The following is a 288358-nucleotide window of genomic DNA, read 5'->3' as shown; positions in this document are numbered from 1 at the left end:
AACGTTCACACGCTCGAGTTACCTCCTAACTGTCACAAATAACCACCTCCAGCAACAATGGAGCCATGTTGACATACTGCTACTATGTTTATTTGCGGAAATTGGCAACAATGTAATATCATACAGTATAGTACATGCACGGTGCTTACTTTTAATAATATTATTTTCTGACATTTATATAAAATACTCGTATAATGTTTGTTTTCAAACGCCTGGACTACGGGGCTCCGGGAGAGGATGGGAACCTCCCCGGCTGAGCGTCCCGGCGCCGAGGGGAACGCTTCAGTTTGCCGAAGCGTTTCCTAACTTTGGTGGAAGTCCGGTCCCTTCTGAGGTACACCGGCCGGTCGTGGAGGGAGTCCTGTGTTTGTTAGATCCGGGACATCCCTCCTTTATACGGCTGAAGGCGAACCGCAGGTGGTTTTAGTGAGTAAGAGTCTCACATACCCCCGGGGTGCTTCAGCTAACTGAGGCACATCCTCAACCCGGGCCACCCATGATGGATTTCCCCTGCGCATCAAAAAATGGAATTAGAATACAAGCCTGAATCGCATCGTTAAACATTTTAATATGTGACAACTCTGAAATGAAAACTTTTCCCGATTATCTTCCTTTGAGTCTCAAAAGCTTATTCCTACAACGTATATGGCCAAAAACTTTTGCCGGGTAAGCTAGTATATTTTAATACTTTTAAACTACAGTCAAAAATTCGTCCGCATTTGGTCAATAATGATCAGATTCTGATACAGTTTACGCGCAGTTAGAGTCGTAAATCTACCGTATTCTTTGTAAGTTCCATAAGAGCCAAACAGTACTGTAACAATGTCATTAAACGATTAATACACTTAATAGCGGCACACCCCGAGCACACGTTATAGATGGAGGTAGTTACGGCGCTAAACACCGCAATTAATACTCGCCGCTCCTCGATAAACACCTGGGACGATTTTGTCAGTTACATATTGTGACTGATGTTATCTGATTGATTGATTCTGCAGAACTACAAGGATGGTTTACGAAATAGCTGTCAAATAAATGACTTCAGCCATAAGTCATGATAAGGCTATAAGCAAAATCATAGTTCAATGAGCTTTTGCCCGCGGCTTCGCTCGCGTTAAGAAGTATTATTACATACAAACTTTCATCCCCTATTTGAACCCCTTGGGGTAGGAATTTATCAAAACCCTTTCTTAGCAGATGCTTACGTCATAACAGCTACCTGTATGCCAAATTTCAGCCCCATCCGTCCAGTGGTTTGGGCTGTGCGTTGATAGATCACTATGTCAATCAGTCAGTCACCTTTGAGTTTTATATATTTAAGATGACTTTTATGGAAGGGGATAGTTCATTGTAGGTACTCACTATCCCTTAAGGCTTAGAAGATAGAAGTAACGTCTAACACTGAAACTATAACGTCTAACATCTAACACAACATCTTATAAAGAGTCACTTAATACACTTTTATACTCATTAAACAGCTGTTTCTTGAGTGACACTGGCTGAAAGTAGGACTAACACCTTGCAAGCAGCCTTGTGTTAGTTCTATTGAAAATAGAACTAACACACGAGCTTAAATATTTTTGGAAGAAATGTATTAGAAATTAACGTAGTTAGCTGTAATGGTGTAAATCATTTTTTTTATTCTTAAATTATAATCTTAAAGATTAAGTCGGCCCAAATTTTGTTCCTGAAATATGTGACTTTAATGTAAGTAATAGACTAATTCTGAAAGAGCTCAATTCAAAAACAAAAGCTCTCTTCCTGAAGCTCGAATTTGTTCAAAAACAATTGAATTTACATTTTTGATTTCCAGTGTTAAAAATTATTAATAAATCAAAGGCTTCCTTTTAAAACCTTTAAAGGATAAAAAAATGCAATCTTCAAACGATCCAGAAGAAAGAGCTTATCAATGACGCGTACTTGTAAATTCCGCGGTAAAAGCTCGACATACCTCGCGCACTCCCCAATGCCCTATAAAGTACGAAACAAAAGTGATGCCATAAAATACCCTTAACCTTTTCACGCTTATCTCACGAGATATGGCAACACCGAAAGTATATGTGCTAATGCAATTAGTACTTAAATTACGGTTTCATATAGAAAATACTATTATAAATCCAGCAAGTTGACAGTGACGCACCGCGCTAAGTAAAAGATTTCAACGCGGGCTACACGCTACGACAGATTGACTTCTACAGTACTCCAAAACTAATAATGCGCATGAGTGACCGTTAATAATTACCGTGTTACAAAAACTACAGGAATATCACGACGAACTTTGACTAATACATGTCTCTTAAACGCAGTGCAATTAGAAAATGCAATATCGTCTATCGTCGCTCGGGAAATACGACTGTTGCCGAAAAATTACTAAAATGTATATGCGCATTATCACTTTTGGAGCACTGTAATATGATTTGGTTTAGGAATTCAAGTTAATACTTTACAGCTTGACTTCTCGCACTTTTAAATTTTTATTTTTGCACAGGATAATGAGGATATTTTATTGTTTCGAAAAGAAGCATAATAGCCCCCTGGATGCTCTCCAAATCACCACTTACTTAATTACGCACAGTCCCAGATGGGTGCTCACGGCGAGACCAAAATTTCTCTCTCTCCAAATTTCAGGCTGCGACATTATCTTCACGGAATCCTGCAGGTCGGATCGTGTAAGCGCCCTCGCAGGCAGGTCGTATAGCAGTCAGGTCGCCGGAACAAAGGCCGATAATGTAGGGCCGCGTATCGGCCGGACCACGCAAATTGGTTTATTGAGATTGCAACCGAGATGTGGATTACAAATGATACACTCCACTTGAGTTAAGTAGGTCCTTTTTCCAAGATAAATACGACGTATTAGTAGGTAATGATAATTATGAACATTGAAAATTAATTCGCGATTAATTGTGATGTTCTCGTGATATATTATACCATTTGAATGATATACCTTAGCTATTATTTTGTTGGTGTTGCTAAATCTCGAAAACAGCTGAACCGATTAGGCTAATTTTAGTCTTGAAATATTTGTGGAGGTCCAGGAGACGTTTATATAAATTTTTAACTTATGGTACTTACTGTCATTAATTGAAATTATTTAAATATTTCTAATTGACTTATGGTCATTATGCATGCTAGACTCAGCAATACAATCATAGTTGCAATATCCATCACCCGCAATGCAAAGAGCTTTATCCTGTTGGTATAGTATAGTTAGACTATCAATACAATAAAAAAATGTTAATAATTAAAATATTAAACAGTTACAATCAGAACATTCCAGAAATCATCATAGACATTCGTGTAACGACAGTCGGTAACGCGGCGCGGCGAGACGCGGCGGGAATCAATTTATCCGACCAAGGCCAGGGGCATGCCGCAACGCGACGAGACTTATGCAGAGGGTATCACTTGATGGGAGTATCCAGTGTCTCTATTGTAGCCTTTGTGGTGATAATTTAGTTGTACTTGCTGGGCACGCGATTTATTAGTCTGTGGTATAAAACTTTTTGTTTTGTATTAAGTTACCGTGGCTGGCAAAAAAGTAGTAAGTATATTTAAAAAATTGAGATAGTAATATTATTATGCTAAGTGAGGTATATTAGCAGTCATAACAGAAGTGTAGTCTACAAAGATGTTTATATAAGTTATTTAACCCATCAATCCCCAAGCGGCACCTGGCTACCGCATAACAATTAACAATAATTGAAAATTTATTGTGTCTGTGATTCCCACGATCCAGGTATTAATACATTTTGCTACATATTTAAATGGAAAGAACGATCACTAGTTTAATGTGCTGCAAAATTAACTTTCACACACAACGAATTCCTTTTCAAAAGGATTGAAACAAACACATTATCAATAAGCAACAATATATCAGCGAAATCTGTCCTACGTATAACGTACGCAAGCAAACTAATTGTTAATCATAATAATATAAGCGACTACGTATGTCATAAGTCATGAATCATGACTCATATTCGATCAAACTATGCAAGCCTATGAATTCATCTGATAGTTATCCAAAATATTTTAAATACATAGTATAGGATCGGGAAGTAGGCGCGGGTTCAATAGTCGCGACAAGATCCTCGTGCCGTGATAGAACGCGCATAATACACTACACAGTACACACCCTACTACACTGGCTTTCTCACTACCACGTCTGATAGTGTCTTAGAAAATAGGAAAGTAAGAATGTTCGAATATGTAGTAAGGCACAAAGCTCTCCTACTGTTGAAAAGAGCAATGGTGTCTTTATTTTTGTGAGAGAGAATTTCGATCTTCAAATAAGTATGTACATGTTTTTGTTGTATGTGTGTCGTATTGTAACCGTGATTGTGCACAATAAAGTATTTTTCATTCATTCATTCATACAATGCCATCTTTTTCACCACAGTATCCGATAGCATAGCTTTAAAAAATAAGTATGCGAACAGCTTTCTTACTTCAGAAGTCTGATCTCCTCAGGATAAAAGTTATTGTGAGGCAGAAGTTTTAAACATATAAAGACAACGCTAGTAACTATCACAATGCATGATATTACAGTTTGTCATGATAATTAACTTTTGGTGGGAGAAAATTTGATCATATTAAAATTCTATCTCAGTTTTTTTATGACACCTAATAAGTATTGTATAAAATAATAAATCTTTTATTTTTGATGCTTTGTATACTACTCATGAAGCCTCTTAAAGTCATTCGTTTATCTCTGTAATTTAAAAAAAGTAAACACTAAAATACTCAATTGATGTTGTAAGTAAACCTCAGAACGTGTACTGTTCTGTTGGCATTACTTTGATAGCCAACCCAACATTGATGACCACAGGAAATCATTTTCTGCTCCACCACAGTCGATGCGACCACGAACTGTTTATCAATTATTATATTGTACGGAATTTAGCATAAAGCTGAATATTATCTATATTTGTAGTAAAAACTATTTGAAAGTATTTAAAAAAGTAGAAAAAGTACAAAAAGGGAGAAGTAGTAAAAGAACCTCTTTCTGCGGGCACTTTTTACTATAGGTTAATCTTACAAAATGCAAAGTATAGCTTTTTTAACTTTTCTTTTGGTATTCTCCATTGAAACAATTATTATGTTACCTTAGACAAAGGAAATCATCAAAATATTGTATGATTCCATTAGATTCCATAGTATGTTCTAATATTTTAATATTCTTTACTCATATAAACAGTAAATCTTTCCCCAGCAACCCTTATCTGATAATAACTCGTATTACAATATCTTCAAGTAAATATATTTCCTCATGCACATCAAAGAAGCTAAAGAATTTGATAAAGTCGTGTAGCAAACAACCAGAGACATAATAAATGCATTTATGTTAATGGTTTTCAATAGTTACAGATCGCTCGCTCCTCTCCAACCGTGCAATTACAACTGCGCCAATTTTTCACGTTAACTTACGCAATTAGAGTTAGCAAGTGGTACTCCATTAATTGTTCACTTTATTAAATTACACTGTTCTGGCGATCAACTGGCCTGGCCCACTTTTTTTTAATTAGGGTATAAACGAGCAAATGGGTCACCTGAAAATTGGAAAACAACAAACAACTCCCGTCCTCATAGACATATCATAGACATCGCAACATTAGAAGAGTTGGAGTGCGCTAGCGGCCTTTTGATAGGGAGTACGCTCACTTCTTGAAGATTTGCAGGCCGTATAGGTACTTCTTTCATAGGATTTCTGTTTTATGTAACATCAAAGAATTTATTTAAAGTTAATTAAATTACGGACCTACGTTTTCTAGTCTGTTCACATAAAATCCAGCTGATGAAAACTAACATCGACGTGTATTGTCTCTATGTATTGACTTAACATAACCTGAGTCAGTTACCCCATGCCCCATACCTGACTAAATAAAGTAACTTCACGTATGGAATAATTTTTCATGAATCAATTAGCTCTACCACCACTCTTTTTTGTGTTATCGTTGATCTTTCAACGAAGACAAATCACACGATTTGGAGATTTATTGGCTTCATATAATACAAAAAAAACACAATGATAGAGAAAGAATTAAGCCACATTTACCGTCATTTATTCCGTTAAAAACGCTTCGTGTTAAAAATTAGCCGTCATTACTTTAAACACTTTTTAAACTTCCATCGTGTATACTTAAAAACGAGTTATTCCTTGAAGACTTTACATTATTAACTTAGAAGGCTGCATTATACACTTACAGCATAGTGAGTTAAGGCCGTGATTGACAGGTTATTATCAAATAAAATGAGTTGGGGGCTAATAAAGACGCTTTCCTGCAAAAACTTTACCAACGTGTTTTGTAATTTTCAAACGATGCTACAAAAAATTATTTGCTTTACCTATCTGTTTACAATTTTGTTTTTTGTCACCTTCTGCAAAATCTACAAAATGGCTGTTCAGTGCTTAATTTACATATTTAACTGTTTTATGTTAAGCGGTAATATTCTAACATAACCAAGAAGAATTTAATTTAAAAAACTTCTGTATTACATATATATTATTTGGATTGCCATTTGCCACAATCTGTCAATAATATAGTGATGGGACCACGAACTGATCGACGCTCGCAAACATTTTCAAAAAATTTACTTTGCTCGTTTGTAGATCAATACCGTAAAAGTTTTTCTAGTAATTTATACAAGTAAACGGATGCAAGTCAAGTCCATTTGCCGTTTAGACATTTACATATAACATTCCCATGCCTAAGTCCGAGTCTTAGATTGACAGCGCCATCTGTTCCCAGTGAAAAAATGCTGCTCATATATTTTAATTTATAACCTGAAGTGGTCTAGTCAACTAATAGCAACTAGAGCTTATAATGTGTGGAATTATCTTACCTATGCAGTTCTAAGATATCATTATAAATAGAAAGATTACTTTGGTATGATACATTAAAATTGTATTCTAAGAAAGTATTAATTTTGTATTATGTAAAGTAAACCAAAAACTGGCACTCATATTTACATTAGGTAGGGATTCCTAGTTCAATTCATACTTACATTAGATAGGGATTCCTAGTTCAATTCATACTTACATTAGGTAGGGATTCCTAGAATTTTCAAACAAAAATCTAAGCTGCCAAATATATTGGGATGACTGTCAACGATTGAGTATGGATTGCCCTGCATAAACTGTTACTTTGCTGACTATCCTTATACCAAAGCTTCTTTCAAATTTTTCTTGCACCAAACACCTATTAAAAACTAAAAATATTTTCTTCATTGATGCTCTACCAGTTTACATATCTGACATGTAACGGTATCGCGGTATTACATCTCTCTGCCGTCAGAGTCGATTTGAACATCTGCAGTCATTGCGGCAGTTGGGCCGTGAAATTCGCGACCCGTTGATTGTGCGGGCGGCGATAATCGATCTTACGCAATTAAGGATCCGGTTTCCCGTTCCGTGTGAATATCGATATACCGATAAAAAGTGCGCATCACTAGTTCGGAATTTGAATATGGAAACATTAATTTCACGACATAGAACAAACGATCATTGGGCTCATTGGCAGTTTACCATTTATTCACACTTTAATATAGACTATAGGCAATTCTATCAGGGTAAGAGTCTTTTCGCATAGGATTTTTGGAAGTTTAATCTCTTAAAGTGAAAATAATTAGATGTTTTCCTTACTTAATTTAGAAACACTTTAGATTATGATAAGCAGTTTAGCACACGTTGTGGATATTTGGGATAACTTGCCAATTTTTTTTTAATTAATTTACTTAAATTAGCTTAAAACACTTTTAAGATTATAATGGTATCAATTCATTTACTTACTAGTTGAAGCTACATATGTGTTTCTGTGAACTGTATTCACAGAAACACATATGTAGCTTCAATGATTTTTGGTTCTGTGAACCAAAAATCATAATACTGCCTAACGTAACAGAAACCCCTGTAGTAAACCAGAAGGAAAGGAAATAATTACAAGTACTAAAGCTAACGGGAAGGACTATAGAGGCTCGTACGGAGCTTAGAAAGATTAGCGTGGAAGGCATTGTTGATACGCTATCAGCTGTTAGAGCGCAGTCCGCCATGGTACCGCGCACGGAGCGCATGCGCGCGCTGCAATGCTCCACTTCCTGCACGGCCTAATCGGGACACCGATATCGATATTCCACAATCGATAAATTACCGCATCACTATCGAAATGTGTTCGGCGCGGTTCGTTCGAATTTCGAAATATTTGTTGGCGGGCGTCGCGGTGTTCTGTGTGAGTTGGTTGGCGTCGGTCAACGAGTGGAGCAGCTGGAGCCATCGTGCTGAGCCCCTGAGGTACTCCACCATGAGGACTATAGTGGGATACTCGGAGGGCGCGCGCGCGGAGAGGGACAGACCGTCCCCCGTCGCCTGCACCAGTCTACCAGCGTACCCGGAAGTACCGAATATTGTTAGTTTTTTTTTTCTTTTTTCCACGAATTATTATGAATTAAGTATAAATTATTAGGTAAGAATCCATTTTATCATAGTTACAAAAAATATACTTGAAAAGCCTTTCCAGAAATTAATGTTATATTATAAATTTTAATAACGTTATAGATATAGGCACTAGACAGCATAGAGTAACCCATGTAGTATGTCGGTATTGAAAGTCTTAAGACAATAATATTTTTACAATAGATTATAATTTTTGATAAGTAAGTACAGTTTACATCATTCAGTGTTTGATCAGTAAACTAACGCCGCCTCTGTAACAGATACAAATAATAAACATTATTGAACTAAAAACTGTAAAAATGTTACACGTAAAAAATTTGAAGTGCAGTGGTGCAATTTTTCGTTGCATTTATGCAACGAAAAATTGCACCACTGCACTGGCCGCTGCCCATCGTTTAATTATCATACATCTATAATTTAAATTTTAAGTCCCTGTGGCCGAATGTACTTTATCTATACGCCTTCCATTGACAAAAATGCCCTTAACATATCTTTTTCATAATTTCCAAAAAAAAAAATGCGATAAACATTAGATACAAATTAAAACAATAAACCACAATACAACTTACTTATAATCCCATTTAGTGCACTTAAACTTTATAAACAGAGCTCATACAAGCTTCTCACTTAATTCATCTGATATAAACTGCTTTATGCAAATAAGAGCTACTCCGATGACTTTTTCATCGATATTACTACATGTTTTATATTGCTTTACGTGTTAAACTGTAATAACTTGTAGGTAGTCTCTACATGTTACATTTATGTTTCAAGTAGCTCTCCGCTTTTCTCACAACTGTGTAAGGTTTATGGGGGTAATCAATAAAACATGTATACTTTGTTAATATTGAAATAATTGAGTCTAGGGTAGATTTATTAGCGAAAATATTATTAATATAAGTTTACTGTTCAATATAAAAAAAACTGTAAGCTTCAAAAGAAGTCTACATTTCCGTCTATTTGTACACATAGGTCTACCTTCTATTGTGTTTTAACTTTGTTTAAGTAACTACATAAAATATATTATGTAGTCAGTTAAAAAAACTATATTGTCTTACCTTGATGTGATAAAAAAAATCTTAAAGAAATAACGAAAGATACTATATAAGTGTGTACTAAATATTATGTGGTCTGAGATTATTATTTTATATACTTTTAAATGCAACTTCCATATAAAAGTGAAATGTATCCATCGTATTCGATAAGTGAAGATATTTTACGTGGTAGAGCCATGCTTCGGCACGTACCACGGGCTCACAGTAAACCGGCGTGAAACAGCGCTTGCACTGTGTTTCGCCGAGTGAGTGAGTTTACCGGAGGCCCAATTCCCTACCCTTCACTTCCCTACCTTTCCCTATTCCCTTCTTTACCTCCCCTACCCTGTAATCCTATTTCCTCTTAAAAGGCCGGCAACGCACCTGCAGCTCTTCTGATGTTGCGTGTGTCCATGGGCGACGGAAGTTGCTTTCCATCAGGTGACCCGTTTGCTCGTTTGCCCCCTTATTTCATTAAAAAAAATCCCAGCATGTGCGGTGTTGAGTTGCTTATGGTCAATAGCGCAGATAAACACTTTCCTTTTTTCATTGTGGTGGCGCAGGCGGTTACGCGTTACTACGCATTAGATATTATTTACTTTTTACTTTCGCTTTTGGCGATTTGGATGAGAGTCGGTGAATATCGAACAAAAATGAGTAGGTATACATACGAAACTACTACCGACTAAAACTTTTAGTAATTTACTTCTAAATATTCATCATACATTCAAACAGCTAAAAGTGGCTAAAACTATTTTATAATGTCTAGAACGGTGTAAGTGCAAAATGTTTGGCACGCTCGCCTCGCCCGTCGCACTCGCTGGCATGTGACGCGATCTGGCAGATAGGAGATTAATGCTGTATCGAAATGATTGCTTAGAATGATCCAATGGAAGCCGCAATCACGGTGTTAACATTCTTTTATGTATTGAAAGATAGTTAATATCTTTGCAGATAAAAATTACCTTAGATTTATTGCATTATTTTTAAATCCGAGAGATATTTTCAATGGAATTCCTATGAAGCATGGGGTATACAATATGGATAAGTATTTCTTTATTTATATACATATTTATCATATATATGTATTGCTCTGGATAATGATATTTTGTCTAAAATGTCATAATTACAATTAACTCTTATTCTCACTTGTCTGCTAAACTCTATTTTATTAGGCATTCGAAAGACTCAGTATAAGCCGCATCTGCATAATAGGTAGTTATTACAGGACTAGTCTAAGGACTAATTTGCCGGCCGACAGTGGCAATATCATCTAATGACATGCCCCGATCTAGTCTCCGTACAATTACGCCACACTTTCTGCAATTATCTATAATTTTCTGTCGCAAATTCTGCATTTTCTAATGTTAATGCAAATTGACATTTAACGTCAGGGCGATTGGGTGCACGGTCCATCCCGCTCCCGCTATGCATATTTAGTTGATGGCATACAATGTGCGGAACAATGCCAGTTATGGCTGACGTAAAAAAGTTTTTACGAGAAGTTGCACACTACAATAGCTACTCGCTACTGGTAATTGCTACTAGGAAATGTCCCTCGGTAGCTCGAGACACTTGGCCCTCTATAAAAGTTATAGGAATACGACAAAGGTTATCGCCCTAAAGTCTAGACCCAAGAGGAAGAGACGAGTATATTTATCTTTTAATACTTATGTAATGTGTAATATGTAATAATAAATCTATGGACGCTTCACACCACGTCAGTCTGGCCCCGTGCTAACTACTTGAAGGACTAGTGTTACAGGTACCAGACAACGGAAATATATTAAATACTTTTATACTATACATATATTTAATTTTTTTATTATATCATACACATATTTAATACACATCCAGACCCGGGAACATTGAAAACTTTTTTTGTTCCGTCAGCGGGATTCAAACCCGCGACCCCCGGCTTGAGCTGCCACACACTCAACCAATTGAGCCACAGAGGTCGTCAAAGGTATAATACATAGTGACTGCCAAATACCTGCCTGTATGGACCCTTATTCGGCAAAGTTATTCGGTATACATTATAGTATTTAGGAAATACTACCTTGGTAGTATTTCCTATAAAAATCTCAGAGTATGTCCCGTATGGCTCAATTAATTGCCCACCTCCTGTCGTACTGCCGCACTCAGAGACGAATATTAAACGCTTAACAGTAAATGAAGATTTTTGACATAATTCCATACAAATTGCATGATACAATATCTGTCAAATTTCTCATTTAATTGAAGCTTAAACATAATTAAACGTCTCTGAGTACGGCGGTCAGTCTCTTAAAAAATCTTAACTAATTTTGATAATTTGGCTGCTTGGACGTTATTATATACTCGTAAGTAATAGCAACAATTACTCTAAGTAAAAACTTACAACTTACGTAAGATCCTCGCTTTTATCATAATAAAAGATGAGCATTACAAATTCCTCTACCTGTGTATGATTTATTAAACCCATAAAAATATTTTTATGGCTCTTTTATTGAAATAGCTGTTGTGTGTGACTAGGATTTGTTGGTAAAATATTTTATGTAGAGGCGTACCATCTTACGATCGTATCCTGTAGTAATTTTACGGTGGATTTTTAGATAAAGATTAATCTTTGTTAATAAATCTCACAAAATCTACAAAATATTCCAGTCTTGGTTCTGTGAAAATATATTTTTAATTGAGATTTTAAAAAATTTAGGAAGGAAATAATGTTTTGATCTTTTTTTTTTGATGATTTTTCGAAATCCGAAGTCACATTTCATATTCAAGGAGCTTGATGGTCACAAAATACGCTTTTTTACCCTAACCATTACCCATTGAAAACCGCAAACATCGATATATCGATAGATATAATTATGTTCCATTATTTTTTTCTATCGATCGGTGTCGATTTCGTACTGATTACACACTCCCACTCGAATTACACCGGGCGTCGATTCTGTTCGTGTGAATCGTGCCCCGCATATTATTATGTTACATTTGTATCATTATTTTTTTCTATAATCGCATTATTTCATTAGCGATGAACCTCTGGTTTGTAAGTACAGGGTGCTACGAAAGTCGGATTTACTTAGGGATGGCATCCATAATATCTTTAAGGATTGAAATTTTGTACTAATTTATTTTATAATTATTACGAGCTTTTGCCCGCGGCTTCGCTCGCGTTAAGAAATATTATTATATACCAACTTTTATCCCCTATTTGAACCCCTTGGGGTTGGAATTTATCAAAATCCTTTCTTAGCGGATGCCTACGTTATAACATCTACCTGTATGCCAAATTTCAGCCCGATCCGACCAGTGGTTTGGGCTGTGCGTTGATAGATCACTATGTCAATCAGTCAGTCACCTTTGAGTTTTATATATATAGATTGCCACGGTAGACATAAGTTTAAATACATATATGATTGTAGTAAATATGCTTTCTCCTTTTAAACTGCTGGGTTAAAAAGGGCAAAAGTAAAAATGCCTGTAAATTCAAAAGTCCTTATTCCATAACAAAACGAATAAAGCATTTTTAACAGTTTCACTTTAATATTATATTGAAGTAAGTAAGTAATTGAGTAAAACAGAGAAATACGCAAAAATAAAGTTTTAATATGCGTTTTTTACGTACTTAATCAGGGCGAGCGAAGCGAGCCCTAGTATATCCCACAACCCGTACATTTTGTGGTACACTTTATGGAAAGACTTTCACGTAATTGATTTGTGCTTTAATAGTAAATAGTAATTTTTCACTTTTGTATGGGCAAGGGCCCGAGCGTCACGAGTTTCCCCATACAAAAGTGAAAAAAATGTTGGTCTTTCAGCGCTGCTACTTTCACAGTGAGCTCTCTACAAGGAACACGTACACACCCTAAAGTATTATCACTTATTTTTGTTACACCCTGTATATAGTCAATTATACTACACGTATTGTATGTTCGATATAATTTTAAGTTACGTGAGTTGTTTAACCTGTGAGTGACCAAGTGTTATTTGTTCAGCCATAAGTGTGTAAAAAGAAGCACTAAAGCTATAATAATGTCACTTATTCACTTGGAATCAGCTTTTAAAATGTTTGAATCGAATGCATAGTTTGATTAATGTGTTTTAACTTTTAGCTATTATTAGAGACCAGACTATCTGGTATCTGCTATTACTAACATAAATCAAATCATTTGTTATTTTGATCTAATTTCTTTATAAAGTCTTATATCACACTAGTTTTATAATTTACTAGCGACCCGCCCCGGCGTCGCACGGGTATAAAATATATAACTATACAGTGGCTATACAGCCACTGAAAAAAATGATTAAAATCGATAGCCTATGATCCTTAACGTGGTCTACTTTTTTCCACATTCTCCTATCAGTCTTAGCATGATAACATATAGCCTATAGCCTTCCTCAATAAATGGGCTATCTAACACTGAAAGAATTTTCAAATCGGACCAGTAGTTCCTGAGATTAGCGCGTTCAAGTTAGCCCTTTCAAATAATTTTCCCCCGTTTTTTTCCATATTTTCCTTTATTTCTTCGCTCCTATTAATCTTAGCATGATAAAATATAGCCTATAACCTTCCTCGATAAATGGGCTATCTAACACTGAAAGAATTATCAAAATCAGTTGCGTAGTTTTAAAGATTAAGGGAACAAAGGGACATGAGGGAAAAAAAAGCGACTTTGTTTTATAATATTACTAGCTGTCCCGGTGAACTTCGTGTCACTTTAAAACCTTCTCTGGACTTCTACGAATATTTTAAGACCAAAAGTAGCCCAATCCGTTCAGCCCTTTTCGAGTTTTAGCGTTACTAACACAATTGAAAATCCATTTTTATATATATAGATAATTTAAGCGAAAGTTTGCGAGTGTGTTAATAACTTCTTTGCTCTAAAACTCTTCTACTTACTAATAACTTCTTTATTCTAAAACTCTTGAATTTGCATGAACACATACTGAGCTACTTTTATCCTGAAAACGTACATTTTTTTCGTAGCAACTCAAAAATCACCTCAAATCTATAGCAATAATTATTACATAAGTAACATAAAACTTACAATGACTAACAAGACTAGGTTACGTCGGAGACCTAGATGTAGGCACGTGACACGCTGTTTATGTCTCCTGGCTTTCACCGTGACATCATTATGGCGAATATAAGCGTCACGTTCAAGTACAGTTATTTGGTTTGTTAATAGCACAGTAACTTACATAGTAGGTACAGTAAAGTCAACGAACGAATGCAGTCCTTATTTCTGCTATTACTACTTACTTACAAACTTACAGTACTGGTAGTGCCAAATATTTCACTTTTCTATACTTCTATATGACAAAAAACTACGGGTTCCACCGGGCACTCCCAGTAGAAGTGAAAAAGTAGAAAAGTGAAAACGACAATTAGCAGATCAGAGCTCAGGCACACATTGGTTTCGCTCGGTAGAGATATTACCTCATTTTTAGGGTTCCGTAGTCAACAAGGAACCCTTGTAGTTTCAGTCTGTCCGTCCGTCTGTCCATCTGTCTGTTCGCAGTTTTGCTCAGAGACTATAGGACCTACAAAGCTGTAATTCGGCATGAATGCACATATTAACGATGCCGACAAAATGGTATATAAATTCTTAAAAATAATATATTTTTTATCGTACCTCCTACCTACCTACACATCAAGCGGGATGGTTTTTTTTCGTGTCCACCCGACCGTATGTGGTGTCTTTGGATAGGTTTTTTAAAAATATTACGAGTATTCATAGATCCATTTGTGAAATATAATATGACGTTTTAAAGTGGAAAAATCGTTAGAATCCAGTGTCCCCCCCTTCTACCAGCTAAACGGTTGCTTCTAGAAATATGACAAAATTCACAGGAGTAGGAAATATGCTGAATTTAAAAGAAAAACTAACACGGCTAAGAAGACTTCATAGGTTTTTGAGTTATAGTCGATCAACTAAAAAAATGTATTCGGCGAAGTATATAGGAACTTTTCATTTGAACGTAACTGAGATTATGTTGTTAGTCTAGATTCTAGTGTAAAACACGTTATAAATGTACAATATTCATTGACAATGCAAAAATTATCAAAAACTAGCGGTACTACGGAGCCCTATATTGTTCGTGGCCCAAAACGCACTTGGCCGGTTTTACTTTGCTTCCGTCTTACGAATTTTTTAATTAGATCACGTTTCATTCGACCTGATACCTGAAGCAAAGCCTGAAGCGAATTTAATATTGTTTACCAATCTCTACAAAGTCAAATAACGCCGCAATGAAGTTTCCACTTTAAGAGGAGTCCACACCGCCGTTTTTTCATACAAACGTTGACCCCTGTTTCCTCCCTGGATAATGCCGGTAGAGTTATGATTTTTTTTCCTGAATATCTATGGCCACTATTAGCATGTCCCTATGTTTTCTTTTTTTTCATAATTTTATTATTAAAAAAGATAAGAACGTCCAAAAACCCAAAAAATGGCCAGATTTTCCTCTGTGTCAAACACCCAGAAAACAAAACTGACTAGAATGTACAAAAAAAATAAAACATAGGAACACAGCTCAAGCCTTGCTATAATTATTAATGAAAAAGTACTTAAATCGGTTAAGTTTTGGAGAAGGAATCAGCGGACAACGTATCGAAGATTTTCTGTTCTTTTATTAGAACTTTTGTCGTGTTGTCTCTATCGCGCTCTGCGGTGGGAAACTTGAGATTGGTGAGACAGCAATACCTTTTCAAATACCTATTTTCAATTTCTTTTGCCCTTGGTGTATCCCCTTTTAAATATGTCTCTAATCCGTTGTTGCGAGCAAAAGCTATTAAAAATGTATCATAATAAATTGATGGTTTATTAAATCCTTCGGACGTTTATTAATAAAATCGACAGAATTACGATGATTTTATGTATGATATTAATAATGGAGTTTAAAGTGTACGGCTATACATATTACCGTATCAATATTTTATACGACACCTCATATAAATTATTTTATGAATTCATTCCTCCTGGAAAATCGCCCACGCGTCCTTTAAGAGATTAATCTCCTTTAGGACCTTTAATAAAAGCACATAAAGATCACAATCGTAGGAGCTAAAGGTAAATTAAATCTGGACAGATTCTTACTTATTTTATGCTTTATGCTTTATCGCTTCTTTTATAACCATACCATTGAAAGTATACTTACTCAAATAGTATTTTCTTACTGCGGAGTATCATAGCCGTGTCCCTGAAATCAAAATTGCTTTACATATTATGATTGTAAACAAGTTTTTAGTTAGACTTCTTTCAAAATTCCAAAAATTAAGTAAAGGTATTACAGAGTCTGATTTTGGGTTTTCAAATAAGTATTATTTATTAAGCGCATTAGCGCATTAAAATCTTATTTTATAACTTTATGAGATTGCTCATACCTAGCAAACAAACTAATCCATAAAAACATTTTTAGGGTTCCGTGTCCAAAGGGCAAAAACCTGACTAACGGCAACAATTACTAACGGCCGTTCCCAATATTTGATCTATCTCTGGTTTTGCCCTACTAGAGATAGGAATAGCTCACAATTGACATAAAATATATGTCTCTAATGTCTAATGTGAGCTATTCCTATCTCTAGTAGGGCAAAACCAGAGATAGATCAGATATTGGGAACGGCCGTTAGACATTAGAGACATATTATATTTTATGTCAATTTTGAGCTATTCCTATCTCTAGTAGGACAAAACCAGAGACAGATCAAATATTGGGAACGGCCGTTAGGCTACGATGTCTGTCCGTCTGTCTGTGTGTCTCCATGCTGTAACTCGAGAACCGTTATAGCTAGACTTCTGAAATTATCCCAGATTGTGTATATCTGTTGCCGCTATAACAAAAAATAGTTACTAAAAACAAAATAAATTAAATATTTAAGGGGGGTTCCCATACAACGAACATGATTTTTTGCTATTTTTTGCTCGATATCAATAACGGCAAGACATAGGCACTTGAAATATTCACGAAAAACTTAGTTTTATTTGAACTTTAATAATTTATAATAAAATTTAAATAAATTAAATAATTCCCATATTAAACACAATTTACAGCCATTTTTTGCTCTGTTGTGGTACGGAATCCTACGTGCGCGAGTCCGACTCGCACTCGGCCGATTTTTAATACTTATTTTAAAAACGCTTCATCGCGCAAATATTAATCGTTAAACATGGTTTCGCTACGGAACCTATGAGCCGTGAACTACTTATGTATCCAAGTTTTTTGCCTGTAAGTATAATGTAAACACATTCGGTTTCCCTCGGTACTAGGGTTGCCAGGCGTCCGGATAAAGCTGGACACAGTCAGGCTTTTCGCTTGCGTGTCCGACCAAAATTAAAGGGAGTCCGGCTTTTGTAGAGCCTAGAATCTATAACTTTATATAAAAAGCCCTACTAGACGATTGACGGACACCTAATGAGATGAAAAATTGTAGAGCTGTTAAATTGTTTTAAGAAAACAGAAAATCTGTACACGCTACCGAATGTATTGCTATGAGTACTAAAAGATTTAGATTATAAGTACTCGATAGCAAGGTTCCGGCTTTTTTGTACTAATGTCCGGCCAAGCTGCCTGCTTTGTCCGGCTTTTCTTTCTAGCAACCTGGCAACTCTACTCGATACATATAATGAACAAGTTTTACAGTCAATAAAAAATATGTTTCAGATCTATCATGTACTTAAGCATTTCTAATAAGTCGGTCTCTGTAGACATGGCGAAATTTGATTAAAAAATTTAATAATTGGTACAGATTTTTATGCCACGCCCACACAGAAATTAAGGTAAGTAATATTGTAAATAATATTTTAATAAGAATCGAAAAAAATACTGTTGTGTTAATGGGTATTACCATATTAGTAACTTAATACAAATACTTAAATAGAAGAAATAGGAACAATCTTAAGAGAAACAATCCAAACCAACAAACTGAGAGGTCGAAGGCAGGCATTAACCCTTTCTCGATTCAAGTTAAAACAATGTACGAAGTCTAAGCTAGCCCCAGATTAGAGAATAAATTCCTAAAGGCCAAAGAAAGCAAAACAATGCTTGACACATACAAAAGCACAATAGCTAATCACGCACGACTCCGCCATGATACTTATAACGCACATAAATTACAAAACACTATCCTAGAAAATTCATCCATCCCAAAATAAACTCACCTACTCGGAAATAAAGTGCAAATTCCTTCGGGAACCTTTTTCAATAGGTTGAATTTATTTAAAGGGCGAATTATAAATCAGTACACGCTAAGCCGAGACTTTCTTCGGCAGCGTTCGACTTATGCAAATGCTACGCCAGTGGCGATGGCTCGTCGCATTCGAAGTGACACATCCTTAAATTAATTACCGCTTACCGCGTCCAGATGGATCGAATTAACTTAATAAATCGCGTCAGCCGTCCGCCATGACACTCGGCAATTTATGAATTTCGAACGTCACTTTTTTTTAATTAAAAATATTACCGACGCATTGACTGCGGAGTATTCGAGATTTAAAGCCGAGTGCGTGTCAGACTCGTTAAGTAGAGTTGTACAGTCAAGTAGTTTTCCTTTTAAATTCATTTCCATTTACAATAACAAAAAGCTTTAATCCACAGAGTAAAGCAGGACCAAAGGCTTTATGTAGCTATTTAGCTAGGCTAAGGTTGGATAACCTCGTTTATTTTATCATAGTACGAGCGTAGAGCGTACCTGATATTCAATAAAAATAATTAAAACTTTACAACCACTTCGCATCTCCTGCGTGGCCGCGTCAGGCAGTAAATTTTTATTTCGCAGAAAAAAGAAAAGCTAAAGATATTACACGGGAATTCATAAAATTATTATGACTAACACCTATTTAGCGATGTGTTTTCTCACAATAGTTAATTTTTTACGATAGAAACAGTAAAATCTAAGGGTGTAAATATGGATAAAAAAACTTGAGAGGTGACAAGGGACTCGGATGAAACGAAGTTATAAAATATAAGAGTATATTTCTCAATACTAGAGATCGCCCAGTGGTCGAAATTAGATCTCAAATAAAAAATTAAATTAAGTTTTAGATTTCAACGCTTTTCTATTGATATTCTATTGTCAAAATATTGACTTTATTGATTTTTAGACATAAATTCCTGCGACACTCTGAGATTAATAAAATCAAATGATGACAGACTGGCCGTGTATTTTTTATCTAACAGTATTTAAGATTCAATATACAAAAAAACTTAAACTATCAACGCCCTGTGCCACACAGGGCCTGCCTCTGGTACCATGCAGGTACTAATAAAAAAGTGTCGTTACAACTTTTTCGGTCTATCCCCCGAAAGGCGCAACGCGCGATAAGGAACTACGTTCCAATTATTCAATAGCAGAAATTTGCCTGAGACTGACGTGCATTTTGGCCTGATAAATTAGCCTATAATATGGGTCTCATGACTCATCGTTATAAACTTTATATCAGTGACTAGTGTGCTTTATCTATTACGTTAACTTTAACATAATATTATTATGACTACAACCACTGTTAGTAACTACTGGTAATTCTATAAGAACACATAATATCTACTAGCTAGTACAAATAACTTTCCCTTTAAAAATACGAAAAATCTTTACTAGTGATACTCAGTAAATGTCGCAAAAAGCATTCTAAACCTTTTCTTATGCAATGGTTCATAAGATGGAAAAACTTTATAGAGTCTATACAGGTCTATACATAATTTATTTACAAACGTCATTAAGTTGCTCTATATGGCTGTGGCATCCTAGGTGGCTAATGGCTATTGTATGTTTATGTGGCGTCCATGCATGAAGTTCACACTGCTAATCGTTTGCGACGGATTAGGCACAGTAGAAGTGTATACAGTAGAGTAACTCAACATTAATATCAATAATTGTTTTGCTACTTCAGTTTAATGAAATCACGTTAGTGAGTGCGTACGCCAGATTCACGCATAGTATAAACACAATAAACAGAAGTATTAATGGTATGAAGATAGTCTGTTGATATATTATTATGTTCATATTTTTTTGTACTTAACTGTCTATTTATGTGTGGTAAAGTCGAAAGGACTCGCGTGCATTTGAAACACGACAGTCTTAAGATAGACTATTATTAAACAAAACATGGTTTCGTGTATGCGCATTGCGCATCTCTATGTGTATTGTTAATTGTTTAGCAATGGTCTGTCTTAAGACGATCGTGTATCAAGCGAGCCCTACAATGTATCATGTATATATTAATACGTGAGAGAAAAACTTTGTAACCCTTTTTACGAAAAATGGGGAAACGTAGGTGCATGAAATTTCGCACAGTTATAGTTTATATGGTGAAGGAGTGCATCGAGCTAATATTATTTTAAAATAATTGCTTTTATCATATATATTTTTAACAAATAAAACGTTACACACACTACCACACTACTACTAGGAAAAATGTCAGATTTTTTAGTGACAAGCCTATACATACGAATTATACTCTTTTATTTATGGTTGAAGTCTGCTGACCATAAACCTATAATGCTATATTATAAGTCTATGCTGCTGACAACAAGTTGACAAATTGAAAATGGATTATTGTTTTTTTTTATTTAATTTTAGATACTATTAGACAATGCTTAAACGGTCAGTCTGAGATCAGCTAAGTCCCAGAGACAAGAATTGAAAAAAAACTATGATAAAGTCAATATTTTTTACAAAATATAGGTAGTAGTCCTAATGTCGTTGCAAGTAAGGTCGAATTTCGACCATTGGGCGATCTCTAGTTAAATTAATTTAACCAAATATTCTATATATTTAATTAACGAAAAATCCTTTTTTTCAGAATCGCACATGGCAGCGTAATTCGGCAGACAGCAGATGGCAGAAGGTGAAGGGCACGTCGATATCGCTGTACGCGGCCTACTACGACACGCGGACCAGCCAGCCCTACGTGCGGATACTCGCTATGTACCATGGTTAGTCTATACTTTACATACTACAAAAAATTTGCAACTTGTTTGCAACTTACTTTCACGCAAACTTTCTGGATTCTCATACCACGCCTAGTGGCTCACATACCGAAGAGCACACTTTGCATCACAGCTCCGTAGGGGACGTAAGGATAGATCATGACGAATTATTAAGGCTGCTAAAGTCGGTTGACTTACATAAAGGTGCTGGGCCAGATGATATTCCACCTCTACTAATTGCTGAGTGCGCCTCTAGTTTGGTTATCCCCCTCGCCATACTTTTTTCGAGATCATTAAAGGAAGGATATGTGCCAAGTTTTTGGAAGACAGCGTTTATAACACCTGTTCATAAGGGAGGAGACAAGGGAAATATCCAGAACTACAGGCCGATTTCAAAACTTTGTATTTTCGCTAAACTCTTTGAAAGTATTGTGCATAAACAAGTTTTTTCTGCTCTTAAAGGCTGGTTTATACAAGAGCAGCATGGGTTTCTAAAGGGGCGCTCAACAACCTCTAATCTTCTTCTAACTTACGACCATGTCAGCTCGGGCATGGACTCAGGGGTTCAGGTGGATTTGATATTCACCGACTTTAGCAAAGCCTTCAATCGTATTGATCATTGTATCCTGCTCAAAAAGTTAGCGTATGCGGGTATATACACGGAAACCTTCTTCGATGGTTCTCATCGTATATTTGTAATAGGTTCCAAGCCGTTGCTATTAGCGGGTTCATTTCTAGGTGGATATTCGTACCTTCTGGTGTTCCTCAAGGCTCCCTGTTAGGACCTTTACTTTTTGCTATATTCGTCAATGATATTTCCTCCTGTTTTCGTCATTCTTATTTCTTTTTGTACGCCGATGACACAAAAATATTGAAAAATATAGCTTCGCTTAATGACTGTCACCTTTTACAAGAGGACTTAAATAGATTTAGTGATTACTGTGTACTTAATAAGTTAGATCTTACGAGTAATGTATCTAAATCTTTGTCGTCAACTTTAGTTGTAAACTAAATTTAATTAAATATAATTATGAACTTCAGAACAAGGTCCTCGTTATCAAGAAATCCATAAGGGATCTTGGAGTTATTGTAGACTCAAAATTGATCTTTGATGAGCACATCGACTATATTATTAAAAAAGCCTCAAAAGCCCTGGGATTTGTCATAAGGTCGTGTAAAAGTTTTCAATCTGTCAAAGTAGTAAAAATACTATATTGTGCGTATGTTCGTAGTATCTTAGAGTATTGTTCGGAGTTGTGGAAACCTGCTTACAACATATATATTGATAGAATCGAGTCCATACAAAAACGGTTTCTCAGATTTATTCAATTTAAGTGCAACCATTTTCTAAATGATTATGATGCCAGGTGCAAAAAGTTTCATTTTCTCCCCTTGTACCACCGGAGACATATAGCTGACCTGACTTATGTATGTAATGTTCTAAATAATAAAACAGATTCCCCTGATTTACTTAATAGATTTAATATTAATATTCCCCGTAGAAACGCTCGTCATTTTATGCCCCTTTATGTTACACCTTACAATACATACTACCGTAAAAATTCTTTTATACTTAGGTCTAGTTCACATTTTAACAGATTTTTAATTGCCCATCCACTTGAAGACATGTTCTCCCTAAAACCAAACAAAATTAGAAAGCTTATGACTGATACGTTCTTAAAGTAAAATAAATAAAATTTGTGTATTGAATTACTTTTATTGATTTTTTTTATCGTAAAAGTAAAATACTAAAGGATTGTACCATCTGCCGTGTGTTTAATTATGTTTAATTAAGTATAATTATTTTTATATTGAGTACTATTTGCTTCATTAGCTAACAATTTTTAATCTCTCAACCATTTCGTGTTATATAAAATTTAACAAATTTGGTAGTTTGCTTAAATAATAATTTACATTTTAATTGATTTTAGATTACCTCAGTTCATGTAAGTACTTATTAAGTAAGTAAGTGATTTGTATCTCGTCAGGACTTTATGTTTGAAATGTTAATTTTAGCTTAAATTTATTTCTTACCAGCGAAAACTTGTTATTGGCATATTGTTATATAATTTGTATCATTACTATTATAATTATATGCTGTAAGTTTTCCCAATAAAATAAAATAAAATACTGTATGGTAATAATACTGTTAAAGAAAAAGATGCCGCTGTATGAGGGACTGTTTCAGTTCGGGTTTGTACTTCGGAAGTGTAGGCAGAATTGAAAAATTTTCATCATGCTGTATGAGAGAGGAGTATTTTACTTCCTCTCCTACGCCACGCTGACCCTACTCTCCCTCCGGCTTATAAATTTTCAATTACGTCATGTTTCTCGAGTCCGACGAGCGCTTAAACTTTTTTCTCATCCCAAAAAAAGATTTTGGTTTGTCACAGTTTTCGATAGCTGGGTCGTGTAGTTCAACAGAGAACACAGCATAATATTACCTAAGTTTAGTTTACCATGAAAATTACTATATTGAAAAGGTTGCAGCAAAAAAAAAACAACAAAAAAGTCAACATAAACCTAAAGGAAGCCTGTTGTAAAATTGATTCCGATACTACCGTAGGTCGGTCCAGCCTGTCCGCTTACATAAATAAAAGAAACCAATTAATATCGACCCAGCAGCGAAGCCTATCTTGATGGCGCTACTTTTTTGCAGCAAACAATTTAAGCCGAGACAACTCAATAGTATTGTATTGATCTTGTAAGTGAGCTCGAATAATCATTATTTAATTAATTAATGATTCTTATAAATCTCTTCGATGTTCCGATTAATGTCGTGCTCCTTTTAAACGTCTGATAATCTCTTTCTGATTACTGAACCTTGTAAGTAGTAGCATTGTAATTTTTTTCTTGATAAGCCGTTTTTTATTATATAGCCACTTTTTGGTGCAGTGCAGGTGCCGTTTATCCAACGGGAACCGCACGTTTTCCGAGATAAAAACTACCCAGTTCAGCGCTACAAATGTCTAGGAGTGATAGATCGACAAACGACACTTACGCATTTATAACTTTAATAGAAGTTCAGTTCCAACTCGCTGTTGGCCATAATTTCTTTGCTCCGAAAATCTTTTTTAGCGCAGAAACCCTACACAAAACTCTATCGTCGTTCGGGACTCAAACTTCAAAGTATCTCCATTCAGTTTCATCAAAATTCTTTCAGTAACTACAAAAACAGACAGACGGACACAATTTGTTGGTATTAGTAAATATCCAGATTAGATTCAATTGCAATGTAAACTTTTTGCTTACAAGAAGTCCTTCCATTCTAAGCACAGTGCAGACAGATAACATCTTACTATCTCATTGATTTAATCAATTACACAATGCGCTTTTAATCTTATTTCAGTGCAGAAAAAGCACTACAATTAGTAACTGTCAGGATGCTGTCAGGTATGAAGTTTGATCACGTGCCCACCACTGACCGTTCATTCAATTCGTTCATTCATTTCGCCGCCTGCTGCGTGCATTCGCTCATTAAATTAGCTTCTTGTGTACGAAAGACTGATGTTTTAGGGCTAATAATATATTTTAAATCTTTGTTTTTTTTTCACTTTTTAAGAACGAAGATGCTGTTTCTAGTGTGTTATTTTAATATAAAATTTATATTTTGGTAAAATTGTGGATGTTGTTCTTCTATCTAGTACTTATTAAAATACTTATATAGTATTTAACACTATTATATAGTAGTAATCAATCGAAGAAAGAACAACCATTTTAGGTAGCGCAGGAAAAGTTCTTTATCTATTTGAGTAAGTGATAATGAACATTTACTGTAATGTAGAAAGTACATTATGTTACAGACCGACAAGGCGTAGAGTTGGCTCTATGTATCTTGTCAACTACTATTTTGTTTTAAGAAAACAATTCCACATTACATTAGGTACTTACTTCTAAGTTGTAATACTACTAGATGACAAAAGTTTTAAAATTATTATTTTCCTATTTTATTGAAATTCCTGTATGATTGTATCTCATCTGGTTCTGCTAATGACTTCAGACAAAAACTAAAATAAAAAAATGTACATTTAATTTAAGGTTTTGTATGCTACGGCCTACGACTAAAATTTAACCTCCACCTTTTTGAAGTCCGTATCAAATATAATTACAGTGTTGGACTTGGGGCAGACCTCGTACATGTTATGTTAAAATTAATCTGTATAAGTACCATGTAATTTATTCATTTAAATTAATCCTTCGAAATAAAACGCTGAGTTGTCATCTTTTTAACCAACTACGTACATATTTAACCCGTTCTTTTTATTTAAAGGACAGTCATTATAATTATTATTGTCTCCGTGTCATAAATAGACAAGTCCAAACCTTATATCAATTACAAATAGTTATTCAGAATAATTAAACAAAAACGCACTTACGATACCATGTTTGACAATATAATATTTCGTTCAGTATTATTTTACATCCAACAGAACCTTATCGCTAACCAATTAAGGTCTACTTTCAATAAAACTCAGGGGTAAAATAGTTAAGGATGGTCCGTACACCTGTCTTCAAGTCCTCAGCAAAAACTGATATTATATGACAACATCGACTTCATTACCTAGCGGCTAGTGGCTAGGAAAGATATGGCCTATGTCCACGTATGATGTATCGCATGTTAATTATTTTCCGATCATCCCCCGTGGCTATTAATAATGATCTTTTAATTATTTAATGTGAGTAATGAAGATGTATCTTTATAGCGCTATTAATTCTTGTGAGAAACTGGCGACGAACATACTTAATCATTTTAATATAATAATAAGAAGAAAACAGTATTATGAGTATTTATACAGATAAAAATCGATTAAATTCTTATTGTTTCGCAAAATCTAAACAAAAAGTTTTGTTCCACGTATCAAAGAGATCCTATCCGTCCTTCAAAGATGTCAGACTTAATAAAACGCGATCAGACGAATAAAAGTAATATAATTATGTGTAGTTACGCTTGAAATGTATCAAAATATAATTCCCGGGTTGCAATTATGCAGGCTGAATACGCCTTGGCCGCGAGCATCTCAGTAATTGCAATCTGTCCATCTACATGTCCGTCCACCATTAAAAAAGTAAACATAATCAACTTACGATAAAATTACTTCGAAATTTAAATATACATTGATTACATGTAATTTGATGGTAACTGGAAAAGATGATTTGTATTCGGAATAGCACACCCTTCGCGTGTTCGCAAAATGAACAGGAGTACCAACATTATCTCTAGCAGATTAAACACGATAAAACGACATCACATAATGTGTTAATTTATTTAAGTTATGGCAGATCGGTTAGCTTTTATTACGCGAATTGGCTTGAGTAAACCGGCTTTGATAGGTAAGTGGACATCAATCAAAATTCGCAAGCAGTTATTTTGCGCAACCAGTAACCACTAGGTTTAATCCACTAATCACATTAATATTATAATAGAGGCGAAAGACTATGCTTATGACTTCTTTACCGTAAAAAAATACTTAACGGATTTTGATAAATTTTGGAAGCAGACTCGGTTCTGGATCAACAGACGAGATATAATTATTTTATCCACCCAAAGCACAATGTTCCCGTGGGATATTTTACATAGCTGCTGGGCAAAAGATAATAAATAATATAATAATAATAGTAATATCTATGGACGCTTCACACCACGTCAGTCTGGCCCCGTGCTAAGTACCTGACGGACTTGTGTTACAGGTACCAGACAACGGAAATATATTTAATACTTTTATACTATACATATATTTAAGATTTTTATTATATCATACACATATTTAATACACATCCAGACCCGAGAACATTGAAAACTTTTTGTTCCGTCGGCGGGATTCGAACCCGCGACCCCCGGCTTGAGCTACCAACGCGCTCACCACTGAGCCACAGAGGTCGTCAGTTTGTTAAAAAATAATAAAGAAATTATTATTTTTTAACAAAAAATTTACTCTGACTTCCAAGGTAAAAACAATATTCTTAAAAATATGATCTAAAAAGTATGAAATAATTATTATTCTTCATTAGCGCCTTTTTCGAAATTCGACTAAACCTCAACCAATTCTGTTCTTAATTTTGATTCGTTTGAAGTCGGTACTGGCTAAGTTTTATGTCAAGTATCTCAGTTCTGGGCTGGTACAGTTCATTGACGACCCATTGTATAAATATGGTTGTGATGATGATGGTCAATCAAATTGATATATTGGTTTATGCTTTCAGTGGTTTAAACAACGCCAAAACTCCCGAACCTGTATCTATAAGGTTTCAAAAGTTCTGTTGGGTACCTTCGGATCCAGGGTTTAACCTGGTACCAAATCTTACTTTTTGGTAGCATCAGAAAAGTCGAAATCACCATCATTAGTTTCCATACAAATTTCAAGGAGTCCCCTCGATTTCTCATGGATCCCATCATCAGATCACCACTTTTGTGAACATGGTACCAAATTCGAGCTAAACACTATACAACACAAAAATAATTTTCAAAACCGGACCATAAACGGCTGAGTAATCGTTGAACATACTTACATAAAAAATACATACAGCCGAACATATTGCCTCCTTTTTTTTGGAAGTCGTTCAATAAAACAAGGAGTGCGTACATCAGACAACTGAAACAAAATATTCTCCACAAAAAAATTACATTGACAAATGAGCACTGACAATCGTAACTTATGTTTTGGCCTATTAGGGTATCGTATTGCACTAAATGCCGTTTAAACTCTCAATAAAGTAGTTTTTATCGGGCAGGAGCAACAAAAGTGTGGAAACGTGCGGCGACGCGACGCTGCGATAAGCCACCCTCATTTGTCTCCGCTGTCCGCCGCTCGCGTGTAAATTCCTCCGATAAACGCCTTCCATATTGTACTCACGGCAACGGTGACGCAACTTAAAACGCCTTTTTTTGAGTACCTTGAGAGCTTTTTAAGAAGACCCAACGCACTTAGCCTGGCCACAGTATGAATGCGAAAGATATGTGGTAGATTTTAGGATCGAAACAGCTATGTCCACACTATGCAATTTCATCTTCAATTTTCGTCATCATATTTTTATTCAACTTTCGTTTGGCATATTCTATAATTGAATGTGTCAAAATCCACACGCGTTGGAAAGAAAAGTGTCATAACATCGCGGGCATGACTCACGTGCGCTGTTGACTGCGCTATAACGCATGCCAGAGTAGACAAAATTATGTCTATTGTGCGCATGCCCTTGATGAACAAAAAAGGCACAGTGTGGACAAAGCCAATAATGCCAGATTTTCTTTCATCAATCTGTCCTTTCCGTCAAAAGAAATCGTTCCGATGACGACCATGCTAAACATAATATTGTGTTGATGCATCATGCAATAATTTAACAAAATATTTTGTCCCATTTGGTCCTCAAATCGCAAGTTCAGGCGCCTTAGTGCAATCTACGCACGTACAAAAGTTTTGTGTACCAGTATATCTTGTGTATTACAGCTGTATCTCACACTTGGTACTTCATAAGTTATGGACGTGTTGGACGAGAAAATAAAACAATGTTTCGTAGTAAAGAGAAGGAAAAAAATACTGCCTAGCTTAGAACACGGCTCGCCGGTATAAGTGCTAAGACTACTGTAGTTTGTTTGTTCAAAGCAAACCATAAAACGTTTAGATCGTATAAAACGTTTATTAATACAATAAAGTAAGAAAAGAAGTGAAATTCCAAAATCGAATATTTAGGCGTTCCAAACCCTGAGAAAAGAATCAAACACCTTATTTAAATTTTTCGTACGTGTCTGGAATTTTCTCTTCCTTTAGTATCTTCAGTTTGTGTACAAAATACAAATACAAGATTTCGCGTTGTTCCCAATCCTGCCTTATTGACATATCCAAATGCCTTGTCGAGCTTCGCAGTCACGATTTACTTCGCTACATACAGATTTGAATTTTAGCTTATTTAAGGCCAACTAGATAAAACAGAACAGCTTAAGTAAGATTTGTTAAAACAAATTCTTAATCTACTTAAATTAAATAATGGTGCTCCCACACTACCGTTAGAAAATGTTTGTAAACATTTTCTAACATAAAAACATTTACAAACAACAACATGTTGTCAATTGTTTCATTTTGTTAGGAACTGTTACATGTTATAAGTACTCCTACAATAATAGAAAATGTTTACTAACATTTTATAACATTTAAATCTGGTATTGGCTCATCGCATACCCCGTCGTCACCTTTATAATATAAGGTTTACAGACAAAAGGTGACACGTCATGTTTCATCTTGTTATAATTTGTTTTGTTATAATTTGTTAACTTACGTTTACTTACTAAACATTTTCTAACATGAAAACATTTTTTAACATTTGTGATTAAATGTTTGCTAACAAATGTTTGTGCTCCCACACTGCCGTTAGAAAACGGCAGTGTGGGAGCACCATTATAATAAAGCGTATAAGTATTTGATACTGGATTTTAATTGATTCGTATCAATATCTATGGAAACTAAAAATTTGAAAGAATTGTAGCCTAAGTTTTACACGTGTTTTCGTTTCACTGTAAGGCAACAAAAAAATCAATTCTAAAAAGTTTAATCCAAAAAAAAACTACCGCACATCGAGTTCCAAATTCAAACGTAAAATATTTTAATTCAGCAGAACGCAATCCTGTTCGGGAATAACAGCATTAGAAGCACCGTTGTAATGATAGTCCTTACAGAGAACCGTTGTGCAATTTTCCTAGCGAATTGAATCGAGCAAATAACAATTTTATACCCGACTATAATGTTCGACTAGGAAGAGGAACGCAGTTTACAAATATCTTGTTAATGTATTCGAACTTTGTGTATAACGCTAGCAAGTTTATTTTTTTTTTAATTGGAATTCTATTTTATAACCCTTTGCCTTGTAATATACTTAATAATAACTAACAAAGAGCTAAGTTTATAAGTATTCGTCATTAAAAGTAACTATAACTTGCAGTTGGACCTAAAATGCAAAAATGTGGTATTCTGTAAGCCGTAATTTAAATAATTACACAGCTTTGCAGTAAAGGAGGCTCTTTTACCTTATATGTATCAAAATATGGCCGTTTTCTGCATAATCAACGTAATTAAATAATTTTGACATAATATATAAGTTCTTGTGATATTTTTTGTCTTCATGAAGTTACCGACAATAAACGTACTGCGAACTAATTGGCAGATAGTTAAAGTAATTGTTCTTAAATGTAATGATGTCTCAATCGAAGGAGCGGCTAATAAAGTAATTACTGTTTTTGCAGGTCGCAATGCATCCAAGGAGGAGCTGTACTGCCAAACGAGACCGAATAAAGAAAATGAAGCGACAGTCGAAGTGGTAGCAGCGAAGCCTTTGGAGATGTGGTGGCGAGAGTGGGACAGTGGTGCTACCGACGTGGACACGCCTGTTCTACTGTCGTGTCCCCTGACTGAAAATCTAACAGTGCCATCCGTAGTCTCAGTAGTCAAAGAACCTTGTGACGACCCAACGAACGCTTTTAATTTAAGTCCTATCACAGATAGCAAAGAATATAAAAGAACATTTACAATATGCGTCAAAGACATGTATTTTAGAAATGATATTTCCAGAAACCTAGTCGAATGGATAGAAACTAATAAATTGCTAGGTGTGGATAAAATTGATATTTATATTGATGCTGTCCATGAAATAAACGAAAGAATTCTAGAACATTATCGAAGGAAAGGATTCGTTCGATTGTATCAAGTTCCTATTAAAAGTAAGCCTGAAAGAACGCTGTGGCAAAGACGAAGAGATCATATCATTACGTACAATGATTGTTTATACAGAAATATTCAAGAATCTGAATATATCGTACCACTGGATGTTGATGAGATATTACTACCGAAACGAACTTACACATGGTCAGGATTACTCAAACGCCTAGTGAAAAAAGGCTGGAATCCTTACGAGTACTCCGCTATTTTAGTAAGAAATATTTTTTTCTTCGATTTTATGCAAAACAAATATATAGATGCTAACATAAACACAAGTAAAATATACACAAAGCGTGATGACGTTAGAATAGATAATGAGAACCTAATAGAAAAAGAATTAGAATTAGAAAATAAATTAGAATCTATTGTAAATAATGATTCCCTAGAAAATATTAAAGGAAAACTAGATTGTACGGAAGAAACGAAGCCTAAGTTAGTAAGTCACATTATGAGTTCAGCAGTGGTTAGTCCAGTAGGCCACTATAGCAAGAGCATTATGGTCACAAAGAGGGTTCTGACAGCGTTCAACCACTATCCCTTAGCCGATTTCGGTTCGTCAGGATTCACGATTTGGTCGGCGCCATTCTCGGAAGTTCAATTGAATCATTACAAGGTACGTATACCTAAATAGGTAAACTCCAGTTGTAGGACAGAGAGAAATTGATTTGACTTAAGTATAGCTGTTTATTTCTTTCACATGCGCTGGAAAATATTGGTATCCGGCTGAGATAACACACGCTTGGAAACGAAATACCGAAATTTTTAATGCCAGTGAAAGTGTTACATCGATGATCTATCGCTGAGAAGGATTTTTGTCAGTTCTGTGACCGGGCTTTATGTTTTTCTATAACTAGATCAAGGATACTTTTAACTACAACTAGTTCAGTAGAATTAATGACATGAAACTATTAGCTTTCGTCTCCTTACTAAAGCATACGAAAAGTCGTGAGGAAATGCTAAAGTGCGATTTAAATACAATGCGAAATTTGCAATGCAACATGGTACGATCATCGTCTCTATGAAAGTAATCCTCACTTCCTTGTCATAAAGGTCCTGAAGGAGGTAAAATAACATTGAATAGACTAAAATGTGTTTTTTGTGCAGGAATCGTGCAACACGACGCTGGTAAGCGAGTGTGAGAGGTACGCGGCGGAGGCGCGCGCGGACCACTCCGCGATGCATCTGCGCGGACGACTGATGCGGGCGTTGGCTCTGACGTGCTCGATAATAAAAACTGCACAATAATATTGTTTTATTTAACCCTAAGAGCATTTACACTACGCAGTACGACATCCGATATTAAACGGGTTAAACTGAATCCGATGTGAAAGATACAAGATTTTTTTCATTAAATGAACCATGATTGTGGTGTGATTCAAATGTCGATATCGCTTAGTGTGAAAACGCTGTAACATATATGTCACGTCACGATTACTATTTCCAATGAGTTAGGGCCGGGACACAAAAACACGGCACGACGTCGTACGGCGTCGTACGGTGCCGTACGGCGCCGTGTCGGACGCGCGTAGTAAAAAACCACGGCATGGCACCGTACGGCGTCGTACGACGTCGAGCCGTAGAAACTCACGTAGAAATTCAAGGTGAGTTTCTTCGGCACGACGTACGGCGCCATGCCCTGGTTTTTTACGACGCGCGTCCGACACGGTGCCGTACGGCACCGTATGACGCCGTACGACGTCGTGCCGTGTTTTTCTGTCCCGGCCCTTAGGTAAATAAATGCCTGAACAAAACAAGCCACTTTCAGGGCCTAATGGTTAAAACATAGTCATTAGATCGTTAAGTTACGAATACACAGATGTAAACTGTTCCTGCTAGACTGATAACTTCTCGGAAAACATTCTCCCATCGTTACAGGCATAATAAGTATACAATCGTGCCACACTTCCAACTTATTTCGCAGATTACCTCAATTTGTTTTTAACATGCGGAAGCATGAGGAGACGGACTGATGGCGTGTGACGAAAATGAAATTATAATGATCATGGCCTGTGGGAAGGACAATTTCTGTTTCGTATCGTCCATGTGATCGTTATCATTATGTGCACATAATGATAACGATCGAAGAGTTGGCGAATGTTATAACTTACAAAATTACACGATTTCAAAAATGTTATCTTTATTTAAGTTTCTCAAACATTTAAAATATAGTCTTTAATAGTAATGATGACGCCTGCAATTCCGATACGCAGTAATTCGGGCCTAATTCCTTTACCGCCGGGAACCGTACATTAGGTTAAAAATAAATCAATTCAAACAAGTGATAGTAAATTAAAAAACTTATACGTGGGAGAGCCATGCTTCGGCACGAATGGGCCGGCTCGACCGGATAAATACCACGTTCTCACAGAAAACCGGCGTGAAACAGCGCTTGCGCTGTGTTTCGCCGAGTGAGTGAGTTTACCGGAGGCCCAATCCCCTAACCCCTACCCTATTCCCTTCCCTACCCTCAACTTTTCCCTTCCCTTCCCTACCCTCCCCTATTACCCTATTCCCTCTTAAAAGGCCGGCAACGCACTTGCAGCTCTTCTGATGTTGCGAGTGTCCATGGGCGACGGAAGTTGCTTTCCATCAGGTGACCCGTTTGCTCGTTTGCCCCCTTATTTCATTTAAAAAAAAAATACAATTCTTAATACATGGACATTATAAACTCTACCCCGGTATCTTGAGCCGCACAGATTCATTTGCAGCATCTGATAAGTCTACTTTATTGGACATTGTACTGCCCGATGGCTGATAACGGGTGTATCTACTATCAATCGCCAGTAGTTAAACAATAAAATCCCATTGTCCTACATAGTTAAACACCCTGTGATGGAATTGTTATGTAGATTTATCGGATTTTAAGCATTATGGGCGGTTTACATTATTCCAATCCAGTGATCCAATTCAGCGTTTTCATTGCAAAACTAGATGACGCGAACGTCCGTAACTCCGTTGCGCTAAAATTCGCTTATCGCGTTGGAACCGTACATTTTTCCAGGATAAAAAGTATCATATGTCCTTTCCCGGGACTCAAAGTATCTTCATACCAAATTTCAGCAAAATCGGTTCAGCGGTTATGGCGTGAAGAGGACCAGACAGACAGACATAGTACATACACACTTTCGCATTTATGGATTGTATTCCAGTGCTCGTTTACATTATTCTAATAGGAATCCAACTATATATAATAGCTTATACTTTCGGTCTGTCCGTCCGTCTGTCCGTCCGTCTGTCTGTCTGTCCGTCTGTCTGTCCGCGGTTTTACTCAGAAACTATAGGACCTACAAAGCTGTAATTCGGCATGCATGCACATATGCAGAGTAGATGCCAATTTGGTAAGAGTTTAGACTTATATTAAAATGTTCTTGATTATATTAATGTTCATCTAATATTGTTTTAAATGGAATAAAAAATCTTTAAAAAATATTTTTTATGGTACCTCCCCTACACATAAGGCGGGGATGATTTTTTTTTTCGCGTCCACCCCTACCGTGTGAGGTGTCGTTGGATTCATAGATAATTTTCCGATTTAGGGGTCCATTTGTGAAATATGAAGTTTCAAAGCGGAAAAAATCGTTAGAGTCCATAGTCCATGGAAATCGTACAATAAAAGGGGTCTTCACTTGCATCAAATGGGGTAGTTCTGATTTTTTTATATATTGTAACTTAACTTAATTTTTCCACCTCGAAATTCTTCCGGAACATTGTAAAATTCATGAGAAACCATTAAATTTTTGATCAGTTTTCAGTTTTTGCCATTTTTACCACCTGGATTTAAGGACCTGTTTAATGGTCGAAGTCACTAGAAAATATTTTAAAGCAGACTAAATTTGCAACAAAATGATAAAAGTTGGGTCTCTATAAACTGAATAGTTTCAAAGATTATTCAAAGCTTGCAAAATTCCAAAAAAAATCAAAATTCACTTCGTCGTATGTAGAAGACATTCAAATGGCTGTGGTTACTATAAGCCGGTCAGCATCCTCCTCTGCTTGTACAATACAATACAATACAAAAACACTATATTGCACACCAAAGAAAATACAAAATTAAACAATTTTACATAAAATAACATGTGTGACGCTGCACAAAAGGCGAACTTATTGCTAATAACTAATAAAACATACAACATATAAAAAATCAGAACTACCCCATTTGATGCAAACCAAAATGTACCAATTCCATGAACTACCAGTCCCTCCCTTCTACCAGCTAAGCGGTTGCTTCTGAAAATGTGAAAAAATTCACGGGAGTAGAAAATATGCTGAATTTAAAAGGAAAATTAGTTGATCGACTAAAAATAATATTCGGCGAACTACAAAGGAACTTTTCGTTCAAATCTAGTTTTTATTATTCGTAGTTCAAATCCCATTCAACGTAACTGAAATGTTAGTACTAACGTGTAAAACACGTTGAAATGTACATTCATTGATCATACAAAAATATATATTATGAATTATGATCAATGAATGTACATTTCAACGTGTTTTACACGTTACTATATTGCGCGTGGGCCGTGGCCCGACACGCACTTGGCCGGTTTTTATCCGTAAAATGTACGACAAAAGTTGTACTCAGGTTGTGGGATATAATAGGGCTCGCTTCGCTCGCCCTGATAAATGAAGACATGACTGGAAGAACTTGGTAAGTAACAGTTAAAAATGCCATTTTTGTATAAATACGTCCATAATATTATGCTGGTACTGGTAAAAGAAGTTATTTTACGACTTTCTTACAAAAATTGTATAATATGTAAATCTTTCGTTATTTTGAAATTTTCAATTTGTAGTTTTAGCGCCAGCTTAATTTATATGGCATCGCAATCTCCCAGGCGAACAAAATTCCCACTCTGTTCGTTAGTGCTAATAGGTGCAAATTGTTGTCACGAGCTGTTGCGCGTCCGTCTCCCGTCGCCTACAATTTATCACCAGTTATCGTAAAATACAAGCCTCACGCCATTCTCGACAGGAATCTCAAAACTTTGCCCTGAAATTGTTCAATTATAACACCACGTAATTGGTAAAATTACACTGGAAGGAGGAACTTCGGGTAGGTACAGTTTTTTTTAATCTTTACTAGTTTTTTTTTTAATTCATGTATCGCAATGGAACGATACATTTTTTTGCGCTGAACGCACATTCGTCAGCAGTCAGCACCGTACACGCCGAACGCGCCGCTAGTTCACGAAATGCGGCAGACGAATGTGCGAGGTTTCACATTATTTCAGACAACATAATGCGGCGCGTACAACGCGTTCTTGCTGATAAATGTGTGATCACCTTTATACCGACCGCGACAACCAAAATCTATCACAGCAAGAGACAGACATGATAATAATCCCGGTGACCTTCGTTTCACTTTCTTCCTTACTAGGAAGGAACCTTGAATATTATGTACTCATAATATTCAAGGTTCCTTAAACTTCCACAAATATTTCAAGACTAAAATTACCCAAATCGGTTCAGCCGTTGTCGCGTTTTAGAGAGAACAAAATTTAAAATTCATTTTTATATAGGTACATTCATTTATTTTTAACAACAGTCTGTTTCAAATAGTCAAGTGTTAGTGCATAAACCACGGCCTGTATTCATTGGAACTAGACTTTTAAATGAATTAGCTGAACCGCTTCGGGCTAATAAAATGTAATCGCACGCCTACACAAATTACACCATGGTATCCCATCCTCAGTAGAGCAATAGAACAGGGCATTTCTAGGAACACTTGCAGCGTTTATAAAATACTAGCTGTGCCCATCGATGTTACCCGCGGTTTATCAGGGAAAAATAAATTCTGAAATTTTCCCGCAGCAAAAAGTAGCCTATATTGTGTTAATCCAGGGTATCAACTAACTCCATACCAAATTTTATTAAAATCGCTCTAGCCGTTTAGACATGAAGAAGTAAGAAACATACAAACTCACAAACTTTAGCCTTTACAATGTAAGGGTCAATTCAGACCGTAACGCGACGAGGCGTCAGGCGAGGCGAGGCGCGGCGCGGCATAAATTTGTATGGATTTGACAGATTTCAATTGCGTGAGAATCTGTCAAATCCATATAAACTTAGAATTTAGAAATGCATCTACGCGTCGCGTTTCGGTCTGAATCAACCTAATGTGACTTTACCGCGCGGTTTCAAACGTGGAGAGCTAATTATCGATAATAATTGTTCCGTAGGTGATTCTCTACTATATTATGCATTAATATCAATACACATTATCAACCTTCCTCTAGAATCACTCTATCTATGAAAAGAACCCTATATAATTGTATATAATTATGTTATATACAATATAATTATTTGTTCAGTTTTGAAGATTACGCATAAGTACTACATTAAGATAGATAGTAGAAAGCGATTTCTACTATTTAATGAAATGACTGCTCTTAAAACCATTTGTTTGAGCCATTTTAAAGTTGTCGGAAAATGTCGGGTTCCGGATGCCGACCCGCGGGCCGCATCATCGCGAATATTTGGGAAAGCAATTTGTTCGAGAATTCGTAACAAACTATTCTCAGTTGTTATTTTGGGCGGTTTGAAAATACTTGTGAATAGAATGAAACAGGGTACATAATATACTCTGATTTTACTATCTTTGTTCCTCGTTCGACCCCGGTCCAGATTTCCTATCATGTTTGATAGAAAATGCGGATGTAAAATAGGAAATTAATACCTCTACTCGATCGTGGGAATTGCAGTCACAATACATTTTCAATGGCTATGCGACAGCCGGGTGCCGCTTGGGGATTGATGGGTTAATAAACAAACGCTAAATGCTGTTACACATATATTTATGTAGGTAACATTTTGTAGTTTTATAAGTAACAATCTGGAATATGTTAATTATGACTGCTAGGTTAGTTAATGTTGGAATTTGTTCTGTTACAACTCACTTACACAAAAGCGCGTGAAGGCACGGAAGTTCCTAGGCAGTAGGCACGGTTCCTGCAATGATGTTGGATTGAAATAGTAATACATCTGCAGGCATGTTAAATATAAAATAAAAGTTTTGCTGATAAATCTTTGTGATCATCATTTTATGCTGCATCATTTATGTCGATATCAGCTTCACGCAGTATCCTGCGCACGCACAGCAGCTCTGGATTTATGTATATTGTATAGGCAGTATAGGCCATGGCCTATGGGCGGTAGCGTCCTATGACGTCCTAGGGGCCGCCATCCTAGGATGGCGGCAGGTTCGTACATAGGGGCGGCAAAATTAAAGTGGCCTATAGGCTATACTTATAACAAATATAAATCCGGCCCTGACGCACACTATGAGTGGGCCCTAAGTGAGTGATAAATATCCACGTCTTAGCATGTGCCATTTCGTCCATAATTCATATATCTCGTTGATCCTTGTATCTGATGGTACTTCGTACACCAACCATGATGAATGACGCTAGAATATTGTGTTTTTGTCTGCTTTGATTGATCACCATTTTGACTCGGCCGACAGAACTGCTTAAGACCTTTTTTCGTTCCTCCTTTTTGCTAGCATTTGTAAGGTGAGTATTATTTCTAGACTGGACGTGATAAATGTGTGATAGATCATTTTTGTTGCTACAGTAACTAAAATTTTATCTTTTTATATGTTACATAGTCTTTCATGCATAAAAATACCACTTGTAACTTGTAAGGGATTTGACATTTTCAAGACGTCTCAATTCTCAAGCATTTGAAATCTGTCAATCCAGTACAAATTTAGTTATGCATCTACGCGTCGCGTTGCGGTCTGAATTGACCCTAATGGTTTATAGCTTACGCCGGTTCTTCTCGCCGGGTTAGTTCCCGAACCGGTGGTAGGCATCATGTAGACTTTCAGAGAATATTAATTGCAAAAAAATATTCTGAATAATTTGAGTTCGAGTTTGAGTTACATCTATAATATAAAAATGAGTCGCTGAATGTGTTGCTAAGCGCAAAACTTGAGAACGGTTGGACCGATTTCGCTAATCCTTTTTTTAAATATTCCTTGAAGTACGAGGATGGTTCTTACGGAGAGAAAAATTCTAAAAAAAAATCAAATTTCCTGAAAAAGTCTAAAAACAACACTTTTATATATAAAAATGGATTTTCAATTGTGTTAGTAACGCTAAAACTCGAAAACGGCTGAACGGATTGGGCTAATTTTAGTTTTAAAATATTCGTAGATGTCCAGGGAAGGTTTTAAAGTGACACGAAGTTCACCGGGACAGCTAGTTGATTAAAAAAATGATAATTTCAAGTAGGATTTGCAGTAAGAAATAAAATTATTTTTCCAGCTAAAAGGTTTCGTGGCTTTTACTATTAATACTTTTAGCTTCCATTTAAAAGCTTTTGTGTATGAACGTGAATCCGAAAGGTAAATAAAAACTTGTCTGTCAATATAAAACACGGAGCAATGCGTCATGTGAGTTTAAACACTGTCATGATGCCTATCTACCTAGGTAACCTACATCACTAACTTCGACAGGCTTTTGATTATTACAAGATTAAATACTGACACCTCATACAAATAGTTGTTACCTACTGTCACAATGATGGATCTTCTGCATTAACAGACCTTTTTTATATGGGAAAATGCTTTACGCATCCCCGGTGTATTGGGGATATAGGGCAGGGTATGTGGGACTGCCCTGGCGTCGGTATAGCCACTAAAATCCAATGGTGCTCCACTCCCCGCAGAGATGGGGGTATGATAGAAGCTACCGTATCTCTGCAATTGTAGACCTATAAGGATATTTTAGAATAGATGCTATTGTTATGGCGAGGTGGGTACGGAGCAGCTGTCAATTGTCATGAGTATGACGCCCCAGCATTTTTAGGGTTCCGTACCCAAAGGGTAAAAACGGGACCCTATTACTAAGACTTCGTTGTCTGTCCGTCTGTCTGTTGCCAGGCTGTATCTCAAGAACCATGGGCGCCGGCAGAAATAATTTCCAAGGGGCACCCCTTTTTTAGTTTTCTTTCTGTTCTTTTCTTTTCACTTTTTACGAACAACAGTGACTGTCTATTTACGTCAATATAAAGCATTTAGTGCCGAAACATTACGAACTATCCTTGTACGGCATGGTAATAGGGTTACAAAATGCTTTTTATTTCAATAATTCCTATTGATCCCGAGATTCCCAAGGGGTGTAAGTGCACCCCCTGGCACCTCCCTGCCGGCGCCCATGTCAAGAACCGCTATAGCTAGACTTCTGAAATTATCACAGATTGTGTATATCTCTTGCCGCTATAACAACAAATATCTACTAAAAACAAAATAATAGACTTCTGAAATTATCACAGATTGTGTATATCTCTTGCCGCTATAACAACAAATATCTACTAAAAACAAAATAATATTATATTTAAGGGGGGCTCCTATACAAAAACACAATTTTTGGCCTATTTTTGCTCTATAACGATACGGAACCCTTCGTAAATCGTACGCGAGTCCGACTCGCACTTGGCCGATTTATTTATATCATCCACGCGATATATTGTTTGATGGCGATGACAGAAAGTTGTGAGTGTGTCTATCATATATGTGATATTATTTATTACAATCCATATCCAGACTAATATTGTAAGTGTGAAAGTGTGTCTGTCTGTTTCAACTCGACTCCCAAACTGTTGAACCGATTTGTCTAAAATTTGGTATGGAGAAACTTTAAGTCCCGAGAAAGGGCATAGGATACTAATAAGTCTACTATCTCTTCTATAGTCACCGACTTAAAAATTATTTAATTGGTCTTATTTCCTGTTCTGAGTTTAGTCCCCATCCCTGTTTTAGGAAAATTGACATCGGTTTCTTATATCTTATATTACAATAACGTGGGTAAAGTATGGTCATTATTTATACTTAACTCACATAAAATAAATTATAATAAAAAGAGAGCCTCATAAAATGACCTGAGTGACAACTAATGTAGTACTTAATACCAGAGTAGACAGAATTATAGAGTATGCCGACTTAGAACTGATGTTGAAATTTTTAAATTTGACGTATTATGACGAAAATCGTCGCTAGGGTTGTTAACTTCTTACCTACGAATTTAAAACTATGACATATTCGCTGGACGCGTTCCTCTTTGGTCGTATTCTTGTTTGTGTTTTGGCACATGCCATTAAAATTGTCAGAATCCAATTTTGAAATCTTTATTTTAAATATTTAATAATAAATGACATCAGCCAGTGCGAGGCACATTCCGTTCATAATCCTAGTGAAACCCGACGAATTTGACAGATATTGAAAACTGTCCTTTTCTTTGCAGTCGAACTACTGGTAGTTATGTCTATTGTGTTAATACCTTCTTATATACGACGCAAAAAACCGACTTAATACCAGGAAAATATTATACAGGATGTCATTATATCATCAAGGAATAGGCTAGCCAGTTAGATGTTACCAGCCCCATAATCATACTAATAAGTATGCAATAAAAAGAATATCAATTCCAGTGACGCACTTGTACAATGCACACGCCTGCTGGGAAAGAAACTGTTCAGACCGCACGCAATTTGTTTATAATTTATAATATATTAATATAAGTAAGTATGTATTTAATATGTATTAAGAACTAGAGATCGCCCAATGGTCGAAATTCGACCTTAGCTTCAACGACATTAGGACTACTACCTAGATATTTTGTTAAAAATATTGACTTTATCATATTTTTTTCAACTCTTGTCTCTGGGACTCAGACTGGCCATGTAAGCATTGTCTAATAGTATCTAAGATTCAATAAAAAAATTATAATCCATTCAATTTGTCACCTTGTTTTCAACAGACTTCAACCATAAATAAAAGAGTATAATTCGTATGTATAGGCTTGTCACTCAAAAATCTGTCATTTTTCTTAGTGTGTGTTGTAGTGTGTGTAATGTTTTATTTGTTAAAAAAATGTATGATAATAAAGCATAATTTCAAAATAATATTAGCTCAATGCACTCCTTCACCATATAAACTATAACTGTGCAAAATTCCATTCACCTGCGTTTCCCCATTTTTCGTCAAAAGGGATAAAAAATTTTTGGCTCACGTATTAATATATAGATAACAAATCCTAAATTATAATGTTATAATTCATGAATATTTTTTGAACAAATTAACATGTTGGGTTATAAATTTTATACAAATTGTTTTAATAGGGAATACTACGCAAAGGTCGGAGCAGAGGGCGCTACTCAAACAGACAGTAAATAATCCGACATGTTGCACACATAAAGTTACTATACCTAGCGGAATAGAGAAACAAAGGTCTGAGCAAGAGAGATGTCACTATCAGTAACACTGCGTGGTAAAAAGAGACGTGTGATACATGACAGCAGCACTCTTTTTTTGACGTCCAGTCGGCACGTGCCGCACGTTGACAATTTAATCTCATAAAAATCATGTTCAATCATGCTTGTGTAAGTGTATACGTACACATATTTTTACACACAGATGAAACCAATTTCGGTTACGTTTGACAGCTCGAGATTGTTGCTCTATTCCGCTAGGTATATTAACTTTATGGTAGCACACGGCATATCGGAATATCGACAGAAATATTGTCACAGGTCGAACAAAACTTTTTGTTTACTGTATAATATGATACTGATGCAGCCTCTAGCCTGAAAACATTAATGGAATATAACATGGCCTATTCCGTTTAATTTATTCATAGCACCCCCCCCCCCCCCCCACCCTCGTTATACGTAATATTATAATTAAATTATCATTATCACCCTAAGGTTGGCTGGTAGAGAATACCACTAGGCATTAAGCCCGCCAATGTAAATATTTGCATGAAGTGTTTTAATAAATAAATAAATATATTTACATAAAGAATTAATTTGTTCGCTTATAAAAGTGACGTATACCATAAAGTTAATATACCTAGCGGAATAGAGCAACAATCTCGAGCTGTCAAACGAAACCAAAATTGGTTTTAATCTGTGTGAAAAATATGTGTACGTATACACTTACTTACACAACCATGATTGAACATTAATTCTATGAGATTAAATTGTCAACGTGCGGCACGTGCCGACTGGACGTCAAAAAAAGAGTGCTGCTGTCATGTATCACACGTCTCTTTTTACCACGTAGTGTTACTGATAGTGACATCTCGCTTGCTCAGGCCTTTAATGTAATAAAGTTTATCTATTCCGCTAGGTATATTAACTTTATGACGTATATTCATAATATTAGGGAACTCATAATAATTCAGATCCTGCGCCAGAGCAGTTCGATAGCAGACTAGCAGACTAACGGAATTTATTACCTGCATAAACTTTCTCAGCGTCTTCGCTCCCCAATTAAAAATTAATAAAAATTAAGTCGTTCGTTAGGAGTCTAGAAATAAATACTCCGCAGTATTTAATACCATCGAGTAATAAATGTGTACCAGTCCTGCGGCACAATATTTCCTGTTGTCAAACCACTCTAGTGTAATACGTGCAGTCAATGCACTAGTTAAATTTATAGTATCCTGCAAATCTACCGCCTTGGGTCGACGACCTAGGAACAGCGTTAGGACCTAGGTACTACACACTAGGGCTCGTGGCCAGGAAATCTAGCGAGAGCGGCGCCCTGAGAATTTTAATCTATCACACGTAGTGCAGTAAGATAACTTTCGGTTTACCTGGTAGTTAGTAGTACAAACTAGGCCCAAAGGATAGGCTAATGATATCAAAAATAAAGTTTTCCTCTGGTCTCAGAGGTCGAGGCCGGCTAATTTCTACTTTTGTAGAGTCTTCATAATAATTACTTATCTACTTTTCTCGGCTTCACTAGACAACGTTTTTTGATATATTTTTTTCACTATTTTCTATGAAGCCATAGTATAATATATCAACACAATATTTACATACTCAACTGTAATCGTTCATATTTTTTGGTACGTAAGTAAATATTTTACAGTGAATCTTTGTACAGGAACCTAGGTAGTTACTATCTTAAGCTGAATAATAACTCAAATATGGTAAATATTCTCGTATGGGAAATTATCTTGGTATTACGTTTTTATGAGAATTTCGATGGCACCCGGACTCTTAACAAGAAAGGTTATAATATGAATTTCGATGCCCACCGCGACTTCAGTCTTGTTTGAAATTCGGCCCGATTCATTTGCGTCCGCGCGAACAAGCGGTTTGGGCCCTACATCGCGAGATTACAAGCAAATGCGATCTCGCTGTCATTCCTACATTTGCTTGTCATCTCGCGATGTAATCGCCAAACCGCGCGTTTGGGCGGACGTATATTATAAATTATAAATCCAGCCTTAGTTTTGAAACCCGCTGTCGCTCGTAGTCATGGCCTGTCGAAGGCTCTAGCGAACCCGGATGTTTTGTTTGATTTATAGGACAGGTAGCGAGGCTATTGGTGGGCAAATGGGGCCCTATAACGCGGAAAATATGAATATCGATACGGTTAACGCTCATAAAGAGCTTAGGGAGATGGCGTTAAGATAATGTTGCGTGAATTCTTGGTAAAGTTATTTTATTTAAACCTACTTGAGCCCTGCGAATTCGTAAGCGTATAATAATATACCACCAGAATCGTGCATTTTACCGCGATGAAAGTAACCTTGGATGTCCTTCTCCATGTTCTACGCCGTGACCAATTTTATAAAAATCACTATCAGTTAAGCTACTTGCGTGTGATGAATGCCGTAACCAAGGGAAACACTAAACAGAGATTAATTTTAATATTTAAAGATTAGCGACTATTACTCTAAGAAAATTAGTTTCAAAATCGTCGAATTTGCAATTTTTAAGGGTCATATTTTTTATTTATTAATAAATTTAGAAAAAATCGAACGTAGCTTTGACAACTGTACCAAATTTCAAAACTATATGAATTATTCGGTCTGAATTCCTTAATTTTCCCAGGCTTTATTGATCTTTTCAAAAATAATAATATGAAGTTTTTAGGTCGCTTTTAGTGTCATCTAGATTAAGGTAGCTATGCCAGAGACCTGATTATTTTATTCCGAATTCATCGTTGATCCCCTTTGATAGGAGAGTCTTACTCACGTGTCGTGTACGGAAACAAAGCATCCTGTTACACGTGAAATTACTTAGGCACGCTAATTTTCACTCGTTTACAGCTAGTTCACAGTTATTTTACCCGGCAGTTTCTCTCAAAATGACCCTTATGTTGTAGTATAAAGGTTTTTTCAGAGGTAAAATACTAACACACTATCGGCCATTAAGTTTGTAGTCGTAAAGTGTGCAACCGCAACATATTTTATGTCCGCTAACTCGCTAAAAGCGCTAAAACCGCTAACAACTTGTAAGCTGTAACTGACCGTACATAATGTTGTAATGCTGCTACCATATACACAAAACTATTTTAAATTATTACTAATTGTTATTATTTATTTTAATTTAACGTGGAATTTGAGATTTTAGGATCAAAATATACCAATTCGACAAAAGGTGACGAAACGCATTCAAAATCTGACCTTTTTCACTACACCAGAAGTTTCGTTTGATAGCAGGGGCGTAGCTCAATTATACGGCACTCAACGTTAGACAAAAATTAACAATAACTCTCCGTTTCTTAAAGGCAACCTTACTTTAGGGGCCCCAAACAAATTCTTATACGGGGCCCCCCTAGCTAGGCTCGCTACGCTTCTGTTTAATAAGGTGACTGATGAACACGGTCCCAGAGCAGCTCAAAGTACGAAATATGTCAATGAAATGGTCATTATCATCACAATAAGAAATAATCACTAGTCAAATAACCACGTCGCATACCGTCTCGTTCCGTGTGGTGTAAACTGACGCTTAGGTTGGGTAGCACCAGAGGCGTGGTTAAAGTTAAAGTTATTTTTATAGTTAAATATGGCGTCCTTTTGCTTTAACTTTAACCTTAACTTTAACCGGAGAAATTCACGTATGAGCGGAGGTAAGGACGCCATATTTAACTTTAACCAAAGATTTGACATTTTGTACTGCAGTTATTTATTCTGTTAAAGTTACAATTATAGTTAGTTGGTGCAACCCAGTCTTAGAAGTTAGAACGCGTCGGAGGTAACTATGTTATTATCACATCATTATGTACCACTATAACCTCCACTAAACTATCCAATATAAAATTACGCCTATAAATTATTGTAAGGTATAATGAGAAGTATGCAAGTGGGTACTATCTAATATCCTATAAAAATGATATTATAAATGCGAAAGTAGATATAACATAATATTTATGTTGACGATCTTCATCAGCTACTGCACGCTTTAATAAACCTTTGCTAGTAAAATTTGAGTTTCAGAAACGGGTACCTAAAATCATCAGATTTTTAAGAAATTTGATATTATAGTTTGAGATTGAAATAATATTTAATACATGTATTAAAAATACTATATTCCCGAATAAGAAAAAAATGTATGTATGTATCGCGCGAAGCTGTTCTCTTAAAAAAGACATCAACGCGTGAAACGCTTTGTGAAAAATATAACATTTTTAAATACTGTGCAACAATGTATTAATTCAGTACATTTTTTAGGATCATCGTTCATAAATACCTACTATTTATATTTTATATCTATTAACTATTTCATCCAAATAGTACATACAACTTAGGTATCGTTCATCCATCTTACAAAGAAATTAACATATAATAACATTGGAAGTATGAAATCTTCTACAAAGGACATTGTTTCGCCCGTGTCGAATATGAAGGGAAAATAAAAGAAGTCCTTATCAGAAAGCAATATAATAAACAATGTGTAGGTGGGCCCCAACACGACGAGACCTCGCCTGCGTATCTGAGACACTTACTTACGAAAGCACTTTCAAAACTCTTTTCAAAAATAATATTATTAAGTAATAAATAACAAGTCCTTTCTGTTAGTAGAGGAGGGGAGGGTGCTATTTGTGTAGTCACTCGGGCGTCATGGAGACTTAGTAGGTTTTGTACATTAGATAAAACTGATTAAAAAATAATAAGAGCGTTTTTTATTTTAGTGGTGGGTTCAGAAACTGCAGCCATTTTAAAGTTTTGAAAAAGAAAATAATATTCAGAAAATTGCTTATTTAAGTCAGTTATAAATTTATATTTTAAACAGCAAGGACTAAATCATTTAGTTTAGTGCAAAATAAAATATCTGCGAAGCTTAGTTAGGAAGATATGAAGCTTAATTTTTTTTTTTTATTTTAAAATGTACCTACAGGCTTACCGAACCTTTGAATCGTCAGTGCTTTATATGGAAGCTTCTTTGGGGTATACCTACTAAACATCCAGTATCTTAATCTGACAGATCCGATGACATTTCAATGTAAAAAAAAAATAACCCACCACATGAGAAATCTGACGTCTATACCATGATAACTAGACACACGCTGGAGCTACTCCCGAAATCCCCTCTTCCCCTCCCCAACTATGTATTGATAGGACCTTTATTGCCACGCGATAGCAGCAAAAATGCCAAGTTTTTTACGAAAAATTCTAATCGGAAATCAAGATAGTATTTGAGGTTGACCGCGTATTCTGAGTACTAAGTATGTCTGAATAGTTTCTAAGTGCGATCCCGAGATCACCCGATTTCGAACTAATTTTTTTAATCTTACGCAATCATAAATATTCCCAGATAAAATTCATGATTATTACATACTGATTGTCAGTTCATCTGTTAGTCTTTAACTGCTAAACCGATTTAAATGTTTAGTGCCTAGGTATAGGCACTAAACATTCAAATCGGCAGCGTAGTCATCAACCACGTCGGCTAAAGACGTATTACTTTAAATAGGTACTTCAGGTCGAGCAGGTTTGCGGTACATTGCGTAAGTCAATCGCAATCGTCAAAACTAATAAGCGTTCATTCCTTTTCCTGTAAGGAAATCTTAGACATTTTCATAGCACGAAGCCTGTCTCCTTAACAAGGACTAGTTTGTACATAATTACTACCTGGTCTGAGCTACCTGGGCACCGTTATTTACAATTTATCGTATAATCTTCTCATAGAGCTGTTCTCAAGAAAAAAGAAGACAGATTACACATTTCTCATAGGTAGAAGACAAAGTTTCTATAATCTATGTAGAACACTTGTTTTACACTTTTTTTCGTATCTAGCTTAGCGTTTATTGTTTGTATTGGGGACACTCGCATAGGCGTTACTGTGGGATCTGCTTATGTAACACGCTACTAGTGTTAGGTATCATTTTCACCTAATAACTACTGTACTACGTTAGTTATGTCTATTGTGATACTACACTCCATTACAATAAACAAAGCTTAGTGCAGGCAATTGAAGAGTCGCCCAAAGAAAATCATGAATAAAATATTATTTTTCTTCGCTTGTAGGATACTTACTTTTAGATATTTTTATCACACACTTTCACAGATTGTAACATTAAAGTTTAGCTGCAGTTAAGTTCAGACTTTTTCGCATAATGGTGGGAAGACGGAAATGTCATATTTTCTTTTTTTTATGCTAAGTACTCACATTGCTCGATCGAGCAATAACGTCAAGCAAAACCCGCGGCTCGGACTTTCGTCTACTCTAATGCTAAGTACTCACATACGGTTTTGCTCGATAGTTTTACTCCAAATCGAGCAATAACCACCGTGTAGACTGACAGCTCAACGGCTCGCTTCGAGCCGGCTCGATGGAATTAAATATGTCAAATATGTCATTTTCTTCGATTCGGAGTAAAACTATCGAGCAAAACCGTATGTGAGTACTTACCATAAATCGATACATTTAATTCCATCAAGCTGGCTCGATGCGAGCCTTCGAGCTGTCAGTTTTGCGGTCCACACAGTAATTATTACTCGATGTGGATTAAAACTGTCGAGCGAAACCGCATGTGAGTAAGTACTCACATGCGGTTTCGCTAAGTAGCATTACATGTACCTAACTTGTGGCAAAATCATTCACTTTTTAAACAATTTCAATTTAGATTAATGAGGCTTAAGTTAAGTGTACTTACACAATTGACGTTAATGCTAAAAAGTAGGTAAGTTCTACAAAAATTGGAAGTACCCAACATTCTGTCTGGGTCACCCGTGGACCGCTAAACTAAAGTATTTAATTCAGTAAAATAAGTATGTAGGTAAAAACTTATACATAGGCTTATATACGTTTAAGCCTAAAAAGACTGACATTTGTGGATGTAAGGTACGCCCTACATCCACATGTCAGTCTTTTTAGAGGTCCAAACCTGGCGTTTTAAGTAATATAGTGTCTTCATTTTTTTATTATCTCAAGTATTTTAAAGGCCTGACTTTAATATTAATTTAATTTAGAATAGGTAAAGGGAGTATCGATGACTAAAATTATCCGTTTCAGGTAGGTACGCAAAGTGTAGAAACGGGACCCTATTTTTAATTTAATTATATTACTTACTGTGAATTATACTGTTAGCTACAATAAAATCTTCAAACAAAGTAATACAGCTCTCTAAGTAATGGTGGTAAAAAATCTTGTCCAGACTGTCCGGACATCAGTCTTGGTGGGAGGTAAAAAATGTTTTAATGAGCTGAGCATCACTTATGGCATAACTGGATATGCCTATCTAAATATATGCCTATTTACATATGCACATAGTTTTTGCATTTTCTTGGAATAACTAAGGTGATTGACCCCACGTGCAAAGATTGCAATATCAACTGGTTTGTGCATATTACGAATATGACATAACGTATATCCGAATTCCGATGGCTATAATTATTTATTTCATAAGGTAGTGACTTGATAATGAAAATGTTTTGATACTGAAAGATCATACTATTATGATTACCTTAACATTTACGTGATAAGTGCCTTTAAGTATAATATTTAGTTTCTATACTGTATATTTTCTTATTTAGGTAAGTATATATTTTAATATCATTTTATAAAAATACGACTTTTGCCCGCGGCTTCGCTCGCGTTAGGAAGTATTATTATATACAAACATTCATCCCTTATTTTAACCCCTTGGGGGTGGAATTGATCAAAATCCTTTCTTTAGCGGATGCCTACGTCATAACAGCTACCTGCATGCCAAATTTCAGCCCGATCGGTTCAGTGGTTTAGGCTGTGCGTTGATAGATCACCATGTCAGTCAGTCACCTTTGAGTGTTATATATATATAGATATAGATATAATATTTTGAGGCATTGTTTGGCAAATAAAAATAATTGTTTTGCACTATCGGCCTGTCCACATCTCCGCGTCAGAGGTCAATGAAGAATGTAGCAGTTTTACAAGGCATGGTGACGTACGTAATTGTTGCTACATCGTAACGTGCATTTTTACGTTACGTTGACGTAAATTTTCACGTCACGACAACGTAACGTACCACGTTACCGCACCGTTCCACGTTGATGACGTCGTAATGTGGACATGTGAACAGGCCCTATTCCCAGAAGATAAGCCGTAAGGCAGAAAAAAGTAAGTACCTACTTAAATTAGATTGCACATACCTTTTAAATTTTGCTTGAATAATACATAACGATTCATTAATAATAATTATTTTGATGTATGGTATTATATCATCCAAAAGTTTGGACTAAAAACAAAAATAATATAAATTAACTTCTTCAAAAACAAGGGCATAATATTATAATTCATATTTTAACAACCCTTATCAAGAGGTCCCATGGTGTAATGGTTAGCACTCTGGACTCTGAATCCAGCGATCCGAGTTCAAATCTCGGTGGGACCTGCTTTTTTTAATTCCTCGTCTATTTAATTTTTTGCAGTTTTGATTGTCATCAACTTAATCAATAGTAAATACAGTATAATTATTATTCACATATTAACTACTGAAATTAAGGTATGGGCGCCATCTATTGGCAAATTTTGGAAACATGATTATAGCGACAGCTATAAAATTTTTACAAGCCATTCCATTTTCTTATCATAAAATTTACAAAAAGAAAATCTTATTAAATCTCTGAATGCAAGATTATAATAATTAGTTTATACTACGCCTAAAATATTTAATTACGCATAATATATTCCGTAATAATTTATTTATAAATTGAATTTTGAATTACCAGTAGGTACCTACTACCTAATCAATATTGTTATACAGTATTCTATTATTCTATTCTTTTTTGTTTATTTGTTGAATGTGGTTCTATGGAAACTCTTGGTTTCCATAGAGATAAAAGCCATGACAGCTGTTTTACAAACACAAACCAATTCGATGTTTATTCTCCTTACCAACGCGAACGGTGTTATTCAACAAAGATGCAACTTGAAAAATTAAAAATATTATTAATCGGCCCATCTGAAGTAAGTTATCGTAATTCATTTTCAGTAGGTACTATTATCCTTGTATTGTAGAAGAAAATTAATTATGTAGGTAGACGCTATAACATTCAGATTCTGTTCAGCATTCCATACTTATAGGTACCTATCAGTTTCTGCACTAGTACCTATACGTATCAAAGTAATGTTTCAGAGTGGAAAAACAGCAGTGGCGAATTTTCTGTCGGAGTCTTCAGCCGCCGATGATGTAATATCTCGACCGACGCAAGGAGTACGCATTGTAGAGATACAACTGTCCCTGAACGTGAACGATAAGCAATGCAAAGTGGATGTAGAGCTATGGGACTGCAGTGGTGATCATAAGTAAATAGCAATGTACTCAATGCAATGTAATGTAATGTCTTTTGTGTTGTGTTAGTTGTTAGTTATATGTTAAATATTGTAGGTACCATTAAGATTAATACGCATATGGTGTAATTTGGTCAATTATATTGCCAAGACCAGCCAACAGATAACGACTAGCCTTTGACCAACATTTGACTTGATATCGCCCAAATCAATTGTCATGCTTAAAAGCATGACAATAATGATTTAACTATGTTGTTAAAATATAATATGTGTGATGTTTTTTGCTTAGAATATACTAATAATAGACTTAGGGCCTGTTTCACCACTTCCTGATAAAGCTATCCATCAATTAACTTGACAGAGCAATCATGGAGAATCTGTCAAAAAAGTTCTGAATAGCCTATTAGGCACTTTATCGGAAAGTGGTGAACAGGCCCTTATTAATAGACAAAATGCTTGAATTATCTTTCTTATAGATAAGTCCTTTTAGGGATGATAGTTAGGTATAGTTTATTCGAAATTAAATGTAGATGGCGCTGTATCATGAAAATATTCATTTTGCTCTAGACTTATTAGTTATTTATCGATGTTAACAGATTCGAATCTTGCTGGCCTGCATTTCGAGCTGGTGTGCACGGTGTAATATTGGTATGTTCCCCGAATACTGTGAACGTAGCTGCGAGAGAAATGGAACTCCTCTACAACTATTTTGTATCGCAAGCTAAACTCTCGGCAAAGCAATGCGTCGTGCTGTACAATTGCTCTGAAGATCAAGACGACTTGGACGTACTGAATTTGTGTATGTATAAAGTAATAAACTGAGGACTTTGACCTTTGTACTTAACTTCTAACTTATGATACCAATATTCGTAATTGTCTACTTATAGCCCGGTTACCGGTAACGGTGCGATTTAAGCCTTAAATCGGACCGTTACCAGAAAAATTTGCACATTTATCAAAAACTTTATGGTAAAAATTATTCGTGTCTGATGACCGAGCTATAGCTGAGGGCTGTGGCAAAAAAAAGGTAATAGGTTATTACTTATTAAGGTTGGGTTGTTGCACCAGAGGCGTGGTTAAAGTTATGGTTATAGTTAAGGCAAATTTACCTTAAATTTTAACTTCAAACTTAACTTTGACCGGAGAAATTGACAGATGACAGCTGGTCCAACAAGGTTATAAATGAACGTGGGCGGGGGCGCTGCTGGTAAAGGAGAACTGTCAAAAATGGCGTTTTTGTATGATGACAGCGTTAGTTCCTTTTTTCGCCACGTGCATTTAAAACCTTGTCGAGCTCTATGGTTATGGTTAAATATGGCGTCTTGATGGCGTCCATTTTTAACTTGAACCAAAGATTTGACATTTTGCATTGTAGTTAAAGTTACAGTTAAATATAGTTAAAGTTAGTTGGTGCAACCCAACCTTAAGTTATTATAATGTACCAACTGGTGTAAAAACATTATTCAAAAATATATACAATAGCTTATTGATAACTTCTAATGAATACAGTTATTTAAATTTTGAACTCTACCTATATTTGGACCGTGGACGTTGTCACGCATATTTTGTGTACTATCCCACAAAACAATACGTATTGAGTTATGAATGAAGTTATGTTCCGTGATTTAGAACAAGACTGCATTCATAAATCAACAAAAAAATGGTAGGTTAGTACACAAATGCTTAACAGCGAGCATTTTAATTCCCACAAGTGAGTCACTTGACTCGCCTCAGTTTGTTCGTTATTCTTCCTACTACTGCAACGTATACATAGTAGGTACCTATATTCGCACCACCATACTTCACAGCTATGGAGGGTTTCACAGCAATAATATAGTCTGTCAAGAAAGTCATGACAGGCGGAAAAATATTTAAATGAAATAAAAAATAAGATACTTAATTAATTCGAGATAAAAATGTGCAAGGTGACAATATTTAAAATGTAATAAGCGTTCTCTGTGAAAATATAAAGAAAAAATACACCTTTTAAGCGTGATTACGTTTAGAAAATTTTCCCGCCTGTCATGACTTTCTTGACGCACTATACCTATTATTATTGTGAAGTATGGCGGTGGTATGGGTGACCACATCCCAACATTAGTAGCATCTATTGCAAAATATGCTTTTTTTAAAATATGCAATGGGATCCACTCAAATTTAAGCTTTGCAGTATGTAAGGACCCTGAGCCATGTAAGGCCATGTTCCTTTGAAGGCCAACTGTTAAAAATTCGTAGTTATCGTCATGTTAGCACATATTCTTTCTACTACACACTTAGATCCATCAAACTTATGGCCATAAACGGGGCGGCAACTCGATCGCGCCGCAATTGTGGCAGTGAGATCTCACTGTTTGTAGACTTTGGTTGTCGAGGTTACAATTGTAATTTCCGCACCCTGAAAAACTTTATTTTTTAGCTACATAACCTATATCTATCTCAAATTTAATTACAGAGCATTGTCGTATAGGTATATATGTATAGTACTAATAAAAGAAAATCTACTAATGCCTTGATTTAAGTTAAAATATTGGTAATGTTCCTAGGAAGGCCGGTGGTTCCTTATAAGGCCCAACCAAAGATTTGATAGTTGGCCTTGCTAGGGAACATGAACTTTACAAGGAACATCTAAAAATCATTAACATATAAACAGTTAGTTTTAGTTATAAAATATGCGTACCGTAAGAATTAAAATAATACTGTTTTTTATAACATCTTTACTTATTAAGATTATTAAACTTATACACGCATATTGAACATTTTGGCCTTATTAAGAACGGGCCCATAAGAAGGCCATTTAAGATTTAAAAAAAAATTGATTGCATTATAAAACGCATTGGTAATTAGTTATAAGATGTGAATGTGATACTCATTAATACTATTTTTTAAGAATTTCCATTAATATACTCTTAGTTAAAAGATGATGTTCAAGCAATGTTTGTTATAGTTTTTTTAAATGATACAAATATGTTGAACATTTAATGTGTTGCTTAATTGAAAGAAATTATAATGTCGTTTTAGTAAAAGCAAATAAATAAATACTTGTAACTCTATTTTCAAGTAAAACGACTGATGTATAATATTGGCCTTGTTTGGAGCTGTGTTCCTTGCAAGGCCATTTGGAAGAGCTTTACAAAACTTAAGTTTATTAAATGGCTATTTAAGCTAGGTTAAAAAGAGATTTATAACATGATACCTTATTAAACAGAGCATTACTTGATAATTTGTTTTCTTAATTTATTTAGTTAATAAACTTATAACAATCATTTTCCCGTTAGAGTGGCCTTACATGGCTCAGGGTCCTTATGTAACATGGATGATTAAACTTACGTTCCTGGTAAAATTTGTCTTTGACTAATATAAAATAGTCCAAAAGTCGTAAGCATGTAACATTGACCTTCATAATTTATGTATCAGCAATCGCCATTTTGTATAAAAACATTTTCAAAATAGCCGCAACTAATGATTTAAAAAAATAATAAAACTTTCTACCTTAGTATAAGATTTATGATGCCCCATTGGTATGTTTTATACAAGTGGTGTGTGTGTGTATTTAATAAGAATTTTATTTGTTTCAGCTCCCACATTTTCAAAAGTGTCACAAGTCGCCGTCAATTTGAAAACTGGTGGCAACAGACTGAAAATCGACTTTTCTAATTACATTACTTCGGTCTTGCAATCTTTAAATAAATAAATTTAATGGACAAACCTTTTCAAATTAAGAAATCGATATTTGCTACAATACTCACCTCTATCTGCCACCCATACAATATTTTGTCTGAAAAACATCCATCTCATAAATCGGGAACGCTCATCATTTCATAAAATCTAATATAACAGCTGAAAAATAAAAATTATTATTTAAGGTACAAATTAAGACATAGCTGATAAAATCGTAAATTTATTTTAAGTCCAGCGGAACTATCATACACCGTTGAGTCCAATTTGTTTTTGTAACAGAAAATAAATACCTATCTTACGCTTTTAAGATACAAAATATAATTCATCCATTTTAGCTTTCATAAAAAGGTTACTGGACATAATATTACATAAATACTAATTATTTTGTTTTAATTAAAATTTATTGCTTAATTTAACTCGTGAGGTATCACTACCCCATACCTACTACACGACATTCTAAGACGACCATACTGTGATTGATCTACCGCTCTTCTCATTTAACAAACTATTTTCAATCCTGCACTCAGTCTTAAAACATTTGGCTCGTATGAGTTGATGTAAATTAACTTACCATTTTATAACATAATTATTCATAGCTTACATTAAATAATAAAAATTTACAGGTAAGTACAATATTTACAAAATAACGCGAGATATATAATAATAATGCATATTACAATATTGTTATAAAAATGTTTTTAAAAAGTTTATCATTGCTAATATAATTATCACCTTGATCACATTATTTGTTATGTGGAAGGGTTACGCTAATACTAACTTATATACGACTAATGTCTATCATTTTTCCAATTACCTCTATCGTTGAAGTTTTTTCTGTCTCTATGCCCCCTGCCGGAGCCACCGCGATTCCACCTGTCGTTGCTCCGCCCGCGATGTCCGCCTCGATTGGGGAATCTTTGGAAATTCGGATCGCCATCCATAAAATTCTTATAATCCGGATTGAAGCCAACGTTGCCGAAATTAGGTGCTCCAAAGTTGTTATTACCGAAATTATGTGGCATGTTCGGTGATATGCCCAATAGTCCGGGAGTGGGCCCACCTCTCGGATCGCCCCTGGGATCGCCCCGGGGGTCTTGAAGTTGATGATTGAATCCGGGTGGCATTCCCACGTTCATGTTTAAGTTACCCGCTCCACCCATCCCCAATGGCACGTTCATCAAATTCATGTTAGGTTCCATTTGGCCCGGTGGTGGCATATTACTGTTCATGCCGAAAGGCAGCGGATTAAAACCGACTGGAGTTTTTAAAAGAGCTTCCTTGGGTTTCGGTAGAGCTGTGAATTCGCCGCTCTCGTTTAAAGAAACATTTAAATTGCTGAATATAGAGCATAAAATGGTATTGCTCTGAATAGCCGTCAAATCGAACTTTTTTCCTAACATTTTTTCCTGTTGATACTGTTTTATCATTTGCGTCACTGGCGCCAAATGTTGATTCACGAATATCTTTTGCGTCGAACTTAAGTCTTTGTACCAGTTTGAATTTTGAAGTATAGTCTGAAGATCAAGCGAATTAGATTTGTGGTCTTGACTAACATCGACTGAATCTTTAGGTTTTCTCCGAGGATCGACACGCGGAGCGACACTCGGTGTCTGTAATGACTTTTCACTATCACTATTTGATTCCTCAGTAGATAATCTAAATACTTTTCTGAGTCTTGGATCTGATAGCGCCTGTGATTTGGCGGTACTATTTCTAATATCAGTGTAGTCAGGTCTCGGAATGTGAATAGTTACCAATTTGTATGGGATCGGAGGATGACTATTAATCGAACCATTTATCTCCGATGCCGGAGTATAATTTGGAAGAGGTTTAAAAGGTAACCCTAAGCGGAAATCTATATCACCGCTACTACCTTGTCTCAAGTCAGTGTCACCAAAGTTTGCTAAATTAAAATCTGTTTGACGTAAGTCGACATCAGTGCGTCTGCGCCCATCAGTAGGTTCACCATCAATGCACTCATAAATAGATATTCGCGGTTTTTTAGAAACAGTTTTGTTTGGCTCGCTTGTCTTAGGTGGAGATTTTCTAGAACGAGGGTCTCTCGAAACTGGTTGTTGATTGTCGTTGTTTGTGACAGGAGCGTTTTCATGTAAATTGTTTTTCATAGTATTTAATAATTTAGTCACTTCCTCACTGATATCAATTTTTGACAAATCTCCGAGCTTATTTAATACAGTTGAAGGCTCTATAATTGAGGGTTTAGGTTGTTCCACGATTAGAGAAACGTTATCTTTTACTTTTTGTGGTGAAAGAAGGGGCGAACTTTTCTTGCTACCCTTTTCTTCATCGCTTGAATACCATTTTTCATCTATCAATAAATTATTATCTTCATCATCTGTTGTAGATAATCTTTGTCTCTTTCCAGGATTTTTGAATATTGGTTCAGGTTGAAGGAACCTTATATCGGTGTCACCTTCAGTAGACAACGGAGCTTCTACGATAGCTGGCTTTATCGTTCTTGAGTCATCTTCAGGGAATGGCAATACTCTATGGTCTACGTCTTTCACTTCATTGGATATCACTTTATCGTTTTCAAAAGTCTCATTCATATCGATGTTTTCTTTATCTTTTGTAGCAAACTTTAAAGCATCTTTGGTGTATTGATCGATATCGATCATATCTTTATTCGGTCCTGGGTCCTTATCAGTTTGATTAGACGAGCTTTCTACGCCACGAGCTAGACTTTGTTGAAATCTCATATCTACATCTTGACCAGGCATTTGCGATGGAACTGGTAAACTATTCATTACTGGAACTGTAGGTGGTACTCTTAAATCTAAATCTTTTGTGACAGTAGATCCTATGAATTGGGACTGTTGATCAACGTTATTAATTAAACCTAATTTTTGTATGCTCATAGTATTAAGTTGTATTTCTGTGATTTGCCTTAAGGATATACCTATACTGTTTAACTGCAATACTGTCAATTGTCCTAGTTGATCAAGATTCTCAATTCCCATTTTGGTAAGGTCAGATATCTGGCGAGGTGATAATACACCCGTAAGATTTTTAATGTTTAACACATTGGCAGAACCGACATTCGTTGGAGAAGAGCTGACGTGATTACTTTGGTTTGTAGTATCATTTTGCCAACGCGATTGTCGGACTTTTGTGGAAGACCTACTATTCTTTTCATGATTAAATTGATTACCTTGCATTGTATCCGAATTATTCAGCGGGTTGGGTATATTCAAATCGAAGAGAGATGGAATATTCTTCCCGTAGGTATCTGAGTTATCTGAAAATTGTTGCATTAATTTCAATTGAGTTGTTTGGATCATTTTTAAAGCTCCATCCCTATTCAACCTAGGAAAGTCACCTAATATTTCTTTGGGGGCCGATTCGATGTGTTTCAGTAATATATTTTTAAGGCTGTCATTCAAGGGCTTTCCATGTGCAAATTTACATTCGTCTTTATAAAGACAAGGAAGCCCTGTATGATAATATTTACATGGAAAATCTGCGTGCATATACAGGCATTTATCCCTTTTAGCACAACAGTCCATTAAATAAAATTTGCATAATTCCATCTTTCGCGGAGGCTCTGCATCATGAGATAACGTACAATCATCACCTTTATGACATTTTCCCTGCATAAAATATACGCATACTCCATCCGGATCTTGCATTGGATGATTTCCTCGTCGCCTATCATTTTTATTTTTGTGTCGCTGTTGAAACTTTTGTCGTTTCTTACGTTGCATTTGGGGCTCTCTGCTATCAGAATGGCTACTGTCAGATTCATAAGAGTCCTTCTCATCTTCTGCAAACGTTTCATTTGTAGCTGTATGTACTGGCGATGCTCCTCTTACGCACATCATTTCATTTTCATCCATTTCGTCTGATACGTCTTGTTTTTTACGTTTTTTGTTTGCCCCATCATTACCATCATGTTTCTTTCTCTTTTTATGTTTACGTCGCTCATCAACATCATTATCTTGCATTTCATCGTCATTATTTTTGCTCATCGCTTTTCTGATAGCTCTTTCTATATTTCCCGCAAAATCATCTTCGTTAGAATGTTTCCGATTTTTCTTGCTTTTGTCCTTTTTTTGATCACCTCTTGATTTTGATTTCTTTTTCTTGCCTGATTTTGAATAGTAAAATTCCTGAATTTCAGGCTTTTCTTCAAATTTATTAGCTATAGCGATATTCTCCGACTGATCATTTTTGTTATCTTTTTCTCTTTCGTCATTGTCATCACCATCACTTTCGATTTCCCCGTCCTCCAAATCTTCGAAATTTGTTTCTGGATCCGCCATTGCATGCACCTCTCTGAAATTCATAAAAATAAAAAATTAAGATTTCCTGTCGTAAAAATGTTTTTATATGTATTTAATATGTTATAATGTTTTATAACATATTAAATTAGGTATTTTTAGCTTTAATATATTAATTCATAATTTTCAATAACTAATAAACAAATGGTAATTAGATTCAAATATTATTACGCTCAAAAAACATTATAATTTATTATAGATGTAAACGTAAATAGACTCAAAACGCATGCAATGCCAATGTATTAGGGACTGTTGTATTATAACAATATGTATCAGTATTTAACTATAATTATTTTTGTTATCATAGTCTCGTTAACTATTTACGACAACTTAATAATTGTTAATTAGTTATGTTATCAACCTAATTTTAATTGAAAACAATTGATGTTGTTAAAGTGGACCTAACTATTATCTTTGTAACCATATTAATAACACTTTTTGCAATAGGTATTTCAGATAAATTTTTAGCAAGACTATCCATACGCAGCTCTACCTATATTTGTTATTTGTTTTACAATTTTTACCTGTTAATTTATAAAACACATAAAAATCTTGGAACTTTCGTTTTAAGTTACATAATATATAATTTTTTCAGCGTAAATTGCGTATTACAAAAAAACGTAATAACTTTGCATTTAATTCTTTAAAACCATCTTGTGTGACAATGACGTTAAGTTTCTCATAAACATTAAATCTTAAATATTCGAATAATGCTTTGTAAATTTGAATGATTAGATCTTCCAAAAGGCTTTGTTAGTAGCAATTTATTTTAACAAAACGATATATTTAACCATAGCAATGCGTTAAATGACAAAAAGATACTAACTAGTAGTAAGCTTAACTAGTAAATAGACTTGCTCATATTATAAGAAAAAGCCTCGTGCTTTTTGGCTCGTTTATAACATCTCTTTAGGGTTCCATACTCAAACTCTATAGGGCAAAAACGGGACCCTATTTATACTAGTGTGTCTTTCGCTCCCTGCCCGTCCGTCACCCAACCGTATAAAAAACCACGATAGCTAGACAGTAAAAATTTTCACAAATTTTATTTTTCTGTCGCCGCTAAAACAACTAATACCTAAAACAAATTAATTATTTAACGTGATTTTTTGCTTATTTCTGCTCTATATACGGTACGGAAACCAATGTGCGCGAGTTCGACTCGCGCTTGGCCGACTTTTCTCGTCTTGTACAGTACAGTACTTTTTAATGTTATTTAATAAGAGGTGCAATTTCTTTGAGTAAATTTCTACAATTACAAATAATTACAATTTGTAGTGGGTATCTTGAGAGAAATTTAGTAATAATTAAATTATCAACTGCTATTAATAATTTGTTTGAAAATTATTATTTCAGTCTGTATTCTAATTTAAAATTGTTTTTTTTTATTCTTTTCTTAATAATTACAGTTAAAAAATATTTATAATTTTTCAAATAGTTTCTAATGGCAAACGCCCATGTTTCGTAATTAGATACCTACGTATTTATCGGAATATTTCAGTTTATCAAGAGATACTGTACAATTATTTTAGTAAGTCTTAAATTCTCAACTATAATATTGCGCCCATATTTACGGAATAAGTAAATAATCGTAATCTAAAAATAATTATATTAGTCACAGTAAATAAATGATGGTGGATGATGGACTAATAAACATTACTTATCTTATGCTTATCTGTTAGCTTAACTAACTTTGTACTAAGGCGATAAGTAATGCCAATTTTTTAAACGCATTTAATAACTTTGTGATATAAATAATATTAGTTAATCGAAAAATATCCTAGGTTTGTAAGTAGGTCACGTACAAAAATGCGACGAAACGATATTACATCACAAAGTTTCCGTGGTGTGCAATTTCCTTACGAATCTAGGTCATAATATTTTAAATCAAACGTTGTAAATATTAAAAACTATTAAGTAAGTAAATATATTTTTGGAAAATCAGAAAGAATAAAGTTGGGTGTTGGCAAATTCACACGGTCGGCCGCCATCTTTGTATAACCCTACAAAACAGATGAATAAACTAGCAAGTGTTCGTACTACGTATTGATTAATGTCTAGAGACTTTGCACGGATTATACATTTTTTATTTTTAGCGTTAAAAGCTGCAAATAAAAGTTTTAAAACAAGTTTTAAATTATTATAAAAAAGAAATATATACACTAACGCGCACTAATGCTCCTATTTTGCTAAAATTCCACACAAAACATTACAAATAAGTACAAAATATAAATGCAAGAAGGCTGTCGCCATTTTTATTTTTGAGGAGTCTAATTTTATATGTATGAAATATCGATAGATTTTGGATACTTCAAAATAGATATCTATCGCGTTGGTACCATCTTTTCAAATGATACTTGTGTATTTTTCTAGGGTTCCATTACTATACTGTACCTAATAATCGTTGCGACAATGGTCATTTATACTGAATCTCCGGATCACAAGTTTATAGTTAATTGCGCAGTTGTCAGAACATTTGTGGCAGAAGTCAGTGGACTAACTGTTCTTTGCCACAGTCCACAACCACACAACTTTCAAGTAAATTAGAATGATACAAATATTATTATGTCTGAAGTGGGCGGCCGTTCACATTTCACAACGTCTTGCTATGCGCTTAGTTCTCGCCACGGAATGAATGACGTCAGCCTTCTAGAACGCAACAAAGATATTAATATGTCCTTCCTTTTTCGAGGTCACGCGTACAACGCTCGCACTCACACAACAAAATGGCGCTTATATTAGAAAATAGAAATTAACAACTACATTTTACCCGTTGATTTATCGCGGTTTTATGAATCAAATGCAACGAAGCTATTCTTTATCAATATACCTAATTAAGTATATCAATTAAATACTTATCAATAAAAATTATGTCGATCCTATATTTAAGTACTTATTCATTTTACATATTATTTATACCAGCAAGCAACTATAAAATTATTATTACCAACACCAACCCATTATTCTTTACATATTATACAACCAAAATACCTATATATATTTGTGGACATAATATTATAAGTAAGTATATAAAAATAATTACGTTTACAAAGTCTCATGCACAATAAGTTACTTTACGCTTAAATTATGGTCAGTTTGTCAAAAGTGATACAAATTGCAGTTTGCAGGTCCGCCATTTTGGACATCTTGCCACTTACAAAGTAATGCATAAGATCGCGTTTCGTAGGTTGATAACATAATATTAAAATGAAGGAATTAACCCTTCATTGATTAAAAGTATGATATTATATTATATGCACATATTATTATGTGTAGTCTTGAAAAGGACAAGCACTTTAACTATTGCGTTAATTTTAGATAACTTAGGGGGACACGCTTTGTATGACCTAGCAAGTACATAATAATTAAGTGTTTACCAATCTTACATTAAATGAACGATTCACTATGTGAGACTACTATACGCCATGTAAGAGAAATCTTTCATAGCATTGTTGCATATGGTCGACTATTTCAAATACGCAAATATGAATTCGGATTCTGGCCGACGACTGCAGCGAAACGAGGGCGAAAATTGTATTTCTTTAGTTCATATTTTTAACGCACTGGCGCTCGTGTAGTGTCAATCATCAATGTGACCAACATTCTGCAACTTTTGCTTACTCAAGATAGCTCCTTTATATAATTAAAAATGTTATTTAATTTCTTTTTAATTACCATTATAATGAACATATATTTTAAATAATTTAAATAATAATCAATTTATTGGTGAACTTCAAATAGTTTCAAATACATAAGCAACTTATATACTACTTCAATTTGACTTCAATAATTACATTTGTCAACTTTTTTCTTCACCGGATAATGCTTTTTTAAGCAATAAGTTTCATTGCATACTGCTATGAGTTATGACTGATGTGTGTTTAAAAATTATTTACTTTAATAATAATACAATATGTACTTAAAATCTACGTAGAAAATCTATAATAAATTAACTATGTACTCGACATACAATATATATTTAAAAAAAAAGCCAAGACTTCGTGAATCGTGATCCCATCATTCCCATGTTGGCCACCATGATATATTAATAATCTGTGTAATGAATATGTCTTTTCGACTTTTTCAATTTTCTTGCGTCACTGTCAAAAATTTAATTTCATTCTTGAATTTCACTCTTTTATTGTTGTTGCTGCAATGGATTTTTATCAATTTAAAAAGTTTTACAGATTGTGATATCAAAATTAACCAAGATTGATAAATATTTGTTACGCATATATTATGCTCTCGAAGAAAACTTGATTTTGCATCAGCTTTGTATTAAAAATATAATGTAAAAGATATCTGAATAAGTATACAAACTTGATTGTTTTGATTCGTATATAAAACAAGTTTCACAATGTCTCAACAATCTAATCCCTTTGCGGGCCTAATGGGGACGTCCGAAGCAAAGTCACTGACTGAAGATTACAATTCGGATAAAACATTAGAAACGAACTCAGATCAGTCCTTGGATGATAAAAATGTTCAGACAATAAACAACATTGTTGAAGATGTATTCCACTTCACCATAAACCCACTAGCAATAAAAGGGCAGTCTAATAAACAATTGGTGTTTCTAGAAGAACTAGCCCAAGCCATTAGTCCAAGAATTTTCATTGATCTAGAAGCTCTGGAACAGGCGCTCTTCGAAAGATTACTTTTGCAAGACATTGAACAATACGTTTTACCTAAATCGCAAAAAGTTTTTAAAGAGCATGTAATACAAAAACAGGTTTTCATTTATTTATTTAGTGCAATGCAAAATTTACAGAGCTACGAGCAAATCGAAACAAATCCAATAAAAAATGCCGTTAAAAAAATGAAGGAACTGATCTTTAGGAATGCTGTTACAGCTTTAAAACAACCAGCTCTGTTTGAAGGGCAAGATTTTTCTATTCAGCTGGTGGATTTGCTGAGAAATGTTGACCCACAGTGCCATGTTTTCTTCATGGATCTAGTCAAAGCTTTTATGTCTGAAGGTAATGTTCAATCAAATATTGATTTTGATTAAATTAGTTTGATAAAAACATGTTTGCTTAATGGTATGTAATTATTTTAGACACGGAGGAAACCCAAAGTCAACTGCGGGAAACAATGATACCAGTGCTGAATAGGATCCACACAGATGTTAATAAATGCAACATCATTAACCTGCCTATCTACATTCTACCCTCTATACAACTTTTTGCAAGTAAGTTTTATAACCAATTTTTTAAAAGAAGCTATATTAAGTTAATTTATGTAAATTCATTCATTTTTATATCACAAGGAATAAGCTGAATTATGTTTGTCTGTGTTATAAAGAGTCTAAAAATATTGCACACATTTTGATATTGGAGAAACTATAACGTTATAATAATATACATAATAATAATGTAGGGAGATCGCAGACGACAGACTTTTTTAAAACATTCTGAATATAGATTTTTTACAATTTGTCTCATAAATTTAATACTCCATAGGTAATCCTCACTTGGCGCCTATTCTCATGGATGTTGTTGAGCCGAAAAATCCAGAGATTGGAAGGTTTTATGAAGATACTGTCTTTGGTGCTCTTCTAGGGCTGTCCGTTCTGCCTAGAAATAACTCATACTCACAACATTTCTTTGACAACCCTATGGACCCAGTATGTTAAATATATTTCACTTAATTCATAGTCATCATACTAATATTTTGCCTGTCTATGTATTACTTCCTTATCGTAAAACCTGAAAACTAATCTGTTAATTGCTTTGACAAGCTATATATTTCTATAGAAATAAATTGCAATGAATGAAAAATATCAAATGTATAAAATTACAATAATTTTTATGAGAAATATGGGTGTACTGTTGCCAAATTTATGTTTTTATTAGAGTAGGCCACCAATTTATATCATCCACCTCATGTTACATGTACTATTGAAGAAATTGACCAGACTGAGCTGGTACACTATACTATAAGTTTGATATTCTCTTTTCAGGCAGCTACAAGTATGGTTGAGACTTCAGTTTGGAGTGCCGCATCACATCTCACAAATAACATGCACAAGACATTTCTGACGCTGCTTAAGGCAGGACCTCCGATTAAAAGTAGACTGTTAACATGGATCGGTAAATGTCTAAAAGCTAATGTGTCAAGAGGAAAACTGGCAAATATGGTAGTTTTATTGAAATATCTTAACTATTTCATTATAATATTAAGGCCATCATCCATTTAAATTCTGCCAATATAAATGCTACATTTATCAATGACTTTGTTTTAGTTGAGTAACATTTTATAGTTTTAATTAACTTGAAATGGAGTATAAAGTAGTTTAAAAGAAATTTAATGTTTGCCCATAAAATAAATTAAACATAAGAACTACAAATTAAAGTGTTGTGCCACAACTTAAATAAAGCCTTAAATTATCACCTGCACACTGATATTTTGCAAAGTTAAGTAAAATAGAAAATATTGTTCTTTATTAATAATCCCTGATCAATATTGTGATAATAATTTCAGGGTGCAGAACCGTTAACAGCTACAACAGTGTCGGATGGATTTATGCTCAATCTTGGTGCTGTTTTATTACAATTGTGTCAGCCTTTTTGCTCACATCCAGATGACCCGAAAGCACTAAAAATTGACCCCACATACTGTGCAGTATCGGTACGTAATTATTCCCTATGTTCATAATAATTATATTATAGGATAAGTATTTCTTTAGTAAAACGAAAAAAAAGGTAAAGATTTCGGCATTGCATGTTATGGTCCCATTTTGAAACATTTGAACAATATTTTGAAAAATATCCCTCATATCGTTTTCTATTAAAAATTACATTAAATGTATTACGTAAGAAGAATAACCAAAGTAAATTAATACTTCATGTAAGTTCCTATGCATTAATTTAGCAGAGCAGACATTGTATGTAGGAATTTCAAACAAAACAATGTGTCTAAGTTGTTCTTATATTCTTCAGTCTAATACCTTGTAATTAAATTTTAGCCAGAAGAGGCAACTGCGAAATCCGTTCATTTGACCTGTTTATATGACGAGACCTGCCTTCTACCGGCTAAAGAAGATGAAAACGGTCAAACTGTCAAAAGACCAACAGCTGATGCATACAATTTTGTGACGGAGTGTTTTTTTATGACGCAAAAGTGTATAGACCTAGGTAAAGTAGGCTTTTATTGTCACAACAATTCATTTTCGTAACTGATTTGTGTCCTTACTGATCTATATCAGATGATGATGTTTTGATCGAAATTTTGTTATCTATATATACAGGGTGTAATAAGACCACTTCCGATAACTTTGGGGTATGATTATACTACATTTTCTGATTACGAATATGTATTTTTTTTTAATTTTTTTTTTTATTTTTTTAATTTTTTATTCTTTATTTTTTTATAATTAAAACCCTTTAAACATGATAATAAACCACATAGAAAAATATTTTAAAATATTTTTTTAAATTTTATTATTTTTACCCCAATAAGCATTTGCAAGCGCGCGGTCAACGTTCTCGTGTTCCGAGTACATACCCGAGAACGTTGACCGCGTTAATCAGCTGTTAGCTCCGCCCTACGCACGCTAAGTCGAAAGGTCGTATGCGACGAATGACGATACACTACGAGTTACGACTTACGACAGAACACACAGAAACCCTAATGTATGTCTTTTCAATTTCAAACCCATGAAGGTCACCATGACGTGGAACTTAGAACTCTGACCTCTGACCTCTCATCTAAGCTACTTGCAGTGTTAAGAGTTTAATGGTAGCTCATGTAGAAAACTGTAAGTAACTGTCTGTGCATGTGTAACAACTTACGACAGTATGGCAAACTTCTAAGATTATTAGACTAGTTAAAAAGTTCATCGTAAGTAACGAAACCTATGCGGATGAACTGTTTATCCGCAATCGTCACTTATCAATCGAAATAACAGACGATACACGAAAAAACCTCATACATAAAACTGGCAATTAACTTACGTGAAAAATGTTGAGTTCAAGTGTTCTTACTTCTTTATGCATTTTGAAAATAGTCCTTAACACCAAGCAATAAGACCAGTCACTACCAAGAACGTCAAAAAAACTTCTCGTTAACGAAATGTATCAACCACCACAAAGTATTTTATTACAACTGAAATAATAATCAATTATTAACACTTTACACAATACTACCACGTTTTGATACTTGAAGTAATTGTTAAAAAATCAAACTTATCTCCTAACAACTCTAACAACCTATTACCTCAATGCTCAAATGGCTACTAAATTAAAAAATCTATTTTAATTTTTCAAATAATGTTCGTCGTGTATCGACTTTCGGAAGTAGTCAAAGGACACCGACCGGCGGCTTGCTTTGATCGCGGCGCCGACAAAGCGCGCCGCTGTGCAGGTGCCCGACGCACGTGTCGCTAATCCATTTCAAGGACAATCTAAGTGTTGTACCCTATAAATTCAATACTATTTAGTCGATATTTAAATTACCATTAAATAATAAAAATTATAACTATTATTTAGTAGATCTCATCTCATTTTTAGGGTTCCGTACCTCAAAAGGAAAAAACGGAACCCTTATAGGATCACTTTGTTGTCCGTCTGTCCGTCCGTCCGTCTGTCAAGACCCTTTTTCTCAGGAACGCGTGGAGGTATGAAGCTGAAATTTATATCAATTACTCAGGTCTACTGTCCCTTGAAGCTGTGAAAAAATCAAACTTCTAAGCCAACGCAATCAAAAGATACAGCCGTTTATGCCGCAAATTTTCGACACTTGCAAGGGAATCAAAACCTACAGGGTGCTTCCCGTGAACTCAGAATCTTGAAATTTGGTACGAAGCAACGTCTTATAGCATAGATAAAGGAAAAATTACGAAAACCATAAATTTTTAGTTACATCACATAATATATTTTTTTTTAATAATTTTAAACTTACTACCCATTTCCTCATAAACGCGTAGAGGTATTAAATTGAAATTCATACCAAATACTCAGGTTTATAATACCTTTAAGCTGTAACAAAATCAAACTTCTATGTCAACGCAATCAAAAGAAACAGCAATTTAAGCTGCATATTTTGAAACTCGCAAGTACTCGCAAGGGAATCAAAACCTAAAGGGTACTTCCAGTCGACCTAGAATCTTGAAATTTGGCATGAAGCAACGTTTTATAGCACACATAAAGGAAAAATTCCGAAAACCTTAAATTTTTAGTAACATTACAAAATATATATTTTTTAATAAATATAAACTTATTACTTTTTTCCTCATGAACGCGTAGAGCTATCAAGTTGAAATTCATATCAAATACTTAGATCTAATTGCCTTTAACCACTTTCGCAAGTCTGCTGCAAGGCTAGTATAAGTGTTTCAGTTATATTATAGATAAATGATATGTGTTAATATAAAATAAAGGATTACTTAAACGATAAAGAGATCTTTGTCTTAAATTTATGCTCCTCCATCTTTCCCCATTGTAATGTTATGAATTTCATTTTGCAATAAAAATACCATAGTTATGACTCGATTGTCGTAATGAACGAACTTTGTAAACCTTGCAGGTTTGTACGGAACCCTCGGTGCGCGAGTCCGACTCGCACTTGGCCGGTTTTTTTAAATTCGATACCTACATTACCGTGATAAAGTGATTGTTATACCGTGGTACGCGTTATGCGCGTCTAAAATACTTTAATACCTAATTAATTAAATAACTTTTAATTATTGTCGCTTTTCTTAATATTGAGTAGGTATTTGTTTATTTTTAGTTTGTCAGTAATCAATACGTACTCGTATGTAAAACAATTAATACGATTTATCGATAAAAAAATTATCGATTACTCAAAATATTCACATTGCACAGGGATACATCCCTATTATTTTACAAAGTTTTTTCTTCAATTTTGTTCAGTCGGCTGTCTAACACGCGCCGTGCTGGTGTAGGTACTGTGACGTTTTTGTTTAAGTTTTGTAATTTTACGTTTAGATGTTGTCATATTATTGCTTGTTTTGTGTATTGTTAACTATTTTTTTTTATGTTTGTAATTAATAACGGGCCGTGACAAGATACGTCCGATGAATGTGCGATGCTTTAAGGAACAGGTGAACATCGTCGTCGATAGACGATAGTGCGGTTTAAACAGTGGAATAAAAAGTGTTTAAAGAATTGGAATGTCTCCTGTAATTACTTTTGTTAAGTGTTGAATAACTCTGCAATCTACATCGAGTTAGATGGATCATGGAGCACAGTTCGAACTGCATTTCATAAAAGCAGACAGCTGATCACAGGTCAGTGAACATGTTATCACGTATGTTTTCCATTGATAGGTATTGATAGGTGCAGTAGGTAACTGTGTATGTATTTTTACAGATGTGTAAATCGGATGATGATCGGATGTGAATTATGATTTCTTTTCCTTTTTGGCCGGAAGTAAAAACTGAGTATTTTTGAGTAAAAACCTGAGAAACGGTAATTAATAAATTGTAACATTTTGTTAAATCGTGTAAACTATTGTAATTTATCATTACAATATTGGTGGTTTATTCACTAGGTACCTACGGGCTAGGGTATAGGGCACACCACGATCAGCTGTTTTGTCTTAACTCATGACTAGCGCAGAGCCGCGCGCGCGGTATTCGGCGCGGGCGGCGCGGGGGGGCCGGCTCGGCCCGGGGTTTCATTCATCGGCGGCGGGCGATATTATCGCGCATTAACTGCACGCATTATACATTGCGTGTTGAAAATTTTGACTATTTTAAAAACTGGCGATTACATGAAAATTTCTTGCACCAATGGATATATCTCATGCCCTATAATAACCCCACGAAGTTATCGGAAGCGGTCTTTTGACACCCTGTATATAAAAATGGATTTTCAATTGTGTTAGTAACGCTAAAACTCGAAAACGGCTGAACGGGTTGGGCTAATTTTAGTCTTAAAATATTCGTAGAAGTCCAGAGAAGGTTTTAAAGTGACACGAAGTTCACCGGGACATCTAGTACTTACTTAAAATTGACATAACGTAAGATAAACTTTTCAGATCTTAATATTACAAAACATTATTATATTGTATTAGCTGTCCCGGCAAATGTTGTTTTGCCATACGGCATAGTATTTCGTTTTTCGCCCATATTATATTATTGAAGTGACTAAATAAGTATGTCACCATGGCAACGTCCATCGCTATCCCGTCACACAAAAATGGTCGCCGTCAGTCTCGAGTTGTAATAATTTACTATTTATTCAACAAATGCACTTATCAATATAAAAAATAGATGTTGTCCGATTCTCAACCCTATATGCTCGCTAAGATTCACGATAATCGGTCGAGCCGTTTCAGAGAAGTTCAATTAAGCACACCGTGACACGAGAATTTTATATATTAGATTATGTAATATTATAAAGCCTTACGAGATTTTTTTTCTGTCTATTGTCAAATTGTAACATAATTAAAAAAAACAGGTGTCCGAGTATCAGCTGAAAAGCTGTGGCGTTACGGGCAGGAGTTGGCGCGAACACAGCGCGCCCTGGGCGATCCCAACACGTTGCCTCATCTGATGGAGACGTTGAGGACGCGAGCACAGCATCTTATGAAACGGTTAGTGAATAAAACATTTTTTTTTTTTTAATTAAATAAGGGGGCAAACGAGCAAACGGTTCACCTGATGGTAAGCAACTACCGTCGCCCATGGACACTCGCAAAATCAGAAGAGCTGCAGGTGCGTTGCCGGCCTTTTAAGAGGGAATACGCTCTTTTCTTGAAGGTTTGCAGGTCGTATCGGTCCGGAAATACTGCTGGTGACAGTTCATTCCAGAGTTTTACAGTGCGCGGCAGAAAGTTACGCGAAAAACGCACTGTGGAAGCTCATCAAGGTGATGAGGATGGTATGTTTTTCGCGTGGGACGATAGCGAAAAGTTGCAGGTGGTATGATTCCGAACAATTCCTCAGAGCACTCCCCGTGATACAACCGATAGAGGATGCAGAGTGAAGCTACATCTCGGCGTAATTCCAGGGGGTCCAAGCTGTTTGAAACACTATGGCAGTCAACAATTCGAGCAGCCCTTCGTTGGATACGATCCAGAGGGAGCAATTGGTATTTCGGCGCCACTGCCCAGAGATGAGAACAATATTCCATATGAGGCCGAACCTGCGCCTTGTAGAGTTGTAGGCATTGGTCCGGACTGAAGTACTGTCTCGCTCTGTTAAGAACGCCAAGCTTCTTCGAGGCTAATTTGGCCTTACCCTCAAGATGTGTTGACGCCAAGTATCTCAATGCTAGGGGAGATGGTTAAAGATGTGCCCTCGAAACGAGGATAAACGACCATTGGTGACTTTAGTGGTGAACGCGCAGACTTGTGTCTTGGCGGGGTTGAATTGGACTAAGTTACGTCTACCCTACGAATAATAAAAACTAAGGAAACGTAACTCCCATACTTCAACCTTTTTAAATTTGGCCCCTTTTCGAACACTAAAATATGACAATTGAGATTTTCGCCAAGGTCGTATCCCAGGTAACGTATCATAATATTGCGCACCGGACGACAGCCTGCGCGGTTATTGTCATTGTCATAGTTATGAAACAAATAATTGTCAAAAGCGGATAGTATTATATAGTCCAAGCACATCTACTATCAGAAGAAACGAGCACATAATTATTATTTTAAAATCAAACATTTTCCTCTGATACTTAAGACATCGATAATAAATAATTATAATATACATGTCGACGCCCCCACCGAATAATCGGACAATCGTAAAAATGAAAATGTTCAGAAGAGCCAAAAAACTGATTTTTGTTTATAACTCCGTCAAAAAAAAATCATCAAAGACTTTTTATATCTCAAATGAAAGCTAATTTTTTTGCCTATCTTGCTATCTTAACAATATTTACTTACCACCGAAGGTGTTTTTTGAATAAAGCAAAACGCAACTTATCGTTCTGGACTAGGTCAAGCTCTGATCATTATTGTCTATTGCATGATTATTCGGGTAAATTTGCGTTTCGACTTCAATAAAATGCACATATAATATCTCATTGCAATATTATTCGGGGAAATTGTTTGGGATAATAATATTGGTAAACACCTATAACTTTACTATTCGGTGATTAAAAAATATTGTACACTTTATAATTATAGTCATTGTCGTCTATTCAAATTATTTTCTACTATAGGTAAAATAAAAATAATATGTATTTTCTTTTAATACATTCATTATTTGATGACATAAATGACATTCTTGCAATCAAAACAGCTCTAGGTTCAAAAAATACACTCTGGAGACTGGCTCTATCATTTTAATAGTACTTATAATCATTGCAGCTGTTATTTAAAATGTTAATTATAACCCTCATCGCCACCAGAGTTGGTGTCCCAATAATTATGTTCTAATAAAATGAATGATGATGGCAGACAGTCTTCAGAGAACATCATAGGCCTTTCTTAAATGACGGTGCTTTAATCGTCGACTTCTATCTACATCGTAATATTATAGTTCAATGTAATCAGGATCAAAACTATGTTAAAAACTTCTCAAGTTACAAAACAATACAATATTCACACAACAAACTATACAAGCACATCTTATAGTAGCTAGCAATCGCATTTCTAATTAAATACTGAATTGGGTCCCATTAGGACCTGCAGGACAACTTCCACGAATAATGTTTGACTGTCTGACAGCTGCTTGCACGCGTGAAACTATAACAAGTGCTGTCGTGACAGTTTTGAGCACTTCTTAGGAGTATTTGCGAAAGAAGAAAATATCTAAATATGTTCTTGTTAATTTGTAACAGATCTCGTTGCTTATCGGTCACGAATTCACGATTAGTTTATTTTGTAGCAAGGATTGCCCAATGCCCATACATCCTTGTTTGTGAGAAAACCCGCATGTGGATTACAAAAATCGAAACAGAATATGATTATATATCCTGAAAACTGAAGAAGACGGATTCCTACAATAACCGTAAAGTATAAAATAAAAATATGAGCAGTGTATATAATTTAACGAATGTTAGGAAAGAAAAGGACTTTACCACTTGATGTCTTCCAAAACGACCCTTGTTCGTTCTTACATCCAAAAAGCTAGCCAGGGACAGTCAGACATTATTATTATTTTTTTAATGAAGAAAGTCTGACTTCCTGACTCTTGGGTCCTGTGTAAATCTCTGCGATGACTGATCTGATGCTGGTCTGAGACTGGAGGCTGAAGGTGAGTGGACTGAGATGACCGCGATATGATGGTCGTCCGACTCAAATTCTACAAGTCGTCCAAAATAAAACCCAACCAATATGCCTTTATGCCTCAAAGATGCACCGAAGACGCCCTCTATAGGTTAGTGAACCACATCAGAAAGAAGAGAGAGAAGGATAAAATTTCTGTTATGGTATCGCTGGACACAGAGAGGGCCTTCGACAATGCTTGGTGGCTAGCTTAGCTAGAGGTTAGGTGTCTGGGGAACCTGATGCGGCTGATCAACGGCTACCTGAGTGGAAGGAGTGTGAAAGTGAGATGTTCAAGAGTGGAAGTGTGTAGTAGACAGCAACGTATTTACCCGAATAATCATGCAATAGTCGTTTATTGTCAAATCGTTTTGACATATTTTTTCGCAATAGCCTATTGCCCAGTTTTTGGTGTAAAATACAATTTTAAGTATTGTTACGGAATAAACACATAATTTTTTATATCTTTGTAAATATCCACAGAAAAAAATCTGAAAAAAATTCACATGATGTATTTTGACTTGTAGATGCCAAAAATCGCATAACAGCAAAAACCCCACAATAGCACATTGTCTGATTATTCGGTGGGGGCGTCGATGTAATACTTAATTATGAACAAACCTTGTACGACTCGGGCGAATCTAAAACTGTCCGAGTACCTAGAGAAGACGTTTTCAGATTAAAAATCTATGTGCTAAATTATAACAGAATTGAAATTAAAAACTTACGTAAATTTTGTACTTATAACTCACAATTAATATAATATTTTAATAACAGTTAGCACTTTTTATTTTTGTTCATTTACAATACAATACAGATTCAGGCAACACGTGGGTGTCAGAGTGCGATCAGCTGTGAAATACGGTTTACTAGTTAAAAATGAAAACACGTTGAAAACGTTAAAAAGTGCTCTGAATAAGGAAAATATGGGCGGTACGAGGTACTGTTGTGTTGTAGGGTGCAAATATTCCCAATCTCGGAATCGTGAATTAATGTTTTATTCGTTTCTGAGACGGAATTGGGAAACGTATCGAAATCAACATGCCGATTATTAATCATGCTTAAATCTAAATCTCGCATGAATATTTATCAAATATCACGTGCAAGTTATTTTTAATATCATGTTTTATGTATAATAATATATTGTAATTGAAAAAACGATATAAATAAAATTATTGTCGGTTCAATATTTAAGTAAATATAGCTTTCGATAAGTACTGATTTTCCGCGGAAAAAGTCTGCGGAAATATTATGAAGTCAATAATAATTTGGCTCATTACTTTTTATTGTGCTAAAAATATAAACAATTACCAAAAAAGTGCAGTGACTTGTATGAGAATCATATGAGAAAAGCGCCCGTGAGTTTTCGCCGTCAACCGACCCGCGGCGTTGCCGTAGCTTAGCAACGATATCCAAGAGGCCTATATTAAAGGAAATACTTATTTGTTTTTGTCGATTGAACGTAATTTATTCCACTATGTTTTTTTTTGTTTTAAAAAATCCGTAACAAGAGATCTGAGAATACCCATATCATCTTATAACGCATTTAGTATAATGTCAGCCAGACCCTAAAATTTCGTTTATGATTAAATTGTTACATCTTGCATGACACTGTCCATGGCAACTTTGTAAAAATTTTGTAATTATATTATTTTTTGATTATTGCGCTTTTAGGATAACATGTAAATTTAATAAGACAAACACAAAGATACCAGCTAAATTTTATGCAAATACCCTAGCATCCAACTTAAATAAACCATCTTTTTTGGGTCGACAAAAATACAAGAACTTTAAGCATAATTTTAAACAATTCACTTACAGATGAAAGGTTATTCCTGTATTAAAAGTCGTATCTGTATGACTTCTACATTATTTCACAGGGCATTTAGGCATTTTAACAACAAAAATATTGTAAAAAGCTACGTAAAAAGTAAGTAAACAAACCTATGTAAACAAATTGTAAAATGAGTTTGACAAAATTGTCATGTCAACCCGGTTGAATGTCACTCAAGTATATATACACGAAAAACGTGTACCGAACACATAAATAAATATGCATGTATTCGGGTCACATTTTGTAGCCTTTTGGTGCACTTTTTTTGACGGAGTTACTCTTCCTTAGTTTTTATTATTCGTCTACCCCATTAAGAGACCTTCTCCAATGAATTCTCCACCTTAGACACAAGTTCGTTTCGACTCTCAGTGACATTTTGCCGAGAAATATTAAGGGAGCCGGTATATACAGCATCACCTGTACTCTCATCCGCATAGCGATGAATGCCGTTGGTCTGTAACATGTCATTGATATGGAGTAGGCGATAGCACACAGCCCTGAGGGACACCAGCATTAACAGACTGAGTTTCCGAGCATTCGCCGTCAACTACGACCTTTATGCTTCTGTCTGCTAAGAAACAAGTGACCCACTTACATAATTTCTCGGGCAGCCCGTATGATGGAAGCTTTGATAGCAGCGCTTTATGCCAAACCCGATCAAAGGCCTTCGCAATGTCCAAACTAACAGCCAATGCCTCTCCCTTCGACTCAATTGCCTGAGCCCAACGATGAGTCAGGTATGCCAAGAGATCACCAGCCGAGCGACCTTTACGGAACCCGTATTGTTTGTCGCTTAGCAATCCCTGGCCGTCCAAGTATCGAAGAAGCTGGCTATTGATAATGGATTCCATTATCTTCGAGAAGAGAGAGGTTATAGCGATTGGTCTGTAGTTTGAAGGATTTGAACGATCACCTTTTTTGGGGATCGGGTGCACCAAGGCTGTCTTCCAGGAAGCCGGGACGATGCCAGTGGAATAGGAGAGCCGAAAAAGACGCGTCAAGACCGGAGCCAACTCTGGAGCACACTTTTTCAACACAATAGGCGGGATTCCGTCAGGCCCACTAGACTTTTGGATATCAAGGGAACAGAGGGCTTTTCGCACTGAGCGCTGATGAAACCGTATATCCGACATGATGCTCCTGCATCGCGGTATGGTCGGCGGTTTCTGCCCCCCGTCATCCAGAGTCGAGTTTGACGCAAAAAGCTTGCCCAGAAGATCGGCTTTGTCTTTTGCGTCCTAGGCCAACGATCCATTTCCTACGTGTAGGGATGGTAGGGTTGGCTTGCAGAAATTTCCTTCAATAGCTTTGGCCAGAGACCAGAATGCACGGGTTCCCGAGGGGAGGCGCTCAAGTCTCTTGCCAATTCTATTGACGTGCTGTTGCTTTGCCCGAGTAATCTCTTTCTTGAGGGACCTAGAGGCAAGGTTGTACTCCTTTTTATATGTGCTGGTATTTAAATCCCGAGCAGACACTGCGTTGGCCCAGGATTGGTAAGCCTCCTGCTTCCGGCGAGAAGCTTTTTTGGGGGATGAACCAAACCAGGGACGAAATCTGCCGCCAGTTGGCACTACAGAGGTCGGAATAAAAAGTTCCATCCCCTGCATCACCACATCGGCAACAGAGTTGGCAGTGTTGTCGGGATCATCCGGCGAGAAGCACACGTGCCCCCAAGGATAGGATGCAAAAAACGACCGCATCCCATCCCAGTCTGCTGACTTGTAGTGCCACACACGACGGTATTTAACAGCGCGCTGTCTTAACACCGTTGTAAGTGGCACAGAACTCCTAACAAGGCAATGATCCGATGAACCAAGTGGTGCGGTTACGGATATTTGGTAGCCGTCAGGATTTGAAGTAAGTAGGAGGTCCAACAAGGAAGGATTCTGACCATCCACATCTGGGATTCGCGTAGGCGTAGTAACCAGTTGTGTCAAGTCGTTCGCAAGGGCAAAGTTGCAGACAGATCTCCCCGCATGATCAGTTTTACTGGAATTGAGCCAGTCGGCGTGGTGGGCATTAAAGTCGCCAAGTATTATGATCTCTGCGGATGGGATCTGCTGCTGCACAAAATCTGAAGCAGCTTGCAGGTGCTCCAAGAGTCGGTCCGTCTCGGGGTCACCATTATGGGACCTGGCCTGGCACGCATAGACGCGAGGGTGGTCGTCACAATCTATGCGGAGCCATAAGTTTGATAGGTCCATGACCCCAAGATTTCTGAGGCGGCGAGAGCTGATATCATCTCTGATATACACACACACTCCAGCTTTGGGTAGAAAGGAGTGCTCGAGGTAATACCCTGGGTGGGAAAGGTATGATGTGTCACTCGGAGATGATATCTGCGTCTCGGTTAAAAAGAGCAAAGCCGGCTTTGCCGTCTCAAGGTGATAATGGTATGTAAATAAAAACATTTAATAACTTTCGCGGATTATCTTCGTTATTAAAAAGTTGAAATACATTGGGTGTATTAAATATGAAAAAGGAACATGCTTTTAAACATAATCGACCACGCTTGCGACAATTTGTATAGGGTCGGATTAGTTACTAATCTTACTATCGTTTGCCACTAGGGGCGCTGTTTCGGTCCCATACAAAATGTTATGGTAGAATAATAATATGTCCTCATGGTGAACAGTGACAAAACCGGCACACCTATGATACACGTCTATTTTTCATGTCTTTTGACAAGTAGTTAACAACATGTCGCTATCGCCATTTGCTTACAAACGCTTTTGCCAAACAATTTTAAAAATAACAGAAACATTTTAATGGCAAAGACATTATAAAGAAAATTTATCGGAAGCCACTTAAATCGTAGTCATAGTATACGGTATACCGTCTTCCAGAAACTTCATACGTTCTAATCATTTTTCATTTATTCCGCAATGTATAGATACCTAAGTCTCCGATGCGCGTTGCTCGAGAGCGACTCGCTGACCAACCTCCATCGACTGCAGGCGACCGCCTGTACGTGGCTGGCGCAGGTCGCGGCACGGAATGTAGCAGGCCCCGCCAGTTTCGCACCCGCTACTGCGGTGCCCATAGAGCTGCCGTTGACTACTCCGCCGCCGGATACGCTAAGGTAGTAGTAAAGTAGTATTTATTTTAACAATTACTTATTGTAATTCAGCTTCGTACCTTGTTAGATTTAGTCCGTTTCCTATTAAGAGCCTACTGTCCAAACGCTAGCCACGCCTACACACTATCCTCCAATCGTGATACAATGATTCCATGAATCGTGCTCCCGGGCAAAGTGCTTTACGCTTCAGCTAATAGTGAACAATATTGCGTAACAATGGTTTCCGCATTATAGCACGAAAGTAAAGGTCGTAAGTCCTAAAAATGTTTTTGATGATTATTGATTACTTAAAAATTAAATACAATACTAATATTTCCTTTAGCTATTATTTTATAAAGTGTGTGGTTGTAGTAGTGCAAGTTATTTAATGATAGTAACTCAATAAGTGTAACAGATATTTGTTAAAAAGCCCAGAAAGATTCATAATTTCGAAAAATTGAGAGAATCTACCGAGTCTAAATAAATGAATGTTTTCGGTTAGCTAAATATCAGATAAATATACAATGACTAGCTGTTGCCCGCGACTAAGTCCGCGTGGACTTCAGTTTATAGCGCGCGATGTCAACAAAATTGGTGTCAAACGCTTTTATAAAAAAACCCTGGTACCACTTAAATCAATACAGCTGTGCAGTGTGCACACAATAAGTTTTTCATTTTTTTATATTAAACTTTATATTTTATGCCAAATTTTAAAGCTTATTTATCCCCCCAATTACACAACTTTACCCATAAACTATTTATCATTGATAGGTTTAAAGTTACGTCACTGCACAGATAAAGTACTGAGTTATTTAATACCGTAGAATAGATATAACAATCGAAAAAATCGAAACTTAAATGTAAGATGATACCACGTCTTATAGAAAGACTTTTGAGCAAGCGTCAGCGCGATGAAGAAGACGCACGGCGCCATCTATTATGAATTTTTGGAACTAACTTAATTTGAACAAATTTAAGAGGATACACCAGGGGCTAGAGAAATGAAAAAAAAGTACGTGTAATATCTATAGCTGTCTCCCTTACCTCGAGCCTCTACCGCAGAACGCGATAGAGACAACTGCAGAAAATCCAGAAAATCAACGATTCGTTGTCCCCTGATTCCTTTTCCAAAACTTAACCGATCTAAGTACTTTTTTCATTAAAGATTAAAAAAAGGCTTGAGCTGTGTTCCTATGTTTTGCTTTTTTTGTATAATCTAGCCAAATCTGTTTTCTGGACGTTTGAACACAGCGGAAAATCTGGCCTTTTTTTGGGTTTTTGAACGTTCATATCTTATTTAATAATTAAATTATGAAAAAAAAGAAAACATAGGGACATTGTATTAGTGGCCTTAGATATTCAGGAAAAAAATTATAACTCTACTAGCATTATCCAGGGAGGAAACAGGGGACAACGTTTGTATGGAAAAAAGGGCGGTGTGGACTCCTCTTAATACAAAATTTCATTACAATCGGTTCGGTAGTTTTGGCGTTTGGCGTGAAAGCGAGACTGACGGACAGACAGACAGACAGAGAGACTTTCGCATTTATAATATTAGTATAGATTATATGCGCACTGCACAGCTGGATAAATTAATTAATTAAGGGCCGATTAAGGGCTTGATTAATTAAGGGCCGCGCTACACCGGAATGGCAGCGGCGAGGCGAGCACTTTCAGCGCTGCCATTCCGGTGTAGCGCGGCCCTAAGAGGGGTACCACTTACCAGGGTTTTAAAAAGTTTTTAAATTTGACACAAATTTTGTTGACACCGCGCGCTATAAACTAAAGTCCACGCGGACGAAGTCGCGGGCAACAGCTAGTTATGAATAAAAACAATATATAATAAAGTAGGTATGATTAGTTCTGTTACAATAATGAAGTAAAAAGTAAAACGCCACTCGAACTCCTTTATTTTAGAGCGCCTTCTGTTGTCAACTTGTCACATATATTAGAAATGCAGTAGGAGTTCTATAAGATAAGATAGATTGATTATTATTATAACAAGTGATAATATTATTAAACATAATATTCTAACGTATTAAAAACTATAAACAAAAACATAATAACTAATAAGTATGATTAGTTCTATGTTACAATGAAGTAAAAAATAAAACGCCATCTGTTGAATCGTATTAGAACTAAAATGTTCATTGCATCGATATATTTCTGGATTTTTTATAATATTATACATAAAATATATTTAAGATTTTTGAAATATTATTTTAATACACATCCAAGACCATTGAAAACTTTTTGTTCCGCCTGCGGGACTCGAACCTAGGACCTCCGGGATGAGCGCTGGCCACGCGCAATGTGATTTAATTTTCATCGATATTTTCATGGAAATAAGATATTTTCCCATATCAAAATGTAGCCTATGTCCTTTCTCAGACTCTAGAATAACTGTGTACAAAATTTAATTGCAATCGGTTCAGTAGTTTTGGCGTGAAAGCGAGACAGACAGACAGACAGAGATACTTTCGCATTTATGATATTAGTATGGATTAAATAAATCTCAATTTCATTTAAGTCAATCGTCTTCCGAGATCGTAATACTTATTAGAAAACACAGCAAAATTTGACAGCCCGCTCTTAAACTGCAAAGTGGTATTCTTATAAAACGTTACGACGACAGTGATATTTTAAGAGATTCACAAACACTACCCCGGTTCCCGAGCTTAGAGTTAAAGACAAGTGAATTTATTTATTGGTTATATACCACGTTCCCGCATAACATCGACGTCATAAAAAACCCTTATCTTAGATGCAAGAACTTATACAATGCTTCGTCAGTGTCTGATGCGTTAGAAAAACCGTTTTTATAGACAAAGACAGAATATTTTGTAGCATAACTATTTCTATTAGTGGGATCATGTGCCACTATCATACTACTTGTTTATCCAGTAGCTGCGTTAGGGGAGGGTGACGCTGAGCGACCGCCCAGGCCGCCGAAGGACATCAAAAAGGGGCTCCCTTTTTTAAATACTACCAACACCCTGGGCGCCGAATTAATCTCGCCCAAGGCGCTGGTAGTGCTAAAACCGGCACTGTCTTTATCATCAGATGCATCCCGGAATTTGTGTTGGAGAACATAGTGGTGCTGATCACGATGGCGCGGCGGACGGTGGGCGCGATCACGGAGGAGGCGGACGTGGCCGGCCTGCTGCAGCCCGCGCTCACGCTCGTCCTCATATTCATGGGCGACTCCACCAGGACCTACAACCCGCATTTGAGGTATATTCATCGTGATCACTTAAAAACGTGATCGGTGATCACGTTGAGTCATTTAAATTCAATTCAAACTAACATGCTCATGCGCCTGCTCATAGTCAAAAAAGAGACACTAAACATAATTTTTAAATCACATGAATAGTGTTAGAACCTTATTAAATTAACCTTAAAAATTAAATAAAAATATGTATCAGTGCAGTGTGGTAACTTTATGTAAGGTGTACAAACGTTGTATGTAGAAATACAAGATGAAAAAAACGCCATTTGATTGTGAATACGCTCAGAAAAATATGCATTTCGACTGTGTATTGCAGAGCGAGGCTGGCCGAATGTCTTGAAGCAATGCTACCCAACCATCCGGAGGACCAGCAGCCTTTGAGTAACATTGCCTCATTCCATAGAGAACAACTGTTCAAAGAGAATCCTCATAGGTTACAGGTATTAATTGTATTTATTGGGTAAAATATGAAGAAGCTACAAATGATACTAACATGAATACAATATAATGTTGAGGATTAGAATTATCAATTACAATTTGTTTTTATTATTAATTAATTAATATTTGAGCAAAATACATTACAATTACAAATTAAGATTCAATCTTAAGACTTAAAAATATTCATACGCCTTTGGAGCGTATTTTTATTGGCGCATTTGAGAATATAGTAAAACTTCATAATATGCTGAAAATGTCATGATTATGTAACTGATAATTCATTTTTTTTTAATCGAAAATCAAAGTATCGTTACATGAAATTAATTAACTTTCAGCTGGTACCGTGTCTTCTAGAAGTGTTCGTCGGTATAGAAATGACGGGACAGAGCGTACAGTTTGAGCAGAAGTTCAACTACAGGCGGCCAATGTATCTCGTGATGGACTTCCTCTGGGGGATTGAGGAGCATAGGGAGGTGTTCACGTGAGTAAACGTGTAGATTTTCTATTAAAAATTACTAGCTGTCCCGGTGAACTTCGTGTCACTTTAAAACCTTCCCTGGACTTCTACTAATATTTTAAGACTAAAATTATGCATTGGCCTAATTTTAGTCTTAAAATTAGGCCAATGCCTAAAAACTGATTGCCGTTCAGCCGTTTTCGAGTTTAAGCGTTACTAACACAATTGAAAATCCATTTTTATATATATATAGATTATTAAAAATACGAAACAGGAAAACAAATTAAAAAGCAAAATATACAAGCGCAACGATGACTCTGTCGCGTTGCGCCAAATTTCAGAAAATCGGTTCAGCAGTTTGGTTGTGAAGAGGTAACAGACAGACAGACACACTTTCGCATTTATAATATTAGTATGGATCTGTGAGTTAGACCGAACTACAGGTATATACTATATACAGTGCAGTTCATACATATTCGTATATGCAGTGGAACGTTTTTTTTTTTATATATATAACAAAATATCGCACATTGCAGTACTATCTAAGAGCTAGTCCACACGGCGCGTTGCGTTGCGTTGTCGCAACGCAAATATTTTGACGCATAGCCGCCCACACGGGCGCTGCGCCATCGCAGCGTTATTAACTTATTACGAAGCTGTCTTAGGTGGGATTACACCAGGCACACTCAAAACTTCGTTTTATAAAACTTAGTTCCAATTGAACGCGTTCACGCAGCGACGTGAATCTCGTTCTGTTTCAAATAGATTTCACAAACTTCTTTTGATCGCGATTAATAAATCTAAGTTTACGTGACGCCACGCGATTATTTTACATGTCTTTATCATTTTGGAGCCCTGTTACGTTAATTTAATAACGAAACAGCAAGAAATATTACATAAACTAACCAAACACATGTGTCAAGACTGTCATCTTGACATTTATTTTGTCTATGTTTTTCGTTTCGCCATGACAATACACTGACAAGGCTTGAACGGGTTTTATGACGTTAAACTTCGGGCATCGGACGTTCAGAAGATAAAACTCGGATGTGCTGTGAACGCGTTCAGTTTATGTTGGTGAAATGCAAGTCGAATCGCATTAATACGTTTTGAACCGGCTCAGTGTGCATCAAACACGTTAACGTCAACATCCTCTACCGCTTCGTTTCGGAGGCTGCTGTCCGTCATGTGTGCGTTGCGACGACGCAGCGCGCCGTATGAACACCTTGGTTATTTGTAAGTAAAAGAACGCAACGGCAGCGCTGCGTCGGCGCAACGCGCCGTGTGGACTGGCTCTAGCGTGTCGCATGGCGCTGCTGTCGCGTAGTGTGGTTTTATCCCATTTGTATACAGTAAGCACTATCAAAGATACCTGACAGACCTACGTTATCTAGACGGGTTATGTCAATTCGATATTAAAGCCTTATTCCACCTTTCCTAATTTAGACGTCTAAATCGATTTAGTAAAAAAATCAGTAAAAATATGTTTAATTTTAATTTAATGCTATGTACAATTATTATAAATATGTTTTTAGAAAATATGTATTGTTCAATGCAATTAACTGTATTTTTAATTTTTAATAATTTAATTTAATTTAGTTTTAGTTTAAAATATTGTTTATTATTTTATGCATGTTGAGGCCGAATGTAACTAGTTATTGTATCTAGCTGTAATTTTTTTATTAATCATGAATTTATGCATTTAGTGATACAAAACTGTATTTGGTCCTTAAATAAATAAATAAATTTAGTCAAGTAAATTGTATTTAAAAGTTAGGATCCTAATTAGCGTACTAAATCGGAGGAAGTGTTGCTTCAGATTTATGGAATCAGAAGCTTCTAATTCTTCTTTTTAGGACGTCTAAATTAGGGCAGGTGGAATAAGGCCTTTTGTCGTGACCTGGCAGCTGTGCGAGCATAACGCAACCAAATATTGGCTCACCATCTGTCTGAGAATCAACTTATTTCACAGTATTATTGACCTTGTTAAAAGTGCGACTAAAGCAAACATGGGCGCCGGCAGAAATAATTTCCAAGGGGTGCAGATTTTATTTTTCTTTCTTTTCTTTTTACGAACAACAGTGACTATCTATTTACGTCAACAGAATAAATTTAGTGCCGAAACATTGCGAACTATCTTTGTACGGCACGGTAATAGAGTTACAGATGGCTTTCTATTTCAATAATTCCTGTTGATCCCGAGATTCCCAAGGGGTGCAAGTGCACCACCTGGCACCCCCCTGCCGGCGCCCATGAAAGCAAAATAATTGATCGTATAATTCATTTTTATACATGATAGACTTTTAAATAATAACTATCTTTCATAATGAAAGGCAGATGAGAGTGTGAAGAGAGATGGACGATGTTTGATTTTTTTCTATAGTCGCCGTCTTTATAAAAACATTTCAGTCATCTAGCTGACGAGGCGGAGGCGAACATGGAGGCTGTGCATCCGCCGATATTCCTGCGTTTTGTCAATCTGCTGATAAACGACGCCATCTTCCTGTTAGACGAGGCCCTCGGTAACATGGCTCAGATACGGACACTGCAGACTGAACAGTGAGTTGTTGATGCTAAGGTCCAACGTTTGTAAGTGTTAACAGCTTGTTAAAATGTCATGTCGTCTCTTTGATTCATATGAAAGACGAAACGTGATACCAATCCGAGCATTAACTTTAACAGTCGTTGATGTAATTGGACCTTCATATTTGCTCTTGTGGGATATGCGTGGAAGGAGGAATGTGGCGTTAATTGTGGGTACCGTCAATCTCTAAAATGTTAAGTAACTTGCAACTTATTATAATGTTACATAAACATTTTCTGTAGTAACATTAAAAAGCTAATATTATAAAACTAAGTCGAATACTTCTCGGCAAACCTAGATTGTCGATGTAACTTACATATTATGTCTTTACAAAAATATCTTGAAACCCTTCGAGACATGGTTAAACTAGAAAGTATCCCTTCTGGCCGAGGGCATAGGATAGTTTTTAATCAGTCGCGCTTGTCATTTTTTAAAGGCGCATGATAAACAAGGACAAAACATTGTATAGCAAATACATGATGTAAATATTTTTATTAGTAAGGCAGCAAGTGTACCATAAAATATATTGATCATGACTATTATTAATGTTTGCAGATTTATCATTACATGTTTATCTTAACAGGGAGTCAGGCGCGTGGGACAGCCTATCTGCGCAAGAGAGAGCGGCGCGCGTGTCGTCCCTCTCGCACACGGGCACGCTCGCCCGCTTTGATAATCTGCTCGGCCGCGACACGGTGCGTGCGCTAGTCCGCCTTACCGCGCACGCGCCAAAACTGTTCGCGCACGATACGCTAGCTGACAGAGTCGCCGCCATGTTGAATTACTTCCTGATGCATCTGGTGGGACCGAATAAGAAGAATTTTAAGGTATTTCTGGCACAATATGAATTATGACATTATAATTTCGTCCGTCTCCCTGCGCAAGCGCCCAAACTGCTTGCACACGACACGCTAGTTAAACGTTTCGCCGCCTTGTCGAATGCCATCAATGCGTTGACGGCAGCCGTCGACAGTTGGCATATACGAACGGCACTTGTCGACGAGTTTAACGACACGCGTCGCTTCCGACAAGTTCCGTTCGTCTGTAAGAAGCCTTACTGCGCAAGCGGCTAAAGACGACAGACACGACCAAAATATAATGTAGGTCCGCTGTCTACATATGAATCAATTTAACTGATAGTAGTCACAACTTCTGAGACTATGTCTACGATACATTGCAGGTGAAGGACATGAAGGAGTACGAGTTCGAGCCGGCGCGCACGGTGCTGGACATCTGCCGCATGTACGTGCAGCTGGGCGGGTACCCGCGCTTCTGCGCCGCGGTCTCCGACGACGGCCGCTCCTACTCGCCTCAGCTCTTCCAGCTGGCCGAGGACGTGCTAGGTACTACATCATAATCGGCAGAGCAAGCGAAGCCTAAAAGGAAATAATATTTTATATTGCTTGCCTGCTTATGAGTACCGTCTTGTACCTGAATATGTTAATCATCGGTAAAAATTACAAAGATACGGTATGGCCGTGACGTCAAATTTCGTTGTGTAAGAAAAAATTTGAAGGTCAGATATTTCCCATTTTCCCACTGATAAAGAACACTTTTGAGTCATTCTTTTTAAATTTGCATTACTTACATACATTATGTTTTAAATGATATTTTATCCCCCAGTCCGCATCGGCGGTGGCGCGCTGATAACTTCACTCCGCGAGGTGGCGGCGCGCGTCAGCACCATCGCAGAACAGAGGCAACGCGAGGAGGAGATCCTGGCGAACGCGCCCGACGAGTTCCTCGACCCCATCATGAGCACCATCATGCTGGACCCCGTCGTGCTGCCCAGCTCCCGCACCACGGTCGACCGCACCACCATCGCCAGGTAAAACATAAGACCTAGGTCCTTAACTATATTGTGTTGTAATGTTTAAGTTCCTATAACTATCTTCCGTACTGGCCCATTGGGTTATCCTGTAATAGTAGATAAGTTTGTTTTATAAATAAATAAATCTATATATTAATACGCAAGCGAAAAACTTTGTATCCCTTTTGACGAAAAATGGGGAAACGTAGGTAAATGAAATTTTGCACAGTTATAGTTTATATGGTGAAGGAGTGCATCGAGCTAATATTATTTTAAAATTATGCTTTTATCATACATTTTTTTAACAAATAAAACACACACACTGCAACACACACACTAGGAACGATGACAGATTTTTGGGTGACAAGCCTATACATACGAATTATACTCTTTTATTTATGGATGAAGTCTGTTGACAACAAGGTGACAAATTGAAAATGGATTATAGTTTTTTTTATTGAATCTTAGATACTATTAGACAATGCTTACACGGCCAGTCTGAGATCAGCTGCTGAGTCCCAGAGACGAGAGTTGAAAAAAATATGATAAAGTCAATATTTTTTACAAAATATAGGTAGTAGTCCTAATGTCGTTGAAATTTAGGTCGAATTCCGACTATTGGGCGATCTCTAGTAAAAATAAAAAATATCAGAGAATTTATAGGCAGATACCTACTAAGTTTTATGGTCGAGTTATTCCAGCTGAATGTCGATGGACGACTACTATCGTTAACAACTCGACAAACCAACCAAATGATGTAGGTCCGCCATATTATATCGACTTCTCTGTTAGTCACATACATAACCTAATCCTCTATTAATTCAAAAATTTCACGGTATTATGTATGCAAACGTGAAAAATGAAAGTAGGAAGATCTCATCAAAAACTATTTCACAGGCATTTGCTGAGCGACCAATCAGATCCATTCAACCGTTCGCCGCTATCAATGGACCAAGTGAAATCAAACACGGAACTCAAGGGGCGCATACACGCGTGGATTGCTGAACAGAAACAACTCTCACAAAACACTGGTACATCTTAATCGTGTTTAGCATAATACCCACTTGCGCCAGCCGGGGCTATTGTCAAAATATCATGCTATCTCTTTCGTAAATACAAAGAACGACAGAGATAGCGCTTGTATCATTTGTCGTTTCCTCGGGAACACTCGAGGAAAAGACAATGTGATTATTCACAATGAAACTCAGATGGCGCAAGTGGTCCTAGATTGTTTATATTGAATGAGACTTTGTTCGAACGGGCGACCGACGACAGTTGTGAATTATCGCGACTTTCTTCCTACGAGTGGCCGCTTTCGACTGGAACTATTATTATTAGTCGGCCCTGTTATGTCTGTGGCCCGTTTGCACCTTGTCTTTAGGCTACTTGGTGTATTTATGTAATTTATTGTCTGCTTAGTGTCCAGTTTTATCCATAGTCTAACTTTAAAAGAAAAACAGTAATTATGTTCCATTCTTTTTCCGTTTATGTAATCAATCGGCAATCGATTAAATATTCTTATGTATACTTCCTTCAGCTTCTTTTATAAAATTAATTTTCTTATTGAAATAGTAAATAGAATCAGGCGTTACTTTACGGAAATTCAGTGCTTAAAACTTATTATAATATTTAGCAATATTCGGAATTTTGCTAAACAACTCTTGGAAGAAATTTTTATACCGAAAATGGTGATTGGTAGTTAACACTTAACATCAAAAATTCTATGGCATGTTTACAAGCTACCAATCTTGTACGATAAAGTATAGATTACAAACTAAAGTGTTAATTTTTGTAATTTGGCAAGTATGTAATTCCGATGTCTATTGATAGTCAATATAAAAATAGTCTCTAGTTAGGCACAAAATTTAATGAAATGTGGCCGAGCGAAATTTAGTTTTATTGCGTTTTTTAATTATTAATAAGTAACAACTATAAAACTGCACTAAAAAGGACTGGTTCTTGGTCATAATATTTTACCTGAACGAATTAGTGTTTTTTAAATTTTTATAAAAATACTATAAGACTTGCAAAATTTTAAGATCACTTGGCGAAATTGGAAGGGGTAATATGCTTTTATTATTATCTACCATACATACAATAGCTACCAATAATCGAGATCTACCCCTGAAATGCCAGTGGCAAGTTTTAATTGAAATTTTGCGCAGCCTACAGCTATTATTGTAGCTTAAGATATAACATCATAAGCCCCATTTATATGTCTTATATGTTGTTCTGAGAGAAAATATGGGGTTGCGAGACAAATAACATTTATTCCTATCTTCACTTATGTATTGCAATTACTTAAAATTCCTACTTGATTATGGTTAATAATGAAGACCTTATGAAGACTAAAATTTATACATTCCTTGTAGAATGTAGAGTTAGACATGTATTGATGAATCAATATAAGATTTATACAACTCTCTTATACGAAATCAAACGACATGAATCTTGATGAAAAAGATTCTCAGATATGGTTCTGATAAATAAACATGTCCAGCGTTTTAAAAAGCAGTAGGAAATTGTTGTATTTTCACAATACATTTAAATCAACAACACATATTTATTGGGATTAATAATAATTGTTCATGATTTTGGAACTAAAACTTCTTCCTTCCAAAGTCTGAGCTACAATTTGTTTTAAATCCAGTAAGAATTTCATCTAAAAATGTAGTAAGTAATAACGATATAAGTCCGTCGCTATGAAATATATTTTCATAAAATTAAACTGCTAGGTATGTTAGCATCTTTTCCTACAATCTTGACTATAATATCACAAGGCATCAGCTTTTTTTATCAATCTATTTATTAAAAACTATTATATCTTTACAAAAATCTATTCCAAATTATTATTATCAGTGTCGCGATTTTTTTCTGTAATTTGCTTGTTTCAACGTAGAAGACAGTTAGGGCCAACCCACAACGTATACGTACCACAACCACACCATGTCGCAACGACAAAATGCCGGTCAAGCAGTGATACTTATTACGTGTGAATGGTGTCGCTGCAGCTTTTTGAAGTTGCGTTGTGGTACCAACAAAATGTCGACGTGGTTGCGTTGTCGCTAGTAGTTGCGATGTGGTTACTTACGGGGGGTTATTGGGGGGGGGGGGGGGGGGGGGAGAGGAAAGAGCGCGGGCGGTGTGCGCGCACTGTCATTGCATCCACGCAACGTTGTGGTTTGCAGCCCCGGATCTTCAATTTTTTTCAGGCGGGGCAAAAACTGAAAAATGTCGCCCCCCCTACCTACTTATGTTTATTTTCACCTTTATCATCCATATAATTTCAGCTATCAATATTATGTAGGATATATACTTAATATAATTAACAGGGTAGGGTTTAAAAGCGTACGGGAGCCGGGCGCGTATTTTCAACTATGTTGACTACGTCTCACTCCGCAGTCCGCGATCAGGGTATCGGTCAAGTTGATATGGCCATGAAATTGCTGTACTTGTGCTATTATAATATATTTTATTACGTGGTCAATGATGAGTTGGCCATTGGTCCGTGAAGTATGAATTTGGCCGCCCCCTGAATTTGCCGCCCGGGGCACAGACCCCGGCTGGTCCCCCCTAGATCCGGGGCTGGTGGTTTGCCACTAGTTCGCTTGTGGTTGCGATGTGGTCGGTATCACACAAGTGGTCGAAAACGACTGCAAAATGTGGTACGTGTTAATGTAAATGGTTCATTTACAATACGAAATATACGCCCGACCACGTGGTGTGGTTGTGGTTGTCATGTGGTTGTGGTACGTGTGGGTTGGCCCTTAGAGCCAGTCCACACGGCGCATTGCGTCAGCATTGCGTCGACGCAGCGCTGCCGTTGAGTTGTTTTACATACAAATAACCAAGGTGTTCACACGGCGCGTTGCGTCGTCGCAACGCACACATGACGGACAGCAGCCCCCGAGACGAAGCGAACGCTGCGATGGTGCAGCGCCCGTGTGTCCGGCTATGGACAAACGGCAGCGCTGCGTCGACGCAATGCTGACGCAACGCGCTGTGTGAATTGGTTCTTAATTAACGTAAACGTGGAGTAAAGGCATGATCATCTTACTTGCGTTAAATAGCTATCGAAGTACCCCTTTACTATAAAAATATTTACGCCGCCCACATCTGTGACGTATCCAATATTCCAGACAAACGGCCGCACTCAGAGACATGATTGAACTTGAATTTAATGAAGAGTTTGACAGTATAAATAACCTAACCCCAATAGGTTTAAATCAAAATCTTCATTAACAGTTTTGCAGTTGATATTATTCTCTGAGTGCGGCAGAATGACATGCAGAACTTGTTGTTCGCTGTGTAGATCCATTACTAAGTGGTATAACTGTTTAGTTAGTGTACTGGCCAATGCAGTTTACCGTCTCATTCAGTCCCTTTCTGACAAAACATTGAAGATCAATCTTTGTCATTCATGTAACATTACCGATGTTTAAGCGAGCCCCTTGACGATCAATTTCATTGTGCAATATCACGTATTGTCCTATATTATTGACCATCTAGGGTTGATATTCAACGCGCCCGCCTTTTATTCTTAATGTCAAAAAAAAATTCAATAATATTTTTCAATGATATTGAACAATAAAATTGATCGTCTAGGCGCCCTCTAGGACAAAATCAGCAGACCACATTCATTTACTTACTATATTACCCCTTACTAATGAAAATATCTAAACAGCGAGTAATTACACAACGTCTACTTATACGACAGTATATTCGCTGTGTAAACTTTAAAAATATATATTAGTATGGGGTTCGGTTAAGTGCTTTTGTTTCGCGATTTTCAGCGCCAATAATTTAGTTCTGCCGTGTTTTTATAACTGGTACTTATAATATAATTACATTATAACAATATGTTATATTCTTCTCGGTTTTTTTCTGAGTAGACAAAATGTGTAATAAGATAGAGAAAGGTTTTGGGAATTTTGTTTTTTTTTTCAATTTAGTTGTTATTATATTGTGATATATTCATAATATTTTATTGAAAACAATATTGTTATGCATTTTTTGAGATGTGATAATTTTGTGGTTTAAACTTCTTGCTTGAAGTATCTGTGTCCTAAATTATTGTAATTGTGCTATAAATATTTTTCTGACTGTATTAAGTAATTAAAATACAAATGATGTATATTTTTAAACGTTTTATATTATAAAAGAAACTTAATTACAATGTAATTTTCATGATAGCATTATTATTTATTATATATTAACACAATAATATAGGTACTTAACCAATTAATTTTTGGTATAAATGGGTATTTTTGTTCTTTATTTTGTTCATGTAATATTTGTCAATGATGTGCATTATTATTAATTTAGGACACAGGGAATTTTTTTGTTTAATTTCTGTTAAAAATAAAAAATAAACGAAATTTATTACAAACTTTTTATTTCATTACATCCTCTACACATGCTCTACACAACCTTGGTGTACTTTGTAGTAAGTATAATATTTAATGCTGGCACTTCACATGGCTATTTAGTTTAGTATAATGCATATACCTATAAGCAATATAAGTATATATTAAGTCTATGGTATAATGCGTCCTTGACATTGAATAAGGAAACAGATGGAAGCATAAACCTTTATTAGTATATAATATTAAGTCTATGGATGGAAGCGACATAACTACAAAAAAGTGTGGCCGGCGCCATATTGCCAAGAGCTAAACATGGCGGTCTATAGTGATGGGACACTCGGTTGATATTTGTCAAGGCTATCGATAAACTAAGATGTTATAAGTGAGCGTCCAGTTATATTATAATGATATCAAAAATGATTTTTTTAATATTATATAAAAAATCATTTTTGCCTATTTTGTCTCTATGTATTATAGTACATAGAGACAAAATAGGCAAATATGTTTTTTTTTTATATAGGAGCCTCCTTAATTTTAATAAAACTATTTAATTTATTTTAAGTTTATTAAATAAATGTTCTGCGGGGCTAAAATGGTCGCATTTAGCAATTCCTCTCAATTAATTCAGCAAATGAATTGTCAAAACTGTCAAACTGACAATTAATAATTAGTACGAGTTACTACAGATCGGCTGCTTTTTATGAACGTGAGCGGGGCGCTGCACGTAAAGAAGAATTGTCATAAAATGATGTTTTTGTATGATGGCAGCGTTAGTTCCTTTTTTCGCCACGTTCATGTAAAGCCTTGTCGATCTGTAGACAATAGACATGAATTGCAAGCAGAGTGACCATTTTACAATTTTAAGAAAATGAATCATAATTTGATTCATATTATGATTCTACAAAGCGACCATTTTAGCCCCGCAGATTCTTCATCTTATATTTTTTAAATTAGATAAAAAAGTACATCACTAAACGTCAAATCTACTAATTTTTATGTTGATTAAATATCGAAAATCAAGCCATGTTATATTCTATTCTATCACAAATCTTATTTATTGTCTAATTATTAACTAAATTAGCACATACGAAGTCAAAGGTAAAAGCCATCGGTAAAATAACAAAAAATTTAGTAAAAATATAAACATACCGATCCAAGGACAAACTTTTTTTAATTTCTTCACTTTTTTGACGGACTATAAATTAATTTTAAAAAAAGCAAATTGGTCGAAAAAATTTACCGATATATCGATAATATATCGATATTTTTTTCGCGATATATCGAGACCGATATTGATATTTTTTCGAATATCGATGTATCGATATATCGATATTTTCTTTCAATTTCGACATCCCTATATTACGACACTTTGACAGTTTATGTACCTCGGAGAACCGGAACATAAAATAGCGGACCGGCCACTGTATTTTGATTTGGTAGAGACCATTATGCCGAGTCCACTCTATAAAAGTCAATGGTCCTCGATCATAGATTTTTGACATTTGCTGAGAGATTGGATCCAATACGGTCATAGAAATAGGTGTTGCCAGTTATTTAATATAAAAAAAGAGTTTTTAATTTCTTGTTCGTTAATATGTTTCAAATAATTTAATGTAATTCTTTTTCTAATTATATATTTGGATAATCTTGCTGAAATAACAAAAAACAAGCCATATTAGAAATGACGATGTCTTTTGACAAATCGAATTCTCTGAGACCTAGTAACCCTGACGTCAATACCTGTCAGCGTTAGCGCTCTCCATTGGCTATTGAAACCACATATGACGTAAAATAGGATCAATGAAATATGACAATGTAATATGCAGATATCAAAGATTTCTATTTAAACTGATGTAGACGGGCCATACGCACCAAATTTTCCGCCGTTCCAATAGAGCTAATTCACACCGTTGCAGTCAGTCTTCACTGGCGCGCTGTACGCGACGGTCGTATGCAAGTGTGTACGGTTAGTAAAGAAAATTTTAAAATAAACTTAGTTTTCTTTTCAAATACTAAATGTAATCAAAGGGCAAAATGCTATCTTGTGTTATAAGATTTTGTAAAAAATATACAAATAAATCGTCAGGGATTACCTTTCACAGGCAACTATCATAGTTGTTCACAATAGATGAATAATTTTTACCTGGCTACAGCAAAGCAAAAAGTAAGAGTTATGTCTCACAGGCTATGTACGTATGTATGTATGTATGTATGTATGTATGTATGTATGTATGTATGTATGTATGTATGTATGTATGTATGTATGTATGTATGTATGTATGTATGTATGTATGTTTGTATATGTTACCGTTAATTTACGTAAGCCAATTAGAGTGCAAATTAACGCGGTATTCTGCAAATTTTCTGGGTGAGTCAGTTAAAGTGCAAAAAATTGATGCTATTCTTACATTACTAGATAATCTGCAGAATATCTAGGTAATTTGCAGATTACCGACCATGCATACGGTAAATTGCATAAAACAGGTTCTTGTTTGAATAAATCATATTATTTAGTTATAGGTATAGGGATTATTGAATATGATTTTTAGGACATTAACAAAGGAATAAAATATTAAAATTAAAGTAACTAAAATATTACTGCACTGATAAAATGTAACAGATCAAATCAACTAGAAAAAAAAAACGATAATAAACAATTAAAAACAGTCTAATGTTAGCCATACACGCAACGGTCTACCGGAGAGGTCTACCAGGCAGGTATACCTGCGCAAGTAAATCGGAATGTGTGTGGGAATAGACCTGTGCATTGCTTGGACCGGCGCAAAATCAAGAATCAATTCTTTCGAGTGACACCTGCGCAGGCATACCTGCAGGTGACCTCTCCGGTAGACCGTAGCGTGTGTGGTAGTTATAAGATTAACATGCTTAAGTCAACATTTTTTAGGACATAAACGAAGGAAGAGTTTAGCTTAGACTGTGAAAGAGTGACGTTAATGTGTTTTGTATTAATTTCCTAAGATTGTTCTGGGTTTTTAATGTGTTTTATTGGTAGAATATTTACCATTATCATGCACAAGTGTACATGCCAGTGATAGAACTTCCAGAAACGTGCCTTTTGTGTTCCCTCCTAAACTCAATCGAAAGTTTTAGTAACGCATCTACCATTTCGCCCATGACTATTAACAATGTCGGATGTGAAAAACTACAACTTTACAGGAGAGCGATTCAAAGTCTAAATTGAGCATAACTTTTTACTTATTTCAAGTAGGATCATGAAATTTTAGGGTAATACTATAAAAGTTATTTACGTTTGATATGTTATTATGAGTATCTCGTATTTTATGCCTAAAAATGAGAAAAGTCACTTCTGACCTTTTTAACGGTGTACGAGTAATGCTGATTTGTCGGAAGTGCCAGAACCGACATTGTTGCTTGTAGAAAATCGATGATTGCTTGTCGGAAGTGGCATTTACGTCATTGTTAAGTGACAACTGTTAATTTAAAAATATGTCGCATGTAGAAATTACCAACAAAAACGACAACAATTTAAAGAAAAAAAATAGTTTTATGGACTTCTGTCAAATAAAACGTAAAAACAATGTACGTATGAAAATAAAAAACATTTCTTATGATTTAAATAATTCGGAAAATCAAATTTTCATCCGAAATGAAAACTTACTTAAAACATGGAAATTAAAAATTATTACCAACACTATTTTGTTGACTTTTTGATAGCATAACTTAAATTAACTAAACAAAATAAAAAAATATAGATTAATTGTAAAGAGAAAAAGTTTGTTTTATTCGTATGTTTGTTTGTATTGAATGGGCTCAATAACTACGGAACTAATTTTAAAAATTATTTTACTTTTGGAAAGCTACATCATTTGCAAAGAACACAGGCTATGTATTATTCTGAAAAATATTAGGGATCCTACCGAAAATAGCAAAAATATAACCCATAATGGTAAAAAATTGCCAAAAATTTCATTATTTCGTTCCGCTACGAAAAATACTGATGATACATCAAAATAATGTTATACATGTTTATAGTACTCATCATTATCTACAAAAAAGCCCAGGGCAGCTTATGTCTATCTTTTATGGTTAACGAATAATAACCATTACTTTCATTAAAAAATTTACTTCAAATCATTTCCTTCTAGCGTGACTTTTTTTGCATATTCGCTACATAAATATCAAAATATTAATTGGAATTATGTGAAAAATAGAATTGTCCTTTAAATTATTACCATGGGCCAAATATTTTAGAAGTAAGGACAGTTTGATTAAAGCTCAAAATAAGGCGCCTGCGCCAACGCGGCAACGGCGGCGGCTACCACGAATGTGTAATGGAAAATATTATATTTGCAAGTCGAACGACCGGCTATCGATCTCATCTAGATCTTCTAAATATGCTGGAGAGATGATAGTGCCTAAATGTGTGGGGAATACAGAAAGTGCTGACGAAGGACTGACTGTTTTGCAGGCCCATGAAACGAAGTTCGCGGAGTCAAGTAGTTCTTAAAAATTTCTACATTTAAGGACACTTACGTACCACCACAGCCTTTGTTTACATAAAAAATTGAGATTAGTATTCATTAGATTAATTATTCAAAAGCAGTCTTCTTCATCCGAGATTTTCTCTAATCCATTGTGGTATTTTAAATAGCATTTTAGATATTATTTTTGGGAATTATGTCACTTTTACATAGTTTGAGTAAATCTTTATGTTTTTTGCCTACCTGCTTAATAGCAAAATGCCAAGAAAGTCTGGCTTTATTGCGGCTACTAGTCACTAAATCGCAAAACCATGCAAAGTACAATTAATAAATAAAAAATTATATTAATTCATTATGTATAACATGTGCGAACAAAAACCTAATTTTCGCACAAAAATTACACATTTTAAAGCCTTATGAAATTTCTTAAAAGTCGGTAAGCAACGACAGATATGGTACAAACTACAAGCGCCATTTAATCAATAAGAAAAGTAAATGAAATGATTATGATTTAGTACTACCGCCATTTTACCAATTTATAAATCCACATAACAATGTCAGAAGTGGCACTACCGACAATTTAACCATTTATAAAACCGATTAAAAATGTCGTATGTGGTACTACCGACATTTTACACATTTGAAAAACCGGTTAAGAATGTTGGATGTGGTACATCCTACAATTTTAAGTTACCTACGATAAATTAATGTTGATGAAGTTAAGAATTCATCTCATAATCAAATCTAAAGCAATAAAACATAAGCTATACTGTTAAAAATATTTAAAAAATATTTTAAAGAATAGTAAATACCATTTTCCGCACTAGCATTAGCTTTGGACATAATATTATTACCATCAGCATTTTTTACCTTTTATTATATTTTTCTTCATTTGATTGAGTACCAAGTTTTAATTGGCCGTGCTGATCTTATAGACATTAAAAATGGCGTCGAAAAGTAAAAAAATATAACTACGGTAGCAAAAAAACAAGTGACAGTGCGACGTCCATTCCCTCCGTTAACATAGTCGGATGTGGCACATCGTGCGTTCTTACTCGCTTCCTCGTTCCGTTAATAACGTAGGTAGTGACTATCCGACATTGTTAGCGGGCTATCTTAGTAATATACGACATTTTTAATGTGTCTATTTCAGAAACTACGCATAATATAGATTTTTCTTTTCAGCTCATGATAGCCTTGGTTATAAGGACATATTTTATGAAATAAAACAAAAATGACGATTTTGCACATCCGACATTGTTAATAGTCATGGGCGATTTTACTGAATCGACCGACTTGAGTCCTTGACTGCATTGACTTTTACTTTGACTAGACTTTGGACTTTGCCAAATAGATGCTAAAAATTGTAACAAGAACATAGTTTTCCCGCCACTTATTTGACACTGGCCATGGTTATATAGCCGAAGCGCCATAATAAGAAAAAAATAAACAAAGGATAAAATATTCAATATTAACTTCAATGTTGTTGTGGTTAATGTTACTCCACTGATAAAATATAATAGACCAAATCGTCCAACATAGGAACAGAGGGGTGCAGTCCCAGCGAAGGAGCGTAACAAAGTGTTTAGTTCACTGTCTTCCGCAATTTAACGATGTACCATTCGTTACTATGCAAACTAACTAGGTAAAGTACAAAAATAAGCTTTTTTGATTTTAATTTCTCACTTTACCGGATGGTATCAGGAAATCTGCAGATTACCTAGTTAATTTGAACATTAACGTATTCCGCATTCTAACGGTAACATATACACAATGCATTCGACCCATATATATTATGTCTATGATTCGACCACCCTCCCGCTTCACACTGACCTCACCCGCGCACGCCCTTCGCAGGTACTATTAAATACCAGTTAATTGTAAGTTGTTGTTTAAGTTTAATTAATATTATTATAAAAACAATAAACTTAATAACAAAAAAAAATCTTAATTTATGTAATAGACTTTTTTGCAGTCAGTACTTGCGGGCGTTTGATCTTCGGGGAGTTACGCTAGCGTTCGGTATGACCGAATGTCGTAGGCCTGCATCCATGTCACTCTTGTTACAAAATAATATTGGCATCACGCACTTGACTACGTATATTCTTTTAGTTTCTGTGTGTGAGTAATGTTTTGAGTGTATTGTTTTAGGATTGCTTTTTAAATGACATTTCGTAGAGTACAGCACTTCTACCTCAGTTTAAATAGAATTCTTTGGCAGATATGATCAAATGATCATATTTATTGGATCCTATATATGATCATATAAATGATAATGCAATACCCCCCTAAGAAAAAAGGGATGACACTACGATTTTGCCACTTTTTAATTTCTTCACTTTTTTGACAGACTATACTTGGTAGAGTCTATACTCTATGCATGGTTTATGAGATCAAGATGACAGTCTGTAATAATTTATAATCTGTAATATAACCAATGACAATCTGTCATGGCGGTGTAATCAGCTGTTAATTGCAATGCCAACGAGTAGTTTAATATTGTTTAGTTTTTACTATAATTGCATATTTTCTTATTACTTTCAATCAATTCGTTGCATAATTAGCTAAGACTTTATTTACAGTGCGTTTGTAAATAATTTAAGAATGGCGCGATGTCCCGTGTCATCTGTCAGTGTTATTCATTCATCCATTGTAGTTCAGAAAAAAATGTGACTTGTTTGATAGACTCTTTTTCGTCAACTATTTGTGTTAAATGAATATTATGTACAATTTTCGTTACACACTTACTTATCGTTTAATGAAATTTTTAGTTACCATAGTAAATTACAAAGACGCGTATATGAGATCGTAGCACAGTGGCCTAACAAAATTTATTCACAAAGGAGTCGCGCGGCGTCGGCGGTTTCGGTTCTTTTATTGGACATCGAAGTGGCGGTTCGTCGCGGTCTGCGTTTCGATAGAGTCGTTGCGCGAGTGGAGAGTAAAAGGAGCGAAAATGTCGGGTCGCGTCCGGAAACAGTCTGAGTGTCCGGTGGGCAAGCAGGGTCCGATGAGGGCGACCCTGCCGGTCTCGTCGGTCATGAAGCAGAGCGGCGGGCTTAAGAAGAACGCCGCCAACAGCCCCACGCTGTCCCCCACCAATATATGGCGGAGGATATCTCCAGACCACGCTCTGTCCGGCCAGAGGAGTCCTGGAGCTGGTACTTACAAGGGTAATTTTATGATTATGATAATTGCATAAAAATGACCCTCATAATAATCCTAATAGTGGCAACATTTGTTTAAATAAGAAGCAGTTGTAACGTTATGTGTGTCTGTTGAAGTAACTCTTTGTAAAATACTTAATATGATGGGTCTAGAACTTAACTAAATATTTACCAAATAATACTACCCTGTTTGATACTAACAATTTGTTTGCATTGTGTGTATTCTAGGCAAAGGGAGGTTTGGATCGAACAATATCAGAAGGACAGCCTCCCTAGACACATTATATCATAAAGGACAGTGGTCACGAGATTACTACCTCCACGCGGGACAGTTACAAGTTGATAAATCTACACAAGTAAGACACAATGTAAAACTACATTAAATTATTGTGTTATACTCTGTTTCAATTACTTTTGATCTAAAGCAGTCAGTATAAACGACTAATGTCATGTTGTACTGTTTAAATGTTACAAATTAGCAGTGCGACCAAGAAATGCTATGGCCATTTGCTTGGTTGAGTTTTTATTTTACATTTATATGAAAATGTATAGAAGCAGAGTTGAAATACCATAATATCAAATATTTAGTAACTACTAGGTTTAAGTTTTCTTCACAACAAGATTGTGGAATGCAAGCCTTTTTATACAAATTTCTCATATCACACAATGTTACAAAATACATAATCCTCTGAGATACCTAGTCACAATAATGTTTTCCTTGATAATTTGTTCAAAGCTTGAGATAAATATGTATGAAAGCATCTAGTATTGAACCAAAAGAACAACACTTCTACAATACAGTTCAAGCTACCACAGAAACTGCGAAGATTCAATTAGGCTATTCAACTACTTTTACTCTTTCAGACTGATGAAGGAGGTGGAATTTCTGGACGATCATCTCGTGGCTGCGAAGATGACAAGCTGGATAGATTCCTCAGGAATAGACTTCCAAGACCCCATAAATTAACTGCATCTGGAGATTATTCACACACTATGAGTCCTGGTTTTTGTAAGTTCCAATAATTATTTAATATCTTTTAATTTTACAAAGTTATTATATGGTAACTAAAAATGTGTGAACCGAGTTTTGGCCTCTACCAGTCTCTTTCATTCCACAGTGTATTTTCTCCTTGTAATCTTGTTTTGGTCCCTTCTGCCAGCTTTTGAACTTATCCTGTCCATTTTCTGCCTTTAATGTAATATGTATGTTTTAAATCTTTAGGTGTTTACACACGGTGCCGCAGCGGCAGCGTGTGTAAACACCCTTAGGCCGCGTTTCCACTGACGCGGAGCGGAGCTTAGTGGTGCCGAATTGACCAATCACCATGCTCGAAATCTTCGTTGTCATTCCGCTGGAATGGCATGATTGGTCAATTCGGGCACCGCTAAGCTCCGCTCCGCTCCGCGTCATTGGAAACGCACCCTAGCTGTGGTAATTTGATTCTCCAACCTTGAGTTTAGACTGATTCGTTTGTTTAGATGGATATTTTAAGTTCCAATACCATCAAAGAGTTAATGCCCAATACTTATCTCTGATAAATAGTAATAATATACATTCTACAACTTGCATATTTCCAATTTAGCATAGCAAGAGCAGAAAGTGCATAGCACTAAAACAGAAGTATTTTGATTTCTAATTATTACTAATGTGGATTTATTTGTAAAATATATTTTTGTTACTTCAATTCTGCATTTTACAGGGTCCCGTTTTGGCAGTGGCGGTGTACCATTAAGAGCGGCTCGGTCATCTGTGGAGGGCCTAAATCAAGAGATAGAGAAGCTCGTGCTGTGCCCAGCGAGTGGCACCCAAACGCCGTATCTAGACCGAATACGCGACAAGGTAAACGCTACTTCATTTAAAATTTTAATCTTGCTAATAAAACTCTTGGCACTGTACCAATGATTGTCCAGTAACTGATTTGGCATAGCTTTGAATATTACAAGTTGTTTACACCTTTTCATTTCATAAAAGGAAAACTACATGCAAGGAAATGTTTAAATAATTTATCACTCAATATACTACACATTGAAGTAAGTAATATTTTATGTGGTTTAAGAATACCTAGCGTGTATAATGCTACATAACATGTTTGTCACCAGCGTATATGATTCTTACGTTTAGTAATATGACTACTAATGTAATTAAATGTAATATAGGTAATGTATAGGTAATTTACATTTTTAAGGTGACTCCGGAAGGTCATCGGGCTCCACTAGCTGAGCTGCTGCGGCGCTCGGTCAACACGCAGACACCTCATGATCTTTGTCACACTGCACACTCATCAGGTAAATATTTTATACTTACAAAACTTTCTATATTATTTTTTTTACCAGTTTCGTTTTTGAGGTCTTATTTTATTTTTTAACAAGAAAAAATAATTATGAATACATAGTTTAAAAAATATATCATTACTAAATGTTCCGCGTAATTTAGGAATTTCACGGAAACCGTACATTTTTCCGCAAAAATAGCCTATGTCCCTTCACGGTTTATTCTTCAAGAGTGTCAAATACTACGAATAATAAAAACTAAGGAAGAGTAACTCCGTCAAAAAAAGTGCACCAAAAGGCTACAAAATTTTTCGTGTATATATACTCGAGTGACATTCAACCAGGTTGACATAACAATTTTGTCAAACTCATTTTACAATTTGTTTACCTATAGGTTTGTTTACTTACTTTTTACGTAGCTTTTTACAATATTTTTGTTGTTAAAATGCCTAAATGCCCCGTGAAATAATGTAGAAGTCATACAGATACGACTTTTAATACAGGAATAACCTTTCATCTGTAAGTGAATTGTTTAAAATGATGCTTAAATTTCTTGTATTTTTGTCGACCCAAAAAAGATGGTTTATTTAAGTTGGATGCTAGGGTATTTGCATAAAATTAAGCTGGTATCTCTGTGTTTGTCTTATTAAATTTACATGTTATCCTAAAAGCGCAATAATCAAAAAATAATATAATTACAAAATTTTTACAAAGTTGCCATGGACAGTGTAATGCAAGATGTAACAATGGGCATTGTCCAAAAAAAATCACATGTACTTTTTATATTTTTTTTTCGTTAAAATAGGGTATTTTAAGAATATAAATTAAATAATTTTGAAATTCATTGGCTAGTTTTTTCTCAATAAATTTTTAAAGTTTCGCTCTGACGTCATCATCGGCGGCCAATAATTGACCTCTGCAGTATGTTTTTTCCTTTCAATCTTATTTATAATGGCTGGTTCGTCAAATGCAAGTTCTCATTATGTGAAAGCTGATACGAGAAGCTTACCAAAGGTTCAAAACGTAATGTTGGTCGAATTTATTGCTAATTTAACGCCATTGAAGGCCAAACAAAGGTTAAACATATTTGTTCAAAAATATAAGTAACTAATGGGTATTTTTTTCGTTTATATACAGAAAAACGATCACTGACCTTATTCCTCGAAATGTTTTTGTAATGAGCAAAATTAAAAAAAAAAATGGACAATCCCCATTTAATCATCAACGAAATTTTAGGGTCTGGCTGACATTATACTAAATGCGTTATAAGATGATATGGGTATTCTCAGATTTCTTGTTACGGATTTTTTAAAATAAAAAAAACATAATGAAATATATTACGTTCAATCGACAAAACAAATAAGTATTTCCTTTAATATAGGCCTCTTGGATATCGTTGCTAAGCTACGGCAACGCCGCGGGTCGGTTGACGGCAACGCCGCGGGTCGGTTGACGGCGAAAACTCACGGGCGCTTTTCTCATATGATTCTCATACAAGTCACTGCACTTTTTTGTAATTGTTTATATTTTTAGCACAATAAAAAGTAATGAGCCAAATTATTATTGATTGTGGACTTCATAATATTTCCGCAGACTTTTTCCGCGGAAAATCAGTACTTATCGAAAGCTATATTTACTTAAATATTGAACCGACAATAATTTTATTTATATCGTTTTTTCAATTACAATATATTATTATACATAAAACAATGATATTAAAAATAACTTGCACGTGATATTTGATAAATATTCATGCGAGATTTAGATTTAAGCATGATTAATAATCGGCATGTTAATTTCGATACGTTTCCCAATTCCGTCTCAGAAACGAATAAAACATTAATTCACGATTCCGAGGTTGGGAATATTCGCACCCTACAACACAACAGTACCTCGTACCGCCCATATTTTCCTTATTCAGAGCAATTTTTACTGTTATTAAAATATTGTAACTGTTATTAAAATATTGTAACTGTTATTAAAATATTGTAACTGTTATTAAAATATTATATTAATTGTGAGTTATAAGTACAAAATTTACGTTTTAATTTCAATTCTGTAATAATTTAGCACATAGATTTTTGTAATCTGAAAACGTCTTCTCTAGGTGCTCGGACAGTTTTAGATTCGCCCGAGTCGTACAAGGTTTGTTCATAATTAAGTATTACATCGACGCCCCCACCGAATAATCAGACAATGTGCTATTGTGGGGTTTTTGCTGTTATGCGATTTTTGGCATCTACAAGTCAAAATACATCATGTGAATTTTTTCCAGATTTTTTCTGTGGATATTTACAAAGATATAAAAAATTATGTGTTTATTCCATAACAATACTTAAAATTATATTTTACACCAAAAACTGGGCAATAGGCTATTGCGAAAAAATATGTCAAAACGATTTGACGATAAACGACTATTGCATGATTATTCGGGTAAATACGTTGCTGTCTACTACACACTTCCACTCCTGAACATCTCACTTTCACACTCCTTCCACTCAGGTAGCCGCTGATCAGCCGCATCAGGTTCCCCAGACACCTAACCTCTAGCTAAGCTAGCCACCAAGCTTTGTCGAAGGCCTTCTCTGTGTCCGGCGATACCATAACAGAAATTTTCTCCTTCTCTCTCTTCTTTCTGATGTGGTTCACTAACTTATAAAGGGCGTCTTCGGTGCACCTTTGAGGCATAAAGGCATATTGGTTGGGTTTTATTTTGGACGACTTGTAGAATTTGAGTCGACGACCATCATATCGCGGTCATCTCAGTCCACTCACCTTCAGCCTCCAGTCTCAGACCAGCATCAGATCAGTCATCGCAGAGATTTACACAGGACCCAAGAGTCAGGAAGTCAGACTTTCTTCATTAAAAAAAAAAATGTCTGACTGTCCCTGGCTAGCTTTTTGGATGTCTTAAGTCGTCATAGATGTAAGAACGAACAGCGGTCGTTTTGGAAGACATCAAGTGGTAAAGTATTTTTCCTTCCCAACATTCGTTAAATTATGTACACTGCTCATATTTTTATTTTATACTTTACGGTTATTGTAGGAATCCGTCTTCTTCAGTTTTCAGGATAAATAATCATATTCTGTTTCGATTTTTGTAATCCACATGCGGGTTTTCTCACAAACAAGGATGTATGGGCATTGGGCAATCCTTGCTACAAAATAAACTAATCGTGAATTCGTGACCGATAAGTAACGAGATCTGTTACAAATTAACGAGAACATATTTAGATATTTTCTTCTTTCGCAAAGACTCCTAAGAAGTGCTCAAAACTATCACGACAGCACTTGTTACAGTTTCACGCGTGCAAGCAGCTGTCAGACAGTCAAACATTATTCGTGGAAGTTGTCCTGCAGGTCCTAATGGGACCCAATTCAGTATTTAATTAGAAATGCGATTGCTAGCTACTATAAGATGTGCTGTTATAGTGTGTTGTGTGAATATTGTATTGTTTTGTAACTTGAGAAGTTTTTAACATAGTTTTGATCCTGATTACATTGAACTATAATATTACGATGTAGATAGAAGTCGACGATTAAAGCACCGTCATTTAAGAAAGGCCTATGATGTTCTCTGAAGACTGTCTGCCATTATCATTCATTTTATTAGAACATAATTATTGGGACACCAACTCTGGTGGCGATGAGGGTTATGATTAACATTTTAAATAACAGCTGCAATGATTATAAGTACTATTAAAATGATAGAGCCAGTCTCCAGAGTGTATTTTTTGAACCTAGAGCTGTTTTGATTGCAAGAATGTCATTTATGTCATCAAATAATGAATGTATTAAAAGAAAATACATATTATTTTTATTTTACCTATAGTAGGAAATAATTGGAATAAACGACAATGACTATAATTATAAAGTGTACAATATTTTTTAATCACCGAATAGTAAAGTGATTACCAATATTCTTACCAATGTTGTGTTTACCAATATTCTTATCCCAAACAATTTTCCCGAATAATATTGCAATGAGATATTATATGTGCATTTTATTGAAGTCGAAACGCAAAATTACCCGAATAATCATGCAATAGACAATAATGATCAGAGCTTGACCTACTCCAGACCGATAAGTTGCGTTTTGCTTTATTCAAAAATACCTTCGGTGGTAATTAAATATTGTTAAGATAGCAAGATAGGCAAAAAAATTTGCTTTCATTTGAGATATAAAAAGTCTTTGATGCTTTTTTTTTGACGGAGTTATTAACAAAAATCAGTTTTTTGGCTCTTCTGAACATTTTCATTTTTACGATTGTCCGATTATTCGGTGGGGGCGTCGACATGTATATTATAATTATTTATTATCGATGTCTTAAGTATCAGAGGAAAATGTTTGATTTTAAAATAATAATTATGTGCTCGTTTCTTCTGATAGTAGATGTGCTTGGTGTATACTGCATATTACTATCCGCTTTTGACAATTATTTGTTTCTTAACTATGACAATGACAATAACCGCGCAGGCTGTCGTCCGGCGCGCAAATATTATGATACGTTACCTTTTTTTTTTTTTTTTTTTTTTTTTTTTCGCCGAGAAAATGCTTTTAAGCACCTTGCGGGGGATGGGGTCCTATCCGCAAGTATGTGGGTCTCTGCTGCGTCCGAAGATGGTGGTGGACGCAGCCCCTACCCACTAAAAACTCGGCGGTACTCCACTATGCGCCTTGGGCGGGCCGCGGGATCGCGTGAGCCTACACCACGACTCCGCCGGCGAGCGCCTGCTGCTGCGCAGGCTCTTCTCTGTTGGGGCATTTTGCCCCGCCGAGGCCAAGAGAGGCCCCCATGGGCTTGCATGAGCCATTTATGGCTTACGTTGCGATGCACAGGAGTACGTTGTGCATCGCGACCAACTCGGGGATGATACGTTACCTGGGATACGACCTGGGCGAAAATCTGAATTGTCATATTTTAGTGTTCCAAAAGGAGCCAAATTTAAAACGGTTGAAGTATGGGAGTTACGTTTCCTTAGTTTTTATTATTCGTAGGTCAAATAAGATAAAAATTGCTCCAGTAGTTCTTAAGATAATAACCAATCTATATATAAAGCGGAAGAGTTTGTTTGTTTGTTTGTTTGTTTGAACGCTCTATTGTAACGCTTGTTTGAACTACTGGTTCGATTTGAAAATTTATTTCAGTGTTAAGATAGCCCATTTATAGAGGAAGGCTTTAGGCTATATTTTATCACGCTAAGATTAATAGGAGCGAAGAAAAAGAGGAAAATGTGGAAAAAATGGGGGGAAATTATTTATTATTTATATAGCCTATAGCCTTCCTCGATAAATGGGCTATCTAACACTGAAATAATTTTTTAAATCGGACCAGTAGTTCCTGAGATTAGCGCGTTCAAACAAACAAACTCTTCCGCTTTTTAATATTAGTATAGATTAATGCCTTATTTCAATGTAGGTATTCTACTTTAAGATGGTGTTTTAGAAATTGGAAAACCTTATTCTTGCTAAAATTCTAATTTAACTATATATACCCGAAGAAATTGATTCCTAGGCAGTTGACAAACCAACATCATTTGGTAGGATCATGTCAATTCAATGTTAATTGTGATCTGTTGGCTGGGTTTGACGTAACGTGACCAAACCACGAAGGTCCCATATCTGCCTAGGAATCAACTTCTCTGATAGTAAATACTTTAAACAATTTTAAGGTTGTCAAAGACTGTATTCCATTAACTCTATGTTGATTTGTTTTTAAGATTATACTTTTTGTTTGTGTGTGTTTTCTTTTTAACTTTATTTTAACTAAATGTGTAAAATATTATGAAGCTGAAAGTGCAAATTGTGGAATAGATCCACCCTCCCTGGGATCCCTCTCCAGTGCCAGTTCGGAAGAGTTACTAGCAACAGGTCCAATCGAATTATTACTTTTGTAGTGCACTACAACATTTACATGCTTAAGATAAATTGATTCGTACTGAAACAAGCAGTAGACAGTGTTTCGAAACAGTTGTGTATTCCTGTACAAACAAGAATACTATAACATCCTTACTAATGAAAATATTTAAACGGCAGATAGCTTTACAGTTGCTCTTCTTGTCTGTCAAATGATCAACACAAACAGCATCTGTGAATGGAGTTTTGTTGTGTAAATATTTTCATTACTAAGGGGGAAATCTTAGATGTTGAAGTGTGCTAATTAATAAACCCCTTGCAACGAAATTGAGAGCACTTAAATATCCAAGCATGTATGAAGCTGAAACCATTTGAAGAAAGCAGCTATACCCATAGATAGATTATAGAGTAGTGGCAAAAGGTTCATATTGACTTCCTACTTGCTTCCTACACTACATTTTTATTAAATATTTTTTCTAGTTATTGTCTAATTTATTCTAGTTAATGTTTAAGAAAAAGTACACTTACACCTTTTGTCACTATTAAGTGTATTTTACTATAGTATAAGATTACTGCCTGATCATGTCTTTACGGAAATAAATTAATAGGTTAGGTAGTAATAAAATTAAAAATAGTTTAAGTAGGTATACAATTTAGTTACTGCGTATAAAGTTATTGGATTGTGAATCCTACGGTGACAATTACAGTAGAACCCATCACGAAAGATTTAGCATGAGCACAAAAATGCCCCAAGTGCATTGTTTTCGAGGTGTATCTTGCAGTAGAAATGGAATGTTATTACTTATAAGTTTATAGTAGATATTCAACAGATTAGTATATGCTTTAGAAGGATTTTGGTAACCGAGGTAATATTGTAAGCTACTTAATCGATATTTTAAATGTTTATAAAATTAGATTCTTGTTGAATATGAATATGAAACTTTGTTTTTGTGCTAAACATAATATAAAGTGCACGATATAATATTACCTTGTATGCCAAACGATAAGTTTTAGTGATAGAACATAATAAATTGTTTATTAAAATACAAAACATAAATGTTACAGGCGGCAGTGTTTGTTCTTCTCCGGACTTGGATGGCTCAAAGCTCGGTACTTCCCCTCAGATCAACCGGTTTCTGGCCAGGGAACCCCCTGATGGTTGTGAAAAGGTAAAGTGATATAAATTTTTATAAATATTTTGCATTAAAAAAATATTTTTGTGTTATCATTAACTTAAATAAACTAACTTATGTAACTTTTATTTCATAGGTGCACGTGTTTTACTACTATACCAGAATATATTTTAATATATTTTTTAACGTTTTAATAGCAAAATTTTCATATTATATTTGCATGTTAATATAATATCAAAATTTTGCTATTAAAACGTTAAAAAAATATAAAAGAAGGGCCACTGCAAGGTTAATATTTTATAAAATATTGTTTGTTTTTTACAAAAATTACGAATTGAAAGTAACTTGAAATGTTCAGTGATGTCACACATTATATTCCCGCGTTCCATTTAGTGTTTTTCACTCTAAATGGAACGCGGGGCATGACAACTTTTTGAGAGGTATGATCACTTGGGGCCTCTTGCATTGCACTGACCATTTAGTGTTTTTAACGCTAAATGGAACGCGGGGTATGACAACTTTTTGAGAGGTATGATCACTTGGGGCCTCTTGCATTGCACTGACCTCCATTATACAAGTACTTGTATAATGGAGGGCATTGTCAAACAGTAGTGACGTCATACAGACTATAGATCCGTTTTGGCGCCAAAATTTAAATGACAATAATTTTAAACCGCATTTTTTTCAGTAAATTCCAGTGTTTTAATTTTTTTAATATACTTGTGGTCTATTCTACATGGAGTTCTTTAAAATAAACACAAAAATAAAAATATCACATCTTCCCTATTATTCTACTTACTCTTTTGTATATAAGAATAAAAATTCAATTCTTATATGAATTTCTAATAATCATCTCACATCACTCTCTTACACTAGAACATGTAAATTTTCAGGTGAACCTAAAAGCCGGCGAGGGAGCATACACGGAGCCGATATCGATGATGAAGCCGACCGTTCCGGGCTTCACGCTGCGGCCTTCGCTCGGCTCCGCCTTCCAGCCGCTGCAGCCGGCTACGCCGCCCGCGAGCACACCGCCCGCGACCACGCCCCCCGTGACCACGATGCCGGCGCCCACGCCCCACTGACTCCACGCCCACGAGCTCCGCGAGGTCGACACGCGCATCACGCGCCTGCGGCCCGCCCAGCGCAATCTCACCGTCAGATTGTTCAAATGTCTGTTTTGTTGCACGCAGCAGAGCTGTTAAGCTTGTAATTTTGATTGCCGATTCGCCGATGACTCGTGCTCGGCTTCTGAGTTCTATTGACGGGAGTTTATTATTCACCACAGCAAACTACGAAATATTGACCAATCAACAACATCGCTAAAAAAATAAACAGTTTTCAATAAATCTCAGAACCTGTGCATAAATCATTCTAGCACTTCTCTATCTCACTCTATCGCATCGTGGAAGGAATCAAAATTGACGTGTAACCGGACATTCATCGTACGGAGCTCGGATCATTCATAATTTTATGGACTCATCACACCAATAGGTATAAAATTACAGTTTTTGCCGTGATTAATATGGACTTGGATGAATAGTGTTAAGAAAATATTGCATACAGATACTTTAAATAATCGTTTAAAATCTAGCACAGAACAATAAGAACTTGTAGTTATTGTGAGAGTTTATATTGGGCGCATTCGAGTGTTTCTTATGAATGTGCAATATAATCTCTTTGCAATCTAATCTTTTAAAAAAATATAAACAAAACCAGTTGGTGACAATTTTAAGATAAAATGAAATTTATTTCTACCTTTAAAATTGTTTACTGTGGTTTTGTTGATCTAGTAACTCAGTGATTGACACATAAACATAATCTACAAGAACAATTTGTAATTGAGAATGTAATTGCTTACAATAAAGCATTTCTTTTTGTTAATCCCGGCAATTCTTATAATTTTTTTTGTCATTCCAATTTTTATTGATTCCTTTTTCGGTTTTTCCTTCTTAATAGACCCTTGTCCTTTGCTTTTCTTTCTTTTATGGCTTACTCTTTGCCCAACTTTATTCAACATTTTCATTTTCCTCTATTGTAATCTAATGTAATGTATCATTAAGTTTAGAATGTATGTTTAATTGATTAGTTTCTTAGTATTCATGTCCATGTTTTTATGTAATGTCGCTTTATTTCTTATTTTAAGATTAGAATGTGGTCAGTGAAAAAAGAAAAGGTAAATCTGTAAAATTTTGTTCTTAAAATTCAACAAAAGTTGCTGCTCTCATTTTCATGTTTCAAAAAATATTTATATTTTTTAAAATCTGTAATGTAGTGACAATAATTGTATAATGGCGATACTCAATCAAGTATTAGAAATACTTTTTTTTACATTTCACTTGAAAATTTTTTTGCTGAATTTACTATAAAGATAAATCGTTCTTTAAATACAAGAGGGTAATATAAAATATTTTCTATGTACTATCAGAGAAGTTGATTCCTTTGCAAATCGGGGACCTAAGTAGTTTGGTTGTGTTACGTCTACGAATAATAAAAACTAAGGAATCGTAACTCCCATACTATTACCGATTTAAATTTGGTTCCTTTTCTGTCGTGTAACGTTAGCCTAGTACCGCTCAAGGTCACCTAAATATTGCAAATGTATTGAAATGTGTACCTAAGGCACACTTTTTTGACAAGTATTGTGGAGCATGTTTTTTGACGGAGTTACTTTTCCTTAGTTTTTATTATTCGTAGCGTTACGTCAAACCCAGCTGACAGATCACAATTGACATTGAATTGACATATTTGACCAAATAATGTTGGTCTGTCAATTGCATAGGAATCAACTTCCTCGATGGTACATATCTACAAATGTTTTTAACAACCAATATTTCCGATACTATTAATTTACATACTGTATGGTAATTTATGTGACGTGAATGTTATGATTCAGAGCTAGTCCACACGGCGCGTTGCGTCAGCATTGCGTCGACGCAGCGCTGCCGTTTGACGCATAGCCGGCCACACGGGCGCTGCTATATCGCAGCGTTATTACGAAGCAGTCTTAACTTCAACACCCCCTCCCGCTTCGTCTCAGGGGCTGCTGTCCGTCATGTGTGCGTTGCGACGACGCAGCGCGCAGTGTGAACACCTTAGTTATTTGAATGTTTTTACATTCAAATAACTAAGGTGTTTACATTCAAACAACGCAACGGCAGCGCTGCGTCGACGCAACGCGCCGTGTGGACTGGCTCTAATGTAACCTTTAAAAATTCAACCAAAGTAAAATTTATTCAGTTTAGAAATACCAAAAACATGTGGGGGATTAAATAGACGAATATTATGATAATCAAAAGTGTAGGTGTGTTACTAATATACTAACACATCTGGGAAGCATTTGTAATATTAATATCAACTTAATCTCGTATCAGTTTTCATGTTGTCTCGTTCTTACGTGCACAACGAAAATAATTACGAGGATAATTGGGTTTCACAATAATGAAGTAATATTATTATAATAATGTAACTGGACAATATTATGATCTCATGTATGGTTTTAAACTTTATATAATGGGTGAAACGATTTGTAAAAGAGGTACCAAAGAACTTTCAATCAAAATTGAACTAGAAAGCTGTAATAATGGTAAATCCAGACCGGATAAGAAACGGGCCCTCTTTTTCTTTATTTTCAACCTAATATTTTAATTTCTGTACAATATTTTATCCGTACGTATTTGATTTTAAGTTCCTTGGATGTGACTTAGTTTTTAAAATCTATCATTTTATGTTTGGTGATAATTCTAACTAGGACCAAAATTCTTGAAGGGCTAGAGTATTGAAATGACTTAAGATTGGTAGATTATTTCTACTGAAGATAGCTTTAAAAATGGAGTTTGACAAAAGGAGGAAATGGAGAGACTGATTTTTTTAAATCTTTACATGTGCTTCGGTACGGGTATCATGACAATGATTCTAAAAAGTAAATAGAGTTGGTAATATGTCTTTTTCACATATTCGTTTGTGCTGAAATCACACCTATACACATAAACATTGAAAATTGCTGCTTTGTTGGGTTTATTATGATAATTACAGAGTATTGTTTTCAATTTTTTAGACTTGTGAAGTAACCACTGACCTCCATTATACGTAAGTACGCGTACTTGTTTAATGGAGGTCAGTGGGAGTAACTGATTATAGGTTGTCTCATTTATTTATATAGCGCCTAGAGCAAAAGAAACTGCGCGTGATATCTGTACTGAAAGTATCGGATAGACACGGTTTTTGAATTCGAATAAGGGACGGACCATGCCAATTGGATCTCTCATTTTGGCCAAAATGCATTTCTATCATCGAGACTGATATTATAGAACGTTAAAACCATAGGTAGATCTGCTTTATTATTTTTCTAATAAATTTCGACGACTAATATATTTTGGATGGCTCACCTTTGGAATATAGAGTATTTTTTATGATATCATTGCTCAAATCAAAATTATTATTACGAGCCACACTTATGACGTATGCCGAATTGCAAATTGTAAACGATGTGATTATAATGTTTCAAGTTACTATATATATTTATTACTTGTATATTTATAACGTTTATTTATATGAATGTGATAAGTGAAAAACGTTACTTGATAACTTTTGGAGGTTATGTCGAGTTAAACTACAAAGTTTAACTGATGTTTCTCTACAGAATACTAGTTTAGCGAAGCTTTGTCGACTTCTTGTTCGTCGTTTAGCAAAACAACTGTGTAGATGGAGCATAATTGTAGTGACTATCATCTTCTGTACATAGCCATCATATGGACCGAGTGACCACAAGTTGTCGAGTAATAGAAAGGTGCTGAGCAGTGTTCGTCGGAGGGGGCCGGTACAGGCTAGTGACGAGGCAGGGTTTTGTAACGTTGGACTTAAGATTTTTGGACGAAGGTTTTTAAAAGAGGACGACTGTCGAAACTTCGACCGGTTTCGACCATGTACAAATTTCATCAATAATATTTTAAAATGTATGCATAGATTATTAAAATAATCAGTACTAGTATTATTCAAAGCGGACTCGAACAGTTTGATTTGTCGTGCATTAGTGTTAATAAATGTATATGCTGCGCAGAAACATTAAAATATGAAAGACAAAGCCGAGCCAGTATTTAAAATCCGGATAACTGTGTAGAATTTTTCATAAGTGCAATATCTAGCTGTAATATTACGATCGATGGATTTATTTTGTATAAGGTTTATAGTTTGCATTCTATAACTATCTATGTACAGTTCCCGTGTAGGCTTTTCCGTTCGCATCGCCTCCTGTTAGCTTCCCGTGATGTTATAGATATCCACACCACCCAAACAATATTATGCTTTACTAACGTTATGTCTAGAGTTATGTCACAGGTCCAGGTTGTATTTTAGGATTTATCTTTTCCGATGTCGTTACCTAAGTTAAGGTGTAGTATAGGTGACCCGAAAACATTAGCTGTTAATAAATGTGTGCTATAAAAGGTCCTCTTACCCTCACTTAATTTTTTAATCTACTAGGTGTAAAAGTGTTTCTACATAAGGACGTATGAACATTCCGTACTCTCGAGGAGATGGTTGATCGCACGAGAGACTTTATGTAGAAATGTTTATTTTATTAAAGTACATAAAAATATTTTTGTATGTTCGGGGTAGGAGATGTGCAAGTTGTAACTTTGCTAGGACCTTAGATTTGATAGTTCTTTTATAGGTGGTTAACATTATTTTAAAATTTGCTTTTAGACGATTGATAAGTTTGTAATTTTATTACTATGATATTAGAGTAAATACTAACGTTTAAACTAAACCAAAAGTGCCCATTGAGATAAGTTTATAAATCAAGCAAGCTTTTTGTTCAGCATTTTGTTAATGTATAATGTTTAGGCGACAAAATTAGTGAATAAGAAAATTATGGAAAGGTTGTTGAGTTTTAGTTTTCTAAAATTGTTGAGGTTTAAAAAAAATTCTTTAACTTTTTTTTAAATTGTAATGCTGAACAAAAGGTTTGTTTTTAGAGGCATTAATAATTAACATCAATGATAATAATAGTATTGATTTTAAGTAAAAAATAAGAATGGTTTTATTCTAGTTTTGTTTCAGAGAAAATAAATTCTAATTACTATTTTTGTTTCCAATATTTTATCACTTTTATCTGTTTTCATTGTATTGTATCTTGCTGTATTGCAGACATATCCAATATACAGACTGATTTAAGATATTCTTTTATTTCAAATATCATATCCTTTTCTAACAAACCTCTAATTACAATAAATAAGTACATTATTTCATATTAAATTAATTAATGGCATATTAATTCATCAAGCCCTATACTAGTCACCGCACACCGGTGACCGAGACACAATAGAAATTCTATTGTGTCTCGTTTTTCCACAATGGAAGGGTTAAAATATTTGGGCTTAAAACATTTAGGTATTCTTAACTTGAGTGACCATCAGTCAAAATAAACAACAGTGAATTACAATAATTTGTATTGACAACAAACCCATGAAATAATTGTGTCTCAAGTTTAATTAAAAAACGAAAACAAAAACTGTAAAAGTTATTGTAAATTTTGTTTATCTAATATTGTATACTGCGTTTGGTCTGTATGTCATCTAAAAGTATTCTTAATTCTTCGTCTTCAAATCTGCCTTCTAAAGATGGTATTAATGCTTTTGCTTCTTCAGGTGTTTCAGGGCATAAGTTGGCTAAGCTTGCAACTTCAAATTTGTGCAATTTCTTTGATTGAAGTAAACTGTAAAAAAAAATTAAAGCTTTGATAAGTTTCCAATAAAGTAGCTTCTTAATTATTGTATAATAGAGGAAAGCTTTGTTTTCATTGATTCTATTTTTTATATAATTTGGCACAGATATAGAGTAGACCATGGGGCACCGCAGTATACAGTCTACATGTGATTGCTTCAAAATATGGTTTCCATGTGTCACATTATTATAATATGTACAGATGGAGCCTTGGGCAAAACCTAACAATAAAAGTCTCTTGAAACACTAGCAACAGTGGTTCTAAAACTTTGTCAACTCACACAATACTTACTTTCTTACAGCAGTGATAGTTTCCTTATTTTTAAACTTTTTAAACATGTTTGTGTATGTTAGAGTCTTGATGAATACTTCTGAAAATTCTTGTTCCTCCTCAGCAGACTCATTTTGTGCTTTTCTGTGTTCTAATAACATATCCACTTCAGATATGAGTAACGTTTCTGCATTTTCAAACTCTGTAACAAAATTCATAAGTATTTTGTGCAGAAATGAAATTAAAATGGTGTTTTTATCATATTATATTTTGAACATGAATTTTAAAAATTTTAACCTACCAATTCCCAAGCGGCACCTAACAATTGAATATCTATTGTGTCTGCGATTCCCACGATCGAGGTATTATTACTGATATTGGTGCAAAGCTGACATGAATAGCTGGCTTTTATTTTTGGTTATGTTTATGACTGCATTGAAATACTATCTGTTGACAAAGATGTTCTTCCAGTATTTGCACGATAATTACAAAGAAAATGATAATTACCTTTTGGAAACTGTAGATCTGCGGCATCTTCTTCAACTACATCTTGTATTGGGCCAGACATTTTACTTTACAGTAATAATACAAAATTAAAATTATTATAACCTTTAACCAATTGTGATTAAGTTTACTGTAAAATAATAATACGATTATTCAGTAATTAGTTTTAATATTATCTTTCTCAACGACGAAGCACAAAACCACACAAAACACAAACCACGAAACCGGCTGGTTTCTACAAATATAAAATCTAAATAATCACAAAAATAAAATCTAAATAATCTAATTTGACAAATGACAAACCGATGACAAATGACATTGATTTTTTTTCTTTTATGGCACTTCGGCTATAAAGCCATGGCCAGTGTCGAGTAAATGGCGGGAAACAATGTTCTATTTAAAAGTACAATTTTTATATAGCATCGTTTTCATCTCAGAACGTTTTCATGTATCATCAAGTCTAAAGTCTAGTCAAAGTGGTAAAAATCAATACAGTCAAGGTCAATTCAAGTCGGTTGATTCAGTAAAGTAGTACAGTTCGACAAGGCTTTAATTGAATGTGTCAATGTCAGTCAATTTGCGCTGCTGGTAAAGGAGAACTGTCAAAAATGACGTTTTTGTATAATAGAACTTAGAAGCGTTAGTTCCTTTTCTCGCCACGTTCATAAACAGCCTTGTCGAACTCTAGACACTTTAATACTGAAACTTTCGATGGAGTTTTGGAGGGAACCAAGAAACTTTAAAAAACACTGGAAATTGCACTCCAAACAAATCTTTGAAGACCAAAAATTTGGCCTTGGATGACGTCATTTATGTATTTTGTCTCGCTCTTTGAGGTGACCATGATTGATATATACTAAGGATTTTCCCAAGTAAGAAGAAAGTAATGACACAATATAATAATAATTTTTGAGCGCAACAATATAATGATAATTTATAAGTTTAATAATCCCTTATTCGTGATATATAAGACATTAGTGCTAAAAATGTCACATCACTTAATAATTTGACTACAAAAATTGCATAGCATTTTACGTGTGTGGATTCTTATTAATTGAACTAATAGTTTATCGATATCATGAACTAAATGACTTTCTTTTCTGGAATATAATGTGCTTCGAAATGATCGACAAATAGATAGAGTCTGGCCAACGAAAGCTGAACCAAGCGAAACGTGGCAAATTTAAAAATTATTTATATGGTATCACATAATGTAGTAGGAAAAAAATATTTAGATAATTTTCTGCTGATGCTAGATATTATATTACTCCAATGTGCAAAAAATTATACACCTATAAAAGAAAAGTCTAACATAAATTATAGCCTATACTGACTTAGAAAATATATTGCTAACTAAGCTTAGTAGAATTGTTTCGAAACCAGTCGTGTTTTTAGCTAAAATTTGTAATAATAATAAATGAATATAGTGGAAAAAGTGCACGTAAAATAATTGTGTTTTATTTGTGTTTTTGTCTAATCGGTATTAACGAGAGAGTAGAATATTCGATGGGTAATTAGGTCACAATGGTATGGTGGAAACTTTCCTGTTTCTCATCCGAATCTTCGTGAAGATTTTCAATAAAAATACCATTTATTAAAATAAATAACATGTCTAGTATGAAAAATTAAAAGATCACAAGAGTATAAAATAATAATTATGACCAAGTATCAAGATCATGAAATCGTGCAACCGCAAACCATCGACTGGCAGAATAGTGTTGCCAATCAAAATAAATGCTTGGTTCAGCTTTCGTTGGCCAGACTCTATATTCAAGAAAATAAACGTACACTACTTGTATGAAAATAAGCACAAAATGGCCACGCGATGACGGGCTAAGATTACATATTCTATAGTCTATACTATAATACTTTATCTATGCTAAAATGAAAACTGTTTGAAAAATTTACAATCAAGGGTTTTGTGAAAATGCTGTTAGATTTTTATAATTTATTGGAGTTTATCAAGATTTTAATTTTTATGCAATGTACTTATTACTTCTGGCTTATTAAAAAAAACACTATCAAGTATCAAGTTCAAGTGACGGACGGCGGGAAACTCGAACGCGGGCGGTCGTGTTTTTCTCAAATTTTATTTGTTTATTAGTGTTCAGTGCGGGAATATAGTACATATTTTTGTAAATATTTAGTTTTAATTATCTTTCTAGTTTATTTTATATTTTCTTCTCGGTAAGTGTATTTATTTTTGTACTATGAATCGACCTCCGGATCCCGGAGGCGGGAATTTTTGTGGCCCAATTCCACAGCCCGGTTATTTTGTTACGTTGGATTTTGATGAGTCCAATAATATGGACACAGAAGAGTCAATAAGTCAAAGAACGTACAAACGATCTCGTAATGATTTTATTGACGAGCTGACGTGCAAACAATGTAACAAAGTAACTAGAGATAGCGCGGGAAATCGTATTAATTGTAAGTGTATACTTGAAAAGGATAATGCTGCTAGCATGCGTGTATCCTCAGCCTCAGCACCTGAGACAGAAAGAAAACATATTGGCAGAAATTTATATAATGAAAATGATGTTTCCCCTTATTTAATTCATGTACAAAAAGTTACAAAAAATGTCTCTGATGGTACGCAACTACACCCCATCACCTTTGGTGACTTTTTAATTAAAAATAACATTTATAATATTATTAATGGCTCTCTAAAAAAAATTGGTCGGAACAGAATTTCTGTTTCATTTCAAAATTACAAAGATGCTAATACATTTATTAATATTTCAATACTCGCTGACAATAATTATGAAGCTTTTATACCATCTTTTAATGTCGTTAGAATAGGTATTGTGAGGGGTATACCAGTTGAATGGTCACCTGAGGAAATAATAAATAACATTTCTACACCTACCGGTAGTGGTAAAGTTGTGAAGGTCAGACGCTTAAATTATAAAACAATGGTGGAGGGTTCTCCTGTATGGAAACCGACTCAGTCAGTTGTTGTATACTTTGATGGTAGGGTTCTGCCAAAAAGAGTTTTTATTTGTTATAATTCACTACCAGTTGAGCTCTACATCTTTCCCACTATACAATGCTTCAAATGTTGTCGGTATGGACATACCAAAGCTCAGTGTAGGTCAAAATCACGGTGTATCAAGTGTGGTCAGGAACATGATATGGATTCTTGTAGTGTTAATGAGCATGAATATTTCTGTTGCTTATGTTCTGGCCATCATATGGCTAATAACAAAATATGCCCAGAGTTTAATAGGCAAAAATCTATAAAAATACACATGGCTGAACATTGTGTCTCTTATGCAGAGGCCAATAAAGAAATTCCTTCCTCATATAAATCTTATTCAGATACACTATCCACTCCTAAATTTAATTTATCTACTAATAATAATAATAGTTCATCTGATAATAGATCATACAAAAAAACTGTAGTTGCTAAGCCTCGTGCTCCTTATAGACCAATGAAAGGTTATGATAAAATTGCCCATAACAATGTGGTAAAAGAGTTTTCTTTTGATAATTTAGAAAAAAACACAACACCAGTACATGAATACAATAAAGGTATAATAAACAATTACAAGAATGAACTTTCTTCACTTACAGATGTAATATCATTATTACAAACCCACTCACAGAACGATAATATACCGTCCATCGTTGCCCCTTTAATTCAATGTATAATTAATATTCTACAATATGGCCCAGATCATTCAGTGGAACGCTCGAAGTGTAGTTAATAAAAAAAGTGACATAGCTTATTTATTAAGAAATTATAATCCTTTTTTATTTTCTTTCTCAGAAACTTGGCTTAGGCCAAGTAATACTTTTAGATTTAAGAATTATAATACAATTAGAGAAGATAGGTTAGACGGCTATGGTGGTGTAGCCTTTCTCCTTGAGAAAAACTACCCTTTTAGCCTTATTGATATCCCTGTACATAGTTCAGAGCTATCTATTATAGCAATTAGTGTAAATAATATATGTTTTGTCTCTGTATATATTTCCCATGCCTCTATTAATATTTTAAATGAATTTAATAACATTTTAAGCTCTTTACCAAGACCTTTAATTATAACAGGTGACTTTAATTGTCATCACCAGTCATGGGGAAGCTCCATTACTAATAGTTATGGTAACAAGCTGCTAAGTGTTTTAGATCTGAATAATCTATGTGTTATAAATTCTGGTGAGCCCACAAGGCGCACTAGTCCAACAGAAGGCAAAAGCGTTGTTGATTTGACTATTTGCTCCTCACAGTTTGTAACACAATTAACATCTTCGGTTCTATCATCCACTTTTGGAAGCGATCACTTCCCCATATTAACTACCTCTCCTTTTGATAATTCTCAGGCTCCTATTCAAAATGTCAGATTATTTCCCAGGTATAACCTTAATAATGTCACCGATAAATGTTGGAAGAAATTCAGTAGTAAAGTTGATGTAAAACTGTCACAGATATTTCCAAATGAAGATGACTCTATTGATGCTCTCGTTTTTACAGATGTCTTGATAGAAAGTGCTAATGAAGTTTTTCCAATAAAAAATGAATCATCTTCCATTCCCAGCCCACCGTGGTGGGATAAAGAGTGTACGGAAGCTGTAAAAAGGAGAAAGAAGGCTGAAAGAATGTATAGTACAAATATGTCTCTTGAAAATTATTGGACATTGAAAAACATTATAAATAGCACCAAATTACTTTTCAAAAAGAAAAAATCTGAAAGTTGGCAAAAATTTTGCTCCTCTCTGTCCCCGAATTCTCCTCCAACTGTTGTTTGGCAAAATATTAGGAGGTTCAAATCTGCATACAATACTTCTCATTCTGTTTCTCTTCCTAGTTCTATTGCAAATGATTTTCTTGACAAGCTTGCTCCTCCTACAGTCAATCTTCCTAACCTATTTCATAACAATAGTACAATAGATGAAAATGAAGAGTCTTCAGAATTAAATTCCTCCTTTACCATGGCCGAATTAAAAAATGTACTTTCGTATGTATCGGATTCCTCTCCTGGGCCTGATGGTATTTATTATTCATTTATTTCTCATCTAAACGAAAACAGTTTATCAGTTTATCTTAGAATCATTAACTCAATTTTTGAATCTGGCAATATTCCATCAGAGTGGAAATGTCAACTAGTGTTACCCATTTTGAAACCAAACAAAGATCCTTCCCTCTCATCTTCATATCGTCCAATAGCCCTCTCGTCTGTTCTTCTAAAAATAATTGAACATTTAGTCAAAAACCGCCTGGAGTGGTTCGTTGAAAGTAACTGCCTGCTTTCTTCATCTCAATATGGTTTTCGGCGTAATAAAAGTACATATGACAACTTAAGTTCTTTTACCACCGACATAAGATTAGCTTTCAGCGCAAATAAATTCGTTCTTTCGGCCTTTTTAGATCTTTCTAATGCATATGATAGTGTTATTATATCAATATTGAAACAGAAACTAAGACGTCTAAAAATTCCTAAAAAAATTATTTCATTTATTATAAACCTGTTAACTGATAGATATATTATTTTCTATAATAATGGCCGTAAATACATAAGAATTGTTACCAAAGGTTTACCACAAGGCTTAGTTTTGAGCCCTCTGTTATATGACATATATACTTATGATTTAGAATTGGCCATTGCAGAGTTGTTGGACGTTGATATTTCGCAGTATGCGGATGATCTGACCTTATATGTTGTAGGGAATAATGCTGATGATGCTTCCGCTAAGCTAACAAGAGCCTTGTATTTTCTTAAGCGTTGGTTGGACAACCACGGCCTAGATTTATCCCCAACTAAAAGCTCCATAGTTCTTTTTAGTCGAATGCGCGTAACTCCTCAAGTTAGAGTATTTTTTGATAACATTATCATTTCACAAAAAAACCATCATAAATTTTTAGGTGTCATCCTGGATGAAAAGCTTTCCGGAATTCCACATTGTGATTATGTTGTAAGTAGATGCGAAAAAAATGTAAATATCATCAGATGTCTAGCAGGCGTATGGTGGGGTGCCCATCCATTTTATCTAAAATTAGTGTATAATGCTTTGATTCGCAGCATATTAGAATATGGCTCTTTCCTTTTGGAGCCTAGACGTGTATCAGGATTTAAATCTTTAGACAAAATCCAAAGTAAATGCCTCAGAATTATATGTGGAGCAATGAAATCTAGTCCAATCAACGCTTTGCAGGTTGAATGTTATGATCCTCCTTTACATTTACGCCGTCAATATTTATCCGACAAATATCTCTTTCGATGCCTTCAGCTTTATGATCATCCTATTATTGCGAAACTTCAAACGCTTTCCTATCATATTTCCGAAAATTCATACTGGTTAAATAAACAAACCCCGTGTTTAATTGTGAGCTATTTTAAATTTAAATCTCTTACTGCACCTATTCATTCTTCTTCTAAATTACCGATTTTTTCTTCTTCTTATGGGGCTCTTGTGTCCACTCCAAATATTCTGACCATTAATATAGAGAAGAACTCTTTGAGGGCCAATGAAAGATTTAATGATATAATTAATACACAATTTAAAAATCATCATTATATCTTTACAGATGCTTCTAAAAGTAATATTAATGGCCATGTTGGTGTAGGTGTATTCCATTCCCAGTACAATATTGTCCAAAAAATTAAACTCCCTCCCGAATGTACCGTATTCTCTGGAGAATGCTTAGGGATCTTAAAAGCTTTAGAATATATTTTATTAGCCAAACTTAAAAAATCTATAATTTTTACAGACTCTCTAAGTTCTATTCAAGCTCTTAACAAGAATCCATTTAAAATTAAACAACAACATCCTGTTATATTCGATATAAGACAGTTATTAACAGATGTTACCAAGAAAGGTACTTCAGTTTCATTTGCTTGGATCCCTAGTCATTGTGGAATAGAAGGAAACGTTAGAGCGGATTCTCTTGCCAATGATGCACTAACGTGTGGTGACTTAAATCCATACAAAATTTACTACCCTGATTTATTAACTTTACCCAAAATTCATTTAGAGACGTCATAACAATATAATGATAATTTATAAGTTTAATAATCCCTTATTCGTGATATATAAGACATTAGTGCTAAAAATGTCACATCACTTAATAATTTGACTACAAAAATTGCATAGCATTTTACGTGTGTGGATTCTTATTAATTGAACTAATAGTTTATCGATATCATGAACTAAATGACTTTCTTTTCTGGAATATAATGTGCTTCGAAATGATCGACAAATAGATAGAGTCTGGCCAACGAAAGCTGAACCAAGCGAAACGTGGCAAATTTAAAAATTATTTATATGGTATCACATAATGTAGTAGGAAAAAAATATTTAGATAATTTTCTGCTGATGCTAGATATTATATTACTCCAATGTGCAAAAAATTATACACCTATAAAAGAAAAGTCTAACATAAATTATAGCCTATACTGACTTAGAAAATATATTGCTAACTAAGCTTAGTAGAATTGTTTCGAAACCAGTCGTGTTTTTAGCTAAAATTTGTAATAATAATAAATGAATATAGTGGAAAAAGTGCACGTAAAATAATTGTGTTTTATTTGTGTTTTTGTCTAATCGGTATTAACGAGAGAGTAGAATATTCGATGGGTAATTAGGTCACAATGGTATGGTGGAAACTTTCCTGTTTCTCATCCGAATCTTCGTGAAGATTTTCAATAAAAATACCATTTATTAAAATAAATAACATGTCTAGTATGAAAAATTAAAAGATCACAAGAGTATAAAATAATAATTATGACCAAGTATCAAGATCATGAAATCGTGCAACCGCAAACCATCGACTGGCAGAATAGTGTTGCCAATCAAAATAAATGCTTGGTTCAGCTTTCGTTGGCCAGACTCTATATTCAAGAAAATAAACGTACACTACTTGTATGAAAATAAGCACAAAATGGCCACGCGATGACGGGCTAAGATTACATATTCTATAGTCTATACTATAATACTTTATCTATGCTAAAATGAAAACTGTTTGAAAAATTTACAATCAAGGGTTTTGTGAAAATGCTGTTAGATTTTTATAATTTATTGGAGTTTATCAAGATTTTAATTTTTATGCAATGTACTTATTACTTCTGGCTTATTAAAAAAAACACTATCAAGTATCAAGTTCAAGTGACGGACGGCGGGAAACTCGAACGCGGGCGGTCGTGTTTTTCTCAAATTTTATTTGTTTATTAGTGTTCAGTGCGGGAATATAGTACATATTTTTGTAAATATTTAGTTTTAATTATCTTTCTAGTTTATTTTATATTTTCTTCTCGGTAAGTGTATTTATTTTTGTACTATGAATCGACCTCCGGATCCCGGAGGCGGGAATTTTTGTGGCCCAATTCCACAGCCCGGTTATTTTGTTACGTTGGATTTTGATGAGTCCAATAATATGGACACAGAAGAGTCAATAAGTCAAAGAACGTACAAACGATCTCGTAATGATTTTATTGACGAGCTGACGTGCAAACAATGTAACAAAGTAACTAGAGATAGCGCGGGAAATCGTATTAATTGTAAGTGTATACTTGAAAAGGATAATGCTGCTAGCATGCGTGTATCCTCAGCCTCAGCACCTGAGACAGAAAGAAAACATATTGGCAGAAATTTATATAATGAAAATGATGTTTCCCCTTATTTAATTCATGTACAAAAAGTTACAAAAAATGTCTCTGATGGTACGCAACTACACCCCATCACCTTTGGTGACTTTTTAATTAAAAATAACATTTATAATATTATTAATGGCTCTCTAAAAAAAATTGGTCGGAACAGAATTTCTGTTTCATTTCAAAATTACAAAGATGCTAATACATTTATTAATAATTCAATACTCGCTGACAATAATTATGAAGCTTTTATACCATCTTTTAATGTCGTTAGAATAGGTATTGTGAGGGGTATACCAGTTGAATGGTCACCTGAGGAAATAATAAATAACATTTCTACACCTACCGGTAGTGGTAAAGTTGTGAAGGTCAGACGCTTAAATTATAAAACAATGGTGGAGGGTTCTCCTGTATGGAAACCGACTCAGTCAGTTGTTGTATACTTTGATGGTAGGGTTCTGCCAAAAAGAGTTTTTATTTGTTATAATTCACTACCAGTTGAGCTCTACATCTTTCCCACTATACAATGCTTCAAATGTTGTCGGTATGGACATACCAAAGCTCAGTGTAGGTCAAAATCACGGTGTATCAAGTGTGGTCAGGAACATGATATGGATTCTTGTAGTGTTAATGAGCATGAATATTTCTGTTGCTTATGTTCTGGCCATCATATGGCTAATAACAAAATATGCCCAGAGTTTAATAGGCAAAAATCTATAAAAATACACATGGCTGAACATTGTGTCTCTTATGCAGAGGCCAATAAAGAAATTCCTTCCTCATATAAATCTTATTCAGATACACTATCCACTCCTAAATTTAATTTATCTACTAATAATAATAATAGTTCATCTGATAATAGATCATACAAAAAAACTGTAGTTGCTAAGCCTCGTGCTCCTTATAGACCAATGAAAGGTTATGATAAAATTGCCCATAACAATGTGGTAAAAGAGTTTTCTTTTGATAATTTAGAAAAAAACACAACACCAGTACATGAATACAATAAAGGTATAATAAACAATTACAAGAATGAACTTTCTTCACTTACAGATGTAATATCATTATTACAAACCCACTCACAGAACGATAATATACCGTCCATCGTTGCCCCTTTAATTCAATGTATAATTAATATTCTACAATATGGCCCAGATCATTCAGTGGAACGCTCGAAGTGTAGTTAATAAAAAAAGTGACATAGCTTATTTATTAAGAAATTATAATCCTTTTTTATTTTCTTTCTCAGAAACTTGGCTTAGGCCAAGTAATACTTTTAGATTTAAGAATTATAATACAATTAGAGAAGATAGGTTAGACGGCTATGGTGGTGTAGCCTTTCTCCTTGAGAAAAACTACCCTTTTAGCCTTATTGATATCCCTGTACATAGTTCAGAGCTATCTATTATAGCAATTAGTGTAAATAATATATGTTTTGTCTCTGTATATATTTCCCATGCCTCTATTAATATTTTAAATGAATTTAATAACATTTTAAGCTCTTTACCAAGACCTTTAATTATAACAGGTGACTTTAATTGTCATCACCAGTCATGGGGAAGCTCCATTACTAATAGTTATGGTAACAAGCTGCTAAGTGTTTTAGATCTGAATAATCTATGTGTTATAAATTCTGGTGAGCCCACAAGGCGCACTAGTCCAACAGAAGGCAAAAGCGTTGTTGATTTGACTATTTGCTCCTCACAGTTTGTAACACAATTAACATCTTCGGTTCTATCATCCACTTTTGGAAGCGATCACTTCCCCATATTAACTACCTCTCCTTTTGATAATTCTCAGGCTCCTATTCAAAATGTCAGATTATTTCCCAGGTATAACCTTAATAATGTCACCGATAAATGTTGGAAGAAATTCAGTAGTAAAGTTGATGTAAAACTGTCACAGATATTTCCAAATGAAGATGACTCTATTGATGCTCTCGTTTTTACAGATGTCTTGATAGAAAGTGCTAATGAAGTTTTTCCAATAAAAAATGAATCATCTTCCATTCCCAGCCCACCGTGGTGGGATAAAGAGTGTACGGAAGCTGTAAAAAGGAGAAAGAAGGCTGAAAGAATGTATAGTACAAATATGTCTCTTGAAAATTATTGGACATTGAAAAACATTATAAATAGCACCAAATTACTTTTCAAAAAGAAAAAATCTGAAAGTTGGCAAAAATTTTGCTCCTCTCTGTCCCCGAATTCTCCTCCAACTGTTGTTTGGCAAAATATTAGGAGGTTCAAATCTGCATACAATACTTCTCATTCTGTTTCTCTTCCTAGTTCTATTGCAAATGATTTTCTTGACAAGCTTGCTCCTCCTACAGTCAATCTTCCTAACCTATTTCATAACAATAGTACAATAGATGAAAATGAAGAGTCTTCAGAATTAAATTCCTCCTTTACCATGGCCGAATTAAAAAATGTACTTTCGTATGTATCGGATTCCTCTCCTGGGCCTGATGGTATTTATTATTCATTTATTTCTCATCTAAACGAAAACAGTTTATCAGTTTATCTTAGAATCATTAACTCAATTTTTGAATCTGGCAATATTCCATCAGAGTGGAAATGTCAACTAGTGTTACCCATTTTGAAACCAAACAAAGATCCTTCCCTCTCATCTTCATATCGTCCAATAGCCCTCTCGTCTGTTCTTCTAAAAATAATTGAACATTTAGTCAAAAACCGCCTGGAGTGGTTCGTTGAAAGTAACTGCCTGCTTTCTTCATCTCAATATGGTTTTCGGCGTAATAAAAGTACATATGACAACTTAAGTTCTTTTACCACCGACATAAGATTAGCTTTCAGCGCAAATAAATTCGTTCTTTCGGCCTTTTTAGATCTTTCTAATGCATATGATAGTGTTATTATATCAATATTGAAACAGAAACTAAGACGTCTAAAAATTCCTAAAAAAATTATTTCATTTATTATAAACCTGTTAACTGATAGATATATTATTTTCTATAATAATGGCCGTAAATACATAAGAATTGTTACCAAAGGTTTACCACAAGGCTTAGTTTTGAGCCCTCTGTTATATGACATATATACTTATGATTTAGAATTGGCCATTGCAGAGTTGTTGGACGTTGATATTTCGCAGTATGCGGATGATCTGACCTTATATGTTGTAGGGAATAATGCTGATGATGCTTCCGCTAAGCTAACAAGAGCCTTGTATTTTCTTAAGCGTTGGTTGGACAACCACGGCCTAGATTTATCCCCAACTAAAAGCTCCATAGTTCTTTTTAGTCGAATGCGCGTAACTCCTCAAGTTAGAGTATTTTTTGATAACATTATCATTTCACAAAAAAACCATCATAAATTTTTAGGTGTCATCCTGGATGAAAAGCTTTCCGGAATTCCACATTGTGATTATGTTGTAAGTAGATGCGAAAAAAATGTAAATATCATCAGATGTCTAGCAGGCGTATGGTGGGGTGCCCATCCATTTTATCTAAAATTAGTGTATAATGCTTTGATTCGCAGCATATTAGAATATGGCTCTTTCCTTTTGGAGCCTAGACGTGTATCAGGATTTAAATCTTTAGACAAAATCCAAAGTAAATGCCTCAGAATTATATGTGGAGCAATGAAATCTAGTCCAATCAACGCTTTGCAGGTTGAATGTTATGATCCTCCTTTACATTTACGCCGTCAATATTTATCCGACAAATATCTCTTTCGATGCCTTCAGCTTTATGATCATCCTATTATTGCGAAACTTCAAACGCTTTCCTATCATATTTCCGAAAATTCATACTGGTTAAATAAACAAACCCCGTGTTTAATTGTGAGCTATTTTAAATTTAAATCTCTTACTGCACCTATTCATTCTTCTTCTAAATTACCGATTTTTTCTTCTTCTTATGGGGCTCTTGTGTCCACTCCAAATATTCTGACCATTAATATAGAGAAGAACTCTTTGAGGGCCAATGAAAGATTTAATGATATAATTAATACACAATTTAAAAATCATCATTATATCTTTACAGATGCTTCTAAAAGTAATATTAATGGCCATGTTGGTGTAGGTGTATTCCATTCCCAGTACAATATTGTCCAAAAAATTAAACTCCCTCCCGAATGTACCGTATTCTCTGGAGAATGCTTAGGGATCTTAAAAGCTTTAGAATATATTTTATTAGCCAAACTTAAAAAATCTATAATTTTTACAGACTCTCTAAGTTCTATTCAAGCTCTTAACAAGAATCCATTTAAAATTAAACAACAACATCCTGTTATATTCGATATAAGACAGTTATTAACAGATGTTACCAAGAAAGGTACTTCAGTTTCATTTGCTTGGATCCCTAGTCATTGTGGAATAGAAGGAAACGTTAGAGCGGATTCTCTTGCCAATGATGCACTAACGTGTGGTGACTTAAATCCATACAAAATTTACTACCCTGATTTATTAACTTTACCCAAAATTCATTTAGAGACGTCATGGAAATCGTCATTTGATCAAAGTCATAAACAAAAAGGAGCACATTTCTATAGTATTCAATCCGAAATTGTATCAAAACCATGGTTTTATAGTATGAATTTCAATAGAAAATGTAGTAGTATTATATCACGATTAAGACTTGGCCACACTTGCTCGCCAGACCATCTTGCTAGACTTAATATAATTAACAATTCTTCTTGTGCCTGTGGTGCTGAGGTTGGGGATGTCAACCATATATTCTTTTCTTGTCCTCTTTACAACCGTTCCCATTTCCTTGATTCATTGTTAAAGAATAAAATTCCTTTTCCTACTTCAGTTATTTGCTTATTGCATTCTAGAAAATATATTATATATCAAATATTAGCTGATTTTATATTACATAATAATATTGAGATTTGATATTTCTATATTTAATTATAAGTATTCTTTTGTAAATATATATTTTTTCCTGATCCTGTCCTGAATTCCTTTTTCCAAATTCCTCGTTTTTCGTAATAATTTAATTTTTTACATTGTTTTTCCCGTTCGTCATTGGCAATGTACTATGTGCATGCCATTAAAAAAAAAAAAAAAAAAAAAAAAAGTTCAAGTGACATATTTGACACAAATCTGACACTTGACACTGAAATGTTTTTGTTATTTGTTTTTGTAATAATTTTTAGTTTTTTCACTTTTGCTACTTAATTAATTTTGTTGAAAATACACTGACCTTAAAATTATATTTTCTCGATCTTAACTTAACGTTTGTTCTTAAATATCTAGCTATTATTACGAACAGTGCATAAAAATAGAGGTTATAATATATTATAACCTCTACAAATTACAATTATTACACATTTTACAATTATTTACACGTTTTACAATTATTATTAAGAAATAATCTTTATGGACATATTACCTTGATAATGACTTCGACACCAACCAAAGATTCAAGTAATTACTTCACACCAAAAGGTTAGCTTACACCAAACATGAAACAGAGCAGCATAGGTTGTACCTTATTTACTTTATTTACCTACTTATAACTTTTAATTTTAGAACTACCAACACCTACTAAAGACCACAGTGGGGTTACTAAAACAATCTTCACACACATATCAAATTTACATGGTTTGTTAAATGATTGGGACAAGTTACAGTTAAAAGGGAAAAAAATATGCAGATCGATATCATCAATAAAATTACATGAATTTCAAGATAACTACTACCCTCATGAAGTTAAAGTTTTAGTGGAGACATTATTGGAAGTAGTTGATGGGCTACATGATGTATGTGCAGGTATTTATACTTACATAATATTTGTTTCAAATATTTGCAACTTTCTAAAAAACCTGTGAAATAAATTAACCCATCAATCCCCAAGAGGCAGCCGGCTGCCGCATAGCAATTGAAAATCTATTGTGTCATATAGCCACAATGGAGGTGCTATAAATTAAATAAAGAGTCAAACACAAGTAGTCAAATTAAAATATATTAAATTATGTGTCTAAACACGCCATGACGAAGATCCGCAGCGGATGTTTGGCATGATTACGTCAGCACTGCCTATAATATTAATTATTTTATTATTAAGTACTTACTTAAATATTAAAAAGAATGTCTCATGCAGGAATAGAATTATTGGACAAACAAATTAACTCTTTAAGTAAACTGCAGCCGTTGGACACTCCCCTTATGCAGACATGGACAGCCAGTCAGATATCTGAAAATGTATCAAACTTACATGATTCATTTAAACAAGAATTTCATTTGAAAAAGACTATTTTGGGTAAGATATTAATTACTGTATATTATACATTACTAGCTGACCCGACAAATGTTGTTTTGCGATATAAATTATTTCTAGTATCAATTAAAAAGTAGATTAAAACCTATTCTCAGGCCAAACGAATGGACATACAAAATATCATTAGAAACGGTTGAGCCGTTTTGGAAGAGTTCGCGCACACACACTGTGACACGAGAATTTTATATTTTAGATTAGAAATTGCCATTGTTTGATAGACACTCATATTATCAACATTAAAATATAAGCACCTTCATAATGCCTAATGCCATGGACAGACAACCTTAGACAGACATTTCAAATTTACAAATTTTATGACAAGGATGGACTATCAAATCAAATAGCTAATCAGTTTCAATAATTTTTTTAAAAATTGTGTTTTACTTTTCAGAAAACATCGCTCACTGCAGAGACGAGAACTTGATGGAAACATACACAAGTGCTTGGGAATACAATTTGTACTTTGAAATGGACAAGTTTACATATTTATTCATGGAATTTGGAATAACTATTTGATTGGTAATCATATTTTGTTTCATTGTCTTTTTAGAACTGTTAGAGTGGGTTGCAACTTGCACCAGAGACTTTATAAAAAATTTCGATATAAGTATGAGCGGTTAAGGTTATCGTTAAATACGGCGTCCTTAACCAAAGATTCGACATTTTGCACTGTAGTTATAGTTAAAGTCATAGTTAAATTTACAGTTATAGTTAAAGTAAGTTGGTCCAACCCACCCTAAAGTAGATGCCCTATGCATAAATGAAAAATATTACTACACCTATGACCATAGCTGGGCACCGTTAATCATATAGTTAACTTCGTTAATTGTTGACCCGTTAAAGAAAAAGTTAGCTTCGTTAAACGTTAAAGCGTTGGCTTCGTACGAATAAACGCAAGTTAACGTTATTCGTTAATCCGTTAAGAGCATACACCACCGGCTAGAGAAATGAAAGACGAGTATTTGGAAAATCTATTACCTCGGCTTGTGTATTGGATTATGAGCTTTTCTCAACGATAAGAGATAAATCGTAAGTAAGTAATTTTTGAATTATATAATTTGGTACCTAGCTTTCTAAGTGTAGTACAAAATAAATTAAATAAAAGTGGGTTTTTATGTGTTCCTTATATTATAGAGTTTACTGTGAAAGTAGCAGCACTGAAAGGGTTTTTTTGTGATTTGTATGGGCTATCTCATAATATGGGCTTGGGCGCTTGCATACAAATGACAAAAAAAAACCAGTTTCAGCGCTGCTACTTTTTCACAGTAAACTCTATACCCTTGGTGAAGGGACACATACAAACCCTAAAGTATTATCACTTACTTTTGTTACAGCCTGTAAATGAGTGGGTTCATCTATGCTTTATGCCCCACTATAAGGCATAAAAAAGTTACGTGGTTTTTAAATTTTTTAATAACTAGTCAACTGAAAAAACGGTCTACTTTAGTTTGTTTTAGGTACATTACATTAGTGCTAACTGCTAATCTATATTATAAGTACTCATATTTTTGTTGCAGATAAACCCTCTTAAAATGGGCAATAGAAAAGGGAATAAAAAGCGTTTATATATATCCGCTAAAAGAAAAAAACATCACTTTAGCATTAAGCGTCACATCCATTTAGCACCGAGTACTATAGCCAGGTTGCTTTTTTTGAGTTCTCTAGTTAAAAAAGAACAACTTTATGGTCTGTCTGCCTGTCTGTTGTTTAATATTTTTAGGGTTCCGTACCCAACCGAAAACGGGACTCTATTACTAAAACTTCGATGTCTGTCCATCTGTCTACCTCCAGGCTGTATGTAGTAGCTAGTAGGTTATAGGTACAGTAATAGCTAGAGAGTTGTTTTCAAAGATTATGTATTTCTGTTGCCGCTAAGACAACAAAAACTAATAAATAAAATCGGCCACGTGCGAGTCGCACTCGCGCACGAAAGGTTCCGTACCATTATAGAGCTAAAGGCAGCTAAGCTAAAGTTGGCAAAAAATTGTGTTTTTTGTATGGGAGCCCACTAAAATATTTATTTAAGTATATTTTAATTTTATTATTTACAATAGTAAATAATAAAATTAAAATATAAATAAATATTTTATAAAAGTATATACTTTAATAAAAGTACAAATTTAATATAATTTAAAATTTTGTGAAAATTTCAAGTTGCTATTATTCATTACGGGCAAAAGGGCCAAAAAATCAGGTTTGTTGTATGGGAGCTCCACTTAAATATTAATTTTATTTTGTTTTTAGTAGTTACTATAGCGGCAACAGATATACACAATCTATAAACATTTCAGAAGTCTAGCTATAGCGGTCTTAGTACCTTAGGGTACCAAAGGGTAAAAACGGGACCCTATTACTGAGACTTCGATGTCTGTCTGTCTGTCTGTCTATCTTTCAGTCTGTCTCCAAGTTGTAACTCAATGACCGCTATAGCTAGACTTCTGAAATTTTCACAGTTTAATAATGAATGCTGTTTCTATAATAATTGTTACAGTGATGAAAACAAGGAAAACTCAGATATATCGCAAATGCATGAAACTTTCAACGATAACGTATTTGAAGGAAATACAAGCTCTACCTCAGAGTCAGATTTTGACTTAACGATTTGTTATGATCAGCATTTAAACTGACAACGATATCGATGAAACAGTTCAGCATAAACATTTGGAAGGACGTAGAATAGTGAATATCAAATATTTTTTTCCCAGCTTTCGAAAATCAAGCATGAACACACAGATTGCACGTTTGCTGATTTAAAGTTCTTAGGAGAACTGCGAACAGGATTTGTTAGCAAATATAAATTTGAATGCAAAATGTGTACAATGAAGGAAATAGTGTACAGCGAAGATCCAAAATTGAAACTATCTGTAAATGACGCTGTTGTAGAAGGAATAGTCTGTTATGGAAATGGATATGGACAACTGAATGAGATATGTAGTGTTTTAAATATGCCAGTTATGAGCAATACCACATACACAAGGATTGAACAACGTCTGACACCGAAAATTGAAGAATGTGGCATAGACGAGATGATCGCAGCAGCTCAAGAGGAAAAAAGACTAGCTGTCTTGAATGGCGATTTAGACAACGATGGTTGCCCTCTAATATCAGTGGTTGCAGATGGATCTTGGGCAAAACGGTCATACAAAAGCGGATTCAGCTCGGCGTCTGGTGCTGGTTGCATAGTTGGACTTAGGACCAAAAAGGTATTATTTCTTGGAATTCGAAACTCCTATTGCTGTATATGTTCTAGAAGTGCAAAATTGAATATACTAGATGTCCCTGAACACAGGTGCTTTAAAAACTGGAATGACAGCGCCAACGCCATGGAAGCGGATATAATAGCAGAAGGGATTGCAAAAAGTATGGAGATGCATGGAGTAAAATATAATAAACTTATCGGAGATGGCGACTCCAGTGTGATAAAAAAATTGCTATTGAATAAGCCATATGGGCATGACTTTACTATAACTAAAATTGAGTGTAAAAACCATTTGCTCCGCAACTTTTGTAATAAAATAAAAGCATTAGCCAAAAAAACAATCAACCACAAAGGCTTTGTTCCAGTTGACCTAAGAAAAAAAGTTCAGTCCAACGTTTTGCGCTTGAGGAAAGCAGTGGTTGGAGCTGTAAACCATAGAAAAGAGCAAAATAATGACCACGGTGATAAAATAAAAAACCTTAAAATGGACAAAAATATACCAATGACACAAATTTGGTACCGGATCTCCAATCTTGTGGAATATGGGCAGATATTCAGCAATACCTGTTGATGCTGGTATCTAATTCAGAAAGCCTTATTTTAGATATAACCAATAACACCGTGGAGCAATTTAATAATGTAATTGCCAAATTTATTGGCGGTAAAAGGGTGAACTACACTGCTAGAGGTTCATATCAGACACGGTGTTTTGGTGCAGTAACATCGTGGAATAGTGAAACGGCTATCCACGCACGCCTATAAAAAAAAATTCAAGGTTGTAGCCCTGGAAAATATACCAAATAATTCATAGATAAGAAACAGCGCTCCAAAATCATTAGAGAAAGAATTCGAAAGAGAAGGAGTGCTTTCGGTGATAACGTACCGAACAAAAGAAGAAAAGTTACTGGACCCGATGAGAATTATGGTCAGTTAGACCTAGAACCAGATATGCCACCTGAGATATATGATAAATTTGATGAGCTTCAACAAAACACTGTTGGCCAAAGCGAAAATAGGTTGTGGGCAGTAGAAAGCCGTAAACGCCTTACAGCATCCAACTTCGGTCGAATTTGTAAATTACGAAAGACAACATCAGTAACAGGACTTTTAAAATATTTACTATATTCTCAATTAAAAGGCACTCTTGCTACAAATTATGGTAGAGAAAAAGAGGATGAAGCAATACAACAATTCATTAAAGAAACTGGACTACCGGTGTCAAAATGTGGATTATTCGTCGACAAGCATAAAACTTTTTTGGCAGCAAGTCCTGATGGTCTTGTTGGAGAATATTCGATAGTTGAAGTAAAATGTCCTTACAAAATTTTTGACTTAACGCCTAAAGAAGGAATAGAGCAAAAGAAAATAGACTTCTGCGTATTTAAAAATGGCACCCTAGAATTAAAAAGGAATCACAATTATTTCTTTCAAGTGCAGGGGCAACTACATATAACCGGCCGAAATTTTTGTTATTTTATTTTGTGGAGCTGCAAAGGCTTACTTTTCGAAAAAATTAAGAGAGACGACGCATTTTGGCACAAAATGGAACCTATATTAGAAACCTTTTACTTTGACTGCCTGTTACCAGAGATAATCGACGGTCGCATACCACGACATTTAGCAGTAAGAGAGAGAAAAGGATTGGCCATGGTATAGTTATAATGATAGGCTACTTGACCTATATTCAATTTCATTGAACAAATGCATATTTCTAGTAGAACTTGGCTTAGGAAACCGTATTTCAACCTTATCATCAAATAAAAGCTTATGATTGATAAATAGAGTCGATTTGAAGATACGATTTTATGAAAATATAATTTTTGTACTGACGAAAACGCTTTTGCGGTACTTCCGATTTGGATGTGACGTCATCACACTAGTAATTTAATATCTTTTATTTATCGCGCTCGTTATATGTAAGTTTATTTGTACATAAATAATAATAAGAATAAACCTAGAAAGTTTCTTACGCCGGTTCTTCTCGCCGGGTTAGTTCCCGAACCGGTGGTAGGCACCTTAGTATCGACGTTCAGAAATATTTTTGTAAAAAAATTACTCTGAATAAAAAATATTTTGATTTTGATTTGATTTTGATTTTGAAAAGATTTGTAAAATATATTTTCTGGAATAATTCAAATAAAACATCAGTTTTATATATTATCTCCATTTATTGTAGACCGGAAATGAAATGGCCAAAAGTTTTCAACATTACAAATAATTTCTAATTTTTTATAATTTTTGGTCACTTTTAGACTCGTACATATTTTAGCACAAAAAAAATGTTCAAATAAAGAGAATTTAGAATACAAAACGTATGACGTCACACTAAGGCAGGTTTTAGGCGCCATTTATAAGGCATATTTTTCAGTCAAAAATTTTATGGGTATAATATATTTTAATATTTTACACAGTAGAACTGTGTAAAATATTAAAATATTGGTTTTTTTCTGAAAATTAATGATTACGAAGCGATTAACATGAAGAAAAAAAGTAGGTCAAGTAGCCTAATATCATGAATATTAGTGTGATTTTAATATATTAATAAAAACTGTCAAGAAAAAGTTTATTATTTAGGGACCATCCATAAAGTACGTCACACAAAAAAAAAAGTAGATCAAAATCGGTCCACACGTCAAACTTATAACACCCCTCTTTTTGTCGGTGGTTAAAAATTGAAACCACTTCAATATTTCTTTCTAGATTAAATTTTAATATGATAGCACAAAACTCAGCCCCACCCCTTATGTCTAACCGTGTCACACTTCGTCCCCCCCCCCCTTGCCTTAGAAATTAAAGCAAGGCTTGAGCTGTGTTCCTATGTTTTGCTTTTTTTGTATAATCTAGCCAAATTTGTTTTGTGGATGTTTGAACACAGCGGAAAATCTGACCATTTTTTTGGGTTTTTAAACGTTCATATCTTTTTTAATAATTAAATTATGAAAAAAAAGAAAACACAGGGACATGCTAATAGTGGCCATAGATATTCAGGAAAAAAATCACAGCTCTACCGGCATTATCCAGGGAGGAAACAGGGGACAGCGTTTGTATGGAAAAACGGCGGTGTTGACTCCTCTTAATATGTGTAATGGCCTTGTTATAACTTATATCATTACGTTAGTGTACATATTAAATTTATTGGTTTAGGTTCTGGAAGTTAACAGGTTAAGGACAAAACAAAATACTTAAATAATGAAATGGTAAAACGAAACAAATCTTTTCTCACTCGCACGCGCCTAAAAACGTATGTATTATTGTTTTTGTTTCACTCGCTGCTGCCGTGCCGCGGCGCCGCGCTGCCCGCCCGCCCGGCACTTGTCGTTTCATAAGGCCGGTATAAATAGTCAGCGGGGCTAAAATGGTCGCTTTGAAGAATCGTGATATGAATCATAATATGATTCATTTTTCTAAAATCGCAAAATGCAGCTCTGCTTGCAGTTCATATCTGTATTTTATAACTGATTTGTCAGTTTGACAGTTTTGACAATTCATTTGCTGAATTGATTGAGAGGAATTGCTAAATGTGACCATTTTAGCCCCGCTGTACTCAAGATGCATCTCGGTCTCAAGACACGGTTCAGGCTCTGTGACTGGCTGGCTGTCAAAATTTGGACCAATCACATAGCTGAACTGCGTCTTGAGACCAGGTCGCATCTTAAGTACTTACTGACTATTTATTCCAGCCTTACTGTCTGAACCTGTTTCCGCGCCGCGCCGCGGTGCCGTGCGGTAAATAGTAGGCATTGGATTAACGATTAACGGACTCCTACATATTAACGGAAGTTAAGGAGTCCGTAAATATTTTAAATATTTACGGACTCTAGCCCTCTAGCCCCGCTGTACTCAAGATGCATCTCGGTCTCAAGACACGGTTCAGGCTCTGTGACTGGCTGGCTGTCAAAATTTGGACCAATCACAGAGCTGAACTGCGTCTTGAGACCGGGTCGCATCTTAAGTACTTACTGACTATTTATTCCAGCCTTACTGTCTGAACCTGTTTCCGCGCCGCGCCGCGGTGCCGTGCGGTAAATAGTAGGCATTGGATTAACGATTAACGGACTTCTACATATTAACGGAAGTTAACGAGTCCGTAAATATTTTTAAAAGTTAACTTAAAAGTTAATCCGTTAATCAAAATGTTAACTTCGTTAATTAACGATTAACGGATTAACGAGTTAATGCCCAGCTATGCCTATGACTTAATTTTGCTACTTTTACTGCTGCTACATCTATCTCCTAAAGGATTTTGATGTGGTTTCAACTTTTTGTACAAAAACCCTAATTTAAAACCGCATTTTGCAGTCGGTTTTCGCTGCAAGATGCGATCCGTCTATGGCCGGCCTTAGTCTATTTTGCATATTCATTACAATATGCATTGCAGTTAGTAACGCACAAGAATTAAAACATTTTTTACCGCGTGATCGCAATCGAGTAAAAAATGTACGTGCGCGTGATAACAAAGCGCCGAACATTCGTGTTATCATGATCTAATCAACAACCGACAAGGTCGTTTCCATGGAGACAAGTTCTAAAACACTATTAGGTGGTAACCGGTTTCGTAATACAATCTATCCATTCTGATATTATTTAAACGCTAAAGTGTGCCTGTCTGTCTGTTGCCTCTTCACGCCCAAACCGCTGAACCGATTTTGCTGTGGCATGGAGATACTTTGACACCCGGGAAAGGACATAGGATACTTTTTATTCCGAAAAAATGTACGGTTCCTGCGCTATAAACGAATTTTGGCGCAACGGCGTCATCCTGCAGTATCAAATATTTCTAGTTTTGTATACAAACCAGCTCTTCGCTTAGCAGTCGGAGTTACTACTAGTAACTCCGACTGCTACTAACTAACCTAACCTAACTAGTAACTTACTAGTTAGGAGTACGTATATTTACTGAAGTATGTGCTAAGCATAAATTTATTATACCTAGCGGAATAGAGCAACAATCTCGAGCTGTCAAACGGAACCGAAATTGGTTTACATCTGTGTGTAAAAATATGTGTAGGTATGTATACAAGCATGAATGAACATGAATTCTATGAGATTAAATTGTCAACGTGCCGATAAGTGCCGACAAGTGCCGACTGAACGTCAAAAAGGAGTTCTGCTGTCATGTATCACACGTCTTTTTTACCACGCAGTGTTACTGATAGTGACATGTCTCTTGCTCAGGCCTTTGTTTCTCTATAATTTCACTAGGTAGGTATATTAACTTTATGGTATATACCAAGTTTCATCTAAACCGGTTCAGCCGTAAAGCGTAAAGAGATAACAGACTGACACACTTTCGCATTTATACCTATTAATAAGGAAATGAAAAAGTATCCTATCCCATTTAATTTAAATTAAAGTGCCTAAATCAACGCGTGGCGCAACATAAATATCTATTAATATAATAAATTCCGATGTGAACGTTCTTCCCCTAATACAGTGTTTTTCAACCTTTTTTTATGATGCGACCCCCCCTGGTATAAAAAAAAATTCGCCATCGCCATTACCCATCCTTTGTTTTTTATATGTTTAACCCCCGACAAAAAAGAGGGGTGTTATAAGTTTGACGTGTCTGTCTGTCGGTCTGTCTGTCTGTCTGTCTGGCTGTCTGTCTGTCTGTCTGTCTGTCTCTCTGTCTGTCTGTGGCATCGTAGCATCCAAACGGGTGGACCGATTTTGATCTAGTTTTTTTTGTTTGAAAGCTGACTTAATTGAGAGTGTTCTTAGCTATAGTTCATCATCATCAGCCTGCTCTGTGCTGAAAAATCGTGGTTCATCTGGTTCGTGAAGGGCCGATTAGCAACTTGCAGTGGTTTGGTGGGCTTTATTGCATTCTAGTTCGTGATATTTATGAATATTTACACATTAATGGAAAGTTGACCTGGTGCTGCAGCATCACCTGGTAATCAATAGGATACCCAACTCCTCAGCAACTTAGAGCAATGGTTTCATGTTTGGGCTTATTTTAATTGCGACAACTACTAACACGTAGATAACCATAAAATTTTTGCATGCTGCAGCTGCAGCATCACCTGGATAACACGTAGATAACCAATAAATTTTTGCATGCTGCAGCTGCAGCATCACCTGGATTCTATAGAAGCCGAGCTCCATATGAACCCAAAGTGGAGGTTTCATGTTTGGACTCTTATTAACGGCCTCATCCAAAAGGATATTCCTAGATGGTATTGGGATATAATATGAAGATGTTGATAGGAATTATTCTGCACTATAACCAACAGAAGTTTAAAAAGCATGAAATAAAATTAAGTAATTTAAAAAAACCCCCGCCAAACAACTTTAAAAAGTAATGAAATAATATATTTTACTGACTTTAAGTTTAAATAATTCCTAAGTGTAAAGTGATATTTTAGTCCATAATTGTTGTCAAGGTGTGTCGGGGGACCGCTAATGTAGATGTTTGATTTCACATAACATTATAGTTTAAGGGTCAGGTTTCAGCTAACCAAATCGAGACAATCAGTGACATGGTGATACAAAATGCAAAAGACACTGTTGGCGGTCCCCCGACACACCGTGACAACAATTATGGACTAAAATATCACTTTACACTTAGGAATTATTTAAACTTAAAGTCAGTAAAATATATTATTTCATTACTTTTTAAAGTTGTTTGGCGGGGGTTTTTTTAAATTACTTAATTTTTATCAAGTATGCATTTATGTTTATGAATAATATATAATATTATCCTTTACTTAAAATTCTCCTACTCAATACATAAATCATTATTGTTTTTTTTTACCGAAATATTACTCTCGATCTCTGGCATCCATTCAGAAGCTTCACGACCCCCAACTTGCGACTCACAGGTTGTATAACACAGCCCTAATACTTTTCGGCCTGAGGAAAGTGAAAATTGACCCAAATTCGGAGCTTAAGCAAGGTGAGCCGTGATCTCACACCTCATTTACTTTTGACGAGGAAACCTCATTTTCCGCATTTTCACCGTCTTCACACAATATTTTGTGGAAAATATTGAAGAGATTTTTCAAAGGTTGAAAATGTACCCACTGATTTATTATTTTCAAAACTTTTCGTTACTGTACCTAGATATTTTAATACCTTTAGGAGTCGCTAAAGCTGTTGCTAACCGTAATTCCAACTTTTGAAAAATTTTAACCCTTGTAAACTATTACGTTTAGCCTATTTTTAATAGTATTGCTACTGCCTAGTTTCATCTAAATCTACTTAGTATAAAGCTTGTTTGTTTGAATGCGCTAATTTTAAGAACTCCTGGTATGATTTCTTGTAACACAGATATAGAGTAAACTGTAAAGGATAAAGGCAACTTCTTTTGCGAGGAGATGTACGTCGGTCCTCGCGGAATTTCTCATTTAGGTGGTTGGAGCCGCGCGGTACTATATAATATTACTAGCTGTCCCGGTGAACTTCGTGTCACTTTAAAACCTTCCCTGGACTTCTACGAACATTTTAAGACTAAAATCAGCCCAATCTGTCCAGCCGTTTTTGAGTTTTAGCGCGACTAACACATTTGAAAATCCATTTTTATATATATAGATATTTCATATTAATTCTTTGTTTCCTTCAAAAGTGGTACATTGTGTTCCATTTTAGTACTTTATAATAAGCGGCAAAGCGCGAGACCTTGCTTCGACCACTGAAATACATCTTAGGTACATAGCAACGATTGTTGTAGAAGAGTAAACATTACACAATTTATAAAGGCTACATTTTTTATTTAATAGTATATTTTAATGTAATAGTAATAGTATCATGTGCCTATAGAGATATTTTGTCAAGTGAATTAATGTATGCTTATGTTTAAACATGAATTTTAAGGTATGCAACTAACTGGGCATATAATACAAGTAACTAGGTCATAAAATCTTAACATTATTAACGTTTTCGTTATGAAGGTTTCGGCATAAGGACTAAGGAGTGTCGAAAACTCAAAACCTCCTTGAAACTTCCATGAAAAGGCAAAGGTACTCAAATGTGTACTCAAGACTCCAACTTAACCTAATTTTGGTTTATTCATAAGATGCTTTTTGGAGTTGAAAATTAAGCTACGTATATTATATCTTAGGCTATAGATCAAATCGTAGTCTTAAATATAAGACATCGATCAAAATCATATATTCGTTGTATTTTTTGTCAGGCGTTTTATACATAGACGTTATGCTGCAAGAATCAATAAAAAATAATATAATTGACTCAAATAGGATTAAACTAGCCTTGAGCTCATTCTATGAGATCCAGTCCTAATGGCACCAGCTACAAGCTAGAAAACTTTAGCAAGCAAAGATGTTTGGTGCCAAACAGCTTTTCCAGCTTGTACATCTGGCATTAAAGCTAGATGTACAAAAACAAAAAATAAAGAGTAGGTAAGTTCTTGAAATCTAACTTGTACCTATATTACTACTTTAAGTCATCACTCATCAGAAACCACCTTAATGTGTGCGTGCGCCTGATTTTTGTGCTCTAATATAAAAATAGTCTACGGCACCTATTATGTAAATATGTTACATATTCTTTTATTGTGTTATTGAGTTGTTATGGCTTTACGCAGCGGGCAGCGGCGCTGGCGTCTACAGTAGAACCTACGTCATGTTTACAGTTCGCTACGACTGCTGATAACTTTCATTGTTCCAGTGTCTATGTCAATATTTTACATCAGAATAAGAACGTACGTGGAGTCGTTCATTTTTTATTACTCTACATTTTTTAGCTTTAGCTTCATAATATTTAGAATTTTGTAAATTTAAAAAATAATTTTTAAATTTTTATTTTAACAAATTCATTCTAGAATTGAGCTCTTATCCAATTGTTAAGAAGTTAAAGTTTATTTTCAGCATTTATTAACATACATGATACAAAATATACTATGTCCCCATACATGAATTGCAGTTTCTGTCTGCAGTACAGTATTTATTTAGCATGTATCTTTAAACGTAGGTTGAGTGCTTAAACTTTTATTTAGTATAAACCGTGTAATAAAAAGATAGCAAAAAGTCTAAAAGTTTAATATAATATTTTTGCTGCGGTATATCAATGGCACTCAAATTATTCTCTAATCCAGGATTTTTACAATTACATTTTCTATACAAAAATAAGTTACAAACACATTCAATGCTAAAATGTAACCCGCTTTGTTTATTTGTTCAGTTAAGTAAAGAGATTTTCCATAAAGCAAATATTTTGAATGTCGTATCCAAGATTTTCGTGTTCCTCGAGAAAACGCTACCTATAATTTGGGTTAGCGCTCCGCTCGCCTCACTTGTATACAAGCGGATACAAAGTTCAGAAGTCCTAGCCGAGTCTTAGCCGCTTCTAAAATATTAGCCGAGATGTAGCCGCCTATCGCTTTAGCCGACTAGTGCGGTAACCGACCGATTTTGAATTTATCGTTTCGAATTTGTATCTATAGTAACGTAGCTGAGTAGTTTTCGTGTTATTTCGCAACATTTATGTAATATTTTGTTTGATGGTAGTGTGTAGATTATTTAGCACAATTACAGCATCGCAAATCTAGAATCTACGATGGCCCATATGCTCAGAAGTGTCTATCTACTGGGAGCCGGCAAGGATATAGGTAAGTCAGTTTCACCATCTTAGCTGCCGATTTCATCACCTGCTAAAGTTAATCGTTGGTTTTAACCAACTATTAACTTTAATCTTGAGATTTATCTCAAGATTAAGGTTCTGCTTTTTAAAACATGATCACATGATGAGTTAGCATCAATGTGGTGCAATCGCTGGATATTGTGAAACACAATTTTTGGCACTTTATAAGATATTTTCTAACAGAAATGGGTTCCAATGATAGGATGACTGCCAACCTCAGAACAGGAAAATACTTACTTCCATCTTACTTACTTCTAAAATCTGTGCTGCCAACAATTTAAATTATAAGGGTAGTTTCCCCGATTTCACAAATTAAGCTCTTTTTGACGTACAACAAAATAGCATCGCACGTCGTTTAGATCGTTTCTTGAGTTTGTTTGCGTAAAAAGTTTGCGCTTGCACTAAGACGTCACAGACGTAGTTAAACGCGCTCAAGATTCAACGGCGCGGTTCAGAAGTTTTTAAGTATATCCAATGTCCAAAAAAAAGAAAATAGCAAAAAATATATATATAAGCAACACACGCATAATAAGTTATTATAAAAGCCAAAGTTTGTATTCTATTTTGAGTCCCTAGAAAGGACATAGGATAGTTTAATTAAGGAAAATTTAGTGTTCATTCTTGCGTGAACTCAGCAGGATAATATGCATTATGTATGTTATACTTATAATTTACTAGCTATTTATGAGTCCCGCCTGATAGTCTTATCACCAAATATAAGATGTTTAGATCATAAATAATAATAGGGAATATTATGTAAAGGTGGGAGCAGAGGGCGCTAGCACATAAGTGGATAAATAATCCGACCAAAATCCGACAGGTCGCACACGTCATAATATCAGAATATTGGCAGAAACTTTGTCAAACGTCGAACAAAACTTTTTGTTAACTGTCTATACTAGTGGCAGCAAGCGCGAAAACGCGAAAACACTGTAAACAAAAAGTTTAGGAATATAATATAGTCGACCAAAATCCGACAGGTCGCACACGTCATAATATCAGAATATTGGCAGAAACTTTGTCAAACGTCGAACAAAACTTTTTGTTAACTGTCTATACTAGTGGCAGCAAGCGCGAAAACGCGAAAACACTGTAAACAAAAAGTTTAGGAATATAATATAGTTAGGAGTGTTAATATAGTAATTATATCCTAATTCCTATCAAAATCTATGAGCTCTACACATACAAACACAACAACATACAACATACCTTTCTGCCGCGCACTGTAAAACTCTGGAATGGGCTGTCACCAGCAGTATTTCCGGACCGATACGACCTGCAAACCTTCAAGAAAAGAGCGTATACCCTCTTAAAAGGCCGGCAACGCACCTGCAGCTCTTCTGATGTTGCGAGTGTCCATGGGCGACGGTAGTTGCTTACCATCAGGTGACCCGTTTGCTCGTTTGCCCCCTTATTTAATTAAAAAAAAAAAAAAAAAACATACAAAAGAAAAACAAATGCCCCTACGTAGGCCCCTACCGATCGTAGACGTTCGTAGCGCCGCTACGAAACTGCTACGTACGACAACCCTAGCACCCGCTAGGGCCTAGACAAGCGGCAAGCGATTATCGTAAAAGCCAACGCGACGCCACAAAATGTATAGGATTTGACATTAGTATTCGCTAGCGAAGCGATGAATTATATCGCATACATTTTGTTAGCGTTTACGATAATCGCTTGCCACTTGTCTACTAGGGCTGGATAGAGATTGACTACGTATAACCTCCTCCTTTTTGGAAGTCGGTTAAAAATATGAGGACCGCATTCTGTGAATGGGGTTCAACTCAGAAAAGCATGCAGATTATGATTCTAAATGTTGTCAGGAGTCGTATCGGTCTATATTTTTAAACATTTTTGTTGTAGGTAATATGAAAAGCACCGATACGACTCTTAACAACATTTAGGGCCTGTTTCACCACTTTCTGATAAATTGCCGAATAGGCTATTCACAGCTTTTTTGACAGATTCTCCATACTTCATCTGTCAAGTTAAGTGGTGGATAGCCTATTCGGCGCTTATCAGGAAGTGGTGAAACAGGCCATTAGGGCCTTTCTGATAAAGTGACGAATAGGCTATTCACAACTTTTTTGACAGATTATCCATACTTTATCTGTCAAGGTAAGTGGTAGATAGCCTATTCGGCACTTATCAAGAAGTGGTGAAACAGGCTATTATGGCCTTTCTGATAAAGTGACGAATAAGCTATTCACAATTTTTTTGACAGATTATCCATACTTTATCTGTTAAGTTAAGTGGTAGATAGCCTATTCGGCACTTATCAAGAAGTGGTGAAGCAGGCCCTTAGAATCATAATCTGCATGCTTTCCTGAGTTGAACCCCGTTCACAGAATACAGTCCTCATATTTTGTATGCTCAACTCCACCCAGCGCCTGTTCCTTAAAATAGCCTTTTCGACTGAATATGACCAGTGATTTTATCAATAGTATTATAATTTTATTTCTTTGTCTATCAGTTTAAATACAACCAATTTTATGAACGATATTATACTATGGTAACATTTTCTTAACGCCGCTTAAGAAGTTTTCCCTTAATGTCCAGTATATGCTAGCTAAATACGGCACTGTTTTATATATACCTTCATAATTGAGAACCAAGTGCAAGGATTGTACGTAAAATATAACTCAGGGACCGCTTTACTTGTGTACCTACTGAGAATAATCTTATCACAGGTAGCCTTTGAATATAAATACCGCATATTTAAACTGAGTTTAAGAGGCTCTTTACAGGTTTCTCATGATATCTACACGTGATAGAAAACATGTTGAATATCATCATCAGCTCTTGACATGTGTTTTAGCTTACCTACATTATAAAAGCCAAGTTTATGCTGAATTCATCCGAATCATCATGATAAAATTATGCTTTTCATGATGATTTGGATACATATTTTTCAACAATATTTTCTACTTATAAGCCCAACAATATTATTATAATGCTAAAATGACTGTCTAATATTGAGAGTGTCTAATATGAGAAGCTATTTCCCGGTTTATCGTTTATCGCCAAAAAATTGTATAGGATTCAGTGTTATTGTTAACTACGTTTAAAGAGGCCCGTGAATGGGCCCTTTAAAGAAGTTTGAAAGCGTAACTTTTTTATACGTTTAAAACTTTTTATAAGGTCTTTTCGAACAAATCCTAAAAATAAATTTAATGGCTTCCGGAAAATAATATAATTTTAATTTTCAAAGTTTTTCGTTTGTGTTTAGATTTTAGTTGGATTGCGCATTTGCCATATTTTATGCAAAGGCGTTAGAAGAATATTGTTGCTAATTGCTATTATTCAGGTGTACCACGGGGTTGACGGGGCTATCGGAATATGCTTACGATCCATTCATCACCAGTCACCACATAATTTATAACAACCACACCGTTTTTCAAATTTCTTTATTCGCTCGCCGAATCCTAAAAAATTAAAAAGTGGAATGTCATGTTTGATGTTCTTAAAATGTTTGGATTTAAACTATATATTGGTTTTATCTTTATTTACTCCTATGACAATAAACAAAAAATACTTTTATACCTATGGGTATAAGTTATATAGTTCCAGAAATGTTATCTTGTTGTAATCTATATCATGAAAAATTTATATCTTGAAATACAACGCGTATTATGAGTACGTATGTACTTGTATTTAGCAGGTACATTACCGTGTATGCTATGCAAATAAGTGCACAAGACTCCGCGTGATTGACGTAAAAAATATTCATCCTATCTTTGTTCGTATGATAAGAGTTTGTGCAAATAAGAACATTTACGACGTTTGTAGGAGTATCTGGAGGAATTATTGCTTATAACGCTATAATACAAACATTTTATATACTTATCATCGTCATTGTGGTGACTTTCATGAATATAGAGTATATATAAGTAGCGTTGGGCAGGTACTGCTATTATTCTCTGTAGAGAATAAATAGAGGATGGGTTGTAACCCATCCTAAGACCTAGTGGTACGAAGATTGAAGCACTTGACGACACTAACATATAGTCTGGCATAAAAGTGAAGAAATTAAAAAGTGGCAACATCCTAGTGTCATCCCTTTCAAATCAATCTAAGAAGAAAGGGATGACACTACGATGTTGCCACTTTTTAATTTCTTCACTTTTATGCCAAACTATATTTTATGTGAAACAACTGTCACTCAAAATACACCAGCGACAGTTATGTCGGCCACATGTGACATGCAAAGTAATATTTGGATGCCATTGTAGTTTGATTTTGACAATGAGCCGATTTGAGACGTGCAGAGCTAAAATTTTACCAAGGACTAGACAAAGCCCGCCACTCCGTCGCGCCCAAATTTGTGCATCGCGCAGGAACCGTCTATTTTTCGGGATAAAAAGTATCCTATGTCCTTTCCCTCAAAGTATCTCCATACCCAGCTAAATCAGTTCAGCGGTTTGGGCGTGAAGAGGTAACAGATAGATACGCTTTGGCATTTATGTATAATAATAATAGCTACCACACCGGTTTCGGTGACGGCGGCCACCGTCACCGAAACCGGTGTGGTAGCTATTATATTTCATGGCCAGCTACGCAAGAGTAATTTTGTAGTGCCCAAGTGTGTGCGCAGTACACAAGAGCACTCTCTATTCCTTTACTCTCATAACCCAGTGGGACGGCAGACCGACACGACTGGCGAGAGATCAGAGAGAGAGGCGAGAGATTTTTACATGCCCATCCGACGCATGGATCATCTTACTTGTCAGACAATCAGGTGATCAGCCTGCACTGTCCTAACCAAACTTGGAAATAGCATGTTTCCAACGCGGGAATCGAACCCACGACCTCCGAGTCAAGAGCCACGCTCTATACCACTAGATTACGGAGGCGTATGTATAATATTAGTATGGATTTGATCAAACAGTAATTAATATTAATTACTGTTTATGTAAAGTAATAATTATTATGACATGAATTAAATTCGTAATATATTGGTGATTTCCAAAAAACTAGGTTTTATTTTTTAACATTTCTTTCCGAAAGTATATGACTTGTCGACAAGTTTGCAGAACAAATGCTGCTATCTCGTGTTTGCAATATTTAGTATTGTCATAAAGTTAACAATCATATAAACTGTTTTTCAGGACGCTTAAATATTTGCACGTATATATTTCAAGCGCGTTAGTTTCGTGTGGAAAACGGATAAAATTATACCTGTTAAAGTATTAAGACAACATTCGTAAGCTAATAAGGAGTTGAGGCTATATGGCTCCGGTAAAAATTATCAGCTGGGTGTTTACTGAAGACTTCAGTCACGTTAGTTAAGTGTGTGTACTTGGAGACTTCGACCGCGAGTTAAAAACGATGCGATTTATTTAAAGGATAATATCTAGTTTTTTCGTGTGAGTACTTTTTTTATTCGGCTTAAGAATATATTCTAAAAGTTTAAGATCGTATTAATTTAATTTTAGGCGGGATTTATAAAAGTTTTTGTGACAAAAACATTTTGCTTCTATATCTATACATATTTTAAAACAAAGTCGCTTTTTCCCTCATGTCCCTTTGTTCCCTTTAATCTTTAAAACTACGCAACGGATTTAGATGATTCTTTCAGTGTTAGATAGCCCATTTATCGAGGAAGGCTATAGGCTATATTTTATCACGCTAAGACAAATAGGAGCGAAGAAATAGAGGAAAATGTGGAAAAAACGGGGAAAATTATTTGAAAGGGATAACTTGAACGCGCTAATCTCAGGAACTAATCCGATTTGAAAAATTCTTTCAGTGTTAGATAGCTCATTTATTGAAAAAGGCTATAGCCTTAGCTGGAGAATGTGGAAAAACGGGGGAAATTATTTGAAAGGGCTTATCTCGTGAACTACTGGAGCAATTTTTATGTTATTTGGCACAGATAAGAAGTAGATCACGTAAGGATCATAGGCTATCGCTTTTAATATTTTTTTCAGTGGCTATATATTTTATACCTGTGCGACGCCGGGGCGGGTCGTTAGTTCTTTGATAAATCACTAAATTATAAAGCGTTTTGCTTATCGCTGTCTGCCCTATGTATGCTGAGATTTAAAACCGCACACCGGATTTTGATATGGTTTTTCAATAGATAGAGTAATTAAAAAATATAATATGATACATGGCTAAGTTTCTTGTTAAACTACATTGTAGTAAACAACAGGAGGAGATCAGGAAGATCAAGGAGAACAACAGGAGGATATCAGTCATGAAGACCACCATGCTTTTTTAACCGACTTCCAAAAAACGAGGTTATATGTTCGGCTATGGATTTTTTTTTTTTTTTTTTGTAAAAAAACATGGCGACCTCCATGACTACCGCTAGCCCTATAAATTGCAATAAAATATTATTATGACTATAAATTGAAATGTAAGTTATCTTTCTTTTAAGTTGAATCAAATTGCACGCGGTGTAGAAATTAAATTTTAAATCGGTTCAGTAATTTAGGAGTCCATCACGGACAAACAACGTGACACGTAATTTTTATATATATTAAGATTAGTAGAGAAACGCTGGTAATTTCAGAGGTATAGTGTATTTAGAACTGGTGTTAGACCCATGCGAAGCCGGTCGCTAGTTCTATTTAAAATTGATTCCTCTATTTTTTTTTTTTTTTTTTTTTATGAAATAAGGGGGCAAACGAGCAAACGGGTCACCTGATGGAAAGCAACTTCCATCGCCCATGGACACTCGCAGCATCAGAAGAGCTGCAAGTGCGTTGCCGACCTTTTAAGAGGGAATAGGGTAATAAGGGAGGGTAGGGAAGGGAAGGGAAGGGAATAGTTGAGGGTAGGGAAGGGAATAGGGTAGGGGTTAGGGGATTGGGCCTCCGGTAAACTCACTCACTCGGCGAAACACAGCGCAAGCGCTGTTTCACGCCGGTTTTCTGTGAGAACGTGGTATTTATCCGGTCGAGCCGGCCCATTCGTGCCGAAGCATGAATTTAACTGGAATTAATTTACATACTTGGTGCCTCATAATACGTTACTTCTAATGTGTCATGCACTGTCATCTTTATGTATTCCTATTAACATTATTAGAAACAAATGCAACTTCGAAACACAAAGTAGGTATTAGTATATTACCTATGTTTAGCGCAGTATAATCCGGTAGGTACATACCCTTGGTTAAAGATATACTAAGGTTCACTCGGCGTAACTGGGCGGTAGCGGTCATTGACTCCCTGTTAAAAACTTGTCATTTTCTATATAAACCGCGATTCATAATGAGGTGTCAGATGTTGTCAATCGCGGCTTTGTATAGAAAATGACAAGTCAATGACCGCTACCGCCAAGTTACCGTTGACAAATTAGAGTTAATAAACAGCGTACTATGAAACAAAGTAAAGTATCGGAACTGCATTGAGTCAACGCCCTATGTGATTGATCTGCTGGGCTAAAATGGTAACATTTAGCAATTCCTCTCAATCAATTCAGCAAATGAATTGTGAAAACTGTCAAACTGACAAAATATGTCAAATCAGTACGAATTACTAGACATGAATTGCCAGCAGAGTTGCATTTTGCAATTTAAAAAAATGAATCATATTATGATTCATATCATGATTCTCCAAAGCGACCATTTTAGCCCCGCTGAACAGCAAAGGTGAGCAAAGACATTCGGATATACACTTCGAATTTTTCAAGAAATTAGTAAACACATCGTCATAAAATAAAACACTCATGACAATGTTACAGCTGGAGACAATGTTACATCTGTTATCTGTATCATCTGTTTTGTTTTTAACCTTCATAGTGATTGGTATGCTTGCTTAAGCCTAGCTATGACAGTTTCTTCTCCGGAAAGAAACTAGTGTACATATAAACTTATTAGTTACTAGTAGTTATTATGGGACGTTTACACTCAGCCCTTGCTGCTCCTGCCGCTGTCGGAAGTATTGCCTCAAATACTTCTGCGGCATTACAGAGGCGAGTGGGTGGTCACACTCAGCCCTCATACTCTTTTAGGTAACGACTCGCAACGATGGCGGATGTCGAAACTGTTGCGGCGACAGCATTATGTCTGCTGAGTATATAATATAACTATATGCATATTTAAAAAGAAATCAAAACAGATCGAATCGAAGACGCCGTCGTCGTCGTAGTAAAAGGAAATTGTGGATGAGGGAAATTCATTCATTTTTATCACACGGATCCCATAGTATCCGTTCTGTTTCATAAAGTTCCAAAAACTTAATGATTTTCTCGTTATTCCACTCAGTTGGCGGCGGTATCGTATTTTATACGTGGGAGAGCCATGCTTCGGCATGAATGGGCCGGCTCGACCGGAGAAATACCACGTTCTCACAGAAAACCGGCGTTTGCCCCCTTATATCATAAAAAAAAAAAACAAAAAAAAGGCGGTGACATTTTTGTAGATTTTGTCGCACATGCTTCTCGTTCAAAACACTGGCGGCTAGTGAGCGAGAGAGCTGAAAGTAAACACTCACTCGCGCTCGCGCTGCCCGTCCTTTGACTTCCGCCCGAAAAACCGACACTCGAGGGAGCGCCGGGCAATGGCAGCGGCATGAGCAGTGGCAGCGCGAGTCACCTATTTACATATGCACGCTGCCCACTTCCCTCCCCACTTCCCTGTCCAACAGGGCTGAGTGTAAATGTCGTATTAGATGTTGCCAGCGACCCCGTTGCGCAGAAATTCGTTTGGCGCGCGAGAACCGTACATCTTGCCACAATAATCTTATATCCTCTCCTATTTCCATGCCTACCCTCACCTATTGGTGAGGGTAGGCATGGAAATAGGAGAGGAGGAGACATTCCCTTCCCTTATACCCTCCCCTAATACCCTATTCCCTCTAAAAAGGCCGGTAACGCACCTGCAGCTCTTCTGATGCTGCGAGTGTCCATGGGTGACTGAAGTTGCTTTCCATCAGGTGTTACCCGTTTGCTCGTTTGCCCACTTATTTCATAAAAAAAAGACGGACAGTCAAACAATAAAGTATGGATTTTATAAACTTGAGGAGTTATAAGAACCCCACGCTAATACTAGGCCTAGCTAATTCATAATAAACACAGCCCTTCTGTCGCAATGCAGCGCTGACAGCCTCCTACGCAAAAGGATTATTCAATAAAGGTATTACTTTAACACCCCGATACCTACTTACCTACGTGTCTGTGCCGTAATACAATTATATTATGTCATATTGCATTTATTGTAATAGGGTATCCGGTATATATCCCTTTGTGTATGGTTCACCGACTTCCAAAAACCGAGGAGGTTATAAGGTCCAGAATGGCTTACGACCGCGCACAGAGACATTTAATGCTGATTTAACTTCAATTTAATGAAGAGTTTGACAATTGACATATGCTATTATGGAGCTTGTGTCAAAATCTTCATTTAATTACAGTTTTAAAAAAAGAAGAAGAAGAAATAATTAAAATTCGTCACTGAGTGCGGCAATAATGTGTATGTAAAAGTTTTGTCAAAATTATCGGAAGCAACCTCATAAGAATAACTCAACAGTTTGAGAAAATCACATCGATGAAAGGGAAAGAACAGGTTTAAATGCGACGCCTTGATAATTTGGCTGTAGCGATATCGATTTTTCTCAGCAATGACTAAAGCGAAGGAATTAATTCATATAAATACACATTGAACTTAATATAAACATATAAAATAAATTGATTATTATAAAAGGTTGGACTAATTTTGATATCTAACACACGGGTATGTGAGACCCACTCCAACGTCCGTGTAACACTTTTCTGCCCCCATGACGCCGGGTTAAAGTTCATTGTCAGTATTCATCATGTCTTTAATGTCTTTGAATGACCAATCAACTTTTATAACACAGAATAATAAATCAAAAAGACCTCTGTAAAAAAAGGGATTCTAATTTTGCCAACAGAGGAGAGTGATTTAAGCTTCCAAAATTTGTACATAGATTGGTTCAAGCATACCCTTTAATTTGCCCATAGCTTATATGAGATATATTTATGGTTTTCAAATTACGCGACAAAAACAATTTTGTCGCTTACGCCCTTTCAATTTCTTGCTGTTCCATTTCTTGTTCTCCATGCCAAATTTCAGCAAAATCGGTCCAGCGGTTTGGGCGTGAAGAGGTAACAGACAGACAGACAGACACACTTTCGCATTTATAATATTAGTATGGATTCTAGGCTCTTAATGTGTTTGCTTTTCTCTCAAGTCGATTATTATTTAGCACATATACAGGGTGTAACAAAAATAAGTGATAATACTTTAGGGTGTGTACGTGTTCCTTGTAGAGAGTTCACTGTGAAAGTAGCAGCGCTAAAAGACCAAAAAAATTTTTCACTTACAAAAGTGAAAAATTACAAATGGGGAAACCCATACAAATGGGGAAACTCGTGACGCTCGGGCCCTTGCCCATACAAAAGTGAAAAAAAAAATTCGTCTTTCAGAGCTGCTACTTTAACAGTTAACTCTCTATAAGGAACACGTACACACCCTAAAGTATTATCACTTGTTTTTGTTACACACTGTAGAGTTAAAGAATTACTGTATTTGAGCTTAGCTATTAGAAAATGTTTCGAGAACACCGTGTGATCAGCCCCTTAGTACCAAAATAGTTTGCGGCAAAATATGACATGTTTCTTTAAGGGTCAGTCCTCACAAAAAATGAGACGACGGCGATCTTTCTTACAGAAGAAAATATTATGCGTCGTTGTAGAAATTGTAATATCAAATAGTACCGCGCTGAATAGCGTTTATGCAGATTGCAGTATCATGTGACTGATGTATAACGAAACACGCACCTTTTGCATAAGAATAAAAATAACTCAACATAATACGACCTGCAAACTTTCAAGAAGAGAGCGTATTCCCTATTAAAAGGTCGGCAACGCGCCTGCAGCTCTTCTTATGTTGCGAGTGCCCATGGGCGACGGTAGTTGCTTCCCCCCCTTTGCCCCCTAATTTAAAAAAATACAGATCGGCCAAGTGCGAGTAAGACTCGCGTACGAATGGTTTCGTACCATTATAGAGCAGAAAATGTGTTTTTTGTATGTTTAAATATTTAAATTTTATTTAAATTTTATTTAAATTTTATTATTAAATTAATAATTATTAATACAATTGAGCATTTTCCGAACATTTCAGGAGCCTACCTGCTGTCATCATTGATAGCGAGGAAGAAATGGCAAAAAATCACGTTTGTTGTATGGACGCCCCTTAAATATTTAATTTATTTTGTTTTTAGTATTTGTTGTTATAGCGGACACAAAAATACACAATTTGCAAAAATGTCAACTCTCTAGCTATTATCGTTCTTGAGTTACAGCCTGGAGACAGACAGACAGACGGACAGACATCGAAATCTTAGTAGGTAATAGGGTCCCGTTTTTACCTTTTGGGTACGGAACCCTAAAAATACATCTAGGAATATACCGTTGCGGTTCATCGCAGTGTGGACAGACCCTAAGAAATTAAGACGAAAAAGGTTAATGTGTCACAACACATCCTGTTTTATCTTATCTCGGCGAGATAGCGAATATTTTGTTCGGAAATTGTGAGTGCGCTGTGCGATTCGTCGAGTACACGTTGCTACTGAATTTCGTTAAGGCGCTTCACCTGGAATCAGCCATTGTATTAAGAGGAGTCCACACCGCCCTTTTTTCCATACAAACGTTGTCCCCTGTTTCCTCCCTGGATAATGCTAGTAGAGTTATAATTTTTTTCCTGAATATCTACGGCCACTAATACAATGTCCCTATGTTTTCTTTTTTTTCATAATTTAATTATTAAATAAGATATGAACGTTCAAAAATCCAAAAAAATGGCCAGATTTTCCACTGTGTTCAAACGTCCAGAAAACAGATTTGGATAGATTATACAAAAAAAGCAAAACATAGGAACACAGCTCAAGCCTTTTTTTAATCTTTAATGAAAAAAGTACTTAAATCGGTTAAGTTTTGGAGAAGGAATCAGGGGACAACGAATCGTTGATTTTCTGCAGTTGTCTCTATCGCGTTCTGCGGTATAGGCTTGAGGTAAGGGAGACAGCTATAGATATTACACGTACTTTTTTTTCGTTTCTCTAGCCGCTGTGGTATCCTCTTAAAAAAAAGAAATTAAAAAATATGCTAATAATATAAATTTATATCGTCACTTATAATTTCTCGTGCGCCGCGCTTTGCAAATAAAATGAACGCAACGCGATGCATTATCAATCCATACTAATATTATAAATGCGAAAGTATCTCTGTCTGTCTGTCTGTCTGTCTGTCTGTCTGTCTGTCTGTCTGTCTTGCTTTCACGCCAAAACTACTGAACCGATTGCAATGAAATTTTGTATACAGTTATTCTAGAGTCTGAGAAAGGACATAGGCTACATTTTGATGTGGGAAAATATCTTATTTCCATGAAAATTTCGATGAAAATGAATTCGCATTGCGCGTGGCCAGCGCTCATCCCGGTGATCCTGGGTTCGAGTCCCGCAGGCGGAACAAAAAGTTTTCAATTTTCCTGGGTCTTGGATGTGTATTAAAATAAAATTTCAAAAATCTTAAACATATTTTATGTATAATATTATAAAAAATCCAGAAATATATCGATGGAATGAACATTTTAGTTCTAATACGATTCAACAGATGGCGTTTTATTTTTTACTTTATTGTAACATAGAACTAATCATACTTATTAGTTAGTATGTTTTTGTTTATAGTTTTTAATACGTTAGAATATTATCTATACTAATATTATAAATGCGAAAGTATCTCTGTCTGTCTGTCTGTCTCGCTTTCACGCCAAAACTACTGAACCGATTGTAATGAAATTTTGTACACAGATAGTCTAAAGCCTGAGAATGGACATAGGCTACTTTTTAACTGGAAAAAGGGGTTGTAAGGGGGTGAAAATGCGTAAATTTGGTCAAATTAACTTAGTTCCAAAAACTTAAAACAGATGGCGCCAAGAGTCCCCTAGATCGCGCTATTGCTTGCTCATACGTATTTCTATAAGAGGTGGTACCTCGTATTGAGCTAGATTTTTCGATTCTTTCGATTGTTATACACGTTATTAACTAATAACTCACCTACCAACTTAGACATCAAATTCAAAAACAAAACTACTGAACCGATTGTAATGAAATTTTGTACACAGATAGTCTAAAGCTTGAGAAAGGACATAGGCTACTTTTTAACTGGAAAAAGGGGTTGTAAGGGGGTGAAAATGCGTAAATTTGGTTAAATTAACTTAGTTCCAAAAAACTCAAAACAGATGGCGCCAAGAGTCCCCTAGATCGCGCTATTGCTTGCTCATGCGTATTTCTATAAGAGGTGGTACCATGTTGAGGTAGGTTTTACGATTCTTTCGATTGTTATACACGTTAATATTAACTAACTAGCTGTTGCCCGCGACTTCGTCCGCGTGGACTTTAGTTTATAGCGCGCGGTGTCAACAAAATTTGTGTCAAATTTAAAAACTTTTTAAAACCCTGGTAAGTGGTACCCCTCTTAGGGCCGCGTTACACCGGAATGGCAGCGCTGAAAGTGCTCGCCTCGCCGCTGCCATTCCGGTGTAGCGCGGCCCTTAATTAATCAAAATACCCAAAACCAGCTGTGCAGTGTGCACATAATCTATACTAATATTATAAATGCGAAAGTATCTTTGTCTGTCTGTCTGTCTGTCAGTCTCGCTTTCACGCCAAACGCCAAAAGTATCTCTGTCTGTCTGTCTGTCTGTCAGTCTCGCTTTCACGCCAAACGCCAAAACTACCGAACCGATGGTAATGAAATTTTGTATACAGATAGTCTAAAGCCTGAGAAAGGACATAGGCTACTTTTTTTACTGGAAAAAAGGGTTGTAAGGGGGTGAAAATGCGTAAATTTGTTCAAATTAAGTTAGTTCCAACAATTCATAATAGATGGCGCCGTGCGTCTTCTACATCGCGCTGACGCTTGCTCAAAAGTCTTCCTATAAGACGTGGTATCATCTTACATTTAAGTTTCGATTTTTTTCGATTGTTATATCTATTCTACGGTATTAAATAACTCAGTACTTTATCTGTGCAGTGACGTAACCTTAAATCTATCAATGATAAATAGTTTATGGGTAAAGTTGTGTAATCGGAGGGCTAAATAAGCTTTAAAATTTGGCATAAAATATAAAGTTTAATATAAAAAAATGAAATACTTATTGTGTGCACACTGCACAGCTGTATTGATTTAAGGGGTACCAGGGTTTTTTTATAAAAGCTTTTGACACCAATTTTGTTGACATCGCGCGCTATAAAGTACTATAAACTGAAGTCCACGCGGACGAAGTCGCGGGCAACAGCTAGTTTTATTTATAAAGTCTAGTCTTTATCATATTAATGTTTGGTCGTTTTGAGTCAGTACATCGTGTAGAGCGAGACGATATACGTGAGACGTGAGAGTTTGGATAAATATCCGATATACGATGGAGTTTAACTACTACGGCAACTTCGACCGGCCTCTCCGTAGGATACAGGACCGGCCCTGGTGGGACGAGGAGGACACATTGACCGATAGACACATTCACGGTAAGGTCGAGGTCAAAGTCATCATGCAGTTGATTGTGATAAATCTTATAAATAATTCATACGGTTTTAATTACGATAAATCTCAATAATATTGGTTGAATTTGATTAGTGTTGAAAATGAAGGGATTACACAAACTGTAGTTACTAAAAGAAAGTTAAAACGGAGTAAATAAGTAGTTCGGATATTTTGAAGGAAAAATTTATTATGGGATTGAAAAGGAAACAAGATACCTACACTTGTTAAATTAATATAAATTAAATGAAGCACTTGTATGTACTTAGTATCTAACATTTAATATTTGCTGTGAATTTAATTGTTATTAAAATATTTATTTTAAATACCAATTAGAGATAAGTATGAGTTATAACAAACAGAATAGTCAAAACAAGCAATTAGCTATAAATAATACAACAATAACATGCTACTTGGTCACAATCATATTAATTTATTATGTGAAGGGCACCCGGGTAGCGTAACATGCTATTTATTTAAAAAACTAGTAATTTCATATAGGTCTTCTACTTTTTATCGCACTATTTAATAGTTACTAGTACATAGATTAACATGTACCTACAGGTATAAACTAAACACAGACAAATAAACAAACATTCTAAAATGATTGATATTATGTTAACACAACGTGTATCGAGCATCGCCTAAAATTTTCAATTTTTATATTTTGAATGAGAATATGAACTTAACAGAAACAGAATAAAGAGATATAATAATACTCCCCACACCGGTTTCGGTACGGTGGCCGGTTTCATTGAAACCAGACCAGGTACGCAGGAGTAATTTTATAGTGCCCAAGTGTGTGCGCAGTACACAAGAGCACTCTCTATTCCTTTTTTACTCTCATAACCCAGTGGGACGGAAGACCGACACGACTGGCGAGAGATCAGGCGCAGGACCGACTTTTTACATGCCCATCCGACGCATGGATCATCTTACTTGTCAGACAATCAGGTGATCAGCCTGCATTGTCCTAACCAAACTTGGAAATAACATGTTTCCAACGCGGGATTCGAACCCACGACCTCCGGAGTCGAGAGCGACGCTCTAACCACTAGACCACGGAGGCGTTCATAAAGAGATATATGAATGCGAAAGTGTGTATGTATGTCTGTCTGTTTGTCTGTTATCTCTTTACGCCCAAACCGCTGAACCGCTTTTTTACGGTACTGTATCCTGGAAAAATGTACGGTTTACGCGCGATAAGCGAATTTTAGCGCAAGTGTGCAACGGATTTGCGGTAGCCTATATAATATTGCTATTGATCGAAAATAACTCACTTCTTACGGAACCTATTCGATGCAAACCAATAAACATTTTCTTCACTATGTTTGTATAGACAAAACAAGTATGTGGAGGTACAATCGATGCTTATAATAATCGATTACATAATCAGGCGTGTACACTGTACACTGTACGTGCAGCCTCCCTGGTCTAGACTGTAGACGGTAGACTGGACTATAATAGGAAGTGTATCTCTATCGATTTCTCATATTTTTAGCACGCCGCACTCGCGCAATTGGTTATCTCTGGATACCTATATCTTCCTTCTATATAAATAATAATCGGCCAAGTGCGAGTCGGACTCGCTCACGAAGGGTTCCGTACGGTTATAGAGCAAAAATAGACCAAAAATTTGTATACGTGGGAGAGCCATGATTCGGCACGAATGGGCCGGCTCGACCAGAGAAATACCACGTTCTCACAGAAAACCGGCGTGAAACAGCGCTTGCGCTGTGTTTCGCCGAGTGAGTGAGTTTACCGGAGGCCCAATCCCCTACCCTATTCCCTTCCCTACCCTCCCCTATTCTCTTCCCTTCTCTACTCTCCCCTATTCCCTTCCCTTTCCTTCCTTACCCTCCCCTATTACCCTGTTCCCTCTTAAAAGGCCGGCAACGCACTTGCAGCTCTTCTGATGCTGCGAGTGTCCATGGGCGACGGAAGTTGCTTTCCATCAGGTGACCCGTTTGCTCGTTTGCCCCTTTATTTCATAAAAAAAAATTGTGTTTTTTGTATGGGAGCCCCCTTAATTTTTAATTTTATTATATTATTTTTATTAATTAATATAGAGCACATAATATAATCAAAGACTTTGTGAAAATTTCAAAAGCCTACCTGTTACTATTATTGATATCGAGTAAAAAAAGCCGAAAAAATTACGTTTGTTGTAGGGAGCCCCCTTTAAATATTAATTTTATTTTGTTTTTAGTATTTGTTGTTATAGCGGCAACAGATATACACAATCTGTGAAAAATTCATAAGTCACTCTAGCTATAATGGTTCTTGAGATACAGCCTGGAGACAGACAGACGGACGGACAGACGGACGGACAGACGGACGGACAGACATCGAAGTCTTAGTAATAGGGTTCCGTTTTTACCCTTTGGGTACGAAACCCTATAATGAATTTTCAATTTTGTTAGCCTCGCGGTGGACAACGGCTGAACCGATTTAGCTATTTTTATATTAGTCTTGAAACGTTTGCGGAAATCCAGGGAAGGTTTGTGTAGTGAGAAAATATGTTAGGGGGAAACAGGGAAGTGAAATGAAGTTCACCCAGCCATCTAGTAAACAAATATGACTAGACCTACAAATGTTTGAAATATTGAATGAATTGAGCTTTAGCAAGTCAACAACAAGATTTTTTTTGTTCAGTTTTTTACATGGGAGCCATGCAAAATGGACGGTTCCGAAATAAAACAATCCCAATTCCGACGCCCATCTAAATAGTTTTATAGGCTTAAAGCTTAAAGAGATAAAAGACTCTTTCGCATTTATAACATCAGTAATCAGAATGATTCACTTCGATTTGTGTTTAGTAGGTCAATCATAATAAATTATTATTTTTCGCTACGAAATTCCCAACGCTACGAAACTAAAAACGGGTTCAAACCTCAAAATTGTAGGTTCTATCGAAAGCTTTTAGCTGTACAAACTTTGACAATTTTCAATTAAAGTCGTAGCGGTGCATATATGCACTTTACACCTGTGCATGTGCATGTCATGTGATATCTAATGTTTAATTAAGTTTGTTTAGTAAATAACATAGTAGTGCAACGTTGTAGTATAATATTGACTCTGTTTCCTTAACCGCTTAACCTGAGATAAGTGTGTTGCTACACATTCACCCCCTATTATAATATGTTAAAAATATACACTGTGTAAATAGAGAAGCCGGAAGCGGCTCTCAAACTTTTTTGGTGGCGAACCTTTTTTAGGAAGATACATTTTTGGCGGCCCAAAAAAAGAAAGAATGTTATGTCACCATTGAACACACATGAATAATTATTGTCACCATGCTGGTGTCTAATGATTTTCTAAAAACAATTTTATGTATCGCTCGCGGAGCCCCTACAGGCTACAAGGCCTTTGCGGAACCCCTTTAGGGTTCTGCGGAGCACACTTTGGGAATGGGAAATGGCTGAAATAGAGGTTGAGATTTTGACTTTGACATTCGTTGAAATATAAGTCGCTTGATAGACACAGAGTAGACAGAATGATATATCTATTGTGATAGACAGTCCTCTTCTGTCAAGAACATTGTTTAACTTTAAGGCTGGCCTCACACAGCCGGAATTTCATAATCGGAAATTCATATTATTAATTCATAAAGACCGGAATACCATACAATATCAGTACGCTCCACACACATTCTGATTTTTTCAGATTATGAATTTCATAGATCGATCTGTAAGAATATGAATTTCCGATTATGAAATTCCGGCTGTGTGAGGCCAGCCTTAAGTCGTATACAAATTGTATCTACTCGTTATGTGTGGGTATCTTTTTAGTTTCTAAGGGAATACGAGGTAGAGAATATAGGCATTATAATATATGAATTAACCGATTACAATTTTCCTTTATCTTAACAAATATTTTTCTATACTTAGTTTCAGCGATTGTTCTTTATAATATAAACAAACAAACAAATTATCTAGTCAGGCATGTGTATCACGTGCTATGTAAACGTGCTAATAGAAAACGTGCGCAGATGCAACTACAGGTGATTTTGTATGCATTTTTAATCGGTTCTGCCTTTGCATTGTTAAGACACTGCACTTAAGTGTAAATTAATTATTTTCAATTGAAATTCAATAAGATTTTTATTCCGTGCATCAAAATGCTGCTTCGAAATTGAATTGTGAAAAAAATACTAGATTCTAAAAATAAAATTGATAACTACCTAATACTTAATCTTATCTTATATCTTTAAATGAGCAATTCTTGTATATATATAAATATATAACTGGAATCTCGGAATCGGCTCCAACGATTTTCATGAAACTTAGTATATAGGGGGTTTCGGTATAAATCGATCTAGCTAGGAATCATTTTTAGAAAATGTCATTTTATTCGTGTTTTATCGAATACCGAGCAAAGCTCGGTCAAATAGGTAGTCTTATATCTTTAAACGAGCAATTCTTGTATATATATATATATATATATATATATATAATTGAAATCTCGGAATCGGCTCCAATGATTTTCATAAAATTCAGTATATATATGGGGTTTCGGGGGCGATAAATCGATCTAGCTAGGAATCATTTTTAGAAAATGTCTTTTTATTCGTGTTTTATCGATAATCGATAAAACTCTTCCTGACATCTATTGGCGAATAATAATACTATATTGTGAGCAACTAATTGCTTTAACGACACAACAACAGCTAAAGCTATTCCAGCAGATGGCGTTGTTAAGTAACACGAAGTCAATGAGTTTTTGCTATACCGAGCAAAGCTCGGTCATCCAGGTACTATCTTTAAACGAGCCATTCTTGTATATAAGTATAATATAATAGGCATGATGACTATTTTTTTTTCTTATCGGTAATTGAAGGACACTTAAAAAATAGAGACATCGTTGAAAGAATGACTCTGATAGCTCAAAAATTCACCAAGATATGACAATTCAAATATCTCATAAAAAAGACCTGCCCGAAACGCTCCATACAAAGTGCTACGAAAGTGCTCCCGATGCGTACAAACTACGAAAGACTGACGTCAAGTCTTTCGTAGTTTGTACGCATCGGGAGACAACTTTGTTCGACAGGTATATTAAATATTGCATTTATGAAAGTGGTTTCATAACAAAAGTTGCTTGTAATTGCATAAGTTATCGAATTGTATACAAATATTAAGAAATTTAATTGAAAAAAAATTCCACTTGAATATCGAAATTCGAAGGCGCATAACAAAAAAAATACAAATGCTATCAAGCTGAAATTTTGGTAACACTTATGTTTTACCGTGATTTATTTATTTTATCTTTGACCTTGTCGTCATCCCTATTCAATGATTTTCATGAAATTTAGTATATAGGGGGTTTCGGGGACGATAAATCGATCTAGCTAGGAATCATTTTAAGAAAATGTTATTTTATTTGTGTTTTATCGAATACCGAGCAAAGCTCGGTCAAATAGCTAGTAATTTATGAATCACGATGTATAAGTACGAGAAAGAACAAATTTTATTTGAGATTCGTTTCTATGTCCTTTTCCGCCATTTAAAGTTAACAAATTAACAAATTCATTAAAATCAATATAACCACTATATTGATTTTAATGAATTGGTGGATGGAACATGGATATAATAATAATTTCTGGATTTAGTTTCTTTCAGTCACTTAGGTACGTGTGTTTGTTATATTCGGTCGCAGTTATTGACAAACTATAAAGTGCCTGATAGACGTACGAACTTAAAGTACGCGGGTTTTAAATTCGCGAACTTGCTCGGCTCGCGTCGGTGACACACGAGAATCGCTCACACTGGATTACCATGCCCCCAGGCTCGCGGCGCGCGGCTCTTTGCTGACACACAGGCGATTAAGATCGTCGAGCCATAAATCCGCGTACTAAAGGTACAATTCCGTGCATCGCGACAGTCGTAAGCCTGTCAAAGTTAGTAACGGTGCCATACATTTTCATTACTATTGTCGCGAGCGGCCGACGACAGTCGTAGGTCGCGCGCGGCTTACGACTGTCGCGATGCACGGAATTGTACCTTTAGAAACGGTGCCATACATTTTCATACAATGACTATTGTCGCGAGCGGCCGACGACAGTCGTAGGTAGCGCGCGGCTTACGACTGTCGCGATGCATGGAATTGTACCTTTACTCGCACGTCTGTTCACCTCCTTAAGAACTGTTGAATGCGATTCTCTCGCAAATCACTCTTCGGTGGACACTGGACCTCGTCGTAGTCGGGTAAAGTGTAAATGTATGTGCATACATTACACGCGCCTTTCAGGCATTTCAGTACACAGGGCAAGTTTGAATATCGATCGTGTCCGAATTATAGATGCTGGCGGGAAAGATTCCGAATTATTCCCGTCGAATACTTCGGAAGTATTCCGAAATATTCCGAAACTTTGGGAATATTTCAATTGTCAAAAATAACGAGGAAAATTGCGCTTGGAAGTTGTAAACTATTTATCTTTAGTTGTGTATCTAAGAATATGTGATGCCGGTTACTAACATTATTAGCCAAGCGGCGAGAAACGGCTTTTTTGGCTTATTATCATTACTAGCGATAAATAGCGGCTGGTAACGGCTTGTTACTTTTCTTTGATAATACCTAATCATATAAGTTCGTTTATTTTTTATGGTTTTTATTCTGATTTACTTACAATAGGATATATTAGTATGGATAGTATGGATATAAGTAAGTAATCAGTAGGTAAGTATAGATTAATCAATCCCATTGGCCATTACTAATTTATGATAAAACTAGATGACGCCCGCAACTCCGTTGCGCCAAAATTCGTTTATCGCGCCGGAACCGTACATTTTTCCGGGATAAAAACTATCCTATGTCCTTTCTCGGAACTCAAAGTATTTCCATGTCAATTTTCAGCCAAATCGGTTCAGCGGTTCGAGCGTGAAGAGGTAACAGACAGACAGGCAAACAGACGCACTTTCGCATTTATAATATTAAACCTAGAAGTAGGTATAGATAAACAATTTATATTTTACTTAAGTACGTATTCTATTCTATTCTATTCTATTCTACGTAATGTGCCACTGAACAAATAATTCACTCAACCACCACAAACCACAAACAAACACGTATATTTCCATTGAATTATTCCGGCGAAATATTCGACGGAAACATTCAAATGCGGGGTACGAATCTTTCCGCGGGGTGAGGGAAAACTTCTCCGGGGAGCATCTCCCTTCCGCGCCGCCGTCGCCCGCTCGCACGACTCGCTCGCCCGTACGAGCGGGCGACGGCGGTGCGGAAGGGAGATGCTCCCCGGAGAAGTTTTCCCTCACCCCGCGGAAAGATTCGTACCCCGCAATCGAATGTTTCCGTCGAATATTTCGCCGTGGCAGTCGGCGCGTGCGAAGCGGTGATAGCGGCCGGCGGGCGACGCTCTATGCGCGGCGGCGATCGATGATTGATGCAAAATACGATTTTTCAGCATAAATAAAAATTCATATTTTTTTTATTAAATTCATTTTGAATAATTCAAATTTAAAGAAACTTTCCCAGAAGTATTCCGGAATTATTCGGAATTTTTCAGAAGTTTTGCAACTATAGTCCGAATACGGCGTGCGATAGCCTTTGCCACGCTAATGATCCATTTTTGATGGAATAACTCAGTTCTAATAGGTTCGATAAAATATAGCAGGTAATATCGATTTTATACCAAGGTTTTTTTGTTTTTTAAATTCAATAGGGAATGTTACGCAAAGGTCGGAGCAGAAGGCTCTACAGCACATAATCTATAAATAATCCGATTCAGAATATTGACAGAAACGTTGTGAAACGTCGTACAGAACTTTTTTGTTTACCGTCTATGCTGGTGCTTCCCTCTAGGGTGACAGCATTGCAGTAATATATTATTCTTTCACAGACTAAAGATATACACTTCCTCTTTCGCTCCAACCAGGTTGGAAATGTTTTTTTTACAAGAATATTTTCTTCTGTAGGCTTCTTCCCAATAACTATTTTATCTGTTTATCTTCGACTAGCTACCAAAGGATATACCTTAACATGTTTCATGGGCCTTCTGCACAAAAAAGACTCCAAAGCCGGCAAAACGGACAAGTTTTTAACAATTTATCGCGAGCAGATTGGCTACCGGTGCCGCCATATTTTTTGTGACGTCACCGTAGTTTTAATTGGATCGTCTATCGGATGGAAAAGCAATTCCAGCTCGGCCGGCCACCGGACTAATAATGGAAATCTTTCAATGAACTAGATAAGCTTTGTGCGAACCTCAGAGTCGACAGGGATGTTCATTACACTGATATCATTGTTGTAAAATCTATTACATGAGACTAGATCAGTGGTTTTCAACCTTTTTTGTCATGCGAGCATGGAAAAAATATACTTCACGAGGGGTCTCGAGTCTCGACCCCCGTTCTGGGGTTTCCCCAGGGGGTACGGTTTTCCAAGATGAAAGTATTCTGTTTCGTTTCCCGGGACTCAAAATATCTCCATAGCAAATTTCAGCAAAATCGGTTCAGCTGTTTGAGCGTAAAGAGGTAACAGACAGACAGACAGACAGGCAGACAGACAGACACACTTTCGCATTTATAATATTAGTATGGAAGTATGGGAAGTATGGATAATAATATGGACCATGGATATCTATGTGTACCTACTCTTTTTGCTAGAATGATCCAAAAGTAAAGTTGCAAAGTTATTTGGGTCTGACTTTTCACACATCCTAAGTTATGTTTTATTCATTACCTGCACGCTAACCAAATTTGCACTTCAAAGCCTTGGATTCTTTCAACCTATTGAAAAATTCAATATAAACTTTTAAAATCTCTTTGATTTTTATTAAAATTTCGCTATAGTTATTGATTAACCTGCCTTTATATAATTAAACTATTAGAAAGTAAAACAAATGTAAGTACTAACAAGACATTATTTGTTTCAGGTAAGTTTTTACTAAACACCGGAATAACTTTCTTTAAATTGAAGAAGTGATCGAAGTAAAGACGGCGATGCCTGGAGATCCGACATCTTATCAACATGCCAGCCAGTTAGGTAAGTTTTCACTGAAAAATAATATAATTACCGATTTCGCTTTTTTTTCTGTCAGAACTTCCGTAGTCCGTACCTACATCATATATCCCCAGGATGTGACTAACGGCCGTTCCCAATATTTGATCTATCTCTGGTTTTGCCCTACTAGAGATAGGAATAGCTCACATTAGACATTAGAGACATATTTTATGTCAATTGTGAGCTATTCCTATCTCTAGTAGGGCAAAACTAGAGATAGATCAAATATTGGGAACGGCCGTTAATGGATTGTAGGGTAAAAATATCCTTTCGTTCAGGGTGTTGGTGGGGCTTCCGCGATGGCATAGTGCATCGGCGATGTTTGCGCACGCACGCACTGACGGTTTTCACACCGTGTTGCGACGTCGCATTGCATCACTGATGTTCTGAACGCGCGGCAGCCCCAACATCATCTTGAAAATACTCAGTGATAAGCTGGACAGCTCCCTCCTGAAGCACTGGGTGGTGGGTCTATGCACACGTGCATGTATCCGGTGCGCCAGAGTTATATTTAAATTAATTATTTCCTTCTAGTTTAAGATATTTTTTCTATAATTATTACCTGAATTAAACTTATTTTATTATATTTATTTTTATAGTAAGAACAAGTCACCTCTGGATTTATGTATAGGCAGTATAGGCCATGGCCTATGGGCGGCAGCGTCATTTAGCGTCCTAGAGGGGCGGCAGCGTCCTAGAATGGCGGCAGAGTTCGTACGTAGGGGCGGCAAAATTAAAGTGGCCTATCCTCATAAAAATATTATATTAATCCGATCATGGAACAAGTCAAGATAAAAAATAAAAATATACACTGAAAAAGTAATAGCGTTTTTTTGGATTTCGTTGTGATGTCAAATAGGTTATTCCGACGGTTAAAGATGAATTATAAATATAATTAAACTAGATGTCCCGCGCGGCTTCGCCCGCGTAAATTAGGAATTTTACGGAAACCGTACATTTTCCCTTAAAAAATAGCTCTTATGTCCCTACTCCCTTCACTTGGTTTACTCTATATCTGTGCCAAATATTGCCATAAAAATTGCTCCAGTAGTTCGTAATTTCTAATATTTCCCCCGTTTTCCCCACATTTTCCTGAGTTTCTTCGGTCGTATTAGTCTTAGTGTGATAATATATAGCCTATAGTCTTACTCGATAAATTAGCTATCTAACAGTGAAATAAGTTTTTAAATCGGACCAGTAGTTCCTGAGATTAGCGCGTTCAAGCAAACATACTCTCAAGCAATATTAAGTATAGATTTTTTTCAATTATCGCTTGACAAACTCGAGTCTCGATCTAAAAGACTATGAAACGTACCAATAACAGGGTCATTATAGGCTCATAAGTCATAACCATGGGACGATGTATGGTATAAAATGGTAGTGATGATGATGATGATGATGAATATAATTTGCATAGTAGCATATGCTTTCCGTTCTTAAAACAACGCCGAAACTCCCAAACTTGTATCTATAAAAAATCAGGAGTTCTCTCAGCACCTTCCGAACCACGGTATACCAGGTATACCTCGGTGCAAAATCTTACTTGTTGGTAGCATATGCTTAGAATACTTCTCACGAAACCGAAGTCACCACATGTTTCCATATAAATTTTGAGGAGTTCCCTCGATTACTTATGCATCCTTCATCAGATCACCACTTTTGTGAATATAATACCAAATTGGGATGATACCCTATATACCAAAAGAAAAATTTTGAAAATTGGTTAACAAACGGCGGAGTAATCGTTGAACATAAGAAAACAAACATAACACCTCCCCCATTTTGAAAGTCGGTTAAAATTGTAGCCTATGTGTTATTCTGATGTATAAGCTATATTATTGTAAAGTTTCATCAAAATCCGTTCAGTAGTTTTTGCATGAAAGTGTAACAAACATCCATACATCCACACATCCATACATCCACACATCCATACATCCAAACAAACTTTCGCCTTTATAATATTAGTAGGATGCTAAAACTATAAACGGTAAATCCAAAGATTTTCCGGAAAACGTAATTTACTTAATGGTATTAATTATGGATATTCTGTGATGATCATTAATTGGTTTATTAAAAAAACAATAGAATGTATTTAACTTTCTAAGGGTGGGTAATTAAAAGTTAATCATGACAATTGCGATGTAGATGCCCAAACACGTGATTCATCTAAAACACGTGAGTTTTTTTAAAGAGACTAATAGGCTGTCCCACTGCTGGGCAAAGGCTTCCCCCAAAGTCTTCCACTTCTCTCAATCTAACGCAACCGTAGGCCAGTCTGGGTCCTATTGAATAGCACCACAATAGCACGTAGACTTAGTACTAGTGCAATACGTAATTTATGTTCTTAATTTAAACTTCGGGAAGTTTAAAATAGCCGAAGTCTTCGGCTATTTTCGTATCCGTCCGGCCCGCCCTGCCTGCCCTGCCTGGGGCAGTTCTAGATGCCGAAAACGCTATTAGTTAAAAAAAACATGTAATGTGGCCAGGGCTTGTTTTTTTATCTTCTTGATAAAAAAAACAAGGCTGTGTTCTTCTGTACTAGATATGTCAGGGGTAGTGGGGACCCATACCACGCTAAATATGTATAAGATACCATCCATCTATCCATCTCAAGAAAAACTGAAGTACAAAATATTATAATAGGTACTTAAAAATAGACCAATACTTTGAAACTTTTGAAACTCATAATAATAATCACTCAAATAATATAGGCTAAATATAAATCGGGAGTAGAGGTGGTAGAGGTATTTCCCCGTGTGTGAATACCCTCTAATATCTTATCAGAAGCTACTGTAAGTACCTACTAATATTATTGCCTATAGAATTATTATACTATTATAGAAAGAGAATTGTTACGAATACATAACGACGTCAAAATTCTCTCCTTGACTAATTAGCGTCGAAAATAGTGGGTATTTTTTTAATGAAATAAGGGGGCAAACGAGCAAACGGGTCACCTGATGGAAAGCAACTTCCATCGCCCATGGACACTCGCAGCATCAGAAGAGCTGCAGGTGCGTTGCCGGCCTTTTAAGAGGGAATAGTGTAACAGGGGAGGGTAGGGAAGGGAATAGGGGAGGGTAGGGAAGGAAATAAGGGAGGGCAGGGTAGGGAAAAGGGTAGGGGATTGGGCCTCCGGTACACTCACTCACTCGGCGAAACACAGTGCAAGCGCTGTTTCACGCCGGTTTTCTGTGAGAACGTGGTATTTCTCCGGTTGAGCCGGTCCATTCGGGCCGAAGCATGGTTCTCCCACGTTAAAGTCTTAATATAATTTATTTTACAAATATTGTTTATTGCAATTTGTTATAGAACTAGTCACTAGATGATACCCGCAACTCCATTGCGCCTAAAGTCGTCGATCGCGCGGGAACCGCACATTTTTCCGGGATAAACAGCATCCTATGCCATTTTCCGTGCCGAATTTCATCAAAATCAGTTCAGCGGTTCAGGCGTGAAGAAGTAACAGACAGACACACTTTCTCATATACAGTGTGTTAGTGTAAACATCGTTATCCTTGAAACCATCAAAATGAACAACTTTTTCTATGAGAACAATGCTGAGAACACAAAAAGAAATGCCGTCTTCACTCTTCATACCCATACGGATGCCCGGATCGGCAATTTGTATGGATATGAAGACGGTTTTTAGGGTTCCGTACCTCAAAAGGAAAAAACGGAACCCTTATAGGATCACTTTGTTGTCCGTCTGTCCGTCCGTCCGTCTGTCAAGACCCTTTTTCTCAGGAACGCGTGGAGGTATGAAGCTGAAATTTATATCAATTACTCAGGTCTACTGTCCCTTGAAGCTGTGAAAAAATCAAACTTCTAAGCCAACGCAATCAAAAGATACAGCCGTTTATGCCGCAAATTTTCGACACTTGCAAGGGAATCAAAACCTACAGGGTGCTTCCCGTGAACTCAGAATCTTGAAATTTGGTACGAAGCAACGTCTTATAGCATAGATAAAGGAAAAATTACGAAAACCATAAATTTTTAGTTACATCACATAATATATTTTTTTTTAATAATTTTAAACTTACTACCCATTTCCTCATAAACGCGTAGAGGTATTAAATTGAAATTCATACCAAATACTCAGGTCTATAATACCTTTAAGCTGTAACAAAATCAAACTTCTATGTCAACGCAATCAAAAGAAACAGCAATTTAAGCTGCATATTTTGAAACTCGCAAGTACTCGCAAGGGAATCAAAACCGTACTTCCAGTCGACCTAGAATCTTGAAATTTGGCATGAAGCAACGTTTTATAGCACACATAAAGGAAAAATTCCGAAAACCTTAAATTTTTAGTTACATTACAAAATATATATTTTTTAATAAATATAAACTTATTACTTTTTTCCTCATGAACGCGTAGAGCTATTACTTAAACGATAAAGAGATCTTTGTCTTAAATTTATGCTCCTCCATCTTTCCCCATTGTAATGTTATGAATTTCATTTTGCAATAAAAATACCATAGTTATGACTCGATTGTCGTAATGAACGAACTTTGTAAACCTTGCAGGTTTGTACGGAACCCTCGGTGCGCGAGTCCGACTCGCACTTGGCCGGTTTTTTTTTTGAGTTCCCAGCATTGTTCTCATAGAAAAAGTTGTTCATTTTGACGGGCTCATTTGATGTTTTCAAGGATAACGGTGTTTACACAAACACACTGTATAATGTTAAGTCTCGATTGCAATGTATTATTGATAGATACGAGTATCTATAAGAAATAATATTACCACGACGTAAATAGTGCGATTTAAAACTGAACCAATAAATAACACGATAAAATAAGTGATGAGTGATGCCGTGGGTCGTAACCTTCTACCTCTTATCAGCGCGTATCACGAGATAACCTGGCTAATGCCACAGTGTTAAAATTATACAGTAGAGAACTTTTGTCCTTGAAACTCGCTCAACACAGAGTCAAGTAACGCGAACATCACGGGAACTTTATGAACAATATTACAAATGCGAAAGTGTGTCTGTCTGTCGGTTATGTATTCACGCATATATAGTCCGTCAAGAAAGTGAAGAAATTAAAAAGTGGCAACATCGTAGTGTCATCCTTTTTTTCTTAGATTGATTTGATAGGGATGACACTACGATGTTGCCACTTTTTAATTTTTTCACTTTCTTGACAGACTGTAAGCCGATGTATACACCGATTTTGATGATGAACATGCTATAAGTCCCTAGAAAGGATAACGGATAGTTTTTATCCCTAAAAATGTAGGGTTTCCTGTGCGTTCCTTGTGATGCAATGATGTTGTAGCAAACATCAAGTTAGGTGCTCATATGCTCATAAATCATAGTATACTCCATTTGTAGGGTTCCGTACCCAAAGGGTAAAAACGGGACCCTATTACTAAGACTTCGTTGTCTGTCCGTCTGTCTGTCTCCAGGCTGTATCTCAAGAACCGCTATAGCTAGACTTCTGAAATTTTCGCAGATTGTATATATTTGTTGTCGCTATAACAACAAATACTGAAAACAAAATAAAATTAATATTTAAGGGGGACTCCTATACAACAAATGTGATTTTTTCGGCCTTTTTCGTTCTATATCAATAATATCACGAGATAGGCACTTGAATTTTTCACACATTCTTTTGTTATACGTGTACTTTATTATTTAATAATAATATTAAAATAAAATAAAAAATTAAGGGGGGCTCCCATACAAAAAACACAATGTCTAGCCTATTTTTTCTCTGTATGGGTACGGAACCCATCGTGCGCGAGTCGGACTCGCACTTGGTCGATTTTATTTGCTCTCTTTTACTTTGACTTAGATTTAGACAATTTTGTATGTATGATATTTACTCGAACAATAATAATATTTAATTAACTCTTACAATAATAAATAATTAGAATAAATATCAAATTAGAATGCCAAAAAAAGAAATATATTTTCCTGTCTGATAAATGTTTTAGGTAGTATCACGCGCATACTGTTATGGTCTTGGGTTCCGTACAAAAAATATTTTTAATGTAGAGTTTTAAATGGTGCTATTTAATAACTTGAGCACTTTTCCTTTGTTTTTGTTCGCCTATTGATTTGTGCTTTAACATAGCAATTTTTATTTATATGAAGATGTGTTATCATCTGTCAGTCAAAGTTTGGTTTAAGTATATTAAAATATTGAAAAAAACTGCAGATTATAATTTCCACGCAGAAAAACGACGCGAGCCCTCACAAAGCTCGGCTTTTAGCTAGTTATAATATTATTATGGCACACTTTAAATATCATGTGTAATAATATATGATTCGTTTAGAAGACTTACTTATCGAGTTTTACGTAAAAGCACACAATATGGTATTGAGTCTATTAAAAAGGATATTATCAAATATTTATTGAGTTGATTGGCCATTTGGATGTGGACGTTTTAGTTCCAGTTCAGACGCTTTTTTGCCAAGCTATATGTTACCTTCTCTTTGAGTACGGAACCCTACAAATTAACATAAACATCATCATTTTAAGGAATCTAATTACAGAACAAACACTCAAGGTTATTTCCGTGGTAACAAGTATGGTTTTCAAAGGCCACAGTAATTGTAGTTATGTTAAACTCTGGTGGGTGGATGATAATTGTTAAAAGATTACTATAGTCATAAAGGTATGATACAAAATGTATAATTCTTTCCGAGAGATCCGATGGTACGCATACATTATCACAAGGCGGAGGGGGACTAGACATTTATTATTTCTCCATGATTTTCTGAGGTTTCTTTGCATATTTACATTTGAAGGAGCACAGTTGTATAATAAAATACCTTCTAACATACGAAATGTCAATGTTTTTAAAATCCGGCCCCAAAATCATATAATCGAAAATATCATATAGATCAGAGTACACAGACTTGTTTGGTAAAGGCAAGAAATTGCCTTTACCAAATAATTCAGTGTTTGGAAAGGGTAGAATTGAACTCTCCTATTTTATCAATTATAAATATTAAATTAAACACTGAGTGAATATTATTTAGTTGCTAACTGACTAACGCAACATATTTTATTGTTATAATTTTTCGTTCTCATGTAAGTGACATATTGTAAGTCTTAATGAGAATAAATATCTTTAAACCTAAACCTATTTACAAGCATGTAATATAAGCGAAGGCACATTGGTACGACTACTTTAAGACATTTCCAGTCGTAATACACTATACAGGTCAGGATCCGTCAGAGCAGCAGTTGCTTAACTGCGACTTGCAGACTTGCAACACTGTCCTTCATGCAAACGTTGACTGCCGTGCAATATGCGCGGTTTATAAAATATAATATGGTTCCATACTAATGTGGCTTATGGCCTTGTTTACAAGGGGACAAACTTCGCATCCCAGGGCCTGTAGACAAGTGGCAAAGCGCTAACGCTTACAATAGCGCTACAAAATGTATGCGATTTGACATAAGTCATTGCTTCGCTAGCGAATACTAATGTCAAATCCATACATTTTGTAGCGCTAGCGTTAGCGTTAGCGTTTTGCCACTTGCCTACGGGGGCTGGCGTATTAGAGATATCGGCGGGGGTATGTGGGACTCCCCTGCGGTATACCCACTAAAACTCCATGGTGTTCCGCGCTCCACTCCCCGAGGCAGAGTTTGCGGGTACGATAGAAGCTACCGCAAGATGGCTTATGGCCTAGTTCAGGAATTCATAAACTGAGTGAAGCGGAGTCCTAGGAGTAAATAACTTTATATCATACTTTACTAGCTGTTACTCCGTCCGTGCGGACTTCAGTTTACAGCGCGCGGTGGTTCCCGTTTCCATGGGAATTCCGGGATAAAATGTTGCATACACTACTGCTAAGTTTCCCCAAAATCCATCTAATAAACAAAATTAGTGTCTCAACCTTTCTGTTGCGCGTTTTTGAGGAGAATTTGAGAAATAGAAATACTAGTGTAAAATTAAGATACCGACGCGGTAATTATTCAAGTTATTCTATTCATTTTGGAACACCGCTATATATACAGGGTGTAACAAAATAAGTGATAATACTTTAGGATGTGTACGTGTTCCTTGTAGAGAGTTCACTGCAGCAGCGCTGAAAGACCAAATTTTTTTTTCACTTTTGTATGGGGAAACTCGTGACGCTCGGGTCCTTGCCCATACAAAAGTGACAAAAAATTCGTCTTTCAGCGTTGCTACTTTCACAGTGAACTCTCTACAAGGAACACGTACGCACCCTAAAGTATTATCACTTATTTTTGTTACACACTGTATAGTTTCGCGCGGCTCCAACCACGTAATTGACAGTACATTTTGACTACCAACTTTCACAGACAGTTGACCGAATCCAAACAATGAGGACTTTCACGCTCATTATCTATGCGGACGTCAATTTACACGCTGAAGATGAATAGCCTAAGTGCACCAAGTGAAATCAATTCAAAGTTGATACTTGAACTTGGCTTTGTTGCTTTTAGGATCTATGAGCAAACACCCCGGTATTGCTAGAGTCAATTTCTTTTCTCACTTTTTGCCATCAGATCCTGGTAGACCTATAAATATTAGCATGGTCATGGCTTAGCTTGATCCTCTGCCTTCCTAACAAACACCAAGAAGTTTTCCCATCAGAACGAATAGCCGTGTAAATGTTATGGTACACTCACAGTTGTAGGAAACTAGGCCATTGTCACTGTTTATGTTCTTCGCGTGTCAGTGATCGCTAAGGGTCCCCGCAGACTTACAATTTCAAGTTGGCCGACTATCGTACAAACCACAGAAATAGATCAAGATAGAAGCGCCATGTCGCTCCAATTTGTATGAACACGAGCGTGTCACTTTTTTAATTTCGAATCGATTCCGCGCGTACGGGTATTCCCATCACTAAAGCGCTGTATGAAAAAAGTGACACGCTCGTGTTCATACAAATTGGCGCGACATGGCGCTTCTATCTTGATCTATTTCTGTGGTTTGTACGATAGTCGGCCGACTTGAAATTGTATATCTGCGGGGACCCTAATTCGACGACCTCTCGGAGGCAATGAGTTGCGATTTGCGGGAATCAGAACATCGCAGGCCAATGTTTCAATTCTGAACCTTCACGTCATAGTGATAAGGTTGATCTGTGGATACAGTTTTTCTATATACGTAGTTTTTATGATAACTGCGGGTCATTTTAGATATCCTCATAATTCATATATTAATGAGTTGTCGAATGTATGACAAGTTTTAAGGGCGGGCGCTCATTTGCCATATTTTTTTTTTCGATCATTCCTTTGAAAACAAAATAAATACTCCCCTTTTTAGAAACAAGCCATAGCAGATCATTTGGATAGATCTATACGATCAGTCGTAAATATCATTAACAGCAGTTAGGGCCTGACCTAACGGCCGCACTCAGACATATTTAAGGCATCCATTACACGGTAGGTTCCTCGTCAGTCAATTCCATCAATCATGACTTTCGTTTGACTATTGGTGAGTGATGGGCTGACGAATGTATCCAGATTTTCGTCAATCACCGTCAGTCACGCTCTTACACGGTAGGTTACCCATCAGTCACAGTCATGACTGTGGTAAAACTGACAGCTAAACCTACCGTCTAACGGCCGTTCCCAATATTTGATCTATCTCTGGTTTTGCCCTACTAGAGATAGGAATAGCTCAGATTAGACATTAGAGACATATATTTTATGTCAATTGTGAGCTATTCCTATCTCTAGTAGGGCAAAACCAGAGATAGATCAAATATTGGGAACGGCCATAATGGATGCCTATTGATGGTCCAACTTCAATTTAATGATGAGTTTGACAAAATAATGTATGGGGCTTATGTCAAAATCTTCATTTAATTACAATTAAGTATTTTAATATTCGTCTCTGAGTGCGGTAGTGAGGCTTGCCGGATCTACAATATTTTTAGAAATGTAAATTCTTTCAATTGCATTTTCTAAGGTATTATCAATTTAGTCTGTAGGTACATTCAAAAAGCTTTCGCCACGCTTTCAGATTTTTATTAATATTATCCAGATTACTGTATCTGGGGGCACGGGAGTGCCCCCGCCAAGATGAGCCAAGCGAAGTGCGCACGGGCACTACCTACCTTTTCTCGAAACGTTTCGTCGTATTTTTGAACCCTCGTAACTTTGGTTTGAATAATGCCAGATAGTTGAAATTTTTAAGATATAGTTACATGGGTATAGTTATTAAATGCGCAAAGTTTGAATATCGTAGCTATTATACTTTAGATTTTATAGGTGTCCAAAAACCCACAATTTGGTCACTGACTCACCGATCATCAAAACTGTTAGGGTACTTCCTGAAGTCTTAGAAAGCTGAAATTTGGTATGTAACATGATATTAGTACTAAAACAACAAAAAAATTACCAAACCCAACTTAACCTATATCCGTACCATTATAGAGCAAAATTAGGCAAAAATTTGTGTTTTTTGTATGGGAGCCCCCCTTAATTTTTTATTTTATTTTAATATTATTATTAAATATTAAAGTAGACATATAACTAAGGACCTTGAGAAAAATTCAAGTACCTACCTGTTGCTATTATTGATATAGAGCAAAAAAGGCCAAAAAAATCGCGTTTGTTGTATGGGAGCCCCCCTTTAATATTACTTTTATTTTATTTTTAGTATTTATTGTTACAGCGGCAATAGATATACATAATTTGTGAAAATTTCAACTCTCTACCTATTACCGTTCTTGAGTTACAGCCTAGAGACAGACAGACAGACAGACAGACAGACGGAAAGACAACGAAGTCTTAGTAATAGGATCCCGTTTTTACCCTTTGGGTACGTAAGTACGTAAGTTCAAAGAATAGTCGTAGTCTTAGCATTTCTTTGCAAATATTTAATTAATAAGAATATTTCATTAATTATAATAATAATAATTAGTTACTTAACTATCAATCTATTTCAAGTTTACGTAACTTGAAACAGATTGATTAGGAATTTTAGGATAATTAGTATAGTAGGTCTTAAAATATATTTTTAATGCAAACAACATCAGTTTACGGTTAAACAAAAAAAAAGTGGCTTCGAAAGTTAAAGGGCTATACCAAACATCTTCGCGTCATCGATAGTGCGATGTAGGTGCCCAACAGTGACATCTCTTGTCGATTAGAGTGCATTAACAACTATATGAAACTGTTCGTGCAAGCTATATCGCGATGTAGATGACCAGCAGCGACATCTATTATTATCAAGAGAAAAAAATAGCGAAAAATCACGTTTGTTGTATTAGAGCCCCCCCGAAATATTAAATTAATTTTGTTTTTAGTATTTATTGCTATAGCGGCAACAGAAATACATAATCGATGAAAATTTCAACTCTCTAGTTCTACCGTTTTTGAGATGCTTCCTAGAGACAGATAGACATACAGACAGACGGACAGCGGACAGCATCGAAGTCTCAGTAATAGGCTCCCGTTTTTACCCTATGGGTACTGAACCCTAAAAAATGAACTAAATAAAAGAAAAAACAACGTAAACCAGCTTACAAAAAGAAATGAAATCCCACAAAAAACATTTTCATGTAAAAATGTTGCCAAGATGAGAACATAATAATTTTATAGTTCGTCGTGTCAAAAAGTAGTGAGATCTCATGTAGAGCCAAGTTTCTAACCTTACATACTCAGCCCTAAATCTAAAAACCTTAATTTTACACTAAAGCGCGGCAAAATATTTGATAATAATATTATAATGTGTCAGCCGCACGAGAAGAATCTAAAAACTCTACACTGGCTTGGCCATTTTGTTATTCGTCAGGGCTTTGAACTTAATGATATTATACCGTAACTAATGATAAATGGCCAGGCCACCGATTTTAACTAATGTGTAGAGTTTTTAGATTCTCCTCGTGCGGGTGACACATTATAATATTATTATCAAATATTTTGCCGCGCTTTAGTGTAAAATTAAGGTTTTTAGATTTAGTGCTGAGTATGTAAGGTTAGAAACTTGGCTCTACATGAGATCTCACTACTTTTTGACACGACGAACTATAAAATTATTATGTTCTCATCTTAGCAACATTTTTACATGAAAATGTTTTTGGTGGGATTACTAGTTACAGAAGCTTTTAAAAATATATTTTATAAAAAATATAATATTTTTAAACGCTTTTGTAACTAGTGTTTTAAATTACCATATTTTTAGAACTAGAATTATTATATTTATTCTAAGAAAGCACATACTAGTTCTTTTGGACAAAATGTGGTCGGTAATCATCAGGCGATGCATTTGCTCGTTTCCCTTATCGAGTACTTGTCAATGGTTTACTGACACTACAAATACAAAACCGGTACCGCTTTTAACCTCACTTCACTAACGGTATACATGCGTAGTTTCGAATAAAAGTGATAGTACCCGCGTACGCCACAGTTGGTTAAGTTTAGGACCTTAATGTCTAGGACATAAGGAGCACTTTAATAGATATTTTGCGTTAATATAGCTCTGAGTACTGTGCGATGCTAGTAAGAAGTTTTGGCGCGTGGCTGAAACTAAAACTAACGCCGCCATCTTGTAAAGGCTCATTTGAGATGTGGTCGCTTTTCACTTATGGCCTCCTGACAGTGGACGTACTGTAAAAAAATTATCCGTTTGATGCAAGACATCCGTTGCGTATGATAACGACGTGTTATTAACGCTTACCTTTACGCGGTACGTCACAACTGCAAGCGTGATAAACTGTCGACGGCTGCCGTCAATTGCCGCCAACGCGTGCCGCCAACACGTGCCGTTCGTCTGTAAGCGCTCTAACGTGCCCAAACTAATACTAAAGTCGAAATGTTGTAAACTGTCACTATTGACTTTTGAGTCAGTCAAACCCTCCAGTCAATGTCATCTATCTTGCATGTAGCCGACATTTATCACAGGTATCATCTAACACAGCTGCTTGGATACCCCTATGTCACGCGCCAAATCGTCCTCGCAGGAGTATAATAGGTTGTAGTCTACGTCACCATGACATAAGCACTTCCCCGTTCTATATGCGTCTATATCTCGACCTTGAGGTGGTCTGCTTCCTATAGTATTTTAATTAAATCAATAAATTATTATATTTGATAGTGCTGAGTTGCTGACGTAGGCAACTAGTTTCGCGCCTTCCTGGATGTTATTTTGTGCCATTTTTGTGACATTCATATTATTATTGTGAATTAATTGTAAAAGTCTGGCCTTCGCAATTTATAAGTAAAGTATCTAGTATATTCCGTTTGAGTTAATTTTGATCTTGGTGTAAACAAAGTTTAGAACCAAACACCGGACTGGGTACTTGTAGAATACTTAGGTAGACTGTACTAAAAGTCTATAAATTTTTTAAAGCGGAAAGTTTTGTTAGTTTATATGTAATATCTATATAAGATCATCAATCGAAGGCTCAGATAAAGTGTAGGAACCTTGAGGACGGAGACTACTTTTAGAGTTTAAACTGACTTCCAAAAAGGAGGAGAGAGAGAATATTATGTTCTTTTAGTATGAAAAGTTTTGAGCTCTCGCGAGATTTTATTTTGTGCTTACAAATTCGCGCAAATCCCTCAACATTATTTTGTTTAGTAAGGGCCTGTTTCACCACTTCCTGATAAGTGCCGGATAGGCTATCCACCTTGACAGATAGAGTACGGAGAATCTGTCAAATAAGTTGTGGATAGCCTATCCGGAACTTTATCAGGAAGTGGTGAAACAGGCTCTTAATATTATGCTATTTATTGAGGGTAGCATAAGTCTGTATTCTTTCATATTTGCCTTCACCGTACGAGCGAATCGTTCAGTACGTTTTTCTTTTGCAATAATTTGCCAACATTACAAAACTGACCATCAAATTACTACTTAATGTACTAGCAGCATGAGGCTATATATTTTTAAGGTGTTAAAATTTTGCACTGAGCCTTTTATAATGTAGGTAATAACGAACGAAGGATTCTTTCGAAATTGGAATTTCGAAAGAATCCTTCTTATTATCTCTATTTCTAATCCTTCTATTTAAGGCTAAAGGAATGGATTCCTATAGCCATAAATAGAGTGTTTGTCACTGCTTTAATGCTAGGAATACTATTTCAGAAGAGAGAAACCGCTGGAAAAATAGTTAGTTTATGAAATATTTATTTGCACGTCAAAAACAATGATATTCTATGTTACTAACGTAACTAGATTGGAAGTTTACGGTAGCAACGCGTTGCCACTTCGAAGATGCCTGCAGGCATATCTCACATACATAATGACATAACGAATATATGACTTGACATTGTCTTTTGAACAAAAAAGTGGTTACGCATTTCTGAGAATCTTTTGTAAGACATTGCTACTCTAGTATTTTAGAAACTCATTGGTCAAAAATAAGTAATAAGTTATTAAAAATTAGAACCTAACTCGTACCGTGGGATTTCTTCAAGTCATGGTTAACGGTTGTGTAAAAGATGAAATATTATACAGTCGTCAAAGAAAAATACATCTAAAGCTAATTTTAAAATTAAACGTATTTTAAACCTTTTAAATATAAGAAAATCATTGTTCGCAACCGATTTCACGCGATTTTAAGTCACTTATTGAGCGAAAGTAGGAAAATGATTGTGAAATGGTCACTTACTTCTCTTTATTGTTTACTGATAATGGGAAAAATCGTGCGACTGCTCCACATATTTTATTATTCTCATCACAAAAGTGTTCATAAAACGAGGTGACCATAAACATGTTTTACGACAGATGGCACTCCTGATAGAAGCTCACAAAATTAATTTAAGGGTGTACTATATGGCATATTCCGTATATGCTACAGGTGTATTTGTGACGTGGAAGAGCCATGCTTCGGTACGAATGGGCCGGCTCGACCGGAGAAATACCACGGGCTCACAGAAAACCTGCGTAAAACAGCGCTCGCGCTGTGTTTCGCCGAGTGAGTGAGTTTACCGGAGGCCCAATCCCCTACCCTTTTCCCTTCCCTACCCTCCCCTATTCCATTCCCTACCCTCCCCTTTTACCCTATTCCCTCTTAAAAGGCCGGCAACGCACCCCGTGACCCCTTTATTTCATAAAAAAAGGGTGTAACAACCAAATATTTCGCGTATAAATACTTACTACAATATTGTGGACTGTATGATGTTGATATTTTGTATGAGTTTTGATAACTTGAAATGAAATCACTATTACTCTTCACTTCGATTTATTAATAATTAAAATTAAACTAAGTGCACTGTACCAAGGCAAAGGGCGGACCAGTGTACTGAGTGTACCACGGCAAAGGGCGAACTCGTTACACCCGTAATCTGACCTATCGGAGCAATATCTATCCGTACGATAAGAATGGTGTTCTCTGACCAAGATCCGCCAGAATTTCTCGAGTTGTAGTTGTATGAGTCCTATGCCCAATCCCAAAACTCTAATATATCATTGAATCAAAGAACAAACTAACTGCCGCCCTCAGAGACGAATATTAATTACTTTACTGAAGATTTTTGACACATCATTTGTCAAACTCTTCATTAAAGTTAAATGATCATTAAATAATAAATATCTCTGAGTGCGGTCATAAGATGTCTATGCTTTAAGTAAATCTGAGATCGAATTAACAATAACTTTTTACCTGTGTGTATAATGTAGGTAAAATATAACGGACTGCTGAAAAAAACTCTTTAGAGATAAGTAGTACCTGTTGTGTCATTTTTCTTCGTAAGTATAACTTGTTAAGGGCACGTTTCACCACTTCCTGATAAATGCCGGATAGGCTATCCACCGCTTAACTTGGTATGGAGAATCTGTCTAATAAGTTGCGGATAGCCTATCCGACACTTTATCAGGAAGTGGTGAAACAGGCCCTTTATGTTTTTGTGTGCAATAAACTGTTAAATAAATAATATATTCCTGTATGCCCAACAAGGTTTTATTAACTTAGCAGTGTTAAAATATTACGAGAAGCCTTAAACATGTACGAGAAAGAGCGGTGACCTTCTCTTCATGACTGCCAGTAAATTGAGACCTAACTTAGGCACACTGTTTTTACTCCACTCGATATCACCAATAGCTATATTATCTTAATCCACGTTCTACAAGCCTGTGGAGTATAAAGTTCTTGCAATTTCTAATACGGCTATAGGCTATATCTATAATATCATACTAGATGACTTGGTAAACTTCATATGACTTTCCTTCTTATATAGACTTTCACGAATATTTGAAGACTAAAATTGGCCAAATCGGATGAGACGTTCGAGTTTTAGCGGGACTAACATAATTTAAAATATTTTATTTATTTATTATATAATATACATATAGAACATCTTATATATAAAATTCTCGTGTCACAATGCTCGTTCCCGTACTCCTCCGAAACGGCTTGACCGATTCTCATGAAACTTTGTGAGCATATTGAGTAGGTCTGAGAATCGGCCAACATCTATTTTTTATACCCCCTAAGTAATAAGGGTTGTTTACCCTTAATAATAATATTATTAAGGGTGAATAATATTATTATTATATATTGCAAAACAACGTTTGGCGGGTAGAAGAAGAAGAGGTGAAAATGTATTCAAATTTTTCGTCTTATATTATAGCTACAAAGGTCTAGTGGAGTTAATATGTAGGATTCTACCGTTATAAAGTAGATAAATTGTGTCCTATATACCTTAAAATCAAATGAAAATAATATTATAGATATAGAGGATAATGGAGCCCTGTCGTCGGTCTTCGTTCTGTCATTTATTCTAATTACTAGACACATAGCTATAATATACGAAGGTGTTTAAGTATAAAGATTTAAGTTATAAAGATCCCCTTATCGGAAAAATATAAGTATGGCTAAAGTTGAAGAGAAAATCGCATGATTTCCATAGTTGGAGGTAGTGAATTTACTAAACTTTGTAATCACATACTTATTTTTTTACCTTATTAACAAAAATATGTAATGCGGTAATAACATAAGTTAATAAGCCGTAATGTGAAAACCTGAACATCGCATTAGTGTCGAATTACATGCGGTCGACGACACCAGGTATCGGCATGTCGGGACTTCTTCCTGTCCCTCCTCATCCTATTAGAACCCACAGAAGTTACACAGGATATGTTACGAGTAAAGGAAGGGAAATGGATAAGGATCCATACTACATCTATATCCATATTATAAACGTGAAAGTGTGTCTGTTTGTCTATCTCTCTGTTACTTCTTCACGTCCAAAATGCTGAACCGCTTTTGCTGAAATTTGGTATGGAGATACTTTGAGTCCCGGGAAAGGACATAATATCTTATATCTTTAAACGAGCAATTCTTGTATATATATAATTGGAATCTCGGAATCGGCTCCAACGATTTTCATGAAATTTAGTATATAGGGGGTTTCGGGGGCGATAAATCGATCTAGTTAGGAATCATTTCTAGAAAATGTCATTTTCATCGGATACCGAGCAAAGCTCGGTCAAACAGCTAGTTATGTACTTATACCGGAAAAATGTAAGGTGACAAACGAATTTTGGCGCAACAGACCTGGGGTGTCATCTAATACTTGTATAGTGCACATTACTGTAGCTGGACTCCAATGAAAGCGCCTACTGATGCCGAAATTTGTGTGAAAAATATTACAAGTACCTAAATAGGTATTGGCTCTTGAACTACAAAGTATAATATCAAAAGTCTGAAGTTATGTAAATTTTGTTTAAAAGTTTCTGACTTCTGAAATCTGATATATATCAATAAATAGATTCGTTTTTAATTTTGTCGTGTATAAGTTTATGGAAAAGTATTGAAATAACAAACGTAACCTGATTTTTAATGTTTTATACACACGGGGTGTTTCCTTATAATATAATTAATGATATTATAATCGTTTAATTTGCATGTACGAAATACCACGAACTACCAGATTTTTTGTCGGAATCAAAAAAGTTTTAGCAAATTTTTTCCTCAATGCCTCCCTACGATACAACGGCCATAAGCCTCAATTTTACTTTGAAAGACAAAACATGATAGCAATGCATTCGTAAAATATTTGTATTTAATTAAATGCATTAAAAATGCTTGTAAACAATTGATTGCTCGCAATAACATTCCGCGTCGTCTGCAAAGTTGAGCGGCGATAACTCACATTGCCGAGTACGAGCAAGTAAGTTGCAACTTAATTTGGATCGTTGAAATCTTTTGTTCGGGACGCGCGGGTCGCGAGCGCGGCGTCAGCTTTCCTCGCTGAGTGACATTTCGATGCCCTTTCCGTAAATACCTGGGGCATAATTTTACGCATGTTAAATATTTCATTAAGTTTCCCCCAAAGTCGACGATGAACGTTTCCAACGTTCCCACCCGACGTCAGCCGGCGGCGCGTCGCGTCAGTGTTAGGAGAGCGCTAGCCTCGCTCGCACGCGTCAGTCCGATTCTCCGTCCCCAGTGCTTAGTACGATGACTGTCGATCGCGGACTGTCCGCTTTCTATCTCGCAACGGGACCGGGACCGCGCTTTCCGTTATAGTGTTTACGCTCGTTCTACTATAAAATGTACATTTCCTCGGCCAACTGAAATTGTGCGTCTGAAACGTTGCGAAACGATCGGTGTGTTTAAAAATAAATTCGCTTGGTGCGAGTGACGCGAGGTCGAGATGTGCGCTTGCAGCAAATTCTACGATTTTTGGAGGAACTCGTGCGGTGCAGGTGAGTCGACCTCGCCTCCTAGACTATAAGTTGCATCGGGTGCTCACATCGAACGCACATTAGGAGGGCCATTAGGAGCCGATATGTCAAGGCCGAACCCGAGTGATCCAAAAGATTGTATATTAAAAACTATTTATAACTCCACGAGCGATCTGTCCAATAAAAACAGCAGAAGATTGTTTTCCCGAAAGTTCTTCCTGCGATTCTCCGATAAATTTTTCCTCGATTCAATCGTAAACAGTATATTTTTACCGCAAAAACAATAAGCCGACCCAAAGATTATAACAAAGCGAGTGGCATGGATAGGACTCGTGAGTTGGAGATTGTAGTTCCGCGTCGACTGTGCCCGCGCCAGGGTCGACAGCAACATGAATGGAAATCACTATTATTCCGGTTCCACAACTTCCAACTCCTTGTACAGAGAAATCCACGAGTACTAACTTGCAAAAGTGTGACAACCAAACCTGTAGAAACTATAAATAATGCTACCAAAAACAAATGATAAAAAGTACTCTTTTTGGTTTTTGTATCTGACAAATCTCTGAGGCAAAAACTAACAGTTGGTTTTTGTATCTGACAAATCTCTGAGGCAAAAACTAACAGGAGTACAATCAACTCTCTACTGAGATGTTGAATGGGCAAAACAATTAGAATCAGAGAAAACTAAAACGAAAAACAGGGCCTTTTCAAGTTAGAAGTAAAAAGCAGTTGATGTGAAGCTAAAATACGTACAATGAAATCTGAAATAACAAAAACAAGTAAAATAACAGAAGAAATAACTGCTTATTCCGGTTACCGCCTTGACACTGTTGCCAGTAATCTAACACGGTTCGTATTCACAACTCGGTTCACACAAGAAAACTGCGATTTGCCGAATGCAATATTGACTTTTGCTGAGTATTAAAGTCGACCAACGCTATCTGATTTTTAGAAATCTAAGCGAAGATAGCGAAGTTTGAAACATCAAATGTATTTCTTAATTTGCTTTCTGAAAATAACAAGGACATTTTGGCTCAGAGCTCTCAAAACACAATCGGATTTCTAGGAATCTGAAAGTGCATTGTTACAGTTAGCATTTGATGCCAATTTTTGCATTATAGTTAGCATTTGATACAAAGTCGGTTAAAAGTATTTTTTTTTGTAAATTGTCTTCCATTTAGTGCAGTTATTACTATGACATACATCTTTACCGTGTGTAATACGGTTCTTTTAATCTTTCCAATTTTGAACTCAACTGAGTAGTCGATTTGATTGGCTTCTTTAATTCTGTCAATAATAATATAATGCAGAACGTAGATATGCTAGCTATTAACGGATATAATCATTTAATTACCCTCCAAGAATTAAAGATATTATAGATAGTAATAAAGTGTTTTTCTCGCCACAATATTATGTGTGACCGTGACATTTGGGCTCCGGCTTTATTGCTCTTACATTTTATGCTCCACTCGATAATAATTGTGCATTCCTTCAAAACTTGGCACCAACTGTGGATACTGACCTACCATATTCTAGTAACGAACTATTAAACTTTTCTCCCATTGAGATGCTAATGAGATACTTACCTTTTAACCCCCTTGATAACAAAAATATTTATAAACCGAATAACTAACTATACGAAGTCTGCTTGTCTGGTCTTTGTATGTCTATTACTACTTCTCTGTGTATTTTTAACCGACCAAACTCCAAAAAGGAGGAGGATATAATAATTATGATAGGCTGTGTATATATATATTTTTTTATTTTTAATAATATTATTATTATGATGGTAATTATAACCAAATAGCCTGACTTTTAGCCTGATTTTAACTATTTATTTTGAAAATCATAATGTTTATACTATAACTAGCCTCAAAATAAGTGGAATAATGCCAAACATGATTTGTCCTAGTTGACTTTTGATTGGCACACACTGTGATGGCTCACGGCCGTCATTGGCCGTGTATTGTATGTTCATATAATCATACAACATAGCTAAAGCATATGTAGGTTTCTCACATTCATTAAACATAAGTTATTCTTGAGAAAAACATTTGAGAAGGCTTTCCATTGTTACTAATTAGATCCTTGTGAAAATTTAATTATTTTTAACACAAATTGATTTAAGGAGTTTATAAGTAATATCTATTTATGTTATTTTTATGGCTACAAAAATATTTTATTAATTTCTATTTTTTTCGCTTAAGAGGATTCCACACCGCCATTTTTTCCATACAAACGTTGTCCCCTGTTTCCTCCCTGGATAATGCTAGTAGAGTTATAATTTTTTTCCTGAATATCTACGGCCACTAATACAATGTCCCTATGTTTTCTTTTTTTTCATAATTTAATTATTAAATAAGATATGAACGTTCAAAAACCCAAAAAAATGGCCAGATTTTCCGCTGTGTTCAAACGTCCAGAAAACCGATTTGGATAGATTATACAAAAAAAGCAAAACATAGGAACACAGCTCAAGCCTTTTTTTAATCTTTAATGAAAAAAGTACTTAAATCGGTTAAGTTTTGGAGAAGGAATCAGGGGACAACGAATCGTTGATTTTCTGGATTTTCTGCAGTTGTCTCTATCGCGTTCTGCGGTATAGGCTTGAGGTAAGGGAGACAGCTATAGATATTACACGTACTTTTTTTTCATTTCTCTAGCCGCTGTGGTATCCTCTTAATGGGTTTATACGTTATGTATTTAAGGCTTCCCCTAAAATATGTTATGAGTTATGACTAAAAAATATATAATTATTCTATCATACTGCCATCAGTAGAACAATATCATTCTATTATTATCACCAGAATCGTTATCAAATAATTTTTCTAGACAGTTCCAATCCAATGCCACCGCACCTGTTCCAATAGAGCAATATTTTTAATTGAAATCGATTTTCGTCATCCTTTGGTAAATACTAAATATTTTGTTAGCTCATGAAAACTATTTTAGACTCGATATAATACACGCGTCCGCGCGAACCAGCGTATTGGCCGCTACATCGCAAGATTACAAGCAGTGTAAATAAATAAATAAATAAAACTTTATTTCAGACTAATTTTGTCCATAGATTTGTTAGTGTCAGTTAGTAACAATTAGCTTAGATAAGTATAGCGACGCGATAAATCGTAACATGCAATTGCTTGTAAATCTCGCGTTGTAGCGGCCTAACCGCTCGTTCACGCGGATCACGGATGCATATAAAACGAGCCGGGTGACCGTAATTCAAAACCAAACCTAAAAAATATTATAATCATTAATCAGACTGTTAAAACTCTGGTCGATCGGGGTTGCGTCTGGTTCGGCGAAGGTCTTCCTTTCATAAATATTGTCTGGATCACTGGATGTGACTATGAAGAGAGCACATATTATATTATTATAATCTTTGATAGATCTGTTTTCTACAATATCTTGTTACTAATATTCATGCTACAATATTAATAACAGAAAAGACTTCTTAAATTTTGCATCAACTGACGTGCGCACAGGAGAAAATTTTATATGGTGAATATATAAAATATTATGTTATAATATTATATCATGGGATTTAAAATATTTAGGCGTCGCAAGCGCCATGATAGTTAGCAACGCCTTAGGGCCGGGAGTGCCGGGACACATAAACACGATACGTACACGTCGTACCACGATGCGGCATCGTTTCACGAATCACGGTGCGACGCGACGCAGCGTCGTGGGAATCTACGACGAGCATCGTAAAAAACTACGTCACGACAACGTAACGTGCCACGATACACGGCATGACGTCGCGTCGTAGAAACTCACGATGAATTTTGAATAACAACTGTGGCACTGACACAGGAAGGCATCGAGAGTTTCTACGACGTGACGTCGTGCCGTATATCGTGACACGTTACGATGTCGCGACGTAGTTTTTTACGATGGTCGTCGTAGATTCCCACGACGCGACGTCGTATCGTGAAACGACGCTCGTGTCGTGTCGTATCGATCGTGGTACGACAGTGGACACGACGTCGTATCGTGTTTCTGTGTCCCGGCCCTTATATCAAATCACATACATTTTTAGAGTTCCGTACCCAAAGGGTAAAAACGGGACCCTATTATTGAGACTTCGATGTCTGTCCGTCTGTCTCCAGGCTGTAACTCAAGAAAGCTTAGCTAGACTTCTGAAATTTTCACAGATTGTGTATTCCTGTTGCCGCTATAACAACAAATACTAAAAACAAAATAAAATAAATATTTAAAGGGGGTTCCCATGCAACAAATTTTTTTTTTGGCTTTTTTTGCTCGTAATCAATAATGGTAGCAGGTGGGCACTTGAAATACTGACAATTTGTACTTTAATAATCAATAATAATATTAAAATAAAATACAAAATTAAGGTGGGCTCCCATACAAAAAGCATAATTTTCAGCCTAATTTTGCTTTATGATGGTACGGAACCCTTCGTGCGCGAGTCCAACTCGTACTTGGCCGATTTTTTATATCTTACGAAATGATCTAAGTAATTTTAGTTGCCTAAGTACCCAGTTTTATCGTATTCGCGTAAATGAAGCCAGCGAATTCTTAAGCTGCCTTAATCAAAGCCTTAATAAGCAAGCCTAATTTTAAAGATTCTATGTCAACGCTTGGGTTACTTAGGTTATTAGAACTATATTAGTGGAACACATAATTATATCAGATTATAAATATTTGTTACACCTACGCGTAAGGACATAACGGCATTATGTAAGCTAGTTCCGTTCTTCGTAATTAGTATTCTGTTACCGAACTACTGAGGTCACTAATCAGTTCTTTCCTTGACCTTGTAGGTGATCAAATTTAGACCTCAAAAAGGTCGTGTACCTTTTTGGTCTTTTTATAATCAAATTTATTTTATGGCATAGGTTATAGTGAATTATTATGAATCGGTTCAAGCAAAACCAGTGTGATTCAACTGTCGAAAACAATTAAGGTGATGTCACACGCTTCACTCATTTTGTATTATATTGTATGCAGACTGCAGAATGCAAATGCGTCACGCGAAGCGAAATATGATGTGTAAAATGAACGACAAAAATGAAGAAAAGTTTACCCTACTCAATTCACACGGAAATGTGACGAGGCGATGCGATACATTTTTAAATAACCCATTCGAAATTAGACAGGGTAGCCAATAATATACGTGTATCTTCTTTAGTAAATGTGAAATAAGTAAATAAAGTACAGTTTTAAATGGCTCATTTAAATACGCCTCACATCGCCCCTTTACGTTTCAATGTGCACTGACCCTTACTGTAATTAGTTGTTCAAATCAGGGACTCAATGCTTACGCAAGGTGTGATTTCATCGCTAATAACATAATACCAGTAAAGACCAGCTTCGAAAGTCGACGTGAAACTACAAATCCCTTTAGTGTTGACGCAAACACTAACAATTACATGATTATAAGCTTTGTCCACACTGTGCCTTTTTCTGATCGCCAAGGGCATGCGTTATAGCGTAGTCAACAGTGAACGTGAGGCATGCCCGCGACGCATGCCCTCCGACCGTATCCAAAACTATTGCTTTGTTATTACAAATGACAGTTGGCGTTGCGTTCGTTGACGCATTCAATTATTGAATGCGGCAAAATGAAAGTTTAATGAAAGAAGATGACGAAAATTGAAGACAAAAGCGCATAGTGTGGAGAGTTAACAAAAAATTGCAAAATTGCAGCTGGGTTCCCTAGGATCGAATAACGAAGCTGAATGTTGCAATAAAATATTATAGTAGATTTGATTGACAAGAAAGACCCTATTGCATTGCTATAAAGCTATGGTGGCATGACAGGTGGCAGAAGGAAAGTTTACCATTTAATATTATGTTTGATGTTTTGTATCAAGTATGTACCATATGAAATATTGACATAATAGGGAAATGACGAACATAATATAACCGTCTCATTTTTTAAAGTCGGTTAAAAAGAAAATAATACATGTGAAGAACAAATTATTTGTAGCTAAAACAAAATTACGATTGTTCGTAACATGTAACTCATTAACTTATTGTTTTTATACAGATTGTTAGCTTTAAAATAAAATATTTTTTTGCTTAATACAAAAACTGTAATTTTTATATAACTATATTTTTTTTTACGTTTATACCTATTTTTAAGTTGAAAATGAATTTAGATGGCCTGAGTTCGAATGAACAAGAACAACATTGTACTGTTTTTTTGTTTTGTTTGTTTTGTTAATTAATATTATAATATTAAAAAAATCCATGTGTTAATTAAATTTCGAATTTCCTTTTTTTCGTTATTGGACATTCGACGAAAGTATTCGAGCGTGTGAAGAGGACATAAGTGAAAACAAAGAAACGCTGATAACGTCCCAAGTCACGTTTGGATTTGCAGATAATGTAAATTGTTTATTTACTTTAGAGTGTACGTGTTCTCTGAACAAGTATCAAAACATGTTAATCCACTATATAAAGCTTGGCTTATTTGATATAATAAAATATTATTACAATTTTAAGATCTGAGAAAACTATGATATAAAATTTTAAAAGATGTTACCTAAGTGAATTATAAAAAGATACTGTATTCGATGTTGTATAATACACCATGAGGATGTATTATACAACATCGAATACAGAATTTTTTTTCGTCTGTCTACCCACTTTTCTAACGTATCAGAAAAATTAGCAAATTCCCATCCATTTAAAAGATATTTTGTTAAGAAAAATTATTGGTAAATCTAAGCTGTAATAAGAAATTAATTTCAAAACGATCCGTGAACTTTCACAAGTACTTTCTTCATAGAGTAATTTCTTTACAAAAGGGTATCTAGTATCTACGTACAATTCTACAGCACATAAACCACAATAACAACTTTCTCCAGGTCCGTGCCATCTCAACAATGTCTCAAATAGACTTTTGACCTAGTTAAGGCAATAACGTTAAATTGTATCAAATTAGTTGAATATACGTCCCCTAGAGTGACGCGCATCAGCTATTAAATGATGTCTTGAGTCTTCATAGCTTAAAGTGATCTATACTTCTGTTATGTTTGCATTGAATAGACTTCGAAACTGCTAGCGACCGGTCTAGACCAATTTTTGTGAAGAGCATAGACTTAGATAGATTAGAGTTTAGACTACGAGAAAGGACATGACAAGACCGCCGGATACTATTTCGACGCTTCTGTAATTTATTGTATTACTAGATGTCCCGCGCGGCTTCGCCCGCGTAAATTAGGAATTTTGCAGAAACCGTACATTTTCCCATAAAAAATATTTCCCCCGTTTTTCCCACATTTTCCCGAGTTTCTTCGGTCGTATTAGTCTTAGCGTGATAACATAATATAGCCTATAGTCTTACTCGATAAATGATCTATCTAACACTGAGATAAGTTTTTAAATCGGACCTGTAGTTCCTGAGATTGACGTGTTCAAGCAAACATACTCTTCAGGTTTATAATATTAGGTAAGTATAGATTTTTTTAAATTATCGCTTGACAAACTCGATCGTCTCGATCTAAAAGACTATGAAATGGTCTATATATGGTAGTGATAATGATGATGATGATTGAAGATCAAACGAACTTACCTTTAGTGGAGTTCGATCACAACTATATGAGCGACTTCATTCTTAGAGATTTATGCTTACTTGTTGTATGATGTTTAGAGTAAAACAAATATAAAATGTTTAAGTAATTATTCTGTATTTTTATTTAGGGTTTTAAGTTACAAAAAATGTGTGATAATTATTATAATATTATCATTGGTAAATGGAAATACTTAATAAATAATTCTCAATATTACAAAGTATATTCTTTCATATTACAAATACCTATTCTTTAAGTACTCCTTATTATGATCTTAGATAACTTTTCAAGTAACTGACTAAAATAAATACATTTCTTTTTTATAACATAAATTATAATATTTACGAAATTTGATTCTGTCTAGATTGGAGAAAAATATTTCCTTATTATAGAATTTAGCTAATATAATAGAAGTAGGCATTAACTATTACTCCACCCTAGAGATTCTTTGATTGGTTCTATGTTGACTGCCAGTTTATTAGCTTTCGTCGTAGCTGTATAGCGAGTGCTATATGGACCAAAAATTGAAGTATCAATACCACTTTTACCTAATAGTAGTCTTTGATCCAGTTACTTAATGTTTGAGTACAATTGTTATTTGTTATTATATGATTTAAGAAAACGAATAAAAAGGGTAATTCGATTTACGATCATTTTTCTTTTATTTGAATATTCTAAGAGGTATTATAATGCAGGACAAATCTTATGGTCCTGTGAATAGTAAGGAAGTCCAACGCTTCTTCCCCATGTTGAAAGTTTTTGCGTGAAAGAGTAACAAACATCCATACATCCATACATCCAAACAAACTTTCGCCTTTATAATATTAGTAGGATGGATTATGATAAAGAGAAAAGGTTTGTTTGTTTGTTTCTTTCGAATAGGTATCAAAATACTGGACTAATTTTTATGGCGCAGATTAATTATTTATTGTAAGGCAATGTCTTAAATCAGAGCGTCAATATTTTTTGCATATTGAGAAGTTATCTGGCGTTTATGATAGCCAAGACTTCGCAACATATTTTGTTAATGTATTTTTCTTTGCCCATTAGCCATCTGTTCTTTCGTACAAATAGATTCGTTGCCAGACTCGTCTGCTATATGTTGCATCATTTGTCATAAATTGTAATATCTAATTATATTTGATCACATCTAAATCATTGTCTTAGTATAACTACCTATTATCTTTCTTAGCAATCGTGTAAGAAAACTGGCTGTTCTTGCGGCATAAAGCTAGGCAAATAGTACCTGGAAAACTTAACTTTAATTTCTTTTTTTTTTTATTTTTTTATTTTTTTATTTATTTATTTAAGGTCGCTTTTTAACAACAAAGGTTTCTTTGATAATTAGAAACCTTAAAAATGCGCGTCCTTCCAGGGATAAGACGTATCTATCACTTTTGTCACCGAAACCACAGAACAGTTATAACTTATACTACATAACCGAAACGAATAATGCACAAAATATACAGTTTTTGGAGCTGATGGGGAGAAATCGATTACATGCATGATTGATAAGACATTCTATTCTACATATTTTGTCATGACTGTGTTGAGACTATTCTCGATTATTTTATTTTCGTCATAATGTAAAGGATGAGAATGCTTTCATGTTTAAACAACTGTTTATATTATGTATGCCAGGCGGTGTGTGCTCAGTTGAGGAGTAACTTGTTTTAAAAATAATTTAGTAACACCAAGCAGTTAAATTCAAACGGCGTGTAAATTTTATTTTTTCAGAGATGATATCGATATCAGTTGTCTGGTATCGTACATTATCCTACGGGAACCCTGTACCTTATATATTTGCAGAACAAAAGTAGCGTATGTGTTAATCTAGACTCAAGCTAGAGTACGGACCCTAAACTATTATCATGACTTTGGCCAAAAACTGTTTAGCGATTTTTGCATAAAGAAGCAACAAACAAACACGCTTTTTAAGCCTGGTGTTAGAAGAAAAGAAGAAGACATAATATAGATTAGAAACCAATATGTGCAAAAGGCTTTAATTCTTACTTTTAATACTTTTAAATTACAGCGGTCTTGTGAACTATGAAACACTCAGCGAAAGGAGGTAATGGTGGTAATGATAATATAATGTGCTTGTACGTCACGCGCTCATCAAAGTAATTTCTAAAGAGTTTCGAATAATGTATGAAGTGAATTATATTGTCCTATTGGCTGATAGACATCGCGTGCTCAGTCAGAAGGCTTCGACCATTAAAGTCGACTAATTGCTTCAGGCTTTGAGGGCGCGTTGAGGAAGTAACGTTAAAAGAAATGCCATTTTCATACGCCTTCGCCTTTTACAGGGAAAAGTGTAGAATAACGCCTGGAATACGATGATTTTGTTACAATATTCTCGAGTTACTAATAAATTTTCTGTAGAACAATATATGTTTGACAAAGTTTTATAAGACAAAAAAAAATAACGATAGAAAAATGTGAGTTACCCACGCCAATATTTTGCTATTTGTATATTCGGTACTCACACAATGTTACAATTATGTATACAGTAAAAGCACGTGGAAACTACCTGAAGCAACATCTATAACTGGAAATTCGATAGAAAATTAAAAGCTAGTTCCATGGAGCGTTCTAATTTCGTAAAAGGTAGTAAAACACAAAGCATCGGCCGTGCATCTATTTTAGTAACCCGTAAAGCCTTTACTGTCCACTACAAAGGTATACCCGATTCAGGTCAAAACATTAACGATACTCATATAATCTGATTCACCCAGAAACGGAACTCGGCAGTAGAAAATGACCTACATTACAGTAAGTGAAAACTTACACTTACGTTTTTTGGCTTATTAGAGAATTAGGGACAGTGTTTTATTATTATATGAAATAACTACTTAGTCAAATTACATTCGATAGTTTTGATAGCGAAAAAGATAAATACTTGCGGCATCGCTAAGCAACATTCGTTATCGAAAAAAAAATATCCACAGCCGATCATTTAACCTCCTCGTTTTTTGGAAGTCGGTTAAAAAAGTGGTTATTTTGTTAATCAGGATATTTAGCTTTAAACTTTAATAATTAACTTTAAAAATATCAGAGCACTTAGAACATTTTCGATACTGTAACATTTTTTATTACTCTAAAAACACAAAAAGTGGCTTATCCACTCTCTCTATTTGACCTTCCCAATGATTGAAACATTACAATATCAGTTGTCTAGAATATTTGAATAATCATTGTTCAGGCAGCTGGTTGTTTTTGCTAATAGGTGCGTAAATTATAACCGGTATGAGGCAGCGAAGCGAGTCAGCAGTGACCTCTGTAGTTATTAGAGCGATATTCAAATGTTACTTTTTTCTAACACCAAAAGTTTTTGTATGCATATAAACTAGTGCAAAAGTTTTTATTCCATTTTTGGTTTTGTATCCGGTTATTCTATCATTTTTTTTTTGTTAATTCAACGTTTAATGGCCGAAATGTATTGACCAAATATCGTTGAATACACGTGCCAATATTAAAATGTTTCCTAATTTATTTGATTGGGTAGGTTAGGTTAGGCTAGGTAGGTAGGTATTGGATTAGATCCAAATATTGATAAACAATATTATGTAGAGTACGTATATTGTGTACTGTGCTATGTGTAGCTTATATAGGTCCTAGAAATTGTTTCATAGGTGGATAGCGGACCTTTGTTATTTAGTCGGGTAACTCAATATTAATCGACTAACATAACGCGACCAAATAACGTGGGTCCGTGTCCCGTGATCTGTCTACGATTTTTTTTTCTAGATAAACGTACGTATGTCCTAACATCTCTTATCTTATTCTACTACCATTTCTGATTCTGCTCAGGCATTGTTATTACTTATTAGTGTGATGTTATTAGAACTTAACCTGTGTAAGTTCTAGATCGACAAATGTCAGGTTTGTCACCAACCGGTTGGTCGAGATCGTTATTAATAAACGACATAGACGATTAATAGACAATAATAGGTATCGTTTATTATTTATTTATTTCCTTGTTATTCTCAATTTTTGTAAAACTCATTTTAATGGACCCTCGATACAAGTTTTGTATCCTTTCCGAGGAAGATTTTTTAATTTTTTTAAGCTATGGAGGAAAATATGAGTGACCTAAAGCGTCATCTGGTGGTGAAAGTGGTATTAAAATTGACATTATAATTTCCATCAATATAGTTTTTGTCAGCAGGTGGAACCTCACTGTTTTACAAAACAATAGGTGTTCTAAAGTTTTAAAGCCTGTACTTCTCCAAAATAAAAACGTAATTGAGAAGCATTCTGCAAAAAAATAAATGTCGTTGGAACCGGGCGACACGCGACAACTGCAGACGACGTGTCGTCGCGACATTACTGGTTTCTATGTATTTCTATGAATGAATAAGTGTCGCCAGCTTCGTGTCGCTAGCAGCGGAGGGTATTTCATAGGAATACATACAAAACAGTAGTGTCGCGACAACACGTCGTCTGCAGCTGTCGCGTGTCGCTCGGTTCTAACTTTGTACCTTTAATCTCAGACCGAAAAAACAGTGTAGTTTTCATTCATATAAATAATTAGCTTTAAGATAATGTGCTGTCTTTGTTTTTTTATTTTATCTGAAACTCTTGGCTCTACATATTATTAAAAACTTATTTATTTTAATAGGATACACTTTATAAAGCATCTTAATGGGAATATTAATAGATCGAGACGGTAATCACAAGAAACTGGCGCCAAAAATGTAGAGCTGTTATTAATTTGCTCAGGAAATTGTGGCGATGGAAAATGGACGCGCCCCCAACGTCTTGTAGGTGTGGATTGAGAGTTTATTTTGCAATCAATAAAAAATATAATAATTCTAAAACGTAGTCCTTGACATCAGGAATAAAGACCACTGTAATTTTCAGAAAAAGAGTATTTTCCTGTGATACCCAGTTAATTTTATTTGTTTCGAATTATGTACTGTTTAAGAAAATAGGTCGTGTTTCACGACTAAGATTTTCTTGACATAGCTCGACCAAATTACGTATGTACTCTATCTGCCTATAAATCAATCTTCCCAATACAACATTGTTTATACACAGGTTTACGAATTTTGGATTGAAATGTATACAGCTATTTAGCGTTGCTATGTAAGAAATCTATTTCGGTGGTTGAAGCAAGGTCATCTATAGCACAGACGGCTATTCAAGTTACATTGGATAAAGACGAGGAAGTTAGAAAACAAAAAAATGGCATTTAAAATAAGCCATCGCAAGCACCATGTGACTTAGCGATCAATTCCATACGATATAAATAAGATTGCTAATTTCGCAGTCAAAATTATCGATCGCTACCCCTGAGTTCTGCCTCACTCACTTTCAATTAAATCCCTCGAGGCAATCTTTTCACGACGTCCCTCTTTGAATACACAAAATATGCTAGTCCCCATTCACAAACCATAACACAAAGTAACAACATCCTTCTACTCAAAATTGCTCCCGAAATGATTGGTAAAGCAAACATCCTTTTATTTTCCTCATGTAGATACCTAATGTGAATAATTTGGCCTTCCCATAAAAATATTAAGGCTCCTCTCCAAGTTATGGGTAGCCAAGAGTCAAGATTACCACCATGATAACGAAGCCGCCTATCTAGCATGCACTATTGATGCAGATCATAGGCAAGTTATAACTAATAAGTAATAACATTTGTTTGTATTATATCATTTATTTGTTTATTAAAGTTAATTACTTACAACGAATTACCTCAATTAAAATAATTAACTACAATCTTGACTTAAAATATAACTATTTCTCAATCATGGACCGATGCGACGCGAAGAGGCCGTATCGAATGTAAATAATTTGGCCTTTTCAGAAAATTATAAAGTTTATAAAGTTTATATTATAAAGTTTTGTTGACAATAATTACCTACTAATTATTGTCAACAAAACAATTCATCAATTAAGTGCAAATATATTATTATGCATGACCAATGTTAGATCATTAATCAATTAAAATTATTTAATACTATAATAATAATCAATGATAATAATTAAGCTCCATCAAAGTACAATAATTGATAATTATATCAATAAACAATGTTTTATTGCAATGCACTTGTTTGTTAGTATGTAACTATTTCACGCAAAAACTATACATTTAAGTCAAAGGCATCCTAATAGTAGTAGTAATGTCTAGAGTTTAGACTGCTTTTCCTCCCGAAAATCTGGGTGCACGGGAGTGCCCTCGCCAAGATGAGCCAAGCGAAGAGCGCACGGGCACTACCTACCTTTTCTCGAAACGTTCCGTCGTATTTTTGCACCCTCGTAACTTTGGTTCGGATAATGCCAGATAGTTGAAATTTTGCGGATATAATGGCATGAGTATAATATTTAAATGCGCAAAGTTTGAATATTGTTACTATTATACTTTAGATTTTATTGGTGTCCAAAAATCCACATTTCTGGCACTGACTTACCGATCATCACAATTGTTAGGGTACTTCCTGAAGTCTGAGAAAGCTGAAATTTCGTATGTAGCATACTATTAGTACAGAAACAACAAAAAAATTATGAAACCCAACCTAACCTATCCCGTCCCCTTGATATAGAGAGGGGATGTTAGTATGGGATACCCCCGTTTCTTGTTCTAGATACAAAATTAAAAATAGAATATAAAATATATGATAATAATATAATGTGTCAGCCGTACGAGAAGAATCTAAAAATTCTACACATTAGTCAAAATCGGTGTCTTGGCCATTTTGTTATTCGTCTTTGTTCGTCGTCTATGGGCTTTGAACTTAATATATACTTTTCTGTTGTACTTACAAACTTTTATTTTAAAATGGCCAGGCCACCGGTTTTGACTAATGTGTAGAGTTTTTAGATTCTTCTCGTACGGCTGACACATTATATTATTATCACATATTTTGCCGCGCTTTAGTGTAAAATTAAGGTTTTTAAATTTAGGGCTGAGTCTGTAACGTAGGAAACTTGGCTCTACATGAGATCTCACTGCTTTTTGACACCACGAACTATATGTTCTCATCTTGGCAACATTTTTACATGAAAATGTTTTTGGTGGGATAATATATTCTGTATGGATATAGTGTTAACTAGTTATATTATATAGACTATACATATAATCTATTTAATAACTTGGAAAAACCTGCACCATCTCAATCTTAGTTATGTAAAATAGTTTTTTACCGTGTCCGGAACCAGGATTTAACATAAATAAATGATGCAATACACCTGACGAACAATATGACGCATTATTTAGTGTTTGTACATAATTGTTTTATCTAGAAGTAATAAACACGTGAGTGCTGAGAAAAATTAACAAATACGTGACCGAGGACATGCGCTCGTAACTATTATCTCACACATAAAACATAAGCTCACGATTGGGGAAGTTGCGTTGTTCGCGAGGGTCAGTTATCTAGTTTTTTTAAATAAGGGGGCAAAGGGTTCACCTGATGGAAAGCAACTTTCGTCTCCCATGGACACTCGCAACATCAGAACAGCTGCAGGTGCATTGCCGGCCTTTTAAGAGGGAATAGGTGTAAGTCACCTTAAGGGTAAGGAAGGGAATAGGGAAGGGTAGGGAAGGGAATAGGGTAGGGGATTGAGCCTCCGGTAAACTCACTCACTCGGCGAAACACAGCACAAGCGCGGTTTCACGCCTGGAGAAATACCACGTTTCTGTGAGAACGTGGTATTTCTCCGGTCGAGCCGACCCATTCGCGCCGAATCATGGCTCTACCACTCTGATCTTTTATAACATCTTCAGTCAGTTATCTTATAAAGATCGAAAAAATAGCTCACATCGCGTTTTGGCCACAGTAAAACATCCACAACTCGAAATTCTTCTAATGAAAACGCGAAAATCAAATCTTTGAAATCTTTGAAAATCAAATGTTGAGTCGTCACAAAAATCTTGTCGAAAATCCCATAAGACTTCCAGTTCCGTTTTTTTTCTCCGGTATTCGGTAAATGTCAGATTTTTTTATAGCGAAGTCAGAAACAGGAAAATATTGAACGCAGGAGCGGATAGATTTCTTTGATATTTGCTCACTAGTTTATTTCTTCGCATGTAATAGACCCATAATAGACCTAACCTTGAAATAAATGAAAGAGTCCCATTAACTTTTCATCGTGGATGCCATACATTTATTACGAGCAATTTTGCAAACTACCCTCCTTGACTGAATATTTAATCAGTTTCTGACGGCCAGACGTACTATACTTCATTATTGTATTGATTAGCAGTCTTGTTGTTGAAACTTATGTTGTATGACAGTTGTATGACTCTAATGATATGGTTATCTATTGTATATTATTTGTTATTGCCTTTGTTGTGTTATGATAGTGGGAATTTACATTCATTCTAGTTGTGTATGTCAGGTGTATTGGGATTTGGGTTGTTTTAGAGATATAAGGTGGGTTTTAGCACAATATAAAAAATGTAGTAGACCATCTCATGCGTTTAGCTAACTTGACTTGCCATGTAAGAACACGGCAACTCAAGTTTTACGAAAAACTGATTTATTACTTTGTGACTTTCAACTCTGGAATTAGTGTCGCGCTGAGCGTCACCAAAATATTTATATTTAAAGAAAGTGCTTTGGTACATCGTGTAGTTGTAAGAATATTTCATACATTTCAATAACAGCGCATGCACCTGAATGTCTCTTGGAGACTGGAGTCTTGGTATTGTTATTGTTAAAGTAAAGACTTTATCATAGTGTTCTGCAACAATAAATCTTTTTACCACGTCGCGTCGTGCGTTGGCACTCAATGACGTATTCGACCATGATGATTCTCTCTCTGAATACAGATGTACAATGCGCTCCGCTTTGAATTATGTAATAAATTAGCTTTCCGCCGTTATAAATAGTGTGCTGCATTTCCTAGTGTATTTTTAGAAAGGAAGAAAATCACACCTGACTCGTCTTTATTGGACGAAGCGACGCGACGTGACTCGTGAATCTTTGAGAACGCCTTTATGTTTTTATGAGAAAAAGTATAGCTATTAACCCTTTTCCACGAATATCTATGGTGTGTACAGACGTAATGGTTAACAATTTTTTGGCCTTGTCTGCGATACATAAAAAATATATAGACTATAACATGTGCATACTGTGTGCAATTTTAATGACAAATAATATTTAATTTTATACAACAAGAAATTGTTGAGATAGGTACGCGACGGTTGATTTAAATTCTATCTAGCATAATGGAATGACATTTAATAATGGAACTTTATTACACACAAATAAAATCATAAATATTCAAATCACGGCAACTATAATAAATGATACGTCGTGTCCATTAGGCGCGCGGTACACGCCTGTTATCTGTTTTCATCGATTTTTCACGTCACCGACTGGTTAATTGACCTAAATGTCAAGTAACGATACATCTTCGATATAAAGTGGTAAGTCATTAACACCAGGCGAAAATAGAAGCCACGACGACGATCGTCACAAAAATAAACTGTATTCGGTCACGGAAGTGTTGCTAAATATTTATGTCAAGTCATAATATTTGCGAGGATTTGGGCTAGTGATTTTTCTAGAGGTTTGGCCAATATTTATTTATTGTAAGATCCATTGCTGATGGAGCCTTATGAGATTGTGTAGTTTGAAATAGTTTTGAATATCATTAAGAGTCAAATTAAAGGTCCCACAAGATTTTAATTTATGTTGAGAAATTGTCATGAGTTCTAAAAAAATTGGCCAAATGCGAGTCGGACACGACGGGTTCCGTACCATTATGGAGCAAAATTAGGCAAAATTTTATTTTTTTGTAATGGGAGCCCCTCTTAGTTTTTTATTTTATTTTAAAATTATTATTAAATATCAAAGTACACATATAATTAAGGACTTTGAGAAAAATTCAAGTACCTACCTGTTGTCATTATTGAAATTAGTTGTCATAATTGAGCAAAAACGGCCAAAAAAATCACTTTTATTGTATGGGAGCCCCCCTCAAATATTAATTTTATTTTGATTTTAGTATTTGTTGTTATAGCGGCAACAGAAATACATAATCTAGCTGTAGAAGTCTAGCTGTAGCGGTTCTTGAGATACAGCCTGGAGACAGACAGACAGACAGACTGCAGATATACAGACGGACAGACATCGAAGTCTCAGAGCTAGTAGCTACTAGCTACTCTACCTTACTTTATAGGAGAGTGCCTACATACTATTTTTAATATCATATGCTCTTTAAACAAAACATGTACATTGTACACAAAGTTCTTGAAACTTAATATACTCGCAATGTAAGCGACCCCTTTTGCTTGTCAAATGTCTAGTACACTCTCTCCGGGAGTCCCCACAATACAGGGACTTCCCCGACTTCATTCAACAAAACAAATAAATCGGGTGCGGTGTTTTGCGCATTCTTATCTAAAGAATGTACCAGACGAATCGACTGGTGGCAGACTGCCAGGTGTCGCCGCATCCGGTGTCGTGTGGTCAGACTGACTTATGTGTGTGCAGGGTGCTGGTAGATTCATCAAGTGCATAGGGTGTTAATTTACTAAATATGGGCCTACCGGCCTTAGAACTGAATCTCCTTAGCAAGAGAGGTCGAATGCGGTAGCCAGTGTTAAAACCTTTCAATATGAAGGTCTAAGTTTGCCAGGGAAATGGCTTCTAAATGTATCTAATGTTACACAAGAGTAAATAAAGTCACATGTTCATGAAAAGTATACTAGAATTATAGAAACATTTTACTTAATTAAAGATGGCAAGTAATACTTTTCCCAAATTACTAGGTTTTTCTTCAAATACTACATTTTTTACGCCGGTTCTTCTCGCCTGGTTAGTTCCCGAACCGGTGGTAGGTAACACCATGGGCGTACCGAGGGGAGGGCAGGGGGGGGGAGCAGCTGCCCCCCCTTGGATCATGTTGACGTCCCTACTAAGTATATTATCTAGTACTTTTATCTATAAAAATAAAAAATTAAGAACGAATTTTTGCCATTTGTTTGCAATACAATATTTTTACAACTAAAAATTATTCATTTTTTATTCTTTATAAACACCTAGCTTATGAAAAATCTGATTTGCCCCCTCCTGGCCCAGAACCTGGGTGATTTGCCCCCCCCCCCTGGCACCAGAACCTGGGTAATTTGCCCCCCCCTGGCCCAGAACCTGGGTACGCCCATGGGTAACACGTAGGACGTTCTGAAAATATTTATTTAGAAACAAAACAATTTTATTTTTATCTATTTGACCACTGCCCACTAATGACCAACAACTACAAAAGCCAGTTAAAATGGAGAATAGGTTGAGAATTGAGATCGTTATGTTAGCGACTTGCATCAAGGACACAACATCACTTACGATAAGAAAATTTGTAAAACACCTCACGTAATTTGTGGACGCCCCCTTGCTACTTAGCAACAAAATATACTAAAAACAAATAAATTGAATATTTTGGGGGGCTTTCATACAACAAACGTGATTTTTTTGCTATTTTTTTTCTATTGATAATAATAGATGTCGCTGCTGGTCGTCTACATCGCGATATAGCTAGCACGGATAGTTTCATATACTTGTTAATGTACTCTAGTCAAAAAGAGATTTCAATTTTCACCTATCTACATCGCACTGTTGTTTGACGCGTAGATGTTTGATATCTAGCCGTTTAACTTTTAGGTGTAGGTTTGAACTAACCGATGTAAGACGTTAACAACCTAAAAATTAAATATTCGCAAAGAATTATTGTTGAGGGCTGAGACTACGACTATACTTTGAAGTGTTTGAACTTACATATTTTTAAGACGATTTAAGGTCTAGAGTCTACAAAGTGAAGTAATTACGAATATAATAATATAATATTATATTATTTATAAAGAGTTACAGAATGATTCTGTACTTAATAAAAATTACCACATGCGTTTTTATGAAATTAAGGTGCAAACGAGGATGTACACTCGCAATATTATAAAAGTTGTAAGTGTCTTGTCAGGATCGGTAAAATATAAAATTAGGGGACAAACGAGCAACAGGTCACCTGATGGAAAGTAACTATCGTCGCCGAGTTGCCGGCTTTTTAGAGAGAAAAGTTCTCTTTCCCTTTTTAGAGTTCCGTACCCAAAGGGTAAAAACGGGACCCTATTACTAAGACTTAATCAATGTCTGTCCGTCTGTCTGTTTGTGTGTCTCCAAGCTGTAACTCAAGAACCGCATAGCTAGATTTCTGAAATTTTCACAGATTGTGTATATCTGTTGCCGCTATAACAACAAATACTAAAACCAAAATAAAATTAATATTTAACGGGGGCTCCCATACAAGAAACGTGATTTTTTTTGCTATTTTTTGCTCGATATCAATAACTGCAACACATAGGCACTCGTAATATTGACGAAATACTCAGTTATATTTGTACTTTAATAATCAATAATAAAATTTAAATAAATTAAATAATTAAGGGGGGCTCCCACACAAAAAAAATACAATTTTTTAGCCTATTTTTGCTCGATTGAGGTACTGAACCATTTCTGCGCGAGTTTAACTCACACTTGGCCGATTTTTTATGAAATTGGGGGACAAACAAGCAGACGGGCCACCTGACGGAAAGCAACTGCCGTCGTCCATGCGATCCATGGACACTGTCACATTAGAAGAGTTGCAAGTACATTTTCGCCCTTTTAATGAAGCGCAGGCGCTTTTTTACACCGGTTTTCTGCGAGAGCGGTGTTTGACGCCGGTTTTCTGTGAGTCTTTGGTCTCACATGGCTAACACGTATTTTTTTTGGCACAAGGAGTATATTTTATACTCTATTTTTAATTTTGTATCCAGAACAAGAAACGGGGGTATCCCATACTAACATCCCCCCTATATATCAAGGGGACGGGATAGGTTAGGTTGGGTTTGATAATTTTTTTGTTGTTTCTGTACTAATAGGTAGTATGCTACATACCAAATTTCAGCTTTCTCAGACTTCAGGAAGTACCCTAACAATTTTGATGATCGGTGAGTCAGTGCCAGAAATGTGGATTTTTGGACACCAATAAAATCTAAAGTATAATAGTAACAATATTCAAACTTTGCGCATTTAATTATTATACTCATGCCATTATATCCGCAAAATTTCAACTATCTGGCATTATCCGAACCAAAGTTACGAGGGTGCAAAAATACGACGAAACGTTTCGAGAAAAGGTAGGTAGTGCCCGTGCGCGCTTCGCTTGGCTCATCTTGGCGAGGGCACTCCCGTGCACCCAGATTGCTTGATACTAGGTACTAGATACAACTTACTTCTTGACTTTGTAAATCTTGATAATTGTAATTATTTTCTTCTTAAATGAATACTTAACTGAAAACTGAATAATCGTGTGGCCTTGCAAATTAATAGTTTGTAGGTCAGTCAATAAATAAACTGTTATTCCTAAAGAAATTACTTTAATTGTATCTAATTAACGGTAGCATCGTCATTGTATTAACGGTAAGTACAGTTTAAATAAGTAGGGCATTTAATACTATATTAACGACTTCGTTTAAACAATATTTTACAAGACACGAGTAATAATAAAAATAGTCTCTGATATAAAATACGCCTATCCAGTATACAATACACTACACATATTGTAGTGTATTGATAAATAAAGATGGACGCCACAGCTAGGTAGTGAGCAGTGCTTGGAGTGGTCGCTCGACTTCAGTCTGATGATCACTTCTTCACCGACCGTCGCCAGAGCAGTAGTGTTCAGTTATAAAGTAATCTGTGTTTAATTCACTCGCCCAGCCATTGTACATACTGTACACATATAATATTTTGTAGTACGAAACACTCAAAGTGGCCATTTTAGTCTTGCTGATCTTACTACTTTATCGACACTGATCATACATTAGAAGTCAGTAGACTTTATTTCACACGAAAAGACTTACACTAACCTCTTAAGCCTCAAATACCTTTGATTACGACCGTAAGGCATTCAAAACAATGGCACGTAGTCAGATTTTCTCAGCTTTATGCGTATCGGGTTTATGTATTCCAAGTAACTAGTCGCAAACAGCGGAATATTACCGTGTTTTTATCAGATCAGTTGTTTGGTAGTGAACACGTAACTAGTACGAAGTCGGCAAATTTAATTAGCGGCTTATACTACAGAAATAGGCGCTGATCCGCCCGTAATATCGTATTTGTTTATCACCCTGTATTTGAGTGACGTGGGATAGTGAAAAACAAAAAAAAACATCATCAATTTAGCTTGTAGCATATTTTGGCAAGAGATTTTTTTCTGTATAAAGTTATATCAACGATCATATAGTTATATCAAAAAACATAATAAATTACCAATTTTTATGAATTCTACTTCTTAAAAAACCCCTTTCTTTAGTGGCCATGTTAATCATGCAGATCTGGCGGTGACCCATGACAAAACACATAAAAGTATACATTTCTAGTGTGTACGAACCAAGCATTTATTTCGTTTCTGCGTAGGCTATGTTAGTACCTATAACTGCTACAATTTAAATGCCTATATCCAGTTTGTATGACAAAAGCTCATAAATGTAGGGGTCCGGAGGGCCCTCGTCTGCAGCCCCTGAGCTACTCAATCGCGAGAGGCGACGGTGCGTAGTAACATCGTCGCTATTTATATGAAGTTGTGTTCGCTGTCTTAATTTTCGTACATGATCAATTTTATTGTGTAATATCACGTATTGTGCTATATTATTGACCGACTAGGGTTTTTTTGTATAATCTAGCCAAATCTGTTTTCTGGACGTTTGAACACAGTGGAAAATCTGGCCATTTTTTTGGGTTTTTGAACGTTCATATCTTATTTAATAATTAAATTATGAAAAAAAAGAAAACATAGGGACATTGTATTAGTGGCCGTAGATATTCAGGAAAAAAATTATAACTCTACTAGCATTATCCAGGGAGGAAACAGGGGACAACGTTTGTATGGAAAAAAGGGCGGTGTGGAACCCTCTTAAGAGCTTGCCTAACATTGTCAAAGTACTCAAAAACCATATTAACACTTCTTCTGCAGGCGCAGTCGTGAATTTAGGGTTTATATAATATGTTTTATACTTCAAGACTTTTCTATAATCGCAATAAGCAACTCATGAAGAATCATGAGTTAACACTTATTGATAAGTCTTGTATCGGTTATCACTGTGAGTACCTACTTATAAAAGTACTTTTCAGGAAACTTCTACTCAAAGATACTTAAGAAACATAGTACTATATTTTCTTTTATGATACTAGTTATTATAAAATATGAATACTTAATACTTCGATCACAGTTTCCAGGAAATGCTATTGTATTCTATTGTTGTCGCGATCACCGGTGCTCTTATGGGGCTTGAAGAATTAATAAAAAATATTAAGGGCCTGTTTCACCACTTCCTGATAAGTGATAAATAGGCTATCCTTGGTGGATAGGCTATTTGTCACTTATTCACAATTTTTTTTACAGATTCTTTATCTGTCAGACACCTTATCTGTCAAGTTAAGTGGTGGATAGCCTATCCGGCACTTATCAGAAAGAGATGAAACAGGCTCTAATAATCGTTCGAAACTTAAAAATTGGAGCTGGCTGTAACGACCTAAATTTCCACAAAAAAAGAAAAAACCTTTTTAAACATACAATAAAAGGTCAGCAATGACGACAAATAACGTTAACATTAGCATTTAACACCATTAAGGCATAGAAAGGATAATAATAATTGATAAAAGAAGGAAACGATGGGTATTATTATAGACAGTTGACCTCAAATTAATAGCTGTTTATCTGAGAAGTCGACTTTTCTTTTTCTCAATAGATTCAACCTTCCCTCCAAACTTATTACTTACTTAGCTTTTGAATAATTAACTTCTGTTACAGAAAAAAACAGACAGCAATAATTGTTACGACTTTTTGTTTAGTAGGTATGTTATATGTATAGTATTTACATAAAAATGTTGCTATTACCCGTATATGACTTGAACTACTACAAATAAACATAGAAAAACAATTTTTTTTTTATATCTGCTATTTCTATTATATAGTAACAAGAAAATCGAATAGGCAAAAAATAACTCTATCACTGTTACTCGCTTTTTTAACCAATAAAAAAAATCGGTTTGACTAAGTTAGGTTGCAAGTTTTTTTTCGTTTCGTATGTTCATATCTTTTGAATACTCCTCTAAGTTATATTATACTTTTACGATATAAGAATTTATATTAGAGGTAGTAAAGTAATATAAATGCTTGTATAGTAAGTATCTATCTGTTACCTCTTCTGTTACCTCTAAACAGCTGCACAGTTTCCAATGAGATGAATGAGAGAGAACATACTTTGAGAATGAGCCCTCAAGAAATGATAATATATTATTATCATTTCTTGAGGGCTCATTAGGAGAATAGTATTCTCCTAGAGAAATATATTTCTCTAGGAGAAAAGTACGGTCCCGCAACCTTACTAAAGAAATAATATTAAAGGTCAACATCTAATAATGATTTATAAGCATTGTGTTACGTATAAAGTTTAAAAGCTTGTGGTACGTGCGCACAATAAAATTAAACGTAGCTAAGTTTGCTTTAACAGTCAATTAGCCGTTTTACCGTCCAATATTGGCTCGTTTACCTCAGGCACAGTATACTCTGTGGCCCGCTAGTGTTGATAGCTCTTACCAGAATTGCAAACAAACCAGACATTACACCCTTATATGTATGTAGAGATTTGTAGATGATTTCTTAAACAACAATGATAGGTTAAAGACTAGCAATAAATTAATAAATACATAAAACGATTGCTGCTCCTTAATCGATGAAATTTTAACGTTTGACATAATTATTAGCCAAAAAAATTTTACTAGTACGTAATACCCGAAACGAAAACCAACGAGAGTCAAGTTAAAATCAATTATCAAGGGATTCTATTTTAAGTCTACTCGGATTTCATGTGGATTCTTTGCTCTGTAGAAAAAAATGTGTAATCATACAGATTGTTACGGTGTCAACCCTATTTAAAATCGAGTCTAATGTTCCCTTTATTGTGTTACAGGTAATATACACCATGTCCATAGCGGTCACAATTAGATCAAGGTAACTTTAGCGCTAACTTTCTTCTAGCTCGGTTCCATGCTGGCATGACCGGTTTTGTTCCTGGGAGCCTGCTCTAAGCTATATTATATAATATTACGAATATTGCGAAGTCATTTTATTTGTGTTTTATCGAATACTGAGCAAAGCTCGGTCAAATAGCTAGTAGCTTATTATATGACGTCATGCTAAAAAAACTTAATATGTCCGCACTTCAACATTCATAACTGCTTAACTTTGAATTAATGAATATTTTGACATAAGTTCCATTCATTATCTGTCAAACTATTAATTAAATTAAATTTTCATTTTTATCATTAAATGTCTCTGAGTGCGGCATTAACTTAGCGCATTAACAATACAACCTTTTTTAATGATACCGGGCTATTTGTAGATAACTTATAACTTTAAGGACACCCTATTATCCTCCTATAATGGTCGCTTTTGAAAAACGTTTGTAAGGTCACGGTCTTGAAGGTAAATGTCCCGAACTCAGGGTTACGCAACTATTTATAATTTATACGCAATAGCCCGTTTTAGAACACGTTTAGACGATAGTTTTGTATCCCTGTCCTGACCATTCAGATTTGCCTAGATTGTATTCTACCTTAGAACTCTACATTTCAAATTTCGTAGAAGGTAGTGAACGCAAATAAAATATATAAAATAGCGGTTTTCTAACTGGCGGTGCGGTTTGGTGGCAGACCCCTTTTTTGACTGACCCCCAAAAACAAGAATGTTTTGACTTTGAATGAATTTTGTCCATGCTGGTGTCTGATGACATATCTATACTTAAACAGCCGAACGCCTCCGTGGTCCAGTGGTTCAGAGTTCGGCCCTTGACTCGGAGGTCGTAGGTTCGATTCCCGCGTTGGAAACATGTTATTTCCAAGTTTGGTTAGGATAATGCAGGCTGATTGCCTGATTGTCTGACAAGTAAGGTGATCCATGCATCGGATGGGCATGTAAAAAGTCGGTCCTGCGTCTGATCTCTCGCCAGTCGTGTCGGTCTGCCGTCCCACTGGGTTATGAGAGTAAAGGAATAGAGAGTGCTCTTGTGTACTGCGCACCCACTTGGGCACTATAAAATTACTCCTGCGTAGCTGGCCTGGTTTCAATGAAACCGGCCACCGTCACCGAAACCGGTGTGGGAGCTATTATACTTAAACAATGTGTCACTCGCGGAGCCTCTACAAGGCTTGTGAGTTGTGCATACTTTGAGACTGGTCCACGATCTAGAATTTTTCTCAGCTCCTAGTTGAAAGATAGATTTAATATAGGCGATAAAAGAAATGGTTTACTTACGTTGTATGTTACATAGGACTCTATATTTCAATTCTACAGGTAACAAAGAAGACTTTGTTACATTTTGTAACTGCGTTTTTATAGGCCCATAAAATGATAACCATTGCGGTATATTACTTTACACTTTTTGGGCCCCAGCTTTACCATCGTAATACAGATATAATGATAATTTATATCTTGTTATTCAATATATTTTGACAGATTTAATGTTTTTCCTTAAGGCTTAAACCACACCCATTCAAACAAAACAACCTCCAAATAATAACCTTGTAAATTGAACGCATACGATCATAATTTGTGAATAAACAAATATCTTTGGGTATATCAAAGTACAAATATTTTAATGCTTATGGATAATAATAAGGATTTTAAGTACCTACATTGTTAATGGTTATAAAATTATATAAAGAAGTTCTTAGAATGCTATTAATATATTTTTTTATTTTTTCTTAATTCGTCGATTTACAGACGAAGTAAGTAACTAGCTTTTTATAATTTCGGATTTTCATAATTTATTTTGTTTGTAAAAAATAAACTTTTATATAAAATACTTATTAAATACAATATAATATGCCAAAATTAACGTAAAATAATTCCTTAGGTTCCGAGATGAGTAAAAAACATTTTTAGGTAAAACTTAAAATCGCTTCCTTTGTATCTCTATTCGGGAAAACCATAAGTGATTATGGTTTTTCTGATAAGGCAGTGCAAATAACACATTTATATGAAAACATCATCTCGACAAACAAATTTTCATTAGTAAATATTATCATCACTGTATAACTTTATAATGTCGACAGTGATAACATGCTCAAACAAGTGTAGGGTAAATATTATGTATTAATTTGTGTTGCAAGTAAAAAACTTGAATGAGTGAAATCCTCAATAATATTATCTTATTTCTCATATTATAATGAAAACAAATATCATGTCCATTCTAAAATTTTCTGTTTGCGTTTCATATGGTTAAAATCGCAATTCTATACGTTTAAAGCTTTAATATTTAAATCTTTAAGATGCTCATAATAATATGCGAATTCATGATCATAATTATTATTATCATACATGGAAAATGTTAACTATATTTATTGAATTACAACTACAAAGTACAAAGACTCGCATCATACTACGTAGGGGCGGCAAATTACCCAGGTTCTGGGCCAGGGAGGGGGCAAATCAGATTTTTTATAAGCTAGGTGTTTATAAAGAATAAAAATTAATAATTTTTAGTTGTGAAAATATTCTATTGCAAACAAATGGCAAAATTCGTTTTATTATTTTTAATTTTTATAGATATTAATATACTTAGTAGGGACGTCAACATGATCCGACAGGGGGGGGGGGGGGGCAGCTGCCCCCCCCCCCCCCCCCCCCCCTCGGTACGCCCATGAATGTTTCAAGTATTAAAAGCAAAATCTACAATATCACCTTCTCTTTTATGGAAGTAAAAATGAGCACGAAAAGTAGAAGTTCACACGAATTCATTTAATCTGAATGAGAGAATGAGCGCAAGTTTTGTTTCAGGCACAGCCCTACTGTGTCTCTTGACTAGGCTGAGTCTACCGGAGGGTTTTGCCAAACTCCGCTGAGGATGTCAGAGTTACAAGGTAACTTTGCACTCTGCCACAGTTTTTTTTTAAATCCCTTATTAATCTGTACCCCGATTTTGCTGTTTTATGCCACATTGATGCAGTTCTTGCTCGGTCCAGTCCGTTTCCTATTAAACACCAAAACAGTTGTATGGGCAAGCACCCCAGCTTCTTCAATTTGCCCATACGAAAGCTAAAATAAAAGATATTCTTTCGCCGCTGCTACTTTACAGCGAACTATACAGGGGACTCATACACACCTTAAAGTGTTATCAGTTATCACTTTGTTTGTTACGCCGTACGTACGTAAATAAGTGTGTTTAATATTCCACTAGAATACCATTTTAGTATTTTGATAGAAAACGGACTAGATCTAACAAGGAACAAAACTGCATTAAAATTGAATTTCGATAGTAGAATTCACAAGCTAGTGTCATTATAAAGGCTTAATAACATTGCAGATGGACGCAATAGTTATCGCAAGGTTTTTGATTACATTAATTTTCAATCTTAATTTTTTTGCTCTCCAAGTACTCACATTACAAGTATTTAATTTTTTTTTATTATAACAATAAATGCATATCTCGCTAAATAGAGTCGAAAGTATAAATGAAATAGCTATGCTAAACTTTTATAGTTAAATCAAATTCTTGTAGTTCAGTAATATTAAATAAAGTTTTTATAGCTGTATGAAGAACACATTTTCTTTACAGTTTAAATCAAAACGAAATGACGAAAAGACTCCAGTAGGTATATCTAGAGTAATTTAAAAGTATATAATCTAGTAGAAAAAAAAAATAGTAGCTGAATCTAAATCCGCGGTCACTAGAAAACTTAATAAGTATTCTAATTTGTTCTTGACACTTGAACACCGCACCGTAGAGACTGGAGAGCTGACAAAGGTTGTATCAACAACATTTAATTGGCTAAGCAATTTTCAATAATCGAAGTCGTATAAGTGCTTAATTGTATAATTTTACTAAGATGACAAGTCATTATAAGTAATATAAAAATTATGTACTTTGGAATCATAAAATTATAATTATCTCTCGTGGCTCATCTAATCGCTATTTGCTTCAAGTCGGCATGACGTGCTGACTCCTGACTTGAAGTCTGAGTGACTAGAAAACTCAAACTAATTTTCTTGAAAAATTTAATGGCATAATATTATTCTTGCCGCTTGATGGAGTGTTCCCGGAACGCAAACTTAAGGGAAAAGCTGATTCTTGATTTTAAATTAATCAAATGTAATATTGGCATATTCCATAGCATTTTAGCAGAGCCTTCTTCTGATGCTGCTAGAATGCTATATAATTTTAGCTATAATTCGGCATAATATTTATAAATTGTTATATTTAGTATAAGGTACGATGGGATTGACATCGTCTTTCTGTACAAAAATCCCTTAAAAAAAAAAAAGATAAAAAAAAAAAAACGTCAAGTCGAAATTGATACCTACTACCATAAAGTTAATATACCTAGCGGAATAGAGCAACAGTCTCGAGCTATCAAACGAAACCGAAATTGGTTTCATCTGTGTGTAAAAATATGTGTACGTATACACTTACATGAGCATGATTGAACATGATTTTTATGAGATTAAATTGTCAACGTGTGGCACGTGCCGACTGGACGTCAAAAAAGAGTGCTGCTGTCATGTATCACACGTCTCTTTTTACCACGCAGTGTTACTGATAGTGACATCCCTCTTGCTCAGGCCTTTGTTTCTCTATTCCGCTAGGTATATTAACTTTATGCCTACTACCTATCGGGAACAACCCGGTAAGAAGATCCATCGTAAGAAACTCGCTTTGGCCATCTTTAACGTAAGAATTCCATGCGCAAGAGATGTAGAGATCATCCTTTACACTTCTCTCTTCTTTATCAGAGAGAGTTTCCTCACAAAGAGAGTCTTAATCGCCTACGTGACTAATGTCTAATTCCTCTTAAGTCATTTCTCGGTATCGCGGCTCAATTCTTAAGAACGACGGAGGCGTGCGTGTGACGTCACAACAGCCTTCCAAATAACATAACGTTCGAGCCTTACCGTCCACACGAACATTACACGTCGTGGAGTTCGCACGTACGTTTGTACTTATCAAAACAATTCGTGATAACAGTTAAGTGATACGTCATAACTTTTACCGGTGACCCTGTGATAGAGTTTTGTGATAACTTTCATTGTGTCTACTTTTGCACGATCAGGTATAGTGATTTTGCTTTGTTTGTGTTATGGTTCATTGTTTGTGTTTATGGAGTTCATTCTACATCTTCAAGTTACATTTTATAGTACTTTTGAAAGCAATATGGTCAATATGTGATTTGACATTAGGATCGCAAGCGCCATATACTTACGGCCGTTCCCAATATTTAATCTATCTCTGGTTTGACATACAACGGACCGCAGCTAACATTGAATTGATAAAATATATATCTTTAATGTCTAATGTGAGCTATTCCTATCTCTAGTAGGGCAAAACCAGAGATAGATCAAATATCGGGAACGGCCGTTAACGATGCAAATCCATAGATTTTTTATTTTTAACTTCGCTGTCAAAATAGTTGTTTATCAATTTGACTAAAGTCTTTCTTCACAGCGATATATTTAATGGAGTCTAATTTTTTTATTGCCCTTCAAGTACCCTTGGGTAAAATATATTTTCATGGAAACCGTAATTATTCCACTTTTATATTTAATCGCAGTACTAAATTGCTGATCGCGATTCGGTAAACACGCAACGCTTTTAACCTTATGTTAATATATTTTTTACTTGTAAATCTTATATATAAAATTCTCGTGTGACAATGTTAGTCACCGTACTCCTCCGAAACGGCTTTACTGATTTTTACCAAATTTTATATGCATATTCAGTGGGTCTGAGAATCGGCTACTGGGTACTTTTTTTTATATTGATAAGTGCATTTGTTGAATAAATAATAGTAAATTATTACAACTCGAGACTGACGGCGAGTATTTGTGCGACAGGATAGCGATGGACGTTGCCATGGTAACTTACTTATTTAGTCACTTCAATAAAATAATACGGGCGAAATACTTTATATGGCAAAGAAACGTTTGCCGGGACAGCTAGTATTTTATAATAATACTTAATATTATAAGGTATTATATTGTTTTCAACACAACATAACTTCTTTTGTTTGAATTATTATTATTATTATCATTGCACACATTTCATTCGAAATTTAAACATTATTTATATGAATGCTTTCTTATTATCGTCAAAAGTCAATGTCTTGCGCATGCGCATGCTGTATAATCGAAACAAAGAAAATTTCAGGTGAGAAAAACTTTGAAAAAAAACTATTATTTAGGTCTTACTGATTTTCATATATCGGTTATAAACCGTACATTTCACTGCAGTAATTTAATTCTTCGATCGTAGATTCTTGGAAATCTATTATTATTCCATTGTGTCTCGCTCACCGGTGAGCTTATGGGTTAAACTATTCTATATCCTTTCGTGAGAATCAGGGCCCGTTTCACCGCTTCCTCATAAGGCTATCCACCACTTAATTTGACAGATGGAGTATGGGAAATCTGTCAAATAAATCTATCGGGCACCTTATCAGGAAGCGGTGAAACAGGCCATCAAAGTATGTCCATGCCAATTTTTTATCATAATCGTGTTAGTTTCATACTTGAAAGGGTATCAGAATAAAAAATGAAAGACAGGTCGACTATCGCACTTATAACATTAGTATAGTTTGAAGCCTCATTCGATGTTTAAAAATCTATAAACCGGAAACTTATTTGAAGTTGGAAAAACTTGTGTTTTTAAATATTTCAATGACGTGACGATATTGCGAAATTTCCTGAGAATATAACATAGGTACTGTATGAGTAATATGAGGAAATACCGCGTGCAAAGTGCAATCACAATATAGTAATATGATTTAATCAAAGACTTTAATAACTCAGCCAAAACTGAGCTAAGATTATAAAAAAACTTAAATATATATTTTTTTAATTTTAAAATACTTACTGACTTAAGTCCAGTTTCTGATTAGTTTTTTGACAGTTTATATTCTACGATAGCGTTATTGATTGGTTACCTTTTTATTATTACCCAATCAAAGCTTTAGTGAATAGCTAAATAAACTCTTTTCAAAACCTTATGAAGTCGGGCGTTGATGCTTCCGGTATTCTCTACTTCGGGTGATGTAGAGGTATATGGGAAGTAAGCACATGATAAAAGAAACTTAAATTTGTAGTATGATTAGGTAGCAATCATTTATTATTTAATGTGGTATTATAGTTATCTTTTATATGTACTTCCTTGACAACTAAAATCTTCAGCTGACTGATGTTTAATATTGTTTGTGTAAATATCTACGAATAATAAAAACTAAGGAATCGTAACTCCCATACTATTACCGTTTTAAATTCGGTTCCTTTTGATCTGTCATGTAACGTCAGCCTAGTACCGCTCAAGGTCACCTAAATATTGCAAATGTATTGAAATGTGTACCTAAGGTACACTTTTTTGACAAGTATTGTGCAGCATGTTTTTTGACGGAGTTACTTTTCCTTAGTTTTTATTATTCGTAGGTAAATATCCTCTAAAAATACTCAGATTTTCCACTCGATTTCGTTACATAATCTACAAAAAGTATAAAATTATGTCAGCAAATCCAGCATATTATAATTATAAAGGTCAACGAGTTCTCTAATAACTAGTTTTAAATTAATGCAGTTAATACATAAATAAATTCTCCTTGGTGTTGAGACTTTTGAGAGCTGCGGCCTTTGTGAGAACTCTGACTTAGTCGTTTCCCACAAACGTTCTACAAAATTAAAAAAATAAAACTTTCTTTTTAAATTTCGAGAAAAATTTTCTTAGTTAAGTATAGGGTTTCACTTTCACGCGACCAAAAAAAAAATGGAAAAGTATTCAAACTTTTTAACTTTGATCATCATTTTTATGGTTTGTTATAAAACATTGAATGACTAAATTGTAGAATAAACAAATCTTACATAATTGTAAATATGCAAAAAATATGAAAAAGTGCATCGTTAGTTAGCTTAATGTGTGAATAGATGTCGTTGAACTCTGTCCATTGATGTTTGTAGCTCGGCACGTCAAAACAAACGTGCCCCGTGTTTCGTCGAATAAACTTGGTTAGTACGGAAATATGCTTTGCTACATTTAACGAATCAACAGTCAATAGAACATTGCATTTTATGTAGAGTTCGCAAAAGTATCGAAATATTAAAATTGAAATGAAAGTTCAGCATTTTGGTGTTTGGACAATAATTCATTTTATTCTAGAATAAAAGTTTTTGTAGTTATCATAATAATATAATATTACAATGCAGAATTCAACATTCGATATTTACTATAGCGATTGAACTTGTCTATGGTTCGTACTAAGCCCACGGTATAATTAAGTGAATCCTTACACAGTCTGCTATGTAGCTGTTGGCTCTCGAGATCATTCGATTGGCTCCTTGAATTGATTAAGGGAATTTCCATCTTAAGGCTCCTTCGAAATATTGCCTTTAAAATTACTTGACAGAATTAGTTCTCTAGTAAGTATCTCCATGTTTCTACATGGAGTAAAAATACACAGTGATAAAAATAAGTGATACCTTAGTATTATATGTGTTTATTATATTATGTAGAGTTTACTGTGAAAATAGCAGCGCTGAATGAGCGAATTTTTTTGTCATTTGTCTGGGCAAGCTCCCCAGCGTCATGAATTTGCCCATACAAATGTAAATTACGGAACCCTATAAAAATTTTTCAGCTCACACTAAGTTTCTCCGCGTTGATACAAAATTGACTTAACAATCATAATCATCTATGATGATTGCTTGTGATGGACATCGATTGCGAATGAACCATGTGAGTCATGGTTATATATATTATGGCAAAACGTGGATTTCGCCAAGTGACACAGATTAAAAAAATAAAAACGCTACACTTAATTATTGGCAATGAAAAATATTTTAATATACTTCCATAATATTTTAATATGCACGAGCACTTTTAAATGCTATAATATTCACTACATATTCATGGTTAATGGTTATATTATGCTAAACAGTTTAATTTCTGTACACCGTAACTAAAAGAACAAAATGTAGTTTGAGTTTTAAAACAATATCCTGAAAAATTAAAAAAACATGCACACATTAGCTGTGATACTACTGAGTATAATTAGTACAATAAAGATGTTTGAAGTACACCTTTTAGTAAGTCCAATAGGCTCCTAAACGATTACACCGATTTTGACAAAACTTGGCACAGATATGAAGTAGACTGTAGAACACGTGGAACTGCGTGAAGGATCAAGTTCTAAATAGGCGGGCAGAGCTGTGTGGATTATTAAGTTAAAAATAATTTCTTTAAGCCTGAAGAAGTTATCTTTAGCTGGAAAAATCTAGTCCTATATTTGAAGCCTAAGTTTACTCATTAACGTGTATGTCAGTTCCACTCTGAGTGCGGCAGTAAGTAATTTATAAATAATTAGTCGCTGTTAAGCATTGGTATACTAACTCGCATAACACATTTTTTGTGAATTACAAATGCTGTCTTGTTCTAAAATCTAAATGATCAAAAGCACATAACTGCATCAACTCAATACGTAATTTTTTGTGGGATGATATTACAAAAATGCTTAAAAGCGTTCAATTCTGAAGTTGAAATTTCGTTTTACGGAATATTTGTAATATTTATAGACAATCGGACAGTCGGTCCAAACAAAGCTGAAAGTTATTTCCGCGACGGGAAGCGCGGCTCGTCACCTGTCCTCTTCCTCAACGGATATTAATATCTATGGCTTTCGCAACGTACGGGGAAACCCTATTTCTGTATAATATAAACTTTATTTAACCCGTCTTAGTTACGCGTTTGGGAGTTTCCAGTTTGTGTTATAAATTGAGTGATAGTTAAATATGTCAGATCTAATGTAAGAATTTATTTAGATAAAAATGAGAATGACACAAATTCTATCTCAACTTTCACACAACGCGGTAATTTTCAGCTAATGTCAAATAAGCTCTTTTTGCAAGCACTGCAATGTTTCCAGTAAGTAAAGATTATATTAAATAAATCAACATAAATCATATAATAAATTTAGTACGTATTTAAAACTTTATAGCTACTTAATCTTTACTAGATACGCAAGTATTATAAAAATAATATAATAATTAATACCTATAATCTGTATAACAATATAATAATTACAATAATATCATGCCTAATCCTTTCGACGTCAACACAATTTTAAGACAATATTTACGACAAAGTACCTACTCGTATTATCTTTTAATTATTCTGCTCATTACGTATAATCCTATACAAACCGTCGTAATACAACTGCAAATATTTTACTACGTCATTAGTCGACATATTATTCTCAATTTTAAATATTTCAAAAGGATACATGATATGTTTAAGTGGGCATATAATGACTATCAAAGATAATGACAATACTCTGATGATAGTACTAATTTATGGTTTCATTGTCGGAAGCAAACAATCATATAATAATATTAGGTGTATCAGGAATTTCATTCATTTTCAGTTTTTTTTTCTACACTATAACTAAAAATGTTATCTAGGCTATACTTGATTATAAGTTCAACAATTCGTATAAAAGCAGACTTTCAAAATTTATCGAAGAAGAAAGACTATTAGGGACTTGATAATAACAGTTAACCCCTTACATTTTTCTACTCTAATTGGTCACTTCTAATTTGTTTTATTTAAATCAACAACGTAAGTAAGAACTCCCGTGCTTCAAGTCTACGTAAGAAATCGATTGTGGTGATAAAACATAATCAGTAATTACACCTGCGGCTATGAGGTTGCGTCAGTTAGCGTATAACGTGGAACTGGTTCAAATTGATCAGCCATTCAACATCTATTAAATAGCGTCATTTGGCTAGTAAATTTATAGAAAATACTACGCAAAGGTCGGAGTAGAGGGCGCTACTCACACAGACAGTAGATCCGACAAAATTCCGACATGTTGCACACGGCATATCTGAAAATTTTAAGAAATATTGTCACAGTTGTAATATGTATATCCTATTATCTAAACGTTGCCCAAAGAGGCTTCTGAATATATTACGGAAACCTCGGTCACTGTATTAGACACGTCTAAAGTCCTCATGACTCATGAGTCATCAAATCGTTTTCGTCTGATTGTGAAACCACCAATTTGATACCAAGTTTTTGTCGTTACCTTTATAGAGTTTACTATTGTTAAATTTATGTGTTTTATTTATAGCCTGATAAAAAAACCTTATAAACCAATTTTATACAACATGTCGCAATATATTTCTACGTTTCGATAGTATTTCAAACATGACTTTGTTTATTTAAATTATTTACATTTTCAATATTCGTTGGGGTTTCCTCATGATTTTCCGTAAAACGAAGGTCTAAAGTTAAGCACATTATAAAAAATATAGTCTTTATTTTTTTTTATTTATTTATTCAAAGTCGCTTAAAACATCGAAGTTCATTAGCGACTACAAGTAATAACAATAATACATTAAATTACAGAATAATATTCGGTTAACCTTAGAAATTTTAAAGTGTTTTCCCAATCTAACAAACAATCTTTTAATGTACTTTGAAGTTTTACACTAGTTCTTTCTGGATTAAACATAGGACAATCAATAAGAAAATGTTTTACGGTCAATTCACAATCACATTTTGTGCATTTGCTCTTAGGGGTTTTAGTAATTTTCGGGGATACCGCACAATATCGAAAGACGCAGCATGCGTCCTCGCAAGCAGCGTCCCTTGGGACATTGAAGCCAAATCGCTGGCTGATATTTACTGGCGTTGGCAAGCCGAGCGCGAGGAGGGATATCTTCCACCGCCAGACTATATACGACGGTGGAGGAATGACGCGAAAGACCGCGCGTTCGAGCAATGGCTGGCACGACTAAACGAATCCACAGTTAGTGTCGACCTTCTAGCTGCTATGCGTCCCGTACTGAGGGAGTGGGCAGACAGAGAAGGCGGGGCGCTATCTTACCGCCTCACACAGGTGCTGACTGGACATGGGTGTTTTGGTCGGTACCTGTGTGACATCGCCAGACGTGAGCAGACCACAGCCTGCCACCACTGCGACGACGAACGGGACACGGCACGGCACACCCTGCTGGCTTGTCCCGCATGGACCGGACAAAGAGCGGCTCTGCAAGCCGCCATCGGAAATGACATTTCGCTGTCAGAGATCGTACGCGCGATGCTGAGCAGCGAAAATTCCTGGAGAGCAGTCGCGACATTTGCCGAGGAGGTGATGTCATCGAAGGAGGAGTCAGAGCGCAGACGTGAGGCGGAGTTATTCGACCCTCAGAGGAGGCCAAGGCGAAGACAGAATGCCAGACATGGGCCCGACATCCCGACTTAGCGGGGAAGCTCGGGGTACCGGCGTGGGGACGCCGTCACCCAACAGCACCGAGCTCCCGAGTTGGCTGCGATGCGCTAAGTGTTCCGCGCATCGCATCATAGTACAGTGCAGTGTGGGCCTAACAGCCATGCACTAGTGCCTTTAGGGGTATTCGCTGGCATGGTCGCGGTTGTGTATCCCGCGTATCCCGTGGCTCTGCCTAAAGCGGAAAGTAGGAACACTCGTTGGGTTTTTAGTGGGTATGCCCGGGCGCGGCCTCACCGCCCTGGGGAGTCCCTCATACCCCGGTAGCCATCCCCAGACCGCCGGGGATGCGTAATAGCATTTCCCCAACGAAAAAAAAAAAAAAAGAAGGGGTTTCAGTCATTAGGTGAATGTGTGTAGCATTACAATGTCCTATTCTTGTTTTCTGCAAAAACAAGGTTTTTACTGTTTAGCATTAGTTGTACCAAACTGTCAGCAACAATCCGCAGAAGATTAAACGGCACCATTGTTCTGTGGAAAATCTATGAAAGCGGATGGCAAGTGAATTTGGTCGTACTTCGCTTACAGAGCTCCTTGTAAGGGACAATAGGAGAAAGTGCGTTGTTGCCTTCATGTTATATAATGGTATGACTCACAGCAAGACTAGCTAGGATTACTTTTTAATTGCCAATGACTTCTAGTAAGGAAAACCCCTAGGATAATAGTCTTTGTCGCAGGCTATTATAGAAGGAAAAATCCCCATGGTTTTTCTCCTAAATATTACTTAACTATAACTTAATAATTATATCTACAAATTTTCAAAGAAACTAAATAATTACGTGAGTTGCTTTCTTTTAACAAAAACAAAATAACTTAAGACATAAATATTACATTCTAGCTATCTAGTACGACAATAAAACGTCGTTGTCGTACTAGATAGCTAGATAGATAGCTAGTCGTTTGTAGTCACCTATTAAATGTAATACTGATAAAACATGACGTAAAAGTTAAAACACTGTGTCGTAGCGAATTAGACCTCTAACCAATACATTTTCTTTATCGCTTCTTTATAGAATCGCCGATCAAAATGTATGGAATTGACACGACATGAATCGAATATCGACTTCATATTATAGAACGCTTATGTCAATTCCATACATTTTGATCGGCGATTCTATAAAGAACCGATAAAGAAAATGTATTGGTTAGAGGTCTAATTCGCTACGACACAGTGTTTTAACTTTTACGTCATGTTACGAACGCTTATGTCAATTCCATACATTTTGATCGGCAATTCTATGAAGAAGCGATAAAAAACGTGCTGGCTAGGGGTTTAGGTGAAGCTTGCAAATTCCTTTGTTTTGGCCATATACGACTTACGAGTGCGATAAGACATGTCTTGGACTAATTTCGACATTTATTGTCAATAGTTCTCGCATTACCATATTATCCTAATAGTCTAGCAGCTGAGGTCGTGTTGCCTAATATCCTTCGTTATTATCCAAATGCTAAGGTTAGGGTCAATGTTTTATCTTTTTCTACCAAAACGTACTAAAATTTAAAAAATACTAATAAAATTCGTCGGTAAAAACTGTTTTTAATGTCAAAACAAAATAAAAAATACATACTAATATCATAATTTTGCATTTATGAAGCGTGAAGAGGTAAGTGAAGCGGTTTACCGCTAAACCGATTTTAATGATATAGAGATAATTTGAGTCCCGTGAACAGATACATGGCAGCCCTGAAAATGTACGGTTCCCGCGCGATCACAAATGTTTTGCGCAATGTAGTTGCGGGGCCCCTTCTAGCATTGTTGCCGCTGCCACTTAGCAATTTAATAATGCCAAATACCAAAAAAAATCGGCCAAATACTAAAAACAAAATAAAATTAATAATGAAGGGGGCTCGTATAGCGGCAACAGAAATACACAATCTGTGAAAATTTCAGAAGTCTAGCTATAGCGGTTTTTGAGATACACCATCTGACAGACAGACGGACAGACAGACAGCGAAGTCTTAGTAATAGGGTCCCGTTTTTACCCTTTAGGTACGGAACCCTAATGACTGTCCCAAATTGAGTTGACATTATTTAGTAAAGGTTTGTTTAAAATAGAATTTGAAATGAAAGGTTGGCAGGGATCGTCCTGACTCCTGCTTAGTTAAGGTTTCGTACCAATGGTATTTTGGTTGGTTATTTTTAGAACCAGACTACCTTTTTATCGATCCTATGGACTCAACCCGTTTCCAGTAGCTTTTGTTATAATACAAAAGCTAATAGTCATTATAACCTTAACGGGAATGTGTAAAAAACTTAAAAGGTGATAGCTGAAATATTGTAAATACAGTATACTCTTATTTAAAATAGGATAAAAAAGAGCTAAAAGAAAGTTTGCTAAAAATGAATAATGATAAGTATTCATTTTTAGCAAACTTATGTTATTTTGGCGTAGTAACGGTCGGGTTATACGTTAAATATAATATTAAAAATTAATGACCGTAAAAGTTTTAACATTAGCTACAAAAAGTTAATCTACAACATATAAATTCGTTTCGCACGTTCGTAACTAGAAGTGTTCAAATATTCATGGCTTTTGTACTATAACATTATAATTTATAATTACTCTTTTACACGGTATGGATTTAGACAAACGAATTAAGAGCACGAAAATGTATTTAAAATCTCGCTATTACTTGAGAACGGCGAACCGATTTGTCTAATTTTAGTCTTGATAATCGTGGATGTCCAGGGAAGGTTTATAAGTGATACAAAATTGACGGGGACATCTAGTAAAGTAGTAATATAGTATACTTTAGTACAATAAATAACAATTCAAACTTGAAGGTATAGTATCGAGTGAATTTCCAATAAGAGGTATTTGGTTGATTAAAATAATGGTAGGTTTTATATGCAACACACGGAATTTCGACGTCGGCCAGTCAATTTTTACACATAGCTTTGTTTCGAACATCCCGTTACCTACTTTAAGCTCATACTACTTTACTTTTTTAAGAGTCTGCAAATAAAACGCTTGCATATGGAAACAGATTTTTGGAAGCAGTTAAAAAATAAAATGTGTAAAAATTCACCTCCTTACGACTGTACCCTCAAAGATATCAACAATTTTTCGACATTATTCCTCAACAATAAAAAAGCTACACCGGATGTCTTCGACTGTATTCGGTAACGCGCGTTGTATACTCTTACCTACTCTACTTAAGTCGTCCACCAGGTGTAGAGGTAATTGGAAACCCACTGGCCATGTCCAAGTTCACCTACCATTGAAAATTACGTCTTACGAAATTTATGGCTTGTATGCGTCCGCGCGACAGAGTGGTTTAGTCGCTACACAACGAAATCTCATTTCTTATGCTTTATAGCGACCGCGCCGCTATTTTAATAAATCGTTATATACATTTGCTTGTGATCACGCAGTATAGCGGCCAAATATTGGGCCAAACCGCTCTGTCGCGCGGACGCGCAAAAAGAGCCTAAAACCTTTATAGAGGGCGAGATATTTGAGATACCTCCGAGTAGGTAGTGTTACGTGGAATCTTTATGTGACGTTAATATTGGGATAAACTTTTATATTTTTAAATATTAGATACGTAAAACTAGGTAGGTACTTACTGTTACAATTTTATGAAACATTAAGGGTGGGTTGCACCAACTTACTTTAACTATAACTGTAACTTTAACTATAACTTTAACTATAATGCAAAATGTCAAATCTTTGGTTAAATTAAAAAATGGACGTCATAGTTAACCATAACCATATAGCTCGACAAGGCTTTAAATGCAAATGGCGAAAAGGAACTAACGCTGTCCTCATTCAAAAACGCCATTTTTGACAGTTCTCCTTTACCAGCAGCGCCCACGATCATTTAAAGCCTTGTCGGACCAGCAACGTCTTCTGTCAAATTCTGTGGTCAAATTTAAGGTTATAACTTTGACCATAACTTTAACTTTAACCACGCCTCTGGTGCAACCCACCCTTAATGACGTTTGATTGTTTTAACTGACTTTAGAAAAGTATTTTATAAAAACAAGAAAAAACTATATTATTTTGTTTTTATAAACAGCTTTGTATATTTAAATTAAAGGTGTATTTATATACACCGTTAATTTAAGGCATGTATTTAAATCAATATCTGTATATTCCCTTTTCCCGATCAAAATATTTGAAAGTTTCACCAAAAATACTGACTTGCACACTAATTATGCACCCTAAATAATAAAAGTTTTTAAATTGCAGCATCGCTTAGATAACTGCAAGCATTTACCACAATTTCGCTTACAATAACATAGTGTGAATAGTTAACATTCGTAGTGGCTATTTACGCATTTAAAGCCTTATCTTGTAGATAACTAAAAAGAGTGAAATTATTATTTTTAACAAAAAATTAAAACCGACTTCCAAGGTAAAAACAGTAATAATATGAACTAAAAAGTATTAAATAACTCTTACTCTATAATAGTGCCTTTTTTCAGAATTCGTCTAAATCTCAACTATTTCTGTACATATTACAGTCTTCATTACTTTGAAGTCGGTACCAGTCCCAAAAGCTTCAGATATTCTGACATTGACTGAACTCATGATAAAATTAGCTGGTACCGACTTCAAATAATGAAGACTGTAGTATGTACAGAAATAGTTGAGATTTAGACGAATTCTGAAAAAGGCACTATTATAGAGTAAGAGTTATTTAATACTTTTTAGTTCATATTATTATTGTTTTTACCTTGGAAGTCGGTTTTAATTTTTTGTTAAACATAATAATTGGTGAAACATTTAAGGATAAGGTAGAGTTTTAAGAATATCATAACAATACACTAAACAGTCGAAGGTTTTGAAGTGTTTACCTAAATCTTACCGTTAACTATTGTTTTCATATTTTTAACGTTTATTATCCATTCACTTGTCAATCATTTTCGAAAAACGTACAAAAAACCGTTTGTGAAACGTTTTTCTCGATAATCTACCTTTTGTGTACTGAAACATATTTTTTTTATGAAATAAGGGGGCAAACGAGCAAACGGGTCACCTGATGGAAAGCAACTTCCGTCGCCCATGGACACTCGCAGCATCAGAAGAGCTGCAGGTGCGTTGCCGGCCTTTTAAAAGGGAATAGGATAATTATAGGGGAGAGTAGGGATGGGAAAGGGAGGGAAAAGGGAAGGATAGGGAAGGCAATTGGGCCTCCGGTAAACTCACTCACTCGGCGAAACACGGTTTTCTGTGAGAACGTGGTATTTCTCCAGTCGAGCCGGCCCATTCGTGCCGAAGCATGGCTCTCTCACGTATAAAATTTTGTTAAAAATAAAAATTCAAACAAAATATTGTCCCAACAATAAATAGAGTTTTAAAACCAAGTGTTCATTGTTCACAGTTTTTACGGTAAACCTTGGAAAAAGTGATTTCTCAATTTTCTACTTTATTTTTATGTAAATCAGAATTTCAAAGCAGGAGTTGTGTCATAGTATTTTAATAGTATTGTTAATATTAATTTTATAATATTTAAACTATATAGTAAGTATACTATACTTAGTTTTATGTGAACAGTATGGAATTTATAATCAATCGGATCTTGAAAACGGAAAACTCTTTTCCGCTATGTCCTGAGAAAACACTATTAGCTAGAGCCTAGGGATAACATCCCTTCGATACCGCATATTTTTAACCGACTTCCAAAAAACGAGGAGGTTATATGTTCGGCTGTAAAATGCAACGGTAAAATGATGTTATAAAATATACGTGGGAGAGCCATGCTTCGGCACGAATGGGCTGGCTCGACCGGAGAAATACCACGTTCTCACAGAAAACCGGCGTGAAACAGCGCTTGCGCAACGCACTTGCAGCTCTTCTGATGCTGCGAGTGTCCATGGGCGACGGAAGTTGCTTTCCATCAGGTGACCCGTTTGCTCGTTTGCCCCCTTATTTCATTAAAAATATATGTAAATATTATAAGCGGCGCCCTATATGCAATGTTCTAAAGGCGGTATTCAGAGCGTGACGCTAACAATCGTTGCATTTTTCCGGAGTGTTTCTACTCACATCCTGACATTATCGTTGCGCACACACAGTGCCTATATAGAAAGCATGGCAACTATAATATTACTAGATGACGCTTATCGTTACGTTAGAAAATTCGTTTATAGGGAACCGTACATTTTTCCGGGATAAAAAGTATCCTATATTAGTTCTAAGGACACTAACATGGGTTAATTTATACTAGCACAGAGTCGAAGCGCATCGAAGCGAATTATTAAAACTGAACATAACAAATTCAACCTTAACTCCAAAGCTTTAACGCACTTTTAATTACTTCTGAGAATTTAAAAAGACGCGTGCATCTGCGCGAATTCGCGTGAATGCGCTTGACAAACGCTGATTGGCCTTGCAGAAGTATTAGTGTATGCGTTACGCTCTGGAGTTAAGGTTGAATTTTCTGTGTTCATTTTTTAGGAATTCGCTTCGCTTCGCTTTTAACTCTGCGCTATTATAAATTGACCCTAAGTATCTCCAAACTCAATTTCAGCAAAATCGGTTTAACGGTTTAGGCGTGAAGAGGTAACAGAGAAACATACAAACACCCTTTCGCATTTATAATATTAAGCATAGAAAATACTTTTATAATATAGATTGTAGAGCATTGTTTTGTCCAACACGCAGAAAATAACGAGACACCTCGCTCACCCAGGCCCCAGGCGCCCAATATTTTTCATGTTATATCTCTACAAACATATTTTTAAACATTGTTGTGTACTGATTGATTGTCCTAACTAAAGGTACCTACTTATATTAATAATAATTAAAATTCTTTATTTGCACATTAAAACATACATTACAAATATTTAAAAAATAAAGGATTTGCGAAAATAACTTATTGTAATTTATATAAATACATTATAAGTCATAATTCATAATATAGTAGTAGACTCATCAGTCATCATATGTAATATCATTCCGACAAACAAATTTCAAACAAAACAAAACAAAACAAACAATTTTCTCCGTTTAGTATTAGTAATATTTTGGTACGTTAACAGTAAATATCAGTTTAGAAAGCTAGAAGGTTAGTCCAAGATGAACGAATTGCCAAGCTAAGCATTAAACGTTGCGACAATATCACAAAACCACTGGCCTGAGACAAAGATTATAATTGACCTTATTAAATATCTACCGAACTGACCTTCACACTTCACTTGTAATTGATTTGAAGCAGACAAGTACTAAGTCTTGGGCACTTAGTCAGGTTGCAATCGACATTTTGAAAACGAAAGTAGAAAGAAATGTATGAATTTTGATAACGCATCGCTAAATGAATGGCGCTTGCGATGCTTATATATAAGTCAAATGGCATGCATTTTTAATTCTTTAATCTTTCGAATTATCCTTGATACAACTTGATTTTAATTATATAATTAATATGTGTTTGTCATGAACAGCTAAATGGATTAAGTTGAAAATTACAGAATTATTGACCAGTAGTTTTTCCATTTACTTTTCTTATACAATGTGTAACAAAAATAAGTGATAATACTTTACGGTGTGTACATGTTCCTTATAGAGAGTTCACTGTGAAAGTAGCAGCGCTGAAAGACCAATTTTTTTTTTATTCACTTTTGTATGGGCAAGGGTCCGAGCGTCACGAGTTTCCCCATACAAAAGTGAAAAAAATTTTGGTCTTTCAGCGCTGCTACTTTCACAGTGAACTCTCTATAAGGAACATGTACACACCCTAAAGTATTATCACTTATTTTTGTTACACACTGTATAAAATTTAATATATTATTCTTAATACATTTTTAAACTGACTCAAAATGGAGGTTTGTTAAATTGAATCACACTCATGCTTTTTAAGGTTCCGTATTTTTTTTTGTTCGCGGATAATTTCATGCATCGTTCATTTTGGTAGAAAGGAGAAGGTCCCATTAGGAAATAGTGTTTAAAGTCGTTTTGATCTTAAAATTATAATTATAGCACGTACGAACGAAGTGTAGTATTTGTAGTATGACAGGGTTTAAAAATAAGTTTATCTCACGGCTAATGTCAACAAGAGCGATGTCCCCGCGGTATTTCGGTTTTAAAACTGTTGCCAACAACATATGGACTGTGTTATGTTGACGTAAATATCGTATAATACCGTATATTATCTACTCTGCTATACTTACCATAATATATTATACGTGAATACGTCCATAGGTGATTTACGTACATAAGAATGGCATTTTTATCGTGTGTTTTTAAACCCAAAGGGTAATAACGGGACCCTATTACTGAGACTTCGATGTCGGTCCGTCTGTCTGTCTGTCTGTCTCCAGGCTGTATCTCAAGAATCGCTTTAGCTAGACTACTGAAATTTTCACAGATTGTATATTTCTGTTTCCGCTATAAGAACAAATACTAAAAGTAAAATAAATATTTAATTTAATTCCCATACAACAAACGTAATTTTTTGGCCTGTTTTGCCCGTAATTAATAATAGCAACTGCTAGGCACTTGAAATTTTCATAGCATCCTTAATTATATTTGTAATATAATTAATAATATTAATATTTAAGGGGGGCTCCCAATCACCCATACAAAAATCACAAATTTTGCCTACTTTCGCTCTATAACGTACGGAACCCTTCGTGGGCGAGTCCGACTCGTACTTGACCGAACTTTTTTTTAATCTGAACTAACTTTTTTTTTCAGTCTGAGCTAAGAACTATTGACAAAGTTTACATTCGACGAGAATCGGTTAGCAGCGCTCACGAGAAGTGTTCTTTTTCGATAAAAAGCAACCTATGTGTTTTCAGAGCCTAAACTGCCACCATGCCTTATTATTTGATCCGTTCATTAGTTTTTGTGTGAAAACAATAACATACATACAAACTTTCTCCTTTACAACATTAGTGTGACAACAGCATCTTACTGTGATATACGTTTAAAGTTATAGCGGGTAATAAGCGCTTACGCCGGGAAAATCCATACCTCACTTTCACCACAACACTTGTTTGGCGGATCTACGTAGTTTGGTCGAGTTATGTCTATCCTAGTCTGAGTAATCGACAGATGACGACCACTGAATTGACATAATCCAACCAAATGGCGTAGGTCCAGCAACTGCCTATGAATAAATTTCTTCAATGGTAGGTACATAGCAACGTATATCATAGGTATATTTGACATTGTAAAAACGATCTTGATCTTTCTTGAGACTCGCTTTGTCTTCATACCCATCAAAATCGGTTCAGCGGCTTTTAAGCGTGAAGAGCTAATAAATAGACACACTTTCGCTACAAACTAAAGTCATGACACTTTTCTTATTGATTGAACCGAAAGTGATATTAATACAACCATTGTCTTTTGCATATGGAACAAAATTTGTGACTGTTTAAATTATTACATGTCCATCACCTTGAATTTTGCCACTCGCGGGTTTCATCAAGCGAATCAATAGAGGAATTATCTTTTTTTTTTTAAATAATACAAACCCACCCACGGGAAGTCATTAAAATAATAATTCTAGAACATAATAATTAATATAATAAGTCGGCGGGGTCTGGCGGGGGTTAATCCTGTTACCCAATGTATTAGAGGGGGCGGGCGAAGCCCCACAGCGAGCACGGCTTCCACCGGCATTGGAACTTCAGCTGTAACTGTTAGATAACTGTAAACAGGTCACGGCGTATGTATCTGGTGCGTTAAACCGTTATATTTAGAAAGTTTCCCACTGTGATGAGTCAAGGTTGAGTCGGAAGTTGGGAAAAATTATGTATTTTAGGTGCAAAATACGTATAAATGAATCAATTTCTCTGATATACTGCATGACTGGTGAGACATGTTCAATACTCGAGGACGTGATATTTGGCTATTATATTAGATGAAAAAATAAATAAAAAATTAATATCAATTGATCACTGAGTAAATGTAGCTTAAAGTTAAATAATTATTTACCCAACGCGTGGACACCGCGCGCGGGAAGGGTAGCGGCGCGGTATTTCTTTGATGGCACACGCCGCCGCGCCGGCCGCATAGTATGCCTACTTGCCTAGCCGCGTAATTCACTCAGGATCCATGATACAGTTATTTAAAGGGACATTTGGTAAAAAATTAAGTACCTAATTTTATTACATAATTATACTGAGAATCGAGTACCGAGTACACTCCTTAAGTATTGCAAATGTCTCACCACTCATGCAGTATTTTAGGTAAAAAATACGTCGTATAAATGAATAAATTTCTTTGATATATACATGGTAATACGTACATGATAAAATATAATAGTATGTATTAATATTATGTACCACAGAAATTAATTAATAAGCTGATAGACCTACGTATTCGGTCGGGTTGTGTCAAGTCAATGTTACTCTGCCAGAAGCTGTCGATTGGGCTTGAAATAGCTCGCCTAAATTCCATAGGTCTGCCATTTGCCCATATACCAATTTCCCAGATAGTACAATGAATAGAAATACCTAACGATTGACAGACGGCCATCTCTAAGATTTGCGAATCGCGACGTCAGGATGGATAAGATATGTGCGATAACATCAAAGCATGTCAATAAACTTGATTCTGTGGTGCATAAATGCAGCATTTATATGTTATGATAAAATACTCGAATTATCTATCATATTAAATGTAAAATATATTATTTTAATCACTTATAATATGTCACTTTTTTCTTACTTTATATTTTGCTTTATAAACATGATGTTAACGACGTTTACCGGAACTTAGTTCAATTTTAACCAATTAGCAATTGGATTTCCAAACAAAAGTAATGTAACATGTAAATCTCTAAACAATGTGGCAATTCATACAAATACAATCTCTAAACAATGTGGCAACTCATACATACATCTTTAAAACAAAATATTAACCAATAGGTGAAAGATTTATCATTTTGTCTTAACATCGATGATAAGATAATAATCACAAGTAGTCAGTCCAGTGGCCGGCAGTTCTTCCGAAAACCGTGTTGAGATGACATTTCTTATAGTACATATGAAATCAATATCAAAAAAAGTTTAATAAAATGGTGTGGTATTTGTATTCGTTCACATTTGTCTCCGGGCTACCTGAGCAAATGCATAATAATAACCGTAAGTAGCTCTGGGCTTGTCGTAGCCGGCATTGGGCCAACATAATATTGTAGAGGCCTACTTGGCCGTAAGTTGGGAGCGACATGTCATAATATTCTACAGCTACACTATGCTCTATGTGCTGGCTAAATGCGTTGGCTCAATGTTGGTCCAATGTTTACAGCGGGCTTTAGGGTTAAAATTTAAATTTCAATGTGACGTGGTTTTGCTAAAAGGTGCATTTTGAGCCATTTAAAATTGAGCTTTATCTATTAATGTGTTACGTGAAGATACATATATATAACATTAGTGTCGGTCTGCCTTAGAGCCATTCATAATAAGTATTTGAATATTATGAATGGCTCTAAATTAACGAATTTTTGTGTGGTTGTTAATCTAGAATTCTAGGGGTTTATAAAATCTTATTTCCCTAATCTGTTCAAGAGTCTGTATGTACCATCGAGGAAACTGATTCCTAGGCAGTTGACACATCAAAGTCGTTTGGTCGGATGATCGGATCATGTCAATTCAATGTTAATAATTATGAACTGTCGGCTGGATTTGACTTAACGCGACCAAATTACGTAGGTCCCCAGCTGCCTAGGAATCAACTTCTCTGATAGTACCAAGTATAGCTTTCACTGTCATATCTTTGTTTTCATTATGATTATTATGATCGATCGATCTGTGTCTGACATCTTAAAAACACTTTCTAGAGATTACAATTTTGAAAATAATTTACGTTACAAGTGAACAACGTAATATATCTGCAGCTAGTGTATATATTTTTAGATAATTATGTATTTTTTACACAGTTCAATAAAGATAATTTCGTAGAAAAATCATACTCACATAGGTCGATACAAATAGAATAAATTACGTAGAACTTATATATATCTGTCCGTAATAACTAATAACTTAAGAGTAATATTACCTCATAGTCAATAGATCACGAATAAGCGAAACGCGTGACTTATCCAGTCAGCTGCGTCAAGACACGTTCAGAACTTGACCCACATCCTATTGTCTGAGCAGCCTCGATTATTATGACAATCCTACCTAGCCATAAAATAGCGTATCCTTAACGCCTATATTGTGTATTGCTTATGCAATTCCATAGATAATCTTTATTGTAAACGAGCTTTTGCCCGCGGCTTCGCTCGCGTTAAGAAGTATTATTATATACAAACTTTCATTCCCTATTTTAACCCCTCCGGGTTGGAATTTATCAAAATCCTTTCTTAGCGGATGCCTTCGCCATAACATCTACCTGCATGCAAAATTTCAGTCCGATCCGTCCAGTGGTTTGGGCTGTGCGTTGATAGATCACTATGTCAATCAGTCAGTCAGTCACCTTTGAGTTTTATATATATAGATGTTAAACTGTATTACTTTGTTACCTCTGCACACTTGGACCACTTTGGATGAAAGATATGGAAATATAAAGTCCCTTATAAGGACATTATGGCAAAATGTAGAGTTATCGGCCACGATTCGACCTGCACGAATGGATCTTAGGCAACATCTTACTTATATAAACATTAGTAGAATCGTATCAAGACCTTTTGATAACTGTTTTACTCAAAAGATAATAAAAGATATTCCTGGCAAAGGAATATCCAAAAGTCTATTTTTAATCAAATCTTTAATTTATGTAAAACCGCACCGTCGTTTACTTTTACTTTAAAATTGAATCTTAAAGTATATAATATATATACCGTATTCTGTACATATGACTAAATGGTACCGATAAAGATTTGATGACACCATTCTACAAATTTTCCGATACTGTTATCGTTAATGGCATGATTTTTATGTGTTACCTACATACTTGTCTAGGTATTTATTTAACACGTTACTATGTAAATATCGTAAGCTAAAATTTAAAATAAGTAGTAAAATTTTATACCCCACTTTCTAAACTTTCTTCAAATCTAACCATATATCCCGTTAGACATTACCGTTTTCAACTACATTAAGATTTTACAATTACATATTTTATTTTAGCTTAACGGTACCTGTAATTATTTAAATAAAATATTATGCAAACTTTAATGTTCTTCAAAATTTTAAATAATTCTGGGGAACTCGTAGCAGAGCTACGGGCTACGGGCTACGCGCTACGCGAATTTTGCTATGCGGGACCTTTCTAAACTTTTTAATTTTGATATTTTTTCGACTTCAAAGAAAGGAGATTTTTCAATTAGAGTGCATATTATAATATTATGCATTTTTATGTTTTCTCACATATAACTTGGTCGTTAAGAACTAAAAAAAATATGTTTTTTTTTGTGGAAAGAAGATACTTATTTCAAAAATAACACTTTTTGTTTGAATTCGATTTTTCTTTACTGAAAATTATTATAATATGATTATGATGAATTCCATATCTCTAGTGACGTCCGTACTAAGTTCATACAAAAATTCCCCGTTATTTGTCATTATAATATTATGCTGATTTTTTTATCACATAGGTTATTAAATTATTGCAACGATGCACGTTGGCCTTGACTCGATTGCATTTTTACCTTTACGGACGTAACACCCGCATTCAAAGACCTTATTTTGATGCTAAACATGCGCAAGCCCTGAACATCACTACACTGAACATCACAACACGACTAGATAGATAGAAGATAGAAGATTGTAGATAGAAGATTGTAGATAGAAGATTGTAGATAGAAGATTGTATTTCTCTATTGAATATAATTGAGAGGCGCTCTAGACTAGACACTTATAACTTATAAGCCTTCAGGACCTATACCATCACCTACATCCAACTTGTGAACCCCGCACAAAGTTTTTTAACTTGTCCCAGGCCCAATATTTTCATGTTCCGAGAATGTCGCAAATATTATGTCCCCATGTTCTCCTGAAAACGTCTAAAACATCCGACTTGTAAACCACACTCAAAGTTTTTTAACCTGTCATAACTTCAATATTTTCGTCTTTTTTTATGAAATAAGGGGGCAAACGAGCAAACGGGTCACCTGATGGAAAGCAACTTCCGTCGCCCATGGACACTCGCAGCATCAGATGAGCTGCAGGTGCGTTGCCGGCCTTTTAAGAGGGAATAGGGGAGGGTAGGGAAGGGAAGGGAATAGGGGAGGGTAGGGAAGGGAAAAGGGTAAGGGATCGGGCCTCCGGTAAACTCACTCGGCGAAACACAGCGCAAGCGCTGTTTCAAGCTGGTTTTCTGAGAGAACGTGGTATTTCTCCGGTCGAGCCAGCCCATTCGTGCCGAAGCATGGCTCTCCCACGTATGAGTCTTCAGGAATTTTGTATACACCGCTCAAGATTTTTCAACCCGTCCTAACCTCACCATTTCTATTTTCCAGGAATGTCGCTCGATGAGGGTCGTCAGTCTCAGCGGCCGTACCGTTACGGCATGGTGCTGCTGTGTGCGGGCGCGCTGATCAACTGGCTGGGCCTGGCCGAGGACTACGCGGAGCCGGTCCGCTACGTCGGCGTGGCGTGCATCGTCGCCGGCGCCCTGCTCATCTGCGCCGCCATGTGCTGCTGGCTCCAGTCGCCCAGGCAACCGCATGATCGCGCGTCGCCGGATACACATCAGGTTGGTTACTTCACATTTAAATCTTTGTAAACTTCTCGCCGGGTTAGTTCCCGAACCGGTGGTAGGCACTAGTAGCTACGACGTTTTAAAAGTATATGATTCAAATCATTTGGATAAGACTGGAAATTGGAATAAGACTATCAGTTTGGTAAGACTAGTCTAAATTAGCGATCAGTGGTGATTAATAAAACTCTCAGGGTTCAGATACGGTACACCAATAAAGCTTTTCACTTTATGGAACGCTGCATCAAATGATATCTGAGTTCTGACAGAATAAGGAAACGTAGCTTACCTACGGCGGATGGACGTTACGCGCCAGTCTAAGTTCTTTTAGAGAGGACGTCTTGCATTTCTCCATTAGACTCATCCAAGACGGTAGTACTTACTAACTACCAATTAATCTAACCAAAATACCTTCTTACTTTCGGAACTTTTACTATTCAGAATCCTATTGAAACCGAAACCGACATTTTTTATATAAATATAAAGCACAAAGAATTCATAGCTTCATTTGCATAGAAATTCTCAAGTAATAAAAAACCTAGAGGCAACCCCGCCGAGTAGGCTACATCGCGTGAGAGTTAAAAAACAATTCAATGAGGCAATTGACGTCCACCAAGGTCCCCTTCCTCGTGAAAAACGGCTGCATTGTTTGTACTTCGTTAATTTACATAATACCACATCATAATGGTGTTTTTAAATGAATTGAAATAATCATGTAAGCCTCAAGGCCGTCTGTATTTGGACATGTTACTCGCGCGCCACATTGTTTCAGAGGCAGTGATATTCCCCTGAGCTGCTGCCGTTTAAGGCTAAAGATTATATAACTAATAAATATAGCCCCTTTAACCGTGTTTAGAAAAGATTGACAGTGCAAAGAAAAAGCTGAGTCAATATTTTCTACACAGGAAATGTTCACATTCATGCAACTCCGAATAGTCCATAGTACTCCGTAGCAGGCTGCAGGTGTCTGGTACTATGTCAATGTTCTAACAGTGTTCTCTCTATTTCCAGATTGACGATCCCATTCACGTGATATCGATGCCTGACGAGGAGACGATGCAACAGAAGCCGCCGGACTACGACACGGTGGCGGGCGCGCCGCCCACCTACGACGACGCAATCAAGCTCAACCCCGCGCGCCTGCTGCCCGCCGGGCCCAGCCGCGACCCCCCCGGCATCCCCGGCCAGGCCAGCCCGCCGCCGGCCCCCGTCCACCGCGCCGTGCCCAAGACCCCCCCGCCCCCCTACCGACCCCCCCACGCCATCAGATGAAAGCCCGGCCCCCGGTCTGTGCCGCTAAAATCGACTGCCGTTTCGAGTGATGCGTAGGCGCGAGTGAGCGCGGAGTCGGAACGCGTACTTATGTGATATTAAACTGTTAATTAGTTACTTAATTTACCTCCCCGCTGTATATATCGTATTCCAGTAGCGATGGAAAGAAACTGATCTTTAGTCGTAAACTTCTTCCAGGTATTTTAAGTGGAAATTTTGTGCGCACTCGCAACGACGCGGCCGTCGGACGAAACTTAAGACAAAAGACTGATAAATTAGGAATTTCTAAAACTTTTTATACGCCTTCGAACCTCCCGACCATCGGATTCGATCGGCCAGTCCGCGCTACCGATTCTCCGACGGTATGCACGATCGTTTCGAGTCGATGAAACCCGTAAACGAAATAGAATATAGCATTTAATCACTGTGCCATCTCTGGAAAAGTGTAGTACGTGTGATTATGTCGGTACAGTATTATGTATATAAGCCGTCGTTATATAACTTAATATCCATATCGAGAAGGTAGTGTTTTTGCTCAAGCGAGTCGTCGATGTGATCACGTTAGGATGGGTGACGTCGATTGATTATGTCTACTTCGGCGAAAGCAATATTGTATAAATAAATATAAGCACTTAGCGTTAGCCTTTCGTTTACGATTGACGGCAATAATAGGATGAATATATTGTTGACTGTTTTATGTTACCATTAATTACCACTTACCACATAGCACGACTTGCCGTTGACCTCTAAAACTTTAAATATCTGAACGTTTCATTTTATTTTGCTTACCTACTGTTATTATCTTTTTTGACCATTTTGTAAGCAACCGTTTCAATTAAATTGCCTATGGGTTCCCTTATTTTCTACTCGTTTCGACGATTAAGGACTTTATAATCTAACCAACTTGATATCTCTTCAATAATGAATATTTCATAACCACCATAGGAAATTGAATTGAAAATTGCCAGTCAGGAAATTGTATTAAGTTTCATTTTGATGTTTGTTGAGTAATTTATATCTTGTTACATTATTTCTGTTTCATTGCCCTAATTTTGTGTTCAGTCAGCGATGCGATACAATATTTAAAGTAAAATATTTTGTATGACCCAATAGACTAAATCCTGTGATGAAATGAGGAACGATATGCTCTGCATGATAAAAAGGCGAAATATATGACGCTGTATAAGAGATACTCAATTAATACGCTGTCCTTGTCTTCAAGGAGGACAGAGATAGCGTGGAATTGAGGAGTCCCTTACTAGAATAGAAGCACATGCGAATTCGATGTTGAAATTAACTGTAGTATCAAAATTTAACCCGGTATTGATTTCAAAAGCACCGTAACATCAGTTGATTTTAAGTTGAACGCACTATAGATGATTACTATTTCTATATTATTAGTCTTGATTAACTATCATTAAGAATCACGATCAATTTTTAAAGTCCTTATCCTAATTATTTGGAATAAAAAATAAAAACTTAAACGTTTGCCTAACAGTTTCTGCCTGAGATAGCGTCACCTAGATCCAAGTTAAAATCAAGGCCTAATAAAATAGTAATAGCTTAAGTACCTTTATTTATCTGAGCTTATTAATTGGGACCAAAGTATCAACACCCCTCTGCTGTTTGTCAACGTTAGGATTTACAATGCTGAAGTTGTGCATTTATTAATAGTTTATTAATTTGGGTGTACATTCAGAATAAATGTTGTTGCGAAATAACTTTGTTTCAATCTTTAAACCCTATAACCGAGGTATACCGTATGTATACCGTACTAGATACTACTACAGTGTGTAACAAAAATAAGTGATAATACTTTAGGGTGTGTACGTGTTCCTTGTAGAGAGTTCACTGTGAAAGTAGCAGCGCTGAAAGACGAATTTTTTTTTTCACTTTTTTATGGGCAAGGGCCCGAGCGTCACGAGTTTCCTCATATAAAAGTGAAAAAAAATGTTGGTCTTTCAGCGCTGCTACTTTCACAATGAACTCTCTACAAGGAACACGCACACACCCTAAAGTATTATCACTTATTTTTGTTACACCCTGTATATGTATAAGTAGCTATTTGACCGACTTTGCTCGGTATTCGATAAAACATGAATTAAATTACATTTTCTAAAAATGATTCCTAGCTAGATCGATTTATCGCCCCCGAAACCCCCTATATACTAAATTTCATGAAAATCGTTGGAGCCGATTCCGAGATTCTAATTATATATATATATATATATATATATATATATATATATATATATATATATATATATATATATATATATATATATATATATATATATATATATATATATATATATATATATATATATATATATATATATATATATATATATATATATATATATATATATGGCTCTTCGGATGTAGAGCTCTTCAATGAAATCGAATTACTTAATACCGATGTTGTGATGATGTGATGTTTAATAAGTATAGAACATGAAATTTAAAGTAAAATTGAAGTACTTAATAAGAGATATAAAATTTACGTTTTGGGGTTAGGCTTGTTAAGGTCAGTCAAGACTCAAGAGCACATCATAGTCAAAACCGAAACCGGCCGGACAAACTGTACTTTTACTTTGTACCCATTTCATTTTGACCGCGCGCGCGCTTGTAAGGGGGCGCTAGGGTAATGTTTGCACACGGGCGCCACATGGGCTAGAGACGGCCCTGGATGCAACGACTTGTATACGTAGATAATAGTCAATAGATAATAATATCTTATATCTTTAAACGAGCAATTCTTGTATATGTATATATATATATATATATATATATATATATATATATATATATATATATATATATATATATATATATACAAGAATTGCTTTACAACTTAACAAGAATTACGCAACATTACTACCCTAGCGCCCCCTAACAAGCGCGCGCGCGGTCAAAATGAAATGGGTACAAAGTAAAAGTACAGTTTGTCCGGCCGGTTTCGGTTTTGACTATGATGTGCTCTTGAGTCTTGACTGACCCTAACAAGCCTAACCCCAAAACGTAAATTTTATATCGCTTATTAAGTACTTCAATTTTACTTTAAATTTCATGTTCTATACTTATTAAACATCACATCATCACAACATCGGTATTAAGTAATTCGATTTCATTGAAGAGCTCTACATCCGAAGAGCCAGCATGGCACAGTTTGTTTTCAAAATAGAACACTGTGCTTTTTAGACTTAGATACACTAAATCCAAATCCTCTCACTACCTATTTTGAAGAAACGAGCGGTAGGACACTCACTAGTCACTATTACACCAAATAATATAATCTTCATTTATGTATTTTAAGGTTCATTTCACGTTGAAAAATAAAGATTATAATATTTATATTACAAAATTCGAGCCGCTCATGGCGCGCCTTGCTTTGCTGTAATTCTACAAATATAAGAAGAGCTTCGGATATTACACAAAAATGTTTACAAACTGGAGTTCTTTTTACGTTGGTCAATAAAGCATGGGCCGTGGCGGCCGGCCAGCGCGAGCGAGCGGTGCTCGGCGCCCCTAGGACCGCGGCGCCCGTGTGCACCGCACACATTGCACCTAAGGGAAAGACGCCCCTGGTTGCATCTACCTACGTGCCTTGGAAAACAGTCAGTGAAGTCAAACGTTTTGCATTGGACTGCTAAACATTGAATTTCCTAATTTTTTATTTTTATTTAATAAAATATATAGAAAATACAATCATAAACTTAATCTAATACAGTGTAACACAAACCATTACTGGTTTTTCCGCACACTTTTTTTTTACAACACACAATTATTGTACTAGTACAATGAGGAAATTCAATGTTTAATCTAGTGGACATGGCGTGTACTGGAATTTTATAATTTTACCTAAAAGCAAAGCGATCCCTAGGAAGTCACCAATGCAGCATCAGGGGGCATTTGTACATGGGGCGGCAAAAATATATCCTCTTTTAGGCCACTTTGGCCTACACTCATTTTTTAAGATTTTGACTAAATTAGTAGTCTGTAAAGTTATCTAAGTAGAAGAATCATGAATCATGATGATTAATAAAATCCAAAGAGAAAACCGCTAAAAACTTAAATTACAAGAATAATTCTATTTTCCCGCCTTTTTCCTTGATGCTGAGAATGCTTTATCGCAATATAAAAAAAAGAATGTCAAAACTTCCAATGTCATCTGTTCATGCCATTTAAAAAAAAAAGACATCTGTCAGTTGTCACTTGTGACTTGTCAGTTGTCACTTGTCAGGCTTCTTGTGTTTTTTGCAATGATTAAGGAAACAGAAAGTCAATGGTTTTTTGTTGTTTACATTTTGCTTTAGCATTTTCTACAAATTTTAGCTAATCTAATGAGATTTTGATCTTTAGGATACATGGATATTAGTAAATAAATTGATAAACAAGTGCTTAAAAGTCGAACATATGAAAATCATGCCAGTTGAACTTAACAGTCTTACGGAAGGATGGCTGGAGCTCGAAAGTGATCCCGGCTTATTTACATTATTACTAGAAGATTTCGGTGTTAAAGGTGTTCAAGTGGAAGAAATATATGATCTACATAAGCCGCTAGAAAGCCCCGTGTACGGCTTTATATTTTTGTTCCGGTGGATAGAAGAGAGACGCTCGCGTAGAAAATTTGTCGAGCAGACTGAAAGCTTTGTTCGCGATGAGGAGACAATCAACAATATATTCTTTGCACAACAAATGGTGCCTAATAGTTGTGCAACGCATGCTTTACTATCTATATTATTGAATTGCCCAAACTTGCATTTAGGTGAAACATTAAGTAGACTGAAGGTAGTATACAAATCTAAATAAACAAGTTATTATTATTTTTACATAATATTCTTAAACAAATCTACATCGTTTTAGCATCACACAATTGGCATGAATCCTGAAAACAAAGGCTGGGCCATTGGAAATACACCAGAACTGGCATGTGCTCATAACTCCCATGCAATACCACAAGCTCGCAAGAAGACTGATAAGAATATTGGTCTTTCAACAGGGAGATTTACAGGTATGTTTTTAAAGAAATTTTAGGGCAGTACAAACACAAATTGCAATTTGTGCTACTGTAACAAAATCTTATATCTTTAAACAAGCAATTCTTGTATATATATATATATATATAATTGGAATCTCGGAATCGGCTCCAACGATTTTCATGAAATTTTGTATATAGGGGGTTTCAGGGGCGATAAATCGATCTAGCTAGGAATCATTTCTAGAAAATGTCATTTTCATCGGATACCGAGCAAAGCTCGGTCAAACAGCTAGTATAATATTATGTAATCAATAAATTTCAATGATTGATTGCTATCTAAAAAATTCAGCTCTGTGCTGCGTCAGACCTGGAAAAATACATTTAAGGTGATTGCACATTTATCAGCATGCACCTGCCACATCACATGATGTGAATGATACATTCATCTGCACTGTATGCGCCGTTTTTTGTGTACTATGTGGTGCGTTCGGCGCACGTGGTGATGACAAATGTACAATCAGCTTTAACCACTTTCCAAATTTACAAAAAGTTGTGCTCAATATTTTTAGGTGAAGCTTACCATTTTGTCAGTTTTGTGCCCATAAATGGTCATCTATTTGAACTAGATGGTCTAAAGCCATACCCAACAGACCATGGGCCATGGGCACTTGATGAGGATTGGACAGAAAAGTTCAGAAGAGTCATGGTAGAAAGATTGGGCAGAGATGCTGGTGAACAGGTGCATGATATAAGGTAAATGTAATAAAAAATTATGTTGGCACCCTGCAACAATTTTTTTTTGTATACACTTAGGTCAAAATGCAAAACTTTTTCATTTAATTCCAATCATGTTAAAATGTAAAGTGTGTTTTTTTACTATTTAACAAAGCAGCCAAATTAAGACACAAGATCTTAAACATTTTTCCAGGTTCAATTTGATGGCAGTGGTTCCTGATCGAAGACTTGCATTGACACAAAAACTTAACGCCTTGGAAGTAAATCAGAAGAGGGTCAAAGAAGCTATATCAAAAATTAACAAACATCTCCGTCATTTACTTGGAAAGAATAGAGATAGTGGTAAGTTCTAATAAAGGCTCAGAGGCATATACAAGAAACAGGTGAAACAGAATAGTAATTCTAGTTACTGTCATTGCATACTATTATGTAATAAAATAATTTATGTCCACAGATGAAATTATACAAAATGAGGGCATGGATGCTAGTAACGAAAATTCTATACAAATTTCCGAAGATGCAATCCTTAATGCACTGGATGCTTCGGAAGTTGAGACAATGGATATGGATTATACACAACCAATAACTATAGAACTTGGCCTTTTGGATAGTACACAAGAAAGCATTATATTAGGTAATACTGTTAATAATATTATAAATGCAAAAGAATGTCTGTCTTTTTGTCTGTCTGTTACCTCTTCAGCCTCCACTTTTAAACTACTTAACTGATTTTAATAAAATTTTTAATGAGAATTTATTTTTTGCAGCCCAACCAGCTGAACAAGGAATAGCTACAAAGTTCGTAACTGTGGATAAGGCGAATCAAATATTTTCAGAGGTAAGTGTTTAAGTCATTTTTAGTGAGTACTCGTATTCATAACACTTAAAGCTACATTGCATGGTGGTTAAATTTTGTATTGTATTTCTTAATTTTTTTGTACCATGGCGACTAGTTTTTATTCTACTTAAAAATAAAACAGTATTTTGTTTAAAAATACTAGAACAAAATGCCAAGTAAATTTTATTTAAAAATGTTTCAGCTTCACCCAACACCAACTACAGTGCTCATCAAAAGTAATGACATGATTGTTCTCCTGTGTACTGAAGTAGCCCCGGAGCAGCCGTACAGAATGAGGAAATTGTTCTTTTCACTGCTTGAACTGAACTTGCTTATGACAAAAGTCATTGCAGAAATACAGTCATGTCAGCAGGCTCTGAATGACGAGAATGATAAGAGGGACATGTACAAAGTAAGCTAACAAAAACTATGCCTAACTTAATATAACGTAACCTAAGCTACGGCCCTCCTAAGAGTTACACGAAAATGAACACTTTTCATAAAATACATTTAATCTGCTTTCCAAGAGAAACACGGCAAATAATATAAAATTTGTGTGTAATTCTTCAATTAATTCAAGCCATTTATCATTCATCATAATATCCATATTTCATTCAGGACATTCACAATAGGTGACTGCAATATGACGTTAAAATTCTCTTGTCTCAGAGAAAAAAAATTCTTTTTTTTTTTCAGGTGGACGAGTGTCGTCGGACGCACAATTACGACGAGTTCATATGCACGTTCCTCTCGATGCTGGCGGAGCGGGGTGCGCTGGCGGAACTGGTGTCCGCTCAGCTCGAGCGGGGGCGGGAGCGCGCGCGCCGCCGCCGGCCGCGCCCGCACGCGAGACCACGCCCCCGCCCCAGGCCACGCCCCCGAGCCCGCAAAACGTAGAATAAAATATGTGCGGTAAGAAAACTGCGTTTTATTTTTTATATGTGCGGTAAGATAAACAACTGTTTTATATATTTCTAGATTTATTTGTTTTGACCAGTGCAGATAGTACTAGTCGATTAAATCTAAAACTCGAACATTGCGCTTTCCCTTCAATTTTTCTCAAATTATATTGTTTGTTTCAAATATTGTGAGTAACGTCGTGGTTTCGACTTTTGCTTATAATAAAGGAGCCCTCCTTAGGAGGAGTAGAGAAAATAAAAACGGTATATTTAAAAACGAATTTTATTATATACTACGAACAGCGCCGTATTTACATGATCGTCATATTGTTAAAGAAATGTAACAACAACAATAATAATTGTATTTAGGCACGTACTGTATTGAACAACATTCATAATAATTCAACCAACAGTAGGAGTTTAGGAATCGAGGCGCTAATACGCCAACGTTCCTCGCACAAGCGAGCAAATTCAACAATTAAGTAACGCAGTTGTGTTTGTATGAACTCATTTACACAAACGCTTATAAGGCACATATAAATTAAAACAGTGCAATTTCGATAGTTTCGAATATTTCAATATGCTTAATAGTTAGTACCATACACAATAAAAGTTTCATGACTTGTCTGATGTAAAATTTAAATAGGTCTAGCGTTCATGTAAATGATCGACAACGATTTCAAAGATATTGGACGACTTAAATAATTGTTATTCCGCCGTACCAGCCGCCGTTACATTATTGTAACTTACTAATAATAATTGTGATGAATATTTCATTTATTTAAGTCGTCTGTTATCATTTTTAACAAAACCCTTTAGAAATAAAACAACAACCAAAAAATACAACCGTTTCGAATCATTAAAACATAAAACAAATCGAATACAATTTTACAATAATCGATTTTTGATAAAAATAAGATTTTTTCACTAACAAGCTGTCAAAATATCAAAGGAACTTAGTAGTAAGTTCCTTTGATATTTTCTTACACTTTATCATTCACCAGTAGCTTACATACGATTTCAAATACATGCTCACATAATATGTTCATTACTTCTAAATTTTATTAATTAGAAGCTGAATTATAATTTAAGACGTTGGGGCTAGTTAAGCGTTAATGGTCACAGCACACATATCAACTCGGAAAGGGATCGTCACCGTATCGCCTTCGCCTCGCCGTCAACCAGGCGTCAACCTAACGTATGCACGTATTACCAAAGCGTATCAGTAGCGCCTGTACGTCAACTCTGCTACGGCTAGGCGACGCCTCGCTTACGGCTCGCCGACCGCTGTCCCCTTTCGAGGCGAGGCGATTACGTTACGGTTCCGCTTAGTGTGCGTTGCAGTAGGGAGTTTCATACAAACAATATTGAACGGCTCGAGGCGATACGGTGCCGATCCCTTTCCGAGTTGATATGTGTGCTTTGACCCTAAAGCTTGGCGCAGCCGAATTGCTCACGAGTCACAGCACTTTGAAGCACTTATTATAGGATATTTATTGCTTTATAATAATTATTTGTTTTACATTAACCGAAAGTTCCTTGCTACTTGTGACAAATATTTAAAATACATTGTGGTGTATACGTTTATTACGGCCGTTTGGTGTGCACGTATTTAGGGATATATAAGTTCTTTCTGTAAACTAGTTTAAGGAGGTAGGACCTACATTTTCTCGGTAACTAGTGGCATGACTTTGTTGTGTGCATTTTTTATATCAGACATGATAATAAAACTCAAACAAAAAAACAACAATAATTAAATTCATAGGTTAGTACAATCAAAAAGATAACATTGTAAATATTGAACAAACAGTTACAAAAAATATATACTGAATTTAATGTAAGAGCAATAGTAATTTAATTTAAATGAATAAATTAACTTAATAAACCGTTCTCATGCAATAATATGAATTCGATTAATTTGATATTTTCTGATATTAAACAATGGGGGGCTTAAAACAATATAAATAAATGTCTTTTGTATACGGAACATGACAAAATTCGTGTCTCCAACATAACGACACATAAACACAAAATATTATAGCTTCATAATAATTATTGTAATAACATAAATCCAAAAGATATTTATTGTAAAGCATTGCTCTTTTAAAATATAAATAATTTCTATTAAGAACAAACCGAGCTAAATATATTTGGTGTTTGTATGTTTCTGTCATAAATGTAATGGCGCAGTTTCATTGGTCGTTAACTCGTTCGATATACCGTTAGCCGAGATGACAACTAATGAAAGTTTCAAGTCTAATTACGTGTTCGTTACACCGCCTACGGGGATTGCCCGCATGCTTTATACCAACCATGATATCGACCAATGAAATTCATCGGTCGATATACAGCTTGCGGGACGCGAGTCAAATACATTTTCATTATTCAATTTCGATTCGCAAGTGCTTGCTGTATTACAAAGACATGCGGGTCCTATCGAAGAATGAAAACGGTTCCCCAAATGCGGGCCCTGTGGTATACGTTTCAGTCTGAAATCTCCCGCACCCCGTATGCGGATCCTATCGACCAGTGAAAATGCGCCATTAGAGACTAGATTAGGCTTAGTTTAAAGCGTTTCCATTTTTATAAGGCTATTTTCATAGCCGGCGAGCGTCTCAACGATGCACACTTTATATCACAGACTAACGAAAGGTATTAGAGGACTTAAAGTTTAACTACAATATGGCACTACATACACTAAGAACTGGTTAATTTAGGCAGTACAACATAGTGATCGCGAGCGCTCGCTCGCCAAATAATAGCATGTTACATTTCAGTGACAATATAAATTTCTAATTCTAACGGTATCAACGATATAATCTTGCGTTATCAAAAAAGAAAAATTTAATACTCGATTCATAAACGAAACGGCCCGCAATGATTCGGCAGTAGCACCAGTGTCACCCCGAGCCCGTCAGCACTATTGCACATCGTGATATAATAAAATAATTCTTAATCGTACATATTCCATCGAAATAATATCCTCGAAATTGACTAAAAAAATCTACATCAAACCTTAGCACACTATTCACTACGGCATACCGCAAAGATATAAGGAACAACGTGGAGTTACGTGCGCGTTGGGGACGGGGGGCGGGGGCTTCAACTGTCGGCCTCCGTCTCGCCCTTCGCCTCAAGCACGCCCGGGATGGGCAAGTCTTTCAGTTGTCTTTTCTCGATCTCCGCTTTGAACTGTTCGATGTCTTGAGGACTGGAAGTGAGAAAATTTTATAAGAAATATACTTCAAGGGTCAACATTCAGCATGATTTTTTCTTTTTATATTATCATGCTTAATTTATTTTAATGCTACTTCTGCAAATCTGCAAAGTTACTGTAATTTTCACGCTATACCAGCATAGACAGTAAACAAAAAGGTTTTGTTTGGCAAGCTTTCTGTCAATATTCTGATATGATGCGTCCAACATGTCGGATTTTGGTCGGATTATTTACTGTATGCGCTAGTAGCACCCACTGCTCCAAACATTGCTTAATATTCCCTGATTTCTAATGTAGAGCAATGATTATGAGCAAACACCCACCTGATCTGCACAAACAGTATGCCGTTAATCAGGTTGAGCATGTCTATAACGGCGGGGAGCGCGGGCGGCTGTATGTGGAGGGGGGGCCGCGGGCCGCCGCGCGCCGCCGCGTCCGCCAGCCGCTTCTGTAGAACCACCGCCTGTTGGGTCAAGTGGCGTAGACATTCTGATGATTCACATGTCTTCTCGTGGTTCTCGCCCAGCTGGAAAGAGATGGATGATTTAGGTTCTAGTGACGTCAGTGTAGGCGTCGATGTGTTTCTGGGATCTAAAATAACGCCGTAACGTGGACACTTTATATTCTCGTGTGATACTTATCACACGCAGATCCAATTTCCAATTTGGTCTACGCCTGCTAGTAAATTATATACCAGAATAACAATCATGTTTTCTAATAAATGTGTATCACAGACATATTATGATACATCTCAATCATTAGCAATAAACATTCATGAGCGTTGAAGAAACTGGGACTGAAATAAAAGTTAACGAAGCAGTTAACTAATATATTTTTCTGACATGTGGACATGTTATAATATAATAACAGATAAGGACAGCAACTTGTATGCAGTTAAATTGTATGTTAAGTAATCCGCAATGAATTTATGAACAAACTACAAAAGAAACTCACCAGCTGCTTATATATGGAGTAAGTCTCCTTCTCGTGCGTGAGTGCGGCTCTAAAGTCGCCGAGACAGGACAGCGTGCGGGCGAGCAGGTGTCGCGCGGCCGCAGCCTTGAGCGAGCGTGCGCCGTGCGTCGCTCCCGTAACTGCGAGCGCGCGCTCCGCGAACCGCAGCGAAAGCTCGTACTCGCCAACCGCGTGCAGAATCAGCGCTATATTGCTCTGAAAAAAAATGAAGGTGTATTGTAAATTGTAATGCCTGTAAAAGAATATGGTGCGACAAGGCTTTATATGAACGTGGGCGGGAGCGCTCCTCCTGCTGGTAAAGGAGAACTGTCAAAAATGACGTTTTTGAATGATGGCAGCGTTAGTTAATTTTTTCGCCATGTTCATTTAAAGCCTTGGTCGAGCTGTAGTGTTTTGATTCATTATCATTACTCGTGTGTTTTGTGTTAGGCAAAGAACAAGATTTAAAAAATAGGAATTTGTATTGTATTAAATACTAGCTGTTGCCCGTGACTTCGTCCGCATCAGCAAAATGTGATAAAAGAGAAAACGAAAAAGAGAGAAATTTTCCCCTTCTTTACCAAAATAGTAAAAATAATATCTCGTTATGTAGTTGATCTGATAACTTTTCATGAACCTAAAGTTGTAGATAAAAACGCCAATACTGTATAGAAAATCTTAAGGATAACGAATAAGAGTAAAATTATTATTTTTAAACAAAAATTGAAACCGACTTTCATGGTAAAGACAACAGTAATTTTCTTAAATGAACTAAAAAGTATTAATTAATAATTCATATTCTGTACTCAGTATTTCTGTTCTCAATCTTCATAATTTGAAGTCGGTACCAGTCATGGGCGATTCCGCTAGAGACGACCCACAACACGAATTTCTAAAGTATAGCATTTGTTACATTTTTTATTGAATTATAAATAAAAAGATGTATATTTACTAGCAAAAGAACTTTTATGAGTAAAAAATGTAATTTGAATGATTTAGAGCATTTTGAAGTGATATCATCTAACGGCGCGAGAAAAACTGCTTATGCCACACATGATCATTTTTACTCTAAATCACTATCTCGAAGTTGAATTTCATTACATAATATTGACTGTATAACATAAGTTTCTATTTCGGTGCAAAAAAAAACAACAATTTTGAAATAGTTTTCAAATATTATTAACGGAAAATTGCCATGGTTGCACCCGCGATAAAAAAGGTACAAAAGTTTACTTTTCTCGCTAAAATATGTTGTTAATAATTTAAAACTTTGTGAAAGTAAGGAGAAATGTGAGGGAAATTAAAATTAATCATTGGAACAAACTATTTTATTATTTTTAATAAAAAAACAGAACTTTTAAAGTGGTTGCGCCCGCGATCGAAGCAGTACAATTGGAAATGCAATAAATTATTTTTTGACTATTGTAGTGATTTTTGTCTGATTTCATATTATTAAGGTAAACAATAACGTTAGATTATATTTGTTATTAATACTTTACATGTAATTACAAGATTTATAAAAATTTGAATGGAGTCACATCGTGTTTTATATTTTTCGAAATATTTCATGTATTACTTGACAGATGTCTTAAAATGATGATTTATATTCTTTTATTTTTAAATATTTTAGAAGAAATGCTACAAATGACAGGAAAAATCATAAATATTTAATAATTTTCTTCGAAAAAAATATGTTTACTTATAATAATTGTCCCCTATTCTTTTAAATTATAAATATTAATTTTGAATTAAAGGTGGGCTTTAGTTCGGTTTTATAATAATACATAAAAAAAGGTTTCTTAAGTTACATTATTTAATTGTTTTTAGTGATTTAGATCATTTCTTTTCTCAGATCGATAAATGACTGATAATTAAAAAAATATAAAATTTTAAATAGTATTATTACAATTTACTAATAATATTATGTATTGCATATCAAAAATGTAGAAATTAGTCGCAGACTTATGAATAAATTCAATTTCTTTAGACTCGTTGCGCCCGCGATATTCTGATGTTGCACCCGCGATCGTAAAAATTGATAATAATTCCTAGTACTAATTACTTAAATTAATTGTATCTAGTTAAATCATTTCTTAGTCTTATACACTTTTGAAATATGGGTTAATAAATTACTAAAAGTTCCACAATTAGCAGTATTCTCAAATGAACTCGTCCGAGTTCTTAATAGAGGACCAATTTGGTTGCACCCGCGATAGTACTTCAAACATGTTTTGTGGCTTTTCTTAGATTTAATTTCAGTTTTCATTTACAATTTATGATTGAACTAGTTAAAATGTATCCCTTCAAAAGATAATTTATTAATAAATGTGTTTTATTTTGTCAGTAGGACGCTTTAAGTGCGTCAAAATGTTGCACCCGCGATAATGGAATCGCCCTCATATAAGTTGCAGTTATATTTTGTCATAGAACTGGCGATTAGGTTAGCTGGTAGTTGGTACCGACTTCAAAATAATGAAGAATGAGAACAAAAATACTGAGTACAGAATAAGAATTATTTAATACTTTCTAGTTCATTTAATCTAGATCTACAAAAAAAGCGGTAAATTGCACATAGAAATTGCGCTAAAGTTAGCTGCTACGGAGTAAAAAATTATGAAGATTCAATACAGAAATAGTTGACGCGTCTATGTGTGTCCTAAAAAATATCTAGGAGTTCCCTCTATATCTCACGAATTTCAGTATCAGATCACCACTTTCGGAAGCATTGTACCAAATTCGGGTTATTGTACCTCTATAAACAGTAAACACTAAATAGCAACAAAATAGTTTTGAAAATCAGTCAACAGACGGTGGAACAATAATATAATAATCAAAGGCAAGATTTTTGATAATAATGTGATGATTCATGGCATAATTATAGTGATGATGATGATTTGTATTATTGACACATTGACATAATAATATTATGCTTTTAGTTGTTGAAACAACGCCAAAATTACCGAACATTTATCTATAAGGATTCAAGAGTTCTGTACAGCACCTTCGGAACCAGGGTGTACTTCAGCGCAAATTCCTATTTTTTGGTAGTTTAAGCTTAAAATCCTTCAGAAAAACGTAAAATCACTATATGTTTCCATATAAATTTTAAGGAGTCCTGTCGATTTCCCATGGATTGCATCATCAGATCACCACTTTTGTGATCATGTTATCAATTTTGGGCTACATCTCATACAACAACAAAAGAATTTTGGAAATTGGTCTACAAACGACGGAGTTGTCCGCGAACCAATATGAAAAAGTGAAATACACACACTGGCAAAATTAGCGGAACATTGGTAAAAAGGGCCAAAACTTGAACTCAACTGGGCCGGGCTGTCTGAAAGCCTTTTTTATAGCTTCTAAGCTCATTCAAGAAATAAAATATTAAACAAAACTGGCAAGTTACAGGTTTTTATAGCAATTATACCCTAATAAGTGTTTTTCGATTATTGACGTTGTAAGTGTTCCTGATAAGAATGGCGTTTTAGCGGGGTGCAAGGTATGCTCAGCTCATTTGATTGTTTGGTTTTTGGAAGAACACATTGCTTAGATACAAAATTAGTGATTTCCCAGCATCTGCGACAGCTAGAGCTGTAACCACGATAGAGAAAGGTCACACCTACCGTTCGGTCAGTCAGGCCTTAGGTGTGTCGGCTTCCGTGGTTCATCGTAACTTTCAAGGCTTCAGAGAGACTGGATCTTACGTTCGGAGACGAGAACAAGGCAGATATCGGGTGACAATGGTTCAGAATGACCATTTTGTAAGGAAACAAAACTTAAGAAATCGACCTCAAACTGCTATGCAGACACGAAACCTGTCGGAACAGGTCCAAGATGAACGTGTAAGTGATTGTACAGTAAGAAGAAGACTCAAATAAGTTAAATTAAACTCAAAAGTGCCAGCAAGGGCACCAAAACTTGAGACAGGACACCGAAGAGCCAGGCTAAGATTTGCGCGTGAACATCAAAATTAGACAAGTGAGTGAAATCTTGTGCTGTACAGTGATGGGAGCAAATTCTGTGTACATTGTATTGACAGGCGATAAAGAATGTGGATAAATCATAAGGAAAGCTACAGGCCATCAAACTTACCGGAAACAGTGGCCTATGATGCAGGCTTCGTAATGGTTTGGAGTTGCATATGATTTGGAGCCCGCATGGAGCTGATGATTATAGATGATGGTACTTTGACAGTACAGAGCTATAGCACCGACATCCTGGAACTGCATGGTGTGCCTTTTACACAGTTTTAGGTAGTTATTTTCAATTTTATGTGCGTCCATAGAGTAAGAAAATCGGGCATTATTACCTAAACGATGCTGGCGTAGCCCAGGTGGAGAGGCCAGCGTGGTCTACGGATGTGGATCCGATTGAAGACGTGTGGCACATCAATGGGTGAACGGTACGAGTTAAAACTCCAGCTCCAAAATGAGTCCAGGAGCTCGAGTTGGCGCTACTGGAGGAGTAGGAGAATATCCCACAGGAAATGATTGACAATTAAAATGCAAGCATGGAATGGCGTATCCAGGCCCTCTTGAGATCCATAGAAGGCATTACACCAGCATTACACGCTTTTAACATGGCATTTCTTTAATAAAAATGAAGAATTTATCTTAAAAACTTACTACTGAAATTTATAAGATTTTCTTAATTTTTTTATTTTTGCTGATTTTTTTCTATTTTTCACGTTTTTATGCCCTAAATTTATAATAAATTTATTTTTTAATAATCAATTAGTAAATAAATAAATAAATATATAAAAATCAGTGAACAATTAAAAAAAAATTGAAAATTTTGTTATGTTCCTCTAATTTTGCCGGTGTGTTTATATCCTCCTCCTTTTCGGAAGTCGGTTAAAAAGTAGCCTAAGTTATGCCTTACTACATCAGCTATGTGTCAAAAAAAATCTCGTCAAAATCGCTCCAGCCATTTCAGAGATTAGCCGGAACAAACAGACAGACAGAGAGACAGACAGACATACAGACAAAAATTTTAAAAAATTATGTTTTGGTGTATGTACCCTATATACATTCATATGTATCGAGTAAAAAACGGTTCTTTCAATATTACAAACAGACACTCCAATTTTATTTATATGTATAGATGTATAGATGTATAGATTGGGTACAAGATTCAATGTAAACATGTTTCTAAATGCCCAAGCGCACAATGCACAAGAGTTATATGTTTTTTTTAACTCTCGTAACCCTGTGGGCCATTGATAATCTAAATTCTAAATGTTATCACATTAATACCAATTACGCCGTTAGTACACCAACTCTGCAAACCGTGAAAAATTTGCGAAATGGTGATAGAGCGAGAAGCAACATGACACATCCTCCGCTGTTTTGCGTTTCACAGCGTCGGTATACTAACTCCTTCAACCTCTTGAACCCCACCAACACCATATCGAGCCGCCCGTAAAAATACCTCTGTGTACCACTGACTCGATATCGAGTCACCTGACTGTACTCGACCACACGCAGTTTTTAACTCATTTTAGTGCGTATTCTTTAATTTCATTTGTACGATGCATTATTTTTAAGAGTATGAAGTTGGCTACAAAAAGTATGCACTAAATTCGTTGCTAATTATACAGAAAATACTTACATCGAGCAGCGCCATTTCCGGATGGTTCTCGCCGCAGACAATGAGCGCGAGGTACCGCGCGCGATACAACAGCTTGAGAGCGGTGCTCACTTGACCGTTAGCGAAGCAGTATAGCGCCAGGTGCGACTGTAATTAAAATATAAAAGATTTAGCTCATTATATAGATAGGGCCCCTTGCTAGTGAAAATGTCTACACAATGCGCTATACAACGTTTTCTTTGTCTGATAAGTTCGAAAATAACTGGACGGACAAGAAAAAACATTGTGTCGCTTTCTAAAACTAATTGTCTTTCAAATGACCTTTCCAAAGTAAAAGATAAAGACAAAAACTAAATAGTACTATCTTAATCTCAGTTTATATGAAAGGCTTAGTTGAGCTTTATCTTTTCTACTTCAACAAAAAACAATAAAAGTGTATGAAAAACCGTCGAGTATATTAGTTGCTTAAGTTATCTCAGTTTATCAATGAAAAAGTCAAACACTTACATATTCCGTAATAGTGTACGGGTGATCAATACCGTTGACTCGCTCAGACATTAATACGGCCTTCTGTTGGTACGCCATAGCGTCCCTGTGCTCGCCCGTCACGTAGCAGAGGCGCGCAACCATGCGTAGACACTGCGCTATCTCGCCGTGCATCGCGCCGTACACGTTGTTGAGAAGGTTGAGCGCCTCTGCGATAAGCTCGTGACCTTCAGACACCGCGCCCGATTGTATCTTGTTCTGGCCCGTCGTGTAGAAGTTGTATGCGTCCGATGCCTGCGGGAATTTTTTTTTATTAAATTATTTTTAAAGATAATAATAATAAAAAATCCTGGATAAAGGGTAGCCTTTATTTTACAAAATATTATTTTTGTCTCGAGAGTTAAATAAAATAAAGCTTACTCTCGGATTGATATGTTTGACGACTGGGAAAATGTTTGTGATATCTGACGCGGTAAACGTCGTTTTGTTCTTATTGTCGAAGTCATATTCACGCAGCATCACCTGAAGTCCCACTTTGATTGCAAAAGATCTGCAAATTACAATAATGCATACATAAATAGGAAGTTCAGAGTGAATGTTCATGTTGGTGAAATAATATACACATTACACACCTCAAAAGTGAAATTTTTTGAAGACCATATTTTTCTATAACAGACTCCATGCTCTCTGCATTCAATTCAAAGCCCCAGTATGCCTAAAAAAACATAACATTCATTAGTAGTTTTTTTTTTTTTTGCGGGTCGATAATATCTTTTATTATCTTTAACTAGATGTTGCCCGCGTCTCTGGTCGCGCAAGAATTCGTTTATCTCCAAGGAATAATCATATTCGTCGTCATAAAAATTATCTTATCAAAGTAAATATAAACTCCATACTTAATAAATACTAAATCACTGTTTTACGCGTGAACACGGTAACAGATACACTTTATCATTCAATCCATACTCATATTACAAATGCGGAAGTGTCTGTCCGTATGTTAGTTAACCGACTTTTTTTGAAATTTGGTATGGAGATACTTTGAGTTTCGGGAAAGGACATAGGATACTTTTTATCCCGGAAAATGTACTATCAGAGAAGTTGATTTTTATGCAAATCGGGGACCTAAGTAGTTTGCTTTTGTTACGTCAAACCCAGCTGACAGATCACAATTAACATTGAATTGATATATTCGATCAAATAACGTTGGTCTGTCAATTGCATAGGAATCAACTTCCTCGATGGTACGTTTCCCGCGCGATAAACGAACTTTGGCGCAACGGATTTGCGGGCGTCATCTAGTCATCAATATCGTGACAGTTCACTACACCTACCTTCAGCTCCTGCCTGATCTGAGAGAACAGCGACTTGGGCGTGAGGTTCTGCCAGTTAGACTGCGCCTGCGGGGGCGGCGGGTCGGCGTTCTTGCGGCGGCGGCGCGGCCGCACTCGCTCCACCCCCAACTCGGCCCCGCCCACCGCGGGCGACGGACACGCCCCCAGCAAACAGTTGAGGAAGTGGGCGACCGCCGCGCCCGTACACATCGCATCGCAACCCTGTTAATATTCAATAAATAAAATTAGGTTAGATTTCCAATGTTAGTTGTGAATGTTTGATATTATGATAATAAATTATGCTAGTCACGATGATATCATCTGCGATCAATTTTTTTTTCCGTAATTTAGTCGTGTAAAGTTTAATTTACAATAATAATTCTATACTACATTACCTGCAAATACGGCGTGTATATGTGTTTGGCGGCGCGCAGTATGAGGTCGGCTAGCGCGATGGCGTGCAAGTACGCAAGTTGCGTGTGCGGACGCAACGCCTGGACGACGCGGCCGAGGTAGCGCACGTTGATACCGCGCGCGTGTAACGCTTCGGATAAACCTGCGCCGTCCATCGGCGCTGATGAGTGTTCTAAGCACTCGCGTACCTGAAATGTCAAATGATTCGTATTTTGTTGTAGACACAAGTTATAATCAATAAACTGCCTACATATAATTGGTAATACCGTTTAACAAAATTATTAAAGTATTCTAAACTGAATTATTGGATTATAATTTTTCGACAAATTAACAACAAAGGAATTAGGAAATGTAATAAAAGAGTCATACTTTACAAATACCCAAGTTTCACAGTCAAATTAACACTGGAAATTAACTAAAAGACGGTCAGAATTTTATTTCATAGCATATACTTATCGTTAGTCCCGTCAAATGTAAAACCTCTAATAACTTACAAAAGCCGGTATCTGCGTAGTCAACAGGAAAGCAGCTGCCTCCTTCACCAGATGTCTCTGTTTCGCCAGCTGCTCAGGTGTGGCCGCGTGTTTGATGCCCGCCGAGTACACGTCAGGGTTGAAGCGAACATCGAACTCGGACTCCTTGAGTGAGGCCACCGCACGCGCCGCCGCCGCGACCACCGCGCGAGACCGCTCGCCCGCTGTAAGATTAGTTTTTTTTTTTTTTTTTTTATTACAGAGAGTTTTACGAAATATTAGGAAAGAAAAAATAGTCTATGAAAAGTATTATAAATGTTCAGTTTAGACTGATATTAATGTTATGGTATTAATTATCAAAATTTTCATGTCAGAAAGCACCATATTTTATAATTCAAGAATTACTTTTTATCATATTTTATGTAATAGATTGAATTTCCTACTCGTTAATATAACGCAATCGGCTTTTAATATTTGTGTTATCATGATTAAAAGACTTGAGTTTAACTTACAATCATTCTCCTGTTTGTCGCCTCCGCTGCATATGGAGTCAGTGATACTCTCGACAATTTTTTTTGCAACGTCTGTATCAATTTCAGAATAATTTTCGTTAAGCAATATATCCTCCTCCTTGTCTTTAGCATCTTTTGTTTCCTCCACAACGCTTTCTTTGGCATCTTTTTTGTCACTTTGAACTTTTTCCTTTTCCTGCTTCTTGTCCTCCTTCTTTTGTTTTTTATCTTTAGCTTTCTCCTGTGTCTTCTCCTCTTTGTTTTCCTTTGCTTCTTTGACGACATCGATCTTGTCACTCTCTTTGTTTGCTTCAATTGACTTTTGATCTGGCGTCTTATTCTGTCGTTTCGCGCTTAGCTGTTGCAAGTGGAACGCAGCATACCGAATAAACATAAAGTAACGCGCTCTAAAAAAAGAAAAAATAGTTAAATGAACAATTAAAACTCATTTTCATATTTTTTGTATATGTATTACATTTAGTGTTTACATTTAGTGTGTGTAATGTTTATAAATACTTACTCTACGAAACTATCAACAAGTTCCTGTCTAAGGCAGCATAGTTTGTGCTTGTGTATAATCGGGAAGCCCATCGATTTGATATCCTCTCTCAACTCGTCATCTTCAACTGAAATGTAATTAACAGGTTAAAGCAGCCTCGAATTGCTTGCGTGATGCGTCGTTATCATGACAACTCTTGTATGAGATCGAAGAAGAAAAGAGATAGCTACGTTTTAAATAAATAAATCATGATAAGCTTTAAGCCAGACTAACATTACGTCTTTTCGTGTCGCAACAAGTGTCAAACACATTTCTCGCCTAATGCAGCCGAAGAAATGAAGACTAGGCTTTCAGAATAGTAATTTTTTGAATAGCAAGAATATTATCGTAACACTATCTACGCTGGGCTAATATGTGTGTGTGTGTGTGTGTGTGTGTGTGTGTGTGTGTGTGTGCGTGCGTGCGTGCGTGTGTGTGTGCATGTGTGTGTGTGTGTGTGTGTGTGTGTGTGTGTGTGTGTGTGTGTGTGAGCGTGCGTGCATGTGTGTGTGTGTGTGTGTGCGTGTGTGTGTGTACTATCAGAGAAATTGATTCCTAGGCAAATCGGGGACCTAAGTAGTTTGGTTGCGTTACGTCAAACCCAGCTGACAGATCACAATTAACATTGAATTGACATATTCGACCAAATAACGTTGGTCTGTCAATTGCATAGGAATCAACTTCCTCGATGGTACATTCACACACACATACACTAGTTCAGCGTAGATAGTGTTATGATAATATTCTTGGTATATGTAGAGTATGGTACTTACGTTGCAGGAAGTTAACATCGGGGGGGAAGGTGCGCAGCAGGTCGAGTATGTAGTGTCGGCCGTCGTTGCCCACGATGCCCTTGCATTCCACGCTCGAACACAACTCCACCGTCTCGCCGCCCGCGCTGATCACCGAGTGCGGCATTATCTTGAGCTGCTGACCGGCTTTGCTCAGCTGAAAATAGAGTTAGTTAAATCGAAGAAGTTTTTTTGAGCCTATACTGTCCCGTGAGGTTGGCCTTGAGCGAGATCCAAGGTCTTCCATTTCTCTCGTTCCAACCTCAGCATAGTCCATTTAGTTTATATTTAATTCATCAAGCCCCATATGGTCACCGGTGACCGAGACACAATAGAAATTCTATTGTGTCTCGTTTTTCCACGATCGACGGGTTAATTCACTTTCAAATCATAACTTAAAGTTTCTAAGTTAGTTGCGTGTCTATAAGACACGTTTCTTCTTATCCATATACATGGAGTTATCTAAAAAGGTTACTGCCATTTTGCGGCAGTGGCCATTTTGAATTAAAACGAAAGTCTCGAAACGAGGAGAATCTTTATAAGTAAGTACTGATTAAACAATTAAAAAGCAGAAGAGTGCTGTACTTAAGTCACGTATTTAAAATTTAAATGATCAAACAATGCATTAAGCCTTTTACAATTTACTATAATGAATATCCAAAAAGATAGACATTTGTCATCCGCCTGTTTGTTTCGTCGGCCATTTTGTTTAACTCACCAGCTCCATATATTTCGGATGGCTGAGCACAGTCGCGCCGAAGTCGATGCTGCCGTAAACCACGCTCTGCTCCTGTTCCTTCTCGAGTATCCCGGGTATGATGGACTGGGCGGTTACCCGCAGCCCGCGGTAGTCCACAACCACGGTGCCCAGGGTGTGTAAGCCGACTGTGTCGACTGCGCTGTACACGCGGACTCCTTGGAGGTCGTTGCGCTGAAAATTGTGTTTTTAATTTAGTCATGAAGAAACCACGCTTTAGCGCTGATTGGAAAAGATGAATGAATTAAATAAATAAATAAAAAATATATAATTGGCGACCGAAAAAATCGGTGCGTTATATGCTTGCTTTATTTAGTCTGTCAATCAAATATGGCCAGTTACTGCTGTATGATTTACATCAATTATACAGAACGCTCGCACCACGAGAGACCCCTAAAGTAAAAAGATCTTCAAATTAAGACATACCGAAGAACAATAGTTACACTTCCCAAGGGCCTCTATTTACTTTTGATTAGTGATAAGTGCAAGTGATTAGTAATCAGGAGATGTGTTGTGAGCGACAATTATGTGCCAGTCCTTAACTTCTACTAATCACTAATCACCTGCACTAAACAAAGAATACAGGCCTTAAAGCACTCAACGCCATTATATCTCACTAATACCTTTGTAATATCCAAGTGCTCCTTGATATACTAAAAAAATCTACTTACCGGAGCAACAAACGCCGCGGCATCACCGCCCAGATCCTTATAATGGTCGCGGACGTCAAAACCAAGAGAGAAGAAGATGTTGTTCCATATGAACATCTGCATCTTGGGTTCCTCTCCGGGGTTGATCGCCATCACGTTACCGTCGACCACCGCCATCGCACCCCGAGTCGCTGCTGCCACGAAGTCGCTATGCACCTGCACAAAACATAACATTTAGGGAGGTCGTCCTTTATTGGGAATATGCATTATTTTTATTATTCTTTATACGCTTCTACTAGTTACTACATTTCCAAATATATAAATAACACGTCCTAAATATTACCCATTACTTAAAAAATAATTTTGAAAATTCACTATTAATTTTGGTCGATTTAAACGCAATTATTTTGGCACTCTCGTTCGTGACATCACCGTAACACAAGTTCGATGTCAACAGCAAAGTATTTATTTACACTGTTATAGTTTCGGAACATATTATGTAACAATAAAATTAGAATAAAATGTGTAACTCTTTATTTACACAACAATTATAAAACTGTTGTAACTGTGAAATTACTTCTTACAGTGCCAGCCGCCAGGCAAATCAAAACTTAAGTATGCAGTTTATTAACTACAGCTCCAACGCCTCAATCTATTTTTTTTTGTTTTACGCCCTTACTAATAAACGTTGTATAAGCTTTGAATAGTTGTACAGTGTTTTGTTCCTGTCACACAAGTGACATTTTTAATTGGATTGAAGAAGACAAAACACTGTATAACTAATCAAAGCTTATACAGCGTTTATTAGTAAGGGGGTAAAAGTATAAAATTACAATGCTTTGTCACATTAGAACATATTGAAATTTCATTTATTAAAATGAATCTACAACTCATCTACAATGAAACATACATAGACTACAAAAACAATAATTAGCCTTCCTATATATATAACAAAAAAATACCTTGAAGATAGCCCGCTCTCTGAGCAGACGTTCAGGTAGCGTGGATCGCGGCAGTTCCCTCGTGGTCTGCAGCTCCTCGTTCCAGTCGCGCGTCTGACCCGGGATGTGCTCCTCGTAGCCCAGCTTGGATGAGAACGCTGCAAAATTGATGATTTCAAAATCTACTCCTAACTTGATTTTCTTAATATTTAAGAGCAGAAAAGTTTACCACCCAATACAATCGGCAGTTATCTTTTTCACCCCCGTTTGCTACGAGTATCTTGTTTCTCTAGATACGGCGTAGCAATTTTCTTGCGTGAGTGAAAATCGAAGTAGCAATATGTCAAGACCCTGAATTTCAATATAGACCTTTAACAACACATAGTAAAAAGTAAAACTAGCTCAAAGCCGTTCTTTGTGAGGGCTCGCATTGTCACACCTTGAATGACTGATGATGACACATCTACATATAAATAAAAAGTACTATGTTAAAGCACAAATCAATAGGCGTGATAGTTTTTCTGTAAAGTGTACCACAAAATGTACAGGTTGTGGGATATACTAAGCCTCGCTTCGCTCGCCCTGATAATTATTATTTTATATGAAGTCGTGTCAAGGGACTCTTGCGACAAAATTCTGCACCCTTGATTATTGGTCATTGGTCAACTAATCATTAATATAATATAATACTATTACATCCTAAATTAAATAATTATACACTTTCCTTGCACCTATTCCACTTAATTTTAAGATATTTATTACAAAATTGTTAAATACACGACCGGTTTCGAAAAAATCATCATCAGGTGTCCGGTTTTTTCGAAACCGGTCGTGTATTTAACAATTTTGTAATAAATATCTTAAAATTAAGTGGAATAAGTGCAAGGAAAGTGTATAATTATTTAATTGAAGATGAATTTCCACCAAGAAGTGACAGTACATTCAATATATCATATTACATCCTAGGTTTGCTCTACATTACATGTTAAAAAGTAAATTTTAATAATAAGTTAAAATTTTTTGGCACCCATTAAAATAGATGAGGGGAGAAAAAAACAAATGTAAACTGTCAGCTATATTGAGACGCGGAAACATCGCGTTAAAGAAACATAAAGCACGGGATCTCGGGCAGAAATAACGCATGTCGTGACCTACTTCATGCCTGTAGCGTCACGCTTTGTGATTGACGTGTAATTCTCAATAAAAACATACATTTTTTGTTGGAAAAATCTGAGTTTAAAATTAAAATATACATTTAACAGATACTTTATAGAACAAAAGGCTGCGAAATGGATGTACTTACAAAAAACTTATTTGAAGATGAGAAGATATTATGGTTTTGTGTTTAATTAATGACTAGCTATTTGACCGAGCTTTGCTCGATATTCGATAAAACACGAATAAAACGACATTTTCTAAAAATGATTCCTAGCTAGATCGATTTATCGCCCCCGAAACCTCCTATATACTAAATTTCATGAAAATCGTTGGAGCCGATTCCGAGATTCCATTTATATATATATATATATATATATATATATATATATATATATATATATATATATATATATATATATATATATATATATATATATATATATATATATATATATATATATATATATATATATATATATATATATATATATATATATATATATATATATATATATATATATATATATATATATATATATATATATATATACATATATACAAGGAATTCTATTACATTAACAATACTCGTTTTAAAAGTCAAATCAAAAATTATGCCCATCACCAGAAGAGACAAAAAGAGTTTTTTTAACTTTTAAGGGATGTTAGATGTATCTTAGATATAAGATAAGATACATCTAACATCCCTTCAAAGTTAAAAAAACTCTTTTTCTCTCTTCTGGTGATGGGCATAATTTTTGATAGAAAAAGAGAGAAAAAGAGTTTTTTTAACTTTTAAGGGATGTTAGATGTATCTTAGATATAAGATAAGATACATCTAACATCCCTTAAAAGTTAAAAAAAACTCTTTTTCTCTCTTCTGGTGATGGGCATAATTTTTGATTTGACTTTTAAAACGAGTATTGTTAATGTAATAGAATTCCTGTGTAATCAAAATAAAGTATGATAGCGTCATTTACATTTTTTTTAAATACATATATAAAAACAATATGTTATAAGTTATAACTTATAACACACATTAATTCTATTCCTTTCAACAAACAACTAAACAGTTTATTTTATCGTAACAATATTCTGAGATCTACAACAATTGCACTTACAAAACCGACTATGAATAAAATGATTTTAAATTTGAAGAAACAAAATGATAAATACTGTGGCCAACCTGCAGGGGTTGCTAGTGGATCAATCCGTGGTTTGCCACAGACCACAGTATCTGTATAGTGTGTCAAAAAAGAGTAGACAATGAACTAAATTTTCTAATAATTGTAATCGGTATCGAATGGTGGTTTTTTCGCCTCGTATTTTTACTGACAACGTTTGTACATTACAAATATCAGAATATTGTAATGTGCCAGAGCACATTTTTTGGTTTAATATTTTTTATTTGGTTTAATATTTTTTTTTAATATTTTACGTAATTTTAAATTTCTTTCGGCGTCTACTCTTTTTGACAAGATATACAGGTATAATTTAATACTCACTGTCCTCAGCGCGTATCGCGTCAACCGTGTGCTCGAGCACGGGCGACGCCCACTGGTACACCTGGTAGGGCGTGGCCACCCGCTCGAACGGGTGTTTCTGCATGCGGCGCTTCTGGACTAACGCGAAGTTGCGCTTGAACGCCGGAGAGACCACGCCTAGCAGCTCGATGAGCGAGTGGCAGAGCAGGGAGGGGTTGAACGGACGGGGGTTGAACACTTCCTCGGTGGACCTGCAAAATGATAACATCATGTACCATCGAGGAAATTGATTCCCAGGCAGTTGACGGACCTACGTCATTTAGCCGGATTATGTCAATTCAATGTCAAATTCAATTCAACCATCAGAACACTGCAGCAGATAGCCCGACGTAGTCAGCACCTGGATATACTTCTGGTTGAGGTAGCTGCGCGAACAGTGATGTAAGAGTAACAATCCTAGAGTATGATTAAGTGCAAAACCATCAGAACACTGCAGCAGATAGCCCGACGTAGTCAGCACCTGGATATACTTCTGGTTGAGGTAGCTGCGCGAACAGTGATGTAAGAGTAACAATCCTAGAGTATGATTAAGTGCAAAACCATCAGAACACTGCAGCAGATAGCCCGACGTAGTCAGCACCTGGATATACTTCTGGTTGAGGTAGCTGCGCGAATAGTGATGTAAGAGTAACAATCCTAGAGTATGATTAAGTGCAAAACCATTAGAACACTGCAGCAGATAGCCCGACGTAGTCAGCACCTGGATATACTACTGGTTGAGGTAGCTGCGCGAACAGTGATGTAAGAGTAACGTAACAATCCTCGAGTGTTATATGTTTGAAAACAGCAGAACAATCAAGTAATCTGTCGTTGCATTAATTTGTTTTTATATTTCTGCCTGTCCTGGTCAACAGGACATACTCACTGGTCGAGGTAGAAGTTGCGCGGGCAGGCGGTGATGTGGAAGTGGCGGTCTTCGAGCGTAACCACGTGCAGGTACAGCAGGTAACGCACATCTTGCGCAGCCCAGGCGGCGGGTTCCAGCCTGACGTGGTAATCACCTGGAAATACTCACTGGTTGAGGTAGACGCCGCGCGGGCAGGCGGTGATGTGGAAGTGGCGGTCCTCGAGCGTGACCACGTGCAGGCACAGAAGGTCACCGCATATCTTGCGCGGCTCAGGCGGCGGGTTCCAGCCCGACGTGGTCCACACCTGGAGATACTCACTGGTTGAGGTAGAAGCCGCGCGGGCAGGCGGTGATGTGGAAGTGGCGGTCCTCGAGCGTGACCACGTGCAGGTACAGCAGGTCCCCGCACATCTTGCGCGGCCCAGGCGGTGGATTCCAACCCGACGTGGTCAACACCTGGAGAAAAACGACGTCAGTAGAAGCCCAAGAAAAAATCATGTATCATCTTGTGAAGAACACACATTTTTTCAGGCAAATCTATATCTATAAAATATTATACAGGTATTACATTTTGTATCCTTACAAGTTACAACATAATTTTTACTATGGACCTTTTAGGATGGATATCCTGATAAGAGATTAACTTGTTTTTAATGACAAAACTTGGGCTAACATCTACTCAAGAGACATAAAAAATTATAGCTGATGGTCTTTTGTTATTATGGCCTTTTGGGGTAGTCATTTAAAATTGTATATCACCTTCAAACACTGTGGAGCCTTGTTCTCCTTGGTGAGTCCCGGGTGCAGCGGCAGCAGCGGCCGCTCCGTGCTGCCCGGCATTATGTAATCGGGTGGAGTGCAGTCCACACTCTCTGGCCTGGACTTCTTTTTTTCTAGAAAAAAATAACAAAACCATGAGAAATACTTGCCTTACAAAGCAGTGTGTGTAAGTGAGATATTTAATTACGTTATTAGCCAAATCGAACTATTGTGCCCTAGAAAAGATTACATAATTATATTGTTTTTGTCCTATTATTCATCAAAATATATTTTTTTTATTTCATCGCATCTCTTACTTATTTTCCTTTATAGATACTACAGATGTACAACATTACTTACCTAATATATCACCCTGTGTGATGATATTGAGGAAGGCGAGGGAGCTACATTCCTGGCCGGCGTAGGCGTCTACATAGTCTATGGACTTGAGTAGATCTCTCACATGACGAACGTGGATTCTCGCTTCGCGCATTGTGTAGGGTTCCTCTACAACCTGAAAAAAGTTAAACATCACATTAAGATTTCTTGTTTTGATAAAGAAAGACATTAAGACCAAGTTCCAGTCTAAGTTAGAAATTATTCCTTTGTTGAATGCAATGCTACATCACTCAATCATCATATAGATATAAAAGAAGGCATAATATTAGAAACTTAGCTGCTTGTAGAACAGCTTAGGCTGGTATAAATAGTCAGTACTCAAGATGCATCTCGGTCTCAAGACACGGTTCAGGGTCTGTGATTGGTTGGCTGTCAAAATTTTGGACCAATCACAGAGCCGAACCGCGTCTTGAGACCGGGTGGCATCTTAAGTACTGAATATTTATACGGGCCTAAGTTTCTTACACTTACTATCTAGCCTATTAGCTCTCAAGCGTTTATTTACCTTTATAACTGATCCTTCCTTGAGGCCTTCGATGTTCTTCAATTCGGCAAAGTTGTCTAACGTGACGCCATCTAGTTGGAGAGAGAAACACGTTCTGTGGCAGGTGTCCTCTCTATCCATCAGCACCTGGTGTATCTCTTGTACTAGCTCCATACTTGATACCTAGAACATTATAATTGGGTGTTGTTAAAAATAAATTATATCCTAATTTATATTTGAGACAGATGATGTGAAGACTGATTCAAGATCAATATTTAGTGAAAATGATCAGTTGTGCTTTATATTTAACTTTATAAACACTATACCTCCTACTTCATAAAACATGAATAACCTGATGAATTACCTGAATATCTAGTGGCTCTGCTCTTGGGCTCACAATTTTGACTGTGAATCCCATGTCTTGAACGAACACAACCTCGGCATCTCTTTTCTTGTCATCGTCATCCTCACTGGGAGAAGACTCTCTCTCTTTCTCACCATTAGTTTCTTTACAATCTCCATTTACTTTCTCCACTTCTTTTTCCTCCTCCTTTTCTTTATTATTTTCTGGTTTATCTATATTAGCCGTCTTTTTCTTGGTGTCCTTTGTTTTATCCATTGCATTATTCTTTTTATTTTCCTTTTTCTTATTGCCGACTGGTTTTGCATCTCCTTTTGTTTTTGCCGAGTTCGAATTAACATCATTCGCATCATCCGACTTGCTCGACTTTGTGTCGTCTGAATCACTGTTCACTCCATTAGAAACTATCTTTGTATGATTATTATTACTACTACTAATATCACAAAGTGATTCCTTTTTTTGGTCACCATTAACAACATCTACGCATTCGTTTCCATTCATAATTTGTTCTTTGGTACTTAACTTATTTGTTTTACTATCATTAGCTACTGGAGTGTTTTTCTCGCCGTTAACTTTCGCAGGTGGGTTACCGGACTTCGCCGGGAGGGGGTTCTCACTGTTCGCTTTATTTGTACAATCTGTAAAGGCAAAAAATTACACAATTACAAAAAAATATTATAAACAAGTTTAAATAGGGAAATATAAGTTCAGCATTGGAAAATCGTCCAGAATCATGACACTTTCCAACGGTGACGATAGGACAACACACACATAACCGATAGGTGACAAAAGGAACATTAGAGGAAAGGTACGACAGCGTCTAGTTAGGGTACACTACAGAAGCATAACAAAAAGGGTCCGTCTAGTTCGAGCTAACATCTAGCTTACTGTAATAACCTGGGTGGGTGTTAGCCGTTGTGGGCGGAGTCAGCGCTTTGCGTGCGGCCGCGGCGTACGAGACGCGGGGGGCGGGGCCACCGCCCTCGTCGTCCGCGCGCCCGTTGGGCGTGCTAGCGTGCCCGTTGCTGCACGACACGCTTTTCCCCCCCGTCTCTTTTGTCATCTTAACCGACTGCTTCTCGACTTTATCAGCTGAACAATTCACAAATCAACTTAAATATCTGCCTCGGAACGCAAACATAACGTAATATACGTCTACTCGTTTACAAAATTTAGACATTTCGTAACTATTTCAATGTCTTCAAAGATTCCAACTAAACACATTTTATTGTTCGTACCAGCACAGAATAGATAATAGTCTAGCTTCATATTAATACATTTATAATACCTATGTAGTTTATAATATTAAGTCATGTAACATGTAATTGAATCATTTGCATAAAATATTAATATTTATAATATCAGTGATGACCATGAGGTTATGTGGTGTTCAAATGCGGTGGATCGCTTTACTGCGGTCGCTCCCTAACACCTTGCAAAGCACTACTTGCGTTATAAGCAGCTTAAGTTGCTTTTGTTACAACAATGAGGTTTTAAAATGCGGTCTCTGATTACATCTACTGACGAGGCACAATCGTCTAGAACTGGATTTCCGACTATCAGTTTAATGTATTACGCAGTACGCTAACATCTTCCGATAAGACCCGTTTAAGACGAGCCTGTTTGAAACTTTAAATGCACCGGATCACAAGTTTCGACACCATTTACGTTAGCCGGCGAGCTCTACCGACGCGATGTGTCGCTCGCTAACTGAACTGCTTGTACCGTCCCGTGACCGAGCACGTGGTCCGCTCTGGCGCACCGCCAACTATCTCCAGCGTCGAGTCAATAATAGACGGGTACGGGATGCCGCCAACAATAGGCGATCGCGACTATGCGATTCGATTGATGTAATTACAAACATTATGCTTCGAGATTGAAAACAGAAACAGTAATTATATGACCACGATAAAGACGAAAAGGGTACAGAAGTTTAGTTTGTAAGTTTCTAATCTCTACTAATATGTATATTATAATACATTATATGTAACGAACGACGTAATATGAAGGGCTTAGAAGTGAGAACAATAATTACAAATTTTGCATAAGTACTTAGGAACCTTTAGGAACCTAATAACTCAGTAACTGACTAGTCGCGAAGCTGCTTTCAGAATTTAGTCTGCAATACTCTATGGTATTCTTCATATACATATAATATAGTTCACGTTCGATTCCCATTTCGTTTTCAGGTTGTTTGGAAAGGCAACAATCTGCAACATCATAGGTCGATACGAAGCTATGAGCATACGTTATTTAAAAAATGACCCACATTTGCATCATCAATCATGAGACGTAAATGAATAAGTAGGTGTGTGTGATAAGATGATAAAAATATTTGTTTCTCCGAGACAATAAAGTTCATTTTCGCTCGAAGAATGTAGCCGTCGTAGAGGGACGGTATCAGTGGAAATTATCTGTGTTGTGTTACCAAATAAGATAACACGAGCAACTCAGCTCATATTAAATCAAATTTTGATAAACAGGCGTTGACACGATTCGTTCAAGCTAAGCGTGTGAACAGGCGCCAGCCCGAGGGTTTTGAACCTTTGAGTATACTAGATTTTTTTGCGATTGGCTCCCCTAGAATATTTGCTTCTACGCCTGAAGCAGTTTATCATAGTGAACGATGAGACTCGTTAGGCGAGAATCGTTCATAAATAACCAAAGTAATGAGTATTCCTCCATCTCAGAAAAAAATGTCTACGTTTCAACCGTAGAAAAAATCATGTAGCAAATGTTGAACAATCTAAAAATGCAGTAAAATACGAGACAAACCAAGCGTTTGCCTGTTTGTGCATAAGTATCCCTTGAATAAAACATAAGCTTAAGTCGGGGTGTCACACTGATAAATCTTGAGGAAAACTAACCGAATCGCGCGTCCTATCTACACGAGTGATACAATAATTTATGTAACGACTAGGAAAATACACAAATTTTGGCAACTTTTGTACGATTTTTCTCGACCGTGGCCTGCGGTCGACTGAACTGTTTACCCCGAAGAATTAAACTATGAATAATGGGTTTCACGTGAGAAGAGCACTTAAAACACTCTCGAGATTTGGTGTTAGACAAAACAATATGTCATAATATCTCGTTCTATTTAAAATGAAGTAGAAAATGACGTCAAGAGCCGAGTAGAATATACATCTGCCGCATGCCGGGTACCGGGTAGCAGGCGGCATCGATCGTTGAATAATGCAGAAACCGACTCCACATCAATACAGAGCTGAATATTTAACCTCTGCATTTGTATCGTGTCCCCTTGAACTTGGAATCTGTTATGAGAAATTTGTAAATACGCCAGTTGAGATGCTGCCACATTAATCGTATGTGAACCGCGCGATATTAATGAGCACTATCATTATAATGATGACAAATTAAATTGTGATTATTGTACCGATTAGAGAAATAAGTAAGCGGGCGATTTGTCTCATTAAAGCATATTTTGCTCTCACCACTTCGCGTCCAGTCCTTTAATTTACACAGCATAAAGTTATAGAAGTAGCTAGGCTTAAGAATCGCTCATTTTAGTTTCCGTTAACTCTACTCTGGTATCAAGCCAAGATACATGCATACCTAGACAGATAAGACCATCATTCAGCTTTGAATCACATGCCAAATTTTAACTAGCGTCAGCCTCAGGTAAGATAGATTTGATTCTAGCCTACGAAAAATAATGTTTGCTTGTCTTAGGAATTGATTTGAAACATTTTCTATTGTTGAAAAACTCTATAATCAATATTATATCTCTTTAGAAATAAAAAAAAACACCTAATTTAATTCTTATGCACATTGCACGGGTATAATAAGCACGATAAAATATTAGTTATCTAGACTGCCAATAGATAGCTTTTTTCATTAGGCCTTCATAATATCTATTTGAGGAAATCAGGTAGTCGAATGCCAGGATATAGAATATCTTAGCCTTTAAAGAACGCTCACAAATAGAAAAAAAAAAGTCTAATCTATCAATCAGCAGCAAATCTGCGTTGAAACTTGGAAGCATTTGCCATTCCGCTATATGTAGGGCAATAACGGACAGCGGTGGCTGTTTTAATTACGATATCATTAAAATGGTCATTCTTTGATATGTGCACGTAATATAATCCGTGACTCAAAGTAATTATGACCACTAAATGGCTGACGCGTACCATATTTTTCCGTTCTGCGAAATGTAAGAGCCGCGGTCCGTTTTATACCTGACAGGAAATAAATAATAATCTCCCAAAAGGCATAGGCATAGGCAAGGTATTCCATATTACAGAAGGGGAGAATTAAATTAAAAAAATTGAAATTTTCATTTGAACTTTGATTCGATTCAAATGTAAGATCGCAAGCATTCGATTCACAAGTTGAGAAGCCATGGTCTTTCCTTAGCGACTAATATAATTGGATACTTGCCAGTTATCCCTAATCAACAATTATAGTTTTAATCTTTCCTTAACTTATTATTTATTAACATTTTGCTTGAAAGTGACAAGCTATTAACTGAAACGGGCTGGATCTGCACTTAAGCCTATTAAGTGCTGATTTACATTGATAGAGTACTGGACGCCAGTACCGCTAAATAAAAAATGCTGGTACTATCCCATGCTGGACTGGAATAAAACATGTTCGTACATACAGGCCGTAATACAAAATGATAACACTTTAGGTCTAGCTAGAGCAGGCAGCAGCGTTTCCCAAAGTGGGCGATAACGCCGCTGAAGTGTGGGACCCAGTAAAATTGGGGGCGTTGTGTAGAGGCTTGTGGGTGATTTATTTCATCAGGATACATTTTAAATTGAAGCAATAGGAGCGCTAAAATATAATTTGTTCTTAAAGTGGGCGGTAGACAAAATAAGTTTGGGAACCTCTGAGCTGGAGTGTGTAATATATATGTGTCCCTCACATAGAGTTCATTGTAAAAGTAGCAGCGCTGAAAGAGCTACTTTTGACTTCTATGTTTCTATGAGAAATGCCTAACGTCATAAATTTGTCAAAATAATAATTTAAAAAACTTGTTTTGGCGCTGCTATCTTTCAGGTGAACTCTACATAGAGATACAGTGCTGTGCTGCAGCCTGCAGCTGGTCCAATCGGAATCCAGTTTAGCTGGCGCCCGGCTACTGTGTGTATGTAAATTATCCTTTATCATTTATGATCGGTCATAACTCTTAAACACCGTGTGGACAGCGAACAATGTAAACTTGGGAAACAGCGTGCATAGTAACGCGTTACATAACAAACTCTGTCGATGTCGGTCTCGTACTCGTTGCGCACTCACTTGGCGCTCGCCATTTAAATTGTTATCTCTAAGCTGATAACAAACAAATTTTCCACATTTTTTTTAAGTTTTTAACTTCCAAGACGAGGTTGTTAACCTAGCTTTTGAAAATTGTTACATATATTTGTTTAACTGTAACATAAGTTTTAGTTTTCATCTTATTAAAAAAATATATTAACCTTAACTAACGCTTTGCGTTAACGAATCGTAAGGAAAATATAATATTTTGCTCATTAAGAAAATTTATAAAATTTGGTTTGTTATTATAATGAGGTTACAGATAATTAGGAAAGTGTATCGCTATTAGTTGCGACTTGCGCCTCGTCATTGTCTCGTTTAGATGTGATCTGACTTTAAGAATTATTATTAATATCTTATCTATACATCTATACATATATATAAAAATGGATTTTCAATTGTGTTAGTAACGCTAAAACTCGAAAACGGCTGAACGGATTGGGCTAATTTTAGTCTTAAAATATTCGTAGAAGTCCAGGGAAGGTTTTAAAGTGACACGAAGTTCACCGGGACAGCTAGTCTTATATATATAAAATTCTCGTGTCACAATGTTAGGCCGCGTACTCCTCCGAAACGGCTTTACTGATTTTAACCAAATTTTTATATATGCATATTCAGTGGGTCTGAGAATCGGCTACTGGGTACTTATTATATTGATAAGTGCATTTGTTGAATAAATAATAGTAAATTATTACAACTCGAGACTGACGGCGACCATTGTTTGTGCGACGGGATAGCGATGGACGTCGCCATGGTGACATACTTATTTAGTCACTTCAATAAAATAATACGGCCGAAATACTTTATATGGCAAAGAAACGTTTGCCGGGACAGCTAGTACTTATATAATAAGTTTATAACCGTAGTCCATAACATTTTTTTAATCGCTTCAGCCGTTTAGAAGTGACAAACATACAAACTCGCAATCTGAAGCCTTTATAATATTAGTGTGATTAGTGTGAAGTGTGTAAAGGTGATATAAAGTGACAATAGTTCTATTTTCCTTATTTTACTCTAGTCTCTACAAAAATGGAAAGGAATAATAATAATGAATATTCTGAATAATTTTCACAGAAAACTATATCCATTTCTGTGATAATTTTAATATCCAAACGAAGGAAACCCAGAGTTCAAAAGAGTTAATTTTCCACTTGAAGAATGGAAATAGCCTTAGAGACAATCGTCTATTCTTATACTAGCGAAGCCCTACACCGTCACCACTTGCCGACATCACGCGTTCCCAAAACGTTACAAGTTACAACTAACAGCTTTGGTACCACAAGACTAGTAACAAAATTGCATAGAAATTAAAAATATTATAAATCTAAAAGTGTATCTGTCTGTCTTCTACGCTTAAACCGCTGAAACGAGTTTATAATTCTATTGAGTTCCGCAAAAGGACATAGGATACTTTTCATCCCGGAAAAATGTACGGTTCCCGCTAGGGTTGTTGAGGAAGTGATTAGGTCTGAGGAAGAGGAGGAGGAAGAGGAATTTTTACGCGTAAATTTAGAGGATGCGGATGAGGAAGAGGATATTTTTTGAGGAAGAGGATGCGGATGAGGAAGCGGAAGAGAAAGCGGATGAGGAAGAGGATGATAGGAAAATATAAATACTAGCGGACCCAACCCAAAAGTCTTTGTCCTGTCTGTTCATAACTAGGTACATACATTACACTAAAATTAATTAAAAGGGCATTTTCCAGTGGACCAAACTATGAATCTAAGCCATTCTCAAAACACACACAATAAAGAATCATCAAAATCGGTCCAGCAATTAAGGAGGAGTTCAGTAACATACACAACACACGCACACAAAAAAAGATGAGTGAATTCTCTGGCTCTGGCGTGTGCGTTGCCATAATTGGATACGCGACGCGCCTGCGCAGTGAAATTCCTCATAAATTCCTCTTAAATTTTGAGGAAGCGATAGCGGAAGAGGATTTTTTTATTTTTATTTATGAGGATGCGGTAACGGTTGTGGAACCCAAAATATTGCGGAACTTCCTCATTATGAGGAAGCGGAAGAGGAATCCTCAGCAACCCTAGTTCTCGCGTGATAAAACAATTTTAGCGCAACGGGTGTCATCTAGTATTTTATATAAAGGAATAGCCTGGGCTATTGGTGCAAGTGGTTTTAAGTTTCGATTTATAAACGGGTGTAAAGAGTCCATGGTACAGATTTTTTTTTTTTATTAAATAAGGGGGCAAACGAGCAAACCGGTCACCTGATGGTAAGCAACTACTGTCGCCCATGGACACTCGCAACATCAGAAGAGCTGCAGGTGCGTTGCCGGCCTTTTATGAGGGAATACGCTCTCTTCTTAAGAGCCCATATGACCCTAACTTGACTACATACTTTAACCTAGATCTCAAAATCTGTAAAGTCTAGAAAACTGATTTTTTGACACAAGTAACTTCAGTTCATAAAGATTAAATGCTCAAGACGAAAAATCGATTACTCAAAAAATGCTCGATAGTTTCTTTTTTACAAAAAACCTTGTTTTAGACACATTTTTGCTTGGATCTTCGAAGTTTGCTGTCTTTTCTTTAAAAATTTTTAATATCTAAAAAGGTATTGATAAAACCTAAATTTGCTCAAAACACTTTTTTCATAATCATTATAGTTCGTCTTTTATTCAAGTAAAACTAACTCGGCGATGATTCCGCGCCGTCCTTTTTCACCTGGCATATGAAAGACGGGCGTGAGTGTGAAGAGAGAAGGACGATGTTTGATTTTTAGTCAGGAGAGCTCTTAAAGGTTTGCAGGTCGTATAGGTCCGGAAATACTGCTTGTGACTATGGTGGTATTTTGGATACACTGGTCGCGCGAGTCAATGACCGCCCAAACGCATTACAATTAATATGTTTAATTTTTTTATTTAAAACTCGGATTTTAGTAAAAAACAAGCCCCAAAGCTGTAAATTGTTATATTAATTGCAATTATGAATTTTGTGCTAATAAATAAAACCTAGTTTCTACCTTAAAATCATACCCCTTCGTAATTAACCATGAGGCAACTATAAAACATAATTAATTTCGTTTATTAAAATTATAAATTATTTCGTTTATTAAAATTAATGTTCGTAAATTAATAACTAAAATTTAAATTTTATAAAATCATTATTTCTTTCAAGATTTTCCCACACGTCATTTTAGTTTATTGTAGGTAAATGTAAAGTTTCCCGAATATCTTGCAAGGAGATACTGAATACGAATTTAGGTATGCAAGTTGTCCCGAATATTCTAGATTTAATACAAAATCTCCCATACAAAAAACACAATTTTTAGCCTAATTTTGCTCTATAATGGTACGGAACCCTTCGTGCGCGAGTCCGACTCGCACTTGACCGATTATTTATTCATGTGTTACAAATCTAAATAAGCTACGGCCAGTCGCCAAATCACGCACAAGATAACGCCAGGTAGAGTAGTTTGATGCATATGTGTGCGTCGCTTACACACAACGTTTGAATAAAGAGTCTTCTCAAAATTTTGGTATAACAAAGTTCAATAAAATAAAACTATTATTTTTAATATAGTGATGACAAAGCTCCAAAAGCAAGTTGTGCAGAGCATGTACAATACATATATAATAGTATCCATGTCATTAATATTAAACAGATAATATAAGTAATTCGTTTACATAATAATATTATGTATGTTGTCCGTTAGTATGATGGGACGAGTACATGGTATGATGGTATATTATTATGATCAGTATGTATGCGCTATAATTGGCCAAATACGTACAAGGTTACAACAATAATACAAAATAATAGCATTTGTAGCGCAAAACTCAACATTTCTCGTTTGTTTGTATGGCGAGAGGTTCTTTTGTTATTTAATTTTGTGACATTTAATTAGAGTAAAATAGAATACTTTTATTCTAGTAGTACTAGTACTTCTAGTAGTATGTATTTCAGTATAATTTGTCAGTTAATTATTTTCATTGCGAGATCCGGGCATATTGAAGCAGCGTTAATGCCAATGGCGCACTTTAATACTCTGAAGGGTCAATGGGTTGCAACTTGCAGCAGACACTTTACAAGGTAGAGCAACGGTTCCAGGTTTTCACAGTTTAATTGTAAATATTAATATCAATATTGTTAGGAGAATCGATATTATTCGTTTTTGATATGACGTCTAAACGTTAGCTAGAGTCAATTTTAGGGTTACGGCTAATTTTGTTTGTTAGCCTGCCACCAGTGGACCGTAGCGCTTAAGAGGATACACCAGAGTCCAGAGGCTAAAGAAATGAAAAAAAAGTAAGTGTAATTATGTAATATCTATAACTGTCTCCCTTACCTGAAGTCTATACCGCAGAACGCGATAGAGACAACTGCAGAAAATCAACGTTTCGTTGTCGCCTGATTCCTTCTCCAAAACTTCACCGATTTAAGTACTTTTTTCATTAAAGGTTAAAGAAAGGCTTGAGCTGTGTTCCTATGTTCTTTTTTTTGTATAATCTAGCCAAATCTGTTTTCTGGATGTTTGAACACAGCGGAAAATCTGGCCATTTTTTTGGGTTTTTGAACGTTCTATATTATTTAATAATTAAATTATGAAAAAAAAGAAAACATAGGGACATTGTATTAGTGGCCGTAGATATTCAGGAAAAAATTATAACTCTACTAGCATTATCCAGGGAGGAAACAGGGGACAACTTTTGTATGGAAAAAAGGGCGGTGTGGACTTCTCTTAACCTTAATTCTTAAATTATGATAAGAAGGTAACAAGTCGACAGACATATTATCGTACCAAATACTAACCCACCGTCCTCTATCGGACAAGAAACCTGTGACGTCACAGCGTTTGTTTATTTTTAACCGACTTCCAAAAAGGAGGAGGTTATATGTTCGGCTGTGGATTTTTTTATTTTTTATTTGTGTATGTTCAACGATTACTCCGCCGTTTGTGAACCGATTTTCGAAATTTTTGTTTTGTTGTATTAGGTTTCACTCCAATTTGGTACCATGTTCACAAAAGTGGTGACCTGATGATGGGATCCATGAGTAATCGAGGGAACTCCTCTAAATTTATATGGAAACATATGGTGATTTTGGTTTTATAAGAAGCATCCTAAGCATATGCTACCAAAACGCAAGATTTTGCACCGAGGTATATTATGGTTCCGAAGATACTAAGAGAACTCCGGATTCCTTATAAATACAAGTTTGGGGGTTTAGGCGCTGTTTTAAGAACTGAAAGCATATGCTACTATGCAAATTACATTCATCATCATCATCATCATTGCCACGTCAGGGTCTCCAATGTCACCAAAATTGAACATAACAAATTCAGCCTTAACTCCAGAGCGTAAGGCACACATTTGGTGTGTATTTCATCATCGGGTGTGTATTTTTTCGAAACCGGTCGTGTATTTAACAATTTTGTAATAAATATCTTAAAATAAAGTGGAATAAGTGCAAGGAAAGTGTATCTTATATCTTTAAACGAGCAATTCTTGTATATATATATATAATTGGAATCTCGGAATCGGCTCCAACGATTTTCATGAAATTTAGTATATAGGGGGTTTCGGGGGTGATAAATCGATCTAGCTAGGAATCATTTTTAGAAAATGTCATTTTCATCGAATACCGAGCAAAGCTCGGTCAAATAGCTAGTAATTATTTAATTGAGAGATACAAGTAACATTAATTATTTAATTCTTATACATCAGAATAACACATAGGCTACAATTTTAACCTACTTTCAAAATGGGGGGGGGTGTTATGTTCGTTTTCTTATATTCAACGATTACTCCGCCGTTAGTTAACCGATTTTTCAAAATTTTTCTTTTGGTATATAGGGTATCATCACAATTTGGTATTATATTCACAAAAGTGTGTGATCTGATGAAGGATCCATAAGTAATCGAGGGAACTCCTCAAAACTTATAGGGAAACATGTGGTGACTTCGGTTTCGTGAGAAGTATTCTAAGCATATGCTACCAACAAGTAAGATTTTGCACCGAGATATACCTGGTATACCGTGGTTGAAGGTGCTGAGGGAACTCCTGATTCTTTATAGATAAAAGTTTGGGAGTTTCAGCGTTGTTTTAAGAACAGAAAGCATATGCTACTATGCAAATTACATTCATCATCATCATCATCATCATCACTACTATATTATACCATTTCATAGTCTTTTAGATCGAGACTCGAGTCTGTCAAGCGATAATTAAAAAAATCTATACTCTACCTAATATTATAAACCATAAGAGTATGTTTGCTTGAATGCGTCAATCTCAGGAACTACAGGTCCGATTTAAAAACTTATCTCAGTGTTAGATAGATCATTTATCGAGTAAGACTATAGGCTATTATTATATTATCACGCTAAGACTAATACGACCGAAGAAACTCAGGAAAATGTGGGAAAAACGGGGGAAATATTTTTTATGGGAAAATGTACGGTTTCTGTAAAATTCCTAATTTACGCGGGCGAAGCCGCGCGGGACATCTAGTTAATTAATAACTACCTACCAACATAGACATCAGAAACAACAGCGCCAAAACTACTGAACCGATTGTAATGAAATTTTGTACACAGATAGTCTAGAGCCTGAGAAAGAACATAGGCTACTTTTTAACTGGAAAAAGGGGTTGTAAGGGGGTGAAAATGCGTAAATTTGTTCAAATTAAGTTAGTTCCAAAAACTCATAACAGTTGGTGCCAAGAGTCGCCTAGATCGCGCTATCGCTTGCTCATACGTATTTTTATAAGAGGAGGTTTATAAGAGATTAAGTTAAATTTTCGATTCTTTCGATTGTTATACACGTTATTAAATAACTCACCTACCAACATAGATATCAGAAACAACAGCCTACCAATAAGAAATCATAAAGTTAATACCTACGTCCTACAGGTATATTACTTTATGTAATAAATACTAAATAGTTTATGGGTAAAGCTAAAGCCCCGAACCCCCCTGCGAAAGGGGGGTTCAAGGGGCGCAGCCCCCCGCCAAAACAAAAACAAACACAATCCAGAAAGTCCAAGAGTAGGTTAGGTTAGGTTAGAACATAGACCACAACACAGAGGGAGCCGAGCGAACGCAGCGAGCGTGCTGCGGCAGCAGCCGGCGACCGTCTTACTTTCGCTTTATAACGGTACGGAACCCTCCGGTTGGGCGAGTTCGACTCGCACTTGGCCGATTTTATTATATTTTACCACCTCATTGTTTAAAAAGCTGCTTAGAATAAGATTTCTTACTGTTAAATTCCGATTCGTAACTGCCCACTGCACGTAACCGCTCATCCATTAATTTTTACCGCTCATTGAATTATTTTACTGTTTAATAATGTTTTCAATGATCCACTTCATTATTTTTTACAACTCATATTTGTTTACTTTACTGTTTAATTTTAACTGCTAAACTAGTTATTAGACGTGCCATTTATAATTTTTAACTTACCAAAACTGCAATTTACAACTGACCCTTTAAATAAGTGTCTTATAATATTAATATTTAATACAATAAATAAGTACATCTTCTTATCTCATAAATTATTTAAAATTCTCGTGTCACAATGTTAGTTACCTTACTCCTCCGAAACGGTTTTACTGATTATACTCCTATTAATCCTTCGATCGTGGATTCTTGGAAATCTATTGTCATTCTATTGTGTCTCGCTCACCGGTGAGCTTGTAATAAGATACGTAGAATAATATACAGGTGTATTAATTATTCTACGTATAGTACGCGATAATTACTAGGTAACTAAAAAGAGTGAAATTATTATTTTTAACAAAAAATTAAAACCGACTTCCAAGGTAAAAACAATAATAACATCCTTATAATATGAACTAAAAAGTACTAAATAATTTTTCCTATCTAATAGTGCCTTTTTCCGTATTCGGCTAAAACTCAACTATTTCTGTACTCAATCTTCATCATTTTGAAGTCGGTGCCAGTTACAAAAGTTTCAAATATTCTGGCAGACTGAAGATTCAGCTATATCTGGTACCGACTTCAAAATGATGAAGATTGAGTATAGAAATACCTAGTTGAGGTTTAGCCGAATACGGAAAAAGGCACTATTAGATAGGAAAAATTATTTAATACTTTTTAGTTCATATTATAAGGATGTTATTATTGTTTTTACCTTGGAAGTCGGTTTTAATTTTTTGTTAAAAATAATAGATAGTGCATTTGATCGTCGTTCAACTATGCAACTGTGTCTATCTCTTGATTAATCAATTTTAGTCCGGCCAATTAAATATTAGTTCATTAAGAGACCGATGCGGCCTCGCCCTATAATGACTTGTAGAGCGGCTCTATCAATGGGAGGTAGAGTATATATAAGTACTTTACGGAATAGTTTTCATGCGACGAAAGAGGGGAAATTGTGGCCTTGAAATAGGCCCAGCATAAGTATCTAATGATTAGTAAAATTGTAATAAGAAAAATGCCAAATAAAAAAGTTGTTACTAACTTTTTTAACTGTGATAATTATATAGCCTTGTTCAAAATGTCTACGTAGTACGTGACACCGCTTATTTCTCTAAAAAACACGTGCTTCACTTTTTTAAGAAAACCTAAAAAAAGAGAAGCATGAAGCAGCATCAAATTAACGTCTCACGACAAGCAACGGTTTTGTAGACCGCGCTAACTACATAACCTCACATTACCAAACCCACAAGTCCACAACAGATTTCAAAGCGACTGCAACTTCAATTATATATTTATTTATAAAATTAATGGTCTTGTTATAATTTTTCTCTCGAGCCCATCCCATAACTTATGATGAAATAGAGCGCTTAGGTTTTATGACTTGCATTTGATTCGGAAGAAGGCGGTTGTATACGGAAGATTTTGGTTTAGTAGTGGTGGTAGTAACCGAAGGTTGCAAACCAAGCTTATGTTTGAACTTTAACCTTCCGTTGCAAATTGCAATCAATAACTTGACAAGGTTGTATTGCAGTCGGAGAAACAGTTATTTCCTTTTGAAGTTGAAAAGATTTTTTTATTTCATATCATTCAGATTTTAGATATCGATTGGATTGGATAATTTGATTGGAGTTTGGACAATCAGTTGATAAAGATAAAAGGATAGGAGCGACTACTGGTTATCAATAAAACACTTCGCCGCCTGTCCCTACTTTGTCTGTCTATCACCATATCAGGCTGAATCGTAAGAAACGCAGGAATTAGAATTTTGAAAGTCAATATTTTTACCGATTATATGTACAGGAGCAAGTACATATTGATTCGTAGCGCAGCAATTTATTCATCGCGCTAGAATCGTTGAAGAAATAAAAATCGCTGGAAACGAAGTATCTCCACACAAAATTTCATATAAATCAGTTTCCTGGCTCCAGATTTCTAATTACTTTTTTCGTACTCTACGGAATACGGAACCCTTCATGGGGCAAACATACACTTGGTACGATTCTCCAAAAATATTTTCATTGAGAAGACTAAGTTTAGTACTTATAATAATTAAAGTTAAGTAATGAATGTACGTCCTAATACTTGTCAAAAATATTTTAAAGAGGTGAATAAATTAACTTTCTTTTCCTCCTACTTAACGGTTTTAACGGTAATAAAACATTATAAATATCTCTACCAAGTACCAACTCGATAAAAAAACAGTAAAATTTCATAGAGTTGATTAAAATACTGAAAACTGAAATATCCATTGAGTTATACCTACTTATAACTCACTGGATATTTCATTTTTCAGCATTTTAATCAACTTTGACTAGTCACACAGTTGTTTAGGTTCTATCTTTAGTTCATAGCATATTGCTATAGCCGGCTGCCGCATAAGAATTTAAAATCTATTGTGTCTTCGATACCCACGATGGAGGTGTTAATTTTCATCAATCAAGTTATTACACTCAGTCGTAGGACTGAGAGTAGTTCTTCCAATTATCTAAAGCTATGTCTCTTTCACATGTAAATGAAAATATTGGTTACTCTTTTCCACGATGACATTCTGTGTGCTGGGAACCATTTTCTTCGTGCGGTGGAAAAGAGACAAGTAGCGAGAGGTTCTACGTGCTCCGCAAAAGGATCTTATTTTTTTTTTAAATAACAATAGCTATATTTCGAGGATTATGATAACAAAGCTATCAGGGCTTTCCGATCCCTGCCGCAAGCGACCGCGACCAACGAAAATTCCATTTAAATGCTATAATATTATGAATTAGGCTACAAGTTTCCTTTTGCTCTATGCCACTACAAAGCAGCTGCGGTCGTTAGCTGACGAAACCTATAATTTATTTTTATGAAATAAGGGGGCATACGAGCAAACGGGAAACCACCTGATGGAAAGCAACTTCCGTCGCCCAATGGACACTCGCAGCATCAGAAGAGCTGCAGGTGCGTCGCCGGCCTTTTAAGAGGGAATAGGGTAATAGGGGAGGGTAAGGAAGGGAATAGGGGAGGGTAGGGAAGGAATAGGAGAGGGTAGAGAAGGGAAAAGGGTAGGGGATTGGGCCTCCGGTAAACTCACTCACTCGGCGAAACACAGCGCAAGCACTGTTTCACGCCGGTTTTCTGTGAGCCCGTGGTATTTCTCCGGTCGAGCCGGCTCATTCGTGCCGAAGCATGGCTCTCCCACGAAAAGTACTGCCCCGATAAGAAGAAGTTACGCCGGAAACAGGAAAGTTGAAATAATTAAATAACCCCCTCCATTTGCATTATTACAAAAATAAATATGCAAAAAGAAGGAAATATAAGTGATATTAAAAAATTTTAGCCAAATAGTTTGAAATACACTTTTTACTAAAATGCAATTATCTCAAAACCGTATTTGTGGAAGTAAACCCTTTCTTCATGTCGGGGCAGTATTGCCTAATTATTCATAAAGTAACATTTTATTTGAATTTTTGTTGGTCGCGGTTGCTTGCCACGAGGGAAAAAAACAGAACACTGTGCAAAACTATACTTACGAAGTCACTGCTCTACAGCCTTAATTCAACACCTTAAGATGCTAGGACACTCTAGTTTAATATCATGAAACTTAAATATGAACTTAAAGGTCTACTTAAAGGATGTATCCTGTGTATCCACTCCCTCTACATTATACTGCAGTTCTATTATAATTTTAAAAAAATCTAATATCTATTATAACTACTTAATTGTACTTAAGTATAAAAAACTTGCCTTCTTTTATTTTCTAATTGATTAATAGTTAAATGCAATAATTTATGGGGAATTTATTGCAAAGTCATGCTTAGATCAATATTCTTACTTCCTTTTATTATGAGGAATGTGTGCAACTCATATTAATACTAAAACCAGTAGTATCCATAATCAAAATTTAAAGATCCCATCATTATTAATTTAGTATTTACCTAATGGCATGAATTTTATTTTTTAATTTACTTATTTAAATGAATAATACTTATATTATATAATGAAAGAAAATGTTTCAAAATTGTAAGTACTTAGTTTAATTTTTTAGTGTGGTGTGAGGTTTTGCCTATTTCTTTAATAGTCACATGGTTTTGTTAGTAAAATTTTAAATTAATTAACATATTCAAATAAATGAGGAAAACAAAACATAGCACATCCTTTTAGCTGTAAAACTAGTCTTGTTATTAAAGTCAAATATCTTTGAGGTAATCATTCGTTAAAGCCCACATTTAATCATTTTAATACACATTTTAATTATAATGAGCTGTTTAAAAATAGCTTCAATGTCTCCCAAGTTGAATATCATGTCAATCATCCACGATAGTAACCTGCCACATGATGCACATCTGGTTATGTTAGATGTGACAACTCTCAAACATATTACGTACATTTTTTTACCAACATTTAGGATACTATATTTGGATGATGCAACATGGTCAGGCTTTTGAAAATTCTGTAATGGTCTCGGATTATCTTCTCGATTTAGCAACTTACTCTAATACTTTTCTATTCTTAATTAAATAGAATATACTTATTTTATTATAAAATATGTAAAAGTCTGGAGATATCTGCCTGTTTGTTTTGTGTATCACAAAAAAATTAAATGGTTTTTTAACAAAATAATAGCTAGTTTGGTTCATGGTTCAAAAGTTCCTGGCTAATACTGGCTGTTTTTTATCCAAAACTATTAATTGGTGCACTGTCATAGATAAAACCTAGTACTCTTGAAAATATTTAGAAACAAATTATTGTACCTAAATGTTTTTCTGATTAGCTATACACATCTATACCATTGCTGGATTGATGATAGATTGCTGGATTGATGATAGCAGCTGTTAAAAAAAATTATACAGTTACTGTAATAAATTAAGAAATATAAATTTTGCCAATTAATATTCCTGTGGAAGTGTAAATCTGTACTCTATTATAAACTAAGATCCGTAACTTGTGTGGCACTAAATTTCCCAAGTAAAAATTTATTACCACACTAAAATTTATTTTCCCTAGTCAAATTAAAATAAAAATCTATGTAACCAACATTAAAATTTTATGCAAAACTTAAGTTGAACAAAAAGTTAATTTAAGAAATTATCTAAACACAACTAGGCAATACTAAAAGAGATAAACCAGCCAGTAGTCACATTAATATTAAGGTCAAGATAATTTACTCATTATACATGCACAAATATTTCTTATTAAGCATGTGCTTTGCTATTGCTGTAGATAGGGTTTTCAGGTCGCTAAACCGAAAAGCCGGACAAAGCAGCTACCTTGGCCGGACATTTATCCAAAAAGTCCTGTTTTATTAGGTGTAAAACCGTCTAAAATTAGTAGGATTTTCATATAAAAGTTATTGAATCAAAGCTCTACAAAAGCAGGACTCCTCTTAATTTTGGCCGGACACGCAATCAAAAAGCCTGACTGTGTCCGGCTTTATCCAGACGCCTGGCAACCCTAGCTGTAGAGCATTAGTATTTTTTGTACCATTCATTTTAAATATTATAGATAGTTTACTGTATTGATTATTAATTTTATTTTATTACACTATTACAAAATCACTTTATTATACAAGTACTAGTGGGATTTGTATAATATTAATTGTACATATTATGGAAAATATTTAAGTTTACTCATAAAATAAGTTTATTGATAAGTAGTGAAAAAACATGCTTCATTTCTTACACAAAAGATTTATGTAATGGATAAACCATGAAATAAAATATTCGTTTAGATATGTATTTATAGAAAATATAATTAACAGAATACAGAAAACCTGCTTTATAGAAAAATTTAACTGTAATATCTGATAAGTGTTGTGTAATAAGATACAAAGAATTATTCAAAAATATAGCATATTATATACTAAAATGCTCGTTGTACGCTCCTTACACACTTTTTAAACATAATTTTACGATATTTCATTGAATAAGTATTGAGACGATCGAAAATAGTTTGTTACAAATGAGACTCCGTATGAATGAAATTATAAGTTGAATTTATATTGTCACATGTTTTGTAGAAATCACATGACTAAACGAAGGGATTTTACTTAATTTTAATACAGTTTAATTTTTTGTCTGATCCATTACAATGTTACATAACTTAGAGCATGTACATTTAGAACCTTACCTTTATTAATATTCTCGCTACCACATTTGTCGTTCACATTGCTGTTAATCGCGCATTTTTTCACTTTTTGAGATGTGTGTTTCGAGTTATTATCATCATTCACTTCACTACCGAGAGCCATAACAACACGAGGAAATTATCCGGCACCGACTGCCCGCGACAAGCACGGTTCCGCACTCAGCTGAAAGAGGACATGTGGTACATATAGAGTTCAATTTTCTAAAACACGGCACGAAGTCTCAAGTCCATTTATTAATTTGACTGAAATAAAATTACTCCAAGTAGAAAGGAAGTTCCCTCTCGCAGTTTCGCCAACCTTCAGAAACTAACGAACGAAATAATGCCTGTATTGCCAGCACAAGGCCTAGGCCTATGGTCCAAAGTTTCAAAGGCCAATCATTATAATGCTGCGGCCGCACATGCGTAGTGCTTCGTGCTTGAGACGATACCATTTGACGATATTGGCAGGTATTACACGCATCAATATTATCATGATTCTAGTATCACGC

At 35.7% G+C, this 288358-nt stretch overlaps 10 protein-coding genes, 4 long non-coding RNA genes and 1 other non-coding gene across 29 annotated transcripts; 10 read left to right on the top strand and 5 right to left on the bottom strand.

The window, feature by feature from the left end:
• Window positions 1-3121: 3121 nt before the first annotated feature.
• Window positions 3122-32342, top strand: LOC121733316. The gene is made up of 5 exons (XM_042123533.1): window positions 3122-3196; window positions 8025-8399; window positions 21270-21402; window positions 30626-31710; window positions 32202-32342. The coding sequence occupies exons 1-5, from the start codon at window positions 3122-3124 to the stop codon at window positions 32340-32342; spliced, it is 1809 nt and encodes a 602-aa protein (XP_041979467.1).
• A 17484-nt stretch (window positions 32343-49826) lies between these two features.
• On the top strand, window positions 49827-88764 carry LOC121733464 (ubiquitin conjugation factor E4 A). The gene is made up of 17 exons (XM_042123740.1): window positions 49827-49841; window positions 63899-64566; window positions 64647-64778; window positions 65050-65213; window positions 65550-65726; window positions 66071-66217; window positions 66555-66723; window positions 71011-71146; window positions 78499-78687; window positions 81727-81897; window positions 82209-82332; window positions 82666-82811; window positions 85197-85346; window positions 85955-86198; window positions 86552-86714; window positions 86995-87199; window positions 88079-88764. The coding sequence occupies exons 2-17, from the start codon at window positions 63945-63947 to the stop codon at window positions 88221-88223; spliced, it is 3084 nt and encodes a 1027-aa protein (XP_041979674.1). The 5' UTR covers window positions 49827-49841; window positions 63899-63944; the 3' UTR covers window positions 88224-88764.
• Trnaq-cug lies at window positions 50638-50709 on the top strand. Its single transcript has one exon. It is a non-coding gene; the product is annotated as a tRNA-Gln (tRNA).
• On the top strand, window positions 51200-55387 carry LOC121733465 (intraflagellar transport protein 22 homolog). 2 transcript variants are annotated; one of them, XM_042123741.1, is made up of 4 exons: window positions 51200-51284; window positions 51454-51623; window positions 52205-52407; window positions 55184-55387. In XM_042123741.1, exons 1-4 carry the CDS (start codon window positions 51240-51242, stop codon window positions 55297-55299), a joined length of 534 nt encoding a protein of 177 aa, XP_041979675.1. In that variant the 5' UTR covers window positions 51200-51239; the 3' UTR covers window positions 55300-55387. The 2 variants fall into 2 exon arrangements, with proteins under 2 accessions (XP_041979675.1, XP_041979676.1); XM_042123742.1 differs by having other exon boundaries at window positions 51258-51284; window positions 51443-51623; window positions 55184-55382.
• Window positions 55493-63116, bottom strand: LOC121733463 (protein suppressor of sable). 4 transcript variants are annotated; one of them, XM_042123739.1, is made up of 3 exons: window positions 61982-62299; window positions 58882-59582; window positions 55493-58545 (listed from the first exon to the last, which is right to left on the bottom strand). In XM_042123739.1, exons 1-3 carry the CDS (start codon window positions 62005-62007, stop codon window positions 56075-56077), a joined length of 3198 nt encoding a protein of 1065 aa, XP_041979673.1. In that variant the 5' UTR covers window positions 62008-62299; the 3' UTR covers window positions 55493-56074. The 4 variants fall into 4 exon arrangements, with proteins under 4 accessions (XP_041979673.1, XP_041979672.1, XP_041979671.1 ...); XM_042123738.1 differs by lacking the exon at window positions 61982-62299 and adding an exon at window positions 62965-63116 and having other exon boundaries at window positions 55493-59582; XM_042123737.1 differs by lacking the exon at window positions 61982-62299 and adding an exon at window positions 62974-63116 and having other exon boundaries at window positions 55493-59582.
• A 10705-nt stretch (window positions 88765-99469) lies between the features above and the next one.
• Window positions 99470-111877, top strand: LOC121733233 (glucocorticoid-induced transcript 1 protein-like). The gene is made up of 7 exons (XM_042123430.1): window positions 99470-100183; window positions 100406-100533; window positions 101042-101186; window positions 101878-102017; window positions 102364-102463; window positions 109371-109474; window positions 110332-111877. The coding sequence occupies exons 1-7, from the start codon at window positions 99967-99969 to the stop codon at window positions 110521-110523; spliced, it is 1026 nt and encodes a 341-aa protein (XP_041979364.1). The 5' UTR covers window positions 99470-99966; the 3' UTR covers window positions 110524-111877.
• A 4083-nt stretch (window positions 111878-115960) lies between these two features.
• LOC121733098 (DNA-directed RNA polymerase II subunit Rpb4) lies at window positions 115961-117159 on the bottom strand. The gene is made up of 3 exons (XM_042123244.1): window positions 116940-117159; window positions 116454-116634; window positions 115961-116153 (listed from the first exon to the last, which is right to left on the bottom strand). Exons 1-3 carry the CDS (start codon window positions 116998-117000, stop codon window positions 115979-115981), a joined length of 417 nt encoding a protein of 138 aa, XP_041979178.1. The 5' UTR covers window positions 117001-117159; the 3' UTR covers window positions 115961-115978.
• Window positions 117160-119705: 2546 nt separating this feature from the next.
• LOC121733290 lies at window positions 119706-122214 on the bottom strand. The gene is made up of 2 exons (XR_006036541.1): window positions 121606-122214; window positions 119706-121527 (listed from the first exon to the last, which is right to left on the bottom strand). It is a non-coding gene; the product is annotated as an uncharacterized LOC121733290 (long non-coding RNA).
• Window positions 122215-125770: 3556 nt separating this feature from the next.
• Window positions 125771-128279, bottom strand: LOC121733280. The gene is made up of 2 exons (XR_006036539.1): window positions 127671-128279; window positions 125771-127592 (listed from the first exon to the last, which is right to left on the bottom strand). It is a non-coding gene; the product is annotated as an uncharacterized LOC121733280 (long non-coding RNA).
• A 2535-nt stretch (window positions 128280-130814) lies between these two features.
• Window positions 130815-132294, top strand: LOC121733116. 2 transcript variants are annotated; one of them, XM_042123273.1, is made up of 4 exons: window positions 130815-130936; window positions 131021-131260; window positions 131592-131750; window positions 132160-132294. In XM_042123273.1, exons 1-4 carry the CDS (start codon window positions 130888-130890, stop codon window positions 132282-132284), a joined length of 573 nt encoding a protein of 190 aa, XP_041979207.1. In that variant the 5' UTR covers window positions 130815-130887; the 3' UTR covers window positions 132285-132294. The 2 variants fall into 2 exon arrangements, with proteins under 2 accessions (XP_041979207.1, XP_041979209.1); XM_042123275.1 differs by having other exon boundaries at window positions 131592-131767.
• An 11904-nt stretch (window positions 132295-144198) lies between these two features.
• On the top strand, window positions 144199-241122 carry LOC121733255 (protein TRACHEARY ELEMENT DIFFERENTIATION-RELATED 7A-like). 7 transcript variants are annotated; one of them, XM_042123474.1, is made up of 5 exons: window positions 144476-144535; window positions 211187-211227; window positions 214054-214136; window positions 237894-238129; window positions 239144-241122. In XM_042123474.1, the coding sequence occupies exons 3-5, from the start codon at window positions 214121-214123 to the stop codon at window positions 239402-239404; spliced, it is 513 nt and encodes a 170-aa protein (XP_041979408.1). In that variant the 5' UTR covers window positions 144476-144535; window positions 211187-211227; window positions 214054-214120; the 3' UTR covers window positions 239405-241122. The 7 variants fall into 7 exon arrangements, with proteins under 7 accessions (XP_041979406.1, XP_041979404.1, XP_041979408.1 ...); XM_042123472.1 differs by lacking the exon at window positions 211187-211227 and having other exon boundaries at window positions 144199-144535; XM_042123473.1 differs by lacking the exons at window positions 144476-144535; window positions 211187-211227 and adding an exon at window positions 186377-186694.
• LOC121733258 lies at window positions 194597-209220 on the top strand. The gene is made up of 3 exons (XR_006036534.1): window positions 194597-194777; window positions 205980-205989; window positions 209206-209220. It is a non-coding gene; the product is annotated as an uncharacterized LOC121733258 (long non-coding RNA).
• A 2563-nt stretch (window positions 241123-243685) lies between the features above and the next one.
• LOC121733254 (ubiquitin carboxyl-terminal hydrolase calypso) lies at window positions 243686-246879 on the top strand. The gene is made up of 8 exons (XM_042123468.1): window positions 243686-244195; window positions 244271-244418; window positions 244955-245138; window positions 245314-245462; window positions 245575-245754; window positions 245888-245958; window positions 246161-246370; window positions 246655-246879. Exons 1-8 carry the CDS (start codon window positions 243821-243823, stop codon window positions 246853-246855), a joined length of 1518 nt encoding a protein of 505 aa, XP_041979402.1. The 5' UTR covers window positions 243686-243820; the 3' UTR covers window positions 246856-246879.
• A 778-nt stretch (window positions 246880-247657) lies between these two features.
• LOC121733257 lies at window positions 247658-248344 on the top strand. The gene is made up of 2 exons (XR_006036533.1): window positions 247658-247975; window positions 248292-248344. It is a non-coding gene; the product is annotated as an uncharacterized LOC121733257 (long non-coding RNA).
• A 1008-nt stretch (window positions 248345-249352) lies between these two features.
• Window positions 249353-288151, bottom strand: LOC121733253 (clustered mitochondria protein homolog). 4 transcript variants are annotated; one of them, XM_042123465.1, is made up of 24 exons: window positions 287850-288151; window positions 269951-270154; window positions 269066-269700; window positions 268723-268884; window positions 268179-268332; window positions 267819-267952; window positions 267228-267364; window positions 266174-266403; window positions 263535-263671; window positions 262594-262788; window positions 261884-262096; window positions 261148-261322; window positions 260357-260462; window positions 259837-260243; window positions 259346-259548; window positions 258833-259039; window positions 258438-258659; window positions 257736-257818; window positions 257524-257653; window positions 257125-257397; window positions 256639-256764; window positions 251029-251244; window positions 250398-250600; window positions 249353-250068 (listed from the first exon to the last, which is right to left on the bottom strand). In XM_042123465.1, the coding sequence occupies exons 1-24, from the start codon at window positions 287968-287970 to the stop codon at window positions 249960-249962; spliced, it is 4782 nt and encodes a 1593-aa protein (XP_041979399.1). In that variant the 5' UTR covers window positions 287971-288151; the 3' UTR covers window positions 249353-249959. The 4 variants fall into 4 exon arrangements, with proteins under 4 accessions (XP_041979399.1, XP_041979400.1, XP_041979398.1 ...); XM_042123466.1 differs by lacking the exon at window positions 267228-267364 and adding an exon at window positions 267379-267515 and having other exon boundaries at window positions 269960-270154; XM_042123464.1 differs by lacking the exon at window positions 267228-267364 and adding an exon at window positions 267379-267515 and having other exon boundaries at window positions 287850-288150.
• Between the last annotated feature and the right edge of the window lie 207 nt (window positions 288152-288358).

This window comes from Aricia agestis, chromosome 13 (genome assembly GCF_905147365.1).
Source record: "Aricia agestis chromosome 13, ilAriAges1.1, whole genome shotgun sequence".
Taxonomy (NCBI): domain Eukaryota; kingdom Metazoa; phylum Arthropoda; class Insecta; order Lepidoptera; family Lycaenidae; genus Aricia; species Aricia agestis.
Note: the sequence above shows the minus strand (reverse complement) of the source record. Positions and strands in the feature narration are given on the sequence as shown.

Excerpts from the sequence above, each read along its gene's own strand:
- LOC121733316 (XM_042123533.1), top strand. The coding sequence starts at position 3,122 with ATGCATGCTAGACTCAGCAATACAATCATAGTTGCAATATCCATCACC. Across the intron at positions 3,197-8,024 it reads CAAAGAGCTTTATCCTGTTG|CTGTTAGAGCGCAGTCCGCC; the intron begins GTATAGTATAGT and ends ATACGCTATCAG. Across the intron at positions 8,400-21,269 it reads ACCCGGAAGTACCGAATATT|AATCGCACATGGCAGCGTAA; the intron begins GTTAGTTTTTTT and ends CCTTTTTTTCAG.
- LOC121733465 (XM_042123741.1), top strand. The coding sequence starts at position 51,240 with ATGCAACTTGAAAAATTAAAAATATTATTAATCGGCCCATCTGAA. Across the intron at positions 51,624-52,204 it reads GACTGCAGTGGTGATCATAA|ATTCGAATCTTGCTGGCCTG; the intron begins GTAAATAGCAAT and ends CGATGTTAACAG. Across the intron at positions 52,408-55,183 it reads CTTGGACGTACTGAATTTGT|CTCCCACATTTTCAAAAGTG; the intron begins GTATGTATAAAG and ends TATTTGTTTCAG.
- LOC121733463 (XM_042123736.1), bottom strand. The coding sequence starts at position 62,007 with ATGACCATTGTCGCAACGATTATTAG. Across the intron at positions 59,583-61,981 it reads ATTGTCGCAACGATTATTAG|AGAGGTGCATGCAATGGCGG; the intron begins GTACAGTATAGT and ends TATGAATTTCAG.
- LOC121733464 (XM_042123740.1), top strand. The coding sequence starts at position 63,945 with ATGTCTCAACAATCTAATCCCTTTGCGGGCCTAATGGGGACGTCCGAA. Across the intron at positions 85,347-85,954 it reads CGGACACTGCAGACTGAACA|GGAGTCAGGCGCGTGGGACA; the intron begins GTGAGTTGTTGA and ends TTATCTTAACAG. Across the intron at positions 86,199-86,551 it reads CGAATAAGAAGAATTTTAAG|GTGAAGGACATGAAGGAGTA; the intron begins GTATTTCTGGCA and ends GATACATTGCAG.
- LOC121733233 (XM_042123430.1), top strand. The coding sequence starts at position 99,967 with ATGTCGGGTCGCGTCCGGAAACAGTCTGAGTGTCCGGTGGGCAAGCAG. Across the intron at positions 100,184-100,405 it reads TGGAGCTGGTACTTACAAGG|GCAAAGGGAGGTTTGGATCG; the intron begins GTAATTTTATGA and ends TGTGTATTCTAG. Across the intron at positions 102,018-102,363 it reads TAGACCGAATACGCGACAAG|GTGACTCCGGAAGGTCATCG; the intron begins GTAAACGCTACT and ends TACATTTTTAAG.
- LOC121733098 (XM_042123244.1), bottom strand. The coding sequence starts at position 117,000 with ATGTCTGGCCCAATACAAGATGTAGTTGAAGAAGATGCCGCAGATCTA. Across the intron at positions 116,635-116,939 it reads AGATCTACAGTTTCCAAAAG|AGTTTGAAAATGCAGAAACG; the intron begins GTAATTATCATT and ends ATTTTGTTACAG. Across the intron at positions 116,154-116,453 it reads ACTATCACTGCTGTAAGAAA|TTTACTTCAATCAAAGAAAT; the intron begins GTAAGTATTGTG and ends TTTTTTTTACAG.
- LOC121733116 (XM_042123273.1), top strand. The coding sequence starts at position 130,888 with ATGACTTCGACACCAACCAAAGATTCAAGTAATTACTTCACACCAAAA. Across the intron at positions 130,937-131,020 it reads TAATTACTTCACACCAAAAG|AACTACCAACACCTACTAAA; the intron begins GTTAGCTTACAC and ends TTTTAATTTTAG. Across the intron at positions 131,261-131,591 it reads GCTACATGATGTATGTGCAG|GAATAGAATTATTGGACAAA; the intron begins GTATTTATACTT and ends TGTCTCATGCAG.
- LOC121733255 (XM_042123470.1), top strand. The coding sequence starts at position 144,484 with ATGGCCCATATGCTCAGAAGTGTCTATCTACTGGGAGCCGGCAAGGAT. Across the intron at positions 144,536-237,893 it reads GGGAGCCGGCAAGGATATAG|GAATGTCGCTCGATGAGGGT; the intron begins GTAAGTCAGTTT and ends TCTATTTTCCAG. Across the intron at positions 238,130-239,143 it reads CGTCGCCGGATACACATCAG|ATTGACGATCCCATTCACGT; the intron begins GTTGGTTACTTC and ends CTCTATTTCCAG.
- LOC121733254 (XM_042123468.1), top strand. The coding sequence starts at position 243,821 with ATGAAAATCATGCCAGTTGAACTTAACAGTCTTACGGAAGGATGGCTG. Across the intron at positions 245,755-245,887 it reads ACAAGAAAGCATTATATTAG|CCCAACCAGCTGAACAAGGA; the intron begins GTAATACTGTTA and ends TATTTTTTGCAG. Across the intron at positions 245,959-246,160 it reads CGAATCAAATATTTTCAGAG|CTTCACCCAACACCAACTAC; the intron begins GTAAGTGTTTAA and ends AAAATGTTTCAG.
- LOC121733253 (XM_042123465.1), bottom strand. The coding sequence starts at position 287,970 with ATGGCTCTCGGTAGTGAAGTGAATGATGATAATAACTCGAAACACACA. Across the intron at positions 263,672-266,173 it reads CGCGATACGCGCTGAGGACA|CGTTCTCATCCAAGCTGGGC; the intron begins GTGAGTATTAAA and ends TCAATTTTGCAG. Across the intron at positions 259,040-259,345 it reads CTACGCAGATACCGGCTTTT|GTACGCGAGTGCTTAGAACA; the intron begins GTAAGTTATTAG and ends TTGACATTTCAG.